We start from the raw sequence: 288,358 nt of genomic DNA, 5'->3' as shown, positions 1-288,358 counted from the left end.
CACAAACTGGGCTTCTCCCTCAATTTCAAGAAGTCCCACATGATACCATCCCAGAAACTCCAGTTTATCGGAGCAATCTTGGACACTTCATCGGGAAAAGCCTCGCCTCCCGAAGTGAGAGCTCTCCACATCCAGCAGATGGTAACGAAGTTTCAGAATGCCCAACATCTATCGGTCTTCAATTTTCTCAGGTTGCTCGGCCTCATGGCATCCTGCATTTTCCTAGTACCAGAGGCCAGGTTGAGAATGAGATCCCTTCAATGGGCACTCAGAACCCAGTGGTCCCAGTTCTCTGGGAATATGTCGGATCTTCTGCAAGTCCCGAGCGCAGTTGCTCAGGATCTTCTATGGTGGGCTTGCAACGACAACATTCTCAAGGGAGAGTCTTTTTGGCAACCATGGCCGGAAATAACGGTAGTGACGGACGCCTCACTCACGGGGTGGGGAGCACACGCCAACGATCTGACAATCAGCGGTCGTTGGTCTCCATCGGAGTCCAAACTACACATCAACCTATTGGAGCTGAGGGCAATCAGACTAGCTCTGAAGGCCTTTCTGCCCTCTGTACAGGGAAAGAATGTCCTGATAATGACGGACAATACAGTGGCCATGTACTATCTCAACAAGAGAGGAGGTGTAGGTTCACTGCCACTGTGCAGAGAAGCAATGCAGCTCTGGTTCTGGGCAATACAAGAAGGAATCTCTCTGTCGGCAATTCACCTAGCCGGAGAGAAGAACACGGCGGCAGACTCTCTGAGCAGGCAGAGCACGGTCTCTCACGAGTGGGAGCTGGCTCAGGAAGTCCTTCTGGAGATCTTCACCCTTTGGGGAACCTCTCAAGTGGATCTGTTTGCCACCGCGATCAACCGGAAGTGCGATCAGTACTGCTCAAGGGAATTTCCTCAAAGAGGAGCTCTGGCAGACGCATCGTAGTGGAGTGGAAGTTTCCACTGCTGTACGCGTTTCCCCCAGTCCCCGTGATTCCTCAAGTAATCAGGAGGTTGAGAAAGTTCAGGAAAACCATGATCCTAATTGCCCCGGATTGGGCCAGGAGAAAGTGGTACCCGGACCTTCTAGACATGTCCATCTGCCTTCCAATACGTCTTCCGCAAAGAGAGGATCTTCTCTCGCAAGAGGAAGGTCGGGTTCTCCATCCAGAGGTCAAGACACTCAACCTTCACGCATGGTTTCTGAGAGGTTGAGATATAAGGATTGGGATCTTCCGGTTGACGTAATGGAAATCTTGCTTTCGGCCAGAAGACCAGCAACAAAGTCTTTGTACCGATGTCGCTGGAACAGGTTTAGTAACTGGTGCAAAGACAAGGATGTGGACCCTTTTCAGTGTGGCACCCCAATGGCACTCTCTTTTCTACTACATCTAGCTAATCTGGGGCTCCAGATAGGAACAATCAAAGGATACCTTGCTGCGCTGTCCATTTTCAAGCACTACTCAGAAGAGGTTTCATATTTCAAAATACCTTTAATAATTCAATTCTTAAAGGGGCTTACTAATGTATACCCTCCAGTACCTTTTCATGTACCAACTTGGGACTTAAATTTAGTATTAAAATTCTTGACTTGCATACCTTTTGAGCCTCTGCACTCATGTCCATTGAGGCTTTTGACTCTAAAAACTGTCCTCCTTGTGGCCCTATCATCAGCCCGCAGGGTTAGCGAACTTCAGGCTCTCTCATGCAAACCACCATATACTATTTTTTATAAAGATAAGGTAGTCCTTAAAGTTAAACCTTCGTTCTTGCCAAAAGTAGTCTCGGACTTCCATTTGTCACAAAAAAAGTACTACCAACTTTTTATCCTCCTCCTCATCTGGGCAAAGAAGAGGAGAGATTACACATATTAGATCCCAAGAGGGCTCTTAGTTTTTACATCTCAAGGATGGCTAAATTGAGACAAGATGACCAACTGTTTGTGGGTTATACTGGTCATAAATTAGGCTTATCTGTAACAAAACAGACCATTTCCCGCTGGATCATATTAGCCATAGTTGAATGCTACAGATTAGCGGGAAAAGAACCACCAGATGGGCTTTGTGCCCATTCTACAAGGGGAATGGCTACTTCTGCGGCTCTAAAGAGGGGAGTACCGGCAGCAGATATTTGTGCAGCTGCAACCTGGAAAACAATGCATACTTTTGTTAAACATTATTGTTTGGACACTGCCTCCTCTAACGAGGGTTTATTTGCAAAGGCAGTTCTGCATTCTGTCCACGAAAACTGAAATTAGTACTCCCACCTCCAAAAATTGATACTGCTATGGGAGCCTATCACAAGATGAGGAATACATGGGAGGACACAATCCATTCGAAGAACAAGTTACTTACCAACTGTAACGTTCTTCCGACTGGATGTTCCTCCCACGTATTCCTCATTGACCCTCCCATCCTACCCCACAGTACAGTTTACGTTTTCTTACACTTTCCTCTCACTAAGAATGTATCGGTCATGGGACACACCTGGGTGTTCCTCCTATATATATATATATATATATATATTTCATCGAAAAAACAGAGCTGAAGCAACGGGTGCGGCTCGAGCTATTTATACCATCGGTGACGTCGACAGAGTACGTCGAGGGACAATCGAGGCCACGACCTCGAGCACAGCGCCCTCTGCCGAGAATTTTTTTTTCCAAAGCAGCGAAGCTGGAGATAACGATTTATCACAAGATGAGCAGTCCGTGGCAGGAATATGTGTTCACGTGCATGCCTCAGGAGGGCATCGAGTACCTGGTTCAGCGTGCGTGAGAATACTGGTTGTGAGATGCCATGCATCTGCCCCACTGTATGCTGGTAGGTGCCTGTGGCCAGGAAGTGGAGCACGGTCACCACCTTCAGTAGAGGGGGGATGGCAGTTCTGATGTCTATGAGGCTCACAATGTCGTCATGTATCATGTCCACGATGCTGGTAATGGTATCCCGGTCCAGACGGTACAGGGTGTGTATCTGCTCAGGGGTTAGGTTAAATGGACTGGCTCGGATCCTGGGGATTGGTGGCTGCCTCTGTGGTATTACTAGGTGCCCTGGTGGTGCTTGCTGTGCCTGTCTTGCCCTCCTCCTCCTGCGTCTCCTCTGTGCTGCCTGTTGTTGTTGCTGCTGCACTGCAATCATATCCTCCAGCCCATGTAATTCTGCTAGTATTGGAACCATCTTGGTGTGGGAAGGGGTGTGTGAAGGGGTGTGGTGTGCTCCTTTTGTGCTGGCACAGTCTCCATTGCCTCCACCTGTGCTGATTGTATCCACCTGTGGCAGGTGGGAACACTGCTCAGTTCTCTTAACGGGTGGGTCGCAATGCCGATTTTAGCATCATGCCGGTAAAGGGTTTTTGGGGCTTTACCATGCCGCTATTTGCATGCCCGCATGGCTTGTGATGGTGTGCTATTAGCGACATGCTGCTATTTACGGGATGTAGGGTCGCGTGCCCGCGAACTAGCCGCCATTAGTGGCACCGTACTTAACCCGGGTCGTAATTGGGATTGCGATTTAACGATACCGGTATTCCATTACCGGTAACGTTAATCCCTTAACGCACAACGTGTAATGAGGCCCAAAGGGAGGGAACATCCGATCATATTCATCAGTAGGCAACTCAAAGGTAGAGAACTTAGATGGGCTACTGTAGAAAAAAAATGTTTCAGCATAGTTTGGAGTCTTAGGTGTTTTAGACCCAACCTTACGGGGGTCTGTCTTCAAGGTCCAAACAGACCATAAGCCCCTGAAGAGGCTTATGCAGATGTAGGGTGAAAACCCGAAACTGCTCTGGTGGTCCTTTAGCTTGCAAGGGCTAAACTTCACCATTGAGCAAAGACCAGGGAAGAGTCATGATAATGCAGATGGCCTTCCTAGAAGGTATGTTGACCGTCTGGATGAGGGTGTCAATCTCGTGGGTGATTAGACCATCCTAACCTCAGTCTGGGGGGGCGACTGTGATGCTGGAAATGCATTGGAGGGACAGGGCCTCCCTGTCCTTGTCCTGTACTCCTTTTTCTTGTGTGTTCTGCACAGCAGTCCATGTGGGACTCCTGGCAGTGCAGCTCTTCTTCTTTTTGGTTTGGTGTACAGACCCTTGGGATACCCTTATGGCACCCATGGGTGGGGGTACAACCCTGTGCCCTAGTGTATGTTTTTGGGTACCTGTGTCTGGCCCACAGAGCAGGGTATGGACTGATGGCAGCTCCATGCTGAATTTGACAGGTGATCTGAGTATCCTCCATTTTGGGATACCCAGACCTTTCCATTGGAATCAGTTGATTCCTGATTGGAGACAAGATGGCCCCTGTGGCCTCTTGCTTTCTATTGCCTGTTACCTTGTTTTCCCAAAGTCGTGGGAAGCCCTGACTCTGTCCCTTCCCCCTGACTGGCTGTTGGGTGGAAGTTCCATATATGGTATTGTGGGGAAGTCCAGGCCAGACTGGCTGGAGCCTCCCCAATGACTGTATGTTGTGGGTACACCCTTGGGGCGGGACCTGGGTGAATGGAGTGTGTGACCAATATGCATGTCATGCTATGGGTGTCTGGTTTCTGGTATGTAACACAATGAATGTGACAGCCCTGCCCGAAACCGGTATGAATGCAGTGTGGAGTGCTGAATGGCTGGGTACCTGTCCCAATACACATTCCTTGTTGTGAGTGTCCGGAGGGAGGAGGATGGTCTGAATGCACTGTGAGCCCGATTGGCTGCCTGCCTGCATGAATGCCCTTCCGAATGATTGGTTGCCTGAGTGTGACCCAGCAGCGAGAATGAGAGACCAAACAGTATATCTGGGGGCCTCTCACTGATGGAAATCGTTCAGAAGCTGAAGTCGAATCTTGATGCTTACTCTTGAAGCCGAGCTGGAAGAAGAGGGTTGACTTCTGTTCCCTTCAATGCAATCTGAAAGCTGCTGTGCCTTCAAGGAACTTTTCCAAGAGAGGCCCTGGCTAGGAGACCTCTTCCCGAGCTACGAGGGGTCATTGTGCATCAGCTAACCTTCGCCCAGGCTCTCTGGAAGTCAGTCCTCGAAAAGGCTGCCAACCGGAGATAGGGACTGTCGCGGAATCACGAAGCAAAGCTCCTGGACATTGAAGTCTATCACTGTCGACGATGACCATCGTTGACTGGATCCGCAACGCTCCACTGCCTAAGACATTTGAATCAAAGACTCCCTGGCTAATGACAGACAACCGCTTTGTCCCGCCGGAGAAAGTCAAGGCCGCTGATGAACCGAGGAGAATCCGCCAGTGGGTTTCCCGACACCCAAAGACTACAAAGACACCGACGACCCCACGCCCTTGTTGAGCCAGCGGTCTTCATTGACTCTTTGCAGCAACAAACTATTGTCGTTGAGGTGCACTGCACGCCTCATCTTCGCAGGACGTGCATGACCGATCGTCGACGAGCACCACCAGAACCGAAGTTTCTGCCTGCCGCCTCGCCGCCTTTGTTCACCCTTTTCTTTGTGGGATCTCGACGATCCGTGGCTCCTGCCTTAAAGGGAGTCACTCAAGAAGGATCCGACCCGACGTCAAACTCTGCTAAACCAGGTACATTGGGTAGTAGAACATTTGTAGAAGGAGATAAGACTCTTCATAGACAATATATGGACTGGGCTTGTTTAATATCTTGTTTCCACGTTGCCCAGGTGGGCGGATCCTCACACAGAACTGTGCCTATGGGTAGGGTCCCAGTATTCTGCCAATTGTCTAACCAACTTGTTTTCCTCCTAAGTCTACTGTTGATACCTTTTACTATTTTGATTTGTATGCCATTTGAGACTGTCAGCAGTTGGTGCATTTTAATGGAATTAAGAGTAATTGTGGTACCACATTGAGACTGTATATAGTTACCATTTTAAAGTTGTCGGAGCACAAAGTGTGTTATTGTATGTGTACATAATCAAAATCTTATTTATATGAAGAACTGTGTTTTCACTAACATAGTGTTTGGACATTCCTTTGTGGGTGCTTGGGGACTACACTGTACTTAAGAATCAGCCCGCATCACCTCCTGAGAGCTTAAGCCTTGATTGCTCGTCCATGTTTACCAAATAGAGAATCTTGGCTGGGGTGCTCTGTGCTTCTACTCTGCCATATAGAGAACATGTGTACAGGCACCCCCTCCAGTCTTGACAACCTCCTTGCTAATACAGGAGTTCCAAGGCTAGGGCGGAGAAAAGAGTTTGACATTGCATGGTTTCTGACTGTGTCTGAAATACATGTGGGACTAGGCTTGAGGGCAAGACACTAGCCTTGTGACTCTGATGTTCTGATAACACTTTGACTTACTTTTCATGACAGACTAGAGGAGTTTTTGCCTGAGCTCTTAAGGAAATATTTGAAGACTGATGAATGTATTGGAGCTGGACAAATAATGTATACTGAATGTATTACTACTCACTAAATGTAATTTGCTGTACCATATGTTTGATTAATGATCTATATTTAAACATATATACACATATACTTGCAGAAATGTGGAAGTCCCTCAATTGAGAATGAACATCACCAAATAACCTGTTCCATGGGATGATTTCCACTCAGGAGGGTGTAAAACCATGTTTAGCTCACTGTACCTTACTTGCTTTAAGATACTAGAGTGTGTGGTCGGCTAACTCCCATGACAACCGCACTTGATCCCAAGATAGCAGATAGGCTAGTTGAGCCCCAGTAGCAGAATGGAATCATTGGTAAAGCCACACCACATAAATACCATTGAGGGAAAGTAACATCTATCTGAGGAGGAGGTTGGACTCTTCGGCAAAAACCAGTCACACAACCTTATGATAATGGTAATTTCACCCCAACAACCTGTACTCTCATTTTAATTATTACTGCCTAAACCTAAATGTATCAAGAGGCAGCAATCTGTGCACTTCCTGTGGGTAAGGACAGTGTTCCAGAGAATTGATGTGGTAGAAGTGACAGAATCAGAGTGAGAGAATGAGAGGTGGAGAAGCCAAATGGTCCACACTGTGAGAGGACTTAGACTTGTGTAGAGGACAGAGTATGAAGCCTGCCTGTGACCTGGCCCCAGTAGCTGACAGGAGTCATTAGATACTGAAGATGAGTATGAATGTCTCCTGGTGAGGGTGCTAGCTCAGATCCCAGTTTGCATTAAATCCACCAGGGTTTAAGAGGAGCTTTAACCTTGAAAAGAACAGAACCTACAGCTTTGTCAAACGCGGAGGACAACTCTTGGCTGGTGTGTTCAAATTACTCTATCGTGAAAAGGACCCAGGTAGCAAGGAAAAAATCCTACCTAAGGAAACCTATATGGCAAGAAGGGACAACTACATGTGCATGTCCTGGGAACCTTGCCTCAGCAAGGATTCCAAGAGACCCTTAGGGCAAGGCGGGCAAAACTGCAGGTGCTTCCATCAGTAAGAGTTGAAAGAAACCACTAGGATAAGAGGGATGAGGACATGTGTAGGCTTGCTCCAGAAGAGTGTTTCACAAGGCTGTACAGTCCTGGAGGTTAGCTCATCTTCTAGATCTTTTGCCAAGGGGAAGTAAAGAGGTGTGCTGGGGACCTTTAAACCATCATGGGGCTGTGTGAATTGAAGGACAGTTTCCTAGGTGTTCAAGCCCCAGACCTTTGTGGGCGTTTGAATAGGGCTTAGATATTGGGCTTGAATCACTATGTGCTTTTAGCTTAGGACCCATTCCACTGACCTTGTGTTACTCCTCCATCTTGATGCATTATGGTATCTTACTTTGAATTTAAGCACGACCACTACTGGAGGCCACTGATGTGGTCTTATTTACTAATATGTTCATTAACCTTGTCTGCAGAGTTTTAAATGCCTTGTAAGACATGGGGCCTCATTATGACCCTGCCGGTCCGGAAACAACGGTGGCGGTAAATCCACTGCCACTGTTGTTTCCGGACCGTCTGATTCCGGTCTGACCTGGCAGGAGTAATGCCACCCGCCTGCAGGTGGAAATGGAAACACTGGCTCTGTCATAGACGGAACCAGTGTTTCCATTGACCCCATCCATATGGGACTCCATGGGAATGGGGATTTACGGAATTCTGCCTCCGGAATTACCGGGTCACGGAGGTGGAATGGTATTTCGGGTGCCGCTTTTTCCGGCACGGCTACCACCGGACTCGTGATGAGGCACATGGTGATTTAAACCAGAGCCCCTGTATTCTGACATAATCCAGACATAATCCAGACAGTTAATGATTATTTTGTGTTCTACAATGGGTTTATTTTTTGGTGTACGAAGTTGGGAATCCAATGGTCAAATAACACGTAGAAGTGGGCTTTTTCATGACAGTGTTGAATTGGGGTTGGGGATGAACTTAAAATTGGAGACGAAATATGAAAAAAGTGTCCTGACAGGCAGAAAGGTAGCAATAGCTTAGTTTTTGGTACGGCTGCTCGATCAACTCAAATATGTTGTATTCTGCAATAAGTGGGTATGGGTTACAATGAAAATGTCCATCTGTGTTGAATTTGTTGCAGTTTGTTGAGGTCAGCCAGTGGTTTGAAATATATCTGTATACATTTGCAAAAATGCGGGCGCCCCTCTTCTAAGAACCAACACGGCCAAATGTCCTTTTCAATGGGATGGAATCCACTCATGAGGGTCTAAAAACAGGTTTTAGCTCACTGTACCCAACGTGGCTGCAGGACCCGCCCGAACAATATTTGTTTACTTATCAGACTCTAGGGAGAACGATCTGTTTGCTGATCAGTCTGGCACCAAGGGCACAAGGGCACTTCAGCACCAAAAGGCCTGGCCATTCTCCTCTGTACAAGAGGACCACCGCCAGCCCCAAACACATGTTCTGCCCTTGTTCGGCATCACCAGTGAGGTGTGGCTGGAGTGCCGTGTCACTCTAGGCATAGTGAGAAGGGAGTCCACATTTGGATTTTCATGATTAATGGAGAGTGAAACCCCAAGTGTTTCAAAATGTGTAGAAGTGTGAGAGACCCTCTACTTAGAAGGAACACTGCCAGATAACCTGCAATGGAAAGCATATGAACAACCCCCAGGCTTCCATAACTTCCTATCCGTGTAACCCCACTCTTGGGCTCCCTGGAATATAAAGCAAAGGGAAGAAAGAAGAGGATGCATAGCTGTTTGACTCCCAGGCACTGTAAGTGAAACATTGCCCAGTTACAATGGTGCTAATGGCTCCAGTTACATAAACAATAACTCCCGACTATCAACTACTGTTCCTCCTTACCTGTTTGCTCACTCCAGGAGTCTCCCAGCAGGGGGCAGCCAGCAAGAGGTTAGAGGGATACAGCAAGACTACGAGGATAACATGGCAGACTAGAAAAGAGACCTCTGAATGAGCTGGTGACTTTGTGGTAGATGTATGGATGCCTGAGGGGCGATTGAGGGAGCTCCATTCCATACTACATATATCACCTCCATGGGGTGTCTCATGTAGTTTTGGCTTCTAGCTGCCCCCTTCTATTGTCTCCTTGATGGTGGTGACTGCATCACACCCCATTGTGTTCAATCAATGTGCCCACTGCACCATTCATGCACGTGAGGAGTCTAGACAAGCCTTAGGTGGGCAGGAAAAGAGTTCTGTATGCTTTGCCGTCCTGGAGGAGTTCCGCTAGGAAATTCAAGATCTCGACTAGAGGGGTAGAAATGGGATGAATATTTCTCCTTCTGCACCATGTCGACCACTTGTTCCAAGCTGCGTCGTAGCTCCTTCGAGTCGATGGAGCCCATGACTCTGCGATGAGACTTGCAGCTTGTGCCGAAATACCCGGGAGATTCCAGCGTCTCCTGTTATCCTGCACGCCATCAATGGCAGTGTCCCCTTCACTCTCAGAGGGTGATATGACCCAGCTGGGTCCGTGAGGAGGTGTTCTCCTTGGGGCAGTATTCTCGGGTAATCTACCAATAGTTCCATGAGTGCTGGGAACCATACTTGGGATTTCCAGATCGGAGCTACCACTATCAGGTTCTCTGTCTCTCTGCGTACCTTTGCTAGTACTCAGTTCATCATTATGAATGGGGGAAAAGCGTAAAGCGCGTGCTCCCTCCAATCTTGTAGGAAAGCGTCCACTCCGGCTGCCGCTGGGTCCAATCTCCAACTGAAGAACCTCTCTTTCTGAGTGTTCAGCCTGGACGCAAACAGATCTGTGTATATTGGGCCCCAGATCTTTTCCAGTTTCTGAAAAAATCATCCGGTCCAGCATCCAGTCGCTGGAGTCTGAGAGATGTCTGGAGTTCCAGTCCGCTACTACATTCAACGAACCTGGTAAGTATTCGGCTACCACCAAGATCCCTGATTCTAAGCAGGAATGCCAGAAATCCTTGGCTATTTCTGCCAGCAATTTGGACCTTGTCCCTCCTAAATGGTTGATGTATTTGACTCCCGAAATGTTGTCCATTTTTAGCAGGATACAGGAGTTCACTTTCCCTTTCGTAAATGCCCTGATCGCAAAGGATCCGGCTAGTAACTCTAGACAGTTTATATGTAATTGGAGTTCCGATGCGCTCCATCTCCCTCCTGTCTGGAGATCCCCGCACCGGGCTCCCCAGCCTGCTCTGCTGGCATCTGATTCTATTATCAGGTCTGGGTGGTCGCCGAAGATGGCTCTGCCGTTCCAGGCCTCCATGTTCGCTAACCACCATTCCAACTCTGTCCTGGACTCTTGATCTAAGAGTACTAGTCAGTGGTAGTGTAGGCCTTGCTGAAGATGCCGTATCTTCAGCCTCTGAAGGGCTTGGTAGTGTAATGGCCCTGGGAAGATTGCTTGTATTGATGCCGCTAATAAGCCTACTTCTCTCGCTACGGTGCGGAGTGATATGCTTGTTTTGCTGAGACATGCTCTTATTTCTCTCTTTATGTCTCTGATCTTTTTGTTTGGGAGTTCCAGTGTTGCCGACTTGGTGTTTATAATAAATCCTAGGAATTCTATCCTCTTCGCCGGAGCCATCTCCGACGTCTCCCAGTTCACTAGGAAACCTAACGAAGTTAAGAGGTGTACTACCGATTCGGTCTGGTAGACTAGAGTCTCTCTGCTGTCGGCCATCAGTAGGATGTCGTCTAGATATATAATCATGCAAATTCCTTTTCCTCTGATCGCTGCGGCTACCGGCTTCATCACTTTCGTGAAAGCCCACGGCGCCGAGGAGAGCCCGAAAGGCATCGTTGCGAACTGCCATAACTGCCCGTCCCAGTCGAATGCTAGGAATGGACGGAAATCCCTCTGTACAGGAATCGTCAGATAGGCGTCTTTCAAGTCTATCCTCGCCAGCCAGTCGTTCTGTCTGAGCGTATCTCTGAGCTAGTGGATTTTGTCCATTTTGAAGTGGTTGTAGGCCACCCAGCTGTTCATGTGCCTTAGATTTATCACTGGTCTCACTTAGTCTTTTCGGTGAACCAGGAACATGTTGCTCACAAATCTTGGAGGCGCTATGCATGGTTCGATCGCCTGTTTCTCTGCTAGGTTTCGCAATTCCGAGTCTAGCAGCTCTTTCTCGGTCAGCGTAGTTACTACCGGGCGTGGTGCTTGGTCCTAAACGGGGGTTTCTGTGAATTCTATACACATGCCTTTTACTGTTTGAAGGACCCAAGCGTCGCTGGAAAGCGAGCCCCAGTTTTCCCAGAATATTGCTGTCCTCCCCCCTACTGGTGGATATGTAAAGTTTCTCACCTGTGGGGAAGTTTTGTCCTCTTCCCTGTCCTCTGCTTCGTCTTCCTCTAGGGAAGCGGCCTCTTGGGGGAAAGAAGGTATCAGGCTGCCTGGATTCCCAGTATTGGTTTCTGTTGTACTGAGGCCTTCTGGATGCTTGGTATCGACCGGTCGAGCGACCTCTGTAGCGACCGGCCCCGCCAAAAACTCTCCCTGGGAAAGTTTTCTTCATCGAAGCCTGAGCTTTCTCCGGAGAGGTGTAGGTCCCTACGAACCTCCCCATCTCCTTACCAAACATCTCTCCAAACAATAGGCCCTGCCCTGCCTCGCCGGCTTCGTATGACGACAGGTCTCCTAGTTTCCGGTCTATTTTCAAGAGGAGGCCTCTCCTGCGCTCCGATGAAATCGCACAGTTCGCGTTTCCTAGTATACATACGGCCCGTTGGGCCCAGTTCGCTGGCACTCCTGGGTCTACCTCCTCGCCTGTATCTCTGGCTCATTCGGCGAGGTCCATTATTTTGGCTAGCGGACCTGCCAGGTCGAGGAGTTTTTCTTGGCAGCTTCTCCAGGAGCGGTCTATGCCGTTTCTCGGGTCTCTGTTCGATTTGGAGACAAACAATGACATTTTAGGGTCCAATTCCGGGGCTTCCGCCACTTTGCCCGGCAGGTCTGGTCTCGGACATTCAGCCCTCAGTCTTTGTCTGACCTCTTTTTCGAGAGCTTTCCTCAATCTCTGCGTCATGTATTTCGCCACTCTCGGCGATGGCACCCACTCCGAGGATCTCGGATTTCTGATTTCTTCCGCTAAGAACATGTCCGCCGTTTCGTCCTCTTCTAGGTGGTGGAGTTTTCGTTGCCTTTTCTTAGGCGGAGGTTGGATCCCCTCATCCCCTTCGTTATCTGCTTCCGCTTGAGTGGATGTGGGGGATATCGGCGGTTCCTCGTCTGGGAAGCCTTCTGGGGGTTCCTCCTCTGTACGACCCATATTGTCTTCCCCTGGGAAGGGGGTCCGGAGGCTCGGCACCTGGGAATCTTTCATGAATGCTTCCTTTAGTCTGAGGAACGTGTCCGTAGCCTCTGGGGCTCCTGCACTCGCCCCTGTCAGTTGGCCGGGGGGTCAGAAGAGTCTTTGCTCTTCTGGGCCCTGTTACACCCCTTAGGGTGTTAAACGTTGCCCTTGTGGACGCGCTATCTTCCTGCCTGGTGCGTTCTTCCTTCTGGCTCAGGAATAGTTCTATGGTATCTAGCCTTTCTTGTAAAGGCCGCACTCCTTGTGCCACTGCCTCTGTCAGTGAATCTCCCAGCACTTCTTTGAAGCTATAGGCTAGGTCTTCTTGGTAGACTGCCTCCTGCTCCTCTTCGCTCCACTCGAAGTTCGACATTGTGCTGGCCGGTGCCTGAATCAAATACCTGTCTAGGTGTAGTGGCGCGTCCACAGATTCACTTCGCTCGAGGCTGCACCTTCCTTATACAATATGTATGTTTGCAGGATATATCTTTCCAATTTGCCTGGTAGTACTCTATAATCGTGCGACTCTGCTGTCTGAAGCCACGCCCCCGCGTAGGAGGCATTCGCTATTGGCGCATTCGCTGCACATGGCCGTTTCTGCTCGGCTCGTGGGGCGTTTCCCGCCTGCGTAGAGCTCTGCTCTTCCAAGGGTTGGGGCTGCGAACTCGCGCTCTGCTAGGGGGTACGGCCGGCTCCTGAGGTGTCGTACATTACGACACGGGGCCTCCAAATCCCTTTTAAACACTAAAACACTAACGCTCGCGCGCTCTACTATACATGTTTATTCTATTATTGTCCATGTTGTACAATTCCAATTACGTTAATGGCATAAAACACGTTTTGTCAAGCGAATATTACGGAGCTAAGATAAAGAGGTACTTATCTTGTGGAGAGCAGGAAAAGAAGAGGGAGGACAGGGGAACAGGAATGACTAGGCCACATGGCCAGAGACTAAGGGACTACAGGATTGATGGGATTTGATGTTTGTTTAAAAACAAAACAAAAAAAAAACATTGAAAGTTTACAAAGTTATATTTGTTGAAACTGCTGGAGAGTAGAGAATAAAGAAGATGAAGCTTAATGCTCGCCTCCGTCTTGACATAGAATTGCAGTTTTTGTAGCGCATCTTTGTTAACTGAGAAAGCACTCCATCAGCGGTGCACCTTTCTTTACAGCATCAGCCGTGTTGGGAAGTGCAATCGTATCTGGTGAGTTTGCACTGTTTACCAGTAAACTCTTGTTTCTGAGCTTGTACCGTTTGCAGAGATTTCCCTCTCTTTGTCCTAGTTCTTTTTCTCATTCTATTTTCCCTGACTTTTCCCCCTCTGTTGAAGCATTTGGGGTTTGGTTTGTGTGAGTTGTTACTTGCTTGTTCTTTGACCCTGCTTCCTTTGGTCCCTAATGTTTATTGTGTATTGTGCTGTTTTATTTTCTTGCTTGCAGATGGGCCATGGCTCATGTTGTCGCTTCTGTTCTAATTGGTCCTTGTCCACCCCTTAGTGTATCAAGTTTTCCCCCCTCTGTTGCTTCAAGCTTTTGTGTGTGCCTTGTTATCTACAGGATTAATGAACACATATGTCAGCTGATGTTTCTTGTCTGAATATTCTCGTGACGTTAGCTTTGATCACATCCCTGATGACCTGAGCATCACAGAGCGTGTCACTGCGTGCCTTACAAATGGAACCGGTGATGCCGCTATCTGTAACAGTAATTGTGCTTTAGTAGATTCAGAAGGACCAGCAGGAGCACACCCCTTTTGTTATTTAGATAGTATGCACAACGTGGCTGTTAGTATGCATGCTGAGTAAGCTATGTGTGTTCTTGATTATCGCTGATTTTGGGATTCTGGGCAATTCCTGCTTACCAATATTCTCAGCCTCATGTCTCTGATTGAAACTACATTCTGTGTACAACCTCCAACTCCCCTACTTGTAACTACCCTGTTCTTTTCATGCCTCACCGCATCTTCCAATTCCACATTCAGTTTAACTGTACATAGTATCCATGCTGGCCCCAGTTTGGTACCTTCTGTGACTATGCAACAATTGCGTTTCCTCTGTCATTAAGTATGTGATCACAAAATACCCCCTAAAAACATTCTAAGCTGCCTCCTGCTAGACTAAACCACTAACCAAAAGAAAGTAAAGCTGGAACTGCCTTTCGTTCCACATGGAAAAAAGCAACTACTGTCCACTCCTTCACATCTTGACTAATACTCTACATCCTCTACCTAGAAGGACCACATTGCTCTAGACATGCGTACACTTAAGCACTTCTCCCCCCTTAGTCTTTAGATTTCTTCTCAAGATTGCTGTGAAACCTTCACCAGTAGTGCCTGGGACGTTAAGCGACATCCTTCATTACCTGTCCCTGTTCATTACACCATAGCAGCATCCTCATCCACTGCGCGGCAGCTGACACCCTTCTTTTAAGCCATGATTTTGCTAGGAGTGATTTAGCCAGCGAACATAAAATACCTACACATCTAGCATCTTTCTTAGAGAGGCAGCTGACACCCTTCTTTTAAGCCATGATTTTGCTAGGAGTGATTTAGCCAGCGAACATAAAATACCTACACATCTAGCATCTTTCTTAGAGAGGCAGCTGACACCCTTCTTTTAAGCCATGATTTTGCTAGGAGTGATTTAGCCAGCAAACATAAAATACCTACACATCTAGCATCTTTCTTAGAGAGGCAGCTGACACCCTTCTTTTAAGCCATGATTTTGCTAGGAGTGATTTAGCCAGCGAACATAAAATACCTACACATCTAGCATCTTTCTTAGAGAGGCAGCTGACACCCTTCTTTTAAGCCATGATTTTGCTAGGAGTGATTTAGCCAGCGAACATAAAATACCTACACATCTAGCATCTTTCTTAGAGAGGCGAAAGATGCAGCCTAGCAAACAAATGTCAGGTGTTCTCTCTGGTTCAATACGGATTGTTTCAACTATGGCCTGACTAATCCCATCCCAAAAGACCCGGTGGGTGGGGCATGGCCAAACCAGGGGCAGAACGTCTGCTGTAGCAAAGTGGCATCTCAGGCACTCACCAGTGTATCCAGAGGTATATTTCAACATCTGTAGACGGGTCCTATAATACTGGTGCATAACCTTAAACTGAGTTTGTGTGAATACCCCATGAAAATCCTGTGCACGTGTTGTAGAGCTCCGTCCCACTGCTTGCCTGTCAGCTCCCTCCCCAACAGTCTCTCCCAGTTGGATCTACCTCTAGGTGATTGGGTGCATTCGGTCATTGCCAGTTTGTATAGCTGTGAAATTGTTTTATTATCAGCAGTGGTTCCCATAAGATAGTTTATTAAAGTGCTATCTGGAGGGGCAGCTGGGAAGCCGGTTATCAATTCCCTCATAGTGGCAGAGTCTGTATTACCACAAGGCATGCATGCCACCATGTCTTGCTGGAATGTCTTGGTTTGCGAAGGGTCTAGCCAGGTTTAACCTCTTGTGCTGCTTCTAGCAGGTTCGTACTGTAGTGTCGGCCACGTCAATGTTTTTGTTGAATCAGTTGGGGCTTTCTATCAATGCGCTGGCAAGAGTTTGTGGTCACCAAAATGTCTCCTCTAAATGTGCATGTGATGGCAATGACTGGGTTGCGTAGTAATGATGGGTCTGAGTTTTGTGGTAGTACGTTTGAAGATGTGATATCCCAAGACCACCCGTGTCCAGCGGTTGGTTTAGTGCTTCCCATATCACCTTAGGTTGGCTGGAGCCTCAGACCAGGGTGCCAATGGCTGATGGAGATTATTAAAGAAGGAGCACAGCAGTCTAACATGTAAATTAGCTAATTTGTAGAGCCATTTGGGTAGAACTGTCATGCGGAGCAGGGAGATTTTTCCCAGGATAGTTAGTGGGATGTACCACCATTTCTTTTACCTTGGATTCCAGCTGTCACAAGAATGCATTGTAGTCTAAGGCTATTAACTCTGCCTGTGTACATGCAATGTGTGTACCCAGATATTTAATCAAATTGTGTTGTGTTATTAATTGCCCAGCATCACATTTACATTCATTAAGCAGGAATATCTCAGACTTTGACTGATTTATTTACAATCCAGAGATCTTTTCAAATGCGGAGACTTCCTCAATTATTGGTTTGGTATTGTCGGTCGGGTCTTTGGTGTATATCATGAGGTCATCACCATAGAGCGACGGGAAGGTTGTAATGGCGTTCACATTTAAGCCTCTGCCAATATGCTTTTCCCAGAGGTGGCAGGCTAGGAGCTCCATTGCAATTGCAAACAAGAGTGGGGATAAGGGACACTCCTGCTGCGCTACCCTTGTTAGGCGTAGTATAGCTCAGTGGCAAAGCGCAGAGCAACACAGGTTCGAATCCCGGGTCCGCGCTTAAAAACCTCTTCGGTATTAAGGGTGCAGATGACGTGCTGTTGGTGCAGCACAAGCATGTCAATAAAGGATTTGCCTACACCGATCCTGCATAGCACCACAAAGAGGTATGGTCACTCTACTGTATCAAAGGCTTTTTGTATCTCAAGCATTAATTCTGCCCCTGGTAGTTCTGGATCTATTTTACGTAAAACTGTAAAAATCTTGCAACGGTTATGCTCTGTGGTCCTGCCAGGTATGAATCCCATCCGCTCTGTCAAAAGGACATCAGGCATCAGGGGTTGTAGTCTGCATGCTAACAGCTCAGCAAAGATTTTGTAATCCAGGTTGAGCATGGATAGCAGCCTATATGATGTGCATATGTGGGTTGTATCATTTTGTTTGCTTCGCATGTGAGATAGCGGGAGCAGACCATGGTCAAGCAAGTTCTGGAATAGGCTAGGCAGTTTTGGTGCCAGTATGTCAGAATGGTGTCTGTAAAACTCGACACTTAGCCTATCAGGGCCTGGCAATCACCTTGGGCTAGTTCATAATGGTTTCAATGACCTCATGTCATGATTCCTGCCCCTCATGTCCCCAGCCCTCCAAGATGTCAGGCTGGAGCCAGGCCACGATCACCTACATGACCCTCAAGGGCCTCTCCATCCCTCCAAAGACCCACTTGTGGCACCAGACTCACTCACTCCCATAGGATAACATTGGGGATTGGACTTGTAGTGCATTGATGGGGACAAGATGGATGCCCCCACATATTTTGGTTCCCAGAACTGCATGTGCGATCTAGTCTTTTGGGTGTGGTTCAGCGCAGAGACACCTGGGATACCCAGAAACTATTAAGCCACACCCAGGCTGAGAAGCATGCTTTGCGTTTTCTGCACCTGCAGCGTGAAACTCACCGTGTTCGGATCGGTCTCCAGTAGGCCTGCATCTTTCTTCTGCGCTCAGCTCCTGCAAGAACAAGAACACCGTTAGGAACAGCCTTACCTTGCAGCACTTCTGCCCATCATTCATCGCTCCTTCTGTTCTTGGGGCGTCTTCGGCGGTGTCATTCCATCCCGGCACGCCGCTTCCTAAGGAAAAGGGAAAAAATCTGCAAGAGGGAAAAGACACTCCAGGTTAGCGTGGAAACATCTAGAGGCGCGGCATTTTGCGCTTACCCACCACATTTGTTCTTCATAACCGGCATCCACGCTGAAAACGTCGTGGCACCAAAAAGACACAGAAAAAGAACTTGGCTCTATGAAAATACAAAAGGGGTGCATCGCGCATCGAGCTCTCACTCACCTTCAGCGCTACTCATCGCAGCAGCACGCCGCCATCCCCGGACACCGGCCATCATCTAAGGAAGGAAAGGAACGAGGTTAGAGAACTGTTCAAAAGACTCATTATACTTACCTGTCGAACTCTTGCCAGTGAAGCAACTAGGCAGCAACGAGCCTGCATCATTGAACGCGCCCTTGCCCTGAAAGCAGGACAGAGAGCACACTATCCAAGAAAACAAGGTGAGCTGTGGATCAAAGGGAAGGGTTGGACGCCGGGGAAGAAGGGGTTCAAGCACACAGAGACAGTAGGGGGTTAACCGCTGCCAATCCTGTTTCAGGCCCAGTCTCCAGTCGAATAGCCTCCAGGGAAGGGTTTGAGGTTGTGAGAGGTCAGAACAGGCTGAGTGACGTCCCCGTGGATACCAGGTGAGCGTTACACCTCATTAACTGTGATTGAACGCCCAAGCCCTTCCTTGTGCCCATCCTTCAGCCAGAACAAAGCCACTTCATCTAGGTTTTAAGTGGTTTCTGGTGGTGAGATTCGTAGCTTAGAGGAGTACACGTCAGAGTAAAAGGATCTGAATTTCTCGTTGATCCGGACAGGATCTGAGATTAGACTACCATCTGCTCCCCTAATCGACATGATCAGAGTTCGACTGCATGGGGGGGCATGGCTTGGTGCCGATGGAAGCGGTCACCTAGCTTTGGTGCTCCGCTCCAGCGAAGCTTACTATCTTAATTATATTTTATATGTACCTCGGTTGTTGCTGTTTTTGTGCCCCATTATGCTCCCCTGAACCTCATATTTTTTGTAGCTGCCTCTGAGAAGATATGCAGTGCTGTAGTTCTGTGTTTTGAGACCTCCGGAGGTTGGGCCTGAGGCTGCGTCATCCCTCAGAGTAGGCGGCTCGCATTCCTGTCAGCTGGTCGGCTGCCACGACACGGGTTGCACACCTCGCATGGGTAGAGCGGTTTTCTTCAGGACAGCGGTTTTCTTCAGGATAAAGGTTTCTTTTCTTTTTTTTTTCTTTTCCTCACATTTAAAACCCAGATATCAAGACTTGACTTACTTATATACAACCTGAAGTGTTTTTTGAAGTAATTTAGATTATTTTTATCACCTGTTTTAAAGACTATCTCTACTTCTAACTATTTCTGAGGAGAAATACCAATACTATATTTTCTTATTTTTTCTTTTCCACGTGTCTCACACATAATTTATGCTCCTCCCCTCTACATTTATAACTCAGCCAGCCCTACACTCAGCTGATGTTTAACCATTACCCTATGATAGCACGTTGAGCACTTAACTCTTTTTTGTACCAGTTGTGTGGGGGAAAAAGAGAGGAGAATTGAAGAGACCAAAGATATAGGGAAGAGGCGGAGTGGCATTACTATTGAACTATATTGCTTCTACATGCACCTATCCATATATTATGGCTGCTAAAAAAGGACAAACAGAGGAGACTTCCATGTCATCATCTACTACCCTAAAAAGACAGAAGAGTGAATCTCGGACACCCAAAGATGATATAGTGGACCCTGTCATGCAGACTATTTTATCAAAACCTAGGTCCCTCAAGCCCTTCATGGAGGACACTAATGCTAAACTGCAGCAACTAGAAAGCAAATGGTCTGTTTTTGAATCCTGGATGAGTGAGGTGGAAAGGAGAGTCAGTGACGCAGAAGATATCTCTAATAAGGTCACTAGTTTAGAAACCACAATAGCCTCCTTACAACAACAAGCTGGGGATCTTGAAAACAGGAATAGGAGGAATAACCTTCACATTGTTGGCCTTCCGGAAGGAATTGAAAAAGATAATCCTATTGCCTTCTTATATTTGTTTCTTCCTCAGATTCTCACCCTCCCGGCATCTGTGCAGTTTAATATTCAGAGAGTACATCAAATTGGTCCTAGCAATTTGCAGCTAAGCACTATCAGTCCACCCAGAAGCCTTATACTGGCTCTACTTGACTTCACCCATATCACACTCATTATGGAAAAAGTCAGGCAAATTAAGCAACTAATATGGGAAGGAAACAAAATCTTCATCACACAAGATGTCTCCAAGGCAACGGCGGCGAGAAGAAAAGAACTACTGGCTTATAGACCTGCTCTAAGGCAATTAAATGCCAGATACAGCATTATTCATCCAGCTATCCAAAAAGTTACCCTAAATGGGCAATCCTCAATCTTTCGAAATGTAGCGGATTTACGACAATACATCCAGTCTTACAAAAAGAATGGCGTGTATACCTCTAACCCCATAACTTGAATGCATTTTTGACATTGTACGTGCTACATTCTAAATTTTGACCTTCTTCGCCGGAGCGGTGCTTGGTGGGCCTTACTTTTTTGGCTCGCCTCCCCCCATTGCATTATTTTCTTTACATGGTTTGGTGCGGCTGGTTCCTGTTAGCCACTGTTCTATTGACTTTTTTTGGATATATTTCGCCTTTACCGATTTGCATATCTTCACTGTTTGTCTTACCCTCTTCCTTATGTCTCGCTCCCTTCATGTGTTCACCTGTTCTACTGGGTACTTCCACATATTACATGTTAGCAGGTCTTACTGTTTTAATGTAATTGTATCATTTGATTGCGGTTTATTTCATTATATACAGATCTACTCCCCAGACCGATGCCTATTAATATAGTATCTTGGAACGTTAAAGGATTACATAATCCTACCAAGAGGCAAAAGATACTTTCGCATCTCAATAGATAAAAGCCCTCAATAGCCTGCATACAGGAATCACATCTCTCAGATAAAGAAGCTTCAAAACTTAATCTGATAAGTTAGGAAGATGGGTTATCCTCAATATATTAGTAGATTCTACAGTATTCACGATTCTCAGTATATATGGCCCAACATCTGCAGATCCCTCCTTTTGGAGGCAACTTAGGAATCACGTGATGCAATGTAACCCCCATAATCTGATTGCTTGTGGAGACTGTAACCAGATCGTTGACCCCTTTGTAGACAGAAAATCTGATGTGAAGTACATCAACACCACCTCTCATACTCCATTTATCAATTTTATTTCTGAAACGGGCCTTAGTGATGCATGGCGTAACATCCATCCTACTGATTCGGAATTTACCTTTTATTCAACCCCCCACAATTCCTTCTCGCGTCTTGATTACATCTTCATCCCCAACTCTATGGTTAATCTTCTCCTGGATGCCCAAATAGAATCCATTACAATCTCAAACCATGCCCCAGTTCACATTCAAATTGCTTCCCCATTAAACTCTTGCAACTGTAGCAGATGGAGATTTAACACTAGCTTATAAATGATGAATCATTTACGCAGTTTATCACACTAAAGCACACTAGCTTTTTCTCTGAATATAAGAGCCAAGATACATCTATTACCAATAATTGGGACTGCTATAAAGCAGTGCTTAGAGGTCATATTATTTCTTTTGTTGCGAACATAAAGAAAAAACTTAAATCGGAATCAGAATCCATTCTTAGGCAGCTTAAACCCCTAGAAACCCAATTCGCCTGTACTAATTCTACATCTACTCTCAAGGACATTCTGAAATTAAGATTTCAATATAACAAAATCATCACGCAATATTCATGCACCAACCTGCTTAAATACAAAGCTAAAATATACCAATTCTCCAATAAGACAAGCAAATCATTGGCATTTTACCTTAAACTTAAGAAATAAATCTTAGTTGTTAAAGATCACTTAGGAAATAGAACATTTTAAGATAAGGAGATCGTTGAAGCCTTCAAAAAAGTCTATTCTAATCTATATACCTCTGAAGCCCCTCATAATAATCCCACTGTTAACGATTTCCTACATAATATAACCTGTAACTCCTAACCCCAAGCTAATCTTCTATCACTCAATGCACCAACTACTCCTCCCAAAATACATTTGGATATTAAGAATCTTAAAAAAGGGAAAGCCCCAGGACCTGATGGTTTCCCCATTGATTTTGTTGCCCACTTTTCTAATCTATTAGCCCCTAAGCTTAATGAACTCTACTCTCATTTCATCTCAAATGAAATGGCCAGTGGTTCATTTCTTGAAGCTATGCTAATAGTATTCCCTAAACCTAACCAAGATCCTGAACTCCCCCAAAACTATCATTCCATTGCCCTTATCAATACAGACTGTAAAATGTATGCCAAGATTGTAGCCAATAGACTCTCCCCTTTTTATCTAATCTCATTAAGCAAGATCAAATCGGATATGTAAAAGGTAGAGTATCCTCCTCCAACATTAGACTTTTTCTAGATATCATTGACGTAACATATAAATCAAATGACCCCCACCCTGCGATAGCTCTCGGTGCTGAAAAAGCGTTCAAAAGTGTTGAATGGGACTTTATGTTTCAAGCTCTTAGGTCGCATGGTTTTGGTCCCCCTTTTCTCTCTATGATTAGGTCCTATACTCTAACACCAAAACCACAGGCTTTGTAAATGGTCAAATATCTTCCTTCTTCCCCTTATCTAGAGGACCGTGTCAGGGCTGCCCACTATCTCCGATTCTCTTTATTCTAGCGTTAGAACCCTTTCTAGAAGCCATAAGACAAGATAATAATATTTTAGGAATTCCATTTGGTCAGTCATAGATTAAAATTGCTGCCTATGCCGATGATGTTCTTTTATTTTTTAAAAACCCACAGCAAAGCACCAAATATCTACTAAATATCATCTGTAGATTTTCAAAGTCAGAGATTCTCCCCTTTAATATACACTGTACTTCTTATCACACCCGTACCTTATGCATGAATTGGTGTCCCCAAGGATTCAAATATCTAGGTATTCACATTTCTGCTTCGATTAACAATATCCGTAAATGTAACTCTGACATCCTGTTAGCCAGAGTTAAAGAGCTAGTATCCTCATGGTCCCCCCTGTATCTCTCCTGGTGGGGCCGACTTGAATCTATTAAAATTATGATTTCCCCCATTGTAATCTACCTTCTCTATATGTTACCAATTCCCCTCTCTTCCTGCTTTTTTAAATCAATAGATTCCTGTCTTACTAAATTCTTATGGGGGAAAAATAAACATAGAATTTCGCTTAGAAAACTAAAAAAAGCCTGTTCTCAAGGTGGAGTTCGTTTCTCTGATTTAAAAAAATATAATATGGCTTTTGTTGTCAAACAAACACAGTGGTGGTTTACTCAGAATGAATCATTCCATGTACCTAGGTGGGTATGCCTGGTAAAAGCTATGGTGTCTCTGATATCCCTCGCTGACCTTTACCTTATCAAAAGGAAAGAATAAAATTACCAATTACCCCTGTATTCGCCAATCTGTCCTAGCACTTAGGCAATATATGTTCCCATATATAGCTAAACAGTCATCACTAATTTCTCCTTTCATTTGGCATAATCCCCTGATTAAAATTAAAGTTAAATCTATTTTCTGGAAGCCATGGCTCTCGAAAGGCATCACATTTTGTAATCAGTTCTTTATCCAAGGTATTCTCATTTCAATTGATGAATTTGCTATCAAATTCCACATGCCTGCTTCTTCCCTGAAGCAATATCTTGCCATTATTGCCGCAATAGTAGAAAATGATGATACATTAATGTATAACTCCAATAGTCCTAATGTGCAGAAATTACTTTATATGCTAAACTCAGACATTACAGCCTCTATTTATTATAAGACCTTATTGTTAACCTCGCCTACCCTAATAGTTGATTGTCTTCATAATGAATGGAAGAGCGATTGTTTAATGTTGAATAGTCCATTTTGTTGGCCCCCTCAATGGAAGTATATCTCTAAAATTACTGTGTCAGCTAGCCTAATCCAAACTCTATTCTTTTTTCATCAAACTGCATTTATTACCCCGTTTCTCTTTTTCAAATGTGGCTCACCGAATGATAAATGTTGGAGCTGCTTACACTCCCAAGGCTCTTTCAAGCACATGTTTATAGAATGCCAATATTTCATACCATTTTGGAACTCTGTCTGGAATACCCTCAAGTGCATTTACAACCTTCATCAAGATTTCTGTTTTGATTTTCTTATTCTAGGAAGTTCCATGTTGCATAATAATTCCATTAACAAACATTCTCATTATTTGTTTGACTTATGCTTAATAGTTGCGGAGCAAACTATCACTACTAACTGGAAAAACCAGAGTCATTTTAATTACAAATTTTGGTAGAATTCTATTTGCAATATCCTCAGATTAGAAAGCTGTAATGCATCTAACCCTGACCTATCTAGAAAGCACCAGTTGAAATGGCAAGCTTTTTCTTGACTTCCTATCTGTTGCTAATCCGCATTAGTACATGACAGTTATTATCCTGCAAGTGTTAATTGCTATAAATGTACCCATTCTATCCCCCCCTCTTGTTTATGTTTCGTCCTGTTTTGTTGCATGTATTGTCCTCCCCCTCTATTTCTTAAAAGCTCGTAATTCTGTGTTGTATAATGTGATATAAGGATACTTGGCTTACATTTGCATCAATTATCTATCACTTTCTTTATGCCTCTGCTTATCTTTGCCTTGATTTTGTTTGTTGACACTCAATGATTATATTAGTTGTCTTGTATACCTGATTTCTTCCAATAAAAATCTTTAAAACAGAAAACAAAAAAAAGAGTTTGAATGCATTGGTTATTGATGAGGTTAGAGAAAATTCTGCCAGGTTTTTCAGATTCCCCTTACCTCTTTGGATCTTGCACTCTGTGTAGGAATGTAACTTTGTGGGCTGCTAACTTGTCAAACTCCTCCTTAGCCTGTGGAGTATCTCAAACTGTTCTGCTAGACCACGTGGAGTCATACGCGGCTTGGGTAGTATAGCTCAGTGGCAATGCGCTCATCTTGGAAGCAAGACGAATCCCAGGTCTGCGCTTAGAAACCACTTTGCAATTAAGCGCATTATGAAAACCAATTATAATTATAATGAATATAAAGCTTTTCCAGTGATCTTAAATGCTCTTCAGCAGCTCTCAGTTCCAACCAAATAGATTTTTACCATGCCTTGCTCTTAAGAAAAACACATATCCCTAATGCAAACTTTGAAATATTCCCAGACCGTTTGGGAGTTTTAAACAGAACACTCATTTCATTAGTCACAAAAGTCTCAAGTATATCTGTTCTAAGACTGGTTGTAAATTGAACATCCCAGATAGATACACTTTTGAATCTCTAGGTGGAAAAAGGTTTTGTGGGTCCTAAAATTACCACAGGAGAATGGTCAGATAGGGTTGTGGGCAAGATTGTGCTACCAGTGATATCCTGGAGGAGGGCAGATGGTGCAAGCCAATAATCTATCCTAGTGGTGGAAGTGTGCACAGTGTAGTAGTATATATATTGTCTGTCTCCCATGTGCTGAGATTTTCACACATCACGGAGGTGGAAGAACTCAATGGCCTCCTAAATTTTAGTAGCTGCTTTGCTTCTAGGCAAGTCGTTTTTTGAGGAGTTTGGCAAGTCGCAGGTATAAAACTGTGTTCAGGTCCCCCCCAATGAGAATACAGGAGTCATAAAATGGTGTGCTTGTATCCATTATTTGTTGGTAGAAGTCTGAGATCTTTTCGAAAACAAAATGACTGAGGGAGAAAAAGCAGCAAGTTATTTTTTCGAAAATAACTTTCGGTTTTCTCTCCCACGGCCATTTTGGACCACCTTCTCTCCCCGCCCCATTACTTACCTTTTGGCGGCATACAGCGAAGTGTGCCACTGCCTACCCAATCCCCCTGAGACACCAGTTCTCTTCACGCACATGGAAGGGAACCGGCACCACAGGGTCGCTTCCTTTTTTTTTCCATTAACTTTACCGGTCCCCGCTTTCCTTTTTAGGGAAGAAGGACACACCCCGGCCAGCCCCGAAGTCATGGAACAGCGATGAAGGGGAGCAGGGGACAACCCTGCAACTCCTGCTCCCCTTGATCAATATTGTTTTTTTTTTTGTTTTTTGCATACCTGATTCGGCATTGTCTCACGTTCATTTTTCATCAGGTGTGTTGCTAGGTCTGGAAAAGACTAATTTCAGGGGCTGACGGGACTCTGGGCTAGCTAGCCTTTTGGTTGTGGCCCCTGAGCTTCTATCTGGGGCTATGACCACAAGCCCGAGCTATAGCGCCCCCAGAAACGCCTCTGGGGGCCATATATATTTAGGATAGAGTATGTAGTGCCCTTCAGCTCCCTGTGGACTACACAAATCTGCTGTCCGGGTCCGATTTACTATCTTTAAAAAGAAATAGTATGCTTTTATGTATAAGACTAAGTACCCCGCGTGACAGGATTGTGTATGAAGTGTACCATTTATTGATAGCCCATTCTTTAGCTATCATGTTGTGCTGTCGGCAAGTCAGGTGTATGTCCTATTACAAGAGGACATTTATCCTGTGTCTTCCAGCCTATGCTAGGGCTTTCCTCAGTTTGATTTTGTAATGTATCCCTCTGATGTTCGAGCCCATACAGCGTAATTTATTTTGCTTCTAACGCAAGCTATATCATGTAGCATTACTGTCTCCATCTGTGCTTCTGCGATGTGTGACCTCTCTGTGTGACGTCTCCTATTTTTGTAGCATTTTCAGTGTAACAAGGTTTCCATTGCGAACTTAGGAATTTCCCTTATGTACCCAGCAACCTCCCCCACCCACACTGTTTACCAGAAACTACAGTGACACTCCCACCCATAAAACCAACATTAAACTAGATCAACTAATCAGAAAATTTAAACCTAATTTGGTGCTAATGTACTGGGAGAAAAAGTGGGGGCAGGAGGGGTCAATTACCCCAGGAGCCAAATGTAGACAGGTTTTTCCAAGGAGGTCCCAGCTCTGAAATCTCAGCACCTGGGTTGGCGTTGTTCACTGACAGGGCATTATAGTCATACGCGGCACATGCGTGGAGCCATGTCATATTACTCATCAGGACGACTTGCCACTCATGCTGCGCCTTAAACTTTCACACTCTAGTAGGACTCTCTGACATGCTTTTATTAGGGCGGAATATGAGATCTTTTCAAGGTGTGGTTTACAAATGACTGTGCCCCGGTCAGATTACTGAAGAAGTGCGTCTTATTTTGATGTATTATTTTAAGTATTGCCAGGAACATAATTTCATATTGGATGTGCAGGTTTACAAAAAAAATTCTTAACATCATTGGAAGTTCTCTGCACTGCCTGCACTGCAGGGATGACATCTGGGAATATCTGTAGTCACATGCTGCCATTGTTGACCTCTCCCCATCTTCCCGGCCGCCTTAAGTATTAAGTCCCGATCCATGTAGTTGAAAATGTGCATGATTATTGCTCTATGTGGCTGGCCCAGAGCTGATCTTGGGCTAAGGGATCTATGTGTTCTTTCCACCATGAAGTGGTTTCCAAGCACCTTCTTTCTTTCTTCTTTCCAGGAATAATTCAATTTGGCCTTTAACAGCGGTCTCTGGCAGTCCTACTATGCCTACATTAATACAACAAGACCTCGATTACAGATCCTCAGTTTAAGATTTCAGCAAAATGAGTTCCTTTTTGAGGGCCATTGTATCTGCTGTGCTATGTGCTACTGTGGTTTCAGTGTCTGACACCCTCTGTTCGACTTTGGTGATGCACCCATTCAATTGCACCATTTTGTGTTGAGATGCTTCAACTCTAGATATAAGGCAGTCATTCTTGTGGTGCAGTGAGCCAATGACGTTCTTTAGGTCTTTGAACATGTCTCTCAGGTCAGGTTCATGCTTGTCTAGCGCTAGTGTGTTCTTGTCAGGTTCTGGGATCAGTGGTTTTTGCGTCTACCGATATCCTACGGGGGGGATTTCATTGCAAATCCTTCCATTTTGGACGGTCTCTCTGTGCTCCCCATTTCAGACATCATCAAAAGACTGCAGACAGCAATCTGTGGTCTAGCCTGTTCTCTGGCTAGGTGCCTGCGGCACAGAGAGCAGAGTGGAGGTCCACAGCTGCATCCAAGCACCTCCCTATGTTACAATGAGGTTTCTGGGTGATTGCTACTCAGGCGCAGCTCTGGTGCATCTCTCACAGGACCCGGGCCAGTCTCCACATCTACCACACTCTCCAAGTTCGACCCCAAGTTCACTTGAGGAGAGTGGGGAGCGAGGGCGACGGAGCGTTGCCCAGCACCCGGATCTTGTTGCGGCCAACCTACTGTATCCCACATTCCCCGGCCAGTATGATCATGCTGCCGCACCTGGGCACTGCCCTCAGGCTGTCCGCCGACCCATGTGTACCACTCCAGGGACTCACAAGGTATGCCCCGGCAGCTACTATGCTAGTGTCAGGGGGAAATTCTCCCGGGGTCAGCTGGGCCGTCCGCGGACCCCCAGGCAGGGAGGCCCCAACTCCTCCCGCGTATCCCAAAAATGAGTATGAGACGCACACAAGAAGCAAGGTGGTTCTGCTGTTTATTAAACAACGGCAGGGATGGGTCTAGGATCGTACACGTCCGTCCTGACTCTCGAAATTCGTGGGGCTCGCAGGCCCTTTTTGCCTCAGTATGACGCGCTACTTGCGTCACCTGGGAAAGTTAGTAAAAAACCTACCGCCACTCTGGATTGGTTCCTCGAGTGGTAGGGTTAGTATAGCACACGTATAGAGGAGATTGTTAGTGGTTAAGGGTCAGTCAGGTGGTATACTTGGGTTGTCCCTTCTATTAGATACATGAAAATTGTTACATGAAGACCCCTGATGATTGGCTAATGTTAATGACGTTGGTGATGAGTGCCCCATGTACTGATTGGTCCACTCGTGAGCCCCCCAGCCTGGGACCATCGTTGTTCCCAGCTCGCGGTGTACCTGTCATTTGCAACAATATGTAACTATGTGTTTGTGTAGACAATGCGTGAATTTGCTCATATGATTGAGAGCAGACTATTCCCACCGCCGTAGGTGTCCATTGGGTCATTTCATTGTTGCAGCCTGTGTCTCGAAACGTGGGACCCAGGCGACTTCTCCTTCCTGGGTCTGGCACCCTGTCAGGTTCGGCTTGGTCACGTGAGGAGAGACCGTGGTTGAGGCAGAATTCTGCACATTTAAAATTGTATTTGCCTCTGTGTGTCTGGCTTAGTTTGCAGGTGTGACTTTGGCTTCGGCTTGTGTCATGCGAGTTGCAACATTGCCCCCTTGGCTGTCAGTTCTCGCTGGGCTCATTCTGCAGGGTCAGCAATTGTACTCTTGCTCGTTCAATGTTCGTGGAGGCTCTTGTTTGCGGCCTACTTGGGCCTGGTGAATAGATGGGGATGTTTGATGCACGGCACTTTAAGTTACGGTATCATATTGCTTCGTATCCAGTATCATGTCTTCGTTGCATTTTTCATCACAATGCATGGGTTAGGAGAAGCGTCAGCAAGCATTTTAGACGAGTGCTTTGTGCGTCTTGCGTTTCTGCATTTTGAAAACCCTATGTGAAAAATAATAAAGATGCGCGTCAGTGGGTGTGTCCGTCACCTACGTCATAGCACTGAATATGTTCTTCGTGTGGATTGGTGTGGGAGTGTCCAGTGTGCATGGTTACACGGGTGTTCTGACCGTTGGCTAGGTCATCATGGCATCTCTAACGATGTGTTTGTTTACTGTTGAATGGTTCAGTCGAGTTCATCCATGCCGCAGGTGTCGGCTTGGGCAGGGCAGGCGGGTGGGCAGGCTGGTGGGCACATCCGTATGTTCCTGTACCAGGGTATTTGGTCGTCTGATAGATAGGCAAATTCTTCTTGTGGCGGGTGTCTGGGCCGCGATCCTCTAGGCCAGGGGCGTGAGGGGATTGGGGGGAGTCTTTTGTCCCATTCTCCCACTTCAGTCCCCCCTCTGGTCGACTTGTCGACCACAAACATATCCTTTTCCTTATCTCCTCTTACTCTCCATATCTTAGTTACTCCTCCCAGGTGTCCATAGTGGTTGACATGGTCTTCAAATGACCAATACATATACACACAGCTTCCTCCAGGTGTGCAGTATATCCATTTCCCTATGTAGCTCCTTGGTTTCTTGGGTTTTCGAGCTTCACAGATGGTGGGTCCAGGTGGTTGGTGATGATCTGTTTGCACAGTTTTTCTCTTTCTTTTATTATTGTGTCTGTGGGCTGGCCATCATCCATCGGCATCAAGGGGTGCATACCAACCATTTCGATCATGTTGTCTGTAGTGCGTGCCTTCCGGGCCTTCCAAAACCTTATTATGATCAGTGCAGCTCCAGCCAGTATTATGCATCCAACTATAATCTTCAGTCCGTCTGACAGCCATGATGGCATCCATCACCATAACATTGAAAACCAGCTGTCATCCTTCTTCACTCCTTTACTTTCTTCCATCATTTTGGAGTGCATCTGAGCCAGTTGTGATACTGCTTCTGTCAGTGTACCATTGTCAGCATCGTTAGCAGGAATAAATGTGCAGCATGATTGTCCTATCTTTGCGCAAACCCCTCCTTCCATTGCTGTAAGGAGATCCAATACATATCTGTTCTGTAGTGCTACCATCCTTACTGCTCGCAGTTCCTCTTTTATTGCGCTGAATCCATTTACTGTAGAATTAATTGTCATCATTAGCTCCCATCGGGTTATCTGGAGCCATTTTGCGTTTGCGTAAGCTTGTAGTCCCGGATGTATTATTGACGAGAAGAACATTGCTGCTCTGCTGAATAGTCTGTGTTCTGGTGGGATTGAAGTCAGTGCTGTTTCCGACCTTCCCCATAGGTAGTTTCCTGTCAGAGGTCCTCCTTGTCTCTTCTTTCTATTCAGGACATTGTTGTTGTTGTTGTTTTCGTTCTCTGACCCCTTCTGAGGTTGTACAGATCTCTTCTTCCTCTTGTTTCCTTCATCCATTTTAGGGAAGTTTGCCATGTTCACATGTTTCTGGGGCACCACTAGTGATGGTACGTTAATGTGTACCATAGTGCATATACCATTCCACAGAGGGGGCAGTGTGTGGTGTGCCTTGTTTCCACAGGCCCAGCAATAGTCCATTAATACTGCTGTTCCTGCTCCCCCCTCAGGTAACTCTATCACGCTTGCACAGTTGGTGTTGTATCCCACATCCACTTCTCCTACATGCTGGTAGCATATCTTAGGTGCAGACAGCGGCAGTATGCTCATGGGGTCTTCATCCTTCTCCATCCACGTCAGCATGGGTACGTACTTTCCCCAAATCGTCCAACATCTGTTATTGTGTTCATCAATAGTTGTAATATTTTCTCTTGTTACCATGTTGCTGCCAATCACTCCTATGTCCCATTTGTTGTCCATATACACCTTCCCTGTTATTGTTACCAGTGGTCTTTCCCAACATCCTTGTGTACCAGGAACTTCAGTGGCGTACCAGTCACATGCTAGGTATTGTAGTGTTACTTTCTTCGTTTCTCCCTTTTCAGGACCACTTGTCATGTATCTGAATGCTTCAGCATGCAAACTGCTCTTGTGGTAACTCAAATAAGTCTTGAGGAAGTTGTTTTCGTATGGATATGTGTCTCGCGTTTTCCATACTAGTCTCACCACCGTCCCTTGAAATCGCCCTCTCGTTTGGAATAGTGGCAGGTATATTATACATCGTGCTGTCTTTTCATCTATTTCTGTGGCAACAAATGTTCGAGAAGCGCTCATGGCGTATGGGATCAATGAGCAGACGTAGCAGCTGTCTTCTGTTGTCTGCTTACCTATTTGTGTCATGTGTTGGTACCACATGTTGTTCGAGACGTGTGCTGAATTTGTTATGTAATTATCAATGCCTTTATTATCTGAGTATGTGCTGCGTTTAACTCTATTTCCCTTATGTGGAGGCTTGCTAGTACCACCTGACGTAACACCTGTTGCAGCCGTGGGTGGGGGTATATTAGGTTTGGGTGCAGCCAAAATATTGATAGCATAACTTTTCTGCCATACATACAGAGGCAGCCAAAAACCCAGTGATCATCAAAATCCCTATCATCTTTATTACAGAAGCTAGTCTCACCGGCATTTTGCTCTTACCTTGCTGCAGTCCGGCAGCTTATTCTTGCGACGTTAAAGTTGCCCGCCTGAAAATTCTCAATAAGCTTATTATTAGTGTTAGTTGTTGTTTTCAAGCTCTCCCTATCAAGTAGTCGTTCAGTGCCCAGGCGAAGAGCTGTTCCCACGCCAATCTAAGCGATCTGTCTCTTAGGGCAGGCAAGTGTTGGTGAAGATGGGGCATTGATTGTTCTATGGCCAAGATGAATGCTGTGTAGTAAACACGTACCCTCCTTCTTTTTAGGTACTTTGGCCTTTTTATGTGATAGACAAATTGGTGTGATAGGGCTTCAGGGTAATTATCGTCTGAGGGTAGCATCTACTCCTGGGCAATGGACGCTGTTAGTTATCTGTTTTCTCAGCAATACAATAATACGCGGTACCTGCATGTGCGAGAAAGAAAAAGAAAACATACAAGTGTTTACATGTGTATGTGTGCAAGACAATGTCCTTCAATTGGGTGGTGACTGTAGTGGGTAGGAGAGTTTGGGGCTCAACTGGCGGAAGTCTCTTTACTCTTTGATCGTGTGACCATGGGGTGGGCGGTATGGGAATTACCAGTTTCTATTTCAGTAGTTGTCTCTGGGGAATCTGGGGGGTGGCAGGGTATGGAGACATTTAGGTCGTCGGCTGTGGTAGAAGTCTCTTTCTCCGTGGGTGACGCTGTCGCTGTTCTTCCAATGGCCCTGTTGGTGACGCTAGGGCGGGTCTGGAGTTTGCAGATCTTCACGTCGTGTAGGAGATTCCAAGCATGCTTATCCTGCAACTTTACTGCTCTCGTAGATACCTCCTCTACAAGGTGGGGACCAGTGAAGCGTGGGCTGTTCCACTTTCTATTGAAATTGCGGAGTAGCACGTGGTCACCTTTAGCAATTTTGCACAGTTTTTTCCTTTTCCAATCCTTTGTCCTCGTCTTCTTGTTGATAACTCTTAGACCCGCCCCGCGTGCGTTCGAGCTGTTGAGACACAAACACTACACTAGTAATCAAAGAAGACACATATTGGTACATTTCATCACCAAGAACAGTTGCAGTGTTTTCATAGTCTGTGAATGCCCTTGATGTTGGCGTTAGAGGAAGGCACATTTGACGTCCTGTCACCACCTCGTGAGGAGTGAGGTGGTGGTCGGAGCCTGGTCTATTCCTTAGTTCAAATAGAGCTAGCGGAAGACAATATAGCCAACTCTTCTTTGTTGTATGCTGTATCTTTGCAATTGCCTCCTTCAGTAGGCCATTCAGGCGTTCGCATATACCGTTGGCCTGCGGGTGATATGCACATGCAAATTTATGTTTGATGTTCAGTAAGGACGTGATGTGCTGGAACATTTCATTAGCGAAATGCGGGCCGTTATCCGACCGCAGTACCTCGCACACTCCCCACCATGGGAAAACCTCCCTCACTAGAAATTTAGCTGCTCTGAATGCATCTGGATGTGAGCAGGGTCCTGCCTCAATCCACCTGGAGAATGGGTATACCACTACAATCATATACCTATTTCCTTGACATACGTTGATCATATCGACGTAATCAATATGGACGTGCAGGAATGGTCCTTCTGGCCGGGGTATAGTACCTTTTATCACTGGCAGCGTGTGACCAGCCCTAAACTGTAGACATGTGAGACAGTTGCTGATAAAATTTGTCACATGGGAATTTAACTCTGGGCAGAACCAATCTTCCCTAATTCGTGCTGCAATAACTTCCTTGCCTGTATGAGCTGGGTGGTGGAGTTGGCTCAGGGCGGTGTTGTGCCAATGGCATTACCATCTTTCCAGTGTTACCCTGACGCCATAGTGCGTCAGTTGGCGACATTGTACATCCTCTTTTTACCCATATTTCTTTTTCTGCCATTGGTGCAGCCGCTTGTAACTCCATTATCTGTGTAGCTGGGAGATGGGTGTACCCTTCTCTCATCAACATCTCTTTAGCTATCCCCCTCCCTCTCCCTCTCTCTGACTCTGGGGGGTTCCATATCTCACCAAAATATGCGGCATACTTTGCATGTGCGTCTGCTGCTGCATTTCCTTTTGAGATATGATCTTCTCCGTTAGTGTGTGCGAGACACTTGACCAAAGCTAGTTCTTGGGGATCATTTATTACTTCAATTAATTCAGCTAACAAGAGAGCATGTTGCACTGGGGTGCCGTCTGCTCTCCTAAACCCTCTTCTCCTCCATTTTGACAATCCTGAGTGGACAGTAGACGTGACATATGCGCTGTCAGAATATATAGTTACTCTTTTGTCAAAGCTTTCCTTCAACGCCAAGATCAGTGCAACCAATTCTGCTGCTTGAGCAGAGTAATGTTGTGGTAATTGTACACATTTCACCGCCACACACACCAACTCCTCTGTCATTTTTACCACTGCTGCCCCAGTTCTTCTTATCCCATCACTCTGGTCTATTGTTGATGACCCATCAATGAACAAGAGATCTTCTCCATTTAGCGCGTCCTCTTCAACTTTTCTAGTACATGAGTACATTTCGGTAGTCTGCGTACAATCATGTGCATAGTCGCCTTCCTCAATAACTTCCGCTATAAACCTTGCAGGATTAACTGTGCTGCATCTAACAATTGATAATTCTGGTCTAGATAAGATGATCTCATAACCTGACGCCCTCTGCGTGGTTAGTGTGGATTTAGGCTTGTTCAATATTGCAAATAGTGCATGTTCCACAAATAGTGTGGTTGGGCACCCCATTGTAATTGATTATGCTTTCTCTACCGCAAAGGCAGCTGCGGCGAGACCTTGTTCGCAAGGGAAATGACCTAACATTACAGGATCCAAGTGACCGCTGTAAAATGCTACTGGTTTGTATCCCATGCTTGTTTTTTGAGCCAACACTGCTTTCATTACTGATGAGTCGCAATGTGAAAATATAAAGAATTGTCGTTCATAATCTGGGGTGGCCAGCACCGGAGCAGTTGATATTGCGTCTTTCAGTTCATCAAAGGCCTCTTTCATTTCCCTTGTCCATCCCAATTTTTTCTCCCCTTTGTTAGCTTCTCTTAATGCTTCAAGTAGGGGTCCTATGTATGAGCTGTAATCAAATACCCATGCTCTACAGTAGTTACACAATCCCAGGAACTGCTGCAGTTCCATCACTGTTTGTGGCAATGGCGTTTTTGATATAGCCTGTGCTCTTTGTGGTGCAATCTTTCTTCCGTGTTGGGATATCAGCTGACCAATGTACAGTACCTGTTCCTGACAGTACTGTAATTTTTCTTTGTCTACCTTGTAACCCTTTTCAGCCAATATTGTCAGCATCTTCAATGAGTCCTCCCTGCATTTTTTTTCACTTGTGCTGCAAATTATTATATTGTCAACATACTGCAACACTGTGCTTTCCAATTCAATGTTTCCCAAGTCCATCTGTATTACTCTGTTGAAAATTGAGGGTGACTCGCAGTACCCTTGTGGCAATCTGGTGTGTTTCCATTTTGTGTTTCTGTACGTGAAGCTTGTCAGATCTTGTGAATCTGGATGCAGGGGTATTGAGAAAAAGGCATTTTTGAGGTCAATCACTGTAAATCGTGATGCCTCTGCTGGAATGACACCTAATATTGTGGCCGGGTTTGCTGCTATGGGGTACTCTGCTTCCACTATGTTGTTCAAGGGCCTGAGGTCCTGGATGAAGTGCCAAGTCCCTCCTTTAGCTTTGCGCACTGGATATACGGCTGTGTTACATGGTGATTCTGATGGTACCAATATGCCATTATTTATAAGGGCCGTTATTGTTTCATATATGCCATCATCTGCCTCTTTTGATAGTGGGTATTGCTTCACTCTAGGGAGTATTGCACCTTTTTTCAATTTTATTCTTACTCCCCCTATACTTTTTATGCACCCCACGTCATAGGGACTAGTAGTCCATAATGATGTTGGGACTTTTGCCATATCCTCCTCAAAAAACGGAACTGGGGTGGATGTGGTTGCTTCAAGTGCCATTGCAATTTTCTGTGCCACTTGTTTGTATGTCACTCTTAGCCATATATCTACACTCATCATACATACCATTTCACCCTCTTCCTTTTCTTCTGAAAAGAGCTCCTCGTCTGACACCTGGGTGCGCCTGCATCCCTCAGCTAGCGCTATCACTGCCCTCCATGTTCTTCCTTCCCTGTCTTGGGCGTGTACTGCGATATAATCAGCAGTTGCTATAATGCTCTCCATGCTCACTGAAATCACCTTTCCTTCTGGTTCATTGGCTGGTGTTTCTGGTCTAAACAAATAGGCTGTTGGCCTCCTCCAGATCTTTCCTTCTATGCCTGGCATCCATGCGAATGCCATGTCTGTTCCGTACTGGAACAGTTCGCCATCTACTGGCTCAGCCCTAATCACTGTCTGTCCACAGTATGCTTGCATAATTTGCCATGCGGTGAGCATGTTTATTCCAGGAGTGGAACAAATTATGCCGTCCTCCGTAAAGGAGATCGTCATATTCAACCTGCTCATTATGTCTCTCCCAAGTATGTTTACTGGTGAGTCCCTTGAATATAAAAGCGGGACGGACATGTCATAATCCCCTATTGATAAGGGGATGTTATCAGTAAAGGGAACCAACCCCCTAGCCCCAGAGAATCCTTGGGTGTTCATGGCCTCACCTGAAATCTTAAATTTACCTTCCATAATACAAGACCGGGTTGCCCCGGTGTTGACAAGGAATGATAACTTTTTGTCACCTATCGTTACCTCTATGCATGGTTCCTCCGCACTATTAGGTGTTACCGACAGGATGGGACACACCAAGGACGTCTGTGGGCTGTCCTATTGTGGGTATAATGATTGACCACTTCCGGTGTAAGGGTTGTGTCCCAGGACCGTCACCCTTCCCAGTTGTGTTTGCTGTAGCTGTGTATTGGTAGAGGTTATTTTATGGTCTTGAATTTGGGCGGGTTGCTGTACTTGCTGCACTTGAGGTTGTTGTGTTATCGCTACCTGTTGTTGTGGTAGTGAATATGTCTGTAGCTGTTGTTGTGTTACTAGTTGTTGCTGCACATTTCCCGGTTGCGGTGCCTGCTGTTGTTGGTTGCCCTGCTGTTCCCTTGTAGGCCCTTGCTGTCCCTGTTCTCCCCATGCTGGTGTGCCGGGTCTCATTCTACATGTGCGTGACATGTGCCCTAGTAATCCACAAATCCAACATACCGGTGGTTCCCTGGTCTGCCATGGAAAGCTCCCTGAATTGTCCTGATATACTGGTTGCCCGGCGGGGTAGACATTTCTGGATCCTCCCCCTTGCTGTTGTGTGTTATAGCCGTATCCCCTTCCACTCATCATTCCTCCCCTTCCCCTGTTATAATTATAATATCCAGCTCCTGGTGTTGAGTATCCTCCTCCCATGTTAGGCGTGTATGGTTGGGGTGGTGGCAGCTGTTGTGCTACAATCTGTGATGATTGTATTTGGGAGGGATCTTGTGCAGCCACTACTTGTGCGGGGTTTTGGGTCATTGTTGTAGGTGTAGTTATTAGTGCACCTTCCATCGTGTATTTAGTAAGTTTTTTCTGCACCAACTTAGCCTCTTCTGCTTTTCTATCCTCTTCCTTTTGTTTCATCTTCTCTTGCCATGTCCTACAATGATGTACTATCGTCAGTTGTATTTCTGGCCATGCTTTTGCTTCCATCCCCACTACTTTCTTCAATTGTTTTTGCACTGCTTCTCGGAGCCCTTGTATTAGTATATGGTAGAATATTGCTGGTGTTTTGTCCCATTGTTCTCTAGTTTCCATACGCCACTTCTCTTGAATTTCCTGGATGCAAACAACAGGATCTTCGTTCTCACGCATCTTGCGTGATGTAATCGCTCCTATGTCTGATGTGTCTGGGTATTGCACCCTCAGCGCTTGCCATAATGCATGTCTGCAATTTGCGAATGGTGCCCCGTCGTGTGATGTGTTTGTTATTGTTACCCCGGGAAAGCCTGCTCTTTTCCAGATGTCATCTGCGGCATCCCCCAATATTGATATTAGGAGGCCCTTTACATCTCCTACTGCTAGTTTCTGTCCTGCGGTGTGTTTTTCCATTTCATATATCCATTTTCCCGCACCTCCACTTAATGATGGGAGCCTGCACTTTATATTTTCTTTGTCTGCATGCTTCCAAGGGACGTATTGTGGTCTAACCCCTCCCCTCTCCAGAAGTGGCATTAGGTTGTGCCCTGTTTGACCTCCTGGGTTCCCCAAAGTCGAGTCCGTGTACCCCTCCTCTTTTTCCGTATCGTCTACATCGTCTGTTGTGTCCATATTTCCTTTGCTCGTAACTGTTTCTCCTCCATCTCTACCCCTTCTTTTATCATTTTCTTTATTTAATGTGGGCGTGTGTATTCGTTCTTCCTGCCTGCGTCCAGGGAGGTCTCTAAGCCTGCCTGCATAGGGTGTGTGTTCATGAGGGGCGGGTGCGGGTGTAGGTGGGCATGTTGCACGGGATGAGTGTGGGGTGGTGGAGTATGTTGGACGGGATGATGAGGGTGTAGCTGCACGTGTCTGCCTTCCCGCCATTCCTTGCTCTTCCCCCTCACTTCCCCCCAGTTCTTCCTTTCTCCTGCAGGCCCATGGTGATTCCCTGTTTGTCCGGGTGATGTACAATTTATCTAGGCTTTCCCTTTCCCTATTTCTTCCTTCCTTCTCCATTCCTTCTTCTTCTTCACTACAAAGGCCATCCAGGAGAGACAACCCCCAGTCTGTCTTTTTCCCCCTAATCGTTACTGTTTTTAAGTCTATTAGATCCGTTCCTCCCGTTTCTTCTTTACCAATTGCTCCCCCTTGTGCTGATGTTGTTGCTACTTCTGTGTTTCTGCGTACATATCTCCTTCCTTCACTCTCCCCTCTCCTATCTTCTCTTTCCCCTTCTCTTTTCTCCGCTATTTCTCTACCAATTTCCTCTCTTTTCTTTATTAATTCCTCCATTACTTCACTACTCATCTTTTCCAATATCCTTTCCTCTTCTCTCTTCCTTTCCCATCTCTCTCTTTCCCGCTCTAATATACTCTCTATCATCCTCCCTTCTTCGTATTTCTTTGTCGTTTCTGATAGTATTCTCCTCTTCCATATTTCCATTTCTTTTTCTTTCTCTTCTTCCTCTCTTTTCTTGTCACGCAGGGCTGCTCTGGATACCCTTTCTGCTACTGCCTTTACCCTTTCGGCTTCTCTCTTTCGCTCCTCAGTTCGTTCCCTAATTTTTTCCAACTCATTCTTACTTTCTTTCCTTTCCCGTGCTCTCTCTCTTTCCTCTCTCTCAAGCTGCTTTATCAGGGCATTTTGCTCATCCCTTAATTCTGCTAATCGTTCCTCCAAAATCTCTTCCTTTTGTCGTAATAGCTCTTCCTCCTTCTTTTTTTTTCCTTCCCCGTTCATTTCGCTCTTTCTGTCATTATCCTTGTCCATTTTCCTTACTACCTACTTCTCTTCTCCTGTTAATGAACCTCGTAATTTTAATAATACCTGCGCAGCTACCCACTCATCATGTCCTATTGCTGCAATTTGTTCTTCGCTAGTCCTCCCCTCTCCTGCGGGCATCTTCGTATAAGCTGATCCCGTTGTACTAGTCTGTTCCCCTCCCGTGTGGCCACCTGTAGCTGTATATGGTGGCGGGCTGTATGCCGGGTTCGAGTACCCCTCAGCCGCCCTTAATTGTTCTCTTACTATTTCTCGTAGTTCCGTTAAAGGATATAACCCCCCTTCATATAACCCCCCTTCCTCTTTTTTCACTACCTTCGCTAGGGGCATATCGTCGCTTTGTTCCTTTTTTATTTCCTTTTCGTTTATGTTGTTACTCTTTTCTCCTCCCTCCTGTCCGTTCCCCGTGTTCTGTGTGCCTTCACTCTCTTTTTCCCCATTCTCTTCTTCCTCCTTAATCTTCTTCTCTTCCGTTGTTTCCCCCATTGTGAACATTCCGTTTGGTCCTGGTCGGGACCCTTGGAACATCCTCCATAAGTTAAACACCTCCACGTGGTGTGTCAACTTCTTCCCCTTGTATGTGTTATGCAGATGGGTTAGTAGTGAGTGTTGGGTATATGGATCGAAACTGCCATTAGGCGGCCATGGTGTCGTCATTTTGTTGTCCGTCCCCTGTGTCCATTCTATGCTGTATTTGATCAGTTTCTCCCTATGGGGTGACAGTGTTTTACATATATGCTGTAGCGGGGTAGTGAGGGTGTTCCCCCACCCTCCCGATCCTGTCCCGTATGACATAGTAGCACTTCAATTGTTATCCTACCTCTATATGGTAGCGGTTACCTTGCTAATAGTGTACGCTATACAATTTCAGATCTTTACCTGGCCCCGTAATTTTGGGGACTTGCGATTGTCCGCTAAAACAAAATAGTAAAATATAGCATTTGCATTTGTATATTCTTTCCTTTCTTTTCTTCCTTCACCGAACACCTTTACGGCCCCCTACGGCTGAGGCGCACGTAGCCCCCTGCGGCTGCGTGCCCTGTGTGACGTTCTTATACAGCCGTCCCACTTTGTTTTACCCCTCCTCCTCTTTCTTCACTTGTCGTGGCCGGCGTTCTCCGTGCGCAGCCACGTCCCCCTTTTCACCTTGCTCCGATCTACTCGTTACCATTTATCTCCGTCTCCACTCCCTTACCATTATTCTCTTCCCCACCACTCTTCAAAAAATGCCTTGTGTTCGAGATACCCTATGAAAACCCTACTGGTGACGTCACCGACCTCTTCCAAAACTACTGGTAAATTCTTTACATGCTTTTAAAAGTTTGAAATACGTTTGCAATCTACCCCTGTTAGCCCCACAGCTGTCCTCTTGTCACGCCTGGAACAAGGTAATCAACAATATAATCAGACTGCGCACGCTGCGTCACCTCGCGTGTGATACGCCCCTCGACAGGAGGGCTTAACCAGCCAATTATCTTCCGTATTAGGCAACCAGCTAGCTACCGCCTACAGGGAAACGTCATCTATCTATCGAGTTTTCTGCTCGATCAATAGGGATCCTCATCTACTCATTGATCAATAATCACCAAATCGTAGGAAACCGCACACACACACGCCCCTACAGGTGGTCGCGACCTAGGCCAATCAGTGTCTACGAGCGGCCGCACGTGATGTTTTCGTGCTCCGCCCCCTTCTCTTTCGTAACGTAGCGGACCGCTCTCGCACTTGTCCAGCTACCATTCACTTCACCGTCAACACTAATTTATCAAACCTTCGCCGCGCACCTGTGTAACACCTCCCGCCTTCCGTATTCTATTCCCCCCCCTCCCTCACAATTTCACATTGCTTGTTGGGCGTGGCATACTCACCAAGTTCTCTTGATGCGGGGCCGCTAGACTGCGTGCACCCCTCCAAGCGGCTCGCCACCTCCCCTCGTCTGGACCACGTCTGGACACTCGCCAACCAAAGGCGGGATACTTCTCAACCGGCTCCCGAAGGCCAATATCCGGATTGCGCTGTCCGGTCTTCTCGCAGTTCCGCGATGGTCCTGTAGTCCTCAAAAAGGGGGCAGCGGCAGAGGGGGCCGCGCCGCCGGGCCGCCTCGCAACGAGAGCACTCGGAAAAATAAAATAAAAGCAGATCTTAAACAGATCTCAGCGGTGCCTCCAACTTTTCAGGGGGAAATTCTCCCGGGGTCAGCTGGGCCGTCCGCGGACCCCCGGGCAGGGAGGCCCCAACTCCTCCCGCGTATCCCAAAAATGAGTATGAGACGCACACAAGAAGCAAGGTGGTTCTGCTGTTTATTAAACAACGGCAGGGATGGGTCTAGGATCGTACGCGTCCGTCCTGACTCTCGAAATTCGTGGGGCTCGCAGGCCCTTTTTGCCTCAGTATGACGCGCTACTTGCGTCACCTGGGAAAGTTAGTAAAAAACCTACCGCCACTCTGGATTGGTTCCTCGAGTGGTAGGGTTAGTATAGCACACGTATAGAGGAGATTGTTAGTGGTTAAGGGTCAGTCAGGTGGTATACTTGGGTTGTCCCTTCTATTAGATACATGAAAATTGTTACATGAAGACCCCTGATGATTGGCTAATTTTAATGACGTCGGTGATGAGTGCCCCATGTACTGATTGGTCCACTCGCGAGCCCCCCAGCCTGGGACCATCGTTGTTCCCAGCTCGCGGTGTACCTGTCATTTGCAACAATATGTAACTATGTGTTTGTGCAGACAATGCGTGAATTTGCTCATATGCTTGAGAGCAGACTATTCCCACCGCCGTAGGTGTCCATTGGGTCATTTTATTGTTGCAGCCTGTGTCTCGAAACGTGGGACCCAGGCGACTTCTCCTTCCTGGGTCTGGCACCCTGTCAGGTTCGGCTTGGTCACGTGAGGAGAGACCGTGGTTGAGGCAGAATTCTGCACATTTAAAATTGTATTTGCCTCTGCGTGTCTGGCTTAGTTTGCAGGTGTGACCTTGGCTTCGGCTTGTGGCACGCGAGTTGCAACATTGCCCACTTGGCTGTCAGTTCTCGCTGGGCTCATTCTGCAGGGTCAGCAATTGTACTCTTGTTCGTTCAATGTTCGTGGAGGCTCTTGTTTGCGGCCTACTTGGGCCTGGTGAATAGGTGGGGATGTTTGATGCACGGCACTTTAAGTTACGGTATCATATTGCTTCGTATCCAGTATAATGCTTTCTTTGCCTTTTTCATCACAATGCATGGGTTAGGAGAAGCGTCAGCAAGCATTTTAGACAAGTGCTTTGTGCGTCTTGCGTTTCTGCATTTTGAAAACCCTATGTGAAAAATAATAAAGATGCGCGTCAGTGGGTGTGTCCGTCACCTACGTCATAGCACTGAATATGTTCTTCGTGTGGATTGGTGTGGGAGTGTCCAGTGTGCATGGTTACACGGGTGTTCTGACCGTTGGCTACGTCGTCATGGCATCTCTAACGATGTGTTTGTTTACTGTTGAATGGTTTAGTCGAGTTCATCCATGCCGCAGGTGTCGGCTTGGGCAGGGCAGGCGGGTGGGCAGGCTGGTGGGCACATCCGTATGTTCCTGTACCAGGGTATTTGGTCGTCTGGTAGATAGGCAAATTCTTCTCGTGGCGGGTGTCTGGGCCGCGATCCTCTAGGCCAGGGGCGTGAGGGGATTGGGGGGAGTCTTTTGTCCCATTCTCCCACTTCACTAGGGAACACTGAAACATCTCCGTACTGTCCCTATAGTGGGGAGGGGGGTAGTGCCCAAAACATCCAGGATTCATCAGCACCCATCTTGGATAGGCACGCTAGCACCCCTAAGGTCCCTGATACTTGTTAGTATATCTTCATGATGGATCACAACACCAAACTTAAGTTTGTAGTTCATTTCATAAATTGAAGTCTTTCCATCCCTAAAACCATGCACAGACCACATTCAGGAGGTGATGTACATGCTAGCAGCTAGGCCAACTACCGTTGCATTTACCCAAGAGCTTCCCTTTATGCGCCCTCTGATGTTGAAACTCAGTGTTGTTGCAACTGCTACATCTGCTCTGAATCATACCTTTTTTCCATTTTCTGATCTTTTGGCTGTTGGTTTGCTTGGTTCAGCAGCTGCTCTCTTCCCTTTCCCAACCAAACACTTGCACCACAGCATTCTTATTTAATGAAAACAGGGAGCTGATGTACTCATGCGTTTCAAATGTTGTATAAGGAATGTCAATCAGAAGCCAGATTGCACCACCATGGAATGGGCTTGTGCGTGGCACGGCACTGCCTAGAGACAGGCTTGTGCACGAAGTGGAGGCCAGATTGCCGCATTGGGAGCACTGGGCATTTTCCGAGCTCTGGTCCTGACACTTAACTCTATTATCGTGGCTCTTGTTGATCCTTTCTGCCTCTATGTTATACTGACATTGCTTCTAAACTATAGTAGTTCTATGTGTCTCTCGTTGGGGTTCTAGTATAGGTCCCAGTCTGATCCAGCCACATACACCTGCTTGGATTCTATCTCAGTCTAATCCACAGGTACTGCCCAGTTTTGTTACACTGACCTACCTACTGCCTTATTGCAAAGCCATTGATGGCCGCACTCTTCTTCCTTCAAAGTTAACATTTGCAGCCTCTACGTGAATGCCACATTGACCCAATTTCACATTGGGATACCAACATCCACAGTTCTAAAACATGGTTGGGTTTGTAAGGATGTAGAACATTTTGCTAGGGTGTACAGATGTGACAGATGAAAATGGAAATGTGGTAGACCAAAAAACAAATTGTCTGAATGATAGGCTTGCTGGGCCGAAGTCTTCAGTGGCAACATGAGGTATAATGGAAGACTAGCTGAGAATAAAGAATATGACTAAAAAAGAATCAACAATTTAGTTTCGATCACTCAGATAGATTATTTAATGATTTTTGACCTTCTCAGTCCATAACAGTATTTGGCAGGGAGACCTGTGGAAGTGGCAGATGAAATACAAATAAAAAAAGGATAGTACATGGGTGTGGTTTAAAAAAAGATCTAATTTTAGATACCTTTAGCTTAGCTGGCAACAACCTTGTCACAGACGATTGATTACTCATGATGTTGGCAAAAAATTGTGTTAAGACCATCACATTAGTTCAAAGTCTACTGCAGAATGGGGTAAGTGGGGGAAGATATGGGTTTAAATATATCCAATCTCACAGGACTGCCTCTCAAGACATAGTGACGATGATGAGAGAGGTTGGACGGGTTACCGTTTTTCTCCAGCATTGGATCTTCCATTGATTCACTGTTAATATTCAGCATTTGCCGCAACCCATATATATTTCAGACTAAAGCCAATGCATTTCGGAACATTTTTCCTTCATCAGGGCAAGTCTTGGAAGATTTGTATGGGAGCTGACAAGCGTTAAAGCTGCCCACAGAAGGGTGCAGCGGTGCGGCATGCAGCAGGCAGCCGTAATGTTAACACGTACGTGTTTCAGAGTGAAATCTGTTTGGAAACAAAGGTCGGGTTCAGAATGTCAGCGTGCCTGACAGGATCTGCTAGCATTTCCATTTCACTCTGCCTTTATCACAGACTTGCCCTGAGGAAGGAAAAATGTTCCGAAATGCATTGGCTTTAGTCTGAAATATATATGGGTTGCGGAAAATGCTCCCTCACTAAGGAAATATTAGTGACAGCTTTATTCTTCCGATAAAATACTATATGAAAATCAACTGACAACCTCATCTTTATTATTTACCAACCTTGAAGTACTTCTGTGATACCTTGATAAGAACTATATTTTTGAATGTCTTGACTGAATGCCCGGATCTGGGCCCTTTTTGATAGCGGTTGTGTGACCTTGTAGTCTTACTTGGTCTTTAGCTGTTGATTCCTTTCAGGACCCACCACGGCTGCCTCCAAACAGAAAGGTGTGAGAAACATGAGGGTATTCTCCCTCCTACTCCCCTTGAATCCTCTGTGCAGGTGTCCAGGGAAAGGCTATCTATCGCTCTTGGATCCTGACCGTGGGGGTGGAAAAGCGAGGGAGGATCACCTGGGTGGAGTGTCCTTGAGGTTTGGGAGTGGGGTACCCTTGGGTGAGGCATGGTATCCTCCTTTCACTTGTGACAGTCAACCTAACCCTGCCCCAATATTTGTGGGCTATTACAAATCTGTTTCCCCCATTTTTCCACATGCAACACCTGACAGTACAGAGACGAAGAAGAGGCAACTGAGAGTGATGAAGAGTACCTCTTTTCACCACTTTGGTACTGGGACGAAGAAGATGCATGCAAGGAACTGTGAGGATCAGGCTTGTCCCTCTAATCATGGTCAGGCAGGGCAAATCAGGTTTTCACACCTGCAGCCACTCAAAAACCTGCAGGTGTATAAAGGGAGAGTAAGCCAGCAGCTAAGAGAGAAGGAGCAACGGGGAGACCTGAGTCTGGAGGAGCAACAAGAGACACATGTGGGAAGGGCTGTAATCATAACAACAACTATTGTGCTTAATCCAAGTTGTACGTTATGTCTTTGCAGGAACCTGCGGGCCCTGCATGACAAAAAGAAACCATAAGACGAATTGAGTCTTTCATTTCAAAATTGGAGGCAATTGATCTGACCTCTTTCTGAGCTAAGAAGGTCTGTTAGAGCTCTGTGGAAGCAAATTATATATAGCCCAGAAGGGAATCAACTGATGTAGACTAAAACACGTGTTTATTATCATCATTTTGCAGGTTATAGAATCAGCTATGAGTATGTCAGAAGACACAAAAAGGCAAACTGTACTTTCCTTGATTCCTTAACAAAGAGCCAACAAGGAGACACAAACGAAGATTTATTTGAGACAGCGACCCTTGTCAGTCTCATGTAGGGAGGTGATCTTCTGGCTCATTAAGTCCTGATGAAGATGGTTTAGGTTGTGAAATAATGGCTATGTACCGTTGAAACTAGCAATAGGGAAGATATTATCCATTTATTGGTAAAACCAATGTATTATTGTTTTGTTTACTCATATCACCCTCTAGTTGACCATTGGCCACTACTAATGTCTTTAGTGCTTTTGAATCATAATTTTTTGCATTTGTGTATTTGTGCACTGTATGTATTGTTCAAGGGGCTACAAGTCATTATGTATCCTTGAGCTTTATAATTTTGTATGTTTGTATTTCTGTACTGTTTAATTTTCTACAATGCTTGTACTGTCTTATGCCTTTGTTTTCATAGGTGGCTATTCAGTCAACATTTTTTACAATTTTGTTTTAAACGCATTTATTGTGATTTATTTTAAGTCTTTTCTGGGTTGCCGCCATTTGCTCAACTTGATATATGCTTTGTGATTAAATGAGTTCATGTTTTACATAGTAACTTTGTTATCATGAGACACCACCCTTTGTTGTTTAATTTACTACAAGTCATTCAGCAGGGACACCTGCTAGAATTCACCATTCAGCCCAAAAACATACCCCCGTTACAAAACTCAACACCACATTTCAAAGCGCTCCAACAGGAGGTAAACCAAATGCTGGCTAAAAAGGCAATGCAATGGGTGCCAACGCATAACTAAGGTATAGGTGTTTACTCCAGATACTTTGTCGTAAATGAGTCAGATGGAAAGTGTTGCCCAATACTTGACCTGCGAGAATTAAACAAATTCATTACAAAAACTGTGATTCAAAATGGTAACGTTGCAACAGGTTATACAGGTGGTACACCCGCAAGACTACCTGGCATCCCTAGACTTACAAGACACATATTATTTTCATATCCCTGTACATCGGAAACACAGAAAATACCTGTGATTTGTAGTAGGAAGACGACACTAACAGTTCAGGGTGCTCCCGTTCAGGCTAAAGTCAGCACCTCGAATGTGCACCAAATGTCTCGCGCCCATCACAGAATTCCTCAGAAAGAAGGGTCACCACATCTATCCAGATTTAGATGATTGGCTGGTATCGGCACCAGACATCAAGGGGGCGCAACAGTCCATTTTGGAAATGCAACTCTTACTCCAACAGCTGGGCTTTACAATAAACCTCAAGAAATCTTCAATACAGCCATCAAAGCAGCTTGTGTTTCTTGGAGTGCAATTCTCCACAGGAGAAGCTCTTGTGAGATCCTTGCATGACCCACCTTAAGGTCTCAAATATGGCTGTCAGTCCGGAAGTGCATGGAGTTACTGGGGACCATGTCCTCTTGCATTCCCCTAATCCCAAACGGCAGGTTACACGAGTCCCCTGCAGGAGTTTCTGGTCAGCAGGTGGTCCGAAATTACAGGGTCCTGGGAAGATAAAGTAAAAACCACTCCCCAGCTCACACGCAAGCTACAATCGTGGTCCCACATACACAACATAACCATAGGTTGCCCATTCCAGGAGCCAATACCCCAGAGCACGCTGGTAACAGATGCCTCATTGTCCGGCTGGGAGGCATACGTAGGGCACATCCACATCCACATCAAAAGGCTTTGAATGGCCAAATAAACTACCCTACACAGCTGAAGCCAGTTAGGTGGGCTCTAAAATCATTTCTAAAATCAGAGCTCCGGTTTGCCTCCACCTCGCTTGTTGTGTACTGCACCCTCCGCCCGCAGCGGTCCACATGGACAGCCTCCACCTCTGCCAGCTGCTGCTTCCCTTCTAGGATTCGGCCTGTGCTCCAGCCTGCCTCAACCACGTTTCCCTGCCGCCTCTCCGACTGCCTGCACTGGTCTTCGTGTTCAACCTGTGACCATCCTGTGAGCTCCACCCCATCGCAGTTCCATTCGGGCTACCATCCATCTCTACTTACTGGACCCCAGGACTACTTGGTCCGCCCTAACTGCCATTGAGCTCCCGCCACCCCCATCCTGTGTTCAAAGCTGGATCCTGTGCTTAAAGCAGTTCCTTCTGGGCAGCCCTTCACCTCTATTCTACTCCACTACTACTCTACTCCGCCCTAACTGCCATTGGTCCGCCCTAACTGCCATTGAGCTCCCTCCACCCTCATCCTGTGCTCAAAGCTTGATCCACTACTAATCTACTCCAGTGCAGCCCCCACTTCTGGACCCCAGGTCTGCTTGGTCCGCCCTAAATACCATTGAGCTCCCGCCACCCTCATCCTGTGCTCAAAGCAGGATCCTGTGCTCTAAGCAGCACTACTTGACCCCAGGACTGTGTGGTCCGCCCTAACTGCTATTGAGCTCCCGCCACCCTCATCCTGTGCTCACAGCTGGATCCTGTGCTCTAAGCAGTTCCATCAGGGCGGCCTTTCACCTCTTCTCTACTCCACTACTACTATACTCCAGGGCGGCCCTCTACCTCTACTTCCTGGATTCCTGGACTGCCTGGACTGTCCCAACTGCCATTGTGCTGCCGCCACCCTCATCCTGTGTGTTCCTGCCCTGGACTGTGTGAGCTGTCCTCCAGCCCGCACCCTTCTCCTCTGCGTTTTGATTCTGCTCCCTGCGCTCACTCCCAGCTTCCTATCTCAGAGACGCGGTACACCAACATTGAGACACACTCGGGGTTCACACATCGACTCGCTGTGGGGGGACCTCCTCCTCCGCCATCACCATCCTGTGAGCTCCTGTCCTGGACTGTCTGAGCTATCCCCCAGCCCTGCACCCCTCTCCTCAGCGCTTTGATTCTGCTCCCTCTGCTCGCTCCCAGCTTCCTATCTCAGTGACGCGGTACACCAACATCGAGTCTCTATCGGGGGATCACACATCATGTCACTGTGCAGGGACACACTCTTCCTCCCACCCATCTCCTTCCCAGGCTTACCCACATAAGAAGCTTCACTTCCTACTGATCAACTCCTTGTCTTATTCCCTGTTATGCTCTTTTCCCTCTCTCAGACTCGCCCCACTCCCCTTCCCTCCTCTCTTTCCCCTACCCTCTCGCCCCACAAAATACTCTTCCTTCTCCTCATGGCCATCTCCTCTCTCAATACTCCCCTCACCTCCCAAACCCACTCAACCCCATTCCCCAATGCCTCACTCCAGCGCCGCAACCTCATCGACCCTCATCTCACTAACACTACCAAAGCCTTTGACGTCGCCCTCTGGAACACCAGGTTGACTTGTAACAAAACGACAGCTGTCCTCCACCTCTTCTTACACCTCAACCTCCAATTTCTCTGCATTACAGAAACCTGGATACCGCCCCACAACACCTCCATTCCTGCTTCCCTCACCTCTTCCTCTTCTTCCTTTGAACATGTCCCTCGATCCTTTGGCCACGGAGGTGGTCTAGACCTTCTCTTTCGCCCACACTTCACATCCTCTCCCTCTCCTACCTCTCTACCTACCCTCCCTTCCTTCGAATTCATGTTCAAAATCTTTAATTCTCCTCATGCTATCTCATTCCTAATCATCTACCGCCCCCCTGGCCCTGTCGGCTCCTTCTATGAGGACATTGACCATCACCTTAGCCTCATTTCCCCCCCCACTCCACTACTTGTACTTGGCGACTTTAATCTCCATCTCTCCTCTAACCCTCCCTCCTCTCCTATCCATCTTTGACTCCTACCTTCTCTCTTCCCTACCATCCCCTCCTACCCATCAGTCTGGCTCAACTATTGATATCATCTTCACCTCCTCTTTTGCCGACTCACCTATTTCCTCCTTACCCAACTACCTATCTGATCACTCGTTACTCTCTTTTTCCCTCCCCCTCCCCCTTCATCCTCCCTCTTCTCCCGGCGTGACCTACGCAGCTTTAACCCTTCTCTATTCCATGCATCCCGCTCCTCCTCCCTCCCCCTCCCACTTCTTCTCTCTCTCTCTGCCTCTGATGCCTCCTCCATCTTAACTCCCACTCTCTATGTTCTTTACCCCCTCTCCTCATTTCACCCTTCCCGCCAACCTGCTCAACCTTGGCTCTCATCTCATCTCTCCTCCATGCGCCGCCTCCTTAGGCGCCTTGAACGACTCTGGCTCAAACACCCCACCCCCTCTAACCAAACTGCATACTTCTCCTATCACACCCTCTACGATTCTTGCCTCAACTCTGCCAAACGCACCTACTTCTCTGACCTCCTTCAGTCTCAATCCTCCCACCCTCGTCGCATCTTTCAAACTTTATCCCGACTTCTCTACCAGATACCCCTTACCCTTCCATCGCCTCTCCTCTCTCTGCCACTGATCTTGCCTCCTTTTTCTTTAATAAAGTCCTCAATCTCCGTCAAACTATCCTTTCCTCCTCCTCCTCTTACTCTCTCCCTCCTCCTCCTCCTCCTCCCCATCCTCTTCCATGTTCTCTTTCATGCCTGTCACTCATTCTGAAGTTTCCCTCCTTCTAGCCAAAACTCTTTCTACAGCTTCTCCTGTGGACCCCATTCCTACCCCCCTCATCCCTAAAATCTACCCTCTCCTTATACCATATCTCACCTCCTTTTTTAACATCTGCCTCTCGACTTCCTCTTTTCCTACTCCTTTTAAACATGCAACTATTATCCGTATTCTCAAAAAACCTTCTGCAAATCCCCATCTTGCATCCAACTATCGCCCCATCTCTCTCCTTCCCTTTCTCTCCAAACTTTTCGAACGCATTGTCTATTCTCAACTCTATTCCTTTATCTCTAACCACTCCTTCCTTCCCCCTACCCAATCTGCCTTCCACCCTCTACACTCCACTGAAACGGCCCTCATCTCTGTTCTTAACTCTCTCCTTTCTGCTTGCTACTCTAAGCACTCCTCCATTCTTACTCTCCTTGATCTCTCCGCTGCTTTTGATACTGTCGACCATCCTCTTCTCCTCAACTCTCTCTCTTCATTTGGCCTAAAAGACTCTGCCCTCAATTGGCTCTCCTCTTATCTTTGTAACTGCACCTTTTCTGTCTCCTGGGGTGGCTCCACCTCTCCCACATATCCTCTCAACCATGGAGTCCCCCAGGGTTCTGTCCTTTGCCCCTTTCTCTTCTCACTCTACACTTCTTTCCTAGCTCCCATCATCTCCTCATTTGGTATCTTGCATCATTTCTACGCTGATGATACCCAGCTTTTCCTCTCCTTCTCCCCTCACATTCACGATAAACTCTCTTCTTGCCTTTCTGCAAATCATGGATGTCCTCTCACTTCCTTACTCTTAACGCTGAAAAAACTGAACTCCTTTTCTTCCCTGCCAATGCTCTTCCTCCGCCCTCCCATCTCCCTTTCAATGTCTTTCCCCCCCCCCAACTCTCCCTCTCTCACCACGCCCGTAACCTTGGTCTTCATATTGACCCTCACCTCTCTCTATCTCACCACATTTCTATCACTGCCAAGTCTTGTCGCTTTCACCTCTACAACATTCGTAAAATCCGACTCCTCCTAACATTTCATGCTACTAAACTCTTAATCACCTCCCTCATCTTCTCCAGACTTTTCTACTGTTCCTCCCTTTTCTTCTGACTCCCCTCCTCTCACCTCTCCCCACTAAAATCTATCTACCATTCCACCATCCGCTCCCTCTTCCTTCTCTCATCTTTTGACTCCATCTCCTCTTCTCTCACCTCCCTAAACTGGCTTTCTTTTCACTCCCAGCTTAAATTCCAGTTCCTCTGTCTTGTCTTCAAATCCCTTCATGGTCTCGCCCCGCCCTACCTTTCCTCCCTTCTTACTCTCTACTCCCCTTCTCGTTCTCTTCGCTCTGCTGATCTTTTCCTACTCTCTCCTCCTCCGCCTCCCTGCGCCCCCTCCCGCTTCCGCTCTTTCCAACTCCTTGCTCCGTTCCACTGGAACCACATCCCCCTACCCATCCGCTCTTCTCCTTCCTACCCTTCCTTTTGCTCTTCTCTAAAATCTTATCTTTTCCATTCCCCCTAACACTTCTCACTTCCTCTCCTACTTCTCCCTCTGCCCATGCTCACCTCCTACCCCTCTACCTCTATACCCTCTCCTTCCCCTCTACTCCCCTTTTATCCTACCTACTGCTCTTATTTAGTCACATTCTTCCCTCTCTTCTTCCTCACACCCTTTCGCATCCCTTCTCATTTCTGCTAACATCTCTGCTCAACCCTCCCATTCCCTCCTATTCCTTTGTCCCTCTCCACTCCCTCCTCACCACAGCAGTAATGTAAATTGTTCCTTATACTGTTTTCGAGTTGTGATTCAATTACCATTTCAAGCTTGTTGTATTTCTTCTTGTTCTTATGTAAAGCACTTTGGATTAAAGTGCCATATAAATTCAATAAAATACAAATACAAATTTCTGCCCGTACACAAAAACTCTACAGTACGAGTCCTCACCGACACCACCACCACAATGTACTATCTCAGAAAACAGGGAGGGACACAGTCATCTACCTTGTCCCAGGAGGCGCAGTTGGTATGGCACTGGGACATCTCCAACAAGATTCTATCATAGGTTCACCACCTCCCGGGGGATCAGAATTCAGTGGCCGATGGTCTTAGCAGGGCAGTCACACAGTGCCACGAGTGGGAGCTAAACAACAGTCAACTCAACAAGGTGTTTGCTCTATGGGGTCGCACGTCCATGGACCTGTTTGCAACTAAACAAAACAAAATATGCACAGTTTGCAAGCAGGTCGCAGCAGCAGAGGTTGATGGGGGATGCATTCTTCTTCCCATGGACCAACCGATTCACGTATGCATTTCCTCCAATGCACGAAAATTCAAATGATAAGAGCATACCCATTCAGGGTGATCCTAATAGCACCCAAGTGGCCATGCCAGACCTGGTATTCAGACCTCTTAATTATCCAAATACCAGCCAATTCATCTACAAGGTCACACAAATATAATCTCAGAGAACCAAGGCAAAATACTGCACCACGACCCGCAGCCACTCAAATTGACTGCGTGGTTCCTGACTTTGCAGAATCCGTCCACTTGACCATAGCCCAGGAATGTTAGCACATCCTTTGCACAGTGAGAGCACTGTCTACCAATCGTTCATATCAGTTCAAATGGAAGAGGTTCTATAGGTGGTGTGTACAGCAACACAATATACAACCAATCTCAGAGCGCCTGGAACAAATCCTTCCATATCTCTTAGCGCAGGGAGGTCTCCCACATGCATCAATAAAGGTGCACCTGGCAGCCATCTCAAGATAAACCAGAAAAAGAAGGGCTAAACCCCCTTTCAGTGACAGACTAATCAAATACTTCCTACAGAGGTTGTTTCGATCGTTTCCTTCCATGACAAAAGGGCCTCCATAGTGGAGCCTCAACGTAGTTCTCGCTGGACTCATGAAGTCGCCATTAAAACCATTGGCTACCACGCACCTAAAATTTGTATCATAGAAGGTTGCTTTCTTAATAGCCATCACATCCTCCAGAAGGGTTTCGGAATTAAAAGTGCTAACAATAACGGACCCGTATCTACAGTTCCACAGAGATAAAGAGGTCCTCAGAACACTTACTACTTTTTTTCCAAGGCGCTAAATCCCCAGAGGCGGTCAAGTACTACCTAGACAGGACCAAATCCTTCAGGAACTCAAAGCAGCGTTTCCTTGCTTACAGACCATCAAACAAGGGAAAAGTGATCTCTAAACAAGACATAGCCAGATGGATCTCATCTGCCATCTCTTTTTGTCACACAAAAGCAAATAAGCCTTTAAGAGGAATAGCTCATGCCCATTCCACAATGGCAACAGCAGCATCTGCGGTGATGTGGTCCAGAATTTCCCTGCAGACATCTTCCAAGCAGCCACCTGGGCTGTCCAGCACACATTTACAAAGCACAACTGCATCCATGGGCGACACGCTGCATTCACCAAAATGGGAAGAGCGTTCCTTCAGAGTCTGTTCCAGTAAGGTAGGCTTTTCCTATGGTCTACTACCAACTAAATGTATATTGCTATACATTCTATTCACAGCAAGTAATCTATGAAAGATCCAACGCTGGAGAAGGGGTGCGTTTCTTACCTGTAACTCCATTTCTCCAGCATTGTCATCTTTCATAGATTCACATGTGCCCTCCTGCCGTACCCTCAAGTAAAAGCCTACTACCAGCAGATCAGGTGCCAGCACGCAGTATTTGGAATTCTGAAAAGAGGCTGCAAGGGAGGAGCTACATACTCGATGTCCTACTTGATGGGAACAAAAGCACCCATAATGGTAGTAACAGGCTGCAAAATACACCTCGTTTTTCTTCCTTACTAAATTTGCAAAAGGGACTTCCAGCCTTCCAACAGGGAATATTCTCTGCATGTGAATATATGAAACATGGCAATCCTGGTGAAATGGAGTTACAGGTAAGAAACGTACCCCTTATCCCAACCTTTATTTGTAAACCTATTTCAGGGATCCATGGTTGGAGACGCTGTATAAGGTGCAAAATATTCACTGGTGGAAATGGAACGGAACGATTGATCAAAGCAAGACACATGTTAGAGGAGAGTGCAGGGAAAGGTATTATTATAGGGGATGTATTTGATAGTGCATGGCAAGCAGCAGGGGTAATTAAATAATCAAATGTGGAAGGGTGTATTTAGGGTAATTTTGAACATACTATTAAGAATAGCGATATGAATAATGTGTGCATGATCACCTGTTAAGGTGGTTCAGAAGGTATTAGGTGCATGGAATTGGGATGCTCTGTTGCAGGACATGTACTCTGTGTTTGCCTGGTAAATTGCAGGGTTAAAATCTATCTAATACATTAATTAATTGGTAATTAACTTTTCTGTTGTTATCATATGATATGGTATGTAAGACTTTGCATATGCAATGTCAAACGCATCACATTTTGTTGTGAAGGAAAGTACCTTGCATGTATGTGAGTTGGGTTTGATGATGTATGTATGACAGTGTGTGTGTGTGTGTGTGTGTTTTGGAATGTGGAATATATGAGAGTGATTGTTATGTTTTGCAGGGTTATGAGGGTTTGGTGAAGTGCAGTGCGATAAGTAGTGAGACAAAGTACAGGTCCTGACCTCCAGTGGCAGAGGTAGCTTTTAACTTTTGGTGAGTGGTGGTCGAGGGGGTTAGCTCCTGAAGAGGCACCAAGATTCTAAACGATTCATGGGTGAGCCATCACCGGCATGATGAATGTTTTAAGGGAGGCCTACTCAATTATTTGGCTTACATAGGCTTACTCCGATCGCGTCCGCATCAGAGATCTCGCTTTTCTTATCCTCGTAGTGAGCAGGTCACAATGGAATGCGACAGCAAACACGCATCCGCAACAGTCATCAGTCACCCACACTCTCTGAGGCTGACAAGAGCTACATATAGGGTGGGGCAATTATTCGTAGAAGAGTGATTTGGGAGAACTTTCTTACTGTGACAGCATGGTAACACATGCTGTGGCCTTGAAAAAAATGGAAAAATTACATATTACCACTGAAACCGGTCAGCCAACACATGAACCTTTTGCACAGAAGGAATAGCATAAAGGGGCACTTGAAGAAAATACATTCTTTTTAGCATTCTTTCGCTTTCCTCCTTTGCGGGTAGAAAGTGGTTTGTGAGTGTAACATTGCACCAGATTATAGCATTTGGGTGCAAATTGTATTCTACGTGACGCCAACAAATGGCGATCTTTTTTGATGTATTACAACGGGAGCCAATATGGTCCTGTAATTGATTTTAAAGTGTGACCTTTGCGGAACAAAAACAAATACAATTAAAAATGAGGAGTTTCATTTGTAAAGCAAAGTACACACACCAACATTAAGTGTTTTTGAAAAACTGAAAAAGAAAAAAAAATACTAATGTTCTGGTGACTAGATTGAGATAGGGCAAGTTTCTTTACTCCTATCCCCTCACCCTAGATAAGCGGCCCACCAGCGCTCGCTAGGGATTGGAAATCAATAGGGTTTAGACAGACATGTTGGGGGGCAAGCTAGATTGAGGCTACATATATGGTAGAAATGTGTGAAATAACTGTTAACTTATAAACCTGTGATTTTTCTTTGTGATATGTAACCTGGGGGTATCGACAGGTGTTAATTCCGCATTAGTCCAAAACGTGTGTTCGTCTTACATAGAAAGACTACATAATTAGACCAGTTTTGGGCCAAGAATTGTTCATCGACCAGACAGCTGACTAAGCAGCAATTTTTGTGTTAAGTTGTCTTAGCCTGTTTGACATCAGTCACTAATTAAGCATAATGTAGACGGATACATTGTTTCTGTTGAGGATATTGGCAGGAAAATGTTGTTGCATATGTTGACAACCTATCTATGACAGTAATGGTGACTGTAAACGAAATGCGCAAAGCTGCTGCCACAACCTATTTATGCCAGCAGTCACTGCAAGGGATTTACAGTGACCAGCCATACAAACTGTATGGTTGGTCACAATCCCTTGCAGAAGTGAATCAAGCACATGCGCACACACACACACGTACGCGCAGACACAATCTGATCCAACATACATTGCATAAATACACAGCTACAGACTCACTGAACTAGTCATCCATGCACACGTACACAATGCGTTACATTAAAAAACCTACATACATACATACACACAAGTCAACACTTACCTAAGGTCTTCTTTTCTGCAGGAATTCAGGGGCACCACGCACGACCAGGCAGCACACTCGATATAGGCAGGCGTGTGGCGCCGGCGCCAGTAACACTAGCCTGGTTTCCCACAGCAACCCTGTCAGTGGTGTGCTGTGTCACACCCATCAGAGCACCTCTCGATGTGTTTTTTAAAAATATAAATAGGTCTGGCACTCAGAGTACCAGCCCTGATGATACTTTAAAAAAAAGACCCTGTGAGTTGTGCGCTGCACTTGTCGGCGTGCCACACGCAGGGTCCTTTTTTGTATTGTCAGGGCTGGTGCTCAGTTAGTGTCAGTCCTGACTGAGTAACAGCCTACGGGCATCATAGGAGGGCGCACCAGGCATGAGAGGGAAGCCAGAAGGGGCGACTGACCACCTGCCCCCCTCTGCTTCCCTGCTGACCTTGTTGATTGGCATAGAGTGAACACTACAATCTGGGAAAATTGGCCTACCGGGTCCTTTGGACCAGAGCTGTGTGCCACCAAGAGGCAGTAAACTAGGGGCCTGGGAATCGCAGAGCCCCCTTCCTAGCCCATGCAGCCTCTCAATCGTAGACCTGGGAGAACAGGAAGAAACTTGACATATTATTATGTCTTCACCTCATTTCCCTCAGGCCAGTATTCTAGATGTGTATGAAGTCAATGGTAAGAACCCCATGGCAGTTGGCAAGGCATATGGGAGTCAATCCTAAAACTAAGGATGATGCATGGAGAAACCAACACTGGCTATATCTCACGCTTAGCCCATCACAGCCAGTGAAAGGAATGATGCCATGAGAAGACTCATCCAATCCACATATACCAGCAGGGTCCCTCATAGATTACCACTTAGTCACTTATAAGAATTTATAAATGATCACCAAAGAATCAGATATGCCCACCATGGCTGCCATATGTCAAATGGGAATCTTGTGGGTGTTTACCAGGGTACTGAACAATGAAGAAGTTATGGCGGATAATGGAGAGGCTGATAGGTCCTCAAGGCGGGGTCCCATTTGCCAGATCGTGTTTCGGTGTGCAAGAGAAGACCAAGGTTCTGGGAAGGTGGAGCGGCAAGAGTGGAGAGAGTGGCTGAAATAGAGAGATGAAATTGACCTGCCACAAACCCAGAGTAGGTTAAGGTGCTTCTGCCTGTCCCTGAGATGCTTTTGAAGGCTGGTACAGAGAGTCACAGGAAGCTGGAAAGGAGGCATCTGCCTATTGGGAGGCCTACCACAACTGGGGAAATAGAGTAACTATTGCAGGGAATGAAAGAAAGGGAAATTGATGGAGAGACCTATAGTAGAATTGGAAGAATCAGTGGCAAGAGAACAGCCACCTGGAGTAGATGGGAAAAGCGGGGTTGCAGGTCCGTGTTCAAAGTATTTCCTTGCTTTCGCAGTGAGGGTGAGTGCTTGCATTATGTATTTCCTTACTTGAGTGTATGTTTTTAATGTGTACGCAGTGGGGGGGAGTCGATATGTTGTGTGTGGTCATGATGATGTTGGCTGCTTGTTTTTGCTTGAATTATGCATTTCCTTGTTTTCGTACGTATGTTGCAATGTGTCAACAGTGGGGGTGAGTTCCTATGCTGTGTGTGGTTATTATAATGTTGGCTACATATTGTTTCTTGAATTATGTATTTCCTTGCTTCAGTGTATTGTGAAGAATCTAATGGGATTCTCCCCAGAAACCTGGTCTGGGACCCTCCTCACGTGGCCAGAGGAAGGCAGACGTTTTCTGATCCTGACCTTGGGGGTGGTGTACTGCGAGAAGATCACATAGGGGGGAATCAGACAGGGAAGACTGAGAGGAACCACCATTTTAACTTTCCACGTAATACCTCCCTTTTGATGGATTTTAGCCAAATTAAAGAAGTGGCAAAACCTAACTCTGATAAAAGTGACTACATGTCCCAGAATCCCATAGGGACTGAGACGAAGAAGAGGGCTGCAGAGGCATGTAGATGTGGAGGACAGGAAATCAGGCCTAACAGCCTTTGCCAAGGTCAGGCCATTAACAGTAATGGCCTGCACCTGAAATCAATTGCCTCACCTAAGAGGCATAAAAAGAGGGGGAAGAGAAAAGGAGCTGGAGAAGGAGTTGGAGCAGGAGCTGGAAGGCTGGCGGTAGTAGGAGAAGGAGAAAGGCACAAGGCTGGCAGTCCATGAGGAAGTGTGATTACTTAAGCGACCCCGGGACGTGGAGAGAGCAGATTTCACCTGCAAGTTCTGAGGGGGTCCTGTGTTCACAAACCCTGCCTTGTCGTGGTTGCACCGAGAGAGACGCGCTGAGAGTGAAGCTCTTCCCAGGTGCGCCTAGTGGCTGTAATTGCAGAGCTGTGACTGTGCTGAAGCCTGAGGCCCGTAGCAAGAAGTAAGCCGAGGACAGAGGAGTGCAGGAGACTCCCAGTTGGCAAGGCCGTACCGGAGACACCCGTGCTGTAGAGGGGTGTGGGTCCCAAGGGTGCCTAAAGCTGTAGTAGAAGAAGAAGACGGGAAGTTGAAGCAGCCCGCAACCGCAGGGTTCCTGGAGCCGGTGAGTGAAGCTTGGAGTTCAGGTTCACTCATAAATCCTTGCCGGTAACTCTTACCAGCTCTAACGTGGGTTGTGAAAGAGTAGAAGCGAGTATAAACTGTTTGTCGTTATGAAAGCTATGCTTTGCAATAGAAATGCATCACGTGCACTTCTAGTAAATGTTATAGTGCTCACGTGTGAAGAAAAGCCTTTCATTTCCCATTGTTGAGCTTTTAAATGTTAGCGTAGTGGTCGTGTTTCTCCAATAAAAAGGGGGAATGCTTTCTAAAGTGCAGCGAAAACGTTGCAGCTGACTTTCACATTTGTTGCAAGATCTTATGGCATCAAAGGAAGGTTGCGTGTGACCAATCGTGATTCCCGACTGGAGTAGAAAGTGTCTCTGTGTTAATACGTGGGAATACAAACCCGTTCAGATACTTAAGGTTGAAGATCTACCTTAAAGAGTGGTTGTGTATGCCTAAACTTGTTTTTCCTTTGAAGGCTGAACCTTGTAAACCTAAGAACAAATATTCTTCAAACGCAAAAGTTGTTGTATTAATAAGAACAAGCATTACTCAAGCCAAGAGGCAAACCCTTTCTATAGTGGAGAACCCCTGTTTAAATTAACCCACCTAACTGGCAAAGTTGGTAAAGGTACAGTGTACTCTGATACAAGTGAAGTTGGAATTGCGGCAATACAGCTTCCAGGTAGCTACTGGAACCAAGAAGCTGTCTACAAACTGTATGTATGCTGAGGCTGTTGAAAATGAGAGCTGGTCAGTCTGGAAGCAGATGCAGGCTATCATGGTGGCTATCCTTGTGGCAGTAAGGCAGATTGGAGAGGCAGAGAGGCTCCCCTTTTCTTGGAGCCTAGGAAAGAAGAGTGCCTTGCCTACCTGTAGAGGTCGAAGTGTCTTGTCTTTTAATGTATAAAGTTGAAGCAGAAATACCAGAACTGGGGTTGTGTGTAATACTGTCAGTAGATGTCACATTGAAGTTGGTTGACGTAGTGGCACACTGTGGAACCAAGGAGTCTGCTTGCACAATAACAGTAGTAGAAGGGTGGTTGTCATGAGTAGAACAACAGCCCAAGAAGACGCATCCTGACAATTATACCAAATGTACTACAGAGTTTTATGAACACTTGTAGTATTGTAGAAGAAGTGGCTAACCTATTCTCTGAATTGTAGGAAAGCAATCTTGGAAGGAAGACATCCAGGATTACCATTGTTGATATTTCCTTGGCTGTAATTGGAAAGGGATATTTCAACTGAAAGCTGAAGAACTGTTAACAGTGGATTTTTTGTTTGATGACATTTTGTTTCATTTAGAACTTACAAGGACTGGTACAAGACTTTATACTTCGGTTTGAACATTTGGGGAAATTGACTTTGAGCAATCCTGGGGAAGGTGTTTACCCAGGAGAGGTGAAGGTCATCCAAATTACTGGTTGTTTGGTATTCACTCATTCATGTTGTTTATAATTTACTTTACTTGTTTCATTGTTGAAGATAAGGGACAGTTTGTTTCTCTTAGGAGTGATTCCGTTAGCTCTTAGACTAGGTAGGGGACTTCCTAATAGAGTAGGTTTAGCAAGGATTTATTTTGCCTCTTTTCTTTTAATAAAATGTCTAATCCTGGCAAAACTACCATCAGTTGCCCGCCTCGCATTACTGATTCCTCACAGTATGTTTGTAATGTGTACCCATTGGGGGTGAGTGCATATGCTGGATGTGGCTGTAACTGCTCTCTGTATTGGTAGTGTGGTTGCTGATTTTAAAAAATGATGTCAGTTCACCAATTTCAGCTAACATGTAGGCAACTGCAAACAATTTGGAAAATCTGCCAATTTTGAGATATTTGGGCCGAATATTTATTTTCTTCCCCAACGGGAAACCCCATTTTAAAAGCTGTTGAAAACACAATCAAAGAAAACAAAATGTAAACTATGAAGCCGTTAATGTAGAAATCTGGAAATGTTTCATGCACAGGCGGCCGCCTCGAAATATTACTCTGGAATATTTTCAGATTTTTTCATGCAAGTGTTCAAAAGGTCTTAAGAAAAGTAATTATGATATGCCATAGAGACTTTGGGCCTCATTACACGGACGGCGGTAAGGGTTAACAGTCACCGTTAATGGTACCGGTGACCGTTAACCCTTACCGCCTTACTACGAGGTCCCTTTGCAGGTTGGAGACTTTAACGCCTGCTTTTTGCAGGCGTTACAAAACCAACCCGCAAAGGGACCAGGGAGCTAATTACGGCACCGCAATTTGCGGTGCCGTAATTAGCACCTTCCCCATTCCCATTATGCCCTATGGGGCAAAAATGGGAATGGGTAAGGGCAATGGGGGAAGGGGGAATTACCGCCCCAGCAACCTTGGAATAGGGCGGTAATTCCTCTTTCCTCCAAGGCGGTGCCAGTATTTTACCGGCATGGACCAAGGTGCTAATAGCACCTTGGTCCACCGCCATCCGTGTAATGAAGCCCTTTGTCTTAACCTTAACTATGCCTTGCCCTAACGCGAAGGCATGATGTATATATTGCTGGAGACTGGCAACCTTACTCCATCTGCATGTCACAAACCTGGTGATGTAATGCCTAAATGCAGATCTCTAAACTAGACCCATGTCAGGCGGTTGCAGCCCATTGAGTCCAGTTTTTTCTTTGAATTCTGGGACCTGCAGTTTTGTTTTTTCTGTTACACATTCACAACTACAAGTTCCATAACTGAAAAATAGGGCTGGATGGTGTAAGACTGCCAGACATGGGGCTAGTTGAGAGGTCTGCTAAATGCTGATGTTGTGAGAGTTTGCACTGGCCCTTTATGGATTGGAGTCATTGATAGATAGAGATATCACATGGGAGGAGTGATGGGGAGCAAACAGAAGAGATGGGGCTATGCATAGAAGGAGAAAGGAGGAGGAGAAGAATATATGCACGTCCTCAATGTGGGTGTCGTATCTCCGTTATTCCAAAGAGGTATCAACTGGCGATGAATCGCAATGGCCCACGCTAATCCATACATTTGTCTGGCACTGCACAGGCTCAGCGGGCATATGAGCACCTGATCGCTCTGTGAGAGGCGATCTGATTATGACTGTTGTGCCTGTGATGAGAGTGTCTTCTGGAGCCCCGTGAGAGCGCCCTCACCAGATGTCAGAACCCCAAAGGCCTGCAACACTGCTCCTTCCACACGATGCATGCCTGACCATTTCCACCACAGCCCGTCGCAGCTCCTTCATGAATAAAGAATGCATGTTGAAGCCTGCGGGCTGGGCATGTGCTTAGAAAGCTTGTCTTATTTCCAACACAAATATGCTTGCAACCGTAATATCTACAGAGGTACATCATGCCTACTATGTTCCTTGCAAATCCTGCCTATGACAAATCTTGGCAAGACCTGCCATTCCCACTGCATCCTACCTGCTACGTTCCTGATGTGTTCAGCCTATGACACATCATGGCTAGTTCTGCATTCCTACTACCACTGCACTGTCCTGCCCACTGGCTGATGGCTCCTGGCAAACCCTGCATCCATCGTCTTCTCTGAGCTATTACTGCCTCCAGCACTTCCCAGCAAATACTGCCTCTTCCAGCCTATCACATCTCCTGCAACATTCCTTGTGTGGGATGACCATCCGCTGGCCACCACCTTATGTCTGATTAATAACACTACTCTCAGAATCTGTCCTGACAGATTTCCACCATGGAAAATGCTGACACAGAGCTGCAAGTACCACTGACCTCTGGTACAAGAGCTCCTTAGAAAACCCCTGCCTTTCCAATTGCAGCCAAAGCATGATCAAGGGTCCTCATGGGTGGAGTGACTAGAGGAATTTGCGGACTTCATAAGGGCTGTAGGTGATAACACGCCTCCAGCCATCACTGACATTTTTACCAACTTAGCAGGAAAAGAGATTAAAGCGATTATAAAAACAATTCCATAGGTTGAACGGACGCCCTATGATACCCTTGTTGAAGCACTCAACAAGAAACTAATAATACAACCAAACAGAGACTATGAGAGATACAGGTTCAATCAGTGTCACCAACTTCCACATTTAACCATTGACAAATGTGTCACAAGACTTCGACTAAAGATGGTCCACTACTAGTTTGCTGACTTCTCAGATAAAGAAACCATATGACTAAGACTAATAGATGGTTGCACCATGTCCACCTTTCGGAAGCAACTCCTGAAAAAGCCCCTGCCCCTTGATGCCATCATTGAGCTAACACGAGTATATGAAAGAGTAGATGTACAGGCTGCTTCCATAGAATCCCTGAAGAATCATTAGAAACAAGACACTGTGGTGGCGATACAGTCCTCCAAAGATCCCGACAAGCCTCCAACTATGCCTCCGTCTGCACTGCAAGTACCCAACCCACCTTACAATCCACAGGCCCGCTCACCCATCAGGTCACTGTGAATGTGTTACAGGTGTGAGTTTGCACTCTCTCACCTGGGGGTATGCCCAGCGATCAATCAACAGTGCGCCAACTGTGGCAGAAAAGGTCACTTCCAGACTGTCTGCAGGGAAGGCAGGTCATTCCCTATCATGGGATCATCGCACACAGCCACATGAAAGACCACCCCAAGGCACCCCATGGAGACCACCTCCATCTGCACCTCAAGGTCTACGTAGGTTTCTCCAGGCCATGGAAGATTTCCCCAAGCACAAAAATGATCATTATGACAGGCCATATGACTCATATCCGGAGAACACAGACGTGCCGCACGACCTATACCTGAAGTACACAGACAAGTATGTCAACTTGTTGCATGGAGATCTTGAAGTTGAAGAAGCACCAAGAGTAACGACTGACATGGGAGGCGTCGCTCATTGTTTTCTCATTGACACGGGTGCCACATTCAATATCATGGGTGATCAAGAATTCACAGACAGCCGATTTGAAACTTCCTATCTAGGTCCACGGCAAGAATATTCCAATGGGGCGCCATTGCACCACAACCGTCCATCGGTCAATTTCAACACACGCTAATGCACAGAGGGCGGTCGACCACCACTGCCATCAATGTGCTGAGAAGCCCCACAAGAGGGTGCTGCTTACTTAACTATAGGACAGCAAAAGAACTGGCCCTCACATATGTCCACTATCAAAGATGGTACAATCCATCTCACGCCCATGATGGCAATCAACCTCATTTCAAAACAGTCAATTCATGAGGCATTTCCAATCCTTTTTCAAGGGCTGGCAGGCTGAAAGGAATGCTGTAAATCTCCACATTGACGAATCCATATGCCCAGTCTGTCAACACCCAAGAAGGATAGGATTTCATCTCCAACAGGCGGTGTCACAAGAACTTTGCCAACTGCTGAAAAATGATATCATTGAGAAAGCCTCAGGACCTACACCCTGGATATCACCCTTGGTTTTCATGCCCACGGATAGGGGGCAGATTCGACTATGCATTTATATGAGAGTTGCCAACAGGACTATTCAATGTGGAAGACACCCGAGGCCAAACATAGAAGATATGATTGTTCAGATGAATAGGGCCACAAGGGTCTCCAAACTTGACTTAAACCAAGGATACCATCAGTTGGAGCTGTACCCCACATCAAGGCCTATAACTACGTTCTCCACTGATGATGGACTGTTTTGCTATAAGCACCTTCATTTTGAGATTTCCCCTGTGGCGCGAATCTTTCAGGAAGCCATCAGGAAAGCACTTCTACCGTTCAAGATGGTGTTCAACTATAGCGGTGACATCCTATTTTATGGCATTTCCCAGGAAGAACACAATCAGACCTTGGTGGCTATCTGTATGGTGCTTCAGAAAGCAGGCCTGACCTTGAATTTCAACAAATGTGATGCAAGCAAAAGAGACCTCCACTTCTATGGCCATATATTTTGAGACCAGGGTATGTGACCTGACCCTGAGACGGTTTGCACCATTAAGGACCTTGCCGCGCCGACCCAGGTTGCTGAGGTGAGATCCTTCCTCAGCATGGCTGGGTATTGTGGGAGTTAGCTACTTAACTACCTTACAATGCCGGATCCCCTGTGTCGGTTTCTTAAGAAGGATGCAACTTTGCAATGGTTGGGCAGTGTCAGCAGGCATTTGACCAGATCAAGATGGCTTTAGCGGCTGCCAAGCTGCTAGCCTATTTCAACCCAAAGTGGCAAACAGAGATAATCGTGGATGCCAGTCCGGTGGGCCTAGGTGCCTTCCTAGTGCAAAGTGACACCATACCTTTGACACTGCATAATATAGTTGCCTATGCCAGCAGAGCATTGTCGCCCACATAAAGTGCAAACTTGCAAGCAGAGAAGGAGTGTTTAGCGGGTGAACATTTCCACCATTTCGTCATTGCCCAAATGTTCACACTAGTGACAGATCATCAGGCGTTACTGTGGCTATTTGAGAACACTAGAACAAAGATGCTGCTATGCTTTGAAAGGTGGGGCTTCCGCCTAAAGGAATACGACTATGACATCATGCACTGCCCTCGGGTTGATAAAAAACCGGCAGACTATATCCTGCGTCATCCAGGACATGCTCTTAGGGACCAAGGGAAGAGGATATCAAATAAGTTCACTATGCCACCACAAATGCACTCCCACCAGTGATCACACTGGACATGTTCTCACAAGTATCAGGAGAAGACCAGTCGATTGTCTTGGCTGTTGAACTGACCAACATCAAGTGAAGAGACTATTACAGACCTTTGGAACACCATCCCAATGTGAACAAAACTGAGGTAGGGAGAATGACTAAGATACACACGGAGCAAGCAGTATCAAATCAATGGATACTGCTAAGAGGGTGCTGGTTGGTTGCCCTGCCATCGTTACGAAGGAGAATAGTGCAAACGGCTCATGAAAAGCACAGAGAAGTTGAGAAGACGAAGAAGCAGCTAAGACAAGATGTATGTTTCACATTCATGGATGCACTGGTTAAGGAGACAATACACAACTACCTCCCATGCCAATACCACTGGAAGAAACGGTAATACTTTACAGTTCGTAGCATAGGGTTGCCCTGGATTTCTATGGGCCCATGGAGACTGGTGACTATCTACTGGTGGCGATTGATGAGTTAGCACAATTTCCAGTACAAATACACATGGACAGTGTTTGCTCATGTTCTATTCTATCTATCTATTTTGCTTCTATAGAGTGCAAACCTTACACCACAGCTATTATGGCGCTTAACAGATGCAAAACCAAGCCAACGGGATTGCTCAGAGACTTATGTCATCGATTAAGAGAACAATTCAAAGAGCACTGATTGAGGGCATGTCCATCCAACAGGCAATATGCAGCGAAATTTAAGGAACACCCTGCATGACCCCACAGGTAAAACACTGGCTAAGCTTATGATGGGCTACCAACCAGGGACACGATTACTCGAACAGTCTGCAGGCAGAGGAGAGACAGATGACGAAGTTCGCAGATGGGATGGTCAGGTCAAGCTACAGACGAGGGAGCGGACAGACTAGCAGAGGGGAGCCAGACCAAAGGAATTCAGCATAAGGGAAGAAGTACTGGTGAGTCAATGGATGTGAAAGAAGACATACCCAAAATATGAAGCGACGCCATTTCAAGTAATAGGGGTCAAAGGAACGATGGTGACGGCCCAGAACACCTCACATTTCACACACTTACTGAGAGCGGTTGATGAAGAATTAGGTGAGGAAGAACAAGATGCAGTTTCAGGTGATCGCAAACAGCTGTCAGATGGAGCTGAGGGACCTGGGAGTCCAAGTGAGCCTGGAGAGAAAAGGATGCAAGACATGGCCATGAGGCCCAGCGACGTAGCCATGACTGTTTAACAAGTGGGCCTGATGCTGATGTAGTTGGGCCCACTGCAGTGATACTAATATCTGTAAATGCCCACACGGTGCTGCTGAGTGGGCATTTACAGATTTTGGGTGGGCCATGCCCACTCAGGCCCTACCCTGTCTACGCCTCTGCTGAATCCAAGGAGGCCTCAAAGGATGATCAAGAGGCCCCACTGGCTGGTGGAAGAAATATGAGATGGACCAAAGGAGATATGTGAGGGGGTGATGTTGTGAGGGTTTGCACTGGCCCTTTAAAGGAATGGTTCAGTCAACATTTTTTAATGTCCCTATGGGTCGGCCATGTGTTTTTAAGCCTAAGTCGCTCGATTTTAGAAACATTTCCTATGGACCTTACCCGAGTTTTCGTCCATTAAACGCACCCGAAAACAGGCACCAGGGCGCTGCCATTTTGTGATAATCCTATCACTTGCCCCATCGCCCTGGCTGACCTGCTTTTGCGGCACTAAATCATATCCCCCGCCCCTGAGCCTGACATTATCAAAACATTCTTATTCCCCGCCTCTCTCTGTGACGTTACTGTGCTGCGTAGGCAAACGCGCCCAGTCGTCTTCTACGCGACTTCACACAGAACCCGGAAACCAACACAGATCAACTCACAACACAGCGCGCCACAATTCGGAATATGAAACTGTACTTTAAAATCAAACAGCAATATGGTACATTTGGTAAAGAACATTTATTTGACATTAAATGTTTAGAGAATATTCAGCAATTGGCATATTAAATCGAAAATTATTTTTTCTTTTCTCTTGATCCGCAAATCCGTAAAAGTTTATTGTGAGTCACGCGCTGTTCCTTTATGGTACACAGGGTGTTGGTTTTCGTTAAAAGAAGCACTTTGGACGCACGGTGAACCGCAAGGCTGTTCCATCAACTAGGCTCTAGGCCACCGTAAAGGTCGATATGTTGCTTCTAGCCGCTAGTACTGCGTAAGGACATATGGCTCCTTGGCGATCGTCCCATAAGATGGTCAATGTAGTCCAGTTGTTTACAAGAAGCTGCATCTGACGGTTGAAGAAGCCATCTGCCGGGGTCTGGAATAGGTGACAGTGGCAATATGGTAGGATGTACCTGTTTAGAAAACATAAAAATTGAAATTAGTCTCACCAGCTGATCTTTATTACTATTATTCATTTTATTTATTACGGGCGAGCTGAAATATTAATAAATAGATCGAAATTTAAAAATCAGCGAAATATGACTAGGATACATGGCCTTACCTTGACCAACAAATAGTTGGATTCAGCAAGCAGAGCAGTATGTTGCAGGAGAACAGGTAGATGGCCACAGGTAGCACACTGACGAGTTTGCTCGAAGCGGTCACAGAAGTTCACGGATAGCTCAACGACGAGCAGATTAGCATAGATCTCAGTGGTTCTCAGGTAGCACGTTCAGGAGTTGACTTGCAAGGCACAAAGATGTTCTCATGAGACATATCAAGTGGTTTATAAAGTATTACAAACACGGGTGTGTTTGTGAATGAATGACGTGTGTATGTCGTGGTATTATGTGGTTTGCCGGGGGCCGGCCAGCGTGAGGGGGGGTCCTGGCCGGACACACGGAGTCTGAGGAGGCCATGTGAGCGATGGGCCCTTGGCGTGGGATACCTTTTGAAGTGTATATGATGTTTGGCATCTTGGCCGTTCGCACCCCTGACAGCCCCCCATGGCAGCACGCATCCACTGGCGCGAACCGCCTTTGATAGAGGGGGTGGGATGGATGGGCCTGGGGCGTGCAGATAAGGCACAGGAAGACTGCTGATTGGACACACACTTATGTGGATTGCAGGGGGGCAGCCTGCTTCAAGGCGGAGCCCTGCCTGGAGACACGGAGTCTGCGGAGGCCATGTGAGCGATGGGTCCTTGGCGTGGGATACCTTTTGAAGTGTACATGCTGTTTGGCACCTTGGCCGTTCCCGCCCCTGACAGCCCCCCATGGCAGCACGCATCCACTGGCGCGAACTGCCTTTGATAGAGAGGGGTGGGATGGATGGGCCTGGGGCGTGCAGATAAGGCACAGGAAGACTGCTGAATGGAGACACACTTATGTGGATTGCAGGGGGGGCGGCCTGCTTCAAGGGGCAGCCCTGCCTGGAGACACGGAGTCTGAGGAGGCCATGTCAGCGATCGGCCCTTGGCGTGGGATACCTTTTGAAGTGTACATGCTGTTTGGCACCTTGGCCGTTCGCGCCCCTGACAGCCCCCCATGGCAGCATGCATCCACTGGCGCGAGCCGCCTTTGATAGAGGGGGGTGGGATGGGTGGGCCTGGGGCATGCAGATAAGGCACATGAAGACTGCTGAATGGAGACACACTTGATTCATTTAAAAAATCAAAACAACCGTTGTTAAAATATATGTGGTGTTTTATTTTGTTTCTTTTTTTGATGGCACAAAAATACAAAACTTTACACATTGTACAGGTCAGGTTGCAGCACAGCGAGGGAAAATCCCCTGTACTGACCGCTATCACTCGGGAAAGTTTCTCTTATGGCACGAACGGCACAGGCGGGTATTACTCCTTGAACGTGATGTCCAACCCTCCTGTGAAGCCACCATGTAAAGGAACGATAGGCCACCAGCCAGTACCACCTGTGAATAATAATGATACAAACTGTTTTTAAATGACCAAGATAAGTTGATTAAATGTTTGTTGTCAATGACAATTCTTGTAACTAATGGCATTCTGCTCGGACAAATGCTATCTAGACACTGCACACTATTGAACGACTTTCATGCGTTACAATGATATGTAGATGTAATTTTGGATATAGGAGACGACCATGAAATAGTAGTGGCATCACAAGCAGATTATAATTACTCGTTACTCGGATTACGAGGACGAACAGTTACGCGAAGTTCATGCATAAGCACCATCATCATCCTCAACACGGACCGTGTGAGGCAGGCTGCCCTGAAGTCTGGCAGCTCGGTGATGCATTGCGGTTGTGGCTCGCCTTCCGAAATGTAGGCCACGCATCCCGAGTTTTCACACCAGCAGCAGTTCTCCTCCTCGGTTGGCATTAGCTCACACCGATTGCATGTGCACCAGGTGGAAATACTGTCCAAGCGACTAGGTCCAGCGTCTTCATCCGTTGATTCGTCCTGCCAACTGCCGTCCGAAGCCCCATCGTTTTCGCGTGTTTCCCTTTCCAGTAGTTCCTCCTCGGTATACTTGGGCTCGTACATGTAGGGCATTATTGTAGCCATTGTGTGGTAAACAAACTAAAATAATTTATAGCGATGGTACAGGTGTTCACACGGGCTACAAGCGGCAAAGGTAGCTGACCAGAGCACAGAAACGAGTCACAGAATACTCAAAGTAACACAGAGAGAGGAATGGAACCGAAAATCTGCTGCTGTGTGTTGTGAAACGGTCTGTTTATACTTATTGAGGAAATATTGAGGAAAGAGGCGTCTTGCCATTTCCATGGCGACACGTCATTAGCTGAAGCGCAGCGATTGTTGACACGAGACGTGCTTTGGTGTTGTGAAATGGGCGGTATGCGTCTGCTGATGACAGGCTCAGAGGCGGGGGATATGATTTAGTGCCGCAAAAGTAGGTCAGCCAGGGCGATGGGGCAAGTGATAGGATTATCACAAAATGGCAGCGCCCTGGTGCCTGTTTTCGCGTGCGTTTAATGGACGCAAACTCGGGTAAGGTCCATAGGAAATTTTTCTAAAATCGAGCGACTTAGGCTTAAAAACACATGGCCGACCCGTAGGGACAATAACATTTTTTGACCGAACCATTCCTTTAAGTATTGAAGTCATTGGGAGATAGTGATGTCACATTGGAAGAGGGTGGAGTGATGGGAGGAAACGGAAGAGGAAGGGCTATGTATAGGAGGGGGAATACAATATATGTACATTATCCATGTGGGTATCATGTCTCAGTTATTCCAAAGAGGTATCAGCCAATCAGTTAATCTTTTTTTTTTAAAAGGATACACTTGACTTCTCATTCGAATAGTATCAGTAGCAGCTAGTAATAATCCTTTAGAAAATGCCATGTGAAAAGAACGAGAATTATCAGGAGTCCTACTTTTCAAATATAGGTCTTTTTGTCCCTCCTAAAAAGCATTTTACAATTTTATTTGCACATTTCTTTGGTTTGGTTAAGTGTTATTTTAGGGCAGAGAAAATAATTGCAACAATTAAAACTGATCCGTTATTTTTGCTAATTCAATATTTTAATTATTATTAATGAACTACACTCGTGGTTATAAAATGTGCATTATTGCAAGTGCATTGTTGCTGCTGTGACAGACTTCAATAAAGTTGTTCGAAGAAAAAAACGGAGGTGACTTCCGCCTTGCCTGGCGAAACTGTGTGCGTGTGCAGCTATGCTACACCAAACTGCATTGCTCCGTATGGCAGGCTGCAGCGTACCTGCTGCTTTCCCCGCTCTGCGCTGTGGGGAGAGGGGGTCCAGTGACAACAGGGCTGCCGTCAGAAGCTGAGCAAGGTCAGAGCGGCGGCAGCAGCGTTATTCTGCAGTGCTGCATGTGCAGTGGGTGTGTTGGTTCCTTGCTTTTAGGCGGCCCGCGCAGATTCATTCATTTCTGCCCACGCTGTCTGCACTTGTCCTTGAGCTTCGCCTTCCCAGCGAAAGCGGAGCAATACCGACTTTGTCACGTGGCATTGACATTATTTATATTTTCTTCTTTCGTTTTTGCAAAGAATTTGCTCGGATGATTTCCAGTTGACATTTGGAATGTGGCCCCTTGCCCCAGCCCTTTCTCATTTTTTAACAAGCTAATAAAAGGTTTGTCCTGCTGTCAAATTCGTTCTGACAAATGCATCCCCTTTGAGTTTGTATAGCTTAGCTTGTGCTCACTGCAAGTTTGTCAGCTGTTTTCACGCGCGGTGCCACGGATAGTACCTGGAGTTTTTAAGTGATTGTACAGAAACCTCAGCAAAGCAATTTGGTGATCGAAGAGCTTTAGCTGATGCAACAGTCTGCCAAAAGGGAGGGGCCTGTCCCCCCCTCCCCCTACGATATGCACGCGAGCTGGAATGCATTTTCCTAAAATGATTAACGTTATCCTAATAGATGAAACTATTGACAGTAGGAAAACATGTACGAATTGAATGCATTATGAAACGAGCAAGGGCAAACCCGATAGGTCTGGATTCTGCATTGGTGAACGTGACTATTTATACAGTAAAAAGTACATCAAATAATAATTCAAGGTAACAAAAAGCATCCAGAATAACATGTAAAAGTGAATAATATCAATTATAATTTACTTCATCGGAAACGTCGAAAATCTACCAAACTTTACCAAATTGATTGAGAGAAATCTGTGTACCTTTTCATGAGTCCACCCCCAAAAGACTTGTGTGGTTATTTATTGATGTGTGACCTGTACCGAGTGTGTTTCTGTTAATTATTTTTGCAGATAGGTTAGTAGGTGGATAGGCATGCTTTTCTTTGCTTTGGGCGGTGAGGGCTAGGGCTGAATGGCTATATGTGTCGCTAGATTAGTAAATTGTGTTATTCGATTGGGTGCCTAGGTGTTTTTTGGGTAGGCGGATGGATGCGTCTGCCCATGTGTGAATTCATTATAGGGTGAACAGATGGCTTAATTTGTGTCTGTTTTTTTTGTGGACGGGTTAGTGGGTGGGTAGTTGAGTAGGTTTGTGTCTGTGTCGATGGGTTAGTGAATAGATGGTGGGTGGATATTGTGCGTGTGGTTATGTCTAAAGTTTAGTGTGTGTCCGGATGGCCACATTTGTGTCTTGTATGGTAAGATGGATGGATTTCTCTTAATCAAACTTCCAGCGGGGTAGAACGGCGTCCCCAAATGCATTATAACAGCAGACTAAAATAAAGCCATCAAGCCAATTTGCAAGGTCTTCTAAAAATGCATTTTAGACCATGACATGTAAAGGAGTTGCATCCAAAACCCATAAGACATTATTCGACCTAATAAACATCAGTAACCCATCCGCATGGGGAAAACAGGCGTTTGGGATGGAGGTTGTGACACCACAGTCGTTCAATAGCAAAATGCATGATTAAAGCAGAAATACAGGGCGACGGGCACAGCAAAATGGTCAATGGGGTGATCATTGTAGATACTAAGGGGCAGGGAATCGATGGGTCAGAACAAGTAGTTAATTAGCTAACAGTTTGATAAGGGTCAGGTGATTAAGAAAGAGATGTGGAGCAGGAGGCCTGGTCAGGTCAATGAGGATGGAGTAGAGTCAGCCTTGTGTAAACTAACTACAACCGCACAGCTCTTAACAATTTACATGTATACACTGGTTCCACTGCTGTTGGGGTGCGATTTTGGGGGGCTGGGAGGGGAGGTCTGCAGGCTTCTGTGTCTTATGGCACCTGCTGCTTCGTGGGATGTACATTGCTTGACATGTCGGGTTACAGCTGACTGTACATTATAGAGGCAGGTTAAGCCTATGCATGTATGTACTCAGAGGATTTTTAACAACTGCAGTGCATGTTTGCAAGAAGTAAATGCATACCTCCAGTGCTTCTGGGACAGATGGACTTACTGGTGAATTTCTATACATTTTCAAACCAAATGTAGCCCTGATTTTGGGTAAAATGTTCTGTGAAGCTGAAGAAAAGCAATGGCTTGTACCAGAGTTTCATCAGACAATAATAAGTCATACCACAACCTGATGGAAACTTCATGTGTGTGTGTGTATATATATATATATATATATATATATTTGTCAAACATCAAGGAAACTGCTCCCTGCTTTTGCCCCCACACTCACAGCAGGCCCTCTTCTTGATTCTGTCACTCGAAACTCTCGTTCCACGACACGAAGCGAGACAAGATTCCAAACAGCACACTTGTTTCCATAACGCAACTGTTTATTTTCCTAAATAATGGCACCATTAAAGTGACGGGAAAAATATATATATATTTATCTTCTCAGATCCCTCAGAGGGACTGCACCTGGGCCACTCTTGCCTAACTTTGGAGTGCCATACTGATGGTAACTCCCTCCCCATCCCCACTGAGGGCTAACATTGAAAATGGGGGAGATTTGGATCCTGGCTGGCTCCACACTACAGTTACCAGAATTCCCTTCTGCCACTGCCTGGTACATGCCAGAGGGATTCAACCCTGCACACATGCATCCATTCAGCCTCCCTGAAGATTGCTGAGGCATGTAAGCACTTTAGGAGGAGAACATCTTTGGACTGTTTGAGCTTACTGCAGCTGGGACCCAGAGTAGCGCCCCTGCCACCCCTCAGGTTTTGTGTATATATATATATATATATATATATATATATATATATATATATATGTCAAACATCAAGGAAACGGCTCCCTGCTTTTGCCCCCACACTCGCAGGCTCTCTTCTTGACTCTGTCACTCGAGACTCTCGTTCCACGGCAGGAAGCGAGACAAGATTCCAAACAGCACACTTGTTTCCATAACGCAACTGTTTATTTTACAAAATAATGGCACCAGTAAAGTGACAGAAAAAAATATATCTTCTCAGAGCCCTCAATAATGCATATATGACAATCCTCACCAAAGTTCTTTTAGAAAGATAAGTTATTGTTAGTAATCTGAATCGCTGGTGGGGGATATATATGGGGTAGGGCAGCAAAACATAACATGTGTACACTTCTACATATGGTTTAGTTGTAACAACTTCACTCTTGTTAAGAATAAAAAAATATTTGATAGAGTGGTATGGTTTTACCTATTTCACCTCAAACTTGAAGCTATTATGTACAAATCTGACAGGGAGAGTGACTTGCACGGGCTGTATTTTATATATGCCAATGTTTTGGACAGCCTTGCCTGCTCTTGCTGCTCATGTTTCTTTTGGCAATAGAAATTCAGAACTAGACTAAGATGTCTGGATCAACCACATTAGCGAGGGAGATCAAAACCACGTTCCCTGAAAAGGCATTATACTTGCTGTGACAAAACCAGACTTGTCTGTCTATACATTGTATGATGGAACTGATTACTGTCTTTTTGGCCTTCTCAGTTTGTAAGCTTAACTGGGACTAATGTGAGGGACAACATTAACCCCGATATCTCACTACGGAGATATTGCAAAATTCAGTATAAAATGGTTTGGGAAAAAATTAAATACTCTAGTAAACTTGTTATGCAAAATGTATATTGTTTGGAATGAAGTTCAGTTGGAAATGCACCAATTGGGATACAATAAATGTCTCACTATGGGGCGACGGGGGCTTCAATGTATCAAGATAAGGCAGAACTCACGTTTACCTACGGTTTTGGCATCTTCCTCCTCTTGCCACAATTTAGCTGGTGTATACACTCTAGAAAGACCTCAAATGAGTGAAGCAACAACAAAAGTTGGAGCTGGCAAGTCGCTCTATGCCTCAGTAATGCTTAGTTCACAAAGTTAACTTTAATCCAAACTAGAAAAGTCTTGACAAATCTTCATCTGTAAATGGTTTATTCTTAAAGAATCAGTGTTTAAAGAATCAGCCGACATGTGTTTCGACCTAACACGCGGCACCCAGGACTTTAACTCGCTAATTTGGAGCACACGACTAAGGTTTGAGGTACTATTGACCAGAGAGTTCCCATATTTTGGGATTTAACCCTACAGTGTGAGGAACTCGCGGAGACATGTTTTTTAGGATTTCCTTCACTTTACCAGCACGTCATAATCTAGACCTACATATTTAATATTCCAGACAAAGGCATTGAGGACGACTTGGGTTGAAACGCGTGTCGGCTGATTCTTTAAGAATAAACCATTAACAGATGAAGATTTGTCAAGACTTTTCCTTTCTGAATTAACATTAACTTTTAACATTACTGAGGCATAGCGCGACTTGCCAGCTCCAACTTTTGTTGGTGCTTCAATATTTGACTTTGTCTGTTGTGGCAAAAGTCCCAGACTAAGCAGACAAAAGCTTCATGCACAAACCACATCTGGATGGCTACTTCTCAAATATTTAGCAAAATGCTGTTTGGCAGCTCAACTGCACCAGGTAGTCCAGTTGTATCATGGTCCAAGAAAGAGTTGCATCTTTTTAGGAGGTACAACTAGCACCCACTTGCTATTTCACACACCAGGCAACACAATTATGGATCTTTTTGTCGCAATGATTACTCAGTGTTGGGAAAGAGCACATTATTTAATGGGGATCGATCCCTACTGACCTACTGAAGTGGAAGTGTGACGGAATAAGGAGGGACTGTGAAATGGGTCCCAGTCAATATTCTGGCCTGTTTGGACAGAAAGGAGAATCCAGCGCTTAAACGAGATTTCCGAGGATCTACAAAAAGGTGGGAACCCTGTAGCTTGATTTTTGTATTTTTACTTCTTGTATTCTTTCCCCCTTCATACTCGCATTTCCTCCTCGATTTTTTTTTCTTTTGTGATTCTGTTTACACCATAGTAAACATTTAGTAATAATTCCTATAAAATATACTTGCCTCTTTAGATCTTGTAGAGTGTAAAATATATAATAATATAATAGAGATATTGACTGTAGCAAAGTGAGAAAGTGAAATGGCGGCTGTCTGCGTGGGCCAGTGTTAGGAGACCAGGCAGTTTTTTGTCTTGGTAGGTTTGTTAATTCTTTGCTGCAACTTATGTCTGTTAATGCCTTATCATGCATGGTAGGCCATGTTATGCTTTTCTATATGTGGCTCGATTGCATGCAACACTCCCTAACTTGTTTACCTCTCAATTTTCAACCTTACACTGTACTGCTTCCAGGTGCCCCACTCTAATGGACTCTGCTAGGATTTGCTCCTTTTGTCATACTGTAATTTACCCCCTGAGACTTTGCTCCCTGGTGTCCCACTGTGCCTTTTCTCCCTGCTTCCAAAGCAATAATTGCCCTACTGTGTTTTGCTCTCGGATGCCCAACGTAATCTCATGTGATTGGCTCCTAGATATTGCACCTTGATGACCTGTTCGCATTCTGATTGATTCGTACGGACAGCACCAGGACTTTGCACTTCATGGAAGCACTGCCCTGCACTTCCCTTGGGAGCTAATCTTGCCCACTTTATAATCAGTCCCCACCGCTGCATGTTTCCTATGTTTGCTGCTCCTCCTCCCCTTGTTCCTCCGGGGAAATGAGGCATCTCCTCACAGCTACCTTACATGAAGTGCACCACTACTGAGACATCAGCATGGCCACACCAGATAAGTCTCCAGGTTGCCCAAGAGTTCCTCCACTAACCTCTTCACACTAATCTTCTCGACCTCTCTGCTCAAGTACACTACATGTAAACCACTAGCACACATCTGTTGGATAACTCTTCCAACAAACCGAACACCACACTGCAGCAATATTCTTACGTATCACAGTCCCTGCCAATAAATAGTAGCACCACGTAAGGCTCCCTTCTGGAAAGGAATGCCTCTATGCTCTCGACACAGGACACCTAGCAACAGATCCACACAAGGAGTGCAGGGTACTTCCAGTCTGCACACATCAACATACCAGCAAAGCACTCAATAGATATTGCTCAAGTCATGAAACCGGACTGATCAATTAGAGCAGAAACACCACATTATATTACATCAAATAAATACTTGGCAGCAACCCTCATAACCACTCGTCCCTGGGTTACCAGGGTGATGTGGATTGCCCACACGCCCTCCACATCCACATGCATGAAGCTAGTGGGAAGTGAGGCATCTCTTACAGTGTGGCCTTTGGACCCCTGTAACATTTTACTAGAGAGCCAAATGATTTTAGGAATCTTCTAGCCCTGTGTAGTCTTCACCTTTCCTTGCAACCGACCAGAGTTACGAATTCCCACTGCCTAGAGATACCAAGATTTAAGCTGACCAAAGCTGGAGGGAGTAGCTTCCCAGTCAAAGCTGCACAATATTGGAATGTCCTTCCACTGTACCTTAGAATAAATCAATCGTACACTAGCTTCAGAAGCAAGGCACTAACCTGGCTCTGTTCTGTTGACACTAATGTCGACCTAATTCCTATATTCGGAGAAACCCCCTGATAGTCAACTGTTATTTATTTGTCTCTTTACCTATACTTTTACTGTAAATACTACTGTAATTTTGTCCTGTACTGTACCTAGACTACATTGTAACTAAGCTGAAGGTAGTCTTTTCTTGTTGCGCCCAGCTACCTACGGGTTTGGTGCGCTTTACTAAATAAACAAACAAACCTTATTGTAAGGCTGCAATATTTTGGCAATTATAGTATCAAAGCTGCCTTTCTTTTTTTTTTTTTCTTTTTTTTTTTTGCCATATAAAGTTAATTGAAGCATATTCCACAGTGCACCAAAAACAATAACTCTACGCATCCCCATGCAAAAGAAAGGGCGCTAAGGCTGTACGCTTAGATTGAGCATGGTAACGATCTTGAAAAGTTCTCTGGTGCAATTCTATGGACAAGAAACTGGTAAACAATTTGTTCAAAATTGAAATCAAAAGCAACGTAAAAAGTCTTATCCAAAATCAGCTCTAGTAACCATAAAAACAGATGTAAAATTCAATCTGTAGTGCATTTCCTGGTACAGTTCATGTCATTCGCCTTATATATTTTATTAAAGAGAAAGATGACATCTCGTGCGGATCATCGTGAATGTTAGGGTTGTTGTGATCGTTTACAAAAGTTTACAAAAGTTATCAGCTGACCTCAGTCAGCCAAGGGTTTGACCCTTTTACCCCTCAATACCCCATCAATCTTGGACATGGCCGCCACATACCACACTCGCGCCCACCACTCCTTCATGTTGGGCACTATCTGGGATTTCCAATGCTTGGCTATCGCTAGATGTGCCGCAACCAGAAAATGCGTTGCCAGTCTAGAGCTTCTTGCCGTTAACTTATAATGGCCCTTCAAATCTTCATTCCTCAAGAGCAAGACTAAGGGGTCAAATCCACATATTTCCCTCATTTGGGCAGTCGCTTCCCGCCAAAATCCCTGGATTGGAGGATAACTCCACCACATGGGAAAGAAGGATCCCAGAGATGTCCCACACCCCCAGCACTGGGGGTCCGGGGAGCGCAGGGTTCATTCTATGCAATCGCTCTGGGGAGGTACCAGCGACAAAGCAACTTAAAGCTGTGCTCCCGAAGCTGCACGGCCTGGGACGTCTTGCTTGCTCTCGCCCAGATATTGTACCAAGCCATGTTGTCTATAGTCCTTCCTAAATCGTCTTCCCACCTATCCATATATCCAGGGTGGGGTTAAAATCTAGTTGCATTCAATAACCTATATAGGGACGCATGCCTTGCCGCCGGGCGGTCCCCTATAATAGTTCCTCAAAGTGGGTTGTTTCCCACCTCCCCTGTGCTGCTACGTTCGTCCATGCCACCCAGTGTCGGAGCTGCAAATACTCAAATCGATCCACTTCTTCAACCATGTAGGCCTGTCTGGACTGTTCAAATGTGAGGGGGTGGTTATCCCTATATAACTGGCACAGCCAATTTAGCCCTCCCTCCTTCCACCATGTAAACCGTCCCATGTCATTCCTGGATGGAACTCTGTGGTATTCCAGAGATCCATTATAGGCAAGGGGAAAGTGGTGGTGGCTATTATCCCAGTACTCCATGTGACCTTCGTTTACAAAAGTTCCAGCTGCAAGTGCCAGCTCACCCCCCTTTCCGTGTCCCGGGGAGCGCCAGAACCAGCGATGTTTGGGAGGTCTGGGGGGGTTCCCAAGGCCTCTTGCTGGATGGCTATTCCAATGTTTGAGAGTGTGTGTATTCGCCTTGCTGACTAATATATGAAGTATTGTAGATTTTGTGAAGTTAATCTTAAAGCCCGAGACCTTATGAAATCGTTCAAGCAACGACACGATATGGAGCAATGTATCCCTAGAGTCTTGCATATAAAGAAGGAGGTCTGGCTATAGTGCCAGTTTGTGTTGGCAGTCCGCTATGTATAGCCCTTCGATATTCTCAGACGATGGCACCAGACAGTCCAACGACTCCATAGATGGGGTGAACAGGAGTGGAGACAATGGGCACCCTTGACGAGTCCCGCTGTGTAGACTCACTGGGTCTGAAAGGACTCCTCTCACTTTGATCCTGGATAGGAGCACAAAATTGGCAAGCACCAATCTGAGAAATCTAGGGCCAAATCAAAACCCTGGACAAATATGTCCAGGCGACTCGATCGAGTGATTTCTCGGCGTCGATCAAAAGCAGAGCCATTGCGCGTTTATGCTACAGTACCCAGGTTGAGATGTCTATTTTGCGCAGTATATTATTGAACGCTTGGCTGTGTGGCTAAGCTCTTGGAGTATATTCGGGAACCATAATTAAGACCTGCAATCGGTCGAAAGGAGGGACATAAGGTAGGGTCTTTATCAGGCTTAGCAATTAACATTGGTGTGGATTCTGCCATTATTGCCCCGATGAACCCTGTCTCAACCAACAAATTAAACGGCTCTGCCATTCGAGGAGAGAGCTCCCCGGAGAATTGTTTATAAAAAAAAGGGCCATGAACAGATCTGGCCCAGGAGCCCGTTGCCTGGAAGAGAGCAAATGGCTTGTGTTACCTCTTCTGCATTTATAGGCGCGTCCAGTGATTGTTGTGGACTGCCTATATACGGAAAAGGTGGGCTTCCCGGATAAATGCTTCCTGTTGCTGGCCATCGAAAGAGTCTGCTGCAAATAGTTCTGTATAATACTGCGATAATGTGCATATTTTCTCAGATTCATCTTCGCGCAGACAACCCTGCTCATCTTTTATACCCCCTATTGTGGAGCTGTTCTTACAGGCTTGGAGTTTGAAAGATAAAATCTGTCGGCATCTTTATTTTTATTTTTATTTTTATTTGTTTGTTTGTTCATTTGTAACACGCACCTAACCCAAAGGTATATGGGCGCATTCCTTGATGATTACAGCATTGTTACAGTAGGTTCATTACATAGAAGATGCAGCTGCATACATGCATTGTGAAAGAGACAATTCAAGACCTTGCAGGTACAATAGTTAGCAAACAGCGACAATGCATTACAGCTCATGTGCACAGAGCCAAGTTTCCAATTTTTTTGTGAAGTTCCAATAGGCCGGTTCAGCTCTTGGGGCTGGTGGCAAAGAGTTTGATAGTTTTGCAGCTAGTATCGGGAAGCTATTGCCACCTGCTTTTTGTTAGGTATCGTTGGGAGGTGTACATGTGTAGAGCGGGTGGGTCTGTTAGCTAGATGTTTCGTTTGGTGGGTGGTCATAATTTCGAAAACAAAATGTCGACAGACAAAAATGTCGACAAAAAAATGTCGAAAAAAAAAATGTCGACTTTCGTTTTTTTTAATTATATATTTATTTTAGGGGTTCGGGAGTTAAAAAAAGGGAAAAATTAAAAAAGGGGGGTTGGGGGGGAACCCACCCAATTTAAAAAAAAAATGCATTGAAAAAAAAAGTCGACATTTTTTTTTTCGACATTTTTTTTTCGATATTTTGACATTCGACATTTTTGTTGTCGAAATTATGACTATAAACCGTTTTGTTTATTTGTTTGCTAGCTATTTTGGGGCATAATTAGAGAGGCACTTGTGTAATATTGAAAGGGTTTTGAATGCGATTCTATCCTGCTCTGGGAGCCAGTGTGCATTTCGTCTAGCAGAGGTAATGTGATTGGTTCTCTGGATGTTGAGGGCTGCTTGTAGCTTTTTGAGGTTGCGACTGTTCCGACATACAAGGCATTACAATAGTCTAATCTAGATAGGATGAGAGCTCTAACAAATGCAACTGTCTGAGGAAAGTGGAGTCTATCCTTGAGTAGGTGCGGTGAACATGTGGGAAATGTGCTAAGTCTCGATGGTGGGGGTGGAGGTGTCTCCAAACGTCAACTAAATACATGTGAACTATGACCTGTTTAAGGGAAATTGCTTTGGAGGCGTCTGACTAGGCCTCTGAACCAGATATATCACTCCTCCTATCTAAAACCACATTAAAATCTCTGCCTACCACCAGTTCTCCTCATTGAAAGTGTGCTAGAAGCGGGAATAGTTTGGCATAGAACTGATTTTGCTGCTATTTGGGCCCATATACGGACGCCAGAGTCAGATCCCTGTCGGCTATTTGCAAATTCAGGCCAACATATCTACCTTCACCATCTTTCACAACTCTCCCTTGCTCAAAGTGTAGGGACCTATCTATCAGGATTATGACCCCCCTCCTTTTTACGACAGAAAAGGGGCAAAGTACTTATGAGGAAACAGCAAGACTACAGTCTCAGCCAAACCTGCTGTAGGAGGTGGGTCTCGCGGAGCACAGCAATATCTGCCTTAAGGTGTACCAATTTGGAATGTACGCACTTCTGTTTCCTCTGAGAGGTTAGTCCCTGAACATTCAGCGGTACAATTTTCCCCATCAGCCATCATAGTACTTTGCCCAGGCTCCAACCACCCCTTCACTCCCTGCAAAGCTCGCCAACGACCCTGCTGCCCCTCCATCACTCCAACCCAACCCAATCCAGACTCTCGCTTATGCAAGGCCATCATCAGTCCTTGCTCCTCTCTTCTGTCCATCGAAGGCCTTCTCGGATTACTTCTCCTGCTCTTTCTGGAACATGTCTGAGCCCACAAAGTAGATTAGGACATTGGGGAGCATCACTCAGGCAAATTTATACCCGCTTTAGGGATCTTCAGGGTCTCCACAGCTGTTCTGGAGAGGTGTAAATTGGTGTTGGACCCCCTCCACTTGAAACAGGAATCGAAATGGGTAGCCCCACCTATAGCGGATCCCCTTTTCTGACAGTCAGTTGGTCAGTGGTTTCATTAGTCTGCGTCTCTGAACCGTTCCCTGGGAAAGGTCTCGAAACATTTGGAGGGAAGATCCCCGAAATTCCATGCCCTTTAGCTCTCTGTACTTTTGAAAAATAAGATATTTAGTCTTAAAGAAGTGGACCCTTGTCAACGCGTCCTTGTCAACACATCCAGGAGGAGGTTCTGATTTATTTGGAAGATGAACACACTGCGCGTTCTGTCGAGCGTGAGGGCTGCATCTCCCAGTATTTCCCGGAACAACCCCTGCACATACTCTTCTTGGTTTTTAATCAAAGTTTAATAATGGTCTTTAATCAAGTTTAGTAAATGTTTTTGAACCCATACATTTAAGGCAGGTGTGGCGGGGGGATGGTCTGTAGCATGCTGAGCCACTTCTGCAGTGTACAATTTTAATACACTCTATTACACTCTGCCCTGCCTCTCATGCTGTCTTCCCTTGTCCCGCTGGTCCTGATGTCTGAGGACTTCCCATGGGTTGCGCCATACTGGGAAGGGTTAAAGGTGCAGGAAAACGGAGTAGTGGGAGGATGAGGTGGAAGCAGCAAATGGTTCCATCTTGCCTAAATATAAAACGGACTGTTTTACACAGTATGACGAGACCATATGTACACAGGATGACACTATAAATAACACAGACTACTTTTAGGTCAGGTGTACTGGCCCCTTTCGTTTTTCTTTTTGTAGGTAGCGTCAAGATTTGCCCTTATCCATCATGGTCAGGTAGCGTCAAGCTTTGCCCTTATCCATCGCGGTCAGGTAGCGCCAAGCTTTGCCCTTATCCATCGCGGTCAAAGCCGCTCTAATTACACCATGTTTTTTCTTATTTGTTTTTAAATGAAAAGTGGGATAAACACAAGAAAACATGTGCAGTAGTTCTTATTGAATTCTGTTTACCCTATCTATCACAATTTATTTTAAATATCGACCCATATCTAAGCAGCTTGGTTAAAGATATATATGCAAAAAATGAAATGTGCACTTAATTTATAGAGTATTTAAGTATGTTATTGGTGTGAGGCAGCCTCACCGGTGCAGCCTGCTGTCCGAGTCTTCCGTCTCTTTAACTGCTGACTCTTAGCAGTTGTGGAGCAGAGAGTCTTTGTAGTGCAGACTGCATATGCCATTAGCGGCCCGGGTTAATCATTTGTGGTAGGATACTGGCGAGCAGCACAAGTCACGGGCCGTGTTAGAGGTGTGGTCCTGTTGAAGACCCAGTTCCTGGCTGCATTGACGGAGCAGCCTGGGTTAAGACCAGGAGCAGCGCCAGGGGGCTAGCGGTGGCTCGAGTGAAGATTGGAGAGCTGCGCACCTGATTCCTCACAGCAACATCATCCAGGTAGACTGAGAGCAAAATTCGGGCCTCAGTGAGTGTGCTGAAGCAAATCGTCAGGTGATATGGCTCTCCTGAAGTGAGGGTCTGGAGAAACTGTTGGAACAGTGCTGCACTCTATTGCTTATGCAGCCTCACCTATTGTTTTTTTAAAAGGCTCATGGACCACTGAGCTAATCTTTGGCGGTAGATGCTTAACTATTGCTTTCATCTCTATACACACGCTGACCCATCTATGTGAAGGGGGTTATACAGGCTACTCACTCAGAAATGCAAACACTAAAACAATACATCTAGGACATAATAATTTACATAGCCAGTAATTTACGTAGTCTGATCCCGAAAGTTATGTATTGTGATGAATCAAGAAAATTCGACCCTTCTCCCCAAGGGCGAGCCCCACTCTCGTGAGGCTAGGTAGGTAAGCCCGATCTGCAATACCCTCTTTAGGGGCAAGTGGGACCTCACTGGGAGAGACTCCACCTTTGGTGACAAGGACTCCTGTTCCTGCGAGGATCTCCCTAGAGAACATACCCATAACATCTCTTCTAAAATATCCCGTAAAGGTAAATAACAATTTGTGCTATTGTCAAGAGGAAACTGTAAGTGTTACTTTTTAACTGAGAAATCCTCATTGACAGGGACGAGGAGAAGTCATGGAGGACTGAGAGAAAGGACTTTGTAACTGTGCCAGTGAAGTCCCATGCCTACATGGCATATGAAAGGGGAGCAGTCTGGAGAGAAAGAGGAGAAACCCGCAAGTTACGAATTGGCTCCCAAGACAGAGTTCAGCAGAGGCTGGACGCTTCGCATCCACAAGATGTGAGAGAGCAGGAACCCCCTGTGGTGGTCCTGTGGTAGCTGATACTATGCAAGCGAGACTAAACGGGTACCTTGGAAGCCAGAGAGCCTTCAGTTATGGCGGTACGAAAGAGGAGATATGAAGGAAACACCAAAAGCCAACCCAACGATGTTGACAGACGACCAGGAGGAAACCGAGAACACGTTGACGTTATCCCTACCAGTCACAGGTAACGGGGAAAACGGGAGACCCTGGAGGGGGGACGAAGAACCATTATTGGAACGCTCCTACTTGTACCGTGATAGAGAAAGAGAGTATAGCATTAAATGTCAATGAAGCTGACTAGAATCGTTACTGGAAAGCTCATACTCACAGCAGTAAAGAAGAAGAGTATATGACTTTGATTTGTAAAGAAGTTAACAAACATTGTTACTGGAACACTCCTACTCGTCCCAGTGAAAGGGGGAGAAATATCCAGAAAAGATAAGGAGAAACAGTATTGGAATGTTCAAACTAGGGTCAATCAGGAGAGACTAAGAAAAGAGAAATCGCAAAACAGAACAAGTATAAAGGAAGCAATTTGTCCAAATTGGACAACCCTACCAGGAAAAATAAAGGTAACCGTATCATTGATAGGAAAAGTGAAACGGAGGATAAGAAAAGAGTGAATCCCCCCCCCCCAGCCCAAGAAAAGAGAGGGGAAATCCCCAGAAAGTACTGAATGAACTGTGTGAATTCAAAAAAGTAGTCACCAGGGACTATTTGAAGATAACCTATTGAATTGAAGTTTGCAAGCAGCAAACGTAACCGGAGAAGGGAGTCATGCTCTGGCACTTAAGTTAATGTTAGTGGTAGGTTAACAGTTTGGATGATGGATGGATTCATTTTAGACTTTTCACTGGTGACTGACAAACACCTTTGCTAGTTTTGTTAGATAGGGACGCCTCTTACTATAGGGAAAGTTAGACCTTAATCCTTTTTTCTTTAATAAAGAATTCAGTAAATATTAATCATAATAGTCTGTGTCCTTCTTCTGGCATGCCACAGTATGGACTCCAAATGGACGGGGGAGTTTACTTGGGCAGCCTCGTATGCAGGATTGAAAAGAAGAATTAAAATATGCTTTTATGCATTTTGTGGCCAGACCTAGCACCCCCAATGCATTAAGTTAGACTTAAGGTAGACCAACAAATTCAAGCTAGAAAGGGGGAATAGAAGGTTGAAATAAAACGTAATTGGGCTTGGCTTCAGGTCCGTTTAGTTCCACTCTAGGAAATGAGGCAGTGAAATTGGAGTCTATGCAAATAGGTAACTTAAAGGGGTAGTTCAATCAACAATGTTATTCTTTTCAAAGATGGGGCATAATAAAACCAATACATGACTTTTTTTTTTTTTTTTTTTAAAGTTCCTATGCCAAATTTTCGGCAAATGAGCCTTAAAGTGTGTACTAGGTGGGGGGCATCCATTTTGTGAAATAAATGAGCCTCCCTCCGCTCTTGCAGCAATAACCAAGAAAAAGTCCCTACTGGGAGCTTTTACTTACTACTGCTGGAGAGCAGAGAGTGCTGGCAGGCTTAAGCTTGCCAGCGTTTTATTGATGGCAGTTACTTTCTTTTTAATTTTCCAGTGGAGCCCAGGAAAACTTAAAAAGAAAGTCGCTGAATATTAATAATTTCAGTGATTTTTCTTTAATAATTTCAGTGATTTTCTTTTTAAGTTTCCAAGGCTCCCTGGAAACTTAAAAGAAAGTAATTACAGTTATCAATACAACGCTGTAGGCTGTAGCCTGCCAGCCTGATCTGCTCTCGGCAGCAATAAATGGTAAATGTTAAAGGTATTTGTACCGCGCACCGTCACCAACGGAATTGGTCCCCAGGCGCTCAGGCGGATCTGCAAACGATAAAGGTGGGATGGGTTAGTAGGTTGAAGAAGGGAGTAGGATAGTGAGAGAAGTGGTGTGCTGTTGGCAGCTTCAACTCCGTATACACCGGGTGCTGAGCTTTGGTGCAGGTATCGGATTGGAGTCAGTCCACGTGTGCTGTTGTTCTGGTTTATGTGTTGTTGCAGTGTTGTGAAGTGCGTGCAGTTTGTTGTGCGAGAGATGGTTGTGTGAGTTTTTGAGTGAGATAACTATGCGGAGTTTGAGCTTATTGGTTAGTGGGTGTCCTGACCTTTACCAATGCTAGTACTCACGGTTCTGGGGAGAGTGGCACTTGTTGGCCCTCGCATTCCCATCTAGGCGCGGCGCAGGCCAATGATTGGGGCTCCATACTGGTGTGATCATGCCAACATTCACACTTTTATCTGGTCGCGGCGCAGGCTAGTGTTTAGAGATCGGTCCAGGAGTGGGCAAGCTAGCGTTCACAACTCCATCCGAACGCCACGCAGGTTGGTGTTCCTGGCTTTGATTGTGGCATAAGCTAGCATTCACGTTTCCTAGGCACGGGCGTATTATCCTTCGAACAGTCCTATCCACATGTGATGCAGGCCAACGTCTATCTAGATGCGTCTGCCAGTCTGGCTGTGTTCGTCCGGTGCGTAAGAGCGGGAGAGTGTAGGTCTAGGTTTCGTCTGGGTCTAGTTAGGTGGTCAGTCTCTAGCCTTCCTTTGCGGCTGTCTTCCATGATGTCTTATGCTCTGTCGAGTGGTTGGTTCTTTGGCTTGAGCGTTTGTTCAATTTGAGAGTGGCCGAAGTTGGGGTTATTTTCATCATTGTTTTAGTGTATGGGCATTCCGGTGCGTCTCCGTGGTGGTTACACTTTGTAGAGCCATGATTTGAGGAGTTTCCTGAATGCTAGGTGGTTTGTTGTAGGTCGTTCCAGGTTTTGGGTGCCTGGTGAGAGAAAGACGATCCTCTGAATTTTTTCCTGTTATAGGGTTTTGGTTCCAGGCTTATGTCTGTGCTTGATCTTAGTGTTCTTGTCGGTTGATGTAGGCGCAGTTTTGCGCTTAGGAATTCTGCGCCTTGTTTGTGTGTTGCTCTGTGCGTGATGCACATGGCTTTGAACTTTATTTGCTGTTTCAGCGGTAGCCAGTGTAGTATTTTTAGCGCGGGTGTGATGTGTTCTCTTCTGGGTAGCTTGAGGAGAAGTCTGGCTGCTGCATTTTGTATGCGTTGCAGTTTTTTTGGAAGTCGTTCGGGCATGCCCATATATAAGCTATTGGCATAGTCTACTCTGGATATGATCAGAGCGATGATGGTAAGTGTTTTGTTGGCGAACGACAGGAACGGTAGGATCCTTTTTGCTGCTCGCAGGAGGAAGAAACATTTCTTGATTACTGAGTTTACTTGTGGCTCCAGGGTGAGGTTGTTATCCATCAGGACCCCCAGGTATTTTACCGTAGATGAAGGTTCTGGTGTGGTGCAATAAGCAAAATCTCCCTGTAGGGGGCTGTTGCTTGTTTATTGCTGCAAGAGCAGAGTTAACATAAGCACAGGAGGCTCATTTATTTCACAAAATGGATGCCGTTTAGTGCTTTCAATGTATGGCTTTGAGGCTCATTTGCCGAAAATGTTACATGGGAACATAAAAAAAAAAAGAATGTTTTTATGTATATTTTTTATCATGGCCCATCTTTTAAAAGAATACCATTTTTGAGTGAACTACCCTTTTAAAAAGGTCCTTAACACAGGTGGAAAGGGAAAGGAGAATCTGTTTCTATTGTTGGCAAGAGGGCCATTCTGTAAGAAAGTGCCTGGTATTGGCGAGAAATACCAAATCCTGGCCGTAGGACAGGGAATACAACTAGGGGTGAAATTGATGCAAAGCTTTCACCCATGGCATAAATGTATGCCCCAGGCAAAGTATCCACTGGGCATGGAGCCAGAAGCATGGGCCAAGATCATGCACCAAGTGAGTCTCCAAAGGGCATGGCTAGATGCAGTGGGTGGCTTACAGTCATGTTCAGTGTCTCACACACACGCACAACAAAGCACAGAAGGATTGTAAAGCTAGTTTTCAAAAATGGATTTTCCATGTTAATGAGCATGACATAAGACGCCATGAGCAGTCTATGGTGGTGACAGTTGTGATTGTTTTTGCCCGTGTGTGTGTACGTAAACCGGGGACATCCCTGGCTGGAGGTAATTACCATCCACCCTCCTTTTTTCTGTCCAACAGGTGGTTCCAGCTGTCCTCTTTAAACACACATTTCCAGAAATCTATTATGTTTGTAACTTTGAGTTTGCGCTTGATGCAGTCATGTCAGCCACTGCACTTAGCGGTTCTTATGTCTCTCCCTCTTCTCCTATCGACTATACTCTCCCTTCAACTATCCTGCTTTATAACGCATCTCTCTTGTGCCTGGTGACTCAGTACCAGTATGCAGCATCTCTTGATATGTTAACGTTGCTGTGCTTCACTGCTGAATGATGAACACTTCAGTCCTTGGATGAGTCATTTTACATAACCGTTGCCATAATTTCCCATGCTGTCATTGATTAAATGCATCTCTGTATCATTACCCTCACTTGCATGCAAAATATGCATCAAAAGTATAGATGTTTTCCTGCACTGCTTCTCTCTCTGAAACTGCTGGTGAGGAATAGTACAATTCTTTTTACGTTTTATTTTTTGTCATCGTGCACATAGTAATGGACCCCCAATGGATTTCAGCATGAAAAAGGGACCTCTGCTGTAAAAGAAAAGTGTAAAGGTGCGAAAAATGGGACCAAATCCAGTAATCCAAGCTGCTATCGACCTCACAGCAGGCGCTGCAGGTAATGCTGCGACACCCTGTGTCTGAAGGATATGAGGCTTTTCCCCATTATCTCACCCCTCCCCACTTTTATAAGACCTATGATAAGCCCTCAAAACCTGGCTGTTTGACTAACCTTTGCACTCCCTGTTTTTCCTTACTCATGCATACGCCTGTTCCCTGTAACCAAACGAACTGTGTACACTGATATGTTATGTCTTTCACCATTGTAACGAAGTAACCTACCTACCTCCGTAATAGCTATGTTATTTTATGTATGTACCACTGTACCTAAGCAACTTACCTACATCTGTAACAGCACCGCAATGCCAACGGCTTTTGTGCACTATACAAATAATAAATAAATAAATGATTCATCTGCTGATGACCAACAGCATCTTAAAACCACTCCTCCCTCCCCATCAATCGGTTATGAAGGTCTGGATTCTGGGCGGCATACTAAAGAAAAAACGCCTTAGTACCTGGTCTCTTTTGTACGTATCTATAATTTAATTAATTATTACTTTATTTTCAGAAAATTCCCGATTTCCATAAAATTGTAAAGATACAAATTCTTATAACACACATCAGTAGACACTAATAGTATGAACACATCTAAAATCAAGGTTTAAAATGGGTTCTCAACGCGCCATTTGTAAACCTTTACCTGCATGGCGCAGCTCGCCACCATGCAGTAGTAAAAGAAAAGTGAGTGCAGACCAGCATGTCTATACCAAATGAAGATGATATATCGCAAACTATATTTCCTCAATACAGGTAGCATAAGTGTGACGGCGGGGAAGAACAGCGTAATTTCCCCTGGTTCACCGTTTTCCCACTCTGCTCTTAATCTCATTCAAGAGTAGTTCATTGATCCAATGTTTGTCAAAATTGCCTTGCGATAGATATTTTCCACCCATATTAAATATGGTTTTGTTGCCAAAACGGTCTTTAACGGCTAATATCGTCTTATTGATGATGTTGTTAAATGTTTCTCTTCTCCTGAAGCCTGGTATAGGTCCTGATATAGAACTTTAATAGTCGGCTTGTAAATGCCATTAACTAAAGTTGGATTTGTGAACTGGTGGTCAAGTCCTATTTTTATTGGCCTTTTTTAGTTTGTGCTATTAGGTGATGCTTGCGCCACCTATACGCTGGAACTATTGCGTTAGAGTACAGATTGGGAGAATTTGCACATGAGAAGGACACAAAGCCTGTAGGTGTTGTTTGGTTATTTGCCCACCCATTGACTGCCCATGGCCATACTAATCTGTTAGGCCATTCACACCCAGTTCATGCCCTTCTCCACCCAAAACACCTCCTCGTGGGAACTCTTTGAGCTTGCTTTTTTCAAGCCTTACCAATAAACTTTGCACCCGTAGTGCCAGCAAGTGTTTTTTTCAAAGCAGTCTTCTGAGAGTTAATGACTGTACTTAACCAGGTCTGCCTTCATCCACTCGATGTATAAGTGCTATGCCTGTCCTTCACTGAAGTTCTGCTAAAAGCGAGCATTGGCAAAGCCAATAGTTTTGGCTTGATTATAAGTATTAGGCGTTTGCCAGGCACTGCTGTTAGATGCCCAGGTACTTGCACCATTGTGCACCTGCTACCATCAATGGCATGTAATACCACTATGGCAGTGCCTGGCAAGTGTCTTTTCCATGGGTAGCCAAAAGCCCAAACTGTTGGCATTGCCAATGCTTGTTTTTGCTGATATATCACTATTCATGAAATCTGGTAACCATTTCCTAGTGGGTCCCGGTTCTGCTTGGAAAATAAATGAGCATTGACTACTGCTGCTTTAAAATGTTCCGTGGGAATGGGGTTTCAACTGTGGGCAGCTTTGCCAAGTCTGAGTATCCCCAGGCTCCTGCCGCATAGCATGCCAGCTCTGTTTTCACTTGGAATGCCTTCATTGTAGATGGTACTGGAATGCACTCTGTTTGTTTATCAAAACCAAAGAGAGCTGTGTTTACCTGTCTTGGGTGTAGATGTCTTGGTTGTATGTTGTGTTCATGTCAACTTGATAGAGCTAGCAAACCCCTAGTAGTCTTGGTTCTCGACCAAATCCAGCATCTGCTCTTCGCATAACATGCGTCCAGTGTGCGCTTTCTTTAAGCCTATAGCCACGGCTTTGGACTTTGCCTTGTTAATAGAGAAGCCCCTACTATCTATGAAGCTCGTAAGTGCATCTATCACATTTTGCAGTGACTTTGGGGCTCATGCCAACAAGACCGTGTCATCCACGTATAGTAACACAGGATATGGGCGGCCACCTATCATTGGATCATCTGTGATATCTGTCGGCTCACTCTCCAAATCATTAATATGCAAAACTCACCGCTGTCAAACTCCTTTTTGTGAACGGAAAGTGGAGGATAATTCCCCAGATGGTTCATATAGAATACGGATTTTAAAATCCCAGTAAAGAGCTTTCATCATTCTTAATAGGGTGCTAGGAATTGTGTGGCGCTGTATTGGTGCCCATAGAAAGTTCCTATCAATGCAGTGAAAAGCCCTAGAGAGGTCCATACAACCCCAATAAATTTGCGACCCATAACCGGTGCTAAATTGAATTATTTTCAGCTCCTGTTCCCCCCCCCCCTCGATCTCCCCAAAACTATACTGTATCTCAGATGGGAGGGTAGGAATCCCATGACCAGGACAATTGTTTACCCTGGATTACCTGCCCGAAGATCTTGCTTACTGCATCCAACATGGAAACTGGTCTGTAGCATGCAGGGTCGAAGGTGTTACCTTTTGAAAAAATGAGTACCAGTACGGCCAGTTTCAGAGAATCTGGTATTTCATACTACGGGCTAATTTCATTGAGTAGGACTAACCAGGATCTCGGACCAAAATAGCTCATGCATTTTGTAGAAATCTACCAGACAATAACCTGGAGCTGACTGAAATCCTTTATTTCATTTAGTATAAAAAGTGACTCTCTCTCTTACATTAATGCCACTCTCACTCAAGTAAAAAGCCTGGGCATTATAAGGGATGAAAATTGGGCCCTTCAATCTCCTTGGTCGCGAGACATACATTTGTACACCTGCGTGTAATCCTTTTCCCTCCGCCCAGGAAATGTACAGCTGTTATCCCCAATGATTTTTCTAGATTTCATGATGGAAGTAGTCTGTACCTTGGACCCCCGCTTATTTAATCGCAAGACTTTAGAAATTCCCGTTCAAAGTGTTTTGAAATTCCTTTTTTTTTAACGTATGCAGTTTGATCGTACGCTTTTGGTCGACCTGAATCAACCTGTTTTTTTAATTTTTTTTTAATTGTTTTGTTATGGGAGTGTGAACCTCCTTAACCCCTACCTCAACATACCCATATGCATCTCTATGTATAATTGGTCGATTCAGGCAAAAGTGCACGACCAAACTTAAACTTTTTAAAAGTATTTTATAACAAGGGATAGCAGAAATGTCATAAAATTGGGTTGTGGGCAGTGATTAGGATCTCTGCTCACGCTGTGCACAACAGTTACTTCTAATCTTTTCTGCTTTACATTTAAAGCGATAATCGTTACAGGCCAACAATTGCTTCAAACCCATTCAGCCGCTTGTGATTTTTCAAAGCTTCCAAGGACCTTACATTCTTTTCATCTAGTCAGGAAATGCCAGTTTTAAAATGTAACGTTCCCTCTAGGGGTTGGGGCACAGAATGACAATGCATGGCCTGTGCTCTGGAACATCCCGCAATGAATTCTTGTTCACCTATACTGGCCTTCCCTTCAGCTGTTCCCTATGCCCGCCTCCCCCTCCCCTTGGGCCTGTATATCTATCGGATCCAGGCCACTGTGCAAGCCTTATTGTTAATTCAGATGGGAACTTATGACATACTTAGTTTGGGCCTTGTTACAAATACAGCGGTGCAGGCAAAAATGGCAGTAATGCAGTGGTAACTCTGTTACCATTAACCACACTGCCGTACTATAACCTTGGTGGATTCCGCCGAAATCCCCATGGAGTCGTGTGGACTCCATAAATGGAGACTAACACCGCCTACCACCACTTGTAATCTGGCAGTAGTTCCGCCGGACCAAGTGGCGGTAATGACAATTCTGTTTGGCGGTATGAGTGGATGTACCATTGGAAATCCTCAAACTTGTAATGAGGCCCTTTGTCCTTTACCTGGTCAAGGGACCCCTGCAGAAGGTGGCCCCTTGCATCACTATTGCTTTACTATTTTGTGTATAAACGTTTTATGAAATTTCCTCTAACATTGCCTGAGTATTTTGTATTTCTATGTGTCAGTGCTTATCTTGTACATGCCATTGCTTTACTTGATGATCCTTGCATGCTGTGATTTCCAGGGATGATTTCTGGCATTTTGATTTTTTTCAGTGTAAATTGGTGTCCCAATACTTTTGTTCATTTCCCTTCATTCCCATGTACTAATTCAAATTGGTGTATTGGTACATGTTTCTGGGGAAGAGCAAATCTTTCATTCCACAAAGTAGATGTAGACAACATCTAGTTTAATACTGCTCTCTACATTTTATTTGTGCAAGTTTGGTTAGCCTCACATCACTTTGTCTCTCCAATTGCATCTGGTAAAACAAGCTCTGCGCACTAGGCCTAATTTACCAAGATCTTCTAGAGCGTGCATTCCTACTATCAAACTTATTCTTTAGGCTGAACTACTTCATAGTATTTTTGGCATGCAAATTGCTATCTGTGGTTTTACGAACTGTTGCAAATTACGTTTTTAACTTGACATGTACTACTTTGGGCCTACTCCTAGATTTAAATACCTGCATTTCAATACAGTGTTTCCAAAGTAATGCATTCCCTTCTGGTATGTTAAGATATTTTGTGGGTTATAATTGTTCTTCACTAAATGGGTATGCCTAATATAACACCCCCTAATATACAATGTGTTGTATCCTGAGCTCCCTCGCGATAGCGAACAGGTTATTGCAGAATAGACTTCTGACATCATGGAACATTCACCTGCTGGCCACAGGAGCGTTCCATGATGAACATTTGAGACAGATGCCTGACTCCAGTAAGGATGGATGACCGGTGACTGTCTTTGCCTATCTTGATGCGATTACTGCAGTTAAGTTTGCTGTATTGAATAAACAGCCCTACATGGAAGACCCTGCGTAAGAGTCATCCGCGCTTACAACTCTTAATCCCACTCCACAATTCCGGGACAAGAAACGAGCTGTTTGATTATTTATTTTGTTGTTAATTTTTTTTAATGTAGTTTATTACAAACTTTTAAAAAGAAATTGAAATCCTACCTCATTTTACATTCATTATGGATTTACAACTCTATTTAAAACGTCTCCTATCAGTTCACTCTTCTCTCTTCAATTCGGGATAAACTAAATGTACCATAACAATAAAAACAGAACAAGAGAGAATACCACATAATACATAACATCTAGTTTCTTTTTTATTTAATTAGTAGTCCTCGAGCAACCACTTGTTTAGGTTTTCAAGATAGAGTGCCAGTGCGATCGTCAACTTTTGGCATTAACTACTATACATCCTCATCCACCACTCCTCTCGACTACTGGACAATGATTTTTCAATGTCTTTACTCAGATATTTTGTTCTTAAATCTCTAAGTGTTTCAGTGTGTCTTCCTCTCTGTAACAAAATCTGCACTGCATTTCATCTTGCTCAATTTCCTGTCTTATTTTTAAAATTTCTATCGTTGGAAAAAGATTAATTCTAAATTTCAAGAAGTACGCTCTTAATCGTTTGCAGGGACATTTATCCATGTATTTTGGTATACAATTTAGTCCTTTGGCTTCTATCGGTCTGTTTATCATGCATCGATGGCCAGTTCTCTTCTCAATTATGTCTATCCAATCTTGTTCGAATATTATTATTTTTTTTTTAATGGCATTGGGTTTTTTGCGAGCAGGGCTTCATCCAGGTTAAGTTGTTTGAGAATTTTCTTGCATTTTGTTTGCCAACTCTGCAGTATTGAGACCTTTTCCGTCTCCTCTTGTTTCCACAGCAGCTTGAATTGTGGGCTTTCTCCAGTTCCAATGGTTTTGCTATAAAGAGCAATCGTGTTCCACATTATTCTTGCATTTATAGATGACAAACTCAATTCATATAAAATGCACGCTGTTGGGAATCCTTGAGGTAGTTGTAGGATTCTTTTCGAAAATGTGTTTTCACATCTCGACCAGAACACATTTGAGCATCCAAACATAGTTTCTGCACCATGTATTAGGGCAGGTACCACTTTGCTTTTGTAGAAACTTAGGACTGGTTTGTGCGAAAATGTACCATATTTTTTCTAGAAGAATGCTCCTTGTGCAGTTAGTTGTTTGCATTTACTGGCTATCTTTTTAATCATAGGCTGTTCATTTATACTTGTGTTCACGAATGTTCCCAGATATTTGGTACAAGTGACTTGATTTAGGGTATCTTTTCCTAGCGTCCACCTGAATTTCTCTTTATTACATTGGGCTCCTTTTAGGTTTTTTAATACTAGTATTTCGGACTTTGATACATTTATTTCAAGCCCATTCTTTTCAATGTAGTTCTTTAGAGCATCTAACTTCCTTTGTAGACCTATTGGAGTCGAATCAATCAAGACAATATCGTCTGCATACAGAATCCAACTTATGTGGGATCCATTCAATTTCGGTGGGAATGATTTTACTCCTTCGAGAGCGTTGCCAACTTCAGCAATGCAGAAGTTAAAAAGCGTTGCTCCCATAGGACAGCCTTGTTTTACCCTGGTGCTGTTTTTATTGGAATAGAGAGATGTCCTTCTCTATCAAGTCTCACCTGTACTTTTGTATCTGAGTAAAGTTCTTCAATTGCGGATATCAGGCTCTGAGGACATCCTCAATTTTGTAATTATTCGCGGTCAATCCCGTCGAATGCGTGTGCGAGATCTATAAACGCTAGATAGATTTTGTGACCTTTCAGAATTGCTTCCATTTTCAAAAGGTTGATGGTAAGTTCAACCCGCATCCAACTCCTCGAACTAAATCTGTTTGTCTCACATTGAAAGCGCTACTCCTTCTGATCCATGTTGTTAGTTGGTTCAGAAGTAGGGTCGCAAATATTTTGCCGAGCTCATCTAAAAGCGCTATCGGATGATAGTTCGATGGTTCTGTTCTGAGCCCCTTTTTGAAAATCGGCATAACTATTGCGAGAAACGAGCTGTACTTGGAATCAAAATGTCGTTTTATTCAAATAAAGTCACTTGAAAGGTGGTTCCCTAACTTATGCTGGGAACGTGACCACAGAGTTTGGCTCCAGCAGGCTGTCCTCAGGAATGCACATGTGACTTTTGAACCTGCTCTATTGCCACTATAAAAAGGAGCTAGGGAACTGGTGGCAGTCCCAGCTGTCACATGCATACACAATGCTTTTAGCATGAAGCACTTTATGAAATGGGGTTTGATCGACAAAGCTCCCTTTTTAGAGGCACAATTATCTGAGAAGGATGCCTTTGTCAGTACACGTGCACTTGAAAAGGTCAATATGTGAAGAAAATATTGTAATATAATGTGATTCTTGTGCAGAGGTATCTGGCGATACCAGACTGTCAGGTATTCCTTTTTTATAGAAGACTGTAGCTCCCTGGAGCTCGATTGTTGACGTGGGATGCCTCTCCCTCTTGATGGCCCTGCTTGGTATTTGCATGTCCACTCTGACAGCCTCCACTTGTTTAGGTTTCTTGGCCACCACAATTGAAGAAATCCAAGGTGAGGGTTCTTGGGCCTTCTCAAGGATCTTCCTCAGCTTTGTAGTTTGGTCAATTCAGGCTCCACTTTCACTCAGAGTTGATGCCTCTGTGACAGAGTGCGACAGGTTGAATTGTGCTATCGATACAGTCATACCTCTTGATCGCGGTGACATCATATTTCTGCAAACGGGGCACTGTACTTGCTCAGCAGTTGTTGAATGTTTCCTTATACACACTGAATTCGAAGTGTAAAAGGTGTAAAGCTTTACCCCTTAAGCAGCATTTTCTTTGCTTTGTCAGTCACATAGAATTTGCCTTCAAATGCATGCCACTTCATGACGAAAATCTTTGACAAACATGTTTTCATCTATGGATGTGAGTGTCAGATGGGAATTCAGAGATTTCAAATGGGACGTCACTGTAACATTGATGGATGGTCCAGTGTCTGAGAGTATTTGCATGCTTGAAGACCGAATCTGAACTTGGCCCCTCAGCGTTCAGCATTTTCCACTACTGGAGTAGCACATAGTTCAAACTAAGAACACCTCTCCCTTGTCTACTTCAGCTTCTGGTTGCTAAAATGTTATGTCTTCTGCCATGTAAAGAGCTGCAACTTTTGACTTCTACTTTGGGACTTATGATTTGCATGGTTCTAACACTGGGCGAATTGATTTACCGACCCACAGAAAGGGATTAGGTTTCTGGCACCTTCCACACATACTCTTGATTCTGGACATGTCCCAGTGTGTGGCACTGATCTTCCACAATAGTTGCACAGTACATCTATTTCCGCTCCCATCTGTTGTGATTTGTAGCATTGTCTACCTCTTCTTGCAGGAATTTCAATATCTATACAGATTTATGTTCTTCATCTCGGAGGAATTGCAGGGCATCCTCCATGTGGTCCACCCAACATCGAACTGTTTGTGAGAGCGGCACAGTTCCAGAATGTGCTGGAGGGAGATTTCCAGTTCTCTGAGGATTTGGCTATGCAGCATTGAGGATAAACCATTCTGAATGAGAAGCACCCTTATTTTATCCTTTTCATCCTGTAGAGTACAAATTGAAGCCAAGTATCTTGGATGCGTGTGAAAAGTATCAAGTGGCTTGCATGAATCCTGATGCACTCCACATAGTGTAAATCTCTCATACCCAGCTTTGACAAGGGGTATGAAGTAATTTTTGAGGGTTGCCTTAGCTGCATAGTTTGACCCATTGACTGGCTTCAGAGTGTTCCATATTTTATGAACTGACCCACCTGTGTAGAAAATGAGCATTGACCATATCTTCGTCTTCACATTTTGCAGTAAAAAAGTAGTTCAATCCTCATGTTCCCTCATGGACGTTGTGTTGATAGGTCACCTGTTAGGTTGAATTTTGGGACCGGCATGCCCCGGAACAATGGGGGTCCCAATGCAGTGCAAGAAAAACTCCATCTCTGTTGTCCCTCTGTCTGGTGGTGAAAGCAGCATTTCTGCACTGGAGACAATGAAAGACTCTGCTGCCTCATCCTCTGACATGTTTACTGGTAGTCACCAATGGACTGTTGGGAGAACCTTGCTTTATCCTTTTGGTACAGCCTCTCCTACAAATGCTCAGCTATGCAGCATGAGCACCCACCTTTTGGAGCAGCTAGCCTGGCAAAATAGGGCCTCGTTCACTCCCCTATGGCCCTCTTCTTCTGGAGCACAGACAAAGATGGAAAGTGTGTAAGGCAGGTCAAGTATGCACTCCGCCTACTCTGTAGTTTGGAGGAAGCTTACGCACAAGCAAACGCTCCAGTGCACTCCGTCTATGCTCCAGAAGTCCTAGCGTGTAGTATCATACTGAGGCGAGGGAGAGGGCCACTCGAGGAATGGAGTGATCACTGTGAAGAATCGGCTTGTCCACTGTGAGATGATGCACGCTCGGAAAGCTCAAGAGCGTATGCATAGCTGAGTGTGGGAGGGCTTGAGCGTGGACACAGGAGTGAACCAGGGCCACCTTTGTCACCAGTTGTTCTGGGCCTTTGAGGCACTGATGCATGCCCGAAATTAAAGATACCACTCTGTTGTATCATTGGGAGAAGAACCGTACCCTGGGCTGACCTCTGAATTTTAACAAAATTGTCATGGTGGGATAAACCTAATTTGTGCCCTTGTTTTCATTTACGAACAGTGTGGGGGTGTTTGTCATCACAATGCATCGCTTCCCTCCTCTCTTTTCCCCCTCCCCCAAAACACACTATGCAATGTCTGATTTGTTTTCTGGCCTTTGTATCTGGATGCAGGCTAGTAAACCTGCTTGACACTGGTAAAAAAAATAATGTAAAAACTAAATATGATGTAGTGTCCCCGTTCAGCACGCATCATTCATACGCTGACACGGGACACCAAGTAAACTGGCAACCACCCCATTTAACTTCTTGCACGTAACTAATGCTTTTCTGACCTGCCCTCGTCAATGGCGGTCACATGACATTTCACGGTTCCCTGTGCCTCCTCATCACATGTGTGGCTACAGCCTATTGCACGACATCACATCTCCCCCCACAATAGCAATGCCCTACCCCATTCCTTCAATCCACCGTCTGGCTCTCTTCATGGTTCGGCAGGGTCGTCCATCGGCATGCTGATCCTCACTGTTGCGTTCAATTCCGCCTTCTTTTTGCGGATTCTTCTTCATCTCTGGTATATCCTGACTTTTCCTTTACTTCTTACTCCTTATGACTATCGCTTCTGGTTCTGCAAGAGTCCCTTCTTGCTTTTCTGAAGGAGGAGACATTCCGAGTCATTCGCTTGTCGGCTTTGGCTGCTGTGAACATGGAACCTTTCTGGTTGGTGATCATTAGTGGTCTTGGGTCAAATGGTGGCATATCTTTGTGAGTGACCGTCTGTTTCACAATTACGCTTTCCCCCAGTTGGAGGCCCGAGGCTCGAGCCTTCCAGCGGGTATCAGCGTATTCTTGAATTTATTTTGTATGCTGCGTCATCTCTCGCCTTTAGTTCACGTTCTTGTCTGTCCGTGGTTCAGCAGTTAGAATCGTGAGGACGTTGTGTGCAGACAGAACAGCCAAATATCAATTTGGCGGGGCATACTTCTGTAGAGTTATGAAGGGGTGTTGCGATAGTCCTGCAAGAGCTGGTAGAGTGTCTGTTCCAGTGGTCTATTTGTAGTGTTGGCCACTCTCACCGCCCTTTTAATGTTTGCCGTGAAGCGTTCGACTGCGCCATTGGCCTGGGGCCACAAAGGGTTACCTTCCTATGGTGAAAATCCATGTACTGGGCAAATTCTCTGAAGTGAGAGCTGGTCAAGGGGGATCTGTTATCTGACGTCACCACCTTTGGGATACCGTATTCAGAAAAATTCTGTCTAATGCAGGGATTACAGCCATGGCAGCGGTTGACTGCCAGATCTCCAACTCTGGAAACCAAGAGTGCCAGCAGATGTATTTGTTGTTTCTGAGAGGTCTGAAAGTCAATGGCATCTCTTCCCAGATGTGGTCCAGTAGGGCGTCGTCGGGAGTGGGTCAGGGACTGTGTGTGGCTGAGGCTGAAACAAACATGGCAGGACTTCAGCTTGTTCTCAATCAGGTCGTCCATGCCGGGAACCAGACTTTCTTTCGGTGGCCCTTGTGTGCCACGTCAACTGCCTAGTGTTGTAGTGGTGCTGGCATCACTGTTCTATCTCCTTTGAGTATCAGGTTCGACTGTGTAATGAATATCTCGCCCTTCACCTTCATGAGCATCTTCCAGAGCTTGTGGTCGACCCCGGGGTTGGATTTTGCTGCGTGTTCGAGTGACGTCCACTTTCCATCGTGAATGCAGGACGCTGCTATCTCCAGTGTGGGGGTCTTCCGCCGTCCTCTGCTGTAGTTCAGTCAGGGAGATCGTTGGTAGTATCGCATGATGTGCCACGCGGTTAAAGAAGCTGTCCGTACGGTCCATGGATGGCCTGGTGCATGCAAGGGAGGGGGGGGGTGTCTGGAAAGGAAGTTGGCTGGGGTGGCTTCCTTCCCTGGTTTGTGGACGATGTTGAATCAGTATTCTTGCAAACGTCGACACCACCTGGTGTTGCAGGGTGGCATTTGGGCTGTAAGCTTGCCATATATGGCGACGAGCGCTTGATGGTGTAACAGTCAATGGTTTCTGTACAGAAACGGGTGGAAGTACTTGCACGCCCACACAATGGCGAGACCGCTTGTGAATAGCGTTGTTCCTTGTCAGTCAAACTTTTGCTGGCATAGGATATGATCTTCTTGGGGGCATGGTCACTGTCTGAGTGTTGAGCCTGGATGGCTCTGAGGCCTACCTGGCTGGCATCCACTGTTATCTCTGTGCAGTTTGTGTTCAAAGTACGACAGGCACACTGATGTCGCAATCTTTCTTTTGATCCGGTCAAATGCTTCTTGATGAGGTTGTGTCCATGTGAACTTGCTGTCCTCCTTGTTAAGTGTCCGGAGTGGAGAGCTAGTGGATGCTGAATCTGGGAGGTAGCGTGTGCAGTTACTTGGCAGCCCTAGACATTTGTGGACTTGAGCAATATTTGATAGGCGTGGGGCTTCGATGAGGGCCTTCATTTTGTAAGGATCCGGTTCAATGCCTTTGTCTGAAAAGGTGTTGGATGAATTTAACTGTTTTTTGTTTTAACGTGCATTTCTCTCTGTTCAGTGTAAGGTTCGCTTTGTTCAGCACCTTGCAAGCTTTCAGAGTGTGGCGTCATGAGACTCTTGTGACCTTCCAAATATGAGGATGTCATCACTGTAATTGATTGTGGTATATGGCAGATAACTTTCTGAATCTCTTCTTGAAAGATTTTGGCTGCAGATGATATGCCGAAGTTGAGTCGTTTATAACGGAATTGGCCGAGGTGGATAGTGCATGTGGTGGTGTAGTGTGACTCCTCACTGATCTTGGCCTGGTGCTATCCTTTGTTGAGGTAAAGTCTATATTTGCTGGCCTGAGGTTGTAGAGGATATGTACGAGCCCCATTTGGATTACTGATCGGAAGTTGAGGATACAGCCAAATGCGGTTTCGGCATCAATTACATGGATGGTGATACCGTCTTGTTTTCCTTTGTACGTGCAGGTGGCTGTGAATGCCCTAATGCAGTGCAGCGGTTGTTTTTTGCGCCAAATGCGTATATAGCCACTTAAGCTGTCTTCAGGTGGGGTGGCTGTGCTAGCCTTTGAAATTCGCCTTCAGGCATCACATTTACGGTCATGCCAGAGTCTATTATGAAGTCAAAGACTTTTCCTTTCACCATGAGTGGCAGCGTTGGGCTGTGCTCTGCCGCGTTAGGGTTGCCTAAGGCATAGAGGTAGCCTCTCCTCCTCCTTTCCAAACTGGATGGAGATTCCAACTCACTCGTTGAGGGGAGGCCGTGCATAGATGGTATCAACGCCTCCTTCCTTTCCGCCTCGCTTCCAATGATGGTGAGCGGCGGGCTCTTGTACTGCGCCTGTCTGTTATATGGTACTTCCTTTAGTTTTGCTTGTGTCTGCGTCCCTCGGAGGGCGGCAGGAGGACCTGTATCATAATGTTCTTTGGTCTCTGGGCCCTGAACAGGGTGTTCTTGAAGCATGGCACATGGCCTTAAAATGATCTCCTCCGTACGCGGAGCATTCATGCCCTGAGGCTGGGTATGTGCCCTCGTGTGGGAACTCCTATCCGCATCAGAAGCAGTGGTTCTTGTCGTTCATAGGCGTTGCAGGACGTGTCATGACATTTTGTACTGTCTCTTCCTTGATGGTGACAGACGGGTTGATTTGAAGTTTATTCATGACCGAGACTTGGAGCTCCAAGGTCTTGGTCATCCAGGCCAGGAGTAGTATCTCGGCAAGGGTGTGTGGTCATTGCAGGAATTTCTTCTTTAGGGTCATGGACTCGCATCCGGCAATCGCCTGTGTCTTGATGGTTTCCTGTTGGAGTACTGGTAGGATTTGCAGTGTTTTACTTGCACTCTCAGGTATGTCCCTAATTAGTCCATAGTCTCTCTGGGTAGTTGCTTGGTGGTATGGAACACATGGCGTTCATAGTCAACGTTTTAGTGAATGATGAAGTGTTCTACCAAGATGCATTTTAAATCTGCATATGTGTATTCAATGCCTTCCAGTAACTCAAATATAATGTCTCTTACTTCGCGGCCTGCTGTGAGGATGAGCAAGCCAGTAATGCGTTTATCATCTTATGGGCTTAGTGCGGGTAGGTATACGTCAAACTCCTTAATCCATCTGGACCACCTCCTCAAGGTTTGTGTTGTTGGTAATGTAAAAAAGGAAAAGCGTGGCACTGGGAAGGAGTCTCTCGCCTGTTGCACTGTGGGTGCTGGGGCGGGAGCCGGATCTTGCTCTCCCATGTTATCGCCTTGTTTCTAGTGCATTGGCTGGTGAGCAGTGCCTATCCACTATGACCTGGCAGTGTGTGGGTGATGGGCAGCTATGTCCCTTCGGGCCCCTTCAGGGTGGATGCGACAGGGCAGACCATAGCACTGTGTCCTACAGCCAAGTGGTACTTTTGGTGCACCCTCAGGGTTGATGGTAGTGGCATGTGGGTATTCACTTCTCTTGTGATGCTTCTGCTGTCTCTGCCCATACAGTTCTATTTATTTTCAATTATGTGACCGCTCATAGATCACTTCAGCTCACTTTATCTTCTCCAGCAGATGTCTTGCATGTAGATGCACCCTCTTGTGACTATGGAGGCTTTTTATTCCTTGTGTGTGCGCTCCTTTGGGAAGCGTTATGCTCAAGGGCCTGCTGTTCTACACCAGCGTGTATCACAGAGCAGTGGGGGTGGTCCGGGCACGTGGGTATTATAGTCGGAATGCGGTACGGCAGGCACAGTTCGTATTTCTCCGCACTGAGGTGGGGAGGTGCATGCCTTACTTGTAGGCTGCGGTCCGGGCAACACAGCGTCACTTGTGCAGGCTGGTGAGCAGTGGGGGCGGGGGATTGCAGTTGAGCTGTCGGCCTGGGAAACTTCGCAAAAACAAAGAGGTGATGGCTGGAAGGTTTAGACTTAATCTTAACCACTGGCAATGCTCTGGGCAACCCTCCAGACCACCGTTCTTCGCCTGCCAAGCCATTACAGAAGGGAAAGACCATATGCAAATCAGGCTTGGCCCCACCCCAAAAGGGGCAGTCCAGCCCGAACTGCTAGGCCACATCCCTTCTGCACGAGACCACAAGCATCCCCAAACATGTTTCGCCCTTGTTGGGGCTCATCAGTGAGGAGTAGCTTGGGTCTCTAGGCCCAGCAGGCACGGGACCCACGTCTGGGCATACCCGTCCCACTCGGGGTGACATAGCAAAAACAAAGAGGTGATGGCTGGAAGGTTTAGACTTAATCTTAACCACTGGCAATGCTCTGGGCAACCCTCCAGACCACCGTTCTTCGCCTGCCAAGCCATTACAGAAGGGAAAGACCATATGCAAATCAGGCCTGGGAAACTTCCCCATGGCAGGCATAGCACTTGATCCAGTGCTCCAATCGGTAGTGAGCGGCAAGCGGTGCTGGGCTTATGCGGGCTCCGCCTTGTGTAGTGTCCCCGCTCAGCACGCATAATTCATAGGCTGACGCAGGACACCAAGTAAAAAGACAACCACACCATTTAACTTCTGGCACGTAACTAACTTTATTGCTTTTCTGACACACCCTCATCGATGGCAGTCACAGAAATTTCATGGTTCTCCATGCCGCCTCATCACGTGTGCGGCCACAGCCTCTGGCACAACATCACATATGATTCCTATTATTTTGAAAAGGGAAACGGTGTGAAAGTTATAGACACTTTGAGGGTCATTACGAGTTAGGGGGTAACCATGCCACTATTAGCGGCATGGTTACCCCCTTACCGGGTCCGGGTTCCTTGAATGAGGAATTACCGAGCCATTCCGACCTTGGAGGGCCCGGTAATTCCTCATTCAAGGAACCCATCCCCATTTCCATTCAGGCCCCCATAGGGCTCAATGGGAATGGGGAGGGTGCTAACAACGGGCCAGTTAATAACGGGCCCATTGTTAGCACCCTGGACTGCTCACGGAACCCGCTAAGGGCGCCTGGTAAAAGCAGGCGTCCTTAGCGGGTTCCCGCGAGTAGACTCTTAATGCGGCTAAGGGGTTGACGGCTCCGGCACCTTTACCGGCGCCATTAACCCCTTACCGCCACACTCGTAACGACCGCCTTTCTATTGAAAGCCTTGAAACGCTAACTTGTTTTCATGGCTGCGATAAAGAAGGTTTTAGGTATTTCAAAATGGGAATTTAGCTCTCGGCCAGACCAGAAAACAAACTATTAAAAGTTGGTATTCTAATTTTAAAGATACACCAGACAAAGTGCTTATGTTAAATTATGTATGTAGGTTACTCTCTGCAATAATTCAATACATATGGATAGTACTTATTTAAGACTATTATGTTGTCTCCTCAGGTGGAACTGCATGTGTGCTGGCGGGGCAACCCTTCGATACGGCTAAGGTGAAGATGCAGACATTCCCCAACATGTACAAGGGACTAGTGGAATGCGCTTTATCAACCTACAAGCAAGGGGGACTTCGAAGCTTCTACATGGGGACCAGTCCAGCCCTCATGGCTAACATTGCAGAGAACTCTGTGCTCTTCATGTGCTATGGATTTTGCCAGCAGGTTGTGAGGACCATTGGTGGACTGAATAAGAATGTAATGCTGAGGTGAGGAACCGGTGCGCTTCTGGTCATTTGTAACGGTTACGATTTAGGAAATGTACCGCTACACTGGGGTGAATAGCAGCCTTTTCAAGCACGATTGTTAACTTTTGCATTTGTTTTCAGGCTTATGTAATGCAAAACTAGCTCGGAAGTAATGGAGCACTGCACAATGTTGGTTGAGGATTACAATAAAAGTGTAAGCTGGCCCTCGAGGGGACCAGTTCAGACTGTGGACCCAGAGGTCCTGGTCCACAGTGGTGGCTATGAGGAGAAGCTGGAGGGTCCTATGGGCTCAATAAGTAATTACTAAAGAGCAGGGTATTGAGGTCCTTCTGAACTACAAAATTGTTGCGGCCATCCAAATTTCGATCTGGATAGTGTTCTAGTAGGCTGCTGCCTAGCAAGAAAATGCTTAGTTTCTCATTGTCCTGTAGTTTTGTCTCGAGCATTGCAACAGTCTGACTTCTGGATGTGTGCATGCCACATGAGAAGGTGAGTTTTATAGAGAGATAGACGGGCATCCAAATGGTGTTGCCTTGTATATGATTTTTTTTTTAAAATTTGTTTATTGGCATTTTTAGTAATATCACTTACAAGTTTTGCAAATGCGTCTTGTGCATACTCTTTTACAGTGCTTTTCGGTTTCTCCAGCATGGGGTCTGGCATGGATTCACATGCTCATGAATATTCCCCGTCGTCAGGCTGGGAATCCTCGGTAAAGAAAAAACCAGTATCAGTTTCGTTTCTGATCTGTCTTTCGTAGTAATAACCAATCACTGGTCTCTGCGTCATACTGACCACAGCCAATGACTGCCCTCTACCTAAGCACCGCCTCTGGCAGCCATCTTCAGATTTTTACCGCACGTTCATGTGTTGGGATCCTCGTGCTATTGCTCTCGAGCGTTAGTGCTATTTTTTCGCGCTTTTTCACAAAAACTTCGATTCTTTCGGTCAAAAGAGCCTCAAGCTCCACCGATCCTACATCCGATCAACGGGGACCCGTGTCGGATTCATCTGTGCCCCTCAAGGGTGAAGATTTCGTCGAGCTACACTTCGGAGGACTCCAGAAGCTTCTCAGGCCCGGTCTCGGAGATGGCCCAGGAGAAGGGAAGCTCGACGCCCGGAAAGCTGTTCAGGGCCTGCCCTGGATGCCAGCTGCAGAACGTCTTCAAGGAGGACGAACACTCTTTCTGCCTTTACTGCCTTCATGGGGACAAGACGCACGTGGAGAAGGACTGTGCGTTTTGCGGCAACATGTCGGAACGGACCATGAAGGACCGCCATCAACGTCTCGCCAGCTGGCTGGAGGGTAAGAGCCCGTCTGGCGAAAAGAAGAAGAAATCTGAGCGGTCTTCTAAGACCTTTGAGGGCGCCCCGGCGACGGGGGCCCAACATAAGGCCAAGCACCGCGAGTCCGCTGGCACCGGGAGCGCCGAACGGTCGGGCTCTACGGGCGCCAGGCAGGGCGCACCCTCCCCGGCACCATCAACCACGAGCCAACGCTCTGGGTCGGGTAAGAGGAAGGCCGAGCACCCGGCGAAGCTCCTGGAGAGACCCCGGTCGAGCTCTAAGGCAGAGGAGGAGCGTGGCAGTGCCCCCTCCCTCAAGGATAAGGCGGTGAGCGCACCTAAGGTGGTGAAGGCCTTGATCCATTCGACCAAGCCCTCTATCGAAACGGTCGCGGCGGCCCTGGCCCAGCCTGTGGAGGCTGCACCAGTGGTGGCGGCCTCGGGGCCCAGAATCTCCCTGCCTCCTCGGAGGGAGTCTTCTTTCGTGCCCATCGATAGGACCCCCGTGAAACCCTCCGTGGGGAAGAAGGGGGGGCAGGGCGTCGTCGTAGATTCGGCCTCAACCTCAGAAGAGGAACTGATCGAGGTCTTAAGCCACGGCCTAGGCGTGGAACAAGACCAGCCCGTCGGAATGGGCCCCGACGCAGGTGACGACGACGACATCGTCGAGGATACCGACGGGGCCCCTGCTCGCCCGTCGGATTCCCCTCTGCCAGCGCCGCAAGACAACTCAGCGGCCATTTTGTTGGCTATACAGTCCTTATGCTCCGAGATAAGGACGAGACTACCGTTACCGACGGAGGAACCTCTCCCGTCGGGGGATCCAGAACCGGGACCTTCTGGTGTTCCCCCTACCAAGAAAAGAAGGATCCATCCACCGCCTCCTTTTCAACCGTCGCGCCCCGTCCAGCCCTCCTCCCCGTCCACCCGAGGGGATGATACGGGGACTGACACGGCAGCGACGGGTACGGACGACGAGGCATACGACGAGGATTTTCCGTCGTCGCCTCCCACCAGGGCTTCTCCGCCCGACGAGATTGGATCGTTCCACTCAATGATCGCCAGGGCATCCGAGCTTTTCCAACTCTGCCCTGAGGAGAAGAAAAAGGAAGGCTTCCTTTACCAACGGCGCGAGACCAAGAGGAAGACGGTCCTCGCAGTGCCTCTGTTGGACGACATTTGGGATGAGGGCCTTTCCCTCCTCAAGAACCCTTCCACGACGCCAGCGAAAAGAGACCGGTACGAGAAAAAGTACCGGGTCCCGGACTCGGCCCCCCTATGCCTCCGGGCGCAGCCTACCCCGGACTCCGTCGTCTCCGCGGCAGCCAGGAAGAAAGCGGGGGGGGGTGCGGCCTCCACGTCGACTTCCCCGCCGGACGGCGAGGGAAAGAAATTGGATGCCATGGGACGCAGAGTCATCTCGTCGGCGGCGACGACGATTAAAGCGGCCAACGCCTTGGCTATCGTGGCCCGCTACGACAGGGAACTCTGGTACAAGATAGCTCCCCTGCTGGATTTTCTGCCGGACGACAAGAGGGCGGAGGCCCTTGAGATCCTGCAGGAAGGTGAGGTGGCCTCGGACCACGCCATCACCGTGGCGACGGACATCGCCGACACTGGGTTCCGCCAGATGGGCAACGGCGTTTGCCTTCGACGTCGCGGATGGCTCAAGGCTACGGACTTTCGGCAGGACGTCCAGACCAGGGTCCTGGACATGCCCTTCGACGGGAACAACCTGTTTGGGAAGACAGTGGACGATTCCCTTCAGGCCATCAAGGCGGATACTGAGACGGCCCGGGCCCTTGGAGTACTGCAGCAACGGCGGACGCCCTTTCGGAGCGGCGGAGGCAAGGGCGCCTCCAAAGGTTCCGGCGGCGGTTTCGCTTCCTACCGTCAAGCGGCCCGCTCGTCGTCGCAAGAGGCCTACAGAGGACGAGGCAAGTCTGGCGGCCCCCGCCGTCGTCGCCAAGGAGGCCAAGGCGGCAAGGCCGCGTCCAAGCAGGATTGAACCGGCCGTGGGGTCGGGCCCCCACCGAAGCACCCCGGTGGGAGGCCGGCTGGCGGGCTTCGTCAGCGTGTGGGAGTCCATCTCCACCGACCGTTGGGTGCTGGACGCCCTGGCCCGGGGCCACGCGCTCGAGTTTCAAAGAAGGTGCCCGCGCGTCCCCCCCGTGGCCAGGAAAGAACTTCACGTCCCTCAACTTCTCCTGGAGGTAAAGGCGATGCTCAGAAAGGGCGCCATCGAACTCGTCCCAAAGAGGCTTCGGGGCTCCGGAGTCTACTCGCGTTACTTCCTCGTGAAGAAGAAGACGGGAGGATGGCGCCCCATCCTGGACCTGCGACGCCTGAACAAGTTCATCAAGGCGCAGAAGTTCCGGATGGTCACCCTCCAGCACGTCCTGGGTCAGCTGGAGGAAGGAGACTTCCTATCGTCGTTGGATTTGGAGGATGCCTACTTCCACATTCCCATCCTAAAGGGGCACCGAAAATTCCTCAGATTCGTGGTCCAAGGGCGTCATTACCAGTTCAAAGCCCTTCCCTTCGGACTGCGGTCGGCACCCAGGGTTTTCACCAAGTGCCTCGCACCGGTGGCGGCGCAGCTGCGCCGCGAGGGGATTCACGTCTACCCCTACCTGGACGACTGGCTCATCCGCGCCAAGACGAGGGAGCTCGCCGTGGTCCACACGGCAAGGACCGTCCAACTCCTCACGGACCTGGGATTCTCCGTGAACTACGCCAAATCCCACCTGGTGCCCGCGCAAGTCGCACTGTTTCTGGGAGCGAGGCTCGACACAGTGTCCCTTCTGGCCTCCCCGTCGGAGGAGAGGACCAGGACCATCTTGGGCAAGGTGCAACGGATGTTGGTGGCCGACGCGGCCAAGGTGAGGTCCATCAAGTCCCTCCTCGGGATGATGTCTTCCTGCATCTACCTCATTCCCATGTGCAGGCTCCGGATGCGCCCGTTGCAAGAGTTCCTGGATGCGCGCTGGATCCAGACGACGGGCAGCTTCGAGGAAAGGATCAAGCTCGACGAGAGTTTCCGACGAGCGATACGGTGGTGGGGCACCCGCGCGCATCTGACGGCGGGCATGGACTTCCAGACCCCAGCCCACCAGGTGACTGTGACCACGGATGCCTCCCTAGAAGGGTGGGGAGCGCACACCGAAAATCTGCACGCAAGGGGACTCTGGCTCCCGACGGAGAAGTCCCTGCATATCAACGTCCTGGAGCTCCGTGCAGTGTTTTGGGCCCTCAGGTCCTTCCTTCCGTCCCTCAAGGGCAAGGTGGTGAGGATCTTCACCGACAACACCACCACCATGTTTTACATCAGGAAACAGGGCGGAACCAGGTCCCCAGCGCTGTCCAAGGAGGCGCAGGACCTGTGGCATTGGGCCGTCGCCCAAGGGATTCTTCTGGTGCCGTTTCATCTGGCAGGGATAAAAAACACCATCGCCGACTCACTCAGCAGGGAGCTGCGCTCGTGCCACGAGTGGGAACTACGGCAGGATCTGGTGGATCGCCTCTTCCGACGGTGGGGCACACCCCAGATCGACCTGTTCGCGACGGCGACGAACACCAAGTGCCGGAGGTTCGCCAGCAGGTTTCCCCAGACGAGGAGCATGGGCGATGCTTTCTCGTTCCCCTGGGAGGGCCTGTTCCTCTACGCGTTCCCTCCCTTGCCTCTGCTAATCCGGCTCGTCAACCAGCTCAAGAGGTCACGGTGCAGGATGATCCTCGTCGCACCTGCGTGGCCGAGGCAGATATGGTTCCCGGACCTTCTGGACTTGTCGGCGTCCCCGCCAATCAAGCTGCCGGCGGACGCGGATCTACTCTCCAGGGAAGGAGGCGCCATCCTCCACCACGACCCGAAGTCGCTGAACTTGCAGGCCTGGCTCCTGCAGCGCTAGAGTTTGGAGGATACGACATACCGGCCGATTGCAGAGAGGTTCTTGCAAAGGCCAGGGCGTCCTCGACTCTTAAATGCTACGGACACAAATGGAAGAGGTTCTCTGTCTGGTGCCACGCACAGAAGGTTAACCCTCTACGGATTACGGCTCCCCAAGTGCTGCCGTACCTGCTGACGCTGGCCAAGGCTGGTCTGGCACACGCGTCCATCAAGATTCATCTTGCTGCGATCTCCCGATACACCAGAACCACGGGCCGGACGTCCTTGTGGTCTCATCGTCTGGTGAAAGAGTTCATGAAGGGACTGTTCAGATCGTTCCCGCCGGTGAAGGCTCCGGCCCCGGCGTGGGAGCTCAACGTGGTGCTGACCAAACTCATGGGACCTCCGTTCGAGCCTCTGCACTCGGCCCCGTTGAAGTTTCTATCGTGGAAAACAGCTTTTCTCGTGGCCATCACCTCCGCACGACGAGTGGGAGAGATCCAGGCCCTTTCCTGCAAGGCCCCGTACTTGACTTTCCACGACACGAGGGTAGTGCTCAGGACGCACCCCTCCTTCATGCCCAAGGTACCGTCGGACTTTCATCTCAACGAACCCTTGGTGTTACCTGTGTTCTTCCCGTCGCCTTCGTCGCCGGCTGAGAGGACTTTGCACTCGCTGGATGTAGCTAGAGCGCTGAAGTTCTACGTGGACCGCACGAAAGGTTTTCGGAAGACGTCACAACTCTTTGTGAACTTTGGACCTGTCAATCAGGGGAAGGCTCTCTCGAAGGCTTCCATCTCCAGATGGCTCTCCGGCTGTATCATGTACTGTCACCGGTTGGCAAACCGACCGCTGCCTGGCCGTCCGAGAGCCCATTCCACCAGAGCGATCGCAGCTACCACGGCGTTCCTATCTGGTGTGCCCCTGCTGGACATATGCAGGGCTGCTACGTGGAGGTCGACGCACACCTTCACGAAATTCTACTGCGTCGACCGGGATTCCAGGGAGGAGTCCAGGGTCGGCCAAGCAGTGCTGCGCAACCTGTTCGCCTGAGGTGAGCCTGGTGAGGAGGTAAGATGCTTAATGTTGAGTTGATGTGATGCTTAATGTTGAGCCTTTGCCACCTCCCGTGGTTGTGCATGTGTGTACTGCTATGTATTCTTTATTCATGAGCATGTGAATCCATGCCAGACCCCATGCTGGAGAAGGAACAAGTTACTTACCTGTAACTGTTGTTCTCCAGCATGGGTCTGGCATGGATTCACATGCGAACCCTCCCGCCTACCCCTCTGCGGCTCTTCACTTGGTCATACTGCCACTTCACGTGCTTCCAAATCTGAAGATGGCTGCCAGAGGCGGTGCTTAGGTAGAGGGCAGTCATTGGCTGTGGTCAGTATGACGCAGAGACCAGTGATTGGTTATTACTACGAAAGACAGATCAGAAACGAAACTGATACTGGTTTTTTCTTTACCGAGGATTCCCAGCCTGACGACGGGGAATATTCATGAGCATGTGAATCCATGCCAGACCCATGCTGGAGAACAACAGTTACAGGTAAGTAACTTGTTCCTTAGCCTTAACAATGTAACAAACAACAAATGACGAGTAACAGTAACTGTCTCCTTGCCATGTCCATATGTTTCAGCATCTCTTGTTTCGGGGAGGAGGGGGTATAGGGAAGTTGGGTAGCATACTCGGGGAGGGTGCAGGGGTGATACCTTCCCAGGACCATCCTCGTTTCCAGTCATGCATCCGGGGTTGCCCTTTCTTGTCTTGTAGGTGAGTTTGTTTCGGGTCATGGGCTCATGGGGGCTTGTCATCCGAGGGGAGGAACATATGCCTAGTGAGTTCTTTCCATGGCTCGAGAGCTCTGCTGGACTCATCCATAGATCTAGTGACACTTTCTTCCCAGGCCTTGGTCTCAGCCGACACCCATCGCTCTGCTTCACTATGCCATGCTTTGTATTGCGGTCCTGCGGATCTTTTCCAGGACATGGCTATGGTCCTTTTGGCCAGGATGCACACTATGTCCATGAGTCTGACTATGTGTTTCAATTTGGCTAGCCTAGGGTAGGTTCCTAGTAGGCATTCCTCAGGTGCCCATTTGTAGTTGGTCATGCCTGTTTTCTCACATGTCTGTTTTACCCTATCCCACAGTGTCCTGGTCTTGGGGCATTCCCACATCATGTGGATTAGATCCGCTTCCTCCCTCATACACCAGGTGCAGTGCGACTGTGATTGTTTGTTAAACTTAGCTATTCGTTTCGGGGTTAGGTAGGTTCGGTGCAACACATTCATCTGTATTTGTCGAAATCTATGATTCCTGGACACCTCTTTGGGGAATGTAAGTGCCCTATTCCACTCCCCCTCTGTCATTTCTCTGCCTACGTCTATTTCCCATTTGCCCTTCATTTCCGCGCTCTGGGGGTTGGGTATGTCGCTCAGGTGTCTATATATTTGAGATATTGGTCTACTGCCCTCCCCCATATTGCCTTGTATATGATACAGGCTACCTGTAACGCTCACCTGATTCTCGCAGAGGCGCCGGTCTTGACTGGGCGACTACCGTATCTTCAAAGGTGATGTGTAGCACCCGGTTGGCTCTTTGGGCTGGACCTCTGTGCACTGTATGCCTGACTTCAAGAGTAAGATGTCTGCAGACAGAAAATATGGGATTAATGAACTGGGGTTATTGGGGTGTCCCTATATCTTCCCTTTTTTGCTCTCCTGTAGACCCCCAAAGGTTAACGCTCTCACCTTAGGTAAGTAAATGCCGAGCTCTCCATCTGCCTCGGGGCAGGGTGCTGTAACCAGTTTCTTCACTGGATCGGTAGCGCAGGCCTCTTGACTTCAGAGGACTGCTGTCCGTCGTTTACTGCACGAACGGTAAGTTTCGAGTAATTCTATTGTCTTTAAAGTCTTTAGCAATGATGTCTCTTGTTTTGCAGGTTCCGGCGATGGCGGATGACGGGCTGAAGTGAGTTGAAGATGGAGTCCGTATGATGAATAGAAGCGCCTGGAAGCACGTAAGTAAGCGCTTGTTGCCTGCTTCACGATGCGCTCTAACTGTCTTTTATTTTGCAGGTATGAGTTCGGAGCGGCTGCAGGGTGCCGGAATACCCACTGGGGTTGATGTGGAAAGGAGTAATGGCACGTGAGTATTAAAGTTCCCCAATGTCTTTAAACGCACCTTGTTTTGTCTTTCAGATGCAGGATGCAGCGCCGAAGGCCTCCGGAGCGTGCGAAGAGTCGGTAAGCTTTTGTCTTTCAGATGCCGGAATGCAGTGTGAAGACCTCCGGAGCGCACGAAGAGTAGGTAAGCCTTTGTCTTTCAGATGCCGGAATGCTGACCTGTTCTTTCTTGTCTTTATAGGTGTTGCTGAAGACTGGATTCAGGATGGTAAGCCTTTTTCCTTAGGCCCAGGATCCGATGCAGAAGACACGATGAGCGTTCTGCTGCAGAGGATGCAGAATAACGCAAAGCAAGATTCATCCACCGGGTGTGGTTTAAATAGCCTCCTGTAGTGCTTAGGTGTCTCCTTCCACAGCCACGCCTAGGTAAGAAAAGGAGTTCCTGCTTTCCAGAAGAGTTCCAGTGTTCTGAATCTAGGGAGTGGCTCCTGCCCCACCCAACAGGAAAAGTAGTTCCAAACAGAAGAGGATCAGAGGCTCAGCTGGCAGGCAAGTAAGCAGCATGGTCTGCTGCAGGTAAGTCCACCCAAGCATTATGAGCCCGGCGCTTCCAGCGCTGGGACTGGGCACATTTATGAGCCTGGTGCCACTGGCGCCAGGACTGGGTCCAAAAGGTCCCAATTGGGACTGGTTGGCCCTCGGAACCTGGGTTATGGATCTGCTTCCAAGGGAGTTGGGAAAACCCTGACCTTTTGGAAGCAGAGATCATGACAGTACCCCCCCTCAAGGCCCCTCCCAAACCGGGCTTCTCCGGGGGTTTTGGCTTGTCAGGAAATGTTCGGTGAAATCTTTTGATTAGGCGAGGAGCGTGGACATATTCAGCAGGTTCCCAGGATCTCTCTTGGGGGCCGTAGCCTTTCCAGTCAATTAGGTAAAATAGTTTAGATTTGGAGATCTTGGAGTCCAGAATGCTTTTGACTTCAAAGTCGAGTTCTCCATCAACTAGGATGGGTTTTGGAGATTTAGTTAGTCGGGTTTGAGGTTGCACGGGTTTTAATAGAGAGACGTGGAAGACCGGATGTATCTTCATGTGAGGGGGCAAGTCCAACTTGACCGCTACTGGGTTTACTATGGTAGTGATGGAATAGGGACCAAGGTATCTTGGGTTGAATGTGCGTGGCCCTTTTAGAGGTAGATATTTGGTGGATAACCAGACTTGGTCCCCTACTTGATATTGAGGGGCTTCCTTCCGATGTTGATCTGCTCCTTTCTTGTATTGTTCTTTAGCCCTTTGAAGGTGAGAAACAGCTTCCTTAAAGGCTTGGGTGATTGTAGAATGCAGGTAGTCTACTGCTGGTGTTTCAAGATCTTGGAGGGGATCCAACTCCGAGGTTCGAGGGTGACTGCCGTACAAAAGAAAAAACGGTGTTTTCCCAGTTCCCGAATGGACAGAGTTATTGTAGGCATATTCGGCTATCCAAAGGATGTCTTTCCAAGTTTTTTCAGTTTGTTGCAGCATGCAGCGTAAATACTGTTCCAGAGTTTGATTGGTCCTCTCGGTTTGTCCGTCAGTCTGAGGGTGGTGACTGGTCGATAGTCTCATATCAATTTGAGCCGACCGACAGCAACTTCGCCAAAAATGAGAAATAAATTGACTACCTCGATCCGAAATTAGAACCGAAGGAAAACCGTGTAGTCGGACGATGTTTTCGAGGAATTCTCGGGCCAGAGTTGCTGCTGTTGGCAAGCCTTTGAGCGGAATGAAATGCGCCATCTTGGAGAATAAGTCCACGATTACTAGAATCGTATTGTATCCGGAGCATGGAGGTAGATCGGTGATGAAGTCCATAGAAAGCGTATGCCAAGGGCGAGGTGGGATGTCAATAGGGCGTAAGAGGCCTGCTGGTCTTTCCTTTTGACTCTTGTTTTGGGCGCATACTCCACAAGACATTATAAAGTCTCTGATATCTTTTTTCCAAGACGGCCACCAGAAGTAGCGCTTGATCTTTTCTGAGGTCTTGGCCATACCGGGATGACCTTCCATTAAAGAATCGTGATAACAGGAGATTACTTTTTTCTGTAAATCTGTGCTGGGTAGGTATAATCGTTCTTGGAAATACAATAAGTTGTCCTTTACTGCAAAGTCCTTTCCCTGCAGATGCCAATTCTGTATGTCTGCTGGAGTTACAAGTTGCCTGGCTTTATCCTTAACTTCCTCTATGGATTCTGTGGCGATTACACCCAGAATTCTTTGTTCGGGAATGATTGGTACAGGTTTAGGGTTGATCAAGTGTTCTTCCACTCCCATCCGAGAAAGGGCATCAGCTTTACCGTTCTTGGTACCAGGTCGATAGGTAATTATGAAGTCAAACTCGGCAAAGAATAATGCCCAACGGAGTTGTCTAGAGGATTGGGCTTTTGCGGTTTTCAAATATTGCAGGTTTCGGTGATCCGTAATCACAGTAACAGTGTGTCGGGCCCCCAGCAGATAATGCCGCCAAGCCTTAAAGGCAGACTTGATAGCCAGAAGTTCCTTGTCAGTAATCGTGTAATTGATTTCAGGAGGTGAGAATTTGCGGGACCAAAATGCCACGGGATGCAACTGATTGGTTACCGGGTCCTTTTGTGATAGAACTGCCCCCATGGCAAGGCTTGAAGCATCAGTTTCCACGATGTAGGGGAGTTCGGGGCGAGGGTGTTTTAAGATTGGTGCAGAGATAAATTTAGTCTTCAACTCCTGGAAAGCTTGTTCCGCCTCGGTAGACCATTCAAAACGTTTGTTTTTCTTTAACAAGGCAGTGATGGGCTGGACTATTCGAGAGAATTCGGGGATAAACCTGCGGTAAAAGTTAGCGAAGCCTAACATGCTTTGCACACCTTTTACGGAGGATGGTGATGGCCATTTGAGAACTGCATCGACCTTCTTTGAATCCATACGTACTCCGCCAGGTGATAATATGAATCCCAAGAATTCAACTTCAGTCACGTTGAAAACACATTTTTCCAACTTAGCGAAAAGTTTGTGTTGACGCAATCTTTCGAGGACCATTTTCACGTGTTTCCGATGTTCAGATTCCGATGAAGAATAAACGAGGATGTCGTCAATGTAAACAACAACACACACATCTATGAGCTCTCTGAGGACATCGTTCATAAAATATTGAAAGGCGGCCGGGGCATTGCAAAGTCCGAAGGGCATGACCTGATATTCAAATAGCCCATACTTGGTGCGGAAGGCAGTCTTCCATTCATCGCCCTCTTTTACTCGTACCAAGTGGTAAGCTCCTCTAAGATCCAGCTTTGTATATATGCATGCTTTTCTGACTTGGTCCAGGAGTTCAGGGATCAAAGGTAACGGATATCTATTCTTAACGGTGATCTGGTTCAGGGAGCGATAATCGATACAAGTTCTAAGGTCTCCTTCCTTTTTTGGAACGAAGAACAAAGCTGAAGAAGCAGGGGACTTGGAAGGACGAATAAACCCATTCACCAGGTATTGATCCAGGTATTGTCGAAGGTGAAGGTTCTCAGGCTCGGTGAGAGCATAAATTCTACTACAAGGAGGAGTAGATCCAGGTATCAGGTCTATCTGGCAGTCATAAGACCTATGAGGAGGTAGAGTGTTAGCCTGATCCTTCCGGAAAACATCTTGGTATTCAAGGTATTCGGGAGGTAACTGGGGAGTCTCTGAAGAAATTGCTGCCAGTGCAACACCAGGTGGAAGGTGACAAGTAGAGACACATTCTGGAAACTGGACGGTTCTTGCTCGCCAATCGATCAGAGGATTGTGTTTCTCTAACCAAGGTATTCCTAGAATAATCTGAAACTGAGGGGCCTTGATCACATCGAACACGATCTTCTCATGGTGTCCATCTTGACTTACTAGCGTCACCTCTTGAGTGGTATGCGTTACTGGCCCGGAGGCTATCTCTGTACCATCCACTGTAGTAATGACGTCCTTTACAGCCTTGGGACAAAGAGTTAGATTCATCCTCAAAACCATTTCATGATCCACATAATTGCCGATGGCACCGCTGTCGACGTAAGCTTCAATTGCATGTAATCGATCCGGATTATCAGGGCTAATGAGGACCATAGGTATCACGAAATGCGAGGTCACGGAACTGGTTTTCACGCTCGGCAAGAGGACCTCTATTCTTGTCGGGCGAGGTCGTTTCCCTGCTCAGAGTTTGTAACTTTGGTAACTGCAGCTCCTACTGCCTTCTTGGCAGGTTTCACCGGACAGTCTCGAAGAAAGTGCCCTGAGTTTCCGCAATATAGGCATAATTGCAACTGTTTTCTCCTTTCCCGCTCCTTTTGTGTTAGAGGACCTTTCAGAACCCCAATTTGCATGGGTTCCCCGGAGTCTACTCCTTTGGAAGGAGTTGGCGGTTTGAAAAATACTCGAGCATCAAACTTGGAACGGTCGGCCTTCCTGTTCTGCAGTCTATGATCTATTTGAACGACCAAGTCTATATAATCCGAACAGTCTTGTGGGGGATTCACTACTTGGGCTAAAACGTCTTTGAGCTCTCCACGTAGACCTCTGTAAAACAGCGTAATCCTTTTGTCCTCAGGCCATTGAGTTTCCACTATTAGTCTATTGAAAGATGCAATATAAGCCAAAAGGTCTTGATTACCCTGTCGCAACGAAAGAAGCTCATTGTCCAAGGCCTGCCCCTGTGAATGTCTTGCGAACAGTTTTTCCATACTAAGCTGAAAGGCTTGAAAATCATGGAGAACCGGATCATCTTGATTAACTAGAGGGATCGACCAGTCTGCCGCATTGCCACTAAGGTACGAAAGTACAAAAGCTACTTTAGCTTGATCAGTTGGAAAGGCTGCTGGCCGGCATAAGAAGTGCAACCGGCACTGATTGATAAATACTGCAAACCTCTTTGGGTCACCAGAAAATCGTTCGGGCGGAGCCAGAGGTACATTCCCAGGTAGGTTGATCTGCACTGGATTCATAGAGGAGGTTGAAGGAAGATTTGCCCCGGATGCGGGTAACGGGGTTTGTCCGGCTTGTGACTGTAGCAATTGTCTAGCAAGACCGTCTGTTCTCTCCTTGGAAATAATTAGTTCCCTTCTTAGAGCATTCGTTTCCTGACGAGCTGCATGCACTTCTGCCCTTAGTTCCCCAAGTAACCGGGCTAGGTGGTCAGTATCCGAGGTTTCCATAGCGCCTGGGCGAGAGTTTTGCGGTAGGCTTTGCGTTCTGTAACGCTCACCTGATTCTCGCAGAGGCGCCGGTCTTGACTGGGCGACTACCGTATCTTCAAAGGTGATGTGTAGCACCCGGTTGGCTCTTTGGGCTGGACCTCTGTGCACTGTATGCCTGACTTCAAGAGTAAGATGTCTGCAGACAGAAAATATGGGATTAATGAACTGGGGTTATTGGGGTGTCCCTATCTCTTCCCTTTTTTGCTCTCCTGTAGACCCCCAAAGGTTAACGCTCTCACCTTAGGTAAGTAAATGCCGAGCTCTCCATCTGCCTCGGGGCAGGGTGCTGTAACCAGTTTCTTCACTGGATCGGTAGCGCAGGCCTCTTGACTTCAGAGGACTGCTGTCCGTCGTTTACTGCACGAACGGTAGGTTTCGAGTAATTCTATTGTCTTTAAAGTCTTTAGCAATGATGTCTCTTGTTTTGCAGGTTCCGGCGATGGCGGATGACGGGCTGAAGTGAGTTGAAGATGGAGTCCGTATGATGAATAGAAGCGCCTGGAAGCACGTAAGTAAGCGCTTGTTGCCTGCTTCACGATGCGCTTTTGCAGGTATGAGTTCGGAGCGGCTGCAGGGTGCCGGAATACCCACTGGGGTTGATGTGGAAAGGAGTAATGGCACGTGAGTATTAAAGTTCCCCAATGTCTTTAAACGCACCTTGTTTTGTCTTTCAGATGCAGGATGCAGCGCCGAAGGCCTCCGGAGCGTGCGAAGAGTCGGTAAGCTTTTGTCTTTCAGATGCCGGAATGCAGTGTGAAGACCTCCGGAGCGCACGAAGAGTAGGTAAGCCTTTGTCTTTCAGATGCCGGAATGCTAACCTGTTCTTTCTTGTCTTTATAGGTGTTGCTGAAGACTGGATTCAGGATGGTAAGCCTTTTTCCTTAGGCCCAGGATCCGATGCAGAAGACACGATGAGCGTTCTGCTGCAGAGGATGCAGAATAACGCAAAGCAAGATTCATCCACCGGGTGTGGTTTAAATAGCCTCCTGTAGTGCTTAGGTGTCTCCTTCCACAGCCACGCCTAGGTAAGAAAAGGAGTTCCTGCTTTCCAGAAGAGTTCCAGTGTTCTGAATCTAGGGAGTGGCTCCTGCCCCACCCAACAGGAAAAGTAGTTCCAAACAGAAGAGGATCAGAGGCTCAGCTGGCAGGCAAGTAAGCAGCATGGTCTGCTGCAGGTAAGTCCACCCAAGCATTATGAGCCCGGCGCTTCCAGCGCTGGGACTGGGCACATTTATGAGCCTGGTGCCACTGGCGCCAGGACTGGGTCCAAAAGGTCCCAATTGGGACTGGTTGGCCCTCGGAACCTGGGTTATGGATCTGCTTCCAAGGGAGTTGGGAAAACCCTGACCTTTTGGAAGCAGAGATCATGACACTACCTTGAAGATGGCCTTGATGGGATAGGCAACTAATGCTGTTCTCTTAAGACAGGGTGCTCCCATTTCTGTGGTCCGGTGATCAGACGAGTGTCAACATTTAAAAGCAGTTAGTAGGCTAAGTGTGCAGCCAATACACCGGTGAGGAGGGCCTTCCCTCCATCAAGGTGTAATATTACTAGGGTTTGGACCATGGTTCAGAAGCCATCTGTTTAACTATGAGTTTTATCGTCCAGATCAGTGCTAGTTGATATCATGAGGTTCCGTTATGGGGCAGTTTTTCTTTTTCGGGAGGAGAGGTTTCTGTCTATAGTGAATGAAAGTGATTTGGCAGTTGGGAAACGGCTGAGCAGTGAATCCGTCATGGTGCATGCCATTCAACTTCCCTTGAATGGTCTCTGGTTTAGCTGGATGGCCTAGTAGGAGGAATTTCGTTTTTGTAGGATTGAGCTTCAGATACGTGCTTATCATCCATTCTGATCAAAACTCACTATGAGGTTTAAAAATGTGTTGTCTGCATGTTGGTTAGGTTAGGTGAGGTGTTGAGTCAGCGACCGACAAATGACCCCACCAGCTTCATATAGAGATTGAAGATCTCTGCTGAGATGACTAAGCCCTGTGGGACTCCGGAGGTAACTGGACAATGGTCTGATCCGAAATTGCCCATCTGGACTGCTTGGTGTCTATCCAAGAGGTGGGAGTCAAACCAGTTGAGGACTCTTCTGGTGAACCCCATTCATTTACTACTGGTTTAAATCTCATGTGAAGCAGGTAACCATGTTCCCAGTCGGCTGAGTTGGTTTTTATCATAGCAAAATGTAGTAGTTTGTTACTTTTCTCCTTAGAAGATGGTCGTTAATGGAGTCACACAAGTAAAATGGGTCAACAAATGTGTACTCGAGGAAAAAAGCAGTGCTTCCCTTACTTTCTATAGGAATTCTGGGAGATAGGCCAATGTTTGTATTAATACTCATTCTGAATGACCCATTCTACAAGGATAGGTCCTCTCGACATAAATGGGTAAATCAGCCGAAAAACCATCAAACGGATCAACTGTTACCGCCACTTGCCAGATTACAAGTGGCGGTAGGCGTGTTAGTCCCCATTAATTAGAGTACATAGGACTCGAGGAGGTTTTCGGCAGAATTACCGCTGACGATTTTGTTGCTTTTGGGCAGTCAAGTGGCAGATGTACCACCAGCTTTGTCTGGATGTGAATCCTCCACTTTACCGCCTAACTTTTTTAGTACGGCAGTGCAGTAGTGTGGTAGTAACAGAGTTAGTTTGGCACAAGGCAGCAAAAAGTAATATTGGATATTAACAAATAGTTTCAGCGCCTTACAAATGTGGGTGGTGCTCATACCCTCTGCTGTTGGAAAAGAATTGGAACAAAATGCGCTCTCTAATTCTGAGAAGCTTAATAACTCGGACGAGTTTGAATGTTCTCAAAAAATGTTGATAAGCAGTGGTGTCGGGACAGGCTTGCAAGGGGCAAACTATAGGTGTATTACTTTATGCTGCCTTGTGCCAAACAAGTTAGTGGAAAAGGTGTATTAGGTCACGCTTATGCAGAATAGGGGTTGGGGGACTGAAAGCTTTAAATGTGATTTTTATTTCTGCTAATGATGCACTGTTAAATTATGTTTATACAGTAGTCCATGTTAATGAGAACATATCAGTAATACTACAATTTTCTGTGTTTAAGGTGTCACCTGGGGCTTTAATTTGTTTTTTATGTCTAGTGAATACCCTGTAGAATTTGTTTTATAAAATAATTTGTATAATACTGCATTTTAAATGGCAGAAGCCAAATAAATACGTAAATTGTATACACACTGCATGATTCTGGTAATGCAAACCAACATGGTTTTCTCTGGTTGCATTTCAGTGACCTGCAGAATGCAGCAGCGGGCTCTGTTGCTTCTGTGTTCTCCTCGCTGGTTCTCTGTCCTACAGAGCTGGTCAAATGTCGCCTACAGGCCATGCACGAAATGCAACTGTCTGGAAAGGTTGCACAAGGAGAAAAGTAAGTACCACAACCACTTGATACAAGGAGAACACCAATCCGCTACTGAAGCATATTTATCTGGCTGGGCAAAATGTAATTTGGAAGAAAATTAAGTCAACCAGTATCTGGATGTTACCTCTCTTGAAATGTTAAAGCTAGACTTGTACTGACAAAAATACGTTATGTTGTTATGGTTTGTACTGCACACCGCAGCCATTTACATTGTCTCCTGGTGCTCTCGTGGATCTGGAACTTAGTTTGTTTAGTTAGGAGAAGTGGGAAGAGGCAAGATTGCAATGCTTAATGTTGAAGGTGCAGACGGGTGTGTAGTAAGCTCTGCATGCTGAAAAGCTTTAATTTTAAATATTTTTTTTTTAGTTTTGCGGATACATAGCGTATAACTTGGAGTGTAAGACTTGCCCAAACGTATTCCGGATTCTGGTTGTTGGCACCCTTCCCCAAGTGCCATGAGTTGTGCCGAGTGATAGGAAGCGGGAAAGGTGTTTCTTTAGGACATTTCTGTGTTTTCAAATTGATCGAATGGCTTTCTCCTGGTTCCTCAAGTGGTTTTGGAGCCGAATTGCCAGGAGCCGGAAATGATGTTCGCATAACAAATATCTAGATTGCTTGCATTTCCCCTTTTTAACGTATTTGATGTTTTGTCAGGTGCCACAGTAGCTCTTTGTGCATGTGTTTGGAGATTGAACAGCAACACTACTGTTTTTTGCTAATCCATGATTTCAAATACACTGTGTAGCTGAGTAGTTATGGCAGCTACTTTGACTGGCATTTTTTTATTTCAGCACATTCTGGAACGTCTTGTGGAAGTATTGAATGTTGGTGTTTATGGGGCAGGATGTTCCAGGCAGCCAGTTTGCCATTCAAGGTGGCTTGCCTTTAAACCTGAAAGGTTGGAGGGTGGGTCATGATGATTATTTGTGCTCTTATGCAGCACTTCATGCTGGATTCCTCCCATTAACAACAGGTTTCAGTGTTACCCAATTCAATGGTTCTCAAATGTATCAACCTCACAAGGATTAGGGGCAGAGTTGGCCGTGAGATTCAGACGTGAGGGGGACAGGCCGCCCCAAGTCGGAGGCAAGCATTTTACTCGTGGGCTGACCACCCGGACACGAAGAGCCTGTGGGGATTCTGTAAGAATGTGTGCATCTTGGTTCTCATTTCATGGTATAACTGGTGGAAGTAGGTGGGTGCTAAAGTCCAATAGGCTTTGTACAACAGGGATGCGCTCCGATTCTTTAGCCCAAAATTCCTTTTTCCAACCCTGATCCGGAACAGTTGTAAGTGTAGATTTTATTTTTGGATGGGGAATACACATAATGACCCATTTTGGTCATTCATAGAGCTCAGTTTACTCTTGCCTTATGCTCTGTTGTGAGGGTCGAGAGCATTTTCCTTAATGGGATGCAATGAAAATGCACACTGATTGTGTCTGGAAGGATACATTAGAGCCCAGTCGAAAACCTCTTGGTATATTCAGATTTGGTTACTAGGTTGGGGTTTCCTTCCCAAGGAATTACTAGGTAATGTAACGTGGTGAAAGGGTAGGCCTCAATCATTCATTGTCCTTTTTATTTTTTGCGATGCATGCATTGGAATTTCTCTGGAATTCCTGGTTGGTTTTCTCCAAACAATCAGAAAAGGGTGTTTGGGTGGCGTGATTAGCAGAAACATTTTTCTGCAGTTCATTTAATCTGAGAGTTGTCCTTCATTTGGTTTGTGAAGTCATATAGACTAAACAGCGAATGTCCATGGCTTATCTCTATGGGTCACATTAAATAATTATTGCACACCTTCAGTGGCTAGATCAGCATACGCCTCCTTTGACAGAGGGCAGGTTTCTGAGCCCCTTTAAGGTGTTTATTACTAACACATTTATAAGGGATTATACCACGAACCTCTTAAAGCCAGTTCAACCTCTCCTTTTATACCAGGTTTCTCTCAATTTCTGGCTCTGGTAAGTCGTCAATATGCTTCTACAACACTGAACTCCACCGTGCCATGACATCCCACTCCTTAGCTTAAGACGTAAGTTGATAACTTATGTGACTTCCAACTCCCTGAGGTTGCCTGCAAAGGTCAAGGGACCCACAAGAAGCATCCAGGAACGATCTAAGGACTGCCCACGTGACCTCTGCCAAAGTTACTTCCAGGTTATTTTCAGGTAAAGGAGCACTGTCGTTTGGAAGTCCATTTGCCCAGGGCATCCAGAGCAAAGGGAAGACCGAGCAAAGGGTTGCTACTATATCCTTCTCTATTGCATTCTGTGTTCACTTTTGGCCCCTGTTTGCCACAGGTTGCCACAAAAATTCATTGCATACATTACACAAACAACATCCAAATCAAACTACAACACAACAATCTGTTAAAGCAACTAATTGCATACACCTGCATTCTTCTCAATTGCCATTCTGTGCCAGCCCTCACACATGAAATAAACTAACTCATTGGCACACCCTGTCCAGATATACTCTTCCTTACAGAAACATAGATCAAACCCCACCACAAACCAAGTATCCCTGACTTTATTCCCCCCACTCTATCGCATCCACCACAGAGACCGCCCACACAAACAAGGTGGTGGCATTGCCATCATATATAAAGACACACTCACTCCATACGCATACTTCGAAGCACTCTCTCTTGCTCCCCTCCATCTCACCCACACCCCACCTTTCTCCACCTTATTTATCGCCCTCCTACACACAATCCCAACTTCCACACCTCAGACACTGCTGCAACAAATATAAAACTGCCATTCGCAATGCCAAAGCCACTCATTACTTCCAAGAACTCCAATCAGCCACTGATCGTACCCATCGTCAAGTCTCTCTCTAAACCACTTTCTACACCTTCTGCACGCCATCCACTGCAGTGTGCAACCCCCTCATGAACTACTTCAACTCCAAAGTGCACAATGTCAGGACGGCCTTACTCTCGGCTCTCCCTCTCACCCCCAAACATTACAACGCATGGGGCCCCTTCCACCCATTCGAGACCACCCCCCCCATCACCCTCACTGCCACGGTGGATACAGAAAGCTATTTTTGTGTCAGATTTGGGGTAAGTGGACCCTCACTGCCCTGTGACATTGCAAAGGAGTTGCAACCATTATTTTAAAAGCTCTCATTGCACGTCTATGCTGATCTCCCCCCCTCCCACAGGCCCTGATCCTGCTCCTTGGTTCCTCTGCGAATCCCCGCCTCCCAGCGCACCCAGCCACGATCCGATTGGGCCTTTGAGCCACATTGAACAGAGGAAAGTCTTGACCACACATTGCAAAGAAGTTGCTTCCATTTTTTAAATAAAAGCTTTCTGTGCACGCCACAGCTGATCTCCACCTCCCAGCCCACCCAGCATCTATACGATTGGGCTTCTGAGCCCCTTTAAGACATTCTCACAGTTCAGCCCCACTGCGTGTTGTAGCTCCCTTGGTTAAGGGCCCGAGGCAAAGGGCAGTTCCTACTGTTTCATCTCCAGTTATGTTGTGTTAAGGCTTCTTGTAAAGCACACGGTCGCCCGGAGGCATCATAGCGCTAGGGAGAAAAAGCAGAACCCTGACACATCGCCATCAGTCAACATCCACTGAGATTAAAAGAAGTGTGTTTTTAGGACCTTCCTGAAGGCCAGGTGGTTATGGATATTTTTCACTTCCACAGGCAGCTTGTTCCACAGCAGAGCGGCTGCAACAGAAAAAGTACGTCCACCCAAACGGGAACGGCGAAATGATGGTTCACAGAGCAGACCTGCTGACTCGGATCTCAGAGCGCGCCAAGGGCAGTAGCGAGAGAATTGAACACACATATTCCGCTCCTTGACCATGAAGCGCACAATGCACAATACAAAGTGCTTTAAATTCAATACGTTGGAACACTGGTAGCCAGTGGAGAGGACGTAGGACTGGAGAAGTATGAGCACTGTAAGGTGATCCAGTTGCTACCCGAGCTGCAAGGTTCTGGAGGCGCTGTAGACTGCGGATCAGCCCCTTAGGCTGTGCAAGATACAAAGAGTTGCAGTAATCTAGTTGACTGCCTACTGTTCCAGCTAACTAGAACTGTAATACAGACCATGTAATTTACATGATAACATGCCCATGTAATTTGAAGTACATTGATTTTACGAATCGTCATCTCTAAGTTCGGATCTCCGAACATAGAAGCTGCATAAAAAATAAACCATGCTTGCCCAGATGGTTAAACATTTTATTGAGAAAAATCACAGGCACAAAGATTTCCAATGGACAATACTAATGGCCATTAAACGGAATGATAGTATATACTCATGAGAAAAATTCTTTTTGAAAAAGAACAAAAACTCATTTTTCATACACACAGCGATAAAGAAGGCCTCAATGAGTCCATTGAATGGCACAAACTATAATGGAATTAAATACATCCGCCTAATCCTAGTCCATCCCAGTAATGAGGTTACGTCTCCCGAGAATTACATCTAGCTAGCACAGACATAAATCGGCATATATTCTGCGTTAGATAGAGGAATCAGTACATAATATGAATAAGAAGTAAATGGACATGAACAGAATGATCCGCATATACTTTCTCTTATGGCCAGATATATAATTAATTATTTAATATCTAATATATAATATTACTTAATAAACCGTCGAGGACTTGCCTCAAGTAACCTGTACATCTATTATGATTAGAACAGACTTCGAGTGGTCTATATAGCATTAGAAACAGCCAAGTGATATTATCACAGCCTCCAAACACCAGACTTCCCTGGAGATCCTAAAACCCTTGGGTTTACAAATTACAAAAAACTAAAAGTACTTAGCGAGGTAGTACCACCACCTCTAATACTTCCATTATAGCGTACGATGCTTATTTAGATTGTATTTTCAATGATTTACTCATAAAAAGCTGTTCTACACTGATGATAAAAATAAATACAGAGACGGTCTGTACAAAATCAGAATTTGACAGACTCTATCAGAGTCTATAACTATTACTACTCTGCGGTGATTCGGATACTTTAGGGGTCACTACAAACAAAGAAAGGACTCAATATGGGCGTCCTCCTACCTCTGAACTTCTAACATGGCGTTCAATGCCAATCTATAACTAGACAGTCAAGGTTGGCCTAGCACCTTGACGATGCTCAACACTAAAAACAAAGATAGGACATAGCCTAGTCGTTCCTCTATTTATAAACACCTAAGATGCTGCAACAAGCCCTTCTCTCCTCGAAAGTTAGCTCGAGCGTGGTGGACAACACCCTGGATCTACAGACATTCACCAGACTCCGGATTCATCAAGGATCGCAGCCCGGACGTAAATAAAACCAGGTAGGTCATAATACAAAATAAACCTCGAGATGATAAACGAGAGACTCTGTGATAATAGAAATATACTTAGAGAACAGTGACCAGCCTGACCATATGTCTCCCTAATCTAGTGACACAATACCGGTATTAACTACCCCACTAGCGAGAAGACTCTTCCACCAAGTGCAAATCCACGTCTGGACCTCTGGACCATAGCGACAGGGAGAGGCTGAGAGACAAATGGAGTGAACCAGGTAAGATCCTCTACCCAGTTTGCATTGCAACCTCAGGGACTAACCTGCTAATAAGACAAGAATGTATACACAGAGTTGGATCTCTAACCCTCCTCCATCTCCCAATAGGACCAATTAGGCCCAACGACAGATGACCCAGACAGACTCCGAACTTGAACCAGGACACTGATGGTCTCCAATAGAGAATTCTCTACAACCATCAAGGTAACCAAGCCAATTTAAAAAATGGCATTAACTATAGCGAGAATAGATGCATGATAATTAAGATAAGCTTCACTAAGATTCTGCTGGCTTTAGCCTAGACTCTGTAAGCCACCGTCTACTCTGCAGATTGAGATTTCGGTGAAACTTACCATACTAACAAACTAAAGAAGTATCTGACCCCATACGACACCCTGAAGTAACCACAGATTGAAGAAGTAACGGGTTTGTCGTCCTTCTTAAAAAGGGCACTAATGCAATTATTAAAGGGATATGGAAGAGGAAGGGTGAAATTCTAGGACATATTAAGGATTAGTCTCTTTGATATTAATCCATAGGTCGGTATCACGGCATAAAGGGCTGAACCAGACTGTCGATGAATAGTCCTAACGTTTTAAGGGACATCATCCACCACCAGAGACTAACTTCACGCTCAAGCAGGTAATTAATACACCTGACTGAGCCTAATTATAATGACAATAATTCATTGAAGGAATCGAGCAACTAAAGCTTTCCCTTCTTTTTGTATGTTCTTCAACAGTTACACCATACAGAGAAAATCAACAAATCTCCGCCATAAGCAAAACGTTTGTTATCATGGCAAATTGTATGTTTTAGTGTTACAACAACTAACGTGACTATTCTCCTGATGAATGTTCCGCTACCTACAAAAGAGAACAGAAACACGTTGAGTCATGAGCTCTAGTTTATAGATATACTAGAATTGGAAAACTTGACTCCTTCTGAGAGTACGACAATTGTACATTAGCAAACGCTTTGAATGCTGTCGATAACTGTGTTTAATAATTCAACACTATTCCCCACTCTAGAGGACATATTGTCAAAATGAGAATTGTGTTTTATTACAATCCTGACAAGCTGAATTGTCTTTTATATTAATGAACTTTTGAATAAATTAAAATTCTGTACTATGTATTCAATAGACTAATTGAATCCTTTGGTCTAACTGTTGAATAACCTGCTAACTACCTCATGTTATACTGAATACTATTGCAGCCACCACCGGTGGCCGAAGCGGGAGTGGTATAAGATGAAGAATTTGTCAGAGAATTTTCAGGTGAAAGAATCCGGTCTGACAGACAGATGATATCTGAGCTTCCATTGAAAGAGTGGCTGTCATAATAACTCCCAGATTCTTTACCTTCACAGCAGGAGCAGGAAGAGAACCCAAAGAGGAGGGCTAGAAAGTTGAAATCCAAAGTGAAGGGTCTGGAGGAGAGCCCACCACAAGCACCTCCGTTTTGTCCCCATTCAACTTTAGCAATCATGGCCCATCGACTGCCCCATGTCTGATCAAGATCTAAATGGATCAGGATCTGGGTGTCGACATACGAATAGCAACTGATGCCGAAGGAGCGGGTGAGGCACACTAAGGCCCAGATGTATATATTAAAGAGAATGGGTGACAAAGCGGATCCCTGAGTAACGCCGCAAGTGAGGTGAGAAGATTTAGAAAGAAAGGGAGACAGTAGGAGAGATTGAGATCTAGCCTTAAGAAAAGAGGAAAACCAGGCTAGGACTTGAGCGGATATACCGACCTGGGTCAGGCGGGATGGCAGGGTAGGATGGTCAACCGTGTCGAAAGCCGCTGACAGATCTAATAGTATCAAGGCTCCGACACCCTCTGCATCCACCAGCCTGGCCATGTCATCCTGTACAGAGACAAGGACGCTCTCGGTGCCTCTGCCTGGCCGAAAGCCTGACTGAGCAGGATCAAGACAGTCAAACAACTCGAGAAGACAGGTAAAAGAGAAATTGGCCGGAAGTTAGCTGGTATTGAGGGATCCAGTGAGGGCTTTTTCAAAAGTGGAATTACTGTTGCCACCTTTAATTCGGGAGGAATAAACCCAGTTTGGCAGGAGATATTAATGACCTCCGTCAGCCCTCTAGGTAAGGTGCATATCGTGCTTATTTACGCATCTAATTATGGGAAATACGGATGATTTTTGTTTCTATTGCGTACCATGTATGCTGTGTTTATTAATTAAAAAGAGCATACTTTCCACCACTAGATAGCACTGTAGCAAGCTCCTGCCTTGAGGCAGACAGACCCTTCCCTTGCCAGTCTCTCTGAGACATGTATCCTCATCCAGGGCTCAACCCACCCCCTCGGCCCTGGAAGACCTTTCCAGAAACGCACATGTCCTTCTGCTACGTTTTTTCATTTGTAGAGTAAGCTGAGAGAGGAGGCCACAAACGCGGTGACTCCAGCCAGGTAAGCAACCCGCCCTTCTGCTGCAGGCGCTTTTGAATGTCATTTTTATTTTCTGTCTGACAGCCCGGACCGCTATCTGATCGAATCTCGCACGGTCCGGGCTGTCAGAGAGAGCCCCAATTGAAACCAGTTCAAAATATTTTGTTTCTTCCAAAGCAAATCCATCTGCTCGGGAAGGATGATCAACCAACTGCCCGTTTCCCAGAGTCACAGTCCCCCCGAGACTCTCTGTGCCCCCTTGCCCCCGTTACCGTGTCATGCCTGCCCTCCCTCCCCCCGCCCCTCGTGACTGTCTCTGTGCCCCCTTGCCTCCCCATTACGTGTCATGCCTGCCCTCCCCGTGACTGTCTCTGCCCCCATGCCCCCGTTACCGTGTCATGCACCCCCGACCCCCGTGACTGTCTCTGTGCCCTCTTGCCCTCCCTCCGTTACGTGTCATGCCTGCCCTCCCCCGCGACTGTCTCTGCCTCCATGCCCCTGTTACCGTGTCATGTCCCCCCGCCCCTCTTGAGTGTCTCTGTGTCCTCATGCCCCCCGTTACCGTGTGTCATGCGCACAACTTATTTTTTGGTGTGTTTTTATAGCGCTGAAAATAAAGTGGCTAAATCAGGATATTTTTCTTTTGCATCATATCGTTTTCCATTCAGGATGTGGAAAATAAAGGTACAGTGATATTATTTTGCCCCAACATGCTGCTGTAAGGATTTACATATTGTCATGATGCTTTACTATGCAATTTGGGTATTTTGCAAGTAAACTCTATAGGACAGTATTTTTGTAGGTCTTGACACCCAAAACTTAAATATTTGTAAGTATGGAATGGAAGAAAGTGGCCATGCCCAAATTGAAAGAGTGGGTTAAAATCCCTGCTTCGCTGTTTAGCGCAAGTGTGTGATCCTGGGCAAATATTGTAATCTCACCCTAACTTCAACTGCAAAAAATGGAGTGCTTATGAAGGATTACGTGTACACCCTTACCACAATAGGACAGTTTTAATAAGTGTAGGGCCACATTGGTGTACGCGGGTGCTCCTCTGCTAGTAGCTCCAATACTGCCGCATGGAAATGCATTATTTTAAAGGTTTTTATAAGCTAATAAAAAAAAAAGAAATGCATTATTGCTGCACTGGCCCGCCTCCAATCTCGTAACACTGGATTTGACAGGCAGACGGTCCCACCAGCCAGTCAGTGCACCAGAAATTCTAGTATAGCAGACTGTGGTAGAACCAACATTACATTTTCTCCCCTGTTGCTCCCAGCAACTGAAGTGGTTTGGGCCGTCCAGAGTACTGCCCCCCCACTCTGCAATGTCCCCGCTATGCTATGATATTGAGTCTTTCATTGCACACCATCTGACATTTGGACACTTTCTAGGACCTTCAGGATCTGCAAGAAGTGGGTGTTTCAGACTTAAAAGAGAGAGTTAACTGATTGTAACATTGAAGCTGCACTAGAATAGTCTCATTACAAGTAAGAAGTTAAATGCCCTTACACAAGTAAGTTTGCCACCCCTCCACCGTCTCTGAAGTTAGTGCTTCTCCCAACATTTGAAGGGTTAGCCCTGTCTAAATTGTACCCAGGTGCACCCCTGGATGTGTGCACTTGTACAGTTATTTCATGGCAGAATATTTTCCGCAAGTGTAATAAAATGGTTAAAGGCAAGCCAGACAACTTTGAGCTACAACTCTTTTTGTCTACGGGTCTGATTTTACATATGCACTGGGTGTATATGTTGGATACGTTTTACTCTCTTGCAGAGGAGAAAACTCATTTTTACTCTCTAGAAATTGCATTTACTCTCTAATTTCAAAAATCATGCGTAAAATACTCCCACCTCAAAATCTTATCTGGAGCACTGACCTCCGTAATTACCCCGATAAGATCAGGTGTGATCTCCTTCAGGACTCTTAATGGCACCACGTCATAAGGGGCACTTGATTTAATCTGAACAAGAGCTTTAAGAACTGAATCTTTGGAGAAAAGGGGGAAGGAGGACCAGCCTGGAGTGTCAGTAGCTGTGTCCAAAGAGGAGGTGCAGAGGACCGGGACGCTGACGGGCAGTATCGTGTTCACAGAGATGTCAGCACGGATAAGCTAGATTTTTCTGATAAAGAACTGAGACAGGGAGTCGCACAGCTCCTGAGATGGCTTAACTGTAGCAGAGAAGTTTGCCGAGGAGGATAATGATTTAACCACTGAAAATAAAGTTTTAGTTTGACCCAAAGATGTTAAAATTTTCAATAATTGCAGCCGAGTAGGCCATAGAGCCGACTTCGAATATGGTCCTGAGGTGCCGATCGTAATTGCAGCGCCATTTGCGTTCGGCTTGTCTGATCTGAAGTCTAGTCAGCTTCAGCCCTTCTGAAAACCATGGCTCAAAGGGAAGCCTCGTGTTTGGATAAGCCGTCTTGGAGCCACTTCATTGGCTGCTGCTACAAGAGAGGCGGCCAAGGATTCCAAGATGGCCGCCGACACCAGGTAGACGTGTGTCGACGGCGCTCCAAAGGCCCTCAAGCCTGGATTGCGGTTCCACCACCCCTCTCAGGCCCTAGAGAGGCAAAAACGTAGAGGAGCGGACGCCCGATAGAGAGATCGAACCGCTAGACATCAGGGAACGGTGAGCCAGGTCCGGTGAATCGGCAAGTGGATGACAGGAGAAGAGTGAGTGTGGCGCACAAGTAATGGACGGCCCCGGGAGGAAGTCTCCAGCGGGTTTGGACCGGAGGACTGATCGGCCTGACACCCCCCCAGGAAGCAAAGAAGAGGAGGCGCAGAGGTCGGGAGCCTAGCCGAGTCGTGGCCCGCTCCGACACAACGGGGCACACCCTATCGGGGACCTGAACGCCTTGATCCAGAAGGACGTGTGGAGTTAAGAGACGGAGAGGCGAGCGCTCGCTGCGGTCCCCGACCTTCTCCAAGCTCTGGAGCAACATCGGCCGCTGCGGTGGCGATTAGGAGGGAACCCACCCTAGGAAGCGGACAAGCACAAAGAGCTGGCCGATGGCAAGGGACCCGAGGTGAGACGGGGGAGCAGCGGGAGAAGAGGGAAGCCTGGGGATCGCACCCTGAAGATTGCCCAGCGCGAAGGCTTCCCCCGCCAAATTTTGGGACCGGACGGGGCTGGACCACCAAACGAAACCGGGTGAGAGCGGGGGAACACAGTCCCCCCTAATGTTGGCGGCAAACTACAGTCGGGCCACCGCCTCCTGAAATAGGCCGTAATACGGAAGAGGCCCCCTCCTACGCCGCGCCGAGGAGGACATGAGGCGAAGCCGAGTATAGACCGGGTCAGGCGAAGTGGGCCCATTCACCAAGAGCGGGCCTCCTAGCTCCACTCCTGATCCCACGGACAGCAACTCAGGAGAGAGAATCAATCGGCTCAAGAGGTCTTGATTCAAAACAATAGAATCAGAGACTTCCTGCCAACGCAAGGATTCGTCAATAGGAGGGATACATGCTCAACGAATATAGACTATCAGCGGAACAGAGCAGCCATGCCAGAAAGGGCCAAGGACACCGGATAGACAGACAAGACAAGGGGAACCACCCTGAAGAGAGTGGAGAAAGGGCCAAGGAGGCACGCAGATAGAGGCTCCGTCATAGAAGCAAAGAGTAATAATCAACCTTCCACTAACGGGGTCTTCTGAACATGGCCGCCAAAAACAAGAACAGCTCAAACAAGAGCAAAGGGGACAACAAGAAGGAGCCACAGAGCAGGGCCAATCCGAAGAACTGAATTCGGCATCACAAATCTCTCGACAAGACCTACATGGGGAGATACTCTCCCTGCAAACCGCACTGGCAAGGACATTCCAAGATCAATTTCAACTGATAAGAATGGACACATAAAGCAGGCGCTGGCCGAAATCAAGCAGGAAGTAGGCCAGTTGGGAGAGAGAACTGATCTTGTGGAAAAAGGCCTACAGGAAGTGAGCAAAGAGACAATGGAGAACAGCGAAGCAATTGACAGATTGGACACGGCAATGCGGAATCTAGAGATCAGAATGGAAGACTTGGAAAACAGGTCTAGACAAATCAATATTGGACTGCAGTTTCTGCCAGAGGTCGTGCAGGATAGAGACCTAAAGGAGACAATCCAGGAGATGTACGCAGATTTGCTAAGGGAGGCCACTCCGGACAATATTGAGCTGGACAGAGTTCACGGAGTGGGCCGCCTCAACAAGAAACAGAACGCTAGGCTGAGAGACGTGCTGGCTGCGTTTACGAGGAACGCACAAAAAGGGGCAGTCCCCAGAGCAGCTAGTCAGAGGGAGCTGATAACCTACAAGGGCCAACAAATTGAGCTATATCAAGACCTTGCCAGCAGCACCTTACTCAAACGGCGACAGATGGGCCCAATACTGGCGACTTCAGGAGCAAGGGGTCAAGTACAAGTGGACATTTCCTTTCGGGCTACTATTCAAATGGGCAGGATCACAGAAGCGGATCACCACACTGCAAGAAGGAGCAGACATCCTACACTTCGAACTGGACCGGGACCAAGGGATGGCCAGTCCAAGGACATCACAAGAAGCGGGGAACGGACCGAGACCCAGGCCGTGGGAATGGACGGTTGTGGGGGAAGGGAGAAGGAGAAGACCTGGCCCACGCGGCCCCGTCGGGAAGGGAAGGCCGAAGGAACCAGCTGCAGCAGAAAGGGCCGAGACAGACGGGGATTAACCTGGAGTGAGTACATATAATAAGGGGCGGTGGAAAGAAAGGATTACAAAGAGGGGAGGAGGAGTGAGGAGCAAACCTCATGGGATCGAAAAGGACGTGGAAGCCTGAGGAGGGGGGGATGGCGGGAAGACCTGGGGAAGAGGACTTCAGAGGGAGGGGGAGGGAGTAGGGGGTAGGAGTTGAGGGGGGAGGGTGGTCGGGAAATTGCCACTCAGCGAATGATTCGAGTGAGGAAAGGGAGAACCAGGGCAGGAAACCGAGAGAATGTAAAAAGGGAAGGAGCCAGGGGGATTCACAGAGCGGGAGAACACGAGCACTTGCCATTCAAATGGGTTACACATAATGTTGGGGTTCTCAATTCCCCATTAAAGAGGAAGAAGCTCGAGCTCTTCACGAAAAGAGCTAGACCAAACTTCCTGGTCTACAAGAGACGCACCTACTCCACAGAGATCAGCAACGACTCAAATTAAGGGGATTCAACCAAATACTCGGGATGGGTGGCCTTGGCTATCAGAAGTACGGCCAACTTCAGGGTGGAAGAGACGATAAGGGACAAAGGAGGCAGATACCTAATAATGAGAGGCAAAATTGGCGACGGAACATGTACGATAGTAATTATCTATGCACCCAACTCGGGGCAGGAAGCTTTCCTATGCGACATCCTGGGGAAAATTGAGAAGCACTCAAAGGGCCAAATAATTCTAATGGGCGACCTTAACATTGCCTGGGACCGAGCAAGGGACAGATCAGGGAACAGAAGTTCATGGGACTCAGTCAAGAATAGATTGTTTGGGTCTCAGCGAACCTGGTGGGTAGGTTAAAGGAAATCGAGGTGCGCCCCATGGGAATAGCAGATCACAAGATAATTTCAATGCAACTTGAACTGGGAAACGAGAAGAGGGGGGTTTGGGGTTGGAAATACCCACATCACTTGACGAGGAAACCCCGTCATTAAGGAAGAGACGGAGGGAAGATGAGAGAATACTTTGAAAATAATAAAAGGGGGGAAACGGAGGAAGACACAAGATGGGACGCATTCAAAGCTACAATGAGGGGGGAAATCATAACAGCCAAAGCACAAAGACAGTTGCTGGCTCTGGAGACCCAACTGGAGGCAGAGGTTGAGGGGGCAAGAAAAACAGTAACGGAAACGCCCAACAGAAGCAATCCAAGGGAATTTAGAAGGGCGGTTGGCCAATTGGGGTTACCACGGACCAAAAAAGCAGAGGGGGGCCTTACTATCCGTAAGACAAAAATATTACGCCAAAGCCAACAAGGCTGATTCCCTGCTGGTGTGTCTCCTTCGGGGGGGCAGAGTCGAGGAACTCCATCACGGCTCTAAAAAGAGACAGGCGAAAGGGTCACCCGGTTAGAGGATATTCAAGAAACCATGACTAAATACTATGAATCATTGTATATGTCACAGAATCCTCAAGCCCGAGTCCAGGAGGAGTTCCTGGAAAAGATAAAACTACCCGACATAAACAGGGAGGCTCAGAATAACTTAAACCAAGAGATAATGGAGGATGAATTAAGGGGGGGTCATCAGAAAACTGCCCTTGGGTAAAGCCCCAAGCCCTGATGGCTACTTGGCAGAATTTTACAAAACCGTTGCCGGGCAATTGGTGCCACAATTAACCCACCTCTTTAACACCTTCCAAGATAGAGGCCAAATAGCCCCTTCATGAAAGAGGCTAAAATGTCCCTGGATCTGAAACCAGGTAAATACTCCCTGGAAAGATCGTCCTATAGACCAATAGTGCTCATTAATGTTGACGCCAAAATTTACACAAAAATCATAGCCAATAGACTCGAGGGGCTCCTCCCAGACCTGATACATCAGGACCAGGCGGGATTTATCAAAGGAAGGCAAACGGCAGATAACATAAGTAGGGTAGCGCATCTGCTGGAAAAAGTGAAGAAAACGGACACTCCCATGGCACTTCTTTCATTAGATGCTGAAAAAGCGTTTGACCGGGTGGAGTGGTTGTTTCTCTTTAGGGTCATAGAAAGGATGGGGCTCGGAGGCGTCTATTTGCAAATGGTCAAGGCTAACTATGAGGGCCCAAAGGCAAGGGTGGTAGTTAATGGAGTGGCATCCCGACGGTTTCAATTACAAAGGGGTACCAAACAGGGCTGCCCCTTGTCATCATTACTGTACGCAATTTACTTAGAACCGTTACTCCAAGCTATCCGAGAGGCAGAGGGAATTCCGTTTGGAGGGAGGCAGCACAAGATGGCGACCTTCGCCGACGATATGTTGCTTACCCTCACCAACCCCTCTGAATCAAGTGAAGCTAGCAGAATACTACTTGAGAACTTTGGGGAAGCATCAGGGTTACGCATTAACATGGGTAAATCTGAGCTGCTTGACCTAACCTTGGGCAAAGAGGAGAGGGAAGAGCTCAAAAGGACAAGGCCATTTGCCTGGCGCCCGGGTGGTATTGTTTACTTGGGAGTGATGATAACACCAGCACTCGCAGGGTGGTACGCAGTAAACTAACTTCCTCTCGTGAGAGATATTAAGAAGGACCTCCTTCGGTGGCGAAATCTTCGCATCTCCTGGTTCGGGACAATGGCGGCTATAAAAATGGTCATATTGTCTGCTTTACTTGTTCCAAGCTATCCCCCAGACAGTCCCGGAGAGCTTTTTTAGGGAACTCCGAACCATAAGAAATGAATTTATATGGGAGGGAAAAAGGGCAAGGGTGAGTCGGCAACAATTTAAAGCTCTGACGAGAGAGGGTGGGCTAGCCCTCCCCAACTTCCGACAATACTATGAGGCAACCGAACTGAGAGTAATTGGAGAGTGGCTCCACGAAGGGGAAGAGAAACACTGGGTCAAAATGGACAGGGCAGTAACAAAGCACGACTTGGGAGAGGTCCTATGGCTCCCTAAACAACACCGACCAAAACATATGTACGAGAGCTCCATTACCGAATTGATGGCGGACAATTGGGACAGGCTGGTGCAGTTAAGAGGCATCACCACATTCCCATCCACACCAATATTCAACAATGGGGACTTTACAACAGGGTTGGAGAGGGGAGCTTTCAGAAAGCAGCAGAACTGGGTGTGCAGGAGGATGCGGGACATGTTTATCAGGAAAGAAATTGGCGCTTTCACAAACTGAAAAAGGGATTTTTGCACTGGGGGAGGGGGAGAGATTGCGGTACTTCCAACTGCGCCACTGGCTTTTGCACGCAGAGAACAAAGATGCGGCTACCAGAGGACCAACCACGTTTGAAAAATTCCTAATGACCAACGATGGTTCCAAAGGGTTGATCTCACAGTTATATAAGATATTAGACGAGGCCACCGCTAGGCAAAGTTGGGCCTACATGGGAAAATGGGAACAAATTCTGGGAAGGGACATAGAGAAGAGGAAATGGGATAAATTATGGAGGAAAATCCCTAAACTATCGAGAGCATGGTATAAAATAATCTACCGGTGGCACTACACCCCAGCCCGCCTACATAGAATATACCCAGGGACATCAGGCGATTGCTGGAGAGGGTGTGGGGCGGATGGCACATTTTTGGTGGAGATGCCCAAAAATAGAGCCTTTTTGGGAGGAAATTCGACAAGCACAGGAGCAGGCATTTGGATCAGGGAAAAGTAGACTCCTGGAATGGACTCTGCTGGGCCTTACACGCGATGAAATGGCAAGGGAACTGAGAGCTAGAGAAAGAGCACAGGTGATGCTCACAATAGCAGGAATTACAAGGATTGCCCAGAACTGGAAAAGCTAGACTATTCCGACATTTCAGGGTTGCGCAAAATATGGGAAATAGTCGCAATGGAATGGGCGACATATGCCATGAACAATGCATTGCAGACTTTTGCAAATGAGTGGGGGGAAATGCTGACCTTTCCCAGGGACGATTACAGGATTGGGTGGCGGCCGCAAAGCCTCAGGCTATTGGATCTACATTGATGTCTTGGGGACAGAACGAACCAATACGGAACGAGGAACATCGGGGAGTGGCATTATGGGGCGGGGGGGAATGTTGGAGTTGTTCGTGTTATTAAAAAATCTAATAAAAAGAATTTTTTTAAAAAAGGGAGGTGGCCAAAAGTGACAGTGACAAGGCTGGAGCAGCTGCACATTTAGATTTAGTAGAAGATACCAGAGTTTGAAGATTATCCGTGCGCTAGGGCCGTTGCCAAACTGTTGCTGGCAAAGTCTTGGGCTGCAGTTGGATTGGCATTCGTGAGCAAGTCACTAAGTAGTGATCAGTCCAAAGAATCGGCTCAGCACAATATCTAGAGTATTCCCTAGGTTGTGAGTAGGACCAAGTACATGCTGATGAAGGTCCAAATCGATCAGACTGGAAACGAAAACATCAAGAACAGGGGATCTAGGGAGGTTGAATTTAAGATTGAAATCGCCTAACACAATCGGATGTTTATATTTCGTATGGGGATCGGCTAGAAGATTAGCAAATGGCTCTAATAGCCCAGCATACGACCCGGGGGGACGGTATATAAGAAGAAAGTGGGTGTTGCCAGAGTTTGTTGTGGAAGTATGCAGTGCAGCAGTCATCCAGCAGTGACTGACAAGGTAAGAAAGGTGTGGGGAGGGGGAACAGCCATTGTGGATCCCCATTTAATTGTCGCTCCTCTCTTATTACTTCCACTGTCTATTTCTGCAGTCTGTGGTGTTTCATTTGCAGTTGTGCTTAAAAAGTTAGGCTTTTCCCTCTATTCTAGGACAGTCGAACCTGTGTGTTCTTGCATTTGCTGCTGTGTTTAAAAATGAAGCTTTTCCCCTCTTTGCCCCTATATAGGGTCCTCCCTCTGTCCTGATAACTGCTACACTTATTTATTTTATTTTGTCATTTGTAGAGAGCACCAAACCTGAGGGCATCCATGCGCTGGTTACAGTAAACACACTTAGCTTTAACTTAGTACAGTTACAAGATGAATACAGTCTGGCTTAAGGTTACATGATGTAAATTGCTACCGTACATGATGTACGTTGCTATTGCTCTGCCACCTCCAGCGGGTGTACCACACACCTGTACCCCTCCTCGGAAAACCTATATGATGTAACCTAGGCCTATTTCCCTTCGTGGACACTTGACTCTAGTTGTGTCATTGCTGTTGTTTGTAGTTGGTGTTGTGCTCTGCAGTTCCTCCCCCTCCCCCTCTCCCTCCCCTCTGCACTCTCCCTCAATGGTGTTCTCAATCTACCCTATATTTTCTAATTGCTATTCTATTACATATCTTCTCCCTCTGATGAAGTCTGGAAGGAGAAAGTTCAAGAAGGATCTCCTGATCTCCAATACAGGCCTACCCATTGCTGACACCAATGTCGACGCTTCTTCCAGGCAGACTCTCACCAAATCCTCTTTTGTCGTTGCTTTGCTGGACCTATGGATTCCACGTATGGTCTCTATGCTTTCCCCTTTCTCCATCTCCCATTAATGGTGACACCCATTGGGAGGTATTCTTGGCATCCTTCCTGTCCTTCCTAGGGTCATCATTAATGTCTACCTAAATGGCACAGTCATGGTCCAGGGCTCTTGGCCTAACCTCCTACTTCTTGATGGGTGTCTTCTGTCTCATCAACTTCCTCTCCTCCTGTTGCCACCCCTCTGCCATCTCTGACGGGTGTACCACACTCCAGTACCCCTCCTCAGAAAACCTTCAAAAGTGGCAACCTGCTCCACTTAGCTACCCTCAACTCTCGCTCTGCCGTCAAACACTCCCCTGACATCTGCCATCTCCTTGAAGACCTCGACCTTGACGTCCTCGCTCTCACCAAGACGTGGTTCATTGCCAGCTCTGTTTAGAGCTGGCAACAGTTGGCAACAAGTTTATTTTTTATTTTTTTTTAAAACTTTATTTAGGTAGGTTCATGTTTACACCAACAGAAATCTGAATCACTGCCATTTTGACATATAGGTCCATAACTTTAAATTACATATCGCTGTCAGAAGAAACAAAGGCCCACCTGTAACTTCCCATTTCCCACACAATGAACAAGCATTTCTTATGCTGTTCCCGGCTCATCCCGCATTCCAGATCATATCTCCAAACATCGCCCTCCCCTTCATATACCTCTGACATTAGGCAGCCTCCTCCCTTGCAGAGAGCCTAGCCATGTTTGTGTGCCGGATGCCCAGAGGTATTGTTTTACAGCTCCATGTTGCAGCACCAAGCCAAGTCTCTTAGCCATTTGGACAGCGTTGGCGCTGTAGGACTCGACCAGAGCATTAATATACATTTTTTTTTGCCAGTATGATCTATATTGATAGTAATTTCTTCCCACTCTTCGAGATGCGCTGTACCAACCCAAACATGCAGTTTAAAATATTCAGCTGGACGTTGCAGTTGACCATGTGAGGCTAACAACCTCAGAGTCATCTTCGACTCCACACTTTCCTTCTCCCCTCACATCTCTGACGTCTCTAAGAAGTCACACTACCAGCTGCACTTCCTCAGAGGTATTCTCCCTTTCCTCTCCTTCCCCCACAAGCTCACTGTCACCAGAGCTCTGGTTCTCTCTAGGCCGGACTACTGCAACAGTCTCTTTCTAAATCTGCCTGCCTCTACTCTCCGCCCTCTGCAACTCATCCAAAGCAGGACTGCGAGACTTGTCCTTGGCCTCAAGCCCTGGGATTGTATCTCTCTAGGATTGAAATCTCTGCACTGGCTCCGAGTGGCGGCGAGGATTAAGTACAAAACCCTCTGCATCGTCCACAAGGCCTTCTGGGGCTGGGACCTCAATACCTTCAACTCTCTCTTCCCAAATATCTTCCGTCTAGAGCCCTTCGCTCATCCACCTCCAACTCCCTCAGGGTTAGAGCCCTTCGCTCATCCACCTCCAACTCCCTCAGGGTTAGTCGCTTCGCCAAGCAGCAATTTGATGGTAGATCTCTTTCCTCTGCTGGGGCCTCCCTCTGGAACAGCCTCCCTGTCTCTCTGAAACTAGAGGAGAACCATCTCTGGTTTCAGAAGCGCCTTAAAACCTTCCTCTTTGCTTCTGCTTTCTCTCCTCCTCTCCCCTGCTGATCTCCTGGCTGAATCTGAAACTGCACTGGTTACCCTCTGATACCAGGCCCAGCTCCCCTCCCCTCTAGTTGCACACCTGCACTGCCACTTGGCAACCCTTGCACTCCAGACTTTTCTGTATCCCTAAAGCCCCCATTAGCACTTGACACCTGATGTCTGCACTTACCCTTGCACTTGCCACCAGTTGGCCGCACTTATATTTATTATTTATTGTCTTTATTTATTTTACTGTTATCCTATGTAATGCACTTCCCCCTCATCTCTCCCCCTGCACTTTTCCCGTCCCCCCTCCCCTGCACTTGCGTAATCTCAATGTTACCTGTCCTAGTAGGATCGCTGTCTCTCTTCCTTCTGATTCTCCTCTCTTCCGTCATTGCGCCTTGAAACACTTGTGTATAGGTGCGTTATAAATGCCATATCATATCATGCCCTCTGTCACTTCTGCAACCTGCGTCCAAAAGTTGACCAAATGCGGACAGTTCCACAGCACATGCATAAAATCAGCATTATGTTTACCGCACTGGAGGCATCTACCATCGCTCCCACTGTCAAACTTTGCCTGGGCCGCTGGTGTTGGGTGTACTCTGTGGAGGATTTTAAGTTGAATCAGTTTAAAACCAGATTTAATTGCTGCTTGCTTAGACTGTTCACACATAGATTTCCACCTAGCATCCCCCCACCTCCTCACCAATATCCCTTTCCCATTTCACCCTACTAGTTATTTCTTCCCCAGGTGTATTATTTTGGGGGCGTGGCATATATTGTTGCCACTATCCTCTTACAGCTTGGCGAATTTACTATGTATGTCATCAGGGAGACCGTTCCGGGCTCTGCCGGGATTGATGGTGACCACTCCCTGAACGGCTCCCGGAGCCTGTGGAATTAGAATGCAAACCCAAATGTGTCCCTGAACTTCTCTGAACCTGTTCCCATGAAACAAATGATCCCCCTGGATAGAAGTCAGCCAAAGTTTGCACACCATACCTCGGCCAATCCCCACTTATTTTGTTGTCACATGTTTGGGCCAGGGCCTGAATATTCCAGACGTTGAGTTCTGCGGTGTACCGAAATGGTATCTGCAATCTCTGTACTGTATACACCGCTGGATCGAAGGGGCTTTTGCCATTTATCTTAAATGAGAGCAGGGATCTCCGTAACGAGTATGGGAATGCCGCCCTCCTTTCCAGTTTAACATTTGCGGATTGCCTGAAGTCTGCATCCAATAGGAGACAAAGGGCACCTGCGCTGCAAAGTAGTATAGCTCAAAGTCTGCCAGACCAACTCTGCCCCTACCCCAAGGTCTGACTTGGTACTCCCATCGTATCCTGGGTGTTTTTGGGCTCATCAGCAACTTAATCACCAACGACTTCAACTCAGCAAAGAATTGGGACCCTGGTCATATTGGGACATTCAGAAATAAGTACTGCAGTCTAGGTAAGATAATCATTTTGACAATCACTACCTTCCCGAGGAGAGAGATCGGGAGAGGGCCTCAACTGTCAATTCGGCTTCTAAACTCCTCCATATAAATGCCATAGTTATCCTGAAAGAGCTGTGTTCTGGATCTGCCAATATACCTATTTATTTTGAAGATTCTTGGTCCCATCGAAATCCCTCTACCCCTATAGGCCGGTTGGTACTCTCATTTAGTGGGAACAGAATTTACTTGGTCCAATTCACTCTCCAAAAGAAAAGAAGAAATCAGAAAGCCTGGTTTTTGTGACCACTTACTCGAATCAGAGTAATACAATCAAGAATATTGAAAACAAACATTGGAAAATCCTATCATTAGATCCGACATTGGCAGAACTCTTTCCAACCCTGCCACTGTTTGCATACAGTAAAAGCAGATCAATAAAGACAATCTAACTAAAGCAGATTTTTCAGCCAAAAGAACAATAAACCAGAATTTCAAGGGGACCCTACCATGCAATAATTGCAATAATTTGATAAAAGGAGAATTTTGGAACCATCCCCACAGGGGATACAAGATCCGGCTACACCATACATCAACATGTGACTCTAAGAATATTATCTATGGCATCAAATGTCCCTGCGAAATATTCTATGTAGGGATGACAACGAGAAAAGCGAAAACTCGTTGGTCTGAACATAAGTCCAATATTAGACTTAAAAATGAACGTTCATCAGTAGCACAACATTTCTTAAAAAAATCTCACACAATTGCCCAAATCAAATTCATCATTTTGGAACAGGTAATACTATCAAGGAAAGGTGGTAATCTTGCAAAAACTCTGTTGCAACGTGAATTATACTGGATCGATAAATTAGAATCAATGCACCCAAAAGGAATGAACGTTGATTTACAGATGACAACTCATGTCCCAATCAACTAAAGGCATACATTTGAAATTGTATAACATCTATTGCGAGCGAAATGCTTCTCGTATGGTTAATCTTTGCCAATAATGGAATCAAAATGAAATCTAATATACACAACACATTGAGTTCTGTTACGAGTCATGACACTACACGATGGCGCCTCGCATTGACGTGGTTTTGGGTGGGATGCAAATTACCCAACAACCCTCACAGTTGCCTTGCCAACAACGTTATCCAAACACGCATACAGCGAAATTACTCGCGCGTCTTCTCCAGACACGAAGAAATCAAAGGGAAGAATTGCGGGAACAACGAACAACGAACTGTGCCCTTTTGGTTTCAGTAGACATCTGAACGTCTACATTTTCACCACGATTGCGGCGCGAAGATTACAACAGTCAACCGTCCATTCAATACCCAGGACCACAAGTAAGTCGACCGAACACTAACGGTCACAACCGCACGGCTAATCGGCTCAAAACGCAAGCTAGGATAAGTACATTTAATATTGTAATTACCACTCGCTGTCACTATTTACAGAGTGGAATCGTGGAAGATATCGAGTTGCAAACGTGGACAGTACCATCACTAATCTTTAGCGCAAACCAACTAATGACGTTTTGTACTGAAATATCAATACTGAATCAACAATCACTGAGAACACAGTGAGCTGAATGTTAAGCTTTCACAAATATGGATGAATTAACCGTGGAATGGCACTCAGCGCTTTATCAGAGCGACTTAGTCCCACTCGCGGATTTGTATATATAGATGAGTTTTTGTAAATATGCATTTTTCTATTAGGTATCAGTGCGATACATTAGTTAAACCTAGAAGATCTAACCAGCTATTAGATTCTGCTGAATTTGGTCCAGTCACTATTGGCACTTTAAGAACACAGGTCAGTTCTTCATTTTTGAATCATTTAATAGCTATAGTGGAAACTTAATAGATACTCTTAAATTGAATACAAGTCCTATATTTTCTTATTTTTTTTACTACAGGAAAGTTAAAGCTTGAAAATTGTACCTGAAGAAGGGCTAGTCCCGAAACGCGTCGTACATTTGTTTTGTGAGAATTTGAATTACATGTTCTGATTTAGACAATGCTAATGTTATAAATCTCTGTTTTCTTACAATGATTACAAATTGCTCAAATTATTTTCCTATGTAATACACAATGTACTTGCCTCACGTGTAAATATATAAAAGTTTGCTTCAAAAGAAAAGTGTTTTATGAAATATATGTTGAACTAATAAAAGTAAGTTGTCCTGAAGGAAAGCAACTAAAATCTTATATTCTCTTTAAGTATTGTTTCAATATTTACTGACTTTTGTCAGACAAAAGTGTGCCCTGTGTTTGTCCACCAGGTCAGTGGTGGACCTTTTCACTTTTTCCAATTCACTCTCGGCCCTGATATATTCCTGAACGCTTCAACTTCCTGGGTGAGGGGGGTTAGATTACTACTGGGATTTCTAATAAACAAAATAATATTGTCTGCATAAAGCGAAAACCAACTCGTCAGTGTCTCCAAGCGCCAACCCCCGTTGCTCATGAAGTCGTTTCAATTTCACAGCCAAAGGTTCCATCGCTATAGCAAATACAAGTGGGGATAGTGGACACCGCTGACACCGCTGGCGCGTCCCCCATCCCAGGCCGAACGCCTCTGATAGTCTTCCAAATAACCTGATTCTGGCCATAACCCCTGAATACAGCATATTAACACACGACAGAAAGAAAGGAAGGCTCCCAATCTTTTCAAGCACTGCGAACAGGTAATCCCATGCCACTGAATCAAAGGCATTCTCCATATCTAGAAGCACTTCTACTGCCTGGATTGAGGGTTACACCTGGGATTACACCCCAAAAAGCCTCCTTAGATTTAGGGCCGTACTCCTCCCGGAATAAAGCTTGACTGATCCACGTGTATTATTGACGGGAGAAACGGCAGCAATTTGTCCACCAAGATGTGAGAGAAATTGTTTGCGTCTACATTGATAAGGGAGATAAACCTGTACGGCACACAGTCCAGCGGGTCTTTATCTAGTTTTAATAGCAGGGTGATTACACCTTCATTCATTGTAGGGGCCAAGCGTCCTACCTCAAGTCCCTTGTCCCACACTTCTAGTAAATATTGAGCAACCCCCGGGCCAAATTCCTTAAAGTGATCCCATCAGACCCCGGAGCCTTACCCGATGGGAGATCTCGAATTGCTTTAAGGATATCCTCTGCAATGATTGCAGTACTCAGTGCCTCCACAGGCACTGCTTAAGTCTGAGAGAGCCAGGGAGGCCATTCCAGAGGGAAGCGCCTGCAGAGGATAGAATCTACCCCCCACTTTCTGCTTGGAGAAGCATCTGATCAAGAGTTGGGTAAAATAATTTGTTCTGTAGAAACGGGAAAAATCACCAAATCGTCATAAGCAGTAATAACCAAACTTATTATTTATACCATTGTTATTCAAGTCTTTCTCAGTAAACCAAACCTTTTCTGTTATGTCAAAATTAATTACCAGCATTTGACAAGTACATTGATGAAGGCGATCGACTCTATTTGCAGTGTCCACAACACCGTCCCTGGAATGTTGTCATCACAGCACTAAAACCGTGGAACAGTCCTTGGAGCCATTCAGGACCCAACACTGTATCTCACTCTGTTGAATCCGATCCCACATCCTTTTCCTCTTAAGTAAATGCACGGCATTATTCAACAAACAATTTAAGGCTGACTATCGCCATGACTATTGGAATGTTTGATTCAGCTTCAGCTGTGCTTCCTCATGCTTATATGGGGAGCCAGATGCACTTTTGGGTATGTCCCATTGCTGATTTGTAAGGTTGTATGATAAGTAGTATTCCCCCTTTCTGGGCTTTGATGAATTAAGCAGTGGTTAGGAGTTTGTGCCAGTGTCATTTTATGAGTCATTTAAGGTTGGATTTGCGCCTTTTTGTGAAGAAATTCTCAAGTGCCTTTTCTTCCAAGAAGGTGGTCAGAAAACGTAGACTGGTGCTCAGAGATTTTCTATTTCTCTCAAGGCACCCGATAGCAAGCAAATAACAGCAGATGGAAATATGAAAGACAACGTATACTACTCCTCAGAGCTTAGTGGGTAGAGATGTGACTCACCAGCTCTGCACAAATGCATTTTCAACCCTGCCTCCTGATGGAGAGTACAGCATTTGCTTTTGTCAGGAAGTCTTTCCTTCTGGCAGCCTTGCCTTTCTGACATGTAATGCCATTTGGACTCTTGCAAGATGCTCCCCATGTTGTTTCTGTGGTGATACCTCTCACTTATTAAGACTGCCTAACCCCTTTGCTGAAAAACTCCTGCTGTTTTACCAATATTTAATTGCTGACCAATCCTTTCAGCAGTCGTCAATGCCAGCAGCAGCACTGATATTTTTTTCTGTATTTGTATTTTATTAAATTTATATAGCGCTTTAATCCAAAGTACTTTACAAGAGGAACAAGAAAAATACAATAAGCATGTGCTGCTGCTTGTTCGTCCATACTTGGACCTCTTTTAAGAAGATGGTTTCTGGGGTGGAGAGGACAGGATAGTCTCTTCTTCCAGCTTGAGAATAAATCATTTCTGACAGATGGGTCCTGCTGATAGTTTGTTAGGTAATGACTCCCATTCGTGGAGTTGTCTATGTCTCATCCATGCTCTTCATTTTCCCTTCCTCACAATGAGATTATCATATAGGAGGTTGCATATCTACTGTGCAAATGTGATATAAAAACAAGTCTCTTATGCCTGGAAAAAAGAGGTGATTTGAAGCAGATTTTAGATCTTTTCGCTCTTAAGCTCTTTTGGATGGAATTTGTGAAGAGGGTGTTTCAGATTCTTTATGTACCTTTTGGATGAGTGCTGGGTGGTGTCTTGACCACCAAGGTGTACATTTCCATATATGCCTCTGATTCACCATAGAGTGCAAGCACTACCAGTTCATATTGCTTCCTTTTTGGTGTGACATTTGCTCTCGGGGTCTACACAAAGGTCCTGACAGTAGTAGATGACGCTCTCTCGAATAAAAGCATCCATGTTTCCCTAAATCTGATCGACTGATTGTTATAAGTATAGTTGACTGGTTTGGTGTTGCAACATCTCCAAAACATGTGTTCACTGCTGTACTTCAGAAAGTTCTGAATTGTTCCTTCTAACAGGATATAATCCACAGGTGCGGTGCTCAATTCTTTAGTTGGTAAGGCTTTCCTTCACCCAGAGTGTCTCAAGGTGATTTTCTCAAGTAATATTTATTTCATCTGAACTCTCTTATACAGGCTTTAACGTTCCTCTGAATGCTGCAGCTTATGACCTTGGTCATCTTCCTCATGTCAGAAAGTAGGCAGATAATGCAATGCCTAAAATGACCACAGAGGACTGTTTTTCTTTTTTTAGTGTGATCTTGAGAATCTGTCCAGTTTCCTGCTTGCATTCAAGAAGATCTTTTTATGGTGACTGGTGTGGCCTTTTGCTCAGGATCCTTTTCCGGACTCTTCGCTTCAGTTGACATTTTTGACAGACATCATTCTGTTTCGGTTGAGGTGAGCACTTACTCGATCTTTCTGGGAGTGGTCATTGGGACAAACTGAATAGGAGGTGTTGCATCTTATTGGTTTTCTCACATCTATCTGAGGAAAGTTTATGCAGAGCCTCAGCAAGCAGATAGTGTGGGCTCTTTCTCTGTGCATGGTAGTACTGCTGTTCTGGTCGCAGGTACTCTGAAAGAAATTGTTATTCTCCGTAGCCCATCTTGCTAGAAAGGATACTGTCATAGCAGGCAGAAGGTGATCCTTTCCCGTTAGTTGGATTTGTGCCTAGAGGTGGCAGACCACGTCTTTATGATTTGGAGTTTTCAAAAAAGAATTGTCACCGCTTTGTTAAAGAGTTCCTTGCACTGTAGCTATGGGGAATAATCTAGTTTGGATTGGCAAATCAGCCTTGTGTTTTGTAACCGGTCCTCTTTTGCAGGTCCCACTCGTCTTTTGTCCACCTCAGGGGTACACTATGTCATCCCTGGGGCTCCGTCTTGGGCGAGAAGACCGGGTGCCCATAACTCCTAGATCTACAGATATGTATGCTGTGAAGCTTCTCCCTAGAGTGGATCTTGAGTGCAGGGCAAAAACTTGCCGGTCAGTGTAACTAGTCTGCATGGCTATTGAGATACAAGGACTGGGAATCTCTCTCAAGATGTTCCTGAAGGCATATCATTGGCAATTACATCATCGACTAAAGATAACTGTTAGCAGATGAAAATAAACCTGATTATGTTGCATGGTAAAGATATTAACCTTTTGTATGCCCCTCATCTGATTTGGAATTCCTGCAGTCGTTGACCACAAGTGGACTCCATGTTGATTTGTTTAAGGGATATTTAGCTGCTGTTCATTTTTATGTGAATTATTGAGTTATGTTTTTACTTTCTTATTCCTATTGTTCAGTTTCTGAACATTTGGTTAATTCATCCACCCAAGTCATTTGTGGTTTGGACATGCCCTGATGCTGATTCTCTTGATGGCAGCTTCATTTGAGGGAATGCATTCTTGCTCTTTGATGATGACAGAGCATTGTTATTACAGCTTTCACATCTGTTAGACAAATGAGTCAGTCGGCTCCAGGTTGTTAATATGGAACCTCCTCTTCCGATCTTATCAAAGGAAAGTGTCTGTGAGGGTGAGGCATTTTTCTTTGCCTAAGATGGTCTGGGGTCCATATTTCCCAGAATGTAATCTTTCAGCTGTCCTTCCTCTCAAGACAGTGAAGAGGTTTCTTGACGTAATCCTAAGCAGGCACCAACTCAGTTTCTATGTCTCTAGGACCAAGTATATCGGGTTAATGACCAATGTTTGGTTGTTTTTGCTGGGCCTTGTAAAACAAAGCTATAAAGGTGTCACTCTGTACCATAGCACATGTGTCTTGCATGCCAGCACATGTGAAAGAACCATATCTGACAACATTTCATATGTCCCCTACATGTCCCCAACGCATCTTCGGAAACATCTGAGGAGGATGAGGGGTCAGGCCTGTCAGGAAATGGTGCATCCAGGCCCTCCAGGTCCACCACCACCCCTCAAGGGTGGCCACATGCCACGCCAAGGTGCATGGACCGCCATGTCACACCTGGACCCTGCAAGGTAAAGCCTGCAGGTGGCAGTGCAGACCTTGCCCCAAACCAACGTGACACCAGGACAACTTCCACACCCACTGCACCTACTCCGGCAGCTGCAGTGGCTGACACTCAGACCACACCTGCTGGCAGGGCCTGCCTTGACACTCAGGAGGATTGTAATTGGTTATTTTATACATGCGTAATACCCAGATGTTTCTAAGCCTGGACTAGGAGATCGAACCTGTGTTGCTCTTTGTGGTCTTGCTTCCAAGGCGAGCATGTTGCCCCTGAGCTATCCTCCCGAGACAGATGAAGGGTCACACATCCCAGAGAGCCATCCCTGCCACCCGCGTGACACCCGAGTCGGATATGAACACCCCATCAAATGGCTCACTGGCCTTCGCCCCTGACCCTCTGCAGAACCCCCCGTTCCCATTCAACACACACAACCGAGCCAATCCATATTTCAGAGGCTGGGCGAAATGGAGAGGCGGCAACGGGAGATGGAAGTCATTGGCCACACACATCCGCTGCTTTTCCAGGCCATACGCGATTGTATGCAAGGGGGAAGTTACAGCCCAGCACACCCAGGAGCCGTTCTGAGTGCCATTTGGGATTGAAATCACTAGGGGAAGCCCAGAGTGGGAAGAGGCCACAGAAGTGGCAGTGATGCACCTTTTGCCCACAGTGGGTGTGCTGAGGTGTTGTTGGTGGGAGGGGGCATGGGGGCTAGTGTGCTGGGGTGTTGGTGGTGGGGATAGTGTGCTGGGGGTGTTGGTGGTGGGAGGGGGGTATTTACATTAACATAGTTGATCTTCATCAATGCAAGGTCATTGCTTGTGTCATGGTTCTGTTTATCAATTGACGCGAGTGTCAAACAGTGGTGCATGGCATGTGCCATGTGAATGTCTCAGAAGAAATTGTCTATCAGTCCCTGGTGAGCCAGTTGCCCATCCCTGATGTCTCTGGCAGCAATGCATGCAGAGGCCTCAGCCCCAGGCGCTGCATCCTCATCCTCTGGGAGTATCCTGTCCACATCAGGGTGCAGAGGGACATTCTGCTGGAGGCAGATATTGTGCAGCATGGCACACACAAGCACTATTTTACTCATTTTTTCTGGTGAGCACATCAGGGCTCCTCCTGTATATGGTCCACACAGCAGAAACGGGCCTTCAGGAAGCCAAAGATTAGTTCTATGCGCACACAGGTCCTGCTGTGACCGTGGTTCTAGGCAAAATCCAGTGGTGTTTGTGGATAACGTACAGGTGTCATGAGCCAGGGCAGCTGCGTGTATCTGGAGGCTGGGGCTAATTGTTCCGTGTTTATGGCAGTATTTTTAGGGACCTGTGATGCGGCAGTGATTGCGTTTCATGGCGCAGATTCCGCCGGCTGTAATAGCGCTGGCTATAATTGCACCTGCTGTTTTGCAGTCTGCAGTATTTGCGCCGGTTCATGATCCGGTGGTGCGGTATTGCCAGTGCTAATTTCGTTAAGGTCCCTTTTTAAGGCTTAACGCCCAACTCATGATGAGGCCCAAAGTAAGGGCAGTAATAAGTCTGAAGAGCCTCAATCAGTGAATTCCTTACAGGGACGTCAAGATTGAGGTAATTCACCTCCTCAGAGACCTACTCAGGAAAGGAGATTGGTTAGCAAGAATAGACTTCAAAGACTCATACCTCACTGTGCCAGGGGCGTCAAACGACTGTCTGTTTCTGGGTTTTCTATGACCTTTCGGTCTCTCCTCAGCCCGGTGGGCTTTTACCAAGCTCATGAAGCCGTTAGCAGTGGTAGCTTGAAAAAAGGGCTTTTGGATGATAATTTACTGTGACGACATCCTACTGCTGGCAACGGAGAAGGAGATGTTGCAGGAACAGGCTGTATGGTTGAGACACCTGCTAGAGGATCTTGGGTTCCTAATCAACCAGGAGAAGTCAGAGTTAGTCCCCAAGAAGAGAATAGTTTTTCTGGGCTTCTTAATAGATACGAGAAAGGCGACGCTGGAACTGCCAGCGCAGAAGAGACACACCAAGAAGGAGATTAAAGCGTGTCTCAAGAAAGAGAAATCACTGAGGAGCTTGCCAAGGGTGGTAGGCCTTTTGGCATCTTTCATCCAAGCTATATTCCCAGAGCCCTTGCATTACTGAGCCCTTCAGAGGTTAAAGATAAGACACCTTCAACAAGCCCTAGGCTACCATCAACTAGTTCCCCCATGATCTGGAGAGCAGAGCGTAACTGCAATGGTGGCTCCAGAACATGGAAGCCTGGAATGGCCGAGCAATTTTCAGAGACGTTCCAGATCTAGCTATAGAATCATATTCCAGCAGGTCTGGCTGGGGAGCCTGGTTCAGTTCTTTCGAAACAGGAGGAAAGTGGAGTCCAGAGGAATTGAATCTTCATATCCACTGTCTAGCACTCTTAGCAGGGTTGTTCATGATCAGGATGTTCACAAGGGGGAAAGCAAACTGTTGCATCCTGCTCAAGATGGACAATGGCCAGGAGGATATCTCCGGGGCAACCAGTTTGTTTTGGAAGCTAGACAACGCATAGCAACATAGGTTTGAATCCCGGGCTCGCGTTTAGAAACTGGTCCCCGCTATTTAGCGCGCTATAAATGAACAATTATAAAATGTGTCTGCTGTAAGGTATATAAACCACCTAGGCGGCACAAAGTCCAGGATGCTGGTAGAGCTGGGTAAGGACTTCTGTCATTACTGCTTGGGGAGGCGGTTGTCGGTCACAGCAGAGTATCTCCCGGGAAAGCAGGATGTAGCAGCAGACTGGAACTCCCGATATCTTCTGGACTCCAGCGACTAGATGATCCAGAAGGAGGTTGTCAGGAAAATTGCAAGGTGTTGGGGTCCACTAGACATCCATCTCTTTGCCTCCAGGCTGAATACAATGAGTCACAGGTTCTGAAGCTCAAGGTTAGATCCCGGCGCCCTGGGTGCAGATGTGTTTCTACATCACTGGGGTGAGGGAGAGCGATATTCTGAGCATTTCCCCCCTTCGCAATGATAGCCAGGGTCTTATCGAAGATACGCAGAGAGGAAGCAGAAGTGGCGATTGTGGCCTCCGCCTGGAAGTTCCTTGGATTTCCCACATACTCTTCCCCAGAATCAGGACCTGCTACGGGACCGGTCATGTCCGTGTCATCCCGTAAGGATGACGGGCGCTCTCCCGCTGCTCGCTTGCAGGGTATTGGGAGTAAGTGGAGCATGGCAGGCATTTCAGGACACGCTGCGCAGCTCATCAAGGAGTCATGGGCTCCCTCTACACTCAGGGGCAGCGTGGCGCAAGTGGGAACTCTGGTGCAGCCGGCACAATTTTTGTCCCATTTCTGCCCCTTTAGTACAGGTTTATTAACTACCTAGCAGCCTTGGCAGAGGAGTGCAGGGCATTCAGAACTCTGGATGTGCATCGGTCAGCGATTTCAGCCGGTCAAGAGATGGTAGACAGGAAGCCGGTAGGGGAACAGCCAGCAGTGGAGTGGCTCCTGAAAGGAGTGATGTTTTGGCGCCACCGATATATGCTCATCTGTGGGCCGTCAACAGTGTCCTAGTGTTATTCCTTAGCTGGCCACCAAATTAGCATTTATCCTTAGTACAATTATCAGGCAAGCTAGTGATGCTGCTGTGCTTGATTTCTTGCAGGAGAGTCTTGGATGTTAAAGCACTAGAGTTAGACAGGAAATTGGTTTACCCGGAAGGAGTAGCCTTTAACGTGGTGAGGACGAAGATTAATTCCAAAGTAATTTCGTATCCGTACCTACCGGAGCGGCCTAAGCTGTGTGTCTCTTCTTGCATGCAGGAGTATGAGCGGAGGACAATGGAGTTCTGACCAGCAGGAGTCACCCTGCTACTTATAGCGAGAAGATAGCTTCTCTGCAACTATTGCTGGATGGGCAAGAGAAATGATGGTACAGGCAGGAGTGGAGTAGTCCAGGTTTGGAGCTCATTCATTGAGGGGAGCAATGGCCTCCAAGGCATTCATGGCCAGAGCCACCTTGCAGGATATCCTGTGGGCAGCCGACTGGTCAAATGAGTAATTTCGGGTGTTTTTTATTTATTTATTGTTTTAAATAATTTTTATTGGTTTTTACATATACAGAATAAATGCAGCGTGTCTTCTAACCCCAACCCTCCCTCCGCCTTCCTCCCCAGACGGCAGATGCACTCTAGGAGTCCTTGTTGTCATCAGAGTCATAGAATGTCCAAGATTCGGTTTTGATGTGGGCACCATTGGAGCATATAATCACTCTGTAGGTATGACAGGATAGTTCCCCAGTTAGTTTGGATTATCCGATCTGTATGGGGTCTGGTAGTATGTCTTCATTATTTCCCCCATTTCTTCATTGGTCGTCTTTACGTTCCCTTGTTGATCTTTCAGTTTCATTATCGCTGCCCTTCTACCCTTGTCTCGGAGTTATCGCGCCAGGAGTTTGTCGGCTTTGTTGGCGCTGATGTAGTACATTTGTCTGGTCCGTACTAGAGGGCCAGTTCTGCTTTCTTGGTCTGAAGCATCCCCAATTGGCCTTGGATTTGTTTCATGGCCAGTTTCGCCTTCCTGCTGGGCTTATTTACAAGTTCTTTCCGCATTTCTGCGAGTTTTCCCTCTAGTTCTTCTTCCCATATTGCGCGTTTTGTCTCTTCGACTTTTCAGTGCTATTAGCTCTCCCTGAAGGATCGCTTTGAATGCGTCCCAAAGTATTCCCTTGGGGGGGGTCGTACCTGAGTCATTTTCAGCGAAGTTGAGGTTTATCTTTTCCTTTTTTCATTCCCACTATCGTGATATCTTGTAGTATGTCCGTCGGAAACCTCCAGGTCCATACCCCTCCTTTTTGGGGCTCAGAATGTTGAAGGCAGATACTATTGGGGCATGGTCCGAGAGTGATATTGGTCCTATTTCTATTTCCACCACTTTGCCCACTAATCCTTTCGAGGCCCACATATAGTCAATTCTGGATTGTGTGTTATAAATGTGGGAGTAGTACGTGCAACCCTGCGCTTCTCCTTTCTTTGCCCGCCAGAGGTCATGGATGGAGGGTCAGTGTTTCAAAGGCTTTCAAGTGCTTTCGACGGGGCCCCTGCCTCAGTTCGTGTTTTAGAGCTTCTGTCCAGTTTGGGATTCCATGCTATATTGAGATCCCTTCCCATGATGATTTCTCCTGTGTCAAACTCTTCCAAAGCCACAAGTGTTCCTTTATGAAATCATTCCTGTCCTGTGTTGGGGGCATAAATAGAAGCCCGGGTAATGTGCCTGCCTTCAATCGTGACGTTCACAAAGATGCATCTTCCTTCCTTGTCGGCCCTGTGATTCTGCACTTGTGCACTGAGTTTGTCCTGTATTGCAATGAGAACTCCTGCCCTTTTTCCCTCCGCATTAGCCTGGTAGATGTGTGAGGTTCCCCTTATCCTTACCTGTGATTTATCTCCCTTCTTTATGTGAGTTTCCTGATACATATAAATCAGTATTGCTGTGCCACAGGTTTTAAAGCAGACGGGTTGAAACAATTTGGAAAGCTCTTCTTGCCAACCCTCCATCTAACAATAACCAAAATAATGCAGGTCGCATTTATTCCTTTGACAAAGAAAAGAAAACACCAGAGGGACAGAAAAATATTAAAATGATTCTGTATTTGGTTGCACAAATGAGTAGAATGACTGCTAAATGATGATATGCAAACAAAACATACAATAAAGACAACCAGCATATAAGTAGTGTAAATAAATACAAGGAACAAAGAATTTATATTATTGGCAATTAGGTTGTGAATCAAGGAAAGAAACATGTAAAACAGAAACAAAAACCTACATATTCATGTTCAATAATCACTAAGGTGTAGGCTTTAACCAGAGAAATGGAGGAAAAAGGAAGGGGAAACAACCGGTTAGAAAAAAGGGAAGTGTGTGGAAAAGCAAAAAGTGATCATAAAGATGAAAGGACAGTCATTCCTGTCCTAACGTAATACTGTGAAAAAATCACTGAGCTGAACAATCCTTATATAGCTCATGTTTTGGATTATCACTGTCTCAATTCCAATTCAAATCTAGAGAGGAGTTCAAAAAATGCAAAAAAAGCAATGGCGGCGCATCTGGGGGAATAGCTTTGTTTTCCGAGGTCAGGTTTCCTGATACATGACAATATCCGCCTTCATTTACCATGCTTGCCGTTCCAGTTTTTTCCCTTTCGTCAGGGTGTTTATTCCCCCTGACGTTATGTGACAAGATCCTTATTTGGTTCGTAATTCCCGTATCCATTGTCCCACTTTTCAGTTGTCTATTTCTCATGCCGCTCCCTTGCAGTCCCATGATTCAAATCTTGATGTTCTTTCCACCACCCTTCCCCTCCCGCCTCGCCCCTCCCTCCCTTCCCCAGTGTCCCATTCCCCCCGAGGGGGGGAAAGGTTGCTATGTGCGCCCGGACGGAACATCCTGCGCTCCTGGTCCCCTATCCACCCCAGTCCCTTGTTGCAGGCGATCGTAAACCCCGCTGTAGATTCCAAACCGGCCTTCCCTCCATCTCCCTGGGCCTGCGTTTTATTATTCCGGGCGAGTCCTCACCCTCAATCAGAACTTTCAATCTTTTTATTGTGCGTCGTCACCGTTTTCCATCCCTCCGGCTTATTGGGGGTTCTTGTCTTGCTTTGCTGCCGGTCGTAAGTTGATTAGTCTCCTTGCTGCAGTCCCAGGATGTGCTCCTCTTCTTCGCATGTCGTTATCCTGTGTTGAGACCCTTCCCATGTGAAGAGGAGACTGAATGGGAAAATCCACTTGTACTGCACTTGGTTTGCCGTTAAATGTTGAACCACCGGCCCCATTTTCCAGCTCTTCAGTAGGGTAGATTGGGCTAGGTCTTCGATATAATTGGACTTCTTGGCCGTTTACTCGCATCGGGGTTGCATATCTCGCCTTGCACAGTATTTGTTGTTTTTGGGCATAAGAGGTTATGGCCGCCAATACATCTCTTGGTTTGGTCCCTGCTTCTGCTGTTCTTTTGGGGCCTACCTGGTGTAATCTGTCTATTTGTATTTGGAGGTTGGTGTCTTCTGCCAGGTTTTCTGTAAAGAGTTGCGTAATCGTTCCCTGTAGGTCTTTGTCGTCTACTGACTCGGGGAGGTTCTTGATACTGATGTTTGATCTCCTTTATCTATTTTCCAAATCCCAGCACTGGAGCTCTAGATTGTTAGAGGCGCGTGCCAATTGTTCGAGCAGTTCTTCCGACCTCTTCTGCGTGTCTCATTCCACCTGCTGTACTACTCTCCTAGCGTGTCCGTTCTCTCTTCTAGTTTAGCAATATCCCCTTTAACCTCTTGGAGGGACTGCTTCATGTCGTCTCAGTGTTTGAAATTGTTCCTGGATGGAGAGTAGGAACTGATTTTGTAGTTCTTTGAAGCAGTTCTGCATTTCCGTTTTGGTCATCACGTCGTCTTCCGTGGTTTGCAGGGGGGCTTGTGTGGGTCAGTTCCTGTCTCCCCTTTGTTTGTCGAGGGTGAGTCCTGTGCGCTCCAAAGTTGTCTTAAATTTCGATTTTGTTTTCTGAGGGGAGGGGACTGCGCTGGGGTCTCAGCTCTGGACTTGGACATCAATGCTTGTGATGTGCGCTCCTCACTGTTTTCTGTGTGTCATACAATTTCTGTTCATACTTGGTGGGCGCAGGTTTATCAGCGGTTTGACACACCTTTTGTGTTTTGAGCCTCTGTGTTGGCCTTGTATCGGTGCTCTTCGGCTCCCTCTATCCCGACCCTCCCGGCTGCATGTCCAGTGGAGCGGGCCGACTGTTTTGGGTCCGATCTGTAGTCACCCTTCCGTCTGCGCCCTTCTGGTTCTTGCCTTCCTTTTTATCCCTTTGGTGTTCCGTGTGCCTCGACCCATATTGTACTCCTTACGTTATTGTCTCGTGCGTTTCTTGGGGCCTGTGTTTGGGTTATCTTCACGTGACGTGCTGCCCTCGCCCGTGCGTTCATCTGTTCCTCTTGACTTGTGGCCTTGTATCCTGACTAGGTCCTGGCTTTCGTTCCCCGCTGGTCCCTCAGGATTGCTGCATTCTGATTGGGGTGTTGCCCTTATGGCGTCAGGTGTAAGTCTTTTAAGTGTGTCTCCACGGCGTGGTTACTCGCTTGGGACCTTGCCCTTCTCGTGGGGCGCAGCATGATGTGTGCTGTGCTGGCTTTGGTTCCCCTTTGTGTCTAATTGGCCTTTGAGTTACGGGGGTGTACGGCCTTCTAATTATCCTGGACGTGCAGTTGGGGCACAGTCCCTATGGAGTTTGGTTGCAGGGGTCTCGCTGCAGGCTGCGTTGTACTCACTGTGCTGAGCCTATGCCTGGTCGTCCTGATCCTTGGGCGGGGGTCTTATCTGGCTCCTCAGGTTGCTGCTGTCTCCCGTGCTGTTATGGCTTTGCAGAGGTTGCCGTGTGCGTTATACACGTGGGCTGGCTCAGGGGATCCTTCATCCGCTGTCTTGATATTCTTTCTGTCTCTGTACCAAGAAATGCTCGTAGATGGGCTGTTAGTGGGGGACGGTGCCCTCGATTCGCAATCTACCACTACTTCCTTTAGGTGAAGTATTATCCCGTCTGCTGTTCCACGTAGTGTGTTGCTGGTGGCCGTTATGTGAGAGGACCGTGTCGTTTTGGGGAACCCGGGAGCTGTGTGTGCGATGGCCTGTTGACAGCTAAAGCCGTCGTCTCTGGAGTTTGTGCCCCAGGCTTCGTTCCGTGGTCAACGCCCCCTGTGCGGGTTTTATGGACCTGGGCGGGCAAGCGTTTTGTGATCCCTGCGGCCCTGCAGTGCCAGATATCGGCGCACTCCGGCTGCGCTGCTCTGTTCTTATTACAGGCCCGAGCACAGTTTTTCTGCCTGTTAGGCGGAAAATTTTCTCTGTGCTGATTTGGTGGGCTTCTCTATTTTTAGTATCTTCCATCCCTGCTGGGGCCCTCGGGGTGCTTGCCATTGAGGTTTGGGTATTGAATTTGCTTCCTTTCCTTAGGTCTTGTCTTTGGCACTCTGGCATAGTGCAGGCTCGCCTGGTTACGCAGCGGGGCTCCCGGCATTCCACTCTGTGTCTCCGGAGTGCGAATTCTCGATTGCTTGCTTCGTCCGTCCTTTGATGTGTGTGAACTGCTGTCGTTCGTGGTTATTGGGCTCAGACTCGCCCAAAATGCTAGTTTGTTGTGCTAGTTGATGCGGCCCCGGCGGGGAGAGGCGCCCTGACACGTCCTCTGCCAGCCGCCATTTTGTAATCCCAGGCGTTTAACAACAATGGTCATTCATAGCCTCGAACAATCATAATGCTTGCCTCTGATCTTGACATAGAATGAAGATTGCCCAAGCTTACAGCACTGGGAGTCTTGACTCTATTACAGAGACAGAGGCAAGCATTAGTCCCGCCCTTCATATGCAGCGATTGCAATTGTGCTCTAATGTGATGTATCTGTGGTGAGCTGAGTTGCTGCGTATACCCTCCTTAACATGAGATTTTCTCATCTCGCAGGAGCAGAACAGAAGAATTATTGATGGAGCCAGCCCTCCGAACGAGAGTACATTCTCACAGTTCGAGGCAGAGTCCAAATTCGGTTTTGGTTCATGGATGTAGAATGCCAAGAGTGTTTCGGTTGCCCGCGGTCTCAGTTGCATCAGAGACCATTTCTTTGGTTGGGACAGTTCAGAGCAGTTCAAAAGAGGAATGCACCTGTACAGGACTTGACATAAGGGGTGCAGATAGAAGGTAGTGGTTGCTGGACTACAGAACAGGGGCAGGACAAAGTTGTTAAACAAATGTTTAAGAACTGTTGCAACTGCTGGAGAGTAAGAGTAATGAAGTTTAAGCACAATGCTCACCTCTGTCTTTAATACTCCCAGTGCTCTAAGCTTGGGTAATCTTCATTACCATTTGTTACATATATCCATCTTCAAGCCAATCGAACTTACTGACTGGTTTCGACATGAAATGCACATTATTTTAGCACGTCTTTATTAGGGAAATAACTACTGAATAAAAAAAGAAAAACAGAAATCCCATGTATGTAAACAACCATATTGCTGAAAAATTATACATAAACACATTCTAATTGTATGAAAATAATTTCTTAAACTACTCATAGTAGACAGCGCCCAAAAAACAAATGGTGGCAAATGAAGAAAACCAGGGAACATATAATTAATATAGTGTTCCCCAGGTGCTGTGAATAAACACAAAGGGTACTCGCAAAAATGTCTTTTCCAAAACCAATGCGTGGAAACTAAATAGAAATAGTAAAATAACTGAATGAAAGGCACATGAGCGAAATGGTGCATATGGCAATGCAATGTATGAGGACAAATGAACATACCTTATATAAACCATGAATGTGGCAGGATGCACATCATGAATCCTTCACCTAACCGACCACCCACCAGAAAAAAGATGATACAAAAAAAGGTATCGTAGAATACAGCCCTTGTGCACACTAGATCGGGCAAGGCGATATATAACAAAAGCGAATACCTGAGGCCAACGCCTTTAAACTATGCACAATGATTCCATCAAGCGCTAAAACTGTAGCAGAGGGGAGTAGAATTTCACTGGCACACGGCTCGGGACTCTCCCAAACCCCTGCCAACAATGAATTGCGGTAGGGTAGCAGACAGCTATCATAAGTAAAGCAGTTAAGGGGAGTCCAGACAGTGGCCTGAATTGCAAGCCCAACTAGAGAAATTGTTCTTTACTTATACATGAAAGTGAGGCATTGAATGGCAACAAAGGAAGGCCTAAAAGAAATGACCCGATACAGATAACCGTGGCAGACATCTTAGAATAGTAAACACAGAATTAACGTTTTTAGCTAGGCACAGAATTGCCAAGCATCTAATGTATTAAGGCCATGTTCAATGGTTTTCAAATAAAAAATCCACAGTTGCTCCTTATAAGAAAGTTTACTGGTATGTAATTCATTATTTGCAGCATATACTTTTCCAACGTAAAACAATACCAAATCATCTGCTTTATGCTCAAGCTCTACAAAATCAGCAACCAGAGGCACAGTGATAGTTTTGTTGTGTATTTCTGAGCGATGCTCATTAATTCTTAGATGTACGGCCCATATTGTTTTGCCTATGTACATCTTGTTGCAAGGGCAACCAATGGCATAGATTACATTGCTGCTTTTACAAGTAGTAAGAGTGCAGCTTCCACGTTTTCCATTCACCTTCAAAGGCAGTCACTTTTCTTTTGAGAATTCACATGCTACACAACTGGTAGATGGAAAGTTACCTATCACAAGAGTGTTGAAGATGTCAAGCAGGCTCTCTTGCGTTCCAGTCATCGTAGAAGCTTTCACTAGTTCACAAGTCTTTTTGTAATGCGAATAGAGATTTCGTGAATGAACAGTAAAATGTATGTAACACTCGCCAGTTTCTTAGAATGGACCGCTGAATAGCTTCACTAAATTGGCAAAAAGAGGCAACACAAACCAATTGGTCAGACTTCTTATGGGTGTCCACAGTAGATCAAAGGGCTTCCCGATTAGTGTAGCTAGCTCTTTTTCGTCAGTGCCATATCCATTTCTTGGGGTAGCCTCAAGACCGACACCTCTGTTGGATATGTCTGGTTGAGAATCAAATTTAGAAATGCTAGTGCAATTCCTACAAATTCGAAAAAACATCCCATACGTGAGATTGCATAGGAGCAGCTTTGAATGTTGGTTAATGACATGCAATGTAGTGTTGCATTTGTAGCCATACGAAATAGATTTGTCTGTGAACAACCGTCAGAGTAAAAAATCCTCAGATCTAAAAATGGAATAGTTAAAGAATCATATGCGCTGGTAAAGTATACCTTAATGTCAAGTGTGTTAATCCATACCACAAATTCATTAAGTCTATGTTCTGGTCACCTTCACCAGCAATGCTGGGAGACGCAAATTTGGCTTCATTCGTTATCATCTGCTTACAAGAGACATGGCTTCGGAAAACACCAGCAATGGACGGCTATGACGCCATCTTGGCCCCTGCCAACAAAGAGCGTGTGGGCCGCACGACATTGGGACTTCTCATTGCCTGCCGGCAGGGGATTGGCCTGAAGATCAAGGCCACTCTTCTATCTAACCTCTCAATCCTGGCAGTAATACTAGACTGGGAGGAACAATCAAATTGCAGAATCTCGCAAACCGCAATCATCAACACTTACTGGAATCCAGCAGCCATAAATCAACACACCTACCTAGCCACGATGGAAAACCTAGTAGACCTGAACGCTCAATGCTCTGATAGGCCTACAAAACTGGGTAGAACTTCATCTATGACCCCTGCCGCCAAAAGAGGGAGCCTGTGGTCCGCTCTAATGTAGTCAAGAAAAATGGAGAATCTGGATTCAGCTTTCCCAAACGCTCATCGTCTTCCTACCTGGGATCAAGGCTCCCTCCACGCCACCATCGACTACATCTTTACCTCACGATATCTTCTGGCAAAGGTGAAAGACTTCGATGTTCGCAAAACAAAAGCTAGTGACCACAACCAGCTTATCATGACTTTGCAAAACCATTTCAAACCACCGGCTCTGTTCGTCTCGGGGGTTGAACCAAATTCCCGGGGAAATCGCTTGAACTTGACAGGACAAGCAGTCTCAAACCTGTCAGCAAAATATGCGCTAGGGGTGAATACCGATGGAAAAGATTTTTTGGACTATGTACCTTTACTAGTCCAATACAGGGCAAAACCTAAATCGTCGGCCTCAACCTTCATTCCACCCAGACATTCTTTTGACGCCACCCTGGTTGCAAAAAGACGTGAATTACGCAGGTTGAAAAGGTGGCTTGGGAACCTTCCTCAAAACAAAGAAATACTAAAGACGGCAACAAAAACGTACAAAAACTGGGCGAAACATCACCGCCATCAACTATACCAGCAGGATGCAGAATCAATGCTTAAAGGCCATCGGTGGAAACAAAGTGAGAGAATTCTGGTCCTTGCTAAAAACATTGGCACCTTCATATAACACCACGACCATCAACGCCATTGCGGAACAAAAATGGATCACTCACTTTTCTTCATTCTTCCAAGCTCTGCACTCCACGGACCCACCTGAAAAGAAATCGATCCGTGAAAACTGGCTGAAACTGGACGACCAGGCAGAAATCGGAGATCACATCAAAAACCTGAAGAACTCCAGAGCGGCGGGCCCGGATGGAATTTCAAACACTGATTTGAAAAAAAAGCAGAGGAATGGGCCTCGCTTATCGCGTCCATCTTTTCGCAATGCGCCGCCCAGAAATCCCTCCCACCTTCGTGGACGAAAGCCATCATTGTCCCAATTTACAAGAAAGGCGATATTACAGATCCACTAAAATACCGCCCTATAGCTCTCTTGGACTGCATCGGGAAAGTCTTTCGGAGCTTGCTCTTGAAAAGATTCCATTCCTGGTCAAAATCGGCGCCTTGCAACGACAGGTTTCAAACAGGCTTTAAAAGAAACGTGGGCACGGTGGCAAATATACTAACCATCAGTACCCTGAAAAGTAAGGTCCTGGAGGGCAAACCGAGGATCTTTGTGGCTTTTATAGACCTCTCTCAGGCCTTCGACCTAGTCGATAGACACCGCTTTTGGAAAAAACTAGAAGGGTGGTGCTGTCCCCAGGAGATTCTGCAACCAATCAAGGCTCTTCACTCAGAAACCACCCTCAGGGTCCGCCTGTCCCAAATGGGCAACCTGTCAGGTGAAATTCAGACAGGTCGAGGGGTGAAACAAGGATGCCCCAGCGTTGTTCCTAGCCTACATAGGCGACTATGGTGACTCAGAAGATCTGTCCAGGACCTTTCCTCCGTCAATGGCCATTGCAAAAATTAGCCACCTACTGTATGCAGATGACCTTATCTTATTTGACCAGACCCAGATCGGCCTCCAGAGACAGTTATCAAATCTTCTGCGCTACACGTCTGAAAACAATCTAAAAATAAATAAAGAGAAAACTAAAATCATGATCCTGGAGGCCGGCCAGAAAAAAAGTGCAGACAAATTCAAATGGTGTCTGGAGGAAAATGAGATCGAAAAAGTCACAGAATAAAAATATCTAGGCGTTTTGATGGATAGCTGGAAACACAAGACCTCCATTCAGGCAAACCTCCAAAACAAAATAAAGAAGCTGACATCACAAGGAAAGGCGATCGACATAAAATTTGGAAAATTCTCATGCATCCCAGTGATAGAATTCTACAGGAAAAAAGTTGTCCCTTCTATTGCCTCTGATTCCTAACAAAATCTGGCCAAAACTAGAAAGTCTGTTTTGGAAAGGGGTTTTTTCCCTTCCAAAATCTACATCCATAGCTGCAATTCAGAGAGAACTCAGTCTTGTGTCGTTAAAGACCACAGTAAACATCAACGCTCTCAGGCTATACCGAAAATGCATCATGGACGAGAGTGAGGAAATTTACGGCCTGCTAAACAAGGAGTTCCAATCGGGGAAAGGTGAAAATGCTAGCAGCATGGAAAGAAGCAAACACGGCCCTACTCCAGTCAGTTGCTTGCTCGGAAGCCGACCTCGGTGCAAATCCAACTAGAGTGTTTAAAAAATGGAAAGAGCGTCATTGGATTCAAACACAAGAGACTGCTTCCAACAACAAATTACTCCATCATTTGCCCCCATTGTACTGCAAGCTCAACGAGCCAATGAGGTACCTACAAAAATTCCCCAGTAGGGGGGCACGAAATTCTCTCCTAAGGATAAGGATGAATCTGCTGGACACAAACGAAATTTGCACGATTAGAGGCCTTTCCGACTCTAGCGTTTGTCGCTTGTGTGAGAATAAAACCGAATCCATCCGACACCTGCTTCTGCAATGCCCGAAAAACTTGAATCTCAGATTGGTCTACCTTAAACACTTAACAGTGGACGATCGAGGGTGGGTCGAAGAAAAATGGTGGAACAGATTGATCGTCGGAGACCAAAATAACTGGATCTTGGCAACTGTAAAGATTTTGGAACACACGATGAAAATGATAACAGACTCAGGGTCCCACCCTGGTTAGCTACTTCAGAATTCAGCTTTTCAGCTTTTTCTCTTTTGTAAAGTTCTTTTTGAACATGCACAAAAAAAGAATTAAGTCTATGCTCTGTTCAATTGCAGATGATGAGTTCTCGCCAGTATACCTTTTTAAAAAGTTAAATTGATCTATTAAATGGATTATTACTGCCCAAAATATATTGTTCCTCAAACGCTGCCATGTACAAAATGGCCAAATTTGGCAAAAGTACAACCCATGACCGTTCTTTACACTGTAGGAAATAGTCATTTTTTAACATAAAGAAGCTGTTTTGAAATACTAGCGCTTCACATGCAACCAAAAGATCAGTTGGTACATTGTGGGGCGTGTGATGTTTTATTCAGAGCCTGACACAGTATGATGATAGCTTTGTCCTGAGGAACGTTTGTGTAGAGGGCCTCAAAGTCCAGGGGGACAAGTAGAGTATTATAGGAATCAAAAGGAAGACCCTCTGTTAAATTAATAACATCTCTAGTGTACTTTGTAAATGGCTGACACTAGTGGTTTTATAAAAAATAAATTCACATATTTGGATAATGGTTCTAGAATGGAGCCATAATTGGATACAATCGTACGACCAGGAGGACCTGTGCCATTTGTGTGTTGTTTAGGAAGAATCTAAAAAACAGTGTATGTATTAATGTTCTTTATGTGATAGTATGCCTTATTCCAAACCCTTATATAACAATTCCAAGAGTTTGCATTTAATATCAGCGTGATTGCCCCGTTGTTTGATATAATTAGCCGGTATAGATAATAATCCTATAAACTTCTTGATCATATTTTTCTGCATCCAAGACTACAATCCCCCGCCTTTATTGGCAGCTTTAATTACAATGATGGAATCTATGGACAGGGATTCAATCTCTTGGAATTCAGTGAGTTTGAGATTGGGCCAAAAAGCTCTACATTTGGTTTTGTTAATTTTTTTCTAAATCGATCAAGTTACGTTTTTTGTATGCAATTACCTCAGCTGGAACATTTGAATTATTCAGGGTGAAGGTAGATTTTACTCATAATCCTGTTGTATCCTGAAGGCACTCTTTGTGTTTATTCGAAAAAAAAGTGCATTAAGGCATATTTTGTGAAAAACTGTTTAATTCTAATTGTTAATTTCATGGGGCTTGGAGAGTGTGTGGGGACGAAGTCCTTGCTCCAAAACAGTCAATTCTTGTATATTAAGATCACACGTAGAAAGATTGAAAATAAGTAATGGAACGATTATCCATGATATGCTCATCTGCGGGTTTGAAATTCTTGCAGTTGTAGATATTGATGATTTGGGCCTTGTTGGAACAATCTGCGACCTCGCCGGCCGCCTCTTTCTAAAACAGGTTGTCACAGAGAATTATGGCTTGGGCCAGGTTGATAGTTTAACTCTTAACCGGAATTGGTGGAAAGAAGAGAAAGTGACCCATTTCTTTTTTGGAAAGTTTGAATATTTCCCTGAATTGAACTTCCAATTAAGTAAAATCCTCAGAAAGACATGTACAGGCACTTAATTGGTAATGTCTTTCTTGAGTTTTAGTTTTCTTATTAATGGTTGCTGTCTTAAACTTGACTAGTGGTTTATTCACAGCTTCCAATTTATTTTTAGCTTCAATGACAAGGGTGTTATAAAAAAAAAAAAAAAATCTGCTCCTGATTCTCTAGATCTTCCATGATTTTTTTGTTTACCCATTGGGCTGTAGTAATCCTGAGCACTAGTAGGTCCCTACCACATTTAGCTGCGACTTGACTAAATGAGATTTTATATTCTGCATTGTCTAGGAATAGGTACAGAATATTTTTTACCTGTAAGCCTTGAGGAATGATGTTGGATTTTAAATATTCTTTTAGGACCTGTCCATGAAGTTGTGTGTAGAATTGCTTTTCTTTTGAACCGCAATAAACTTCACTTGACACTAGATTATCTTCACTGGCTGTTAGTTCAAGATTGTCAAAAAGCGAAAGACCACTAATAAGCTATATCCGAGCCTCTGTAAAGGTCAGAGTGTCTGAATCGGCCATCCCGCGAGTACCTCACTATGTAAAAACACCATTATGTGATGTACAGAAACGTTATTTTTATAAGGAATGAAAATAGAACACTTAATTGTGCCAAAGGCAGCGCCCGCACAGCCAAGGGCTAAAATAGCGATAATCGCTGAAGAGTAGGGTTGCCAAAACCATAGACCTTTGGGAACAATAATGGCAACTTTATGCAGAAGACGGAGGTCCGGAGGTGCGAATAAACAGCCATTCATTTAATGTATTTAGGAAAAAATTGAATCATACACTAAAATCAATAATTATACAAAATGACAGTGTACACAATATAAACAGTCCAACATAAATTCACAAATAAAAAATATTGATAGCTTTGAGTATCAAAAAGAATCAACAATAACATTATTTCAACCACATCCCAAGCAATGAACACCCAATAATGAAAGAAGCGACTTAGAGACCTAAAGATTAGTAGAAAGAACAGCACTATACATTACTCCATAACATTTTGAGAGCCAGAATCCGGTCATCCATTCAGCTTGGAACAATCAAGATATCCATTTGGCTGGGAACAAGATTCAAAAACAACTCCATCAAGGACAAGCTCAAGAGTGTCGGAAATCAAGTCATCCATATTGTAGTGTAAAGCCACCTATATCCTCTCTGACCCAATTTCCTCCTTAAACTTCTGCAGAACTATAAGAATAAGGAAAACTGGCTGGATGAAAGACAGGTAACCTATTCCTGATGTGAGTTTGCTGTTCATGATCCGTATCACTTGACCACCTTGCTCTGTCTGGTGGTGAACAAGTCCATCACTGAAGTCCTGAACGTGTTGCATAGCTGGGAGAATGCCTCCTCTGACAGGCTGTGCTCCAGAATAGCTACCAATTCCAATAGGTATTCCTTGTCTTCAATCCTGCAAACCCAATCCTCCTGGATGGCATCTGTCCACTCTTGACCGAAGTACTGCAGTCTCCCTCCCCACCAGGAGATCTGGACTGCAGTCAGGAATGCAACTTCTTTCCAGAGCCAGATGAGGGAGCCGTATTCTGGGTTTTTCCAGAGTAGGAGCCACCTCCCTTTCCTTGCAATGCCCATCTCCTATGGGTCAGCTTGCCTTCTTGAATACCCTAGGTTTGGTTAGCTATTGCTTGGCAGGGGTTTTGCGATCCTCCAATGACTTCTACACCATGCTGTCAAGATCAGGACCAAACAATTTGTCTCTCAGGAAAGGCATATGTTATGCAAAGTTTTTCTGGGACTGATCTCTTTTCCGCTCTGCCAGTTAATATTGCTTCTGCAAAATAATTAATGGCTGTATGTGGCATAAACTGGATCTGTTTCTCCATCAACCCCAGAAGCTCCCTGCAGTCTACTACTTTATCCATCAGAATATATGTTTATTGTAAACCCTTCAATGTAGATTGAGCAAAGTAAATGATGTGCATCCCTGATTTCAAGGAGTGGTTGGAACCGGCGTAAACCTTCTATACGGCAGTATCAACTTTCCTCTCTACAGTGTCCAGGGGTGCCATGTCCTCAGCAGCCATGGACCCTTTGCCTCTTAGGTTGGCCATTGTAGACTGTCATTATCAGAAAGGCTTGCACCTCTCCTCAGCACCAAGTGTTCCATGGCCAAAAACATCAGTAACATAGCCTTCTCTGGTTTGGCCCCTGCTCTGCCGATCACTGTCCGAGCTGTCTGGACTGTGTGAAATGTTGGTACTTTCCCACCTGGCAGTGTACCATGGCAACTTAGACAATCTTCTTCAAACATATGATTGGGGGAACACTATCCCACACATGTGCCTTGGCTTGATGCCTTTTTCTTTAAAATGTACCTCCCTTTCGCATCAGGGTCTTGGTCGTCGTCCTGGTCAGACACCTGTATCCTCGTTTCCCTCTTCTTAAGAGGCGGAAACACGGTCACTGTAGGTAGTCTCTGTCATTCCCACTTTGATTTTGGTAATCCGGGGTGTCTAGTCGTGTGTTGGCTTTCTAAATCCAGAATCTGAATTTGAGGTCAGACCACAACCGTAGATGGAACACAGTGCCTTAATCCATGTCTGCTCTTATCTCTTTAGTGATGTGTTTTGGGGAGCTATACCTGTCATGAGACCCACTCCTGGGACTCCTATCCGAAGATGGTATGTCCCAATGGTACCTTGTGTCCCTGTAATGAGAAACTCCTTTCTCTCCTGCATTGGGAACGGGACCTATGCCACAGCCAGGTGCCCTGTTCTCTGTTGTACTCCCTAGCAACTGTGGATTGATAACTTGCAGATTTACTTTGTATTGAGAAGTACTCCTATGTAACAGTATGCTCTTGGAAGCGCTTCCATTTGGACAGGTCCTACATGCTGGAGGCAGCACATACCTTCTAGGCTCCAGGCTGGAGCCCAGAAGGGTATGTGTTTTCTTTTGCATCCCCTTCTGATACCATTGGTGATGTCATCTTTGCTGGCCGCGGAAGCACCAGAGTACTCCATTGGCCTTGACACATTGCAGCTTACAAATACTTACATTGGAACAGCTCCCATTACCGTCTTGCCCTCTGGTGCCGGGCCCCGCTCGTCGTCACTGGTGGGCATCGGCGAAATTCCAGTGACTTAACTTTTGCTCTGTCTCTCTGGTTCATTTCAACTGAAGTCTTAATGGACACCGTTATCCTTGCCTTTTTGTTTTATCAGAACTAAAACGCAGAAGGAGCCATGCACTTCAGCCCATTGTGTTCCCTGTAGGTAAGAGGAAAATCTTAAGGCACCTATGAGGGGAAAGAAAATTCTTTGGAAATTGTTTCCCTCATGCTAGACTGAAAATCTCTAGAATAGATACGGTCAGCTCAGTGGGCACTGGAAGGTAATCTGAAATAGGGTTCTCCCACCAATCCACACAGACACTCGCACATGCCGATGTGCTCACTATCTTCTCTACATCAACAAACAATAGAATGCAGCTATACCCCTCGATAAATTTCGGCCTGGCTGCACACACACCTTTACACCTCCATGAACACCTCAACAGTCTTTAGAACACAGCTATACCCCACACAAAAAAGTCGGCCTACCTGCATACATAATCTCATACACAAGCTCCACCACCACCAGAATGCAAACTTCGAGGTCCACGGCCTTGCTGCATACATTCTACTGACCTCACAAAACCACTGCACCACACCTAGCATTAGAATGCAGCTACACACCACGTAATCCGCACTTGCTGCATGCATACTGAGTGCACACGGGCACTATTTACTACCCTACTCTCTCCACTGACCTGGACTACGGTCCCCGAGGGTGTTCAACCTACAGTGCTTTGAGATCATACCAATGGAATATAAGGCGCTATACAAATGCACAATAACCTAATGTAACATATCGAGGAAGAAGGTCCTGGCTAATTACTTTTTAAAATATATATTGCCTAATCAAGAAAATCCTTTCTTTTTGTAGTTTCACGTTTTTCTCATGATCCCGTTTTCTGCTCAGGACGTGTGACTATGGGCAACGTGTTCACTCACTTTGTGATTCACATAAAATTAGAGCCACCGGAAGACGCGTGACTGGACATTCCTTCCGCATTACTGGCCTTTCTTGAAAGTGTTAAGTAGTCCTCTCTCCCCAAGATGTAATGTCTAAAGGATAGGTCTCTACTTGGACATTAAGGTAGTGGGCAAATATTGGGCTTCTTATTTTCATTGGGTCTAGTGTTATTATTATTATGAATTTCTTCAACTTGACCTTTACACCTGTTTCCTTGACCTATATTTCCATGTACCCTGTACGTGTGTCTATCCCAGCCACGGGTTTCCTTGCTAGCCCGTGGCTTCTGGCTTGTCCCTCGTGCGTGTGGTTGCGTAGAGTCATCCTTTGAATTCCTCTGTGTGACACGCTGCTCGATGGACAGCGCACTGACAGTCTCCTTCCTGCTAGAAGGAGCGGCTCCCACATTGGGAACATGCTTCCGAATAAAGCCTTAACTTAACTTCTGGCTCCTGTTTCTTTCTTCCTTGTGTCCCCTGGACAAACGGTGCCCCCAACATATATATCCTTCTGCTATCCCCAATACTACCCTATTTGACTTGTGTTTTAAATTTCCCCTGATGGGCAGTTAAAACTTCACAAGTCTGCTTTATTTCTGATTGGTCTATTAAAGTTTAGCCAAACTGAAAGCTTCCAATGGTGGCATTGCTTTCTCTACAATCGTCAGGGGTGTTCCCTACTTTTCCACCCTCCTTTCTTGACGTGTATTAGAAGATCTTTGGAAAAAAGTACCAGAGGTCTAAAAAATAACAAGCTGGAATCTGATGGTAATATAGAAGATGGACTGTAATCCTAATCCAAAAGTGTATTTTGGTTTATACTATCATAGTTGTGTTCAATCAAATAATTTCACTGCAAAAAAAAAACAACATTATGACCTTGAGCCAAATCTTTGGTTGATGACTTTCTTCCCCTTTGTCAGTACAGTCTGGTCGGTGGTGAAAGGTATTGTTCGCAGTGAAGGTCTGTTGGGGTTTTACCAGGGGCTGTCGAGCACTTTATTCCGAGAGATGCCAGGATATTTCTTCTTCTTCGGGGGATACGAATTGAGCCGTTCGTTCTTTGCATCAGGGCTGAAATCTAAAGACGAACTGGGTAAGTCGGCTGCTTCGCAATCATTTTCAGGCTGCTTACTCCTAATGCGCTAACTTAACTTGGCTCTGCGCTTTTTTAAATGTTTGGATATATGCATGTTCAAATCTGAATACATTTTAAATGTCTTTAAAATCAACATTTAAATAAAAAAGAAAATGTAAACAATTCTTTAATAGTTTGTCCATGGTTTGTCGCTTTCTGTTTCCAAGCAGTGGCTGACAATGTTGAAAATATTACTTATTCATGATTTGCATTAGATTTATGTGTGTGTGTGTGTGTGTGTGTGTGTGTGTGTGTGTGTGTATATATATATATATATATATATATATATATATATATATATATATAATATAATTTCCGAATGTTCCAATTTTTACAAAAACAAGTTGTTATATTTTAGATTCCTTTTTTTAAGAATATCACATTTCTAATGTTTAGTTTTGTCAGGTGACAGCATTTACTATACTAAGAGTGTATGAGGAAGCTCGATGCCTGGCACTTTGGATGCATGTAGGGGTGACTGAGAGAGAAAGCCCCCCCCCCCCAACCCCACTGCCTGCTATTTGATGTGGGGCCACATCAATGGGTACATGAGGCATGGGATCACGACCGTGAGACTTAGGCTTCTGGTGCTTTAAGATTTGCCCCAGATAGATTGATGACCGTTTCTGTGGTTCACTCTTTTACAGTCACTGACATTAATCGGAGGAAGAGCAAAGCGCTATTACCAAGGCAAATGTAAAGCAGGACCGTTTCTGTGGGCATCAAGCCTTTGGTTAGGCCTTGGTGGTAGCGCCGGACCCACCAATACCTTTGTGAATGCACCCCACTATTCATGCATGGGGAGAATGAATCCAAGATGGTGAGCCAGCCTATTGAACGCTCGGCTGATGGTGCTGGTGTAGCCTGTGGACCCAATGGGGGCCCGGCTAGTGTGGCTACATGCTTCTGGGAACACCAGTAATGTAGGCGCATACACCAGGGTTATAAAGTTTTTAATTAAAAGTGTAGTGTGTGTTTTATTTTTGTATGCGTCCTGTGTGTGTATATTTCAAAAGAAAAGAAGAAAGCAACATTAGAATGGAACTTCACTGGTCGGGGGTTGGGAGTGCTGCCTCGAGTGGCCTCCCAGTGCCTAAATCTATTTAATGCTGCCGCCATGCTGTGTGTGGGGAGTCTCCCCCAGAAGAGTGATCCAAGGGGGCCCAGCTGCTGATGCCAGTGGAATCTCAGCCGACTGACCGGTCGGCCCCAGCAGTATCCAGGACCCAGGCAGTGTGCCTGGGGGTGCATGGGCCAATGTAGAGCAGCCCAGGCCACATGTGGGGGCGGGGGAGGCAAGGCCAGGTGGCCCAGCCGTGCCCCTGATGGCTCTCCTCGTGGCTAGCAAATCGGGCCCTTCATTGAAGTCCTCCCAGGTTGCATATGCTAGGCACAGCCTACACGGTGAAGAGAGGAGAGCGGCGGGGGAAGACCGCTGCACTAGGTGGTGCGTTGAATATGAAGTCTGTGAGGGTTTAGAATGATGATGATAGGTTATTTATAACGTGTTTACTACCCAGACGTTTCTAAGCGCAGACCCGGGGATCGAACCTTTGCTGCTGCATGTCGTCTTGCTTTCAAGGCGAGCATGTTTTCCCCTGAACTATCCTCGCGAGACTAAAAAAGGAAATTGACAAGCAGGGGTCATGTTGTGGTCTATACACTTTTATTAAATAAATAAAGAAACCTATCTCTACCTACCTCTAAAGGCCTTGCCCTGCCTCAACTTAGGAAAACTTCAGTGAGCTGTCAGAATGTCAGTCAAAATTAAATGTTCTCCGTCCTCTGTCAGAAAACGACTAATCTAACCCTAACACTATGAACATAAGTCTTTAACTAAAGTGAAGTTTGTGTTTCCTTCACCAGGGGAATGACTCCCTTCTCCTGGTCCTTCTGTTAAGGTTCCACACAGTATTCTTCAAACACTGTTCAGATAACTTGAGTTAGCCTCTTTAACTCCTTCCAGGAAATATAGAAGCTCACAGCCTTATGAGGGACATTGTTCCCAAGGTTTTCTGTGTCTTCCTTGTACGTTTCTCTATTTGTTTTTTTTTATCGTGGTGAGGAATTTGTTTCATGAAGCACTCCAGTTTTCCAATGGTGTTTGTGGGGCTACTGTGCTGAGGGAGATAGCTCCTGACTCCCTCTGTGTGAAGGGAGGGCCACTGCGATGAGGGAGATGACTCCTGATGCACTTTGGCTTCTTGGTTTGGCTTCCTGGATCCCTCCCGGTCTTCCCGCCATTTCCGTTACCTTGTCCTCTGTTGGGACATGACTCCAGTTCTTTCCGCGGTCGCGGGTTCCTTACTCTGCAATATCCGACACCTGTGCGGCTCTGCGGCATGATCCAGCTGGTGGTCTCAGCACTGTTTCCAGACATCACGGTCCAGCTTTCTGCAGTTGCGCCACCACCTTGAATGCTGCTTCCTTCTGGCGAGTCGGATCCCAACCGGCTCCTGGGACGTGGTAGCGGCATCCTGTTCTTTGCGGCCTCCGCCTGGAGGAACAGCTTCTCTGCATCTCTGGTTGCCCCGGTTTAAAATCTCCAGGCCTCGCCGGCCAACCCAGGTTAAAAGGAAGTGGAGGAAGTACTGGGTTGCTCCGTTAAGCGTCCCGGGTGAAGACTGATCCACGCCGCACAGCTGAGCAGCCCAGGTGAAGTCAGCGGGGGTGGGCCAGAGGCCCAAATGAGGCCGCAGAGCACAGCAGTGCCCCCATGATACTAGGGGGACGCTGCCCGAAATCAATCTGGTGGCACAGGCCGCGTAGTGACTTGGCTAACAGGCCCCCCCAGATGATTAACAAAGTGCTGTGGGCACAGTGGTGATGCCAGGTGGGTCCCACAGCCAATAGGGCCCACCCAGAATAAGACCATGCCGCAGGTTTGGCGGTGTGTGTGTGTGGGTCCCCCAACCAACATGGCCCACCTTGAAGATCATAAAAGGGCCACGGGTGCAATGGTGAACGTGGGTGTCACCCCATTTATGCACCAGGACTGTATTAGGGCATGGGTTGCGCGGTGAGTGTAGGTGGGACCCACAAAGGTACTGTGAAAGGGGTGACTGACTGCAGCATTCACCCCATTGTGACCGTTTTAAGTAAGGGGAAGCATTGAGTGTGGGTGTAAGTGTTTGGGGGAATGTTAAGTAGAGTTAAAAGTTGTAGGGGTAGGATATTCTTAAGAAAACCAATTATATAAAGGGGGTAGAGGGGAGGTACCCTGGTGTGAGGTAGCGGGGAGAGTATGGCAGCCTTGCAAGATGGGACCACCCACAGAGGCCATCCTCTGGCCTCACACTCCGTGTGGGTGGTGCTCGAGTATAGATAAGGTGTTGCATCAAACTCTTCCCTAAGGGTCCCAGAGACGACTACAAGGAAGGGTGAGTTGATGTAGCAGTCCCCATTTAGATTAGGCTCAAGCCAGGGAAATCCTAGGGAATCGGAAAGGTAAAGGATTTGAAAGACAAGTGGTTTTATTAAATGATGAGGGGTCCCCATTGAGATAGCTATACAAATGCACCCTGGTGTTTGTGTCCCTTAGTGATCAAAGAACTCGGTGTGTAGCCCATCTTCTGGTAACAGTGATTTTATTTTAGCAGGTGCAATGCCCCTCCCTATCCAGCTGGCTGGGGGTGGTGGTATCCATGGGTACTGTCCCTGCTCCGGGGAAGGGAAGGTACACCCTTGCACATACCAGGGCTGATGTCAGGGGTTACACTGGGCTAAATGGTGCAGGGAAAACTGGAATGAACTGAGGGGAAATGCATTGGGTCTCACCGGCTTACCAATCCCATACCCACAGACCTGAGCAGCCAAAGCTGCAGTTCATACTACAGAGCCCGGACCCTATATAAATGCAGGAACAGTGGTGTTGGGAAGAGCAGACCATGCAGGAGGAGGAGTTAAGAGAGGGGGAGCAGTGCAGAATGGAGAGCTGAGAGGCTTGGTGCTGGGAGAGCTGAAGGAGATGGTGTGGAAAGATCTGATGGTGCAGAGGAGGGAAAGGGAGAAGTGTCGGTACAGGTTGAGGTGCAGACAGTGGTGTATGTGCAGGGAAGGCTTAGACATAAGGAGCTAAGGCAGCAGATGGGGAGAGTGAGGCTTATTAAACAGAAGGATGGGATGATGAGACTGAAAGAGGGGAACATCAAGGGGAAGGAGAGAAGTTGGAGGAAAAGGGGAGGTATGAAGTATGAAGACTGGCCATGTACTCCCAGGGGATCCTCTGCCGCCTTCCTAAGAGCCAAAACGAGAGACAACATCCAGCTAGTGGTGTTTCAGGGGAGTAGGCGAAGAAATGAGCTTGTGGCAGAAAGGCGAGCAAGGTAGCCATAGACAGTTGGAGGGAGAGCTGCACTGCTTAGAAGCAGGTCTCCAGGTATGAGGGAGTTTGAGATTTGGTGATTAGGTAAGTGAGACAGGCTTGGGTGAATAAATCAAGTCTCAAGTACAGGTAAGCACTAAAGCATCTGACCCAAAACCTGAAAAAATCCTCAGCCTATCTCACCTCTGAGAAGCTTTGTGGATCCTATTGAGACAGAGACCCTGAGACCCTACTCCAACAAGAGTACTGGTACCACCTAAAGATCGCTACTTAACTTCTGGCAGTAAGTCTCCTGGGAATACGGGCGGTTCCTGTCCATCTGGAGTGGTATACAAGAGACTGAGTGATGCCTTTTCTTTTGGACGCAAGAAGAATTTCTTTTATTAGGTCCAAGAGACTTGAGCCCTGCTGCCAAGCAACCTAGGCAGAAGCTATTGTAGAGAAGGATGGTGGTGGAGGCGTGCCTCTTTCAGGTGTCGGGGCTTTTCCCTTTCACTCATAAAGTTGTCTATTTTATTGTCGAAAATCTCCGTCCCACTGGAATTGATGAGTAGAAACCCAATTGCCCTATGACCTGGTTCCAGATAGACTCTTGAGGACCAGACTCTTCATCTCACCAGAAAGGAAGTTGGAGAGACCTTGATTTTGTTTACTTTGTAACAGGAAGCAACAATGACATGGCAGAGATCCCTAATCCGCTGCAGGGGAGTATGGAGCTTTACTCTTGTTTTTTTGTGGTAATTTAACAAAAAACATATCTAGGCCACAAGGAACCTGCCTTACCTTAAACTGAATCATTGTAAATTTCCAAATGTCTACGTGGGTCTAGCTGTGTTTTCCCACCTTTTCCAGGGAAAGGTGGAACATAACTAGTGAATCTTAAACAAAATCCTCATTTCAGGCTGGAGACCGTGGGCCAGATTCTCAAAATGTTGCTGCTGGTCACTTGCGCCTAAAAAAAAAAAACTGTGCCCCATTCAGAAAGGGCATTTGAACGAGCACATCAACAATGCACGTCTTCAAATTCTCCTTTTGTGCAAAAAGGGACATTTTTTGGCATTTCATTCCACATGCTGAATTCTCGAAAGGGAAACGCATGACTAAAATGTGCAGAAAACAAGCCCACTCCCCTTGTCTTGTGCGAACAGTCGCAGAGGCAAGCAAAATGCTCTGCAGCATAATTTCTTTCTCTGTCGTGGCGTTTTTCTTCAAGTGTGACATCAGTGTTTTGTGCCGCTGCTTTGACACTTGCATTTCTCCTCCTCCCCCCTACAGGGATAGAAATGCTTTTATTTTGTTGTTTACATTTCACAATGACTTTCTCTTTAAGTGCCTGTCTCTGTGAAATGCACTCCCTACAGCAACGTTTGGTGCTGGAGCTCATCATACATTAGTGTTGGGAACACGCTGCTGACACCATTGTAGGCAAGAAGGCTGTCCAACACATCTTTTGCACTGCCCCACAGCAACCAAGAAATACTTGAGTCCCCTTTTGTTGATAAGGGAACCTTCATGTTTCTTAAAGCAAAACATGTTGGAAAAGAATGCATCCCCTGGATTTATTTTACTTGAACCACTTTTCGGGTAACTGGCCCGTGACGCGATCCTTCAGATGGCGTTACTTCTCCCAGGGGAGAATCCCTCTGCATGAGGCTGCTCACCAATAGTCCCCATAGGGTGTTAACATGCAGGAGGATCTTGTGGAGTGGGACAACTCTCCTGAGGGTAATGATGTGATTAGGCTGCCGATGGTACCTGAACCTCATGAATCTAAACTCATGTCCAAAACAATGTGTTACTGTGAAACTTCAAATCATTTGGATGGTTTAGGTACTAAAACGAAGAAGCACTCGAATGATGCAAGCAACCACAAACTCCTGGAACGGCTATAGTCAATGGAATGGACGTTACATCAGGGCGGGTCCTGCTATATCATGGTGTCGGAAACAAACTAAGGCGGAAGGGTACAGAGGAGAGTACCAGAGAGAGTATGGAGGAGAGTACCAGTGAGAGTACCAAAACCAGACAGAGAAAACGAGACAGAGAGAATAGTCGAGGCGGAAGAAGTTGTTCAGAACCAGATCGAAGGCGAGGGAAAACAGAGGCAGGCTCGAGAAGATCGAGCTAGAGACGTCGAAGGTGTGGTTCAAAGGAACACACAAGGACGTCTCGCAGGCCGATGGGGAGAGCAGAAACGAAGATGGGAATAGGCATCCAATTTGGAGGCACGACAATAAACATTTTACAGATTCAACTTTGTGGCCGGTGGGTGAGAGTCAAGCTGAGCACGAGGAGGAGTGGCAGAACACTGTGGTTAACCAGAAGTATATTGTTTGTAAAATGCTTGGAAAGCGTCATACGAGTTGGCCGAGAGTCGGCCACACGGAAGGAAAAGGATTGGGTCGTGGTGGCGTGACCTGTAGTGGGTGGACCACGGGTGGTCCAGCAACTATGCCGAAACCGCTAATACTACCCACTCACACACCCACTTATACAGACCTGAACAGTATCCAGAGAGGTGATGGATGGACTTTCTATACAGGGAAGGAAGGTTGAGTTCCTGGTCTGCTTCCCAACAGACAGCAGTACCGGGCCTACGGGACGAGCCGCGACAAGGGTGGAAAAAAGGCGATTGACCATCATGAAAACCCAGGCCGAACCGGTGAAAAGCTCCTGACTCAAAGTAAGAGGTAACAGCAATTATTAAAGTCCGGGAGAGGGCCACGGGAAACTTAAGAGAACTTCAGAGAGTGCCAATGACATCAAGAAGGTGTAAAGAACTGTTTGCTGAACACACACAAATATTAAGAGCAGTTAATAAAGCTAACCCTCGCCTTGGCTGTTAGGATCAAAGTCTGTCAGTATGGCTCCGGAAACCAGATATGATATGATAATGTATTTGTATCGTGCTCGTACACAAGTTTCAGATGCCCCTTGAAACGTAGTGAAGGGGTTACCTTCTCCAGTACAACCCCGAAGAAACTGACAGGTTTTCAATGTGTCTTCTGGAGCGCCAATGACGAGAACAGAGTTCTTAGGATGGCAATCATTCATAGAGCTGTGAGGATCCACCTGGGCACACAGCAGAATCATCTAGGGTTGGCTCATTGAGTCAAACCCCAATTATCCTCTCTCATCATCCTGCTACCAATTGCTGATTGGTCAACACCAGATCCTGCCAAGAGTCTCGTCTTTTCAGTTGATGAGCTTAACTTTGCCTTTCTCCAGAGAAGAAGGAAAAACGTTGTTGTTGTTTTATTTTTTGCTTGGAAAAAAACCAAGAGAACCGAGAATCCTTTGAGACTGTAAACCATAAAGAAATAGAGAAAACAGTAAATAATTTTTTGATACAGTTCCCAGGTCAATTGCACAAAAGGGTGATACTAGAAAGTCAAGAGGGACTCCAGGAAACGGCTTCATCATCCCAGTGGGGGCAGAGCAAGAGTTTTTGAAAAACCCAGAGATTGTGAAAATCGCAATAAGGGAACTACAACCCTTACTAAGAACTGTGAAAGACATTGGGGGACTTGTTAGGAGATGGGAGTCATTCTCCTAGCCCCACATGAACCTCATGTGACTATTTTATTTTTCTATTGGGTTAAGGAGAACCTGAACTTTTATGCTACTTTTGCTTTGGACAACTCTAGAGCCGTTTTTACGCTTTTACATCCAGAAGAAGGGAGTCATTCTCCTGGATTACAAAGAGTAGCTGCATTTTATGGTGTTTTTATTTTGTAGTCTGGGGGGGGATAGAGTAGGAGCATTTATGACTGGACGCTGCCTTTTTTGTTTTGACTCGCACAAACTTCTTGGCGAGCACTCAAGTTTCTTTAGTTTAGGTACGTAAATCCTCTTAGCGTTAGGGACAGATAGGTTTGTTTTTCCATTTAATAAAAGTCTATAGCACCCAGCATGGCACCACTTGGACAGTCTCTTCATTCCTTGTTGCCACAACAGTTATTATGAAGCAACAAAAATATTGGTTAGTAAGACAGTTTAAAATCTCCGAATCTGTAGGGTTATTTCATTGATCAGAACAGTAAAAGTAATGCTTGGATTACTTATCCATAATTTTGCTTGTCTTTAATCCTATTCTTTCTTGTCATAGTTCTAACAGGATGAGGGTGAGCATGATCAGTAAATGGGCCATTGTGCATGCCCTTTAAATTGAACACACTTTTTAATTATTCACACTGCCCCAGGGTGCAAGGTACCTAACCTGTTGCCCAGATTACTGTTTATTTGCTTCCTCTGGCAAAGATGATAATGCTGAGGATTGGGATTGGATGCTGGTTTGCATCTAGCAAAGTTTCCATTACATTTTTATTTGTTGTATCGTCAATGTCTTGGACCCACAGACACATCAATAAGTCATGTTCTTTATTGTTCAGCATGCCCCTCCTCCACTACCCTAACCCCATATTTAGGCTGATAGCCAGAGGCCCTGCACTCCTTGGAGTGTTTCTGAGAAATACACAGCGTGCGCCTTCTCCCACTGTGCTGGACGCTTTGTAGGTTGTTTACAGCATTATATTCTGCGAAGATTTGTGGCTGTTCATTACCACCAGGCCCTTCTCTTGTTGCTTTGAGATGTTCCCTCTTTGGGGTATATATTAAAAGATGAGGACCAGTGGAAAGCTGTCGACCAAACACTTCTGATTGCCTTCTAAAGAGACAAACCTAGAAAGGATCAAGGGGTTTGTATTTTTGTTTGGAGCTATGTCTTTGTTGGAAACCCTCCCACCCTTTGTAAATATCCCTTGCTCAGAATTTGGGTAGCTCTGTCTTAAAAACAAAACCTTGATTTTTGCAGGGATATGGTTATTGCTTATATGCAAGGGGAGTCTGAGCTTATATATGCACATCATATGCTAGTCACTGTAACTATATACAAGGATTTTCCATCAAATGCTCAGCTTCTTGTAACATATGACAGGCATTTCCATCATATGCTCAATCGCGCCGTAAAATAAGTTTTACCATAAAATGCCCATGTGCTGTCATAATTTACGATGGCCAACATGTGCATACCCTTTCACACCAGATCCAGGACACAACATACCACAAGCACTCAAACCTTCAGTATTCTCCAGGAAAGGGTGAAATAGTTCATTGTGCCAACCTCCTGACCGACCGAGAGTCAAAGATTGACGCCTTAGCCAAGAAGGTGTTTGCCTTGGAGAGCATGGCATTTAAAGCACTAAATGTGGTGTGCGCATTTGCCAAATATTGGCACGATCAGGAATATCACAGAGGCTGCCAACCACTTTCCTTAAGGCTACATCTGGGATGACTTCCTGGAGATAGTAAAGAATGGCAAGGAGACAGTATACCTAGCGCTTCAGCCTGGTCTCAACACAGCAGATTGTGTGGGGCATTTCATGGGCACATCTGAGGTGCTGCACAGGTCCTCTTATCTAATTGCTAGGTCTCTTGGAGAGCCAGCTAAACAGATAGTCTTGTTTAGCTCCAGAGGAAGGGGGTTTAGGTAATCTAACCCTTTCCCAAGGAAAGCAGAGCTACCACAGGCAAGGCAAGGGCAACATTTGCACACCCCGGTAGAGACAGGAGTGAAATGAAGGGTCCGTTGGCCATGGCTTCTATATCTGCAGTGCTCACAACACAGAAGCCTCTTTGAGGTCTCCCATGTTACTCCAGTTGAGAGTGATTCTCTGGGTTAATAGAGGTGTATAAGGAGATCACCTATGATGCCTGGGCCCTTCAGTTGGTGGAACGAGGCTACTGCTTCTCCCTTTCTCAAACGTCCCCCGGACAGACCACCACCAGTCTCCTCAACCGGGTTCGGAGCTCCAGGAGGAGCTGCAAGCCCTTCTACTCAAGGCTGCAATGGAGTTGGTACCAGCCAAAGAGAGGTTGGGCTAGTATTCACGCTACTTCCTGGTCAATGAGAAAGGGGGAGGACTCTGTCCCATCCTGGACCTCAGGGACTTGAACAAGTTCCTGAAGAAGGACCGATTGAAGATGGTGACATTGAAGGAAATTCTCCATGCTCTTCTGTCGCAGGACTGGGTGGTGTCACTGGACCTTTGGGATGCTTATTTCCATGTGCCGATCCATTCGAAGCACAAGCGGGTCCTAAGGTTCATCATGGGGGACACCCATTATCAGTTTATGGTGCTCTCTTTTCGCCTGACTTCCACACCCAAGGTAGGTATTCAACAAGCTGATGTCAGTGGTGGGGGCCCAACTCAGAAGGTCTAGAATATTTATATTCCCGTATTGGCTGATCTGGGATCAGTCCCCAAAGTAAGTTTTGAGTTTTCTCAGACACTTGTGCGCTGCTGCATGGCCTGGGCTTCTCCTTGAATTTCAAGACGTTACACCAGCACAGAGGCTCCAGTTTATCTGGGCAGTCCTGGACATTTGGGAGGGGAAGGCTCCCCTTACACCTCCCACAGAGGAAAGAATCACCAGCATTGCTCAGATGGTCAATCTTTTCCGAACTTCGGGCAGCCTTCTGGCATCTGCCTTCCTCTGCATCTTAGGTCTCATGGCCTCCTGAATGTTTGTGGCAGAGGCCAGGTATGCCATGAGATCCCTGCAGTGGCTTCTCAGGAGCCAATGGTCGCAGTATTCGGGCGAGATGCCGGATACCCTGTGGGTGTCGGAGTCTGCCGCCGATGACCTAGCCTTCTGGAGCAACAGGGCCAACATGCTGGCAGGGGAGCCTTGTAAGCATGTCCAGGTTATCACAGACGCTTCTTTGAGGGGCAAGGGAGCCCACTGTGGGGACCTTCAGGTGAACGCTGAATGGTCTTGGAAGGAGAGCATTTATCATATCCATCTGCCGCAGCTGTCAGCGGTCAGACTGGTGTTGAGGGATTTTGCAGCTTCTCTTCTGGGGACGCATGTCATGGTGCTAACAAACATCATGGTGACCATGCTAATATTTTTGTATATAGACCTTTGCGCTTTCATCTATACGTTAATCGTATAATTCGATTTATGCAATAACTTGCTACTGCACACTGTTTAGTGAATAACAGGTAAATGGTTTTAATGTAAGCATTAACATGTTTACATATCAGTGAAAAAATGTTTTTTATATTTCATTGAATTTGTGCCAACATGACTTCCCTAGGAGGCACGTGCGTGTGCTTCCCCCTTTCTTGGGTTTTGTCAAGGCACTTAGTACATTGTTTTAGCGCACTCAGATACAAGAATACATTCCGGAATACATTCCATTCTTTAGTATAAGAAAATATTTTCTTCTCAATAATCCATTAGTAATTTGTTGCTTTGTCTTTGGTTGTGGTTCGTAAGTGAACACATTTCGGTGGTCCTTATTTCGGTGAGTGTCTTCTACTGTCCTGGTGTTCTGTTTATTTATGAAGATACTGCACCATTACACAGTCCATCTTCTATGGTGTCAGATATTTGGTTTAGAATCGTGGTTGCGATTGCATATATCATGTTTCTCATTAGAAACATCCGAAAGGAGCAGAGGCAGCGCAAGGTGCCGAGCAGTGGGAATTCCCAATAGGGAATAATATATGCAATCGCAACCAAGGATTCTAAACCAAGTATCTGACACCATAGAAGGACTGCGTAATGGTGACGTATCTTCATAAATGAACAGAACCCCAGGACAGTGGAAGACACTCACCGGAATAAGGAACACTGAAATGTGTTCACTTATGAACCACAACCAAAGACAAAGCAAAAAATTACTAATGGATTATTGAGAAGAAAATATTTATTTTATTATATTAAAGAATGGAATGTATTCTTGTATCTGAATTCGTCAAAACAATATACTAAGTGCCTTGACAAAGCCGAAGAAAGGGGGAAACACACGCACGTGCCTCCTAGTGGAGTTATGTTGGCACAAATTCAATTAAATATAAAAAATATTTTTTCACTGATATGGTAATACTAGAATTAAAAGCAGTTACCTGTTATTCACTAAACAGTGTGCGCAAAGGTCTAAATAGAAGAACATTACCTATATCTTAACTAACCGACCAACAGGTGGATGTTGGTCTCTATGTAGACATGCAGCCACTGACCAACACATAGCATGGATAAATCAGAAAGCAAATAATAAACTACAAAGAACACAAACAAATAAATCAGGGGGGTAGAGCGCCCGGAATAGTCTTATTCACCCACCCAAAATCATGGTGACCATGCACTACTTGAACAAACAGGGAGGCGTCCAGTCATTGCCCTGTGCAGGGAGGCCATGCAGCTGTGGTTCTGGTTGGAGAACAATATCTCTGCCTCAGCAGCACATCTAGTGGGTGTTGAGAATGGGCTGGCAGATGCTCTGAGCAGACAGAGCAAGATTTCCCACGTGTGGGAGATTTGCCCAGAGATCATTGCAGAAATCTTCTCCCTGTGGAGCACCCCAGCAGTAGACCTGTTTGCGACAAAGGACAACTCGAAATGCAGATGGTTTAGCTCTAGGAAATTTCCTCTGAGAGGGGCGTTTCTGGTAGAGTGGGTCTTTGACCTCCACTATGCGTTCCCATCGATACCGGTCATCCCATGTGTTCTCAAGAGATTGCAGAGGTTTTGGGCATGGCTGATCGTAATTGCTACAGATTGGGCGAGGAGGACATGGTACTTAGACTTTCTGGAGTTGCCCATCTGTCCACCTCTCTGGCTCCCTTCGAAACATGACCTTTTTTTCTAGTCTGAGGGCACGGTTCTGCACCAGAAACCAGGATCTGTCAACCTACATGCGTGGCTCTTGAGAGGTTGAGATATGAAGATTTGGAACTGATGAGGAGGTACTATAGGTGCTGCTGGCTGCATGCAGCCCTTCAACTAGATTGCTGTACGTGTGCAGATGGAAGAAGTTTGTGACGTTGTGTAGCGAGAAGGGGTTAGACCCAGTGCCATGCCCAATCTCTGCAGTGGAGGAATTTCCTCTAGCTTTAGCCAAGTCAGGCCTACAGGTGGGCATGGTAAAAGGGTATCTGGCTGTTGTCTTTATTCAAGAGGGCACCAGAGCAGGGCTCCTCCTTCTCTATACCAGTGGTGGCCCCATTTTGTTTAAAGGTCTAGTAAATAAATGTCCCACTTGTCCCTTCATTGTTCCAGATTAGGATCTGAATCTGGTTTTGAATTTCCTGATCGCCGCTCCCTTTGCGACTTTACACTCTGCCTCCATTATACTTCATATACTGAAGACTGCTTTGGTAGCGATGCGTGTAAGTGAGCTATAGGCACTGACTTGTAAACCCCCTCCCCCTTCCTCAAATTCAGTAAGGAAAAGCTATGCTTGAGAGTTCACCGTAATGCCTTATCGAAAGTTGTCGCAGAGTTTTATGTGGCCCAAAGTGTAGACCTTCCAACGCCTCAGCCATCTAAAGTGGAGGAGAGGCTCCACGTTCTTGGCCCCAAAATGCCATTGAGTATTTTACCCAGCTAGGACCAGTGTTTTCAGCAGTCAAAATCAGCTTTATAGCTTTCTTGCAATATAGGTTGGGACAAGTTGTTACAAAACAATCTACTGCTGGATTTTTTTGTGCATAGTGGAGAGGACAAGTAAAGAGATGCCTCGAGGTCTGAGGGCCCATTCCGCTAGTGGGGTGGTGACGTTGTTGGCCCTTCACAGCGGTGTGCCAGTGAGACAACTGCCAAGCTGCAACATGGATGTCGCTGCACGCTTTTGCAAAGCACTACAGTTTGGCTGTGGCTCGAGGCACAGATACCTGCTTTGGACGGGTGGTGCTGCAGAGTTTTTTTTATTTTTAGCTTTCATTCCCTCCTCCTGCTGGGAGCGTTGCTTTGACAATCTTATCAAGATGTGGATTCTGTGGAAGAATGCAATCCAGTGAAGGAGAAAACAAAATGTCTATGGATTCTTCTCCGACAGGTTCCTTTTCGCCCTCCCAGCCTTCCCTGCTTGCAAGCTTTCGATGAGGCAGTTGGCGCGTCTAGTTGTTGCCTTTGCGAATTTTGCAGAGAGGAGAAGAGGCGGGCTTTGTGGTTTTTTTTAATTAATTTTTAAATTAAAGTTTTCAAAACGGCTCATGAAAAACACAGGTACAGTGTTAGGAACATATTCTCCTCAATTAAGTTAAACTTTGTCCCCACCTCCCAACTATCCCTGATTACAAAGATCGCAACATCCTCCCTGCCCTCCTTCTCCCTCCCCCCCTTTTGAAAGAGTGAATCCTCTAGTTTCTGAGTGTTGTACACAATTCCCATAGACGTGATTACTGTGTGGCTGTCTCACTTACGATTCAATAGTGAAAATTGCCGCCTCTTTGAGATCTACTATAATCAGTCACATTGGCGTCCTCAGGCGGGTCAACTCCCCCATTTTTAATAGTGGCCATGGCAGGTTCAACATACACTTAAGGTACAAGTTATTGCATCCTAGACAGGTATCTAGTCACAAATTCTCCTTATAGAGGTTTGTATTGGGTAGATTTCTCAAGAAGGGCTGCAGTGATTCTCTCCATTATACACATATTGGTGGCCACATTTATCCATTCATTCTTCCCCGGCATCTGGTTTGCTTTCCACTTCATCACCAGGGCGGCACGCGCCGCCAGTAACAGAGGGGCTGCCAGCCCCTTCACTCTCACCCGTTTCTCCCTGCACTCTTCAAACCAAAACAATATTAGGAGGGGGTCAGTGGTTCGTTGGATCTCATTTAAGTCTCTGATCCATCCCAAGACTTCATCCCAGAATACCCTGACCCTTGAACATTCCCACCACATGTGCCAGTAGTTTGCATTCACTGCGCCCCCACGCCAGCACAGCGGGCTCGTTGACTGGAACATCTGTGACGGTCTGTAAGGATCGTACTGCCATCTATGTAACAGTTTGATGGCATGTAGCTTATACTGGCTAGCTATCGAGACCTGGGAGGCGACTTTGCACATCTTCCCCCACATGTTAGGGTCAATTTCACCTCCTATGTCTCCCTCCCACCTACCCCTCCGTTTCAGAGTTGACCCCTTTCCTGCATCGATCAACTCTTTATACATTGCAGAGATCAGGCCTTTGGACTCAGTTCTAGTATTTAACAATTTTTTAAATGGTGTAAGGTCCCTCTGGATCTTTGCCATCCATTGTCCCTCGTGAGAACTCCCTTGAGTTGCAGGAAGGGAAAGACCGGAAGGGGGCCCAACCCCAGAGCCGCCTCCAATTCCAAAATTGTTACAAAAGCCCCCCCTAGCCCCCAGAGTTGGGCTACTCTCTCCAGTCCAGCTTTAAACCAGGCATGAAATATATTGTGATCCTGGAAATCCTCCCTGACCCCGGGCGCCCAGTTGTGACTCAAAGGGGACGACCACGAAGTGAACCCCCTTATATTGATCCCGTCTCTCCATATGTCCCATGTGGTCCCCAGTATCGGGTGGTCCCTTAGTCTCCGTATTAAAATTATTCCTCGGGACACATAGCCATTCGGCAACAGTGGCTGGGGCCAGGTGGGAATTGTCTAAGTCAATCCATTGGAGCCTTCTTTGCCCTCTCAGATGGGTGACAAGAATTCTTAGCTGAGCGGCCTCATATTTCCTGAGGTACGGTGGGCCTACACCACCTTTATCTTTGGATAGCGTCAAGGTCTCATAGGCCACCCTGGCCGCCTTCCCCAACCACAAGAATCGTAATATAGCCCTTTTCACCTAATCAAAGAAAGGTTTCGGCATTCGGATCGGGAGCATCTGAAAGGGATAGAGGAATCTGGACAAACGTACCATCTTCACGGCATTCAGCCTCCCTAGCCAGGATATTAGTTTCTCTCACATTACCAGATCCGCATGTAATTTCTAGAGGAGGGGAGGGAAATTGGCTTCATACAAACATTTTAGGTCTCTTGTGATGTTTATTCCCAGATATTTTATTGTGGTACCCCCGATCGTTGGCCCCAACGGTGAGAATTTTTCAGCGTCCCCCTATATTGGTTCTTGCAGGGGGAATAGAATGGACTTGGTTCCGTTTATTTTAAAACCGGAGAGCTCACCATATTCTTCGATCACGTGTACCACTCTGGGTATGGACGACAGGGGATTCGGAATGTGTGGGAGTAAATCGTCTGTGTATAAGGCGCTTGTATTCCTTCCTTCCCATCTCGATTCCTTCCACCTGTCTGTCTTCTTTAAGTCTTTGGGCCAGGGGCTCCAAAGACGGGGAATATCGCAGAGAGGGCACTCCTGCCCATGTCAAACCAGCAAGAGTATTCTCCATTTACAAGCACTGAAGGTTTGGGGGACGTGTACACTGCCTAGATTCCCCTTCTAAATTTGGCACCAATTCCCACCTTCCCGAGAACCCACATCAGAAAGCCCCATTCAACCCTGTCAAAGGCCTTTTCCGCATTGACCGAGAGGACGGCCGGGTTGTTGGTCCTCTTCCGAGATTTGTGGATCAAATGTAGGGTTTTCCGTATATTATCTGCCCCCCTGTCTCCCTATTATGAATCCGACCTGGTCAGAGTGTATCAGACGGGGCATGAGCCTTTCCAGCCTTGCAGCGAGGACCCTTGTGTAAATCTTGGTGTCTATATTCAATAAGGATATGGGGCGATGCGATCCGCACAGTTTGGGGTCTCGGTCTTCTTTAGGGATCAGAGGAAGGAGTCGGGGGCAGTCCCCGTTTCCAGGATCTCATTCAAAAGGTCAACCATGAAAGGCAGGAGTGGAGAGAGGAAGGACTTGTAAAACCCAGCGGTGTAACCATCTTCCCCTGGAGCTTTCCCTAGCGAGAGTCTCTTCACTGCCCTCTTGATCTCCTCTGCAGTTATGAGGGCATCAAGTTCGAGGCTTTCATCCTGTGCAAGCTTTGGTATCTCAACCCTTGCTAAGTAGCTGTCCATTCCAAATTGTGTAGAGCTGGCTTCCGATTTATATAGTGCCTCATAGAAAGTAGAGAAAGCCTCTGGGATGGTTCCCTCCTTTGCCCCCTGGATGCTATCATTCTCCTCTATGGCTGCCACCCTCCTCTCAGCACGTTGAACCCATAGTCTGGCGGCTAACAACGCATCCGCCTTATCTCCCTTTTCATAAAACCTCTGTTTAAGAAGTAGCAGTTTCCGGAATACCTGCCCTTCTTCCATGTGTCGAAGCTCCTCCCTCTTCTGCTTTGCTTCCAAGACCTTTGCTTGCCTATATTCTCCGGCCTTCCTCGCTTCCTCATCCAGTTGGGCTATCTCTTTCCTTAGTTTACCTTCAATCAAGGCCCTATCCCTCTTTTTGTTGGCTCCTTCTCTGATCAGTATTCCCCACCACGTAGCTTTCCCCGCCTCCCACACTGTGTTCTTTGAGACCTCTCCCGTGTTATTTATTTTGAAGTATTCCCTGATTTCGTTCTCCATTTCGGTCATAAAGACTGGGTCCCTCCAGAGGGATTCATTGCATCTCCACCTTGATCCCTTGCGTGAGAGGCCTTCCCAGTTTAAGTCCACCGTGACCATGTCCTGATCAGACCACGTGACCGGAACTATCTCTGATTCCATCGCAGCCTCCCCTATTTCCCCATTGAGGTATACGTAATCAGTTCTAGTAAAAGTACCATGTGGGGAGGAGTAAAAGGTGTACCCTGTCTTCCCCGGGTGAAATCCCTGCCATGCGTCTCGCAACTTGTTAAGATCTAACATCTCCGAGACTTCTGCCCGACTTCCTTCCACTGGTTCACGTGTGCTGGGGTTACTGGCCCTTTTGTCTAGTCTAGGGTCGGCCCATAAAGTCCCCTCCTAGGATTACATGCCCAGAGGCCCTCCACATTACTTTGGGTAGTGTTCTGGTGAGAAAGCAGGACTGTCCCGAGTTGGGAGAGTACACCGTTGCGAGGGAGATAGTAACTTTCTGTGCTGTCCCAACTGCCGAAAGCGCTCTTCCCTCCACTTCTGCCCATGTCCTGGTGACCTCAAACTCTAATCCTTTTCTAATGAGTAGCCCCACTCCTGCCTTTCTCAAGGGGCCAGAGCACCAATGTTCGGTCCCCATCCTTGGGTTCAATATTCTCTGTTCCTCCCCTCGTGCATACTTGGTTTCCTGTAGGAACAACACATTGAGACGTGCTCATCAAAACTCCCTGCATATCCAAGACCTTTTGATCGGGGAGTTTAGACCCTTGACGTTAAGCGTCCCCACCCTGAGGAGACCCACCCCCTCCGAGAGTCTAGGTCAACCGCCATTAGTTTTTGTGTATGCTTGGTGACCCCCGTATGGAGATCGGCGGCCGGGCACATAAAAGAACACCCACATATTTACGGATTCATGGTTTAAAGAGTATCCCATTCCAACCCCTGTCACGCCCCCCCTTCCTACCCTCGCCCTCTCCCCCCTCCCTCTCCACCCCATCCCCTCGACAGCGTCCGATCTGACCTGGTTGAAATCAAGTCTAGTACGGACCACCAGCAGAGACCGTTACCTCACGGTCCTGTGTAATCTTCAACCAAAATAACATTGAAACCCCCCCCCCTTCCATCTGAACCAAAACATGAACTTCCTATTCAACCCAACATTACTCATGATTCCTCATGCCTCCTCAATCAACATGTCCCCAAAATCCGAGATAACAAGACCTGCTTCATTGCACAGGTCACGGGGTCTTAGCCCTCCAGGTGGGGCGAACCCGCTACCCCCAATATCCTCATGATCAGGCCCTGCCCCGGAGTCTGGGGTTTGGCCGATCACTGCTCCCGGGATCAAGGCTCAGCCGCGCGGCTGATCATCATACTCTAAATGTTTATGTGGTAGAAGTAGTGTAATGCCAACCCGGGAACCCACCCCCTCATCACTTGTGTGACACTGCATGTTCAAATCTCACCCTGTAATGGGGGTGACGCAAAGCCTCTAGGTGACGTGTCGTTTCTTATCAGAAGTATTCAGCCCTCTCTCTTCTCTTCCTGATCTCGCCCCTCCTTGTGCCCGCCTAATAAGTCGGCCATGCAGCTCTTAATCTCTTTTTCAGACATCAACCTCTTTTTTACCTTCAAGCTCAAATGATATGGAGAATGGGTACCCCCATCTATACCGGACTCCCCGTTCTTTCAACCATTTTGTGAGGGGGATACAAATTCGCCTGAGGGCAAGAGTCAGGGAGGACAAGTCTTGGAAGATTGTTACCCCTGCCGAGTCTAGGGTGACCGGCCCGCTACGTTTAGCCTTCTCCAGGATCCTGGCCTTGTCCTGGTAATTGTGGATACGGACTAGGACTGACCTCAGTCCGCCTGCTGCTCCCCCCCGCTCTATGTATCCTTTCGATCTTTGGTTTGTCAATGGCATCATCTTCGAATAAGAGTTTCATTATGTCGTGGACCGTCTTTTTCAGGTCTCCATCATTTTCCCCCTCTTTCTCCGGGATACCAAAAAAGCGTAGGTTGTTCCGCCTCTCTCAATTCTCCAAATTGTCCATCTTAAGATAGAATTCCTCTTCCCTTTGTTCTAGCTCGGCAATTCTGTGGTCCATCTGAGACTCTAAAGTGTTCAGGGAGGATTGGTTATTTTCCACTCCTTCGAGTCTCTCCTCCTTCTTGTCCATTCGCTGAGTGATTGTCGATTTTTACTCCAATGTTAGCCCCCATGTTTTTGATTTCATCCAGTAGAGCTGCAACGTCTCCCTTGGTAGCTGCGGCCTCCGCACCTGAGGTTGCCATATCTGATCTTCTTGAGGTCTCCGCTGCTGGGAGAGGTGGAGAATATTTATACAGAGCCAGTTTCTATTGTATGTTCATGGGTTCTGTGATAAACATGTTGGTAAAGGAGCGTAGTTGCTAGTGCGCTACTAGAAGCGCGGCTCTCCTTCCTTTTCTCCAGGGGGTTTACTTTGGAGCAGTGTCTTTGCTATGTTTCTCTCCTTGGACGAGGGCACACGCCCCAAATAACTATGGTGGCCCAACCCTCACAGGTGCAGGTCACCAGGATCCTGGGCCGCTTTTCGAGAGTTATGTCAGCGGGGGTTAGTGCTCGATATGAAAGAATTAAATAGTGTCAACCTGGGCGAAATCCTAACCTCAGGCCTTAGTTTTGTGCCTTATCTATCCTCAACAGGATTTTATCACTGTCGAAACCCTAGTAGTAGGGACCAGGCAAAAGTTCCAGATTATGTAGGAGATCAGACCGGAGTCTACTTTGGCCCCAGTGCACTGTGCCAGCTAGGGGCGCAACCAGTACCTTCCTGTCATGGTCCTGTCAAGAGTTTGCCCCCTTGTGCGAGCATCGTGCTTAGAGGGGGCTCTCTCCATTGGCACAGGTGTGTAAGCGTAGACCTTATGTTCTCTTCCTCCCTCCTTGACCTTCCCCAGGGCAACCCATAGGGTTGAGAAGGAGGGCACACGCCCCAGAATCTGGGGGCCCAACCCTTCGTTTCTCAGGGAATCTCGCGCCCACCCAAGTCTGGGGCAATGCACCTCAATTGACTGGCAACATTGCCTCTTGAGTGTCGGGGGGGAGGAGGGGGTGTCTGGCAATACCCCTGTTTGATGTAGGAGGACTTGTCCCACAGCCTGTGGACCAAGAACTTTTTTGGGCGCAATGGGTGGGCCTTCAAGGAGTGCACAGATGTCTCTCTCCGGACTTCATATGTGAGGCCCAGTTCTCAGGTTCCTGGGGTCGCTGATGCGTGTGTGCGTATGAAACTGAAGGACCCCAGTCTCCCTCAGTGGGATTAGAATTTGTACAATGGTCTCTCATGCACCACGGACAATCGGGGTCAGGTGTCACCTCCTTACTGCTCCTGGGCCCATAGAACTCGGGTAACCAGTGAGGAATGAGTGCTTTAATTGACCTTTCTGTGACGCACAAACCAGGTAGGTCTGGGGAAGCCTGAATGTCTCCTTTATGCAGCGCTGGGTAGGGTTTTCAGCCGGGGCTGTCTGCAGCCGCCCATGTCTCCTGCAGGCACTGGCCTGTCCGTCAATGCCTACTGTGCCCTTCAATGGTGGTTGACGGTTAGTGCATAAGTAAGCTGTCACTCGTTCCGGGCGATGAAACCGATGGCTGGGTTTGCTGCTTCAATCTGTTGCCCGTGGCCGGAACCCCCATTCACTGCTGGAGGGGGACTCGGGAACTAGGGCCGCGGCCTGGAGCAACCCAGGAGGGGGCGGCCGCTCCGAGAACAGGGCCACAATAGGCAGCGTGTTGGTGGATCTAAGGGGGAAGGACTGCCCCGCCCGAGCCGCTCCAGTTACCGACAGCGAGGGGGACTAGAATTTTGATGAATGTACGCATGGGCTTTCCCAATGGGTAGTCCCACAGCACCAACCTCGAATAGCACTCGGGGGGGGGGGGGGGAGGGGCAATCCTCCCTCCCCTTCACCTCGTGTCTATCACCTACAGCGGAGGGGGCAGAGCAAGAACCACAGCAGACGCTTCGTCCCGGGTTCCGCGACTGTTGGTCCCGGGCTGCAACTCAGTCCGTATGTCTGCGTCTCGGAAATCCGCCCTGGGACGAAGAGCCGGGCTATCTCTTCAGTGTCCCGCGCTCAGGTCGGGACGCTCGGGTGTAGGGTCCGCCTCTTCCTCAGCCCTTCTGTGCAGCCAGGATCGTCCCGGGGGGGGGGGGGGGCAGCTGCGACGGGTCCTTTTTTAAGGGTTTGTTTTTCGTGGAACGTGTGTCCTGGGATGCCTGCACTGGTGGTCTCTGGTCTCTAAAATGCTTCTCTTGGAGTGGCCTCACTTCGCTTCGCAGTTCACAATGAAAACACGTCAGATTCACTCCGCTCTTTCAATGGGGGAAAGGAGGGTGGTTTCATATACTGTTGCACACCATTTTCGCTGGGGTGGGGGGGGGGTCTCTAGGTGGGGGCTCAAGCCACGTTTAAGACCGCTGGGTGAGGAGCTCACACGGAGGCAGGCCTCACCCGTGCGCCCCCAGTGGCCGGAGTCCGGCTTTGCACTTTTTAATTAAATAAATTGGGTATAAGATTCTATGTTATGTACTACATGGACATACCTTGTTCATTGTTCATTGATCATTGATCAGTTGAGGTGCCAACTAGTTAATGCACCCACACATATCAAAGGCAGGACCCTTGATTGGATCCTCTCCCTTAATACACCCATAACCATTGAGGCCATCTCCCCTCTCACTTGGTCCGATCACCATAATATTGTATTTACTATCAATCCCTCCGAACCCATACAAAAGAAACCTAAAACCATGATTACCTATGAAACTAGAAACGCCCGCAAACTCACGCCAGAAAACCTCACACCTCCTCTTTCAAAAATCCTAGATTCCACCTCGATCACTAGTGACAACCCCTGTCTCCTAGCTGACATATATCACAACTGCCTCACTGAAACCATTAATGCCATAGCACCGCTCACCACCAAGGCAAAACGCTCAGACAAGCGATCTAGCTTCTGGTTCAATGAGGACCTTATCGCCCTCAGAAGAACCAAACGCGCGCGTGAACATACCTACAGAAAGCATCCTACTGCAGAGGCAGAAAAAGCCTACCAAGAAATAAACAAAACCTATAAAACAGCTACTATTACTTATAAATCTAATGCGTACAATAATAGGATCAACAATGCCACCTCAGACACCAAGGAATTATTTGCCATTTTAAAAGAATTGGAAAACCCCACCCCAGCCATAAACCCAACCATCCCCAGCAAGGAATGGTGCACCACTATTCAAGACGCACTAACAGCCAAAATTGAACTACTCCAAATAAAAATCACATCTAAAAAACAATCACTAGCCTATAAACCTGCCCTCCTTAATCTAAATCGACCACACCAGGAATTCACCAGCTCCCCATTCCAGTTCACACCAGTATCCCAAAACGTAGTGTTTGACACCATCACCAAACTTAAAGCCTCCAATTGCAAAGGCGATTCTGTCCCCGCATCAGTAGTCAAATCCTGTGCCCACACCCTCACCCCTATTATCACCAACTTCGTGAACGCGTCCTTCAATGCCAACCTAGTACCAGCTAGCATCAAAGAAGCCTGGGTCACCCCTCTCCTGAAAAAACCTACCCTAGACCCTACGGTGCCCACTAATTACAGGCCAATAACAACTGTCCCATTTCTCCTCAAAATATTGGACAAACTAGCATACAACCAAGTCCAAACTCACCTCGAACAAAACCACCTCCTTGGCACGAGGCAATCAGGTTTCCGCCCCAACCATAGCACAGAAACGGCGCTCCTTGACTTAAAAATCCAGATGGATACCATCAGAGACTCAGGAAAACTCTGCATCCTCCTCCTACTCGATCTCTCCGCAGCGTTTGATTTAGTAGACCATAATAAACTGTGTGCCACACTAGCGAAAGACTTTAACTTCTCCACCGAAGCTACTACCTGGATCAAATCTTTTCTTGCTGACCGCACCTCCAGGGTCGCCATAGGTAAAGAAGCCGCCAACCCAATCATAGTACCCATTGGTGTCCCCCAAGGGTCCTGTCTCTCACCAACATTATACAATGCATACACTAAACTCCTCTTCTCAGCGCTAGACGACATGGGTGTCATCTACACCAACTTTGCAGATGACACCCAGATCCTCATCCCTTTATCGGGAGATTACACTCAAGACACCGACACTATCAATAAAATATATGCCATAATCCAAAATTGGATGGCACTAAATAGCCTCTGCCTCAATGATGAGAAGACCGAGGTTCTCATTGTGGGCTCCCAATCCAAAATAGAAGCCTTACATCCTGATTACTCATCCATCAACATTGATGGCACAATCATATCAGTACTCAAACAAGTCAAAACACTAGGTGTCTACCTTGATGCCAACCTCACCATGACCAAGCACATTAACGCCCTTTCCTCCTCTACTTCCTACACCGCTAAACTTATTGCTCACAGTCGCCAATTCTTGACACCCACTAATTGTATCACGCTGGCAAGAGCTTTAATCTTATCCAGACTCGACTACTGCAACGTACTCTACCTGGGTACCTCAAAAGCCAATCTAAACAAACTACAGCTTATTCAGAATAAAGCCCTTCGGGCGGCCCTTGGAATAAGGAAGTCAGATCATATCTCAAATATTAGAAGAAACCATCACTGGCTCCCCATCAAAGCCAGGGTCACATTCAAAGCCCTGTGCGTCACATACAAATGCATCCACTCATGTGTCCCCATCTACCTCAACCACGCCATCACCAAAAAAGTATCAAAGAGAACCCTCAGATCTAACAGTCAACTACTCCTAGCCATCCCCCGATACAAGACTACCAAGACAGGAGGCAGTAGTTTCCAATATCTCGCACCCACATATTGGAACACTCTTCCCCTCCCCATCAAAAATGAGCAAACGTTCGCAGGCTTCAAGAAATCTCTGAAAACGTGGCTATTTAACCAAGACTAAAAGCCTCTTCCATGCTTCAGGAAATATCACTGTATTTAAGCCCTGCATTTAAAGTTGTCATGTATGATTATTTTGTATTCACATGCACTGCGCCCGACTGGCAATTTCCAAGAAATGTTTTAACTAAGCTGTCTGTAACATCGCCGTGGTACCCAAGGGTTTGGGCGAGTAACAAATGCAATAAATAAAATAAATAAAATAAAAATAAATCTGTTTCTCCACAACAAAAAAATGTTAAAGATGTTTTCAGTCCTCTTCCATTTTAGCGATGAGATTTTACTCTCAAAGGCTGAGTCTGTGGCAAAAAAACGTGGGAATCTGTGATATGGGGGCATAGTGCATCCGTTATGTACGGCAACCAACGCCCCGTCCAGAGTCGAGGAGCGGTCAGTCGAAGTACGAGATTTTCGAGAGACTACGTTGAGCCGCACTACACCTCCTGTCAAAAATGTTCGAGCAGCAGATGCTGGATGGGATATCTATCAAGATGAGGAATCTGTGAGAGAAGACTCTATAGAAAGTATATTACTGGAAAGTAATTTCTTCAACCTTCTATTCTGATTGAATAACCTGGTGTAAGCAGTCACTCTTGTGTCCCCTGACACCAACTCCGTGCCACCCCCCGTTCCCCTCCCAAAAGATTGCTGTACCAAGATGAGCCTCTGCTGAAGTCAAACTAGTATGCCATTGAACTGGGCATCGGTGTGGTTGGGCTACCATTTATGGCGCTGCATTGATCTAACAAGAGGGCAGAACATATTCCGAGGCAATTGTGCATTACTGTGAAAGCATAAACCCCAACTTTGTTTTGGTTTTTGAATTTCAACTAAGTTGTTTTGTGATCTTATAAATCAAACAATAGACCTCATGACTATTTTTCATAAATCTTCACTACAAAAATGCTCTGTGGGATGTTATTCTATTAGGAAGCACTGTCTGGGATATTTGTAAGATGCACTATATTTCAGAATATCCCTTCATGGGATTGTAGTATTTCACTCCCATTTGTAGAATGATAACTTTTTAAAAAATTCAAATGTGCCGGTCAAAGCAACCTAGTTATTTGTTGTAGTCACTGTGTTCAACCGTTGTCTGGTGAATTGATTATATTATGCAGATGTTTATTATTTCTTTAGGACCCATTCCTTTAATGATAAGTGGAGGGTGTGGCGGTGCTGCCCTGTGGCTTGCTGTCTATCCAGTGGACTGTGTCAAATCTAGGATCCAGGTCCTGTCCATGGCGGGCAAACAAGCCGGCTTCATGAAGACCTTTGCCACCATAGTTAGGCACGAAGGTGAGATTTTCAAAGCATGAATTGGCTACAGTAAACCTTTTGTTTGTTTCCAATTTGTTTTGTCGTCCCAGAAAGCTTCTGGAGATGTTGTCCTGTGGCTGAAAGCACCTCTCTTGATTTGGAAACCTTGATTTCCCTGGCCATCTTAGTTGTGTTTTTGTAATTAAATCTTGTTAAAAATGAACACCTATTTACAAATTGTATTGTAGTAGTCATTTGTATAGCGCCTTTTCCCATTTGTATGGCCTCAGAGAGCTTTGTGGTAGGAACGTTCTCGGGTACCAAAGTCCAGGTATGGGAAAGTTCTATGAGGAGGCTTAAGATGTGTGTGTGCATTTGGCCAAGATTAGGACCTACGAGGGCTGGCTAGGCTCCAATAAGCAACCCAAGAGCCTAGCCATGTGGACAGGTGCTCAGGGAGGTCACAACAGAGCACTAGTGCAGGAGACTCGATACCCAGCTACACCGAATTCGCCATAGGTGGTCACTGTATTCTGATGGCAGACGTGTTGAGGTAATGTTATGTGACCAGTTAGACTGAATTTGACATAGTCTTATCTGCATTCTAAAGTGTGTGGATGGATAGCCGTGCCTGCCGCAAATGTCCACCGAAGTGGTGCGTTTATACGGATGTATGTGATTTCTTTGAATATGCTTCTCCTAATGGAGATTTCACCAAATCCATTTCACCGAAAAACAAAATGATGTTCTTTTTACTTTTTCTACTTTAATTTAATTTGTTTTAATGCAGGGGAGCCCCCCTGCACCCCCCATCACCCCTCCCTACCCTAACTTATACTCTTACCCCACACTCCACCTATTATGCATTACACATATACCATTTTTCCTACCTTGTTCGATGAAATCTCATTAGGGGAAATGGTATTCGAAGAAATCTATGGTAACTCGTTTAGGATATACATACATTAAGCTCAGATGGAGCTTATCTATGATGTTGCCACGCCATCCGATCCTCTGTGGGGAATAAAAACCAGCTACCTTTTGTAGACTCTTTTATGCACTATGGACAGGCTACCTTTGGGTTTACCAAGTGCAATAGACTGGATCTCCTAGAGGTTCTTATAGGCTGCCCTAGACACTGGGATAATGGGATTCTCTAAGCGCAATCGACAGGTTAACTTTATAGTCTTGCCGACGTATCTTCCAAGTTTTACAGACGCTAGAAAAATGTGTCCACTAATTGCAATATCAAGGACACCTGCATACAGCTACTGTGGGTTACACAAGCTGACTTAAGCAATTATAAGTGCAAAGGAGGGTTACCAACTAGTACTTCCAGCGTCATTGGTGGACTGAGACATTATAAGGCATAAATGCTAAGTGTGACACCTGTGTTTTCTTCTAGTTGCAATGCCCGGTTACCCGCATATCTAGGTACAACCCCATGACTGTCCTTGCAGGTTTTATAAGCACTCTAATATCAAGAGCTGACAGGTCCAGTACCAAGGCCCCCGGAGCAGTGGCAAGCTATCTTGGCAGGTCTTTTGAGCACAGGAGTCTGTCCTCAAAGGAAATAAAGCGCTTTGCGCCAGTTTTCCATATGGTCTTCAGAGTGCTGGGCATATCCGTATAAAACATCTGTATAAATGGAGAGGTTAGCGAGAGGGTGATACACTATTCCTACCCATTTCCTACACCCCCCCCAGCGTCCATCCTACCTCCAACAATCCATCCCCATGCGTCACATTTCCTATCCCCAAAATACATCTGTCTGTCACGATTCCTACCCTAAAAATAAATGGTCACATTTTCTACCCCAAAAATCCAACTAGGCTCACATTTCCTACCCCCTCCATCCATCTAATCGAAAATTCTGAGTGCTTTTGGTAATCCCTTTGGATATTTGATATGAGGACTACCAATACGGGTCCTCTAGGTCAGCAGCCGAGGTGGGTGCCGGGAGGCGACCCCCGTGCATATTTCATGTTCTGACAGTCTGTCCTGAAACTTTATACCAGTAACCAGAGCGCACCAGTCAGAGCAATGGAGGCCTGGGGGCTGATGTGTGATTGTGTGCAATGAGTGGACTGGAGGTTGAGTTTAGCAGGGCAGGCCACCGCGACAATGGCCGGCATCTGCCTGTGGACTTGTGAATGAGGGGTTTTTGATGATTGACATGCGAAAGGCAGACCATCGCGACAACAGCCAGTATCCGCTGCAAACATGACTTGTTGATGTTTTGGTGAGTCTGAGACTGGTGCTTGTGAACGAGGCAACGGTGATTAAAATGAGAGGGGAAGAGGATTTCAGGTTGTAAAGGGGAATAACCAAGTTTTGAGGGCCTTTCGAAATGGGAGGTGGTTATCAATGCACCAGATGTGGAGAGGAAGCAAGTCCAGATGGACAGGGCTTAGATGGAGAAAGCGGATCGTCCCAATCTGGTGGAGTTGCATTGGGGGGTAACTAGGAGAATGAAGGACATTGCTGCATCTTTGCTGTCACTCAAATAACGCAATAGCTATGCTTTAGGGACCCCTTCCCCTCCACACACCTTTATATCCCACTTAAATCCAAAGGCAGCTGGCAATTTCTTTTTTTTTTCCATTTCATTGGAGGAGTGTAATTAATTACAAAGAATGTGTGTGACCGAGTAAGGGAATACCAACCATCCACGAGGGCCTGTGTTAAGGCAGTTTTGCTACAACCCCCTTTTAAAGGCTGTACAATCCCTAACCCTAGCCTTGGGCAAAAGAACCTAGCCAGAAAGAAAGCCAAACCCCTTTTAAAGATTGCCATTGTGGCAGAGCATTCAGGCTTAACTCTCAAGAAAGGGTAGCAGGCTGATTCAAGCGAACAATTAGTTTGCATGCGTATCCTTAGGAAAACTGGTGTATACTGAACATTGTATACCCTTCTAATGTTGCTGGTGTAAAATTCTATCAGTTGAACTAGGTAATTCAGCAATTAACACACTGTATGAAAATACATGTTTATTCTAAAAGCAGCAAAGGGCTTCGAGGACTCTCCTCATTCATATACCTTAATCTGGGTTTACTATCTATAGCTAGGCGTGCATCCTGTAGTGACAGGGGAGAGAAAATGGGTAGCACACATTCTAACAGACAGAAATGTCCAGGGCCTGCACAACCCACTCCTATTTTACACAACATATACAGGTAAAGGGTGGGAAGAAAATGGTACCAGACATTTTACAACACATGAAAAGTTGTCCTAAATGTCCCTAAGCCCAATAACAATCCTTAAAAACTCTAGTCCTCTAGGGCCTAATTGTATTTGATTAATATAAATGCACACCGCCCAGTTAAAAGCAGTGCTAGAAGGTGGAAATCTATTCTGAAACACAGCCACTGACCTCAAAAAACCCATATACCTTTTGGACACACATACCATTCCAATTCACTTCTGTGATAAAGAGTTGGTCTCGAAAATGTGATCTGCATTCACATTTAAAGTGGCAAGCATGACATCTGAAATCACAGTGAAATTCTAAAAAATCTAGTTCTTGGCCTCGTCCTCCCTGAATCCCGGAGGAGTACAGGGAAAATGTCAAGGGGGCGAGAAAGCAGCTGAAAGTCTGTTTAGGCGAGTTCCAAGATGAGTAGAATGTTCTATAGAGTTGAACAAGTCAGTAGGCCATTCGCATGTAAGGGGGAAAATGAAGGTAAGTCTCTTTTTTTTTTACCCCACAGGTGCAGTATTGGCAGCAACCAACATCTGATCTGTAGGCCCAGAACGTGAAGCCCTAGGAGAGGCTGCAGCAAAGTGGGAGGGAAGAACTCCAATGTTCTACAGTGAAAAATGCGGCAAAGGCTCGCTTCCAAAGAGCCTCGACCCCCAGACCAGAGGAACCCCGAATGGTTAGTATTGAAAATATGGAAAACTGCTCCTGAAGCATGAAACAACCCGATGAGTACGTGGCTTCTTCCTAGGTGCAGATTACAAGGAACTAGTGCCCAGGGGCTGGAACCCAGCGTCGCCCAGACCCCTGGCAGCCAAAAAGAATTGCCTACCCATAACAAAGCCTGACAAGCCAGCAGCAGAAATCCCAGCAAGGTAGACTTGAGGACGGAACCCGTCAGTGTGATCCAGTGCGTTGGAGGATAAAGGAGAGTGGCATAGCACCAGAAGATGGTCCCACAGTGGAGACATTGGTGGAGGTGACCCAGGTTATCCCAAGGAGCAGATGAGACTGGGTAGCGGTGTCCCACTGCCTTTCCAGGTGATGGCCGCTACAGCACCAAGGTGGGAAACCCTGGCAGTGAATGGTGAGAAGTGAGGATAAAGTGGGCTGGAAATGGTCCTAGCATGAAAGGACAGACTCAACACTGAAGTGGAGTCAGTAGGACGGTTCTAGGTCATTTTATTGCGGGATGAAACAACGATGGGTTTTTCTCTGGGGGGGTCCCACCCGACCCCATCCCCTTTAATTATTTAACTATTCCCGAACACCCACACCCATCTATATATTTTTTTTAATCCCCCTTACAAAATTCGATGAGTTTTCACGTTGAAATAACAACATAGAAAAACCCAGCGCCCTTTCATCCCAGGATGAAAGGACGTTGTACCAGTAGGACAACGTAGGAACCGTTCTAAACATCTAGCAGCAGAAAATCTCAACCAACATGCGTCTAAGCTACTGTATCCAGCAGTATACCCAGATGTGGAACAAAACATGCAGCAGTGGCGGGGAAATGGTGGAAAATCCTCTAGCAGTTAAGTAAACCTGCTTCTTCCAAAATCCAGCAACGAGAGAGGAGGGACTATATTTTCCCTTAAGTAGCACTACTCTTGGGGGATGGCCAAAGCCAGCCCACCAATCACAAGTGGTGGGCTAGGAACAAAGGGGTTAGGTGGCCCACCATTCTGGTTGGCCCTTAGGACTGACACTCAGCTCAGGCCACCTCCGTAGGATGTGAGAGGCAGAGCCCAGGGATGTATACTGGTCTAAACAAGTGAAAACAAAACAATATAGAGGTTGCCATGTGGGCTCACAAAGATCCCACTTGGGCATGATAGCCATTTTAAGTCTACCCTGTGGTTTCCTAGAACAAAAGGAGCACTACATTACAGAATGTCCAAAGGCAGGACTTGGTACCCCAATGGCTCCCAAAAAGGTACATTGGGCAACAAATGCGGTAAAATGATTTGCTAAAATACAACTGCCACCAGCCTACACCTTTAAACCAATGTAGGGCGCTAGAATGCTAGGACATAAAATATCCGGTGCTTAGGAACGCACCCTAGGACTGGGAGCCTTTTGGGCAACCCACAACCATAAACTCTAGATGAGTGATACATGGTTGCAATGGCAGGGGACTTCGGCAGGATGAGTATGCCCAGATGTGGGTCCTGAGCTTTCTGTGCCTAGAGACAGAAGCTGCTCCTTACCCATGGCCCCCAGTGAGGCCGAAAAATGTCTGGTTTTGCTTGGGGTCTCATGCTCAAGGGATGCGATCCAGCAGTTTGGGCTGGGCTGCCTCTTTTCGGGTGGGACAACGCCTGATTTGCAAATGGTTTTTCACTCTCTGTAGTGGGATGGCTACATACGATGATCTGGAGGGTTGGCCAGAGCAATGCCAGAAGTTGTGGTTCATTCAAAACCTTCCAACCATCAACCTTCAGTTGTGAAAAGGTCACTGACCAAAACAAATGGGTCAAAGATCAAAAGGGGGGAAAAATCTTAAAATAATAAAGTTGAATTGTGCCTTTTACAGCACACTTTGTGTGAAATAATAGGTACAAAATAAATGCAATTTACAATCGGTTTTTGCTGGTAACACAAGAATAAATTACATTAGATGCCAGGTCAGCAGCATTGCACATGTTCATGGTTACTTTGCATTAATCATATGCCAGTATTCTGCCTGAAGACCTGTTCATGCTGCCTGTGCCCACTATACCAATGAGCGAAGGCAATATATGCCGGAATCTCACATAGGGGCACACTCATGTTGTCGTTGCCCATAATGCCAGCCAGTAGTGGCTGGTTCAATATATCCCAGTAATCCCAATGGTCTTTGCACATAATGGCATTAATGTGACTAAAAGAAAATATGACCATGCTCACATGTGCCAATATTCCTACATAAGAACACACTGATGTTGTCTTTTCTTTCTCCTTCATGCCAGTACTTTAACTGTAAACATTAAAGGCCCATCCATGCCTGTTGTGCCAATGTCTATGTCCCCCATATCCCCATACATACCAGTATTCCCCGCATATGAATACTCATTGTGGTTTTGCCCATAAAGCAACTACAAGAAACATGTCCATGCTGGCTGAGCCCATATGAACACTCACGTTTGCTTTACCCATTATTCCAGTAATAATTCATGCTACCATAAGAAAAACTTTCCATACTGGATGCGCCTATATAGGCCAGTATCCTCAGATAATGGCGTTTATTTTTGCTCTGCCCATCATGCTATCATAACAAAACCTATCCATGCTGGCTGTGTCCGTATAACTCAGTATACCATGTAAGGAACACTCGCTTTGGCCTTGGCCATAATACCAGAAACATGTCTTGCCACTCCAACAAAACATGTGCTCAGAATGCCAGTTAATATGCCATGCCAGTTCAAGAATACATGCTGGTGTGTACCAAGACCCCCATCCCTTACTGCCTTTCAGTGGCTCCTCTGAACACAGAACAGCCCCTCATGCTCCCCCTCAGGCCCCACACTGGCTCCTCCTATCTTGTTCAGCGAACCCCTGCCTTTATTTACTCGTATTTACTCAGATGCATTCATGTATATGTATTCGTTCTCTCGCATTCACTGATCCCCATGCTCTCACACCTTCATTCATGTTCACCATCCTCCTGCCCAATCTGCATACTACATACACCTGCACGCACTTCACAGACAAGACGCACGCAGACACGCACACACACACACGTTTGGAGAACAAATCGCATGTTCGCTGCACTCTGATCTCCTTGAGCAGGCTCAGATCATGAAACCTAGATTTCTCCAAACCTCCTTTATAGGTTCAATTTAAAAGATCAGCGCTCGCTGCCTATTCTAGAAACCTCCTGTGCAATTTTCTGAGCTATTTCTGCCTCAGATATTTCTTAATTAGCTTAATTCTTTCACTGTTCTCCAAATTTATTATAGATATTAACATTCATCTATACTACATAATTTATGAAGCCATCTAAAGAAGTCAGTTTGGGTGCTTATTAACATCCAGGAAAACTACAGCTTGCGAGGCCATCAATGTAATCATCTTCTCTAAAAGATGTGAATGCACACCGCCATCCTTTTCACCTGTACCCCCAAGCACCAACTCTTTAATTAATCCACTTTAATGCAGTGCAGGGCAAAACAATGTAAGAAAGTATTCTGCAAAGTAAAGGTAGATTAATGGATCTGTGTAAATTGAAAGGGTATGTGAATGACGACGTGACTGTGATTTATCCTTCACTCTGTGATACCTCCTTAGCCTCTAGTGCGTTTCCCTCTCTATAATCCAGTCAAATCCGTACCCATCCTTAAAGAAGCTCCAGGAAGACCGAGACAACCTGGACAACTATGGTTTCCTTTCCCGGGTAAAATATTCAAAAGAGCAGTAACTCTACAGCCAATAGTAATCACTTCAGTCCCACCAGTATATCATCTGTGTTAGCTACAGCACAGAAATGGTTCCTTTCTTTCTGAAAATCTCTGGGGCCTTCAAAACAGTTTATCATAATGCCCTCCTGTCCACACACATGGCTATCAACTGCTTAGCCCCGCAGTGGTTCTACTCTTATCGGTTAGGTAGACAGCAGTATGTACAGGTAGCTGTGATGAAGTAACCTTGTGGTCATCAGTACATGGACCACACATCCTATGGTCTGCAAAGCCAGCAATATCTGAGAGACATATTCTTCCTCGCCACGTCACCTCACCAACTTTTAAGGACTTGTCCTACCAAAATTTCCCTCAGTGTCCGAGAGAAACCTGGAATTAATCTGTTAGAGTCCACTGTGGATTCTGGAGATTGTAAGGAAGGCATGGTATCAAAGTAAGACGGACACAAGTGACCACAGTTGAAGGGTGTTTATTGAACCTTATCAAGTGTGTGATAAAAGCCTATCTAAGCCTAAATCTATCATGGGAGCAAGCTACGACCTGTCAAAATAAAAAGGGCCTATACTTAAAAAAAAAAAAAAAAAAAAGAGTGCCAATCCTTACCACTAATTTACAAATAGTGTGGGGAAATTTTCAGGAAAAACTAAAGTGTTCACAAAATGATAAATCGGGATGTCCAGGCCATTAGCCTCCACGTTTTCAGCACGGTACAAGGCGGTTCACTCGAGCATAGCACACTTTTGGGCTTCTTCGGCACAAGGACACTGTTCTGTTACAAGCATCAGGGCCTTCTATGCCCAAGTCTCTTACATAAACAGAGTCCCTTGATTCAGAGGGCCCAATGTGTCAAACAAACAAAAAGTTCCTTTCCAAATATTCACGTAGGTTGGTGACTCACGGTTCACCTCGGATCCTCCTCAGGCGGGCTCAGATCCCCTTCTCACAATTGGTCTCCCTCAGCCATGCTTGGACCATTTATAGTTTGCATACCTTTTCTTTGGGTGACTCACGGTTCACCCCAGACACCCCTCAGCTGGGCTCAGATCCCCTTTTCCCAATCATTTGCGTCGCTCACCACGCATACCTTGTAGTTTGTTCACAATTCTTCATCCAATGTTGTGGCTTGCAACCTTGGTTCTAACACAACCTGTCTGCTATCAGTCTCCCTGACTCACCGGCTGTGCTGACTTTACTGGAGCGGCTTTCTTGTCGGAGCCAAGGACAGTACCACAGTGACAATCGCTCCTACCTACCTCGGCTGTCGATGCGGAAATCCCCGTGTATCTTTGACACACTATGCACCTTTCTTCAGCTTTATCTCTGGGTCTTATGTTTCTTTTCCTGGAGGGCTCATGAATTAGCAGTTTCTTTCCACTGAAAAGGCCAAGGGCAATCCCCTCCTTGCAAACCTCTCTGGTCTCGCCTTCTTTCTCCTCATATTAAACTGCCATCTCAGAACTGCTGTTTCCTCGCGTGTTTTGCCTTGCTCAGAGTGTGCTTTCGTGCTCTGCCTTTTATCCGTGTGGGGAAGTGTGATGGAAGTCAGGTGTGTGTAATTATCAGTAATTGCCTGACTCTGCGTGACACTTGTGTTGGGACATGTCCATGAGAAAGTGTTTGTCTTGGGAAAGGGGAGGTGGATTTGAATTGGGTATCCTAGCTGTAGGATGGGGAAAAGGTGTTACTGGGAAGGGGATACCGCATCTCACCCTCAGGTGTCCCACTTCCACTCCCTGCCGACCCCTCATCCAAGTGATCCTCCCGCACTAGTCCACCCCCATGAGCTTGATCCAAAAGCTATGGCCGTGTCCTAGTCACCTGGATGACAGATCCCAAGGGACTAGTGGGGTAGATACCTTTTAGGTTTCTCACAAGATGGATTATGGAGAAACCCTATTCTTGTGCCTGAGGTCAGGCTAGACGTGCAAGAACATGTTCCAAGCCCAGGGTTTCTGGATCTGGCTAACATAGTAGCCTGGGAAGAACATCTACCACTTTCGTACAGGGGGAAAATCCAGACATGACCTGGGTGTCACAAACACTTGCAGATTTTGGAACCGGATGGCTATGGGGAAGACCTGAGCACCCCACATGAGTGCTTTCCAGCAGTCAAAGAGGACAGTCATTGGAAACCTGCACACCTCTGCCATGTAATACCCAAAGTAGCAGAAGGACCTGTAGTCCTCACACATAAATCAACTGGACAACCCGAGAGAACTCCACTTCTTCCATACACTTAGAAGATACCTGAAAAGAAGCATTAGGTGGTAAAATCTCACTTAATGTATGTTTTCAAGGCACTGCCAACAAAAGTCTATATGTAATTAACATCTATGACCCGCCCTACAGTCTTGTCATGGCTAAATATTGAAGTTTGTTAAAATGATACTCGCTGAGCTTGTAAACAATTACCCGATGTTGATATGTGGAGACTTTAATGCCAGGATTCCTAACATGTCCAACGTAACAACTGGTAAGCTGCTGGACCTCACGTTTGGAGGCCACTCGGCTAGACGGACAACAAGTTGTAAACGTGGAGTAAGTTGGGCTTGTCTACTATGCTCGCATAATTTTGAACTGGCTAATAGAAGCTTTCCCTCGGACATCTCATGGGGGCTACAAGAGGGTAGGGAAGATAATTAGCAGTATAATTGACTACATCTTCACTTGTAATCCCAACAATGTAATATCAGATATGTGCGTGGGGAATTGGATTGAGAGCGATCATTCTCCACTGTTTGTGAAGCTGAAATGTATCCCGGCTAAATCGACACCTGTCAAACTCTGGCAGCTATCAGTGAACATCGCACTAAACCGGATATCCTGGCATGATGAGAAAGGCACAGGCTAGCCTTAGAGTCTTCCGTCATATTTGTGGTATCAACTGTAGCACGAACAATAGTCCTCCTGTTATCAGTGCAATAAGTCACTTTGAAGCCTCAAGGCCAGCTCGGTAGGCCAACTAAAATTGTTCAAAAGAACTGGCATTGGTCATCATAAGCTTCACCAACACACCCATGCTAGAGATATCCAGGCCAAGAAAAGACAATTGCGACAGGACTTACATGCTGATGCCAAAAGGGAGAAATGTGTCGCTGTACATACTGGGGCTGTGAGAGCAGCAAAAAAAGGGTATAAGTTCTCGTTGAAGTATAACAGTTAATGAAAAAACCCACTAACCATAGAGCTCTAAATGGGGTCTCTAGGGAAGATTGGGAAATGTACCTGGCACAACATTTTACAGGAGAAACGTCCTATAAGATCCCGGACTATATTTTTGATGCTATCTGGCTATACACAAAAAACAGCAGTGATATAGAAAACATAATTAGGTCTTGTGAATCCTTTCGGGTGCCGGGCCCTGATGGGGTGTGCTGCACTGTGTTGAAATTGGACCTAGTGGTGTGAGCAGAAGCCCTAAACTGGCTGTTTAGCTGGATTGGGGCGGAGTCATGGAGAGACCGTATAATTGTCCCCATCATGATGAAGGGAAGGCCCAAGGATCCAAACAATGCTGACGATGTTGGACATTTCGAGTAATCTTGGCAGAATTGGAAGACTGGGTGGTGGTAAACAACATCATTCCGATAAATCAGACCGGTTTCCAGAAGGGATTTGGTACCACCATTAACAGCTTAGCCCTTGTTACAATCATTCAGCAGGCCTGGTCTATCCGTAAAACATCAGTATATGCTGCATTAATTTATTTCAGTGCAGCGTTTAATGCTGCGTTTGGTACGGTAGACCGATCTAAGCTATGGAACAAACTGAATGATTGGAACATACCCCCAGTACTCCTTAAAATAATTATACAAATAAATGATTGCAAGCAGGTGAAAGTCGATCACACCGGGAGGACCTCGGGTTGGGCGAATACGAATAAGAGACTCAAACAGGGTTGTGTGTTAGCACCCATGCTTTTTAATCTTTACCTGGAGGATCTTGGGGGGTTTATTGCCAATCATTCTGCAAACCCACCCAAATTGGGGGATGCCTCAATTCAGTGAATGCGTTACGGTGACAACCTCGTCATCTTAGATTCCACCCCCTGGGGCCTGCAGGCGACCTTGAATAGGTTGGCATTCTATGCAGTAAACCATAATGAACTAGGCTGAAGCTGTATATCCGGATGTTAGTACTATGAAACTTTCACATGTAGATATCAGCACATCTATGCCCTGTATGCCACTGCATTCCCATAACACAAATGTACTGAATGCCTGTATACTGCACCTCCCAGCTAAATCGTTTCTAGCTGCCAGCATGTTTGAACATCCTTTCTGTTTCTCTACAATTCAAATGCACTGAATGTTAGCTTACTGTACTCCCTAGTCACTAGTGTCCTAGCCCTTTCGGTGCTCTCCAGTCATTAGTGTTCTAGGCCTCTTGCGACAAAATGGAATCTAGATGCCAGCATGCTTGAACATTCTCACTGCATATCTGTACAACTTAAATGTACTGAATATTAGTTCACTGCACTCCCTAGTCATTGGTGCACTAGGCATCGGTATTTTAGACATAATTCTGTACGAATCCGCAACCTAAAATATCTAGACGCTAGCACTTAGGTTGTTCCTGGCATAGACAGAAATGTCCCCTACCTGCCTTCTCAAAGTCACCCTGATCCTCATCCTCATCGCCGCTATACTTAGCATAATGGCCTCTACTATCAACACCAGCCCTCCTAAGGATAGAAATTTGAGACTCAGGTCTAGACTGCCCAGCTTCCATGAACCTGTAAATAACCATCAGAATAATGCCAACTGACGTACCAAGACCCAGCCAAAAAAACAGTCTCGATTAGTCAAGCAACCCACCTATACCGGCGCTCAAACTTCGACTAAAACTTGAACAACTCCGGATACCTTGCCACCTAAAACCTATCAAACAGGCAAACACAATAACTCTTTGACATTAATAGGATCCCTTATTAACGCAAGATCAGTGGTAGCCCACGACACAGAAACTGCTGACATCCTAAACGACGACAATCTGGACTTACTAGCCATAACCGAGACTTGGCTTCACGAGGCTGCAGGACCAACTCTAATGCTAGCAGTGCCCGATAATTACCAAATTCTCAGAGCTGACAGGCCAAATGCCAGAGGCGGTGGACTAGCCATCATCTTCAAATCTACTCATCCCATCAGGCTTGCCACGTCAGCCTCCTACGCATCCTGTGAAACTCTCACAGCCAAAATGCCCCTCTCTAATAATCGCACGCTCTGAATCCACCCGATATATAGACCTCCTGGGCCACTAGGCACCTTTGAAGATGATCTAACCAGCCTTCTAGCCAACAACACCAAAGACCACTCCCAAACCCTACTGTTCGGAGACTTTAACCTTGGCTTTAATGAAACTGATAATAAACATGCAGAGTCAGTCGATGCCCTGATCAAGGACCATGGGCTTGTTCAAAAAGTCCTATCCCCTACCCACACCAAAGGAAGGACCCTCGACTGGGTATCTGAACTAAACTGCAATATCAGCCTTACAGATATTGTTCCACAAACATGGACTGATCACGATCTAATAACTTTCTCTACCACACTAGATCTCTTGAGCCCCAAAATCAACAATATGGTTCCCCCGCTCCTGACTAGAAGCAAGAAGGATATGACTGCTGAAAATATCATCCCTCTCCTCCTTCCAGCCATACCTGGACTGGAAAGTAACAACCCTGACGCCTTAGTAAATACTTTCAATGATGCTATGATCAAAGCACTAGACGCAACTGCCCCAATCCAACTACGCAAAGCTAAACAAGATCCCCACCTAAATGCCTGGTTTACGCCCACCTCAAATCTCTAAGATTACAAAAAAGAAAGCTCCAATCTATGTGGTGCCACTCACCCACCGTAGACAACAAAAATAACCTAACTGAATTTGCCAAATCTTACAAAAAAGAAATAATCAAAACTAAGAAGAACACCTTCAACGACAGGATCATGAAAGCTAACTCTAGTACTAAAGAGCTATTCGCCATCATCCGTGAACTGGAATCCCCTATTCAACCCATAGACAATGCCCCCAAAAACAAAGTCTGGTGCACCAACATACAAAATGCCCTCTCTAACAAAATGTCCTCGCTTCAATGCAAAATTGCAAAAAAAAGGCCACACTGTCACCTTAGGACCAAAAAATACCCCAACCTCAAGAGAATAAGTCTACCGCACCCTTCACATTCAAGACTATCTCCATAATCGACACAGAAAAAATAATATTGTCCCTCAAACCATCAAACTGCAAGGGCGACTCCTGCCCAGCACAAATAATAAAGGACGCAGCTAGGGACCTAGCTCCCTTCATTACCAAGCTCATAAATTCCCCCTTTAAATCCAATACGGTACCCACCAACCTCCAAGAATCATGGGTCCTCACATTACTGAAAAAACAAACCTTAGACCCCACTATCCCCACCAACTACAGACCTATCACCACTGTGCCATTTTTACTTAAAATCTTAGACAGAGCTGCCTACATACAAATCCAGGACTACCTGGAAGCCAACCATCTGCTTGGCTCACGACAATCTGGCTTCCGCCCACTCCATGGTACGGAAACAGCTCTGCTAGACCTCAAGACACAAATTGAGGAACTAAAGGATAATGGAAAAACAGCCTTACTCCTCCGACTGGACTTGTCGGCAGCTTTCGACTTGGTGGACCATGCAGTCCTATGTAACCACCTCGAATCTGCCGCCAACTTCACCGGAGATGCCATAGCTTGGGTCCAATCCTTCTTAGCTAATCACACTATGCGAATCTTCTCCACCACCGACTCTGCTGACCCCATCAAAATAACATGTGGTGTCCCACAAGGATCCTGTGTCTCCCCCACCATGTACAACATCTTCACCAAGCCTTTGTTTGACAAGTTGGACAGACTGGGTGTCACCTACACAAACTACGCAGATGACACCCAGATCCTCATACCCCTTTCGGGCGACTACGAAACAGACTCGGCCTTGGTGAACAAGACATACACCCTCATTCAGGCATGGATGGCCTCACATGGCCTCTGCCTGAATGACGATAAAACGGAGATACTAATCCTAGGCTCTGAAGCTAGAATCCAAAAACTAACCCCAAACTACACATCCTTCAGCATTGATAACAACCCTATCAAGGTGATGCTGTGGTTAAAACCCTTGGATTCTATTTGGACTCCTCCCTCACTCTCAAGAAGCAGGTCAACTCCCTCGCCTCCTCCACCACTTACACCTGCAAACTTATCCGCGCTTCCAAACCGTACCTCTCCAGCGCTAGCTGCATCACTCTAACACTCTCATCATGTCTAGGTTAGACTACTGTAATGCCCTGTACTCAGGAGCTAACAAATACATCACAGACAAAAAGACTACAGAACAATGCCCTGAGAGCAGCACTAAACATCCCTCACAAAGAGCACATCACCAAATTCAGGAAAGAGGTTAATTGGCTAAAAATAGCTTCCACACCTCTAAATGTCTGAACAACCTAGCCCCCCATACCTAATGGAAAAATCACAAGGAGAACTTCCATGCGACCCACAAGATCTGCTAACTTCTTTAAAATTGAGACTCCTAGGTTTAAACGCTCGACCGCGGGAGGATCTAGCTTTCTCGTTAAAGCTGCTTGCTGCTGGAACAAGCTGCCACTCGACCTCCGAACTGAACAACCGTACCCGAAATTCAGACACAAGTTAATCAATTGGTTGCGGGCCAATGACACATTACTTGACCAATACCCTACCCACTCCCACCCTAACCCCCACCATACCTCTTGGCTCATGTATTTCTCTATATTAGGACAGCCAAGCATGCATCCCCACCTACCTAGCCCATATATGACACTTAGATTTATAGCCTGACCTATTTACCTGATTATATATGTCCATCTGTTAGATAGACAGTTAGTGTTCCAGACTTTTTCCTAGTTATGCCATGTGCCTGTACATATGCCTGTACATATTTTTGTGTATATATATATATATATATCTGTGTTCCATATATTCTTGTCAAACATTGTAATAAGCTTAAGACTTCTTGTATACTGCTGCGCCCGGCTACCCAAGGGTTTGGTGCGCATTACCAAATAAATAAATAAACAAACAAACAAACACAAAAAACAGCAGTGATATAGAAAACATAATTAGGTCTTGTGAATCCTTTCGGGTGCCGGGCCCTGATGGGATGTGCAGCACTGTGTTGAAATTGGACCTAGCGGTGTGAGCAGAAGCTCTAAACTGGCTGTTTAGCTGGATTGGGGCAGAGTCATGGAGAGACAGTATAATTGTCCCCATCATGATGAAGGTAAGGCCTAAGGATCCAAAAAATGCTGTTGATGTTGGACATTTCGAGTAATCTTGGCAGAATTGGAAGACTGGGTGGTGGTAAACAAAATCATTCCGATAAATCAGACCGTTTTCCGGAAGGGATGTGGTACCACCATTAACAGCTTAGGCCTTGTTACAATCATTCAGCAGGCCTGGTCTATCCATAAAACATCAGTAAACGCTGCATTAATTTATTTCAGTGCAGCATTTAATGCTGCGTTTGGTACGGTAGACCGATCTCAACTATGGAACAAACTGAATGATTGGAACATACCCCCAGTACTCCTTAAAACGATTATACAATTAAATGATTGCAAGCAGGTGAAAGTTGATCAGACCGGGAGGACCTCGGGTTGGGCGAATACGAATAAGAGACTCAAACAGGGTTGTGTGTTAGCACCCATGCTTTTTAATCTTTACCTGGAGGATCTTGGGGGGTTTATTGCCAATCATTCTACAAACCCACCCAAATTGGGGGATGCCTCAATTCAGTGAATGCGTTACGGTGACAATCTCGTCACCTTAGATTCCACCCCCTGGGGCCTGCAGGCGACATTGAATAGGTTGGCATTCTATGCAGTAAACCATAATCTCATAATTAACACACAAAAACTAAAATTATGATTTTTGCAAATAGGGGTACGAGAATCAAAGGATTGTCCTGGTCGCTGGGGGCTGCTAAGGTGAAAGTGGTTTCCGTATTTAAATATCTTGCGATATACTTAGACGCTGAGTTGCAGGAAACTCGCAGCCTTGAACATGTTAGCTTGAAAACCTCCATCGCAACAGGTCTGATGGGATCACTTGTTGTCAAGGGAGGGGGATATTCTCTTAAGATCATCTTGCAATTGTAGCAGGTGAAGATTGTGTCTACCATTATTTATGGTGCTGAGATATGGGCACTGTCCCATGTGGAGAACATTACAAGGAAATGCCTCGGAAGACTACTTCGACTCCCCCCAGGCGTATCTACTGAAATGCTACATCTGGAATTTAATTTAACACCTATCATGTAAAATTGAAAATGTGCTGCATGTCTCTTTTGTGGAAACTTCACAATGCACCAAACGACTCCCTGCTGGGCATTCTACATAAGACTGCCCAATCCAGAGCTAGGCTTATGCCAACTAGTAACATATTGAAAATCGAGACTGCTGGTAATATCTGGCTGGAAATGGCATCTGGCCAACTTCTGAACTGGCCCTTTGTTAAATTTAAGAACTACATAATGTCAACTTTACACTCTGATGCACTTGAGCACTGTAAAACTAAGCTGTCTAGCAAATCTCGGGCAATGGGCTTCCTTGAATATCACAACACACAAACTGGTGTGCTGGATACATTGAGTGCTTTGCTGGAAACTATGTGATCGGGGACTACATTAAAATCAAGTTTAACAGTGTAAAGTCCTATGAGATAACGGGGGCCTGGCTAAACATCCCCCGGTGTAAACGGCTATGCCGACTATGTGGAGAAGATTGTGTTGAATCCACTAAATATTTGTTAATGGAATGTGAAGCACTCAACTCTTTGCGACTAATTGCGCTGAGAGGGGCGGGTATACAAACATTGCTTCCGCATGATGAAGTAGGCCGCTAACCATGGGGGGTGGGGGAGGGGAATTCGGAAGGTTGTATTTTTCACTTTTTGTTGCTTTGGAAAAAAAAATTCTATATTTGAAGTACTGTTTTAATAAGTGAATGTTTTTTATGATCTGGATGTGGATCAATCATTTTAAAAGTTGTTGTACAACTGTATTAAATAAAAACATTTAAGAAAAGAAGAATTCTCATGTCTTCCTCAACTGAGCTGCAAGGATGATGGAGAGAGTATCCCCTCCCCTGTTTAAAAGCAATGGCAGAAACACAGACCTGAAGCCATATGCAAAAGGAACCGTTTTTGGGTGCCCCTCAGCCCATGAGTTCACAGAAAAATATTGACCTGCTGGCTACAGGCGAGAGACAACAAAATCTTGAGGCCAAAGGGTGACCTTAGAGCAACAGGCATGGTGAAAGAGTAGCAGCTGCAGCTCATCCACCAGCGAGAATATTCACAACGATTCAAGATGGGCTACTTGAACATATCCTTTCAAGAGTCAGAATTTCAGGTGACTGGGCATGCTCATACAGCTCATATGATCTCTGCAGCCAATCCGGAAAGAGACAATCAACCCAGGCTCCATATAAGGGCCAGTTCCTAGGGCAGCAGTGGAAAGGAGTTCAGGAGTACAGATCTGGTGAGCTGCTTTGAGGTAGGAGTAATGAGTAGGTGGTGAGGAGGATTGTCAAATGTGAGGAGATGGAGAAGTTGGATGAAACATCAAAGGAGGGGAAGACGCGTATATTCAAATAGGCGGCGAAAGATATTGAGACACAAGAGGCAGTAGAAAATTACCTTAGGGTCACAGGGAAAGAGTGGACACACCACAGCTCTGAGAGGTGTGATTAGAAGAACAGGGTGAAGCAGGAACGAGGCGCAGAGCAGCAGGAGGAGGACCTCAAACCAGTGGTCGAAGTGGGCGGGAGCGGTGCTCCTCTACTTCTTTTAATGAAGTTTTACCGTTCCTATACTTTTATTTTAAAAAGAAACCGTTCCAGAACGGTTTTGTTTTAAAATAAAAGTGTAGGAAGCAGTTGAAACTTGCACTTTCAGTGCAGTGCACTGAACATTCCCTTAAACTGCAGGTGCATGCATTTGGGGGTTTATATTGTGCATGGTAGGGGGTGTGGCGATGGGGTTTGCGGGGAGCGGTGCAGACACGTAGGGAACATAGCTCCACTACTTCTTTTCGTACACTTCGACCACTGCCTCAAACCTTTGGTGTTTATTTCCACCTAGACCAGCCCTAGCTTTGGCTATTGTCCAGGCTTGATTTGCAGGTGTACACAGGACCCTGAGACCCAGACACAGGGGTCTGCCAGGAATCAAGAATGGGAAGCAGAGGAACTAAATCTATATAGCGAAGAGCAAGACAAGTGTTTGATTGTTTGAGGGGCACTCAAACCCCCAAGACCGATGCGCTGAGAAGGGAGAATATATCCCAGAAGTTATCCCTGGATGAGGAATATGAAAACCAGAGACTTTGCAAAGGAAAGATATCCTATTGATTAGTTGCATTCCATTTAGTTGTCCTCCTTGTATAATGATTGCTAATAAACCGCTAACTTTTAACCCTCAACTTCAGGTCCACTTTATATTGATTTTACTCGCAGTCATGACATAGTCCAAGTGTTCTGCTCAGCAATCGGTGGCCATCTTTTCACCGGTAGGCCAGCGGCCACAGCATTGTGTCGGACATTGTTAGCGAAAACAACACTGGGAAATCCCTGGAGTATCATTCCATACCATCATGTTTAGCCTGCCTATTCAATGAAAGGGGAAGTTCAGTAAGCGGTGAGTAAGTCTTGGCCCATCCTTAAAGTGAGTAGCCTCCACAAACCCTCAGAAGCGAACCGCACACCTGTTCTATGTGTATGTGGTCTTATTCGTGAGATACAGCTAGAGTGCCTAGGCATAGAAAACTCCGTACCCAAGTCTACACATACCCCTCCTGCTTAGGGAGACACCATTAGAAAAGCAAAAGTTGATGGATGGATGCAAATGCTTGAGCCCACGATCAGAATTGCTCTGGGTTAGAGTACTATGCCAGCTGATTCATTTTGCTCATCTGTGCCATTAAAGGGGGGGGGCACCAAAATGCAGTTCAAACAACGGCTGAGCAGTTCTGTCTAATTGCAAAGCTCTAATTCCTAGACATCTGGCCGCACATGAGCCCTCTTCTTCAGGCTCCTCCCTGGGTCCTTGCCCATGATTCCCTTCCCACCCTTCTTGTAATCAATTCATGGCTTTTTCTTCCAGTAAGATTCAATGAATTATAACATAATGACTTAATTAAATTAAAAAAACGTATTGTAAATAGTTTTGGCGTCATTTGGCGATTTATAAATGCAACACTAATGCAAACTAGAGAAAGTTGACCCAACATTGGAATGGCATATTGAACTTCCATTACTTTACATTGCTGGTCCTTTTCATTCTTTAACAGGTGCACATTTGCTGGAACTGGAGAAAGCGGGAACCTGAGGGAGAAAAGTCATCCTTGGAACAATTTGATGACTTGGGGACTTGCTAGTCATTCTTCCTGATTTTTACTTTCGTTTTTGAAATCGAGGATTATTGGTTTATGTTGATTTACTTATAAAGGGCTAGTTGTAAGGCAGAAGTCAAATAGCGTCTTGTTTCCAATAGTATGACAAAGAGGCAAAAACGGCAAGAACCTCATTCCGATGAGGCTGTTTTTTTTCATGGGTAAGAGTGCACCTCACTCAATCATGAGCTGACTAGAATTCTGGCCGGCCGGCCTTCATGCAAGGTGGAGACGGATTCTGGATTCACTGCATGCATGTGGTGAAAGCCAAAGGAAAAGCTTTCACCGCACCATGCACTGAGATTGGGGAACTCTCCACCATGCAAATTCCAAAGCCTACTAGGCTCCGTTACTCCTTGGATTTGAAGAGCTTTCACCTCTTTTTTTTTTCTGGTTTATGAAAAGTTGGCACAGTCTGATGAAATAAGGTCATTGTGCAGGGATCAGATTTCTCCAGTACAGTAGAGGAGCCCTGCGTGGGAATTCTGGTGCAGAATTCCCATCCTTGCAGGACCTCCTTATGCAGCCAATTTGAGAACAGGCGGAAGCACAGGCAAAGTGCAGATGGCCATTTCCTGTGCTTTTACCCTGCTGGATTATCCTTCCTTAAATAAGGCATGTGTTTCAGACGGGCATTGACTACCATTGAGAACTGGGAAATCTAACATCTTTTGTTAAATTGTTATTGTTTCATCCATTTTTTTAGTAATACACCATCTGTAAACTTTTGGCAAGAAGGATATATTGTAATTTTTCACAGTAGTGAATCAATAGCTTTAGTGCTCCATCCGCCATGCCTCAAGCTTTGAAGACCCGTGAACCACCTTCTAACATCTTCGAGAACATGTTACTGTGGAGTTGTAAAATGTCTGCATGCCTGGTCTATTAAATCCATGTAATATGTAGCTTTGTAATTAATTTGAAAGCCATGCCTTTTACCACTTGAATGCCAAATGGACTAACCCAGTAGTAAGCAACCCTCTAGAGTGAGGGGAATGGCCTGCGACTGCATGCACCCTAATCACCCTGTTTAATTTTGCAGGAATAGCTGCCCTGTATTCTGGATTAACGCCTACGATGATACGAGCTTTCCCAGCCAATGGGGCATTGTTTCTGAGCTATGAATACAGCAGAAGGTTCATGATGAAGCACATTGATTCCTGAGAGTTTTTAGCACTAAAAATGAACTCTGCAAAGTAAACACAGACTTCCACATCTCTGGATACAAATGAGCGTGGCACCAAAAATACATTATACTTTTACAGTACACTCCAGGGGGGGGCAGAGGGGGATTCTCCGATTAATTTTTAAGTCGGATACCTTTTGTGAGGCAGTTTTCAATATTTGAAATGTACACTAAACTGTTACATTGTTTACTATTTTCAGGTACATTTTTAAAGCTCTGAATTTCATTGTGTATCACATGATCTTTTATTTGGGATTCAGGGCTGTCTTCTAATGCTAGAGTGCTGGAGGAACATGTGCAAGAAGCAACATTTTTAGCCTTACTTTTTACCAAAAAAGTTTCCATAACTTATGGTTCGCTGGCAATCTGTGGTCCTCCCAATTCTATGTCAAGACGCGCAGTCTCGTATTATGCTTTGATTTCTTTATTCACCACTCGAGCAGCAAAAAACAAACACATTTTAAAAACATAAAACACATCAAGGAACTTCCTTCCAGGAACACCAGTCTCTTCCCACTGAAACGTGAATGTCTCAACTTCCTTTTACATGTGACAATGTCCTCCAATCCGGACATAGCTCCTCACGTAAAGCCCTGCAGCACTCCCATTCTACTAATCCTCTCTTCACTGCTCTAGAAGCCCATAAATGCATTCTTTGTTCTCATTATCAGTGGTCGAAGTGTACGAAAAGAAGTAGTGCAACTATGTTCCCTGCTGGCCTGCCCCTGCTTCCCCACAAACCCTATTGCCACAAACCCTCCCACACACAATACACCCCCCAAACACTTGCACCTGCTGTTTAAGGGGACGTGCAGTGCACTGAAAGGGAAGGTTTCAACTTCTTCCTACACTTTTATTTTAAAACAAAACCATTCCGGAAAGGTTTCTTTTTAAAATAAAAGTATAGGAGCTGTACAAGGTAATTTTAAAAAGTATAGGAGCACCACTCCCGCTCACTTCGACCACTGCTCATTATGCAGTAGAGCGCAGGCTTCTGTTTAGAGCGGCGTGATTGGATACCTCAGTACGCACAGACCTTCTTGGGAGCGGTGTGTACGCTGGCTAGAACTTTCGATCTGGGAGTTCAGTTGCACGTTTTCTGGCAGCGCATAGCTGCATCCCGTGAGGCAGCCGACGTTAGAACTGTATTACGATTTACGAGTGCTGGCGCCTTTATGCCTCATGGTCTGCGCACAGGACAACTTGTGAAAGCATACTCTGTTTTCTGTTCAGACCGAATAGGTTTTTTATCTTCACTAAAGATTGCAGTGGGAGAAGGCAACATGAATACGTTTCATTCAGTATTTTGAAGCTCTGCCGAGTGAGAACCACAGTGCCATCAACAGGGACAATAGCCTACTGCACCTTCTGACATGAGATCACACCAGTACGACGGGTTCAGGCCCAAGAAACCTAGTATGGTATAAATGGTGTTCCAGCAGCTGCCACCAAAACAAGAACGTTCAGAGTGAGCAGAAGCCCTGGAATGGCTTATCTGTGAGACTCGTCATCTAGCTCAGAGTCTTTGCGAGCTGGTCTTTCAGGGATGTGCTGGTTGTCGCAAGACCAGCAGCAGCTGTTACAGACGGCAGTTTGGGCAGGGTTGGGACCCATATCTAGTAAGGCAGATTTCCTCCAGGATGGGATATCCTTTTCGCAGGGTCCCAGAGCGGTTCGCCCTTCACAGGAGAAGACCACGGTAAACAGTGAAAAGGGGGAAGACTGTGCCGGTAGGCATAAAACCTGTGTGGCCGCAAGAGCCTTTACCACCTCGGTTTCTTCGCTCAAACACTGGTAAATGCTCACGCTTGAAAAAGAAGCTGCCAAAGTTTGCAACAACAGGGCACTGAAGACAGCAGCACTCCCCGGTACACTGGTCTATGCCATCGAGCGACACCACTGGCAGCGAGAAAGAATGAAAAAGATCCACGAGGAAGCGAAAAAGGGACATAAGTACAGATCGTCGGACTGTCCAATGAGGCTCGGAACAAGCCCAGGGCAGAGTGTCTTATGCCCCTGATTCCAGACAAAGGTGTAGAAATGCCATTCATTAGACCCGAAAATGCAATTGTTCATGGCGAAATAGACCAAAGATATTTGGAAAGGAATACTCAAACGTCTGGACTCTCTTCGATCCCGGCTGCAACTGGCGCGCCGGGACTCCCGTTTATTCTCCGCGGCCCGGAACGAGGCTTGCGCATGCGCATTACAAAGCATGTTGCGCCGTAACATTCCTCCTTTTCTTTAAAGAACAAGGAATAACAATCAACATGATTATAACATGGCCCAACAGGAGCTGACAGTGTGGTACAAAGCATAGTTGCAAATCACAGACGCAAACTGGGTCATAAGGGTCGTACTTGAGGGTCAGGGACCCGTGTCCATTATGAAGTCTTGGAATCGTTACGGACACCTGCGCCCTTCCCTTCTCGGGTATCTTCGACTGGCACCCTGGGCCGGACGTGGAGAGTCCCGCCACCTTCGCTGTCATTGGCTGCTGACCTGGCCGCCGTATTCCTTGGCCCATTTCCATTTGATCATCTTCAGCCGAGTGAATCGCGATTTTCTTGAAATATGACACGTTCCGTGTCACCATCCCTCTTTCATCAGCGGCAGTCACCATGGACCCTTTTACGTGTGTCACACCCATGGGCTTTGGTTCATATGTGAGGGACAATTTCCCCTCAGGGTGGCGGTTGCGCACCAGCACAGTGTCCCCCACTGAGATAGTGGGATGTCGGAGATTTCTCCGGTCACTCTCCTGCTTGTTGCGTAACTGCCTCTCCTCTCTGACTCTTTCGTTGTCTATGCTTCCCGGCTCTCTTCCCTCAACTTCGGGAATGAGGCCTCTGTGGCACTGCTTGAAAAGTGCCCTCCGCAGGTGCCACTCCTGTGGATTGATGTGGAGTTGCTCTGTACTCCTGGAGGAACTGAAACAGATTTCATCGTAGCTCTCCCCCTTCATTCAGCGATATCCTGAACACCTTATTGAAGGTTTGCATGAATCTTTCGGCCTCAACATTTGTCCTGGGCCAGAGGGGGGTTACCTTTCGATGTTTTATCACGCACTCCTCCATATATCTTGCGAACTGTTGTCCTTGAAAAGGAGGTTCATTATCCGAACACAGTTCAACTGGGAATCCATGGGTGGCAAAGATTCTCTCGAGGGCCTGGATAGTGTGGTCACTAGCTGTAGACGCCACAAGCTCTATTTCAGGATAACGGGACCACTGATCAATTACAGCCAATAAGTATGTGCCTCTCCCCGTGGATCCGAAATCCGCGTGTACTGTGCCCCATGGTTGTTCACTCCTATCCATAGATTGGATGTGGGGTTTCTTGGCTGCTGGGCTGGTTGCTTGGCACGAAATGCATTGACGAACATATTCATCTACCCTACGATCCATGTCCGTGAACCACACCTTGGCTCGTAGGTGGGCCTTTGTTTTGGCCATGCCTTGGTGCCCCTTATGAGCCAACTCCAATACTTTACCCACTAGAGCTCGTGGTACCACAATTTAGTCCTTCATCTGAGATCGACAGTTCATTTCGGACTCGCCACAGCGCTTGCAGGTCCTGCTGGGCTCCTCTCTCCCTCTGGTTGTTGTTGGCCAGCATCTCTTTCCAGTCTCCACTTTCCACACATTTCATCTGCTCGGGATGCGTCCACCAGTTCCGGGATGGTCAACGCTATAGGCATGGCAGCCTCTACTACGTGACGGACAACCTCAGCGCATTCCTCTTCGTCCGGTTTTACCTGCATATTGCCAAAGCCGGGTGTCGGGATAATGGTCTGGCGGTTTGTTTGTACTCAGTCTATATTGAAGTTTTACCCCATACTCACTCAGAGAGAGCATCCACTGCTCAATCCGTGGTGGAGGCTTTGATGACCCACCCACCGGCCATGATGGGGATCGATGGTTTGTGGTCCATAATTACTGACACGGGCTTGCCCAAAATGTACAAACGAAAATGCTTACAGCCCCATAAGATTGCGAGCGCCTCCCTCTCGATCTGAGAGTATCGCTTTTCGGTGTCAGTGAGGGCCTTGCTGGCATAGGCGATTGGATGCATCTGGCCTTGTGCATCAGGCTGTAGCAGCACTGCCCCTAGTCCCACAGGACTAACACTTACCACTAGTTCCGATTCCTTTTTTGGCTCAAAACGGGCCATGGTTTCATCTCCCGTTAGTGCTGCTTTGATAGCATCAAACGCCTTCTGTTCCCGGGCGGACCATTCCCACACAGCATCACCCCTTGTGAGAGCCCTTAAAGGTTCGGAGAGTGAGGCTAGATCTGGGATGAATCGACCACAATAATTCACCATCCCCGAAAACTTCTAATGTCTGAAGGAGATTCTGGGGGTGTTGCCTCTCTGATGTCACGTACCTTTTCTAGGTCTGGGGAAATGCCTTCCGCGTGGAACACAAACCCAAAAAACACTATTCTGTCTCTGAAGAATTCACATTTTCCTTTATGTAGAGTCAGGCCCAACTCGCGTGTTCTGTCCAGGGTTCTCTCCACCCTCTTCATATGCTCTGCTTCGGATGAAGTGAACACTAGAATGTCATCGCTTAGGTTTATCACCCCTTTTAGTCCTGCGAGTGCCCCTCGGATCACATTCTGAAATACTTCAGCTGCTGAAGATATACCAAAGCTTAACCTCTTGAATTGGTACAGGCCCTCATGCGTTGTGAACGTTGTGATATAACGCGACTCAGAATGCAGCTCCAGTTGATGGCATCCCGAGCGGAGGTCAAGTTTGGAGAACACCTTGGCACCCTTTAGTTCTCCTACTATGTCGTCCAGTGTTGGTGTTAGGTGCCGCTTTCGACAGATCGCCATGTTGGGCAGCCTCATATGTACGCAGATGCGCACTGCACCCGGTTGTTTAGGCTTGGCCGCCACAACAATTGGGGACACCCAAGGAGTGGGACCCTCCACCCTCTCAATTTTGTCCATGTCTATAAGCGCTTGTAGCTTCTGCTTGACCTGCGCTCTCAGGTGGAAAGGTATTCTCCGATGTTTTAATGCTGTGGGCCTCCCTGACTCGTCAATATGGAGGCGTATTGATCCCCCTTGAACTTGCCAATCCCTTGGAATCTGTCCGTATACCGCTGGGTGATGTTCTGTATGTCTGCCAGATACACAATGGCAAAATGCACAATGTTGAGAGCTTCTGATGTCCCACAGCTCAACAATGAGTGAAGACTCGCCTCTGTCACAAAAAATCTTGCCTTTATGGACTGTTGTCCATGAGTGACCGGTACTACAAATGCCCCTCTCAACGGCAAAGGCGTATCAACCCCAAATGTATAAATTCTGGCTTTAGTTCCTTCAAGTGCTGGTGAACCCGGTAGTGCTTCGTTGTGCCCTGCAGCCAGGACACACACTGATGCCCCAGTGTCGATCAGCACAGGTGTCGGAGTTTCCCCGATATTGACCACATATGTGGGTTGACATCTCTTCCGGGAACCAGATGCAATGTTGGAGATGAAAAATACTTCATCCTCTTCCTCTTCTTCAGCGATGTCAAGTTTATGCACCCCCTGTTCCACTGTGGCGACACTCTTCGGCTTTCTCTGGCCGCCGCTGCCGAACCTCATGGGACCCCTCGATGCAGCTACTGGCACGGCTGCCCTGCAAACCCTTGCATAGTTTCCTGACTCCCCACAGCAACCACACACCCTCGACTTTGCAGGACATTCACCAACATGGGGTAGGTCGTATACACAATACTGACAGGGTTGTGCCTGTTCAGGTTTTTGAAAGCCCTCCTGCCGTCTTGTAGTCCATCTCGGCTTTTGAGCTGCATTCATCGCTGAGCGTCCCACAGCAAAAGCTTCCTCACCTTTACCAGGGTAAACTGCCGCGTCCATTCTCATAGGCTCCCCCATGTCCAAAATCTGTACCAGTGTCAGGCCAGGTTCGCAAAGCACCTGCCATCTCAGCTTTCCTGAGCTACACCCTTGGAGAAGTTGGTTCCTCACCATGCCCTCTTCATTTTGCCACCTACACGTGCTGGCCAACTGTCTCAGCCTCCCACAGAACTGATCCAATGTCTCCTCCCCAGATTGTTTTTCTGCACACATGACAAACCTGTCCTGGTTCGCCAAGGGAAGAAAGTGTTCTTTGAGAGCATTCTTAACTTCATCGTAGGTCGTTGCCTGTGTGTTAAGCGACTCAAGAATCTGATGCACCTGCAAGCCTGCCGAATATAGCATGATCGCCACCTTGGCATCATCTTCAGTCTCTCCAGTGGCTCTGAAGAACATTTAGAGCTTCTTGACCCACAAGAGCCATTTGGGACCCAATTTGGACGTGGGTCCTGCCAGGTCAAATTCAGGCATGGGAGCCAAAGTTCCTTGCTGTCTGCGTGTGGGCAGTGCTTGGCCAGCAGCATCCACCGGGTCACCCATCCTCTCAGACCGCACGAGCACCTCACCTTGACAACGAGGCCGCAAGTCTGTTCCCCTATCGAGGGATGCTGGTAGTTAGGGTGTACAGTCCACCATAGGCCAGCACCCTGCGTGGGCACCACAGTACAGAATGTTATGGAGAAAGTCTTCTGTCCTCCAGAACGCTGGTAGAGAGCTGTGTGGCAGCTCAACAGATGTATGAGGCCCCAGCCATCTTGTGAGGGATGGCTGAGGAGGTTCCAAAAATGTGCCAATGGAATAGCACGAACGGCGTACAAGCACCCGTCAGGGCCGCAACTGTCGTGTATTCTGTGAAAGCAAAATGGCGGCCGCTAGTGCCGCGTATGGTTTGCCGTCTAGTGGGCATTGTTGAAAGGAATCTCAATGAGATGGATCGCTCCCCCCACTCAGGGCCTCCTCGTCACCAATGTTAGCCTTCATTATGTGCCCCAGGCCGCCCTGTGACAATCGCATGCACCTGCATTCAAGAAAACTCAGACACGTGGTGACTCTCTGGGGTCCCGGCAGAAACTGGCACGCACAGACTCCCGTTTATACACCGCGTATGCGTGGCCTGGAACGAGGTTCGCGCATGAGCCTTACAAAGCGTCTTGCGCCATAACAGACAGGTCATAGTCAGCTTGCCAGGACAAGTTACTGGACGCCTTAAGGCCACTGGCCAAAATAATGGAGATGGCTAAGGAAGCTAAACGGCACAAAAGTGAGGTGCACCTGCAAGTCTTGGCAGGCTGGGTGCAAGGGGCAGCCTGCCTGCTTGGAAACGCCAACTGCGCGTTGGCAGCCGAAAGGCAGATAGATTTTAGTGAAAATCAACCCCAAATTGGGGGATTTGGTGCGTCGGAGGTAGTCCCCTCAGCAAAAGGATGTCTATTTGGCGACGCCTTCATCAAGGATGTTGCCAAGTTTGTCCAAACCTTCGCCGCCCTCGACGAAGCTCAAGTGTCCCTGTGGAAAGTTTTTGGCCAGGCCGTCAGAGGACGATGGTGCTCAGCCAACCATGCAGGAGGACCCAGGACCTCGTACCAAGGATCTTGTACGATGCAAGCCAACATGAAGCCAAATCCCTTCTTACCTACCTGGGGAAGAGGCAGAGCGTGTGGCTGGAGAGGTGGCAGCTCTCTTGCTCTTCACAGCGTTATACAAGCCTCCTTGTTGATTCCCTACAGCATAAATGTGCCAGAGTAAACACCTGCACTAACACGGGAGGTGAAGCTGCTCCCATGGGACTGCCACTTTAAAGCCGCTCGCAGCATTTAGACAACTAAATTAATTGAATTGCTTTTGCTTTTATTGTGCTTATTACTGATTGTTGACCACATGCTATTTATAGTATTTTACTGTGCTCCGCCGACAGCTTTGCTGTGATTTTTATCCCTCCTGAAGAGCCTTTCTTTCTCAGCGTGAGTCCTCTTTCTCCTGCTCTTCACAGCATTGTACACGCCTCCTTGTTGATTCCCTCTGGCATAAATGTGCCAGAGAGAACGCCCCTGCTGCGGGTGCGGCGAAAGGTGAGATTCAGGCAATCCGGGCCGTGGGAGTCTGCATCAGGTAGGACTCGTTTTGCACCCTCAGTACTTAGTTTATCTCGGGCAGATCTTCTTGGTCTGGCCCCAGTGACTACAATTTTTCCATCTAGCTTTGACAGATCGTGTGCTCTTGGTGCAATGCTGATTAAAAAAAAAAACTATTTGTACTATGAATAGTTTTCTGGTTAATGTGCGTTCCTTGGTGGCGCATGCCCAAAATTGTAAAAATGTTGAAGAGCATTGCCTGGATTTTGCATACATTTCTGAAACCTGGTTTGGACCCCATTCTGAGCCTGCAGTGATTCAATCCCTTCCTCTTAATTACGAGCTGGCACGATGCAATAGCAGCTTGCCACGCCTGGGCGGTGGGGGAGCTGTCATGTTTAAATCTGTTGTTAAGGTTGTTTCCATCCAACTCCATAATTCTCTAAATATGAATGAGATTCTTATTCGTATCCCACTTTCTGCCACAAGCACTCTATTTGTTCTCTCGCTATATCGCCCTCTGGGCGATGACCGCATGTTTTGTAATTAATTTCGTGCTCTCGTGGCCATGCTACGTTAGAAATATTTTAACTTGATCATTGTGGGAGATTTTAATTTTCCAATAAACAAATCCAACTGCCACCTAGACAGTCAATTCTTGGCCACGATGTCGGACCTGGTCCTTTCCCAGTTGGTTACCTACCCCGCATCAGCTGGGGAACACCCTATTTTTGCTCCCTCAGCAGTTTTGTCCGTTTTCCCTGTGTTTCCCATCATTTGGTCGAACACACAGTGATCCCTTTCTCTACGGCAGCAGTGGTTTCTCTTTCTCCCCATGCTCGCCAGTTTATTTCAAAGCATTGCTGGCATTCTGTTTCTACTCAGAATCTTAGTTCCTTGATTTGAAGGGATTGCACTAATGTCGCCCCACTGCACACTGGAGACAGTCTCTCATATATTTAAGTTTTTGGCAGACACTCTTGCACCCTGTAAGCGATGTCTTGTGAAGTCTCATCGCTCTGAGCCGTGGTTCACAGCAGAGTTTAGCATTTTTAAATTGCGCTGCAGACAGGCGGAAAGAAAATGGAGAATGGCTTATCTACCAGCCGACGGAACTCTTTATGGTCTTGCCACTGCAAAATACCATAAAGCTTACTTTGACGGCCAAACAAGCCTTTTTTAGTTCTGATTGAACCAGCCATTAACCAGCCTAAAGCCTTATTTGCGGTCATTAAATCTTTAACTGAGCAACTCAAATCCCAGTTTCCTACCCCCACCTCACAAGAACTGTGACTCTTTCATCCTTTAACTATAAGATAATTACCATTCGTAAGGCAATTAACCTTACTTCCCCTCAGGTGGTGCGGTTGGGCCCATTACCTGGCTTACCCACTGCTCTAGACATAGCGGTTGGTCCCTAGTCCTTCTTTCCAGTTTTTTCAGGAGGTTTAGGCGGCTATACAAAGTCCAAAGTCTGCATCGCCCAGCAACTCTATTCTGCTTTCTATTTTGAAAAATATTTCTGATGACATTGTTCCGTAGCTCAGCAGAGCTTTCAATTACTCTTTTTCATCAGCGATGATCCCTGACAACCTTAAGCACGCTTTGGTAATTCCGTTGCTGAAGAAGCCTGGCCTGGACCCATTCTGTCCAATTTTCGTCCTCTTTCTCTGCTTCCTTTTCTAATGAAACTGCTCGAGTCCTTGGTCGCCCCACTCCTTAGTGCTTTTTTGGAATCCTCTGATTTATTTTATCCTTTTCAATCAGGTTTTCGCCTCGGTCGAGGCACTGAATCAGTGCTGGTATTAGTTGTGGATGATCTAGCACGTTTGGTAGAACAGGGCAGGGTAGGGGGGGCCTTGATTTTGTTGGATCTGTCGGTGGCGTTTGACACCGTTGACCACCCTACCCTGGTCACCCGTCTCTCCTCTGCCACCCTTTCTGGTCAAGTCTTGGCCTGGTTCTCCTCCTTTTTGGTGGGGCACTCACAATCTGTTGCTCTACCTCCTTTTCACTCACCTTCTGCCCCACTGCTGTGTGTAGTCCCTCAGTGCTTTTTGCTGTCCCCTAATCTTTTCAACCTGTATATTCAACCTCTTCTCGCCATTATCCACTCTCATGGAATTTTGTGCTACTCCTATGCCGACGATACGCAAATTATTGTGCGTCTTCACATGACTCAGCCAGAGATGGCTGGTCATCTGAGGAGTTGCTTAAAGGCAGTTGGCGATTGGATGGTTTTGAACTGGCTCAAAATGAATGGTGAGAAAACCAAGGTGTTAGTGGTTGGCACAGCTATCTCCTCCTTGTATTTGGGAGTTTTGGCCGGTCAGCCTGGGTCCTTTTCCTTCTCCTTCTCCTGTTTCATCAGTGAAGTACCTAGGTGTAAAGATTATGGCCTCGTTATCCATGGCTAAACTGGTCTCCTCTTCCTTTCAGAAGGTGCATTTTAAATTACAGACCCTACGGAAAGTGCTTTCTTGTACTCCATCTAAATTCCATGCTCCGGTGATGATATCTTTGGTAATTAGTATCCTCGATGACTGTAATGCCTTGTATCTAGCCTTTCCGCGACATCTGCTCCATCGTCTGCAGCTGCTGCAGAATATGGCAGCTAGGGCAGTACTACACCCCACTTTTGGCACCCATATGATGCCGCTTTTGCACCAGCTTCACTGGCTTCCATTCGAACAATGCATTAAGTTTAAGTAGCTTCTATGCAATTGGAGCAGAATACCGTCAAATGAAGTGCTGCATCTACAAACCCTGCAGGTCTCTTCGCTCAACTATACAGGCTCCTAGGGTCAGACTCTTTCAGGTCGGTGGCCGAGCCTTCTCAGTGCTGCAGCAAAGGTGTGCAACTCTCTCCCTTTCCGTTTTGTGATATTGAGGCCCACCTTCCCTTTCAACAGGCTCTTAAAACCTTTCTCTTTGGAGTACTCTTCACCTAGCCGGGCTCCCACCTCTACAGTGTAGCGCCATGATGCCTTCGGGCGAACTATGCACTTTCCAAGTATTGATAAGATAAGTGCTCCCAATACCGACGCAGGTGAAAACGCAAGCTTCGGCAACGAAAGCCGGTGGTGCGCTTCCACGATACGTGGCAGATTAGCAACGTGCCTGCAGGAATAGTAAAGGATTATCTGAGATGCCTCGGTCCTGATGACCATTCAGGGTTTTCAGTTGGCTTTGTATGTGGAGCCTAGTCAGACGGAGCTTCCCAGACTGCCGATATTTTCCAAACAAGAGCAGAGGCTCATGTCAGAAGAGATCTTGAAGCTTCTAAGAAAAGGGGCGATCGGACAGGTTGATGGCGGAGCAGAAGGGTTTGTAAGCAGTCTCCTCCTAGTGAAGAGAAAAGAAATTCAGGCCAGTCATAAATCTCAGAGGCTTCAAGGTTTTTCTAGTATATCGCCATTTCAAAATGGATCGGATAGCGCATATAGATCTCTGGGATGTGTTTCTAGCGATCCCGGTCTACAAACTGCATCATCGTTTCCCACAATTTATTTGGAAGGGATCGAAGTGGCAGTTCACTTACCTTCTGTTTGGACTGTTCTCAGCGCGTTGGTGCTTCACCAAGGTGTTAAAACCAGTGGTGACAGAGTTGTGCCAGTGAGGTGCAAGGCTCATAATCTATCTAGACGACTTATGTATAATGGCACAGGATGCCAAACTACTGATGAAATGGGTAACGGAAACAACGCAGTTGTTAGAACATCAGGGGTTCCTTGTAAACTGAGAGGAGTTGAAAACCGTTTCCCTGCCAGAAGATGGAGTTTCTGAGGTTTGTCATAGACTCACTGCAAGGGACACTGAGCCTACCACTGCAAAAGACAAATGACATCAAGAAGGAGATCAGAACGATTCAGGGCAGAGGTCAAGTGTCCTTGAGAGAGTTGGCGAGGATCGTGGGAAGGCTTGCCTCCTCCATTCAAGCAATCTTCCCCGGTCCCCTCCATTACAGAGCATTGCAACACCTGAAAATACAGCATCTACAGCAAGGCCTATCACACGAGCACAGAGTCCCGCTAATGCAGGAGGCGAGCCCAGGATTGCTCTGGTGGAACCAACACAGCGGTGATAACCAAGGAATTCTAGCATCTGTCTTAACAGGAAGATCGAGGTGACGACGGAGTACCTGCTCTGTTTTTGCAAATCAAGTAGCAGACTGTAACTCTTGTTACCTCAGCGATTCCAGCGATTGCCAGCTGGCCAAAGCGATTTTTCAGTCTGATGGATCTGAAAGGACCCTGCGTGACAGATCTTTTCATGTCCAGGCTAAATCGACAGTTACCACACTTCTTCAGTTGGAGAACAGACCCAGAGGTGGCCTACACAGATGCGTTCATTCAAGAGTGGGGGTAAAACCAGGTGTACACGTTCCCGCCCTTTGCGATGATAGTCAGGACTTTGACGTATGCGAGAGGCCTCATTGGAGGATTGTGGGCACCGAAGACGACTAAGTCCTATAGATCAGTCTGGGCCAAGCCGCAAAGTTGCTGGCTGGCTAGGAATGCCCATCCCACTTCAGCACACCTGCTCCCTCTTTTCCTGCCACTCTCTGGCTGGCCTCTCTTGGCCATCTTCCTGCTCCCACCTTTGAGGCTAAAAACCTCGGGGTCATCTTCGACTCCGCACTTTCCATCTCTCCTCACATCTTTGATGTCTCTAAGAAGTCACACTAGCTGCTGCACCTCCTCTGAGGTATTCCTCCTTTCCTTTCCTTCCCCCAGAAACTCACTGTCTCTAGAGCTCTGGTTCTCTCTAGGCTGGACTACTGCAACAGCTTCTTTCTAAATCTGCCTGCCTCTACTCTCCGATCTCTACAACTTATCCAAAACAGGACTGCAAGACTTGTCCTTGACCTCAAGCCCAGGGATCGCATCTCTCCAGAACTGAAATCGCTGTACTGGCTCCAAGTTGCAGCGAGGATTAAGTTCCAAACCCCCTGCATTGTCCACAAGGCCTTCTGGGGCCTGGGATCTAAATACCTTCAACTCCCTCTTCCTAAATATCTTCCTTCTCGAACTCTTCGCTCATCCGCCTCCAACCCCCTCAGGGTTAGTCGCTTCTCCAAGCAGCAAGTTGGTGGTAGATCTCTCTCTTCTGCTGGGGCCTCCCTCTGGAACAGCCTCCCTGCCTCTCAGAAACTTGAGGAGAACCATCTACGGTTCCGGAAACCCCTCAAGACCTTCCTCTTTGCTTCTGCTTTCTCTCCTCCTCTCCTCTGCTGATCTCCTGGCTGATTCCGAACTTGCACTGGTTACCTGGCTACCCTCTGATCTCAGGCCCAGGTCTCCTACCTGCCAGTTGCACACCTGCACTGCCCCCCTCGCTTCCCTTGCACCCGGGTCTGTTTCTGTATCCCTAAAGCCCCTACTAGCACTTGACACCCGATGTCTGCACTTACCCTTGCACTGAGCACCTGCTGGCTGCACTTCTATTTATTGTCTTTATTATTTATCTACTTGCTGGTGTCCTATGTACTGCACTGCCCCCTCCCCTTTACCCCTGCCCTTTTCCGCCTCTCCTACACTTGCGCGATCTCAATGTCACATGGCCTAATAGGATCATTGTCTCTGTCTTCCCTCTGCACCCCCCTTGCCTTGCCGTGCCTTCAAACACTTGTGTATAAGAGCGTTATGAATGCCATATCATACATCTCATATCAGATGGAATACATGTGGTCAATTTCTTAGCAACCCTGGCTACCCAAAGTAAGGCATATAGGACGGTCAAGAGGAGCAATTTCAGCTGGGCACAAGCACCTGTTAGGCGCTCCCTCCTATAGGTGAGCATGTCCGGGGGTCAAACTATTCAAGGGAGTGAAAGGGAAGGGGCCTTCCAAGCCGAAATACATATGTTTGTGGGACATGGACATTTTATAAAAAGGTTTGCAGAGATGGCCGAACAACGCAGAGCTTCCCAGGAAAGCGCTCTCAGCCAAACTGGCTATGCTTTATTGCTACTAGCATTCAAGAGTATTGGATGCAGGAGACTTGGAGATAGCTGGCAAATCCTTTTCTCTGGAAGGAGTAACTTTTCATATGAGGAGAATGAATAATAATGCAATCATCCTAGTATCCTTCCCGAGTTTCCCAGGACAACCGAAGCTATGCCCAGTCAGGAGTCTTAAAGAGTATGAAGTGAGAATCAGGCCACTCAAACCTGCCGCAGAGAGCGGTTTGTTCATTGCATTACGCAAGCCTTTTAAAGCGGTGTCAGTAGCCGTTTTGGCAGATGGGTGAAGTGGATAATGCTCCAAGCGGGGATTGACATTGAGCGATTCGGATCGCACTCGGCACGAGGCGCCATGGCTTCAACAGCTTTCACGAGTGGTGCGCGGCTTCAAGATGTCATGCAGACCGCTGATTGGTCAAATAAATCAACTTTCAAGACCTTTTACTTTAAGCCTGTTGAACAGGTGGCCTTGTAGGTGGTAAGTAAGCTTTGAACAAGCATAAATCAAACCTCCAGGCCTTGACATAGAATTCAGATTTGGCATACTAATGTTCAGGAAAGTCATAATTCTATTAAAGACACGAGGCTAAGAATGATCCCAGCCTCTGTGTCTGTAATAGAATTATGATTTTCCTGAACGTTAGTATGGAAAATCTGAATTCTTTGGCCAACTGCACAAAATAGCTTTCCTTGAAAGTGACATTCTCTACTGCTCATGTACCAGTCTGAAGTGTTCACTTGATTCTGCAATTTGTGTAATAAGGCCTATTTTAAAGCTTCCTTCTCTGTTTCAAGTGTTTGTGTGATTGTGTCTATTCAGTGCGGCAACCATTTTGTGGGCCTGGTTTTACTGATGAAATCACTGGTGACGACCACTCATCTCAGCACTGTTAGACCAGCCAGCCGTAGCAAAGAGAGAGGTTAGGAGTCTACAGCAGTGACAGCAGATTCGCAAAATTGTAGATTATTTGGCGGCAACAACATGGAAAAACACTATCAAATTCAAGCGACAGGATAATCTATGTACACACTATTTGATGATTCCCATCTGTTTTGACTCCCTTTTCAAAAATGCTGCTTTCCTTTCAAGGACCGTGCACTTATATTTATTGTGTACCTTTATTACGCCCAAACATTAATCAGCAACTAGATGAAAGCTGTAGACACTTTTTTATTTGGACTAATAATCAGATAGCAAGGGGAATGACCTTGTTTAACCCCTTTCCTTCTAGGGTATTTGGGTGCCCATTGCCAGAGGTAAAACTGCATATGAATTCATGATTTACAGTGTTGCATCATAAAGGCACGTTTTAGACAAAATTATTAAGGCACTCATGGGTTTAAATATTGTTACTATTAAATGTCAAATAATGGTGGAATATGAACAAATTATGTTCTGGTTATTGCTAGTTGAGATATATATATATATTTTTTGTAATGCACAATTGCTCGAATGGGAAGATCTGTGTGAATTTGTTGTCACCTAGGGGCATTTAGACTTTCTGACAGGTAAATTTAGTGAGACGTAGGCCACTATACATATAGAAGCAATTGATGAAATCTCTAATAACTTGTTCCTGTGTTGTGTGAAAAAAATGAATTTGTTGTTAGCAATAGATATTGGGTGGTTTTTATATGCATGTCCGCTTTCCCGTTTGGTCCAAAGCAGCAAACCGGGTGAGGTGGTCTTCAAAACTAGTCTTATGGTTAGCGGTCCAGATTACTTACTGTTTGACTAATTCAAGATAGTGCATGAGTTACCCCTACCCCTAGAATTTCTGCCCATGCCTGTGTGGAAAGGGACATCTTCCATTTTGATAATGCACAAATGCACCATGGGTTAACATTCCTTGGGTTGAATGGGACTGTAAGCCAGCTAGAATGTTTTTTTCTCTTTCCCCTCTCCTCCTTACCAAATGTCACATGCAAGCAGGAAATAAATTCTCCCCTCTCGTCACCTGCACCCCACACTTTCCAGCCTTTTATCATAGCTTTTGTTGTTTGTAGATGACAATCGTTACTTACACCTTTATTGCAATATGCTGTTGACTGAATCTGCATTTTATATGAAAAATATTTAATTGCTAGTATCCATGTTGGAGTTGGAAAGGCCTGTTTCTCAGAAACCTTTATAACCGATTTGTATATCGAAGCCACAAAACTGCTCCATTCAACAGATTTTGGACAAAAAATAAAATACAAATGGTTTAAAATGTATAGTTTCATTGATTTTACTGTATTTTATAATGTACCATTAAACACTCAAGCCTCTTGAAAATTGCTTGTCTGTACGCTTGCTCCATCGGCGTATCGCGTTGGAACCTTTCTTTAGCCTAGATCTTGCAGCATTGCTCACTTATGAAATGCAGGGGGTCTACTTACTGTGCTGACCGAAGGGTCACCAGACACCTCGGAACTCAAAAGATGATATACAAAAAGTATATGTTATATCACAAATGTGCCAAAGACTTGGAATGTACTGGGTAAATGAGTGATGGATATTCAAAGAGCAATTCCAGCTAATGGACCATGGTAAGTAAATCTGTCAGTCTGTCCCGTATTTCTCTTGGACTGCGTCTCCTGACTCTCAGATGAAGCCACTCAGTTTGTGGGATGTCAAGTGTCCCTTGCTCTTCTTTCTGGTCTTGGCTGAGGCTTTTCTCTCTCGTCATCTTTTTTAGGATGTTGATTTTCGAAGGAGGCAACAACACGGTTCTGGGCTTGGTGGGCACATTTCCATAGTGTGTAGGACACAACGCCATACGGTTACATGTCTTTATATCAAAATATTTTATATTGAATGAACATATCTCAAATATTTTATATTGGAACATTAATAGTGAATGCACTTTTTTGGGGAGGTGGGGGGCCCATCAAAACCCCCTTTTCCCACCCCTAAAAACCCACCCCGGCCGTTTCCCAGAAATATGTAACCCTTTACTGCACCCCTAAATGCATTCACTATAAAAGCTTTCAATATAAAATATTCGATATATGTTCATTCAATAAAAAATATTTCGATATAAACACTGTATGCCCACCAGACCTTTCTAAGGCTGGATACCACAGGGCACATGTGCCACAGTGCCTTAGACTCTGCCACAGTGTCTTTTAGTTACTGCATTTTTTTCATTGACTGCATTGTGCCCAGTGACTCGGGCCTCTGTCTGATCTCCTGGCCTTTCTGTTCCTGTCCCTCGTTACTGACATTCCACTTGATGCCTCCTTAATGCTTGCAACACGTAGGCCTTCTCAACCTTTCATACTCAACTTGTGGCCTTCATCTTCTCTTTGTCCATCTACTCTCCGAGCTTCTTTCATTCTAAGTGAGTCGGTACAGGAGCTTGAGTGCTGGCATCTTCTCCGACCCTTCTTTTCTCCTCCTTATTTTTCTTTCTCTTTCTCTTTTTCTCCTTCTCTCTCCCTCTCCTCCTGGGGGTTCTTTTCACCACCTTTTGCCTCTTCCACTCCTTGCTTCCTTTCCCCTACAGAAGACACTACTTGTCTCCCAGACTTCTCATAAGTTCTTTCTGAAATAGTTTCATTCGTGTAGCGCTTTGCCAAAGCATTGTGCCTATAACATTTTCATATACAATTATTATTACTCCACAACTTTTGGTACGGATTTAATGATCTTGGAAGGATGAAAGGCTGAGTTGGCCTTCCCGGGATTCAAATCTGTGACTTGTAGATAAGAGATCTCAGTAGCAAGTGCTTAACCCGCTAAGCTATCTGATTGGCTGTTCTTTCCTCATCCGTAATTTACCTTTCCTGTTCTTCACACCTCCTCTTTCTTTGTATTTGCTCTTCAACCCTCCTTCACTTGCTTCTGGTTTTTCCTTCACTCATACTCGTTCTTCTCCCTCCTACACTTCTCCCCCCCTTTCTGCACCAATGCTCTTGTTCTCCTTTCTTCACTGATGAGACGTTCCTGCGTTCCACCGCCTCTGCTTACTTTAACCCATTCTAGACCTTTCCACTTAACTTTCCTTTTTCCACTTTCTCTTCCCCGTCTCCTGCTTGCTCTCTTGTTCTTCTTTCGCTCTCTTCTCCACTCTGTACCACTATCCTCCTTCAAACACAGAATGTGGGCTGCTTAAATAGCAGCGCAGACCCACTCTGATGCCTTTGAGCCCTGAAATGCTCTCATCTGCAGATATGGATTTCCGGGATTGGTTTTGAATGATGCTTCACAGCTGTTTTGTGTGGTCTGCACTCCTTGATTTAAATCTGCGGACCAATAACTAAAGAGGGTTGTCTGCTTACTTGTATTTTAAATAATTACTACCTTGGTTGGTTAACACCAATCCTACTCCCTGCATGTGCTGACCTATGGCCATAAATCACTTTGGTGAGCGCAAGGAGTCACAAGGAGTAAATGTTGGGTTGTTATTCATCCCGCGTTTTGAACCAATTTTGAATGTTGGTTTGAGGCTGTGGGATCCCACATTCGTCCAGTCTGTCACTGGTCCCACTGCCGTGGCTTGGCTGTCTTTGAGCTGGAACTTGTGACAAGCAAATCCTGGCAGCACATTTTGGTGGGACATGGGTGTTTGGGGAACAAGGGTGTTGTAGGATTAGTCCTTCAGACAGCGTGCAATGGCATAATAGAGGGACAAATAAGGTAGCTGGACAGATCAACCCCCTAAAGGCTCTGGGAAGCTTGTGGACAAAAAGGATAACTTCCTTTTTGAACCTCTGTATCCAACACACTAGTCCCCTTAAGACAAGGCAGCAATACTTTGAGATAGATGGGGATGCAGAATATACTCCAACATCAATTATCAGACTGATTCAGGAAGTTGGCAAAGTAAGTCTGTTTTAATCGTCTAAAACAGGAAGTACAACGAATATGCACTCAATCTTTTCACTCAGTGAGTTTCATATAAAATACAGCCTTTATAGTAAAAACTGGTCATCATTGACATCATTCTACGTGGCAAACTACAAAAACCTACTTGGGAAAGTGATAGGCTTAGAGGGAACATCTAGGTATATGTTCCATACTTGTCAGGGAAGTGATTGGGTCTCTAATATCAGGTGGGCAACTAAACCCTCCTCTAGTCCATGTCACTACAAACGTCCTCAAATACACGACGGCCTATTGGTTATACAAACAATAGGGCTCTCTATTACGTAGCCCTCTATAATTGGTTGGCACCTTCTTAACCCTCTGTAATCCACACATGCTAGCAGCACGCAGGCGGACACCCAGGGGCTGGTCATGACCATAGCCTGCCATCTATCATCACTCTTGCCATCTGCCAGTCAATTAGCCTGAAGGGGCCCCTGAGGGACCCTCGGATGTGGAAACAAGGTACAATCACCACACACAAACTGATACACCAGACACGAGGTTGTACTCCCAAAATCTAGGGTTTATTGCAAAACAAATAGTCCCAGTTGGCCAAATGCTCCCACGCCCCGCGACGTGTGTCGAACAGACCTCGGGGGACGCAAGAGAGTGAAAATTGTACATCAGTTACATATATACAAAATGGGCATCTTAAAATCAGTAATGACACATTCGATGCCGCCCCTAATTCATTCCCTTTGAATTGGAGGCGATGATTGACCCTGGTGACGAATATGACACATTAGACCACCATATTTAGTAAAAGTTTGCAATCTCGAATTTACAGACACCATTCTTCATTTAAGAGAACACAGCGCTTCTGTTTTCATGGGCAAGCTGCGCGTAGGGGACTGGCACATTCCAGGCGTCACTATCTCCTGGTTTCGATTCACGCTCTAGAGGTCAGCTTGCTCCCTGGGGTCTCTCAGTGCTCAGAAAGGGGGGCCGTAAGAAGAGCATAATTCAAACCTTTTAATATTAGTTTTGTACATTGCTTTTCTTTTAAGGAGACTCGCTGGCATCCGTGTACTGATTAAAATGCCTTGCTCCTTGCCTTCAAGGATATGTGAGGGAGGGAACCGGCATTTCTTTCTGGCTCTCCAGGGTAATGTTTCAACATGTCTTTAGTAACCTTGGACCATTGAAGCGAAATAATATCTACAGCAAAGCAGTTTTACATGAGGCAAAGTGGCAACGTTAGAGAGAGCAGAGAGAAAAAAAATGGCGATTCTGGTCATCTTAAAATGGCCGCACTCTAGTTGAGCTAATAGCTACGTAATGACTAATGAGCATATATTCTTAACACTTTAAATGAGGCGGTTGGTCTTCGGCCAACCAATTACCATGCATTACCTTCCATTCGAGGGGTGTCTAGTTTTTCTAGACTGACAAACCCTCCTCTTGGCCGTAAGCCAAACGCCTCATCCATACATTGCATCTTCTTCCGACCAAGTGTTTAGATTAGACTCGGAAATCTGATTCGAACTCTGACTCACATTCACCCATTGTCTCCTCCTTATTATTATCAATATCGATTGCCATGAATTCTTTAATGGTTTCGGATTCATTAATATTCTATGTAATGTACGTATTATAGGAGTGTTTGGTCTAATAATGTTTTTTCGTTCTACCATTTGTACACATTCCTCACTAATTTCAGTGCATACTATGGGGAGACAATGTATGCAACAACATGATGTCATGAATAGTCCCAGAATTGCTACTAAGATTGCAAATAGCTTCCATCCCCAGGACCGCAACACTTCCCAGAACCAGGAGTTTGTTAAATTCCCAGCCTCCTTCAGGGGTTGAAGATCAGAGCTTAATACATGCATTTTTCTTATCGCTTCGAAAATCGTGGGGGAGGAGTCGCTTACAAATACACAAACCGCTGATCCCACAATTTTGCAAACACCGCTGCCATCATCTAAGATTATATCAAGGGCCATTCTATTCTGTAGTGACATCAATCTAATTCCTTTTTCCTCAAGAGTCATGTTATATAATATGTCGGTTGTTCCATTTATTATTTCTTCTAATATTCTGAACAGTCGTCTTATATTATAAGAGTTTATTGCTTGGCCCCAAAATGGTATAAATGATTTTGCTATATCTTCTACAATCAACCGATCCTCAATATTCCGGCGAGGTCGTGACCTGGTCAATTTGGCTATATCTGCTGTTTTTGAAAGAAACACCCCAGGAAATAGAAAACCTAAATAACAAGTACCTCCCCAATTTCTAGGTAACCAAGGATATGCTTTTTTCCCACATATAAAGTACACAGGATCTCCCACATATATTGGTTCCACTTCATTATCAAGGAATGCTATATTTTTGCATCTGTGAATGTCCCCACCCGAAAAGAGCCCTTTTTCTGTAAACAAAAAGGGACAGAACATGGATTATAATTTACTGTATAGGAAGGGGGCGTTGCATCCTTGTTTCCTTCTGGGTTCATATGAAACGTGATCACAGATGATTTATAGGGCACATACAATCTATCCTATGGCATTGTTGCTGGTGTAATTAATCATGTTTTATGGAATATGGAGCAACCCACCGGTTTCATAATCACTTCCTCAAATTCATTCATGTTTGTTTTGTCTAGTTGACCAGTTTCACTTCCGTTCCATTTCCCATAATATAAGGCACTCAGAGAGGCATAGCATGCAGAGGTCAATGGCAGGGGCTGTACATACCATCCTATTCCCTTACCACCATGCTGGGGCAAGTGGGCACAAACCCAACTGTTGGGTTTTCTTAGTATTGAGTGTGTCATGTTCATTATCAATAGTAATGTGTTGTTCCCATACCCTTCCCTATGTCTCTCTTCCATTGGGGACAAGGTATAGGAAATCGCATGAACTGGGCTTTCCGTCGTGGAAATGTTCACAGTAGGCAAGAGTAGCTCTAGAGGGTGCATTTCCTCCAGTTACCATAATACTGATACTGTCAATATTGGGGCTAGTATACTCATTATACACATTATTATTGTTAGACCCAGCATACAATTCTTTCCACTATGTCCTTTTTTTCACCTTTCTATGTACTGCGTTTAATTCATTATCAGCATTGGTGCAGGAGGGGACGTTTGCTGGTTCCGGCATCATCTCTCGTCCTTCTTCCGCCATGCTTGTCGTGGATATCTCCTGTCAATGCGCTTCTTGGAATGTTAGAGAGTTTGATGAATGTCTACAGTCTTTCCATGCCAGTTCTTACCAGCCTGGATTGCTTAGTCGCTTGGCCAGATCTCTGTGCATTCGCACATTACTCTAGAGTTTCAGAGCAGTTACCTTTGTTTCATGTGTGCCCCGCTTGTCCGCTCGGGTTCCGGACACATGGATTTAGCACTGAGGAGTTGCATTTGTTGAGCTGTCTGGCTTGCACAACCCTCACGCCACTCTTCTCTAGGCCTACGGTTCCTACTTCATCCGAGAATAGGAAACACAGGCGATAAAACCACAAAAAGATGAAGATGCGATCACTCCTTTTCTGCTTCGCAGATTATACCGTTTTGCTCCCAGTATTGTGTGATCGACAAATAGTGCGGGTGCACTTCCGGTCTCAAGCTTGGAGTCAGCCTGGGGCACAATGGCAGATGATGATGGGTGCCCAGGTGACGATGCGGGCTGTGGCGCAACGGAAGATGGTGGGCGCCACAGAGGTATGCGCTTGATGTCGGCCAGCAGTGATGCAGAATCTGCTGGACAACGTTTGGACACTATTTTTTTGGCAATCTCATCGGGCTTTGTTTCAGGATCAGGCAGTTTCTGTGACAAAGAACTGGCAATTGTATTTTTCATTTCTGGAACCGCTGTCTCTTTCTGGTCGTTCTCCCGATCAGTCAAAGTGTCAAGTGGTGGTGGGACCGTCTTGGCATGCGTGGCATGTATCCACGCCTTTCGCCCATCCACCCGTATTGCCGTCTGCGAAGTCAGGAGGATCTGGTAGGGCCCACGCCACCTGGGTGCTAACGATGTTTTCCGTTCAAAATTTTTCACTAGCACCCAGTTTCCTGGCTCCAATGCATGTCCTTGGCCAGTGTATCTGATAGGCAGCGCCTCCTGCATCTGCTGATGAATCAAACAGAGTTTTTGCATTAACAGCTCACAATAAATGCTGAGTACAGGATATTCCACTTCCCTCAGCCTTTTCGGCTGAGGTGCACACCAAACATTTGCCGGCCTCCCCATGATAATTTCGTACGGGGAGAGCCCAGTTCTCGCCTGCACAGATGTTCGCATACACAGTAACGCTATTGGCAATGCATCTACCCAACTTCGCTTGCTTCCTGCACAGATCTTGCTAATCTTGGTCTTCAAGATTCCGTTGTGGCATTCAATAAGACTGGCCGACATCGGATGTCTCGAACAATGGAATCGCTTATCAATCTCTAAACCTGCGCAAATTTGCAGTATTACTGCACCTAAAAATGCGGACCATTGTCTGACCATATCACACGGGGCAGACCAAAGCGAGAGAAATACTCCTTCAGTATTACTTTCGTCGTGCTCATGGCAGTGCAGTCTTTCAATGGATACGCTTCCACCCACTTGCTGAACGCACATATGACCACCAGAACATACTTCAAATTTTGGCATCTCTCCATTTCTATGAAATCAAAATGGATCAACTCAAATGGCATAGAGGGAGGGCCAAAACTGCCTGTTGGAGTCACTGTTCCCTTCCCCACATTGTGTTGTAGACACGTGATACAATTCTGTACCAACCTCTCGGCATTCTTTTTTATGAGTGGATTTTCCCAGACTGTGGCTAGATGTTGAATTATTTTCCTTGCACAAATATGGGTGGGACTGTGAGCCATTGTAACCATTGCATTTACATAGGCATTTGGCAACATCCAATTCCTGCTCTTCTTGTCCACCCAACAACCCTCCAGATCCAATTCTACAGAGCCCTCAGCCCACCCTTGTATTTCATCTACAGTGGCTTCCGCCTGCATCTCTTTGACAGTGACAATTCCATTCTCTATCATACAGGGTACTTCCTCCAGTTGTACTAACATTTTCGTGTTCAAATCAGTGGCAGTTTGTTTCGTAATTCTGTCTGCAAATGCGTTTCCCTCTCCCATCTTGCATGTCACCTTTTTATGTGCTTCACACTTTACTATTGCCAAGTGCTTTGGACACGTAAGTGCAGACAACAATCGTACAAAGGACCACGTTGGATTCTAGCCCCATGTGATGTTAGAAAACCTCTCTCGGCCCACAGTCGGCCAAAATGATGAACCACGCCAAAGGCGTATTGGCTGTCAGTGTATATGTTCACGCTTAGATTTTCACAAATCTCACAGGCTCTCGTTAAGGCAACTATTTCCGCAGCTTGGGCGGAGTTGTAGGGAATTCTTTTACTCTCTACAATGCTTTTTAACGTGGCAATGGCATATGCGGCAGTTGATGTGCCGTCAGGTAATTTAAAGCAGGAACCGTCACAAAACAGTTCTCCATCTGGTTCTTTTAGTGGAGTATGACTTAAAGCAATTCTCCCTTTTGTTTCTTCCTCAGTAACCATTAAACAATCATGGGGGGGTGATTCATTTCCACCAATGTCTTCCTCGGGCATTGGCATCAATTCTGCTGGATTTAAAGCGCTACACCTCATAATTTGAATGTGGGGTGCGAACAACACTATTTCATATCTAGTTAATCTAGCAGAGCAGAGGTGAGATGTTGCATCTGCGTTCTATTGAGTAGAACGTCTATGGCATGTGGCACCATCAAAATTAAGGTGTGCCCCAACACCATCCCTTCTGTTTGTTTCACTGACGCAGCAGCCGCGGCAACAGCTCGCAAACATCACGGTAGTGCGTGCGCTACAGGGTCCAGCGCAGAAGAAAAATAACCGCACAGCCTATTTTTTCCACCTTGTTCCTGCGTTAAAACAGATAACGGCAGCCTTCATTCTCATGCACAAACCTAAAAACTTTTTTATTATTTGGCGTGCCCAAAACTGGAGCAGAACACAGCCCAGTTTTAAGCAAATCAAATGCTTTCTGACATTCTTCATTCCACTGCAACTGCATCACTACATCCTTCTTTGTCAACTCCACCATTGGCTTCACAATGAATGCAAAATTCATAATCCACTGACGGCAATAAGAGGCCATGCCAATTATAGCTCTAACTCCTTTCTGTGTCTTTGGAATAGGCATACCAGAAATGCTCTCTATTCTCTCCGGCGTTAGTCTTCTCCCTTCTTTTGAGAGTAGGTAACCCAAATAAGCTACCTCCTTCTGACAATACTGACATTTCTTTAAGCTTGCTTTATGGCCATGCGCAGCTAGATGAGTCAATAACGAGACAGTAACTTTTTTACAAATCTCTTCCGTGTCAGCAGCAATTAATAGGTCGTCAATGCACTGGAGCAATACACAACCTGTCGTAAGTTCTAACATGTCTAGCTGTTCTTTTAATGCTCTACTGTATGTACTCGGACTTTCAGTGTAGCCTTGTGGAATGCGTGTGAATGTGAATGATCGCCCTCCTAACGTGAGCGCGAACAAATATCTGCTTTCCTTATGTACTGGAATGCTGAAGAAAGCATTCTTCAAATCAATAACACTAAAGTATTCTGCTGAAGCAGGAATCATTGTCAAAATTGTGGTAGCATCTGGAACTAATGGAATTGGTGATCTACTACTTTGTTGAATGCACGCAAATCAATTATGAAACGGTACGGTACCTCATTACCCCCTTTCTTATACACTAGAAGAATGGGGCTGTTGCATGTGCTGCCTGTAATCTGTTCAACCACTCCCAATTTCACCAAATCAGAAACAATACTTTTCAATCCTTTCTCACCTTCTTTTGAAATGTTATACTGCGGGATGCGCGGTAATGTTACTCCTTCTTTTAAAACAATTTTCACTGGCTCTATCTTCAAGCATCCCACATCATTGTCATTCACTGCCCAAATACAAGTTGGCACCTTACTCAATTCCCCTGTTAAAGGTTTAGTCATAAATTCAGATGTTGGCATATTCTGAGGAGAAATCGTCAAGAATACCCATCTGGTGTACAGTGGATAACTGCGCTTAGTTTTTTCAATAAATTCAATCCCAGGAGATTTTCCCCACAATTCTCTGTTAAAAGAAATGGACAATGTTCAGTAAAAGCCCCTATTGTCACTGCTTCTGATTCGGACTCGGGTTTTATTACTTGGGTACCTGCGAACCCTACTGAGATATTTTCCCGCCCTGACAGAGGTATATCTGGAACCAAGTGATGGTCTATCGAGCACTTCTGTGCCCCCGTATCTATGAGGAATCTATGCTCTTCATTCCCAACGTTCATCTCTACGTAGGGTCCTTTCTGATTCACGGGAATAGACACTGGTTCCGACCCCTGTCGTGGGCTGTCCTATTGGTGTAACAACACATCATCCGAAGTGTAGTCACTGCTATTATTGTAATATGCACCCGATTGAGTATCAAAAATGTTCCCACCTCTTCCTCTATTTCCATTTTGTATACCCTGCTGATTTTGACACTGGGTAAAAGTAGTTTGATTCGGAGCCTGGCCTTGATTCTTTGCACCATTCCCTTGATTATTCTGGTGCTGCTGCATATGGTTTCTGTTGTGGCCATTTGTTCCTGGGTGCCCTCTGTGCTGCCTTCTCTGACCATACCCGCCTCTATTTTGCAGATGTGGACATTGCGCTCGCCAGTGTCCTTCCTCTCTGCAATACGCACATTGATTTAATCCCAAAGGCCCTCCATGCATGTTTAAATTATTCCTGCCCTGTGCATTTCCCCTTCCCCTGTTGTGTCCCGATACTTGCTGGAGTAACACCCCTACTATCATTCGCAGGGCTTCTATTCTTATTTGCAAAGGCTACTCATTACATATCTCATTTATTTCCCCCACAGAAGTCCTAGGGCTTGACATCCATCTCATTGTTTCCCGCATACACACTCGCAGTCTTTGCCTATCACCTATCTGCCCCAATGGTGGCAAGGATTTCTGCATATAAGGTCCCGCCGCTTTCTTCCTACCTCTCTCAATATCCTTCCTCCTATACCCTGGTGTAGCAAGTACTTCGGAATATTCCTCATCAAGTTCATTCTTAAGTTCAAACAGTCTGCTCACATGTTCTTTTATTTCTTCATCTCTCCCTCTACAACGGGCTAATGCATTCAAATCCAACAATCGTTGCGGTGGTAACTTCCCAATCACCTTTTTCCATTGTGCCGACAAATATTCCCCCATGCATTCCAACAATACCTGTCTTTCATTGTTCCTTCTGAAGTCATACAGTGACGCTAGCGTGGATGCTCCATCATTCTCGTCTATATACATTTCCGCATGTTCTTGCAGCTCACGCTTTCTCTCCTTACTGATCGCGCTGCAGGTCACTCTCATACATTCACTTTGTTCAAATTGGCTCATGGGGGGGCGGTCGGGACAGAGGCACCCTCTTGACCGGGAGGTGCGGAGGGGGCAGTGAGAGTGGAAGATGTCTGTTGGGGCTGTGGTAATTGCGAAACACTCGGGGCTGGTTGACTAGTGGGAAGTGCAGTTACTGATGCCGCCTGTGGCTGTGCCGAGGTTGGGAGGGGCTGAGCAACGGCAGGGGGTTGAGCGGCAGCTACTGACGTAGTCATTTTAGTCTCTCCCCTCGGGCCTTGTTTTGTTTCAGTTAATATGTTGTTTATTAATTCGTCTGATGAGTGTAGCTCTCTTTGTGGATATATTTTTTCAATATTCAATTGGTTGCGTCTATTTGCCTTCCTCAAACTATTACTCCACTCCTCCTCCTTTTCCTCAGCTTTCTCCGCTTTTGACTTATGCCTGCGCGCATGTTTCTCTCTACTTCTAAATCGGAGCATTGCTTCCCTCCTCCAGTCCCTAAGGATATCAAGTGCCGCAGGGCGTGCTTTCTTACTTATCAAAACCTTTTCCAGGTTATCTATCCGATCCATCTCAAAACTACCATTACTCGGCCACTGAAGATCTTCCTGCTTTCTGGTTTGCTTATGCCAAATTTCACAAAACATTATTGCTCCCACACCATACTTCACATACATATCATAAGCCGGCGTTCCCCCCCGGAGGCGCAACCTGGTGTCATGATGCCTACCCCCGGAGCACCAGGCCAGGCCCAGCACCCCCGGGAGCAGGCATCATGCCCCCGGGTAAAAGCCCGGCGGCCCCTTATAGGGGCTCTTTGGACTCTGTCCTGGCGCCTTTGGCACCAGGCTCATGTTGGACATCAGTCCTGGCGCCATAGGCGCCAGGCTCATAAAGGAAGGTGTTTTGTGCACTTACCTGATGCAGACCATGCAGCAAGATTCAGGCCTCCCTGAGACCTGAAAGGGACTATTTTTTCATTGGGACTATTTTGCCACTCGGGCGTGGCCAGGGAAGGATACTTACCTGGAACTACTTTGGGGGCTATTTAAGCCACGCCCAGACAGTAGCTCACGCTTCGCGTTGTTCTGCATCCAAGCAGCTGAACGCTCACCGTGTCTGCTCCTGCATCTGGTCTCCAGCCACGCCCACCTCGATCCTGGAAAACCTGTAAGGAAAGGAAAGAAGAGAAGAGAAAGGTGAAAACCAAGAATTTTATCAAACTTCTTACCTGCATCTGGAACCTTCACGCCAGCGTTCCTGAGAAAAGACTTTCATTTAAAAGCACCGCGTTGCTCGCTGCAGCGCCGCGTTTCACTCACCTGTCCTCGGGAGTTCTTCTGGCTCCACCGCAACTGTCTGCACTGGTCGCCACATCTCTGCGCCTAGGGGAGAGAAGAAGAGACAAAAGGTGAGCAGAAGGAACATATGAGGAAAGCCTAATTTTCCGCCATAACACTTACCGGTCTTCTGTTGGTGGATCATTCCTCGTTTCGGGTCGGCGCCGCTTCGTTGGCAGGTACCGCACCCCGGCCCCTATGGGGAAAGGACAAAAGACATTACTGGAGGAATTTAAAGACATTAAGAGGGATCGCCCCATCGCTAACTCACCTGAGTTTACCATCGGTAAGTCAATCCCTCAACGCATCGCCTTCATTCTGCACCTGAAATAAAGGACAGATCACAGGTTAGGAAGGCAACAGAAAAGGAGGCTCAACACCTGAACTTTTGTAATCTTCATACTTACGGCGTTCCGCTCGGAAAAGTCAAGTGGATTTTGCCAGCGCCATTCTGAAAACCAGTGAAGTAACTGGACAAACACGTGCCCCTGCACCAGAAGCAGGATGGAGAGTTCATCCTTTCAAACCATAAGGAGAGCTTCAACCGGGGATTTCGGAGGAAGTTAGAGAAGAACGAAGGGGGTAAGGGGGGAGCAAGCACACTATTCTGCAGACTGTTAATCCCCTTTCTCATCTGCAGAAGGATATTCCTACGGGCCAGACAAGCAAGATGTGAGGGTCCTGTTCAGTCGGTGTTCCAAGTTCTGCGCATCACGCTCGAAGAGGCCACAGCAACCCAGACCAGCGCCTCCGTGGGAGTCAGGTGAGCGTTACACCTGGCCAGTTTCCAAAGATTGTTCACCGCAGCGGAAAAACCCTGCTAAGGTGGACAATACCCCAGGCATGTTTTAACCTTACCCTTGGCTAATCAAACTTACTCTGGGTGTTTGATTTTGCAAAATCAACTCTCAACCAATATCAGGATCACTTACGAATCGGGGCACGACTCACCTGATTAGTCAATTTGTCCTTTCAAGACACAATTCGTCCGTATACTGACGCAACCAATGACGACGTGTCTGCGTATCTTTGCTCGGCCTTGTTTTGGGACCCTCGCCTCCTTGTTCGATTGTTCATTAGTCTTCACATCTTAACACTTTAAATGAGGCGGTTGGTCTTCGGCCAACCAATTATCATGCATTACCTTCCATTCGAGGGGGGTCTAGTTTTTCTAGATTGACAAGCCTTTTGAACATTGGCCTTGGAAATGTTCTCTGTGTCTGAGAATAGAAGGGAGGATAGGCATACTTTGTCTTTTGGTTTCGATACAGCTCAAACCAGTATCTATTTTCAACCGACCATGTGACTGCACACCATGTTTCAGAGTCTTTCTGTATTAAATACTATTAAATGATGAACCTCTGACGTCTTTAATGTTCTGTACTTCACCTCAGACATGAGTTTGTCCTTTTCACACGATCTGTACATCCATGCTGACAGTGGCCTGGACTTCCTGATGCTGGGCCAGCCAAGCCTTTCTTTAATTCACCTCCACCATGAAGTTTGTTTTCCAACTGCGCCACACTGAAAAAGCCTTTCTGTTCATTGGGCCCAAGCTCTCCTAAAGAGCGTTGTGGAATCATCCATATTCCATACATTCCTATGCATATACGTTTGGCGCATTACAGCAATCGATTCACTACATAGCTAGCCTCATGATTACTTTGTCTACTTGCGTTTACTGCATCTGTACACATGTAAAATGACTTTGGGCCTCATCACGAGTTGGGCTGTAGCCCTTAAATGCGGTGGTAACGGTATTACAGCCGCATTTAAGGGCTGGCCCTATCACGAGTTGGCCGCTAAATGGGCTGTTTTACCTCCAGCCTTTTTCTGGAGGTGAAAATCCCCTGTTTTCGGCTGTATTACCGCTGGCTGTATTAGCCCGCATAACTAGCGCTGAAAATACCCCATTGAATCCAATGGACCCAATTGGGAATGGGGATTTACCGTTAACACCCAACTCGTGATCCGGCGGTAATACAGCCGGACCGGTCGGTGCTAGGGCTATTACAGTCGGCGGTATTACAACCGGGAATACAGCCCAAATCGTGATGAGGCTTTTTGTGTTTTCTTTGTTTCTGTAGCATGAGCATCTTCATCTCGAGCCCAAAATGTTACTCATCTTTAACACCTCCTCCTTAGATCTTTATAGAAGGTTTATGTTTTCTTGCCTCTGCATCTCTTCTGGGTGCATTAGCCCTGCTTCATATGACATCAACCATTTTATCATTTGCTTATTTTTCACACTTCCTCCAGGATTTCATTCAAATGGCCATCAGATTGTCGTGAATACATATATGGCTTCCTTAATGGGTACCTTACTTCCATGATTCTTTGCGGTATAGGTATCTTCACTGGTACTGCTAGTGTCTCACACTCTGGCTCCCAACATGTAGGCAAAAAAGGGAGTGGTGCTTGAGATGGGGGTACTTGGCTCCTTCTCTACACTCTTCCCCCCCCCCCCCCCCCCCCGGGCGATTCATCGACCACTCTCTCATTAGTCTTCACATCTAGACATCCTTGTCTGAAGAAATGCTTCTTTGGGACCCATATCTTTATGACTCCCTTCAGGCATCCGGCTGATTTCACATGCTCATCCTTGTTCCAGGACATAGGGACTGCAGTAGATCCACTTCCCCACATACTTCTTGTGGTTCTAAGGGTACAGGAACTTTGTTCCCGTAGGTGCAAGGATGCAGGCCTTCACATAGTCGCTGATCTCTTCATCTGTCAGCTCTTTAGTTTTCCATCCTGATACGATATCAATCATGATCTTCATTCCTACTGCCTTCTTTGCAGTCTTCATGCATTTTGTGATTGCTATTCTGATCACACAAAATCCAAGCATGATATCACCAATAGGGCTCCGAAGAACTTAAAAATGTTCGCCATCCACTGTGGAACCCAAGAAAAGATTAATGCAAGCCAACTATCATCAGCAACATCTTGTACTTCATCTTCCATCTTGGCATGCAGGTTTGTCAGCAACGTTATGGCCTCTGTCAAGGTGATATTCTCGTCATCATGAGAAGGTATAAATGCTCAACATTATTCTCCGATTCTGGCACAAATACCTCCATCCATAGTTGTGATCATGTCCAGGGCATATCTATTCTGAAGAGTCATCAGTCGCATAGCTCTCAGCTCCTCCTTGACGGCATTGAATCCCTTAATGGTAGTGTTGATTGTCTGCAAACTCTCCCATCTGGTTATCTGTAACCACTTGGTATTTGCTGCCGTCTGGATACTGGGCATACAGATTATTGTGAATATCAATTAAGTTTGACTGAACAATCTGTGTTCATATGGGATGGAATGCTTCTATTGACTTGGCTGAGGAATAGTTCTCCCTCCTCACTCGATTCACCAGCTCAGCAGATCTCTCCTTCCTTAGGTTAGCATCTGCTTTTGAAAATTCGCCAGTGTTCATGTCACTTTTAGGAATCGCCAACGCTGGAACATGGACGTTCACTATAGAACACCTTCCTCCCCAATCTCTGGGCAGCTTCATATAAGCTCTGGATCCACAGTCCCAGTAGTGATTCAATATCACTGCTGTTCCGATGTTCATTCCTGGCACGTCAAAGACCTGACTTCAATTTTGATTTCCTCCAACTTTTCTCGTACCATTGTTTCAGAAACATAGCTTCGCATTGTCCAGAGACACTATCTGTAAAGGCCCTTCTGGGTCTTCGACCCATGTCAGTAGTTTTGCAAGTCTTGGCCAAGGTTTGTATCCATTTTCTACAATGTCGATGGTTGGTTTGCGACAACCAATCACTACCCATGCTCTGCAGATCACCACACCTTCCTCCCAGCTGTCTTGAGAAAGTACTGATCTCCAAATCTGCATCTGGCCTCTTTCTTTCCATCTTCAAATTTCTACTACAGTTTTCCCTGGGCTTTCAAGTCTTCTTTTTACTTCCCATCTGATTCCAGCTCCTTTCACTCCAGTCTGGTCGTATCTTATCACATGAATGTCCTTCCCTTTGTTTTTGAGTCTTGAACATAATCCTCTTCGTCTGGAGCTGACCGTTCTGTTGCCCATACCAAAGATGCTGTTCGGCCCATGAACTGACCTCTTGCTCGGCAGAGTGCTATGTGAGATAGGCAATGTGCTGTCTGAACATCTATTTCAATAGCTATGAATATCTTAGACTTTCCCATAGCGTAAGGCAGGAGTGCACACGTAGCATTCCTCCTCTGAGGTTCTCCTTCCCAACTCTTTCATGTGCGGATACCACATGTTGTTCCCCAAATGTGCTGTACTATACAAATAATCAGTCAATTCATGATCATCCTCTCTTGTACTTCTCTTGGGTATCTTTCTTGCCTCATGAGCTTTTATGATCATCTCATAAAGTATATCAGAAGAGTTCCTTCTTACTGGAGGAAACATAGGGGTACTCGTCAGTGAAATTGGTGTCTTTACATGTGCTACTGGTGCAGGGATAATTACATAAGGCCTTGGCTTTCGAAAGATTGCTATATCTGTACCTTGCTGCTACAAAGGAAGATGCACAGGAATTACTGCTCTCTTTGGACCAACATAATAAACAGTATGTATCGTGAGAAACAAAAGAATAACGATAAATATGATACATGTGTATATTATGTACCAATACGTCCAACTCCAGCAACAATCGCTTCTTGCACGTCGTTGTGTTCTTTCGTTGTTTGCTACATTATTATTGTTGCTATCAATGTTGCCCATCTTGCCTGTGATTACTTTTAAGGAAAGAAAAAACGATTTTTATCCGGTAATCTCATTAAATATTCTGGCAACTGTTGAATCTGTTCCACCAGTTCCACAAGCAGCTGACTTACTGCAGGACGATTGATAGGATTCAGAATGAACACAAAGTAGTTATCTTTTCGCCAAACTAAATGTGGATGAGCTTCAAGCAAATAATAAAAGATCAAGGCCAGTAAATTGTGGATGTCCTCATTCGATAGAAACGGTCATGCGTTCTAAGAGATGTCAGGCAGTAAACAAATCTGCTTAATTATTTTGTGTAGCAGCCAATTTATTGCAGGTCGATTTCTGGGATCTCTTATAAATACATAAGTGCTGGTCTGTCGTCCGACCAGATAAGGATGTTCATGGAGCATAAAATAAAAGACCATTCCAAACAGTTTGCGGGCATCTTCATCAGATAGGACCATCTGTATTTTCACTGAAGTATTCAGGCAATTGGAGAATCTGCTCACTAATGGCTAAGAGCATTTTCTTCATGATTGGACCATTTTTAGGATTGTGTAGAAACAGCTGAACGTTAGTAGATCTCCCAACCACCGCAGAATATGCACGAAGAATGAAGAGGAAAACAGCAAAAATGGTCCGATGGAATGTTGCCATTAGACACCACCATGGGCGCCTCCAAAGAGAAACTCTGTAACAAAGGAATCGGGGAAACTGATCCCTCTTCCAGTCATCAAAGATGAACTTGAGGTATGGCATTTCTTTTCCCTTCAGGACTTCAGTATGTTAGCAAACCCCTGTGGCTCAAGAAAAATAGCTTTTTCACTCTTTGCTTAGCAGCTACATAGAGTGTCTCAGAAGAACCACAGTCCATGTGCACACTTTCCCTCTGTCTTCTGGACAGTCTCTGCGTCCTTCTTCCTCGTCATTGATCGAGTCTGCACGTGCTGAACTTCTTCTCCATGGCTTGCTTCCGAGTGAAGTGGAGTGAAAGTGCAGTGGCCTCTCCGGCGTAGACTTTTAAGTCTCCCTGGTGTAACCAAATGCATCTCCCTAGGACCTTCACTGCCGATGGGGTTACGTACTCCACTATGAAAGGACCATTAAAGTTAAATCTGGGTTCGTGCCATTTGCGGGTAAAGTTCTTGATCAGAACTTGATCTCCGGGAAACAGTTTTGACCAAAAGTAGTTCCATAGATCCAGTCACTGTATGGTCTTCATCTGTGTTCTGAGACTGGCACCCTTTCTGCTTGACTTGGTCTGAAATGACAGTGATACTTGTAGTTATACATGTTAAGTAAGCACATAGCTCATCTTCTAACAATTCTGCTGTTGTCTGGGCATCACTTCTTGTAACGCTCACCTGGTATCCATGGGGACGTCACTCAGCCTGTTCGGACCTCTTACGACCTCAAACCCCTGGAGTCTACTCGACTGGAGACTGGGCCTGAAACACAGGATTGGTAGAGTTTAACTCCCTATTGTCTCTGTGTGCTTGAACCCCTTCTTCCCCGGGGTCCAACCCTTCCCTTTGATCCAAAGCTCACCTTGTTTTCTTGGAAAGTGTGCTGTCCGTCCTGCTTTCAGCGCAGGGGCATGTTGATTGATGCGGGCTCGTTGCTGCCTAGTTACTTCACTGGCAAGAGTCCGACAGGTAAGTATAATGAGTCTTTTGAACAGTTCTCTAACTTCGTTCCTTTCCTTCCTTAGATGATGGCCGCGTCCAGTGATGGCGACGTGCTGCTGAGATGAGTAGAGCTGAAGGTGAGTGAGAGCGCGATGCGCAATGCGACCCTTTCGTATTTGTATTGAACTGTGTTATTATTCTGTGTCTTTTAGGTGCTGCAACGTTTTCAGCGTGGATGCCGGTTATGAAGAAATGCGGTGAGTAAGCGCAGTATGCGGCGCCTCTCGATGTTTCCACGCTAACCTGGAGTGTCTTTTCCCTCTTGCAGATGGATGAGAAGTTCCCGAGACAGAGTTCCCCCAGAGCGGCTGGGATTCAGGTAAGCGTTTGAAGCTCGCACAGTCTTTAAAAATAAGCGAAGATTTGCTGAATGCTTACTAATGCCTTTTTTTCTGTTCTTTTCCCTTTTCCTTAGGAAGCGTTGTGCCGGAATGGGAATGACACTGCCGAAGATGCCCGCAGAACAGAAGAATGATGGGCAGAAGCGCCGCAAAGTAAGGCTGTCCTAACGGTGTTCTTGCAGGAGCTGAGCGCAGAAGAAAGATGCAGGCCTACTGGAGACCGATCCGAAAACGGTGAGTGTCACGCTGCAGGTGCAGAAAACACAAAGCACGTTTCTCAGTCTGGATGTGGCTTAATTAGTCTCTGGGTATCCCAGGTGTGTCTGGGCTGAACCACACCCAAAAGACTAGACTGCACATGCAGTTCTGGGAACCGAAATATGTGGGGGCATCCATCTTGTCCCCATCAATGCACTACAAGTCCAATCCCCAATGTTATCCTATGGGAGTGAGTGAGTCTGGTGCCACAAGTGCCAAGTCTGATTCCAAGTGGGTTTGGGAGGGATGGAGAGGCCCTTGAGGGCCATGTAGGTGAGCGTGGCCTGGCTCCAGCCTGACATCTTGGAGGGCTGGGGACATGAGGGGCAGGAATCATGACAGCACTGCCCCCCCCCTCAAGGTGGCTCTTCTGTCTGGTCCTGGTTTGTTTGGATGGTTTTGATGGAATCGTCTAAGCAAGCGAGGTGCATGGATGTACTTGCAAGGCTCCCATGTCCTGTCTTGTGGACCATACCCCTGACGTACTTTGAATCCAGGATGTCCTTGACTTCGAATTCTGGCTCCCCGGCGACTACTACTGGCTGCGGTGGCGTTGCTACCCGGGTCCCAGGTTGAACAGGTTTAAGGAGAGACACGTGGAACAGAGAATGAATCTGTATGTTTGACGGCAAAGCTAGTCTGACCGCCACAGGATTTATCACAGAGGTGACGGTGAATGGACCCAGGAATCTTGGACGGAAAGTTTGGGGTCCTTTAATGGACACGTGTTTAGACGCCAGCCAGACTTTATCTCCCACTTGGTAGTTGGGGGGCCTTTGCTCAGTGTTGATCAGCAAATTTCTTTTGGCGATTCTTAGCTTGAAGTAGGTGTTCAGCTGCCCTTTTAAAGGTTTGAGAAATAGTTGTGTGCAAGGTTTTGACTGCTGGCATTTCCTGAGTTGTAGGAACGTCCAACTCAGAAGTACGTGGGTGCCTGCCATACATGGTATAAAAGGGTGTCTGCCCAGTGCTGGTGTATAGGGAATTATTATAAGCATATTCAGCTATCCATAATAGGTCGAACCAGCTTCCTTCAGCTTGGTGTAACATGCAACGCAGGTACTGCTCGAGCGTTTGATTTGTCCTCTCAGTTTGACCATCCGTTTAGGGATGGTGACTGGTGGATAGCCGGATGTCGATCTGGGCCATAGAGCAGCATTTTCTCCAGACGTTGGATACGAATTGAGTACCTCGGTCTGAGACTAAAACTGAAGGAAACCCATGGAGCCGTACAATGCCTTTGCCAGAGTGGAAGCATTTGGGAGCCCCTTAAGAGGAATGAAATGTGCCATTTTTGAAAATAGGTCCACAACCACAAGAATAGTGTTAAACCCTTCACTGGGTGGTAAGTCTGTAATAAAATCGAGGGACAATGTGTGCCAGGGTGCTGGTGGGATTTCCAATGGTTGTAATAGCCCAGCCGGTTTCTGCTTGGATGACTTGTTTTGAGCACACGCGCCACAAGATAGGATGAATTGGATAATGTCTTTACCCCACGTGGGCCACCAATAATTTCGTTTTACCTTGGCTAGGGATTTAGCGATTCCAGGGTGGCCCTCGATCAAGGAATCATGATAACCGGACATGATTTGTTCTCATAGTTCTTGGTTTGGTAAGAATAAACGATTACTGAAGTAGGGCAACTGATCTTTTATCATGTAATGTTCTCCTTGTGCACTCCACGCTTGTAATTGCTCCGGACTCATCAGGTTTTGGATTTCTTCATGTAATTCTTTCTGAGTTATTGTTGCTGTGATTCCTAGGAGCTTGTCACTCGGGATGATTGCTATTGGGTCAGGGGTCTGATACCCTTGCTCTTCCACCCCCATATGGGAAAGGGCATCGGCCTTCCAGTTTTTCACCCCTGGTCGAAACGTAATCACGTAGTCATATTCAGAAAAAAAAAGAGCCCATCGTAGTTGTCGTGAGGATTGGGCCTTTGCCGTTTTTAGGTACTGGAGGTTCCGGTGGTCAGTTATTACGGTGATTGTGTGTCTGGCGCCCAAGAGGTAGTGCCGCCATGCCTTAAAGGCTGACTTAATGGCCAGGAGTTCTTTGTCTGTGATAGCGTAATTGAGTTCAGGGAGTGTGAATTTATGCCACCAGAAGGCAACAGGGTGTAACTGGCCCGTTTCGGGGTCCTTTTGTGAGAGGATGGCTCCCATAGTCATGCTTGAGGCGTCCGTTTCCACCAGGTATGGGAGATCAGGGCGAGGGTTGCGGAAGATTGGGGCAGATGTGAATCTTGCTTTGAGTTCCTGGAAAGCTTCCTCGGCTTCTGTTGTCCACTGGAACTTTTTGTTGCTTTTCCTTAGCAATGATGTGATGGGATGCGCGATTTGCGAAAATCCTGGGATGAACCGGCGTTAGAAGTTTGCAAAACCTAGCATACTTTGAACCCCCTTGAATGAATTTGGAGATGGCCAGTTCACGATAGCATCTACCTTGTGTACATCCATTCGGATTCCATTCGGGCTGAGAATAAAGCCAAGGAATTCCACCTCGGAGACGTGAAATTAGCACTTTTGGAGCTTGGTGTAGAGCTGGTGTTGACAGAGTTTCTCCAATACGGATCGGACGTGTTTAACGTGGTCCTGCTTTGATGCAGAATATACTAGAATATCATTGATGTACACTGGAGCACAGACATCAATCAATTCCCGTAGGACATCATTCATGAAGTATTGAAATGCTGCAGGCGCGTTGCAAAGGCCAAAGGGCATTACTTGATATTCGTACAAGCCGTATGTGGTGCGAAAAGCGGATTTCCATTTGTCCCCCTGTTTTACGCGAACAAGGTGATATGCCCCCCTCAGGTCTAGTTTTGTGTAGATTTGGGCATCTTTGACTTGATCAAGCAATTCAGGGATCAGTGGCAGGGGGTAGCGTTTTTTTACGGTCATTTGGTTCAGTGCGCGATAGTCAATGCACGTTCTCAAGTCTCCCTCCTTTTTCGGTACGAAGAATAGAGGACTGGCTGCTGGAGACTTCGAGGGACGGATGAACCAGTTGGCCAGGTATTGGTCAAGATAGGCCTTCAGGTGCTGGTTTTCTGGTTTCGTGAGTGTGTAAATTCGCCCACAAGGGATTTGTGCGCCGGGTATCCGGTCGATTTGGCAATTGTATGGTCTATGCGGTGGCAGGGTATTGGCCTGTTCTTTCTGAAAGACATCTTGAAAGTCCTGGTATTCACTTGGTAGGGTGCCGATTGCCACAGTCGCAAGCGTGGAGGCTCTGGTGTCTATTGGTTGTTTCTCTTGGCGATAACGTGTGGGCGCAAGTCTCGGGAAAGGCCAATTCTTTTGCTCGCCAATCGATTTGAGGATTGTGAGCTACCAACCATGGCATTCTCAAAATCAACCAGAACTGTGGTGCCTTAATGAGGTCGAAAACGATAGATTCTTGGTGTCCATACTGGCGCAGAAGGGTTAAAGCTGCAGTGCATTGGGATACTGGACCAGAAGCTATTTCCGTGCCGTCGACAGTGGTAACAGTGTCGGTGGTTGATTTAGGGCGTAACGGAAGCCCCATATTTGCCGCAAGATCCTGGTCGATGTAATTCCCAACGGCTCCACTGTCAATGTACGCTCTTACGGCATACATCCGAGATGGTTGTTGGTGATTGATCAAGACTACAGATGGTGCAAAATGGGAGGTCTGTAGTTCACTGTCTTGCTCAACAAGTGGACCCCTACACTTGCCGGGCTGGGGTGTTTTCCGATTCCTTGATGGTATCTTCCTTGTCCGTGGCCCCTACCGTCCTCCTCGGTGTCTTCACAGGGCACTCTTTAAGGAAATGACCTGATCTTCCACAGTACAGACATAACTGCTCCTGTCTCCTTTTATCCCTTTCCGCTTTAGTCAAGTGGGATCTGACCCCCCCGATTTGCATTGGTTCTCCTGAAACTTCCGTTGTGCGGGCAATATTGTCCTTTGAACGCACGTATATAGGGCGAGGGTCCGGTTTGGTTCGATCTGCTCTTCGGTCCTGCAACCTATGATCCAGTTGAACAGCAAGGTCAATGAATTCTGAGCAGGCTTTCGGGGGGTTCACTACTTGTGCGAGAACATCCTTGAGCTCCCCCCGCAACCCCTGATCAAATAACTTGGTTCTCTTCTCCACTGGCCATTCTGCTTCAACTACAAGTCTATTGAACGTGGCTATGTATGTTAATAGGTCTTGATTCCCTTGGCGTAGGGACAGAAGTTTGTTGTCTAATGCCTGCCCATGAGTGCTACGGGCGAGCAGCATTTCCATCTCTTGCTGAAAGCCCCTGAGGTCATGCAACAAAGGATCGTCTTGTGCCACAAAGGGTACAGACCAATCCGCGGCGCTACCAATCAGGTAGGATAGCACAAAAGCGACCCGTGATTGGTCATTCGGAAAGGCCCCTGGTCTACAAAGGAAGTGCAGGCGGCACTGGTTCATGAACATTGCAAACCTCTTAGGATCCCCCGTAAATCGTTCGGGTGGGGCCAAGTGAACTGCCCCAGGAAGGGTTATCTGAACGGGATTGGCTGATGGTGCTGGCATCGAGGGCACGCTTCCCGGCAATGGTGCATGCCCTGCTTGTGACTGGAGAAGTTGCCGGCTTAAATCATCAGTGCGTTCTTTAGCTACTATCAGCTCTCTCCTCAGGGTGTTGGTCTCCTGCCTGGCTGCATGTACTTCGGAATGTAGCTGCCCCAACATGTGGGCTAACTGGTCGGTTTCTGATGTTAACATGACGCCCAGGTGGATTTTGATGTGAGGCTTTGTGTTCTGTAACACTCACCTGGTAATCCACGGGGACGTCACTCAGCCTGTTCTGACCTCTTACGACCTCAAACCCTTCCCTGGAGTCTACTTGACTGGAGACTGGGCCTGAAACACAGGATTGGTAGAGTTTAACTCCCTATTGTCTCTGTGTGCTTGAACCCCTTCTTCCCCGGGGTCCAACCCTTCCCTTTGATCCACAGCTCACCTTGTTTGCTTGGAAAGTGTGCTCTCCGTCCTGCTTTCAGCGCAGGGGCGCGTTGATTGATGCGGGCTTGTTGCTGCCTAGTTACTTCACTGGCAAGAGTCCGACAGGTAAGTATGAGTCTTTTGAACAGTTCTCTAACTTCGTTCCTTTCCTTCCTTCGATGATGGCCGGCGTCCGGGGATGGCGACTTGCTGCTGAGATGAGTAGCGCTGAAGGTGAGTGAGAGCGCGATGCGCAATGCGATCCTTTCGTATTTGTATTGAACTGAGTTCTTTTTCTGTGTCTTTTAGGTGCCGCGACGTTTTCAGCGTGGATGCCGGTTATGAAGAAGAAATGCGGTGAGTAAGCGCATTATGCGGTGCCTCTAGATGTTTCCACGCTAACCTGGAGTGTCTTTTCTCTCTTGCAGATGGATGAGAAGTTCCCGAGACATAGTTCCCCCAGAGCGGCTGGGATTCAGGTAAGCGTTTGAAGCTCATACAGTCTTTAATAATGAGCGAAGATTTGCTGAATGCTTACTAATGCCTTTGTTCTGTTCTTTTCCCTTTTCCTTAGGAAGCGGCGTGCCGGAATGGGAATGACACCGCCGAAGATGCCTGCAGAACAGAAGAAGCGATGAATGATGGGCAGAAGCGCCGCAAGGTAAGGCTGTTCCTAACAGTGTTCTTGTTCTTGCAGGAGCTGAGCGCAGAAGAAAGATGCAGACCTACTGGAGACCGATCCGAACACGGTGAGTGTCACGCTGCAGGTGCAGAAAACACAAAGCATGTTTCTCAGCCTGGGCGTGGCTTAAATAGTCTCTGGGTATCCCAGGTGTCTCTGGGCTGAACCACACCCAAAAGACTAGACTGCACATGCAGTTCTGGGAACCGAACTATGTGGGGGCATCCATCCTGTCCCCATCAGTGCACTACAAGTCCAATCCCCAATGTTATCCTATGGGATTGAGTGAGTCTGGTGCCACAAGCACCAAGTCTGACTCCAAGTGGGTCTTTGAAGGGATGGAGAGGCCCTTGAGGGCCATGTAGGTGATCGTGGCCTGGCTCCATCCTGACATCTAGTGGGCTGGGGACATGAGGGGCAGGAATCATGACATTTCTAGTTCTCCATGGAGGAGTGAGAGGCGTTCTCATTCGCCTCCCTGTTACTAGTTCATGGGGTGTGAGGTGATGGTCAGAGCCTGGTTGATTCCTCAATGCATATAATGCAAGGGGCACGCAAAATGCAGCCATCCTTTTTTCAATGTGAGCTTCAGTTTGGCTATCCCTTCTTTGAGCAGACCATTGATACTCTCACATATCCTGTTCGCTTGTGGGTGATGAGCAGAAGACAATTTATGTTTTATGCTGAGCAATAAGCTAATTTGCTCGAACACCTCCTTCACAAAATGTGTGCCATTATCTGATCTCAGCACCTCACATATTCCCCTTCTAGGAAATACTTCCCGGACTAATAATTTCACAGCGCAAGTGGCGTCAGTGTGAGTGCACAGACCTGCCTTGATCCACCTAGAAAAAGGGCACACCACAATTATCATATACCTATATCCATTACAGATCTGCAGCATATCAGCATAATCAATATGTAAATGCTGAAAAGAACCATTAGGTTGGGAATAACTCCTCTTGACTGTTTGCAGCGTGTGCCTTGCAGTAAGCTTTTGACATACGATGCACTTTACTACATAAAAAGCAACGTGTTCTAACAAATTTGGTATGAACCAGTCCTCCGCAATAGTTGCTGCAAGACTTTCCCTAGTGACATGCGCAGGGTAGTGTAGCTGTTCCAACGCCACCCTTAATAAGGATACAGGCATCACCGGTTTACCAGTGCTGTCCTGTCACCACAGTACCTCGGAAGGGGAAAAAGAACACCCCCTCCGTGTCCACAGATCTTTCTCATCCTGTGATGCTCCACCTTGGAATTCCATCAATTGTGTTTTTGATAAATGGTTAAAACTTTCATTCACAATCATCACCACCACCATTCTCTCTTTCAGTCGTATCAAAGCTCATTATGTCAGGTGAATATCCAACTCTTTTTGCGTCTTCGTCTGCGGCTTGGTTTCTGTGTGAAATAGTCTGTTCTCTTAGTGTGCACTGCACACTTAACTTCAGCAATGGCTACTGGGAGTTGTAGTGCTTCAATAACTCTGTCCAATAAGGAGGCATGCTGCAATGGCGTGCCTTCCGCTCTGAGTTAGCCCCTCCTTTTCCAAAGTACTAGCCCGGCGTGTACTGTTGACGTCATGTAGGCCTAGTCACTGTACACCATTACTTCCATGGGATGCGTGTCTCTCGTGCGCGACAATCAGCGCTACTAATTCTGCAGCCTATGCTGAAAAGTGAGACGATAATCGTACACTTATCATTACCTCGCATTCCCCATTAGCCCTGTGTTTTACCATAGCGGCACCCGAGTATCTTTGCCCATCCGTTTGATCGATCTTCGAAGAACCATCAATAAAGAGAATCTCCCCCTGCTGCTAAAGCATTTTCTTTCACCCTTGGGATCTCATAAAATTCCTCATAATTTGAGCAATTGTGTGCCTGCTCACCCTCTGTCATTGGTTCAGCTATACACGTGGCAGAGTTCACTGTTTTACCTCTAACTATTTTAATCGCTGGATTTGATATAACTACCTCATGGGCAGAAGACCTTTGAGATGTCGGTGTACCATTTAGGTTTCTATCATGTTCAACAAATAACATCATGGAACACCCCATTACTATGCTGGAAGACTTCTCAATAGTGACCCCTCATTACTGGGTCCAAAATCCCACTGTAATATGCTATGGGCTTGTACCCCAACGTGGTTCTCTGTGTGAGCACTGTTGTCATGACTGTTCCATTTGTGTGCGAAAATAAAAATAATTTCTCAGAATAATTAGGAATCCCTAAAACTGGAGCTGTGAAAAATTGCCTTTTTTAGCTCAACAAAGCCTTCCTCCATTTCCTCAGTCCATACAATCTTTTCCTCATTTACCTAAGCTTTTACCAGGGCCTGCAACAAGGGTCTTGTGTATGAACTATAATCAAAATACCCATACCCTGACATAATTGCATAATCCCAGAAATTGTTGCATTTGCTTTATCGTGTGTGGTTTTGATGTCTTCAAAATTGCCTCAGCCCTTTCTGGTGTAACTTTCTTTCCTTCATGCAAGATTAACTGACCTATATACAACACTTCTTCCTGGCAATATTGCAATGTCTCTTTGTCCACCTTATATCCTTTCTCTGCTAGAGTAATCATTAGCTGAACTGAGTCTCGTCTACACTCTTCTTCTGATGTGCTGCAGATCAAAATATCATCTACGTATTGCAGCACGACACCTTGCAAATCAATATTGCTTAAGTCCATCTGCCGGACTCTATTGAAAATCAACGGTGATTCACAATACCCTAGGGGCAATCTCATGCTTTTTAGCTTAGTCTGACGGAACGTAAATGACGTCAGATCTCGAGAGTCTTTATGCAATGGGATGTGATTGAGAAAACCAAAATTTTCAAGTAAATCGCAGTGAAATATCGTGCCTCAACAGGGATACTACATAGTATTGTCGCCGGATTCGGAACTAGAGGAAACTCATCCTCTGCAATCTGATTGATTGAGTGCATGTCTTGTACTAAACGCCATGAACCCCCCCCCACCCTCGCCTCTGATTTTTTTTGGACCGGATACACTGCGGTATTGCAAGGTGACTCTGACATCACTATGATGCCCTGATCCATCATGACGGATATCATCTTAAAAATACCCTTATCTGCCTCTTGAGACCTGGTATACTGCCTTGCTCGAGGTAAAATTTCTCCTGGCCTCAGTTTAATCATGACTTCTCCAACCCCCTTCAATAGGTCTATGTCATAGGGACCGTAGTCCATAAAGAAACTGCCACTTCGCCATATCTTCATCAATAAATGCGGGATGCTGTCGCTCTAACATCATTTCTGTGGAACCTTGCGTCTGTCTGTCCTGATCCAATATGTAATACTCATTTCGAACACTACTTCATCATCTGACGGGTGGTCTCTAAACAGATCCTCCTCAGTCAATCTGTAATCCTCTCCATTAGCAATCAGTGTACTCCATGGTCTGTCGTCATCAACTCCTGTAAGCATGGCTAACTCTCCTCGCACTATAGCTGCTTGTAGTTCTAAGGGAAAGATTTGTCCCCTATTCGTCCATAGGTATCTGCGGCCTGAACAATAATTCATCAGGTATTCTCACAGTCTTGCCCACTAAAACAGGTAGCCATGTTAACAGAATGCGTAATCCATAGTGAAAGACTTCTGGCTCTAACGATACTCCTCTTATGGCTATTTGTCCTGTAAATGCCATGATAAATATGCTCACATTTAAATAAGGTATTCCTGGCGTTGAACACACTATTCATCAGTAAAATAAATTGTCATGTTTCGTTTTGCCATTAAATCTCGGCCCAGTATATTAACTGGCGTCTGCTTTGAATACAACAATGGGACAGACTTATCACATTCTCCTATAGAGACTGGCAATTTCTCAGTAATAGGAACTCTACTTATAGCTCCCGATAAACCCTGAGCATTCATGGTATTTCCTGATAATAAAAATGTTCCCTCCCGTATACATGAGCGGGTTGCACCCGTGTCTACTAAAAAAGAAAAAGATTTGCCTCCTATAGTGACGTCAACTCTCAGTTCCTCTTGAGGATTGGGAGTTGCAGATTGTGCTGAACCCATCAAGTCACCCAGTGAGCTGTCTTATTGTAGCTACATACTTATTCCTGTGCCTGTGAAAGGATTCCCACCCTCGATAGTGACACCCCCTATCCTCAGAGTCAGTAACTGTCCTGTGTTTGCGCTCTGCTGTATCTGCATGGGTGCTTGCTGTGACTGCCCTTGTGGTGGATTCAATGGTTCTTGCTGTGGTTGCAAAGCCTGTTGCATTCTCGGCGCTTGTGTTTGATGCACTGTCTGATCTTGGGGAAAACTTATCCCAATTTTGTGGGCTATATGCAGGCGGATAAGCAGTCCCTCCTCTAGAAAACGGCCCATTCTGTACATACCCTTGGCTCCCACATGTTTGTGCGATATGCCCTGTCATTCCTCACGTCCAACATACAGGAGAAAGCCTTTTGACTTGTCCTCCATGCATTCCCTTATTATCTTTCTGCATAGGCTGAAAACCACCCTGGTTATTCTGAAAGTTTCCCTGATTATTCAGGAAGCACCTTCCATGGAAGCCTCCCCTACTTCTTGGTATGAATCCATTATTTACCTGATCAAACTGCCATTGGTTATTCACCTGGTGCATGCCTGCTGTTTGCTGCGATCCTGGCCCTTCTCCACTAGTTAACATAGCCCCTTCTGTGGCATATTTTGACATTTTTTTCTGCACTAACATAGCTTCCTCAATCTCCCAAGATTCATCTTTCTTTCAATTTTTCTCCTTCAACAGTCGGCAATGATGCGCAATGGTCAACTGTATTTCTGGCCACGGTTTTGCCTCCATACCCACCAGCTTCTTGAGCTGTCTCTGCACTTGGTCTGGCAGACCCTGACATAATATATGATAAAATACCGGCATAGATTTTCCCCACGGCTCCCGTGTTTTCAAAGACCACTCCTCTTGAAAATTATGAATGTAAGCAAGAGGATCTTCCCCTTTCTGCATCTTAAGTGCCATTATAGCTCCCATAACTAACGTATCAGGATACTGTACTCTAAGTGTTTTCCAGACTGACGCTCTACAGTTATTAGATGGTGCTCCATCATGCACTGTGTTCTGTGCAGTGACATATGCGTACCCTGCTCTTGACCAGATGTCATCAGCCGTCTCCCCAAGTATAGCAGCTAGAAGACCTTTAATTGCTAACGTGGCTCTTCTATGGCTAACGTGGTTCCTCCTGTCATTTTCTCTAATTCATGTGTCCATTTCCTGGCACCGGAAGTTAAACTGGGCAGTTTACATTTTAAATTATCCTTATCCATCTGTGGCCAAGGTATATACTGTGGTCTGGCACCTCCTTTTTCTAACAAGGTAAACTGAAACCCCAAAATCGCATTCATCTCCCATCACCAGCCTGTCCATAGCAGGGATAATGGTTCCGCATCACATTCTCCCTGGTAATGACATTAGCCAGCTCACATAGGGTGGCGAATTTCCCCCTCTTGCTAAGAGATCACCTTGTGGTTCGATCTGGCTGTGCCAGGGTTTCTGGCGTCCTCGATTTAGGTAGGTCAAGATCGGATCATCTTACTTTCTTCTCTGTTTCTGAACATCCCTCGGGACCACAGGCATCAGCTCTCTCCTCCCCACAGAAAGTCTCTCTCTCTCTTCGTCAGACATGCCTTGCCCCCATCTAGTGTGGCTACCATCTTTTTCATCTTTGTTCAACGTGTGTTTGTCCAAAGACAAGGCTCTATGCTCGAAGCTGAACAGGCCTCCTTCTTTACCTCGCGACTGTGCACCTTCAAATCGATCACCTTTCCCTATATTTCTCAATTTACTCTTTGTCCTCATCTCTTGATAAACCTTATCGATTTTATCTCCAATGCTTCTTATATCAAAATCATCCTCTAAATCTAGTCTACAGGGTCCTGGCATTGGCTCTTGCGTTGGGAAGAATTCTTCTATATCCTCCCACGCCACTACTGGACCAGGTTCCATTCATTCTTTCTCCATGCGATCAATGTCATGTTCTCTCTGCCTTCTCTTTCTTTCCATTTCCTCATCAAACTCTCTTAATTTCTTTGCTTCTTCCCTAACCCTTTCTTCTTCCTGTCTTTCACTTCCCTTCTTTCATTTGCCCTATGCACTTCTTCGTCCCTTCGTCTTGGCATTCTTTTATCTCTTAATTTCTGTTCTTCCTCTCCTGTCTCGTTCTTCAAGTGCTCTGTCTGTAATCATGTGTCCTTTGCTCCCTGCTCTCTCCTGTTTTTTCAACTGTTCTTCTTTATACAGCTGTTCCCATCTCCGTCTACTCTTTCTTTTAGCCTTGTCCTTTCTCAATCGTTCCTCTCGTTCTGTCTTTTTTATCTTGCTCGTCCTGACCTTCCGTTTGCCTCACTTCCTCTATGCTCTTTCCATCAAGTTTGAGCAATATCTAACCGCCCATCCATTTGTTCTGTATGAGCGCCACCTCGACAGCTTGGTCTTTCTCTCCTTTCCATCTCTTTATTTCTCTTTCTATATCTAAATATCTACCTGGTCGATCACTTCTCTCTTTGTCCCGTGGGACTTTAGAGATCACATCCCTTTTTGGAGTTTTTTCTGGACTCTCGTCGCTGCTACATGCAGTCAGCTCATATGTCTGATTACTGTACCCTATTGCTGCCTTAAGCTCTCTCAAAGGATACACTCCATCATCCTTCTTAAAATCGCCATTTACTTTAGGCGCGGTAGGGGGAGCAGAAGGCTCAACACCCTGCTCTTTATACTGATTAAGTATCCAGTCTTCAGGTCCTCCTGGTACATCTTCCAAAGCTCTAGGCTAGCTAACCTCTTTTCTAGCTTCTTTCCCGTGTACGCTGCATGCAAGTATGTCGTCATGTGTTGCAAAACTGCTTTGGACAACGATTCCCCCTTGTGACCATAGCATGAACATTTTATCTGCTGTGCCCTTAACCCATTCTGCACTGTACTGTTTAAGCTTGGGTGCATGTTTTGCCAACTGTTTGCACAAATATATGAGTGGTGTAATATCTTCCATCATGACTAGTCCCAATTGACTGTCAATACTTACCGTTATTTTACAGAGGTAAATGCTTTTCAGAAAAATAATACAACATGAGTGTGCACCAATCGTCGCAGCTCCAAGCCTCTGTCCCGTTTTATTTCAATCTACCTATTCATTGAATCATCATTGGTCAATTAATATATAAATAAATACATTTCAAATCTCAGTGTTTCCACCACAGTCTATTTCTTCAATATATCATTTCCTTACCACATACATCATATATAATATACAGACAGACAAACTGACAGATTGGCTGGCCCACATACACTTCCGTCAATGCTCCTCGTGACTTATTCTTGCCCTTAATAATGACTCTGATTGGATTATAAGTTGTTCTCTTTAACGATCTTTAGTCATTCGTAGCCTAGGTGTGTTATATTGTTATTGTTATTTTGCATTTATATAGCGCCTTATATACCATTGGTATGGTCTGAAGGCGCTGGTAGGTTGAACGCCCTTGGGAACCGAGGTTCGGGTCAGTGGAGAGATTAGAGAGGGTCAAAGGTGCGTGTGCGCACCAGGTATGTGTGCAGCTGGTGTGGAATTTCTGTGGTAGCTGCTTCCTAGCGATAGGTGTGGTGGTTGAGGAATCAGGAGTATGTGTTCGGTCTGGCAGGAGTTATCCAGTCCGAGTGAGGCAGCGTTAGGCCTGACGAGAACGCTTGGCTGGGGGTGAGAAACCAGCAATGTTTACTATAGAGTGATGGGGAGTGAGCGGCGGATGTTGATATGGGAACAGTTATACCGAATGGTGTCATAGTATCTCTGTGTTCTACTTGAGTGGTGGTGTAAGGAGAGAGTAAGCGTGGGGTGTGAAATGAAGTATGCTCTTACAACGGTTCCTTGCGTTCCACATCAAAGTCTGCACATCACGCAATTCAGAGGGGTCCGGTCCGTGCGATGTGTTTTGTTTCTCATCTGCTCTTATGCACTATTCATCGGGTCAGCGAATTCATCCGTATAGCGTACTCCTCCATCTAGCATAATCATGCGCTCTGGTCCATTCATTCATTTGTTTCGTGCGTTCACCCGCTCCCCAGGCTCATCTGTTACGCACTCATTCGCATCAGATGCTCATCCGTCACTTGTCAGTTCTGCATTCATCAGCTCCGTTCACTCTTCCGTTATAGAACAACTTCTTCTTAAACGTCCCTTGACGAAGGCTTCTGGGCTTTATCATATGGATCGCTCTTCATCCATATACCTTAAACTATGACGCTCTTCGGCGTTACATCAAAATACCCCAACCAACCCTCCGTTTCTCTTTCCCAGTTATCACTTTCCCCACTCAGTGCCCATTAGTTATTTGCCCTCTCTCTCTCTGTCTACTCACCATTCGTGTTTTCCGACTTCCAACTCTGGGGATCGTCTGCCTCCTCCTCAACCAGCCGCTTCAGCCTTTGGTCTGCTCAGCTGCCTGTAGAAACCAGTAGGGATTCCGTGAAAGAGGAACCCGCCCCACTTCCTCTTTAGTGACTTGCAAGTTTTTACTAATGGCCACTATCTACAGGGAGCTTCACGTTCCTCCAGCTAAATGGCAGAGGACATTTGATATTAGCCTACTTGGTCGATGGATCTGAACCATCATCTCTCTGCTACCACGTGAACCTGTGTATCCAACACACTAGGCCCTTTAAGACGAGGCAGCAATACTTTGAGAAAGATGGGGATGCATTATACTGAAACATCAATAATCGGACTGACTCAGGAAGTTGGCAAAGTAAGTTTGTTTTAATTGCAATTGTCTAAAACGGGGAGTACAATGCACATCAACGAATATGCGCTTGATCTTCCATTCCGCGAGTTTCATAAAAAATACAGCCTTTATAGTAAAAACTCATCATTGACGTCAATCTACCTGGCAAACTACAAAAACCTACTTGGGACAGTGATAGGCTTAGAGGGAACATCTAGGTATAACTTCAATACTTGTCAGGGAAGTGATTGGGTCTCTAATATCAGGTGGGAAACTAAGCCCTCCTCTAGTGCATGTCACTACGAACGTCATCAAATAGACAAAGCTCTATTGGTTATACAAACTATAGGGCTCTCTATTACATGGCCCTCTATAATTGGTTGGCGCTTTTGTATCCCCCTGTAATATTCCAAACATGGGCTGGTCATGACCATAGCTTCCCACCTTTAGCCTGCCATCTATCATCGCTCTTGCCATCTGCCAGTCAATTAGCCCTTTGAACATTTGCCTTGGAAATGTTCTCTGTGTCTGAGAATACAAGGGAGTATAGACATACTTTGTCTTTTGGTTTCAATACAGCTCAAACCAGTATCTATTTTTGACTGACCATGTGACTGCAGACCATGTTTCAGAGTCTTTCTCTATTAAATGATGAACCTCTGATGTCTTTAATGTTCCTGTACTTCACCTCAGACAGGAGTTTGTTTTTTTCACAGATTCTATAGCTACTGCATGAACATACAGGCTCACAGTGGCCTTGACTTCCTGATGCTGGGCCAGACAAGCCTTTCTTGAATTCGCCTCCACTATTAAGTTTGTTTTCCAACTGCGCCATACTAAAAAATCCTTTCTGTTCATTGAGCCCAAGCTCTGCTAAAGTGTGTTGTGGAATCATCCATAGTCCATACATTCCTATGCATCTATGTTTGGCGCATCACCACAATCTATTCACTACGTAGCTAGCCTCATGATTACTTCGTCTACTTGCGTTTACTGCATCTGTACATGTGTAAAATTACTTTGTTGTTTCTCTAGCATGAGCATCTTCAGCTTGAGCACTAAATGTTGCTCATCTCTAACACCTCCTCCTTAGATCTTTATAGAATGTTTATGTTCTCTCGCCTCTGCATCTTTTCTGGGTGCATCAGCCCTGCTTCATATGACGTCACCAGTCTTCTCTTTTGCTCATTTTTCACACTTCCTCCAGGATTTAATTCAAAGGGCCATCATATTGTTGTGAATGCATATATGGCTTCCTTAATGGGTACCTTACTTCCATGATTCTTTGCAGTACAGTTATCTTCACTGGTACTGCTTGTGTCTCACACTCTGGCTCCCAACATATAGCATATAGTCTCTTTAGCACTGTTCATGCCTCCAGCGAGTCACCTCATTACAGTGCTTGGCTGATTCTTCATCTGGTTACTCAATATGCCTCTCAGGTTCTTCTTCCTCTCAGTAGGTCTTATGCTTGTCACAGTCGGGAGTTTACAGTCAAACGTGGTTCTATTACCAAGTGGTGGTGGTTGTATGGAGGCTTTTCACCAGGTGGATGCCCTTATCCCCAGGAGGGCAGTCCCTCCCCATGAGGTCCTCCCGCATATTTTCACCCCTAGGCAGATTACTGGGAAGCGATCTCACCTCCCTAGCCTTATATGAAAGGGCTCCCACCCTGGGGATACGTGACAAGATCTGGTGAATAATCACAATGCCCTAGGAGAATGACCAGAAAAATGAAATTGCTTAAATAGTAAGAGGCATCTTACAAATATTGTTTTAGCTCACACTGTCATATTTTGGGACTTTTTCACCGACATTCCTAATAGGTTAACTGTATGGGTATACACTCACACCACCCCGTAACTCCAATATGTGATCTTTGGGCACAGACATCGTATCCTGCATGTGATATACAACAATATAAAAATTAGGAATTCCACTAGGCAAGATGTGCTTTTGTAATACAAGGAGACTTGAAAGTTTGGATGAGGTGGTATCTTGAACTTGAATTAGTATTTGACATGCTTTTGTCACCCAAAGCAGTTCTTTCTTCCCTCTACATGGCAATTATGTTCACATACAGCAGTATTCCTCTCAGAGTAGGGTTGTTGCTAGAGAGAGAAAAATCCTGTTCCAAACCCAAACCCCATCACGGCAATATGGTGGCGGAGGTCCCGATGAATCTTCCCAGAAAACCTAAGCTGGATCGGCTCTCTTGTCTTGGAGATTGAGCCATTTGAACCCCCACGCAGCACACAGAAAATGGTGGACGGGAACCGCAGAACACCCTAATGAAGGCGGACCAGGTGAGGGACTGAGCTAGCCCCTCTCCCGCTCGTGACACCATCAGGGACGAAAACGGGCGTCCCGACGCAGATGGCTACAGCACCAGGGAAACAATAAAGCGGCACAGCTGAGCTTGAAGAATAGGACTGCAGGCCGCTGTGATGAAGATAACCCACCACTGAGGAAGTGCGCTGCAGGTAACTGATCCATGGCCTGAAGGCACAGCAGAGCCCCCCGGAGGAGGAGCAGGGGTTCTAGATAGTGGAACAGTAAAGCTGATCCACATGACCTGAGGTAAGGAGGGGGGCCACTATCACACAGCAGTTTCTCACACAGGTCTCACATCCATCCTCCCAGCACTCTGGGTACCTGCAACGCCTCTGGGGGGCCATTGGGCAAAACGTAGCTGGCTGGGCTCGGCAGGGGCAAAGGAGCAGCAGCCAAGTCCGGAAACAGCAAGCTCAGGGGAAGAAATGATGCCCTGAATCCCGGGAATGATAATAAGAACCCCCAAAGCAACTGAGGATAGACACCCTTGCCGGAGCCAAACCACAAGGGGCCCCCAAATCGAGGACACCTTCAGCACAAACACTGACAGAAGACAGGAACCCCAGGCCCATCACGCAAGGAGCTAAATACCCACGGGACCACAATTTACCCCCAAAGGGGCCCGTATGCAAGAATGTCCAAACAGGCGACTGGCTCAAATCAAAAGATATAAGATACCGCTGGACGTTCCTGTGCGGACTACGCTTCAAATGGAAAGGCCAAAGATATACGATCTCCAAGGAATAAGAAATGACCGAACTGATGGGAGAAGATGGGGACAAAGGAAATAGCAACCGAGAAGGGAACCCGGAGGAGAACTCAACCGGGACATCGCCTCACAGGAGGGAGAAATGGAAGATGGGGAAACCATACCCAAAAGGAAAGAATAAGGGGGTCAACAACGCAGGCCCCAACTGAAGGGAGGCGAGAGGGGAGAAACACTAAAATATGAGAGAAAGGACAGAGATCCTGGAGCTGGTCTGTGAAATTGCTTAGAGTAAGACATGCTAATTAAAATGGGGTGGCCCATAACCAAGTTTAGGAATACCTGAGATACTCAGGATTAAGTAAATACATCTGGGGGGGCGCCCTCTCACACCAATGGCTTATAACCCAGACTTCACACCTGGGAGACATCCTAAATTCTAGACTCACTGTGTAGGACAATCAACACTGACACTGGGGGAATTCTACTCAGGCGGGATCCGTTGACATTCGACGACTGTAAAACTAAATTCCAGGTGCCGGAGCATGAGCGATTTCACTATGACCAAATTATAATAATTTAATAATTTTCCATTTATATAGCCCTACGAACCTTCCGGTATCTGAGCGCTGCTTATTATTACCCACGGTGTGTAGTGCGCATTTATCGACCTCAGTAGGATGAAAGGCTGAGTTTGGCCCTGCCGACCTGCGTCTGCAGGCTCTGCACAGATGTCAATGCGAGCTCTCTACTTGCTGTGCTATCGGATCCGGCTGTGGAAATTAGACATTGGATTTTGAACAGAGCAATCAGGGAAACGGCCACCAGAGCACCCACGGGACTGGAACTCACGATAAGGGAGTGGGTAGAAAACAAAGGGGTCTCAAGACTATATCGACTACCGCACAGCACAGCTGTAGGGGACAACGTACGGCACATGTCGAAATGGGAACAAGACCTTCGGGAACCATTAAAGGAGGAAATGTGGGGTCAGGTCTGGCGTTGTGTGTCGAAAAGCTCTAAATATGTGTGGATTAGGGAAATGGCGTATACGATATGTTTTAGGTGGTACATGACACCACACCGCCTACACTCCATCAACCGGACTATTCCCCTTTATGCGGCCAAACTGGGGACCTGATAAATATGTTGTGGTCCTGCCCCACAGCAAATGTTTTCTGGAAGGAAATGTTGAGCCACATCAAAGATGTAACAAAGGTGCAACTGCCTCTAAATCCAGGGGTGGTGTTACTGGGCGTCACGGTGGAGGGAGTTTATGATGCCACATGAAACTGCCATTTTAATCACCCACATGATGAGCGCATCAAGGATCACTTTGGCTCATTCTTGGAAAAACAAACAGGGACCCATCGTGGCTGTGTGGTGGGTAAGACTGTGAGGAGTGATGGCAATGGAGAAAGGGGCTGCGCTAATGGCACATATCAAAGGTTTTTGGCAACTTGGATCCCGTTCCATGAATTTGTGGTAGATAAATAGCAGAATGACTTTAAGTCTACAGTGCTCTGTACATTTTTAGTAACCTGAAACAGCCAGTATCCAATGACATTGGACCTATATGATAAAGGAAACTAGAACTGCAATATGGAGGAATTCTATCGCCTCACCATCAACATAGAGAGTTGGACGGAAAAGAGGGGGGAGGAAGAAGGGTGGGGAGCGAGATGTGGGGTTGAGTGGGAAAATACAAAAGTTACTTGACATAGAAAGGGGGGAGTCAAAGAATGTTGGTCATATTTGAAAGGCTGTATGCACCCAATACGCCCCTGTTGTTCAATACTAACCAAATAGAGTTTATTAAAAAAAAGACTGCTAGAGAACCGTTTCAAGTTCCATTTTGTTTTTTAATCAATGACCCACATTCACTTTATAATAATGTACATGCTGTTATCTCACTTCCATGTCCCAGTAAACAGATATTTTGTAAGGAAAACTAAGCCATGTCAGTAATACTAACAGACTGCAGAAGCGTAACAGAAACATTTTCCTTTAGATATAAAGTACTGCTGGGTCTTCTCAAAACAGTGCAAATGCAAGGAACCTGCTTTCATTGAATGCTTAGGACTTTAGTCACTGAAAAGGCAGAAGTAAAAACACAGTGATAACTTCTGTTTCGGATTTATGTATGGCCCTTTACAGTGCTGGATGGATAATCCCATAACAAGTCAAGAGATCTCTTTGTTGCTAGAAGTATTGGCCTTTTGCGGACATCCACGGGCCGATTCATGGAACAAACGTGCGCCGAAAACCTTGGCGCAAGCGTGAAAAAACAGACGCATGCGCACGCGTGCGATTCATGGAAGTCCCTGCGCTTGTTTTCCTCGGGATGTGCGCCAAACCCGTACATGGTGCACACGTCACTGCAACATCCCGGACGGCGTGCGCGACGCGCACTTTGAAAGCGCACAACCTCGGCGCATACACCAGAAAGTGGGCGGAACACGGGGCATAACGCGCGGAATGGGGAACAACGCGCGAAAATAAGGGCGTAACTGGGGATGTACTGCAGGGAAGCAGACAGAATGCCCACACACACTCGAACCACACGTATTCATGGAATCGAATAGGGCAAAGCCGCGCACAGCCAAAAACACGCACAAGCCGAAACACGTCCGCCACACGAAGGCAGGCGGTAGCGTCCCTGCGCATTACAAAAGTGGCAATATACAGCAATGATGAATGTCCCATACTGCGATTGGGCCTGTGCGAGCGGGGCACGTGTATTTCGGGGGTGCGCTGGAAGTTTCACACGCGATAGGCCTTGGGCGAGCTGGGTACCACTCACCGTCTGCGTGTAGAAGAACGCGTAGCCAACACCCACCCGCAGTGAAGTAATAGCGTGTGAACCCCAACACCTGGAAAACACACGCACCGCACCCCACGGAAAGCACGTACCGAGCAAAGGAAATCCACGTGGGATCTTCAAGCCCTGCCAGGGCAACGCCTGTGCGCGATACGTCACAGACGCGCTTACGCGCTAAGGGCCTTTGGTCCAATGAAATCACGTATGCGTGCAGACGCGCTTACGTGCTAAGGGCCTTTCCTCGAATTACACGCTGACGTGCAATTTTTTCACATGCCAAATCACTCCGTATCAAGCTGGCCACGCAAAAACACATGGAAGACCACTCTCCTGCCCAAAAGGCCGAATCACTGCCCCCCCAGAGCCCCGAGCACGCTCCCACCTTCCATCTGCTGCTGCCTGACTGCCTGCTGCCCTTGTGCCCTGCCATTTGGTGCCTGCACATCAGCCATCTGCAGGGGTCCAGTTGCGGTGCCCACCCCTGCTGGAACAGAAGACTCCCGACTGGGATACCATCGCTCCACAGCCCAGCCCCAGGACCCAGTTGCCCACCCACGCCTGCCTCGGGGGTCGCCATGTCGGGGCAAACACCATCTGAGACCACTGGCGACCCCCAGCAAGAGGGGCAGAGGGCCACCAGCTTCAGTCAGAAGGAAGTTGGTGTCCTGGTGGAGCTTGTCCTGGGGCATTATGATGCCCTCTTCGGATCATCACGCGCCGACAAGGAAGGACAGGACAGGATCTGGGACGACTTTGTGGTTGCTATCAACGCAGAGGGGGTGGCAACCCGCAACATCAAGCAAGTCAAGAAGCGCTGGGAGGACTTGAGGTCCAGGACCCTCAAAGGCCCGGCGCCTCGTGGAGGGGGGCCGGGGCAGCAAGAGTACCATCCAGATGAGGGTCCTGGAACGCGTACGCCCAGCGCTCCATGCCCAGATCCTTGAGAGGCAGAGCCGTCTGGAGTCGAGCGGTAAGTGGCCAAGCATTGCTGTGTGAGACAGGGCATGTTGCAGTGTGCTGGTTATCTGATACTTGCCTGTATGTGTGACATAGGCCATGTACGCATGTGTGTGCGCAGGGACATCATGGTCATGCATTGAGACCAGTAATGTTTGAACCACATGGTTGGTGCATGTGTTTAAATGCAACATGGGGAGCCCTATGTGGAATGGACACATGAGAGCATGCCAGTCTCTGTTCCTGGATATGGGTGGGGGTGAGGGATGGGTGCTGATGGCATGTACATGTATGGTGTCCATGTCTGTGTGTCTGACCTGCGTGGCTGTGACTTGTGAATGCCATGGATGCATGACACATGTCTGTGACAATGTTCAGATTCACTGATGCAGCCTACTCATCCTTGTATCCACTGTGTCTGGGGTGTACGAGGCCAGATGGATGAAACTACGGTGAAGTGTGTGCATGTGATAGGCATGACCCATGATGCATGTGAGTTCCAAAACAACATTGTATGTTTCAAGAGTCCCTTGGACATGTATGCTAATGTCCATAGCATGCGCTATGCCTGTTACTGCATGTGTTTTGCCTGCACTGACCCATGTGTTGTGGAGGGACTTGATGGAAGTGATCTTTGACAGTGCCACTCATCTGCTATTGCTTCCTGTCTAGGGGACCATTGTACAGTACCCTGATGCTTGTGTTCTATGTCTCCCTCTACACAGCGGCAAGTGAAGAAGAGGACGGAGACGGCGCTGTGGAGCAAAGCGGCAGAGATGCCCCCACGGCTGCAGCAGAAGGGGTGAGTGAGCCCCCACAGGGGCTTGCAACGGCGGAAGACGGTGTGGAGCCATCCAGGTTGGTGGTTTACACAGAGGAGGAGGAGGAGGAGGCCGCTACTGAGCCGCACATGGGGCCTGGTGGGGGCATCCTTACTGGTGCAAGTGCTGCAGTCCAGGGGCAGGGGCAGGAGGCAGCACAGGTCGCAGTGGAGGGGCCTGTGCATGTCACTGTCCCTGACACTGTGACTGCACCACTATGCACCAGCAGGGACGCCCCATCCCAGGCCCGTCCGCAGGTAGGGGGATGTCCATGTCGTCTGACTCCCCTCCACCTGCGGACGAGGGGACCCTTGGCCATATGGAGAAGGTCCTGATTGGTGTCGCGTTGCGCATGCGTGACATTCGTGATGACGTGCGTGCTTCCCGGGGGGAGCATGCACGTCATCACGAAGAGCACCATGCCAACGTGGCCCAGTTGGGAGCGGCCATGGTCGGGGGTTTCGTACATGTGGAGGCTATGCGCCAGTCGTTCTACATGCCGCCTTCTGGCCCAGATGCCACCAGGGCCCCCTGTGGACCTGCCCCGACCAAAGCAGCCAACTCGGTGGGGATCCCATCCCTGCCACAGTCGGGAGACGGAGGTCCAGCAGGGGTGGACACACCAGCAACTGGACCCCAGCAGATGGAGGATGTGACGGCATCATCAGGCAGGGCACGTGCACGACGGCGTCGGTGGATTCCATCAGCCTGGATGCCGTTGTGCTGGCAGAGGCAGTTGCGTCTGAGGCAGCGGCAGGCTCGACGTGGGAGGCATCGTGGCTCGGGGCCATCAACATCAGGGGGGCAGGCATCGGCCGGAGGGCAGGAGAACCCTGGAATGGGAGTGTCTTCCGTGTGGGAGCAGTTGGGCCAGCAGATAGGTGCAGAGCGGCGGCGGGCGGAGGAGGAACGGCTCACAATGGTCAAGGCGGAGAACTCCATGCGGAGGGCGCTGAGGCGGGCTGGGTGCCTCGAGGGTATTCACAGGGAGTTGGAGCTGGACACCGCATTATTCCTGCAAGACCTCGGGGCCAGGGAACATGCCCGCCTCCAAGCCATTGAACAGGAATTCCATGATGCCCTGGCCCATGACATCAACCAGTGAGCCGTCGGACTAGCCCGCCGCCTTTATATATAGTTATTTAGGTTTAGGTTTCATTTCTTTATTATTATGATTTGGATTCCACGGACTTTGCTCCACTTTTTGTATATAGTTGTATTTTAGATAGGGTTCTTGGTAGGTTTCATTTGCTTTTGGGATAATGGACCTTTCAGACTTTCGTTTTCAATTTTCAGGACATGTATATACTTTCTTTTAGTCATATTCACATGGAGTAATGTTTTTTTATGCTTTCCATCTTTGGATTTCGTTCTATGGACTTTGGGGATGCACCACTTATGTTTTGGATTTATTTTCTTGCTTGGATTTGACTTTCTTTTTCTTATTTCAAATATTATTTCTTCATTTGTATGTGTGCTTTTCATTTTGACATTTGTTATACTTTTTAATACATTTCTTTATTCAACATTATTGGTGTGGTGTACAGTGATGATTTTGGTGCATGTCTCCATGAGCATTGGCACAGTCATGTGTTGCAACTGTGTGGCTCTGTAGGACATTTGCTGATGGGCATGCTGGTTCTTTTCAGACTATCATGGAATGGGTGATTTACTAGGGAGTGGGTGCAGTGGTTCGTTGGGTGTTTGCACTGGGGGGTGGAGGGGTGGGATTTGGGTTGGCATTAGGGCCATGGGTCTGTATAGTCATGGCGTGGTGTTTGGGGGACATGAGTGGGGGCTTGCTGGCAGGTGCCCCACACTGCTGGGGGGTGGGGGTGCAAGGGGACATGAGTGGGACATGAGTGGGGGCCTGCTGGCAGGTTCCCCACACTGCTGGGGGGTGGGGGTGCAGGGGGACGTGAGTGGGGGCCTGCTGGCAGGTGCCCCACACTGTTGGGGGGTGGGGGTGCAAGGGGACATGAGTTGGTGATCAGTAGTGCAAGGAAACATGTGCCTTTGCTGGGGGGCATGCCCATGTTGGGTGGGCTGCCTGCGGGACATGACCAGGGGTGCAGGGTAGTCCCCTGTGGTGTGGGCTGCCTGCAGGGGCCGTGGAGGGCATACAGGGAACACCTGGGAGGACCCACAATGCCAAATCACGTGTAGGACTCCCCGGCACCCCTGAAATACACGTACCCTGCTGAAATCGCGTGTGAAACTTCCCACGCACCCCTGAAATACACGTACCCTGCTGAAATCGTGTGTGAAACTTCCCGCGCACCCCTGAAATACACGTACCCTGCTGGAATTGCATGTGAAACTTCCCGCGCACCCCTGAAATACACGTACCCTGCTGAAATCACGTGTGAAACTTCCCGCGCACCCCTGAAATACACGTACCCTGCTGAAATCGCGTGTGAAACTTCCCGCGCATCCCTGAAATACAGGTACCCTGCTGAAATCGTGTGTGAAACATCCTGCGCACCCCTGTAATACACATACCCCGCTCGCACAGGGCCAATCACGTGTGAAACTTCCTGCGAACCCCAGTAATACACGTACCCTGCTGAAATCGCGTGTGAAACTTCCCGCGCACCACTGAAATACACGTACCCTGCTGGAATCGCATGTGAAACTTCCTGCGCACCCCTGTAATACACGTACCCCGCTCGCACAGGGCCAATCGCGTGTGAAACTTCCCGCGCACCCCTGAAATACACATACCCTGCTGAAATCGCGTGTGAAACTTCCCGCGCACCCCTGTAATACATGTACCCCGCTCGCACAGGGCCAATCGCGTGTGAAACTTCCCGCCAACACCAGTAATACACGTACCCCGCTTGCCGTGCTGGTACAGGGTTAGCGCAGCCCTTTGCGCTGGATTGGGGATTTTGATGGCTTTTCCCTGTGCGAGGGGCGTTCTTGGGGGCGTAACTGGCGCTGCTGCATGGTCGCTGCGCCACTGTGCGCCACGGCTGGTTTTGGTAGCTGAAATCCATGAATACGCTGTGCGCGGAAATGGATTTTAGCGCACGCTGCTGGCGCAGAGATTCGCTCGCCAGCCGCGTGCGCCAAATTCTATAAATTACCCCCTTAGTGTCTACAGGTACAAGCTAATTGCGGTAGTGCCCCATAACCCACCTGCAAAAAAGTTTGAGAAAAAAAGAATATAGTTAAGGGCCTAGTGACAGAGAAATACTTTTTTTCGCTATGTGTGATCAGCTCTTAGGGGCCAAGGATTGAGACTGATCTGTAATGTTACCTGCATGTGATTATTATAGGAATTACACACCTCATCAGGACCTCGAGCACTCAGTCTCTTGGAAAGGATGTTCCCAACATGCCCTGTGATTTACCGTCTGTTTGGCATCCTCTTTGTTACAATAGCGCTTCAGATTTAACAGAATGTTATTGATCAGAGTAGCCAGAAGACTGATGATGATGATGATGAATTGAACTTTATTAATTTATAATGAACATTTGTCCATCACATACAACCCATCACACAGTGACCTCCAAAGCTAGTTTCCATCATAGGTTGCAAGTTAAACTGATCAGCCTTTGAGTCTTCTGCATGGCGCACTATCAAAAGGGTTAGGAAATCCTAGTAGACCACATTAATCAACTTTTCTTGTGCTACTTTTCTGTCTAGTATTTTTCTGCCATAACCATCCCCTTACTTTAATTAATCTTCACACTGCACAATTTAACATAGCATGCAACTGAACAGAGGGAGTTTTACTGGTTACGAGGGAAAGGGGTGCAAGTCAAAGAAGAGGCAGTTGCCATTGAATGGTAGGGTGGGGCATAAATAGGCAGGCACTCAACCCTGATAAGCCTTATAAGCGTTAGCCAGTGTACTGTTTGGAAAACGGGCTGCGGTACACATCATTCGGCACATGATGGGGAGTGGGAGAATATACTTAATCCCCCACATACAAGCAAGCAGTTCTCATTCAATGACTGAGTACCAAGGCTTTGTTTCTGTAACTGCCCGACATGCATCACGGACAATCCTTTCCTTATCATCTATGGTATAGGACAACAAAACCACCAACCGTGTCACACTAGTATCTACTGTTAACATCACTGGTTTACCCACTATAAACACGGCATGCTCAGAGGCTGGGGATTAAAGATGACTTTCTTCACAAGCTTCTCTGCTTCTTCACATCCTTTTTTAACAAGACGCACAGTGCCTTGGGAAGCTCAGAAATGTTCCTGACAAATGTATTGTAATGCTTTGCTATAGCTAGAAACAAACATCTTGTTTTTGTTCGAAGGCACTGCTGCCTCCTTAATAGTTTTCATAGCATACAATTGAACACGGGCAGTTTTACTGCTTACGAGGGAAGGAATAAGTTACTTACCTATAACTCCTTTTCTACAGCATTGGTATCTTTCATGGATTCACATGCTCTTGAATAAGATTACACAGAACAAGAAGCAGATATGTTTATTTTTCTAGCCTGGTAAGCCAAAAAACCTAGGTGACCACATGTAGTCAAACAGGAACGAGGACTCGGCCAGCAAATCAAACCACAAAGCTCCCAACTAGTCTCTCAGTTTATGCCACTCCACCTACTCCTTAAGACCATTTGTATGGCTGTCTTTGAGAAAGATGAGCTTTTGCTCAACTATCATCAGCATGTTCTACCTCTCTTTTTTATTCTCCCACGATATTGCCAGTAACACCGTCCACTTCAAGTCCTCAAAGTGCTGCATTTCCAAGAACTGCTTAACAAGAGGTGCCTTTTCTGTCTTCTGTTTAAGACAACTTCTATGCTTGATTATCAGAGTTTTGATCTTACAAATAGTTTTTCCAATGTATTGGCGCTTGCAGGGATATACAATCTGGACACAGTCAGTGTTGCAGTTAGTAAACTCAGATTGGGACCACAATTCGGACAAACTCAAATCTTTCTCTATAGACTTGACTGCTTGTTTGCAAACACTGCAAGCACAACGTGTGGTGCCCCTTGATCGGTGGTAAGCCCCATAATTGGGACAGGGATGGGGTACAGATTTAGTTTTTACATTTTGTTCTTAATTACCATGTCTGGAATAAGCTTGTCTAGTACACAGAAATTGGTCTCGATACCTCTGCCCCTTCTTTGTGAAAAATTCTCCAATTTTGCCAGGTAGATTTTTTATCCACCAACTTAAATCCGTAAAAGTAGTCACACACCCCATTTGGGGCACGTTTCTTTTGTATAGGTTACAACAGACCTTCCCTGTTATTATTGTATGCCATTTTGGCTGATTTCCACACAGGTTTTTTTCAGTTACCCCCCTCTGTCAAAACCATGGCCTCATTTTCAAACGACTCCTTACTGCTGCTATTTCTCTTCTGCCTTAAAAACTGGCCGAAGGGAAGATTATCACAGAGATATTTCATGTGATGGCTGAAAAAATAAAGCAACACGTTTCTATCCGTGCTTTTATGGAATGATTTAATCAAGAGGTGGCCATTGTGATGGTAGATTGTGATAGCAAGGAAGTTGAGTTCACTATTGCTAAAGCTGTGAGTGAACTTGAGGCATCTGTTTTTTTCTGTTGAGCCAGTCCATAAAGGCTTCAGCTTCCATGGTGGTTTCCTTTCCACGCTACTGTAACATCATCAATGTAACATTTCCAAATGGCAAAATTATGGCTAAATGGATTAGTCTTTGGAGATATAGTAGATTTCTCAAAGCTCTCGACATATATATTAGACACGTTGGGGGGTGGGGGCATACTGGCCCCCATAGCCGTGCCCTCTAGCTGTTGGAAAAGGTTTCCTATAAACAAGTAATTAGAGGTTCAAGCCAATTCAATGCACCATAACAAAAGCAAATTCGGGACAGGGTCACTGTGTGTCCTATTCAAAAGCACCTCTTCCACCAGCTCCAAAGTGGCATGTTGCGGTACCCGTGTACGACAATGTCTAACCCCATTAACAGGTCTTCCTGGGGATTAAACCCCAGATTTCCAAAGAGAGTTTCTCAGTAGGATCCTCATCTAACTGTTTATAGCTGTTGGTATCCGCTGACATTCCACAATGTAATCCTGGGAATTGTGAATTACAATCACCTCCCTTATCAGCACTTTTTATTTTAATGTCTGGATTTTTAGACAGACTTTCCAAAGAAACAAGGTATTTTAAACCAAGTTTTGGGGTGTTTACTAAACCATATATTGGAAGTATTGGCATTAATTGCACGTGTTGGTTTTGTGTTGCAGATTGGAACAACACTATACTGTAGATCTCTCCTGAAACACTTGAAAGTGGTTTCTTTGCTGTGATTGATTTGAGCACTTTATTTCAGCCCCTGATGAATGTTCAGCATTTAGAGCATAAACAGGACAGGTTATGTCAGGCATCGATGCAAACAACTAGGTTTGCCTGTATTTTCACGCAAACATTGTTAACCATTAGGATGTGTGCATGTTGCTATGAAATCTAAACGTTGGTGTATTTCATGGTTTGTCACTAGGAAGACTCACATGGGTTGTTTCACGTTTTAGCTATTTGTTTTGTTGATTATTTTGAGTATGGGAATGTCTGAAGGAGTGGGTGTGACATGATTATTTGATAGATGAATTTCAGTGTTTTGTTTTTTTTGTTGAGATTTTTGTACAGGTTTTTTATTTTAAAACAATTAAAAATGAAGATTTTTATATTGTGATTCTGGAGTCAAGTAGGAGTGTTCCCTCTGAACACATACAACACTTGAATAAGTTTATGCAGCAGTACATATACACAACCAAAATGGGTGGAGGCACAACTCAACAGAAGTAACCAACTCACCTCTGAAAAACACTCCCCTCATGTGAGCAGGTTGTGAAGCACTGCCTGGTCGACTCAGGGCGCCTCCTGGGAATCCCTATTTATATTATTTATTTCATTTGTTATACACGCCAGGACCCAGAGATCTCACCACACTGGATTACATACATAGGAAAGCATAGGTAGTTACAGTACAGTACAGGGTTTAGGTTCACAGTGGTACACAGATAGTCATGCATATTTGTTAAAAAGTGAGGTTTTGACTTGTTTGCGGAATGCAAGCTAGGATGGTTCGTTCCTGCTTGCGGGTGGGAGCGTGTACCATAAGGTGGGAGCGATGACAGTGAAGCCGGAGCCTCCTGATTGTTTTCTGGTGAATATAGGTGGAAGAAGTTGAGAATAGGGGTCGCAGAATGTATTTTTTGGAGATACGGTGCGTGAGATATGGGGGTTGTGTTGTAGAGGCAGCGGTGAGTGGTGGAAAGTATTTTAAATTCAATGCATGCTTTGTCTCAGTAGAACCTTGTGAAGGTATGGCTAGACCTCCATGTGGCAACTCTGCAGATGTCGAGCAGGGGAACCCCAGACAGGAACACCATAATAGAAGCCACAGCCCTCAAGTCAGTTGTCGCTCTTCCTGGAAGGGGCCAGTTGGCCAGACGACAGTGAGAAATGCATGCTGATAGCCATCTCGCAATGGAAAACTTTGAAAGGGCGTTGCCCTTGCTGACAGGTCCTAGAACTCTTTAGTGCAAGCCACGTAGAACTTGAGGGCATGGGAGACATCTAGGGAATGTAAGGCTCACTCCGCTGGAGACGGAGAGCCAACGAACACTAGCAGCATCAAAGGTTCATTAAGGTGGAAAGGAGAAGGGACTTTCAGCATGAAGTAAGGGTTTGGACGGAGGACCACCTTTGACTGATGAAAAGTCAAGCAGGGAGGCTTGCAGGAGGGGGCCTGCAATTTTCACACTCGTCTGGCTGAAGTAGTGGCAAGTAGGAATGCCGTTTTCTAGCAGGGAAACTTCAAGGAGGCTCTGTGTAGAGACCAAGATGAAACAAGAGTTCGGACAGGGGAAACAGGCCTTTGAAGAATTCTTTCACCAACCTCTGTGACCAAAGGGAAGGTGCACCCGAGGCATGTGTGTAGCGTGAAATGGCTGCTAAATGCACCTTGATAGAAGAGTGTGCTAAGCCAGCATTCGCCAAAGACAGGAGGTATGGCAAAACTTGTAATGGCTCCAGGTGTTGAGTTGCACACCATATAATAAAGCACTTTTATTTGCTCTTCTAGCAGGACAATGTAGGTGATGCTCGTGCCCTAGCCAAGATGTTTCTGCCGTCTGGAGGTACAGGGATGTTTCTGAATTCTAGGGATGCAGGAGTCAAGCTATCAAATTGAGGGATGCTGGGTCGTGGTGCAGGACAGACCCTCTGTCTCTGAAGAGTAGGTCAGAGAGTGGGGGCAACCTGATGCTGGGAGCCACAGACCGGTCTGAGTGCAAAATCTGCGGTAGCCAAGCCGGGGCCACCAGGATCATCATGCATCGGTTCTATATGAGTGTACTGAGAACTTGCGGTAACAGGGAGGGATCAGCGGAAGAGCGTAGAGAAACAGTCCATACCATGAGAATGCATTCCCCGGGCTCTCCCTTTGGGGAAACCTGCTCACTAACCTGGTGAATTTGGTGTTATTCGCCATAGCGGATAGGTTGCTCTCCGGATCTCCAGATGACCCCACTCAGAGAAGAGACAGAGATCTTGGTGAAGTTCCCACTTGTGGCAGGACCTGTGTTCCTGAGTGAATCTGCTATGGTATTGTGGATCCCTGGCGGATGGAAGGGGGATCAGGACCATGTGCGCCAGAGCCCATGTCTACAATGCTAGCACCCCTGCAGACAGAATCGGAGAGCGGGTCCAAGCATGTTTGCGAATATAGAAGATGGTGGTAGTTTTGTCTGTAAAGAAGAGAACCACCTGGTTCTGCAGCTGTGGCTTTAAGCATTTCAAAGCCCAGAACACCGCCCTCCACTCTAAAACATTGATGTGTAGGGCTTTTTCTTCTGGCCTGGAATTCTCCCGTGTGGGCTGCCCACCCCTGCAGTGGCGAAAGATGGCTCCATGAGTGAGGTTGGGAAGACAGCACCATCATTGGAGAGCTTGTCGGAAGGAGGGCGTGAGGTGAAGCTTGCCCTCCCCAGAGCCCGTTATTTGTTGCCAACAGGCGTCCAAACTCCTGAAGTGGTCTCATTCTGAGCCGGCAGTGTGGTATCTATAGGATGCATGTGGACATCATTCCCAGGAGGGACTTGTGAGAGCAGACTGATGCAATCAGTAGACATGACAGCACCTGAACCTTGTTCAGGATAGTATTCACCCTCTCCTGTGAAGATGTGGTGACACATGAGAGTTGTGAGGCCAAAAATAGCACGCTGTAAGCAGGATTTTGGAAAGTTCACAGAGAACCCCAGGGATGTCAGACACTGAATTGGATCTTCAGTTTTTTGCATTGCTAATTGGAGAGATGAGGCACGCATCAACCAGTTGTAAAGATACAGGCAAATGCAAATGCCTTAACGCCTGAGGTGGGCCGATACCGGAGCTAGGCATTGGTGAACACTCTTAGTGCAGACAACAACCCGAATGGCACAGTCTTCAATTGGTAGTGTTTCCCTTGGACCTGGAAATGGAGGAAACGCCTATGCCGTTGATGAATGGGGTTATGAAAGTACACATCCCCTAGGTGTAGAGAAGAGAGGAAATCAGCTTCTTTCAGCTCGTCCAGTATGTGTTGCATCATCACCATGCAAAACTTCTGAGACTTTAGGAATGTGTTTAGCCTTCTGAGGTCTAGCATGGGCCTCCATCCTCCTGAACTTTTCCTTACCAGAAAGTATCTGGAGTATACTCCAGTGCCCCACAGATGCGACAACCTCCATCGCCCCTTTTTATAGGAGGGACCACAAATCTTATAGCAGTAGGAATAGGGTTTTTTCTGCGTTTAGGGCTGGAGGAATGGAGGGGAGGCCCAATGAACTCCAGGGTATGGCCCTGTTGAATGATGGACAGCACCCATTTGTCGGTGGTAGCAATGGATTTCCACTGTGCAACTAAGTTGGTAAGCCGATGTCCTAACTGGAGTGCTGAAGCAGGTGGGTTGGGCTGGAGCCTGGTCTGGCCTGCTTCGGCACTTGACTTCTGGAGGAGACTCTGCATCATTGCTGGTTTCCTCGACAGGACTGAGATCTTCCCTTGTAACCCTCTTGGGTGGTGGTGCAGGATGTCTGTGGACGGTAGGTAGATCTAGAATTCCTGGAAGTCCTTGAAAACCTCGCTTTCCTGAGCGGAAGTACTGGCACCACTGTTTTTGGGTACCTAGCGAACGAGCCATCTCAGTGTCGGCCTTGATGGCCTGCAGGGTCTCAACCTTTTTCCCCAAAGAGATCGATGCCGTCAAAGGACATAACTTTAGACTGGACCTCCGGTCGCAAATTGGTGCCCTTGAGCCAAGCTGGATGTTGTAGCACAGTCCTGTTACCCATTTGGCAAATCCCATATCTGCACTGTCCACGGCAACAGAGATAGTATGATCGTATGTCGCTTCTCCATAATGCATCAATCCAAGTGCCTCATCTTGCTCGTCAAGAAGAAAATCTAGTATTGGGGCCAGCAAGTTGGCCTCCTTGAAGGTCATTGTGGCCGTAGGGATGACCCTTTTTGCAGAACATGTCAGGGAGTCTTCCCAAATTTCTTCAAGCACTGGAATGGCTACCATAAACTTTCTAGTAAAGGAATCCCTCCTTTTTCTGCTCCACTGGGATAGGATAAAAGAGCTTCTCAGCTTGTGACATGAGGGCATGAAAGGAGCCAATCTCGTCCGTAGGTGAATCTCCTTGGAGGTAGATCCGCTGGCTCACCGTTACCAGGCACTAGATCTCCGAACTCATCTGTAGCAAGTCCTTGGACAACCGTCAGTTGGATTGGTGTCGGTGTATGTATCTGTGAGGGTGACTGGTGGTAAAAGTGGAGCCCCTGGGAGGGATG

General features: G+C 46.4%; 1 protein-coding gene across 3 annotated transcripts; it reads left to right on the top strand.

Moving 5' to 3' along the window:
• Positions 1-71,605: 71,605 nt before the first annotated feature.
• LOC138528430 (mitochondrial ornithine transporter 1-like) lies at positions 71,606-220,277 on the top strand. 3 transcript variants are annotated; one of them, XM_069640052.1, is made up of 7 exons: positions 71,606-71,771; positions 89,740-89,867; positions 105,938-106,196; positions 122,986-123,123; positions 172,732-172,904; positions 198,678-198,836; positions 219,908-220,277. In XM_069640052.1, exons 2-7 carry the CDS (start codon positions 89,813-89,815, stop codon positions 220,027-220,029), a joined length of 906 nt encoding a protein of 301 aa, XP_069496153.1. In that variant the 5' UTR covers positions 71,606-71,771; positions 89,740-89,812; the 3' UTR covers positions 220,030-220,277. The 3 variants fall into 3 exon arrangements, with proteins under 3 accessions (XP_069496153.1, XP_069496155.1, XP_069496156.1); XM_069640054.1 differs by lacking the exon at positions 219,908-220,277 and adding an exon at positions 218,764-219,769; XM_069640055.1 differs by lacking the exon at positions 219,908-220,277 and adding an exon at positions 202,508-202,675 and having other exon boundaries at positions 71,637-71,771.
• Positions 220,278-288,358: the final 68,081 nt, after the last annotated feature.

The sequence above is a fragment of the Ambystoma mexicanum genome, chromosome 7q (assembly GCF_040938575.1).
Source record: "Ambystoma mexicanum isolate Mex_15411 chromosome 7q, UKY_AmexF1_1, whole genome shotgun sequence".
NCBI classification, from domain to species: domain Eukaryota; kingdom Metazoa; phylum Chordata; class Amphibia; order Caudata; family Ambystomatidae; genus Ambystoma; species Ambystoma mexicanum.
The sequence above is the reverse complement of the archived record's forward strand: the minus strand, read 5'-3'. Positions and strand labels throughout refer to the sequence as shown.

Bases quoted from the DNA above. Each gene is read 5' to 3' on its own strand.
- LOC138528430 (XM_069640052.1), top strand. From the start codon at position 89,813: ATGGGACCAAATCCAGTAATCCAAGCTGCTATCGACCTCACAGCAGGC. The intron at 172,905-198,677 runs GTAAGTCGGCTG...TTATTTCTTTAG, and splicing joins GAAATCTAAAGACGAACTGG to GACCCATTCCTTTAATGATA. The intron at 198,837-219,907 runs GTGAGATTTTCA...TTAATTTTGCAG, and splicing joins CACCATAGTTAGGCACGAAG to GAATAGCTGCCCTGTATTCT.